Below are 237212 nucleotides of genomic sequence, written 5' to 3' on the forward strand. Positions count from 1 at the left end.
CATACCCCTCAAGCAGCACACTCGGTCACTCTGGGCCATGAGATGTGGAGCATGTGCGTCCAGCATTTCCCTTACGCTCACCAGTGCTATCAACACTGTGTCCCTCAATCACCCTTATGCCGTCGACAGCATCCTCACCTAGGCACCTACTGTCCCTCACCTATCCATGTCCCTCAGATCCACCAGAGCCATTGGCACTAACAGGGCTGGAGCAGGGCTTGAGCATTGCTGCTGTCTGGACCCCACCTAAGTCACTCACTTGACACCTACAGTTTTTCACAAAATTTTTTCCTCCATTTACTCTCACCCCAACAAAACCTCTGCACAATGATTCAGAAACCACTCGCATTCAGCTTTTGGATCTGCAGCTTAGGATTCAAGCAGACAATGCTGAGTTCAGCCTTAACCTCCATGTACTTAGGATCATGAATCCAGGAGTTCCAGGAATTCTTGGGGCTCAAAGACTCACCAATTTTAGACCCCAAAAAAGTTGCAGCTCTCTGGCCTTACACAGGCACACATCAAGTAGGATTGCTACTTGGCTAGCCTCACTGACACCAATTTACCTACTAATTCAGCACAATGGGGCAGTGGACATACGGTCAAGGTACTGCATATGCCCAAACGAGTGGAGCCTGCACCCAGAGGTCATGCAGAAGATCTGGGAAAACTTTGGTGAGGCACACAATTCATTGTCTTTGCTGACAATGAGTTGGCTCATTGTCAAATGTGGTTTAGCAAATCAGCAAGCAAACCACAGAGTTCTACTATGGGTAGTGTGACCCTGGTGTCCATTGCTCATCTTGCTAGTGGTTGGAATGCCCTGGCTACTCCCTCCCCTGTAAGACTTATTTTCTGAGATGAATGGGGAGCAATGGCACTCCTAGACAGTCTTCTGTGCCTGTGGCTTTGGTCCCTCAGAGCAGTAGGCGACTCAGTGACTGCATTGTAGCAGTCCAGGAAACTATCCTAAATACTAGAGTCCCTAGTATGTGGGATTTGTCTTAGGTGTAAACTGTTCCAAAAATGGTATGTACACTGTCAATTGGACCCAGTGCACTGCACAAGTGCTTGTCATCTTGAAGGGACTGCAGGTTAGTGGCAGGTCACCGTTTGAAAATGTATGTGGGGGCCATTTGAGCTAACCGCAGCACAGTGAGTAGCACCTTGGTGGTAGCTCATAACAGCATTTCTGAAAACTAGATGCCTCAATCCACCATGAGTCCTCAAAAGCCTGGGGTGGGACCTCTCCATACAAGCATCCATTTGAGATGCTGCTCTGTAATTGGGGCAGTGGTGGCTTGATGGGGGACTAGTGGTGGCTTGATGGGGGCAGTGGTGGCTTGATGTTTAAGGCTCTGGGTTACTGATTGTAAGGTCGGGGTTTCAAGCCCCACCACTGCTAATATGCCACTGTTGGGCTCTTGAGCAAGGCCCTTAACCCTCTCTGCTCCAGGGGCGCTATATCATGGCTGACCCTGCGCTTTGACCCCAGCTTCCTGACATGCTGGGGTATGCGAAGAAAAGAATTTCACTGTGCTGTAGTGTATATGTGATCAATAAAGACTCATCCTTAATGGGTATTATTGTGACAGCTTTTTGCTAAAGATTACCAGAGGAAAATGGATAGGATAACTGCATGCCCAGGCGAGATCATCACCCTGCATGTGCTATTGGCCGAATGATTCCAGAGTAACCTTGTGTCCAAAACTATAATTCCTACCTAAAGTTAACTCACTCAAATTTGTGAACCAGGATATTGATCTTGCATGTTTCTATGAAGGTCAATCTGCAGAATGTTCCCTACTGTGTCCAGTTCATACCTTGTGGTATTTAAGATAAGATAATACTTTATTAATCCCCAGATGGAGAAATTTGGGGAACCGCAAGTAAAGATATGTGGGCAATGGTAGCTGATCAGAAGGTTGAGAGTTCAAATCCCAGCACTTCCAAGCTGTCACTGCTGGGCCCTTGAGCAAGGCCCTTAACCCTCATCTGGTAAGTTGTATAAATGAGATAAATGTCACTCTGGATAAGGGCACCTGCCAAATGCCATAACTGTAAATGTAAGATATTTGTTCATCAGGCCAGTTATTCATCTGTCAGAGTGCAAAGAGTGTGCGTGCTACGTTGTCTAAGCAGAGACTCACTGGGTGAAGAAGTTATCACGACAGTCTATGAACAGGCTGAATGCTCAGTCCCTACCGTGATGTGCCATGGTGTGAAAGCATTTATAGCAAACATATCACTGTCACTTTCACTTTGTTGAAGGTCTAGGCATGCATGCATAGGTGCACTATATCTGTAACTAGCATTCTTATTGCTACAGATAAAATAAATAACTCTGTTGTACTTAGTGTTTATGTGAAGTGGCCTATTTATGTTCACATGAGTGATATAAATAGTGAACAACCACAAAACAGGGCTGTAAGAAATTGGACAAGACTAATAATTTTGTGTCTCAGGTCAGGAAAACACAGTCTAATCCATGCATCTGTGTTGAGAATAGTTTTTTTGAGGTGGTAATGCACATGCCTTTTTTTTACCAAATGGGTTTAAAAATACCTCTGCACTGGCCGGTTTCAAATGACACGCACACTTTTTTGCCATTCTACCATCATTCATTCATGATGATCAAAATAGCAACAGTGAGCAAATGTAAGTAAATTTTCTTGTGCCCAACTAAAATGGCAACAGGCTAGCATTAATAAGCAAATTACACTTACATCTGCATGAAAATAGAGCCCTATATATTCATCTTTGTTCTCGACAAAACACTGGAATTGCCTTAAAAAAACAAAAAGCACAACATTTTTAGATGGCAGGTTTGATGGAAAAGCGTAAGCCCCAGGTTTAGAAGATGTATGCTGTATCGATACAGCGTTTTGGTACACATTGGTCTGAGACAATATCAAAATGAACTAGGCAAGATTAAGAAAAATTAACTGTCCAGAATTAGCGAGTTTCTGCCCCAGACACATTGCTGGCCATGTATCCCAGAACTATGCAGCCTTACTGACTTACTGAACAGAGTGCCACTGTTCCCAAAATGCACTACAAATTACTGTAATTGCATTACAATATTATAGTTTGTTAGACAGTTTGTTTGTGTCATAAGCTTATAACAATACTGTTAAATTGCATTATAATGCAGACATTACAGTAACTGAAACAGAGAGAGTACAGATTATAAAATATACTGCTTTTTGCTGCAGAGTGAGTCCTACACCATCCTCTTTCATGCACATTCCTGAAAGAAAAAAGTACAGATCCTACACATGGGGCCCAGGCAGCTTTGTCTGATGCAGCTCTGCCAATGCCAGGCCCTAAGAACAAAAAAGCAACTCTCAGGATTCCTCAAATCTTCCTTTCCCTCTTCCATTACTCTAGGCTCAGGTCAGCTGGCTGTGTCATACCTCTCACACGGTCACCTCAGTCTTGCTGTTGCTGATGAAGTATGGATGGGGAGGCAGGTAATGTTGACTCTGTGAGCTCAGCTCATTGACCTGCTCGAGTAGCGTGTTGTGCTTTTTAGGGCCATATGTGTGGCGACGCCCAAGTGCCTCTGATCCCTCCCGGCTCCTGAGCATACCTGGGGCAGAAATGGTGTTGGAGCCATAGGGCAGTGGGTGTGAGCCCGACACCTTAATGCTCTTGGCCTTGTGTCCATTTTGTTTTTGGCAAGGCAACTTTGGGCTATAAGGGTTGGTTGGCTCTGCCTCAAGTTGCACTGGGTGCAGGGGTAGTGTGCCTTTGGTCGTCAATTCCACCCCATGTCTCCGATTTGTGTAAAAGTTTTCGTTAGCTTTCTCAGCTGAAAACACAAGCAGAAACAAACAATGGGTGTTCAAACTGAGCCAATAAAATCTGCAAAGCTGCCTTATATGCAAAACTGTGAGGTTATTCTGGCCTTTTGGCAAACATGCTGTAGTTTGCTTTTATCCAATGAGGACTTTATTGGAGCCAGCTTTACACACATTAAATTCAGTCCCTCTGAGAAATATATTCGTAACAAGAAGGCTAAGGAAAATATATTATGTACATAGTTACAAGCAGGAGTAGCTATGGGAAAATAATTTCTTAATGTGGCAAGTGGGTCAACATTAGGTTTAACAAGTTTGCAAGGTATCTAAAATGGTCTGAGATTGTAAAATATATTTAATTATTAATTTGACCACAGATTGTTCTAGTTATTTTCATGCATCCATAATTAACATTCATTCATTAATCTTCAATAAGCACTTCATCCTGGTAAAGGTGGATCCGAAATCTGCTCCAGGCACAGTGGGCCTTATGTCGAAGGAAACCAGAGAACCCCACATGAGAAGAATGCAAAACTCCACACAGACAGTAATCCAAGTTCAGGATGAAACAGAGGCCCTTGGAGATTATTTTTATTTTCGGCAATGATAAAGCAATCAAAAATATTTGTAAATTTTATGTGTTAAACCCATATGAATTTTGTTTATCTAAATTTGTTTATACAGTTATGTCAAGCATTTATCTTTGATCATCAGTCTGTAGAGATTTAGTTTTTCTTTCTGGTTTTTTTAAACTCATCCCCAGTGAGTCAGGGTGAGATGCAAGTTTCCCACCTTTCACACACTGGTATCACCTTGAAACTGTCTAAATCTCTAATTGGGATAGCATATATGTGCATGAAGTCTCTATGATATTTTAGACTGCTTAATTAAATATCCTTCAGGTGACCTTTCTAACCCTTACACCCTCTTGAGTCCCTGCTTGCTTGGAACTAACACTTCGCTACAGGCAGAACAGAATGCAAAACAAGCCAGGCAGTAGAGACAGGAAGGTCACCTGGGAGAACAAGGCTCATTCATGTAAATCAATACCCCAAGATTAGCAAATATCAGTTGCAACGAGCATCATGTCTCAGTCAGCGGTGGGCCAAACATTTTAATTCTCTGACTGCTGTCTTTTCTTTGACTTGTTTCCTCAACAATCCATCTGAAAAGGCAGCAATTAATGGATTACCTGGAGGAAAATCTTTGTTGCGATTGAGTGTCTTGGCAAGACTTCCACCATTATGCATTGTTTCGTCTGCCAGCATTTGTCCTCAAATTCAGACAGCTCTCTGCCAACTAAGATATTTTAATGAACTGGAGCTTGATGCAGAATACTTTATTTTGTATTAAATGTTAATCAGGAAAATCATCGTAAAAGTTTTTATTGCCAGTGAATTTCTGATCTATTTTTTTCTCTAATTCCACACAACTTGCTTTTTTTTTCAGACTCGCTTTGCGTTTGAATGAACTAAAAGATTTAGGGCTTCAAGGCTTTTTAAAATCCAACAAGAAAATATGTAAACTAGTTTGCTATGCACACACTACCCTCAAACAAAATACAGAATAAGAGTATTACAATAATAGCATAGCATCTTTCTCTCTTATAAAACTGCAACAAACAATTACTTCTATGATTAAATAAGTTGTTGACTATTTCTTTTGATTATTTCATTATCACTCAGCATAAAAGTGAAATTAGCTGCTACCAGAAATAAATTCCTCTATAGAATAAATAAATTCCTCATTAGTATCACCATGCCTAAATGTTGTGAGTGAAATCCAACTGAGTCTGAATTAGATACTGTTAACATGTTTTTTGTTGTCCATTAAGTAAAAGGCACATCATTATAAAAATCTGATGAATTATTAATTGATAATGTATCGATAATAAAAACTCTGGTGTTGACTCTCAGATCATATTTACTACTTATCTTGGTAATAGAATTTAGGTAACACATTTATCAGAAAATAAATGCAATAGGCAAAAAAAAAAAATTAATAATGGGGCTTAATTAATGGTAAGTTCAATATGCTTTACACTAAGCATGCCATGTCTGACAAAACTCTTGTACTCTGTCCTAAGGCTTTTAACCAGATCCTCAGTTACAGTAAATGCTTGGATTGTATTCTTGCTGGTTCTTTTAGATAGAGCCAAGTATGCAATCTAAGTGTTAGCGCACGCTTACCTACTGCTTTCAACGATGCATATTTGTTGAGCTCCTTGACAGGCTGGGGTTGCTCATAGGTGTGAGAGACCTGTCCCAGTGTGGGGTATGGGGTCATTGCCTGCATTAGGCCTGAACCTGGACCCACATTGTTTATCTGGTTGCTTTCTGAAAAGAAGAGAAGAGAAAGCCAAGGGGATGAGGAACAGGACAAGCTTCTTTATATGAAAATAGAGATTTCTGTGGAAAATATGTATGAAAATAAGCCATAAGAATTTACTAGCTATTTTATACGTTTTGCCCTAACCAGTGGTGTAATCTGTTCTGAAGTAGTGAGTGTAGCTGAATGATCTTTGTTGCACATCATTATGTGTATTACTTGCCATTCTAGCCTTCTGTGATTCAAAAGATTGTCATTGGTATTCTAACTGAATGGGTTGTGCACCACTTAGTACTAGCACTTACTACTACCTCTCGCTTTGTTCTTCCTACCAAAATCTTTCCTTTCTTTATTGTTATTTTGTAGAAATTGTATTACTGTCACCTCTTTGTCACCTGCTTGTCTACATGCCATCTCCAGGAAAGACTAATGTCAAAACTGGTTAATTTTTAAACCATTAGTGAGCTCTTGCTGAGACAGCCTTCAATATCCTTAATAAAGGAATTAAATTGGATTTTTCTTTTTATTTCTATCCGACAATACTTTGATCTGAAGCTTTCAAGGCTTGTCCAGTCGAGGGACACAGCTGCCTTAAGTCACAAAACTATTCAGAAGATATTCTGATCCAGCAGCAGACAGCTGGTCAATTGAAGGGTGCACAGCAGCGTGGCAAATTAACTACTGGAAACCAGCCAGATGTTGTGACCATTATTTCTAACTGCCCTGCTGAGTATATGTGTGACCCCATATACTGCAGTAAGGATTAGAGAACTACAAAACATGTATATTTCTATTTTCATAGTGTTGTGAATTAAACACTGCTGTCCACTCTTTGTATTGTGTAATAGGTGTGTTTATTGAAGTCTACTGTCTTTGTTACTTTCTCATCTCTTGTGTTAGACTAATTTTTCCCAATGTCTTGTGATTAGCTCTTGTGAGAATCATGTGTTGTGGTCTGACTTTGTCCCTTGTGTGTTTTCTCACCAAAAACAAAGCTGTCACACTAATCAGAGACAATTCTCTACCACACCACCAGAGGCCCCCCTCCTCCAAATTCTAAGCCTCTTGTGTCTCATGTGTCAGTCATTTCCTGTTCATGGACTATACAAAGCTCACTAGATCGTTCATTATCATTTATTGCAACGCCTTGCTGATATTCTCAATTTTGTACATTCTGAGCAGTTTATCTGTATATGACTTGCCGTGTTTTTGACTCTTACCTGTGTATCCAAAAATTTTCCCTGTTGGATATTCGTACATTGTGGATTTTGTGTATGACCTTGGACTATGAATTTAGATTGTGGACATACATGGATCCTCACACATCTCACATGTCCTGTACATTACACAATCCTTTTGGCAAAAAGCAATTATATTTATATATTAATTTTTACTTATTTTCAAGAAGGGTGTCAATAAATCTTATTTTGATACACAAGACATTTTTTCTCAGTTGTCACATTAAAAAATACAAGCTAATAACAGCCCAATTTTTGCAGTGATGTATTTTTTTAACCCAGCTTCGATGTCTACAGCTATTGTGCATATAAAAACGTACTCCATGTATTCAGATTCATTTTCCCCCCTTATTTTGTTATGTTACAGCTTTACACTGAAGTAGAGTCAGTATTTTTTTCATTGTCAATCTAAAAAAAATCCTTGCATAATGAAAACCAGAAACAAGTTTCCACATTGGTTTTTCCATCCATCCATTTTCTGTACCGCTTATTCTACACAGAATTGTGGGGAGCCTGTAGCCTATCCCAAGGGACTTGGGGCACAAGGTGGGGGACATCCTGCATGTTCTCCCTGTGCTCAAGAGTCTCCTACAGGTACTCCGGCTTCCTCCCCCAGTCCAAAGACATGCGTTGTAGGCCGATTGGCATCTCAAAATTGTCCGTAGTGTGTGCGACTGTACACTGTGATGGGCTGGGACCCCATCTAGGGTGTGCCCCGGGTTCTCTGGGACAGGCCCCGGGCTCCCCCATGGCTCTGTGTAGGAAAAGTGGTATCGAAAATGGATGGATGGAATATCACATTTACACAAGTACTTGGACTCTTTACTATATACTTTGTTGAAGGCCCTTGGCAACAACTACATTTTAAATTCTTCTTGAGTATTATACTACAGTACAAGCACATTGGGGTTTTAGGATCTTCTCCCATTTATAGACTAGTCTCAAAGCCATTCCTGCACTGACTTGGTTGTGTGTTTTAGCTCATGTTGAAAGGTGTAACTTCACCCCAATTTGAGGCCCTGGGCTCTTGAGCTGGTTTTTCTCAACAATGTTTTCTCAACAATCTCTTTAATGTGTTCCAGACATGTTTTCTTCAGCGCAGAAATGACATTTTTACGTTTAAATCCTTATCTGTAAATGTTAGAAATTCATGCCAGTATTTCCATTGTACATAAAGGCTCGTCCTGACAGCAAGTGAGTCTCCATTAAACCTAAACGAGTCCACACATGCGCGTCAATCAAACAGTGCAGAATAAAAAGGAAGCACAATAACTCTGACTAAAATATTCATTTTGATCAAATATGTTGTTTGATGCTATATTTAGCGATATTTAGAAACAAAAGTAACTGTGTTTTTATGAGAGCAGTAACTTTAATGGGGTTATAACAGGTCATTGTATATAAATGTAAGAAGTATCATATATTTACAGAATAAAGAAACATGTTACTGTGATGAGTGAATGTATGTTACTGCAGAACATTCAACCATTCTTCTCCTTTACCACTGGTGGACCGACTAAAACCCTTACACGTATTGGCTGCCCCCATTAGTTCCGAAAGAGTTGCAACCGCGGTGCTTCATTATCAACGGTACAAACGCTACTACAGAAAAACAAGTACCGTCAAGTTTTAAGAATATTGGTACCGACTTGTATCGGTTCTCTTGACATCCCTAATATATACACGTACATTATATATATATATATATATATATATATATATATATATATATATATATATATATATATATATAAAAAATATACACGTACACATACACACACACATATATATATATATATATATATACACACACACACACACATATATATATATATTATATATATATATATAATATATACATATACACACAAATATATACATACATACATACATACATACATATCCCCAGTAGTTTCCAGTAGTTAATTTGCCATGCTGCTGTGAACCCTTCAATTGACCAGCTGTCTGCAGAATATCTTCTGAATAGTTTTGAATCCCTCGACTGGACAAGCCTTGAAAGCTTCAGATCAAAGTATTGTCGGATAGAAATAAAAAGAAAAATCCAATTTAATTCCTTTATTAAGGATATTGAAGGCTGTCTCATCAAGAGCTCACTAATGGTTTAAAAATTAACCAGTTTTGACATTAGCCTTTCCTGGAGATGGCATGTAGACAAGAAATCCACAAATATAAAGAATTCATAACATTAAAGCCCATAAATAAACTTATGTGCAATGCAGTGGAATGACACAGGAAAAAAGTATTGAATATGCTAAGAAAAAGCAGTTCTCCAAGACAAGGTAAAGCAAGGAACCAGCTGAAATCCATAAGTATTTATACCCCTATCTGTGCAAATTAATATGAGCTGGGTTAGTAAATTGATGGTCTATAAAAAGGTTTTTCGTTACCAAGGTGTCACACAAGAAACATCTCATGATGGGTAAAAGCAAAGAGCTCTCCCAAGACCTTCGCAACCTTATTGTTGTAAAACATATTGATGGAATCGGCTACAGACGTATTTCAAAACTTCTGAATCCCTCAGTAAGCACCATTGGGGCCATTATCCGCAAGTCGAAACAACATCACTATCATCTACTGGCCACACACAGGAGCTCCTCACAAGATTTCTGACCAGGGAGTCTGAAGAATAGTCAGAAGTGTAGCCCAAGAGCCAAGGACCACTCAGAAAGAGCTCCAGAAACACTTGGAGGCAGCAGGTGCCATCGTCACAGAGAAACCAATAGGTAATGCACTCCACTGCTCATGCTCACCCCGCAAGCTTTAAAGTTTATAGTTTAAAGTTTGCTACAACTCATTTGGAGAAGCCTATGAAATACTGGGAGAGTGTGGTCTGGTCAGACGAGAACAAAATTTAACTTTTTGGCTGTCATACTACACACAATGTTTGGAGAAGAAATGGCACTGCACATCACCCTTAAAACACTATACCAACAGTGAAGTTTGAAGATGGAAGGTGTGGGGCTGTTTTTCATCTCATGGTACTGGCATACTTCATATACTTGAAGGAACGATGAATGGAGTCCTTTACTGGGAGATTCTTGAGAAGAATCTGCTGCCATCCTCCAGGATGATGAAGATGAGACGTGGGTGGACCTTCCAGCAGGACAACAATCCAAAGCGTAGCAAAGGAAACTCTCAATTGGTTTCAGAGAAAAAAATCAAGGTGTTAGAATGGCCCAGTCAATCACCTGAATCCAATTGAACAAGATTTAAAGACAATGTGTTTAGAAGAATGGGCCAAAATCACACCTGAATACTGCGGCCGATTAATTTCTTCATACAGGAAGCATCTTGAAGCTGTCATTACAAACAAAGGCTTCTCCACTAAGTATTAAATAAATTTCAGTTAGCGTGTTCAATACTTTTTTCCTGTGTCACTCCACTTTATTACACATAACTTTATTTATGGAGTTTATTGTTTGGAATTTTTGTATGTATGGATTTCCTGAGTTAATACCAAAGTCTGGTGAAAATTTCATGTGAATAGCCTCATTGGAAATATATTTACTGAAAAAAATGTTGCCGCGTTCGATACTTATTTCCCCTACTGTGTATGTCAGTGATCATGCAAGTAAACATCGGTATGAAAGAAGATTATTCTGTCAAGATATGTTTGTACACTGTAGTAAATTGTGGAAAAGGCAGATGATCACACAATTCGACTGGATCAATTCTCCTCTCTCTCTCTTTCTCCCTCTCTCACCCTGTTCACGGTCACCTAGTTTATTTTCAGTTTTGCTTGGGATGTTCTCCAATACAATATTGCCATGAGCCTTTACTCAACCATGAAACTTAAGTGAAGTATCAGAATAGCACTGCTGTGGTGTGTCTTGACTTCCGTTTAGTGCACATTGCTGAATCTGGTTTGAAACCAAACTGGTCCTGTCTGTGTATCACCTGTTTGTAAATCATCACTTGACGTGGTTAGTCACTGGGCAAATGGCCGACAAAGCTGTTCAGATTTGAGTATAAATTATTTATCAGGTGACAAAATCGAGTGTCAGTCTGACAGAAATTGCTGTAATTTGTGACCGGCTCTTCAACAGAACAGGCATTCGTCCTGTTGAGAGGACATGTCAGCTATCACCAAAATGTCACCCAGGCTTCTTTTTCCCATCATTCTCCCCTGGCACACTCTTTGATTGGATTTTAAGCCATTTTTGCAGACAGCAACATAATGAATATGCCAGCATTAGTTACACATGCTTCCTGGCCTATGGTTCTGCATCCTGCAGACAGCACATTTTGCACAGCCACTAAGCCCTATTACAGTCAGCTGTCAAGACCAGGAGTCAGTATTTCACAAAACAAGTCCATAGCATCATTACTGAGTGTGGAACCATGTATCTCTGATTCTTCTTGTTGTAAATAAAGCATGTTGAATTACACTAGAAAACATCTAACAGATAAAACATATCAGGAAGTCCCAACTAAATAGTTAGCAGTTACACATGCCATTAAACAGTTGCTAACAGCTCTGACAGAAGGAGTCAAACTTTCAATTACATTATCGGACAAATACTTACACTATAGGAACTAAGCTACAGCTAAACAATAAGTAAAGGTGAACACAGTTTATCAGAAGGCATGCAAGCGCCCAAGCCCCTGTTTTCCAATGTGGGCACCCGACAGAGTTCTCTCTCTCTCTCTCTCTCTCTCTCTCTCTCTCTCTCTCTCTCTCTCTGAAATAAGGACTGTCATTCATGCTGCATCCACGCCAACCTATTATGGAAATCATGAATTTAGACAATGTGAAAACATTCACCACTGAAACATCCACATTAATAACAGACCCAGTGGTACTATTACTATCATCAAACACAATGCCATTAGGCACAATGCAACCATAGGAACGTGCAAATGCATTTTTGAAAAACAGACATTCTGTGTTCTGACAGAAATGATTGATTGGTAAGAAAGTACATATCCAGATGCGACAGCTTCTGCCACGGTGTCAGAGCAGTGAAACCCTGGTGACAACATGTAGAGATGTGATATAGCCTTCAAATAATATCCCGGTATTTAGGGTATTTTTGTGATAACAATATTCTGCAAAGTGAAAAGTGATTTGAAAATATTTGAAAACGCAAAACAGAGCGTTGATTATGTAGTGCAGCCAATCGTAACAAGTATAGCTTTAGTAATTTCATTCCACTGGTTGATTTTCTGGTCATATGGTGTGCAAGTTGCAATTTCTCCATGATTGTAAAAGGAGCCCCGACCAAGTATTGAGTGAATAAATTAACATACTTTTCAGAAGGTTGAAATTTCTGTATTATAAATTCTTTATTCTAATATTTTGATACACTAGATTTTTGATTTCCATGATCTGTAAGCTGTAATCATCGAGATTAAAACAAAAAAGGCTTGAAATATTTCACTTTGTGTGTAATGAATCTAGAATATATGAAAGTTCCACTTTTTGAATTAACTTTTCCATGATATAAAATTTTTTGAGATGCACCTGTATAATGGTAGAGGTGGTAAGTTGTTCTCAAGGTCAGAGGACATCCTAGGCTTTCTAGTGATATGTCATGTTATAGGCTGGGATGCTAGGAACAATTTACACTGCATCCAAAATGGCCGGCATAGGAACGAGCACATTTTATGGAAAGAAGAAAGATAACTAAAATATTGTATTTTTTATTGTTTTTTTTACCATGATTATCACATATATTCTTGTTTATTAAAGTGTCAGGAATACGAAATTTAGTTCTGAGCAAATATATGAGCAAAGAAGGCTGTGAAAACTTGTCTTTATTGTTTAACCTTTTAATCATTTGTTTAAAAAATAAAAAAAAAATACTCTTCTCTCAAGAATATCAAACATTTGAAAAAAAAAAACCCACAGGTTTATCAAAAACCTATTAAATATAGGTGTGCGACAATTATTGGCACCCCTATGAATATAAGAAAAATATATTTGAAGTATTTTCCCCTAGTTTTCATTTTTTTTAGTACACCTGGGTGACACAGAACAGGAAATTGTTCAACCATGATTTCCTGTTTCACAGGGGTATAAATATGAGGTAACACTTAGGCCAAATTCCCTTAGTCATTTATAACAACGGGTTAGACCAAGGAATATAGCTGTGATGTGCAGCAAAAGGTTGTTGAGCTTAACAAAATTGGAAGTGGCTATAAGAAAATAGCACAAGCATTGAAAATGCCCATTTCCACCATCAGGGCAATAATTAAGAAGTTCCAGTCAACTGGAAATGTTATGAATCAACCTGGAATTGTGTATAGTACAACTTGGAATTGTGTAAAATGTGTCTATATTGTCTATATATTCTCCAAGGATCACACCTGGAGAATTGCAGAAGTTAGTTGGGTCTTGGGGTCAGAAACTCTCCAAAACTACAATCCGAAATCACCTACATCACCACAAGTTGTTTGGAAGGGTTTCAAGGAAAAAGCCTCTACTCTCATCCAAAAACAAACTCCAGCATCTTCAGTTTGCCAGACACTACTGGAACTTCAAATGGGATCGGGTTCTATGGTCAGATGAAACTAAAATAGAGCTTTTTGGTAATAAACACCAGAGGTGGTTTTGGCGCACACAGAGAGGTAGCCATATCTTCACAAAATTCTTTTTTAGGCCTGATGGTTTTACATTTTAGTAAACCAAACAGAACCAAACAGACTCAAACCAAACAGAAAAAAACAGTAAGCGCCATTAAGTTCTGCCCATTTTGCCATTTTTCTAAACTGCACATGCAATCAGGCAGTTTTATTTGTACAACAGCCACATTACCTGTATAATTCATACTACACCAGCATAATATTCATTATGATTTGTTTGCTCAGCTTCTGAAGGGTACTACAATGCCAAATCTTGTGCCAATCAGGGAAAGGAACATCTACTGTTATGTTAAAACTGAAATATCTCTTGTTCAAAGAGAAAAATGCTCATGCTGTCAAAAACACAAATTGCACATGCAAGCAGTAATTTGATTAACATTCATCAGTCACTTTGATAGGAACATTATCCAACCAGCCAATCATGGGGCAGCAGCACAAAGCAAAACATGCAGATACAGGTCAAGAGCTTCAGTTAATGTGAACCCATAAATTTCCAACTGTTTATTCCCCACTAGGGAAGGCTTATACTGTTTAAGAAGAAAAAGCTATAGTTACATGACTTATAGGGGAGTGCCAGGCTTACAGAGAAGTGCCAGACCACATCACACGAGTTCTCTAGCATGTGCATAAAAGTCTATATGCTATTGATTGACAGGATTTTCACCGTATCCATAAAACACAGGAATCAAGCCATCACTGAAAAAAATAAAGCACAATTTTTGCTTTTTATTGTGTGTTCTGAATGAACAGAGTTAGAATGATTCAGACAATTGTTATTTTAGATCTGTACTGGTGCTTTTGTGCAAGAACAGCTCTGCCCTTCTAATTGGTTTCAAGATCCCAAAATACTGCTTTGCATTTTTCATGAGCTCTTGATGGGTGTCTGTATCTCTGGTTTCGGCTCACTTAGGACTGGTCTCAATTGCTTCAGACAACCTTTGTGACCTTAGCTGCTACAGTCAAGTTGTCATTTCTTTTTTCATTTAGTTCCTTCAAAAAATAAAAAAAATATATAAATAGAGCTGCAACAACTAATTGATAAAATCGATAATAATCGATGATGAAAAACATGATCAACGAATCTCATTATCGATTAGTTGGTCTGCAGGCGGCATGGGGTACGTTTGCTCACTATGTTACTTCTGTTCCAAAAACACGCTTCGGAAAGTAAATACTAAAGTTTTGTTCCAATTGAAGTACTATTCACTTACACTATACACTGTGTACTCCACCGTCTAGGCTATGGATTTTAGAAAGGTAATATCATCTCCATTATATCATTAGTGTTTTTTTTTTTTTTTTACTAACCGGAAGTAGAAGCTGCTTCCTACTCGATGGGGCATGACATCATATGCACGTAATGCGACGCCGCTAGCTTTAGCCTAATACCCAGAGTCACCGACAACGACTTTCTACAGTTCACTGTTTGTCACCGTTACCTTTTATTCCCAACATGACCTCAGTCACCATCAGACGGAGGCGAAATCGTCACGTGACTGAGGAAAAAAGTCCTCTAAGGCAGGGGCGCATTTTATATTAAACATCGCGGAGATCAAACTCTGATGCACGAGCACAAACTCGTGTTTATATCCAAAATGCTCCACTGTGTGTAAGGGGCAGGGGAAACTGGTGCAAGATGCTTAAAAGGTTTAGTTTAATTCCAGTTTATTGTCATTATATGTTGTATTTGCACGCTTGCAGTGCAACTTCTGTAGTTTATTATACCGGAAGTGATGCGTTAGTAACGAGGCCATGTTGCTCCTCACGTGCGGTGATACACAGTGGGAGCGCGAGTAAGATCTGTAATGTCTAATTAAAGCATTATGAACATAAGTAAACAGAAGAAAACAATATTCCTAAAGGCAGTGAGTAGCAGAAGCCACAAGGTGCAGTGAAAGGGAGTTTTTATTATTAATTCAGGACTGTAGTTTAATTCTGCACCTTTTGTGCATCCATAAAAAATAATTCATAAATACTTTCATATAATAAAAACTAAAAATTTTATATTATATTTATTTATTTATTTATTTTAGCAAGCTAAATAAATAACAGAAATTATTTATTAAATATTAATAAACATTATTTATAAATAAATTATATGTGTGTACATATTTATTTTATTTATTTTAGTTTATATTATATTTATATACAAGTAGTTATGCATTATTTTTATGAATGCACTAAAAGCACAGAATTAAACTACAGTCCTAAATTAATAATATATATTCTGGTGTGTGTGTGTGTGTGTTGGGTTATTTTCTGTTTTGGACAAACAGTTGTGTAAAGTTTTAGTCTGAAGTTTATATTTGTAACACTCAGTTTGTGGATTTTATTTTAAATAAACAAAAAAAGGGCACTGAAAGTTTGCCCCGCCCCCCATCCGATTAATCGAAAAAATAATCGGCCAACTAATCAGTTATGAAAATAATTGTTAGTTGCAGCCCTAAATAAAAATTTTTTAAAAACACTGCATTTTAGGCCTAAAGGTGGTTGAATATTTTAAATCACCTTTGATTGCATGCCCTGATAGTTCTTTGATTTCTTTGGTAATTTGATATTTTAAATGTACCCTTGCTTTAGCCTACAATAAAACAGTATCAAACATGCAAAAGGTGAACTGACAACACCACAACCTACGTAAGGGGTGTGTTACGATGCCCAAATAACTATTAGAGGATATCAATTTCCCACCGATTGACGTCTAATCAAAAACATTCCCAGAAATATAAAAATACTCCACAGTTATACCACAGAAATTTGCCAAGGACTGCATTTTTAAAAGACAGAAATATAGAAAATTGCAAAATAAAAAATGAAAATGAGCTGCTTTCTAGCAGTCCCTGTGAATGATTATAGAAAATGATTGTCAGATCCATGCAGGGCACGAACTCCACTTCCCAGACCACACTGCAGCCTACTAAGATGGCCGCTCCAAACTACACTTCCCAGAAACCATGTCAGCTAAGCTGCTCCCAATCACTGGACTTCTAATCACACACACCTGTTTCCAATCACACGCTGAAGCACATACTATAAAAGAGACTCTAACTCACTCTATCACTGCAAAGTAAACATTCAGTTTTTGCCTGCGATTGTTGGCTGGCTGTTTTGTCTAGACTACTCTGTTTGCTCATCACCTGATCCACACCTGTGTTTTGACCTTGTTCTTGCCTGACAATTTGGATTTCTCTGCATTGCTTAACTGTATTTGCATCCATCTATACTCACCTTTTGAGACAATGATAATGTGTTAGAACAAGCCCTGAAATTATGAGATGACAATTCACTGTCGATTATGAAAAATTATATTTGACACATCCTTTAATGATGCCGGTTAAGTTTAGCCTGATTAATTCTTGCATGTTAAGATTAACAAGGTCAATGTGACTTAATACAATTTAGATAAAAAAAAAAGTAGTTCCATTTAAGTCCAAACATTCCAAGAATGCTGTTCTTTTATTTAAAATACATTAAATAAATGTATTTTAATTATATGTTATTAAAACAGGGTATGGTTATTGTAACAGGAAATAATCATTAAATATCAGTAGAAGTTATTTGTTAAAAAAAAAAAATTGACATTTTTGCTTTGCATTATATTATTGGGGGGAAAAATTTACAAAAATGGCAAATTATATGTTACAGCCCTTCTCATTTACAATCCACATTTAAGACAAGTAATTGATTTTTTTGTATTAATTCAGATAAAAATTTACTATTAAAATAATATTTTTTGCAGACCTAAATTTAGAATAAATGCATTCATATAAATTTATCATTTCAAGTGCAGCCGAAGATACTGTCAGAGCTGCTGTTATAGAAAGTTAATCAACACCTTCCAACCAGTAAGATTTGACAATTCAACAATGCTGTGGTATAATATGGCATATTGCAAGTAAAGTGCTGTGAAAAAGTATTTGATTTCTTCTGTTTTTGTGTATATATCTCATACTAAGTAGTTTTAGATCATCAAACAAAGCACAACATAAAATAAAGGCAACCTGAGTAAACACACAATACGGTTTTTATTAAATTTTATCCAATACCGATCACCAGTGTGAAAAACTAATTGCAAAGTTAAACTTAAAGTCTGGTTGTGCCACCTTTAGCAGCAATAACTGCAACCAAACAATTCCGAAATCAGACTTTCACTTACTTCTAGGTGTAGATCCTACTCCTATGCTTTGGATCATTGTCTTGCGGCATAATCCAGTTGTGCTTGAGTTTCAACTTGCGAAATGAAGACTGGATATTCTTTTGGATATTCTTGGATATTCTAGGATTTTCTGGTAGAGAGCAGAATTCATGTTTCCCTCAATTATTGCAAGTTGCCCAGGCCTTGAAGCAGCAAAGCATCCCCACACCATCACATTTCCACCACCATGCTTGACCGTAGGTTTGATGATCTCTTTGTGGAATTCGGTGTTTGGTTTACGCCAGATGTAACAGGACCCCGGTCTTCCAAACAGTTCCACTTTCGACAATGTACAGAACATTCTCCCAAAAGGATTGAGGATCATCAAGGTGTGTTATGCCAAAATTCAGACACGCCATAATGTTCTTCTGGGTTAGCAGTGGTTTTCACCTCGCCACGCTTCCATGGCATCCCCATACCATTTTTCCCCAGTGTCTTTCTGATAGTGGAGTCATGAACAGCCTGTAGGTCCTCTGATGCTGTCCTTAGCTCTTTTATGACTTCCTGGATGAGTATTTGCTGTGCTCTTGGAGGAATTTTGGAAGGTCGGCCACTTCTGGGAAGGTTCACTACAGTGCCAAGTTTTCCATTTGGAGATAATGGCTCTCACTGTGGTTCTCTGGAGTCCCAGAGCTTTTGAAATAGCTTTTTAACCATTCCCAGACATGAATTTCAATCACCTTCTTCCTCATCATTTCTGGAATTTCTTTCAATTTCAGCATAGTGTGTTACTAGGTAAGACCTTTTAACCAGCTTCATGTTGTTTAAAAAGTTCTATTTAAGTGTTGATTTGATTGAACAGGGTTTGCAGTAATCAGGCCTGGTTGTGTCTAGTCCAGCTGAACCTCATTATGAATGCAGTTTCATAGATTTGGAGAATTAGTAACTAAGGGATCAAATACATTTTCACACAGGCCCAGCTGGCATTGGATAACTTTTTGCTTCAATAAATAACATTATCATTTAAAAAGTTTATTTTGTGTTTATTCAGGTTGCCTTTATTTTATCTTAGATTTTGTTTTAATTTCTTAAACAATTTTGTATGGGATATACACAAAAACAGAAGAAATCAGGGCATGGCAAATACTTTTTCACAGCACTGTTTAAGAGTTTATAAGCTTTATCTTCTAGAATATCAAGCTTATTAAACACGTTTTCTATTATACTTTTTAAGGCATTAAGGCATTGAGCTTGGAAGCTGACAAAAGAACACAAATATGACTTTTGTACATTTTAATTATATAGACATCACATTAAATATTAGGGCCGTCACCATCGGTTATTTTTAATAATACATTAGTTGACTGTTTCATTCAATTAATAATTCGAGTCAATATCATATGGCATCTTAACACCTATTTGTTAAGACAATTGTTAACATTTGGGTTGTTGGGTTTTTTTTTAAATAAATACTACATATACAGTGCCCTCCACTAATATTGGCACCTTTAGTAAATATGAGCAAAGTCTCAAAAAGAAAAATTTGTCTTTATTGTTTATACTGTGATCTTTCGTGGCTTCTTGCTTAGCACGTTTGCCTCACACCTCCAGGGTTGGGGGTTTGATTCCTGCTCTGGCCCTCTGTGTGTGGAGTTTGCATGCTCTCCCGTGCTGTGGAGGTTTCCTGCGGGTACTCTGGTTTACTCCCCCAGTCTCAAGACATGCATCTGTGTTAAATATAGCTGTGCAACAATTATTGGCACCCTTTTAGTCAATACTTTGTGCTACTTCCCTTTGCCAAGATAACAGCTCTGAGTCTCCTCCTGTAATGCCTGATGAGGTTGGAGAACACATGGCAAGGGATCTGAGACCATTCCTCCATACAGAATCTCTCCAGATCCTTCAAATTTCGAGGTCCACGCTGGTGGACTCTCCTCTTCAGTTCACCCCACAGGTTTTCTATGGGTTTCAAGTCATGGGACTGGGATGGCCATGGCAGGACCTTGATTTTGTGGTCAGTAAACCATTTCTGTGTTGATTTTGATGTACGTTTTGGATCATTGTTCTGCTGGAAGATCCAACCATGGCCCATTTTAAGCTTTCTGACAGAGGCAGTCAGGTTTTCATTTAATATCTGTTGATATTTGATGGAGTCCACGATGCCATGTATCCTAACAAAATGTCCAGGTCCTCTGGCAGAAAAAAAACGCCCCAAAATATTAAAGAGCCTCCACCATATTTAACACCTCTGGTGTTTATTGCCAAAAAGCTTTATTTTGGTTTCATGTGACCATAGAACCTGATCCCATTTGAAGTTCCAGTAGTGTCTGGCAAACTGAAGATGCTTGAGTTTGTTTTTGGATGAGAGTAGAGGCTTTTTTTTTTTAACCCTCACAAACAACTGGTGGTGATGTAGGTGACTTCGGATTGTAGTTTTGGAGAGTTTCTGACCCCAAGACGCAACTAACTTCTTCAATTCTCCAGCTGTGATCCTTGGAGATTTGTTGGCCACTCGAACCATCCTCTACACAGTATGTTGAGACAATATAGACACACGTCCAATTCCAGGTTGATTCATAACATTTCCAGTTGACTAGAACTTCTTAATTATTGTCTTGATGGTGGAAATGGGCATTTTCAATGCTTGTGCTAGTTTCTTATAGTCACTTCCCATTTTGTGAAGCTCAACAACCTTTTGCTGCACATCACAGCTATATTCCTCGGTCTTACCCAATGTTATGAATGACTAAGGAAATTTGGCCTATGTGTTACCCCGTATTTATACCATATTTATACCTAATGTATATGTGACCAATAAAGACTCATCAATATCATTATTATTAATACTGTAATAGCGAACATTTACCTAGGTTTATGTTAGAGTGAGCAGCCATGTAAAGTGGCTAACGTTAGGCTACTACTTACATGTTTCAAATGATAAGCCATGTTCGAGGTTGATGAATGATAGGTGAACGTCTGCCTGCAGAGTTTGCATGTCACCTTTTTGGGGTCATCCTTTACGCTCTTGAAATGATCCCACACTTGATTTCTTGCCCAACATCATTACCACATGGACCAACTATGTGAACAATCTGTCCATCACGGACTGCATGACTTTGCCAATTCCATTATAGGGGCAGCCTACAAATTACTCATACATTTGTACAACTCCAAAAACTTAATTTCTTTAATACTAAGGAGTTAAATACAATGATGGTGATTCATTTATATGCAACTTAACCAATAAAAACTTGTATTGTATATGTGAGTGCAAATTAAATGACACTTCAAGACAATACCAAAGCCATTAGACCTACACTTAACTTTTACAAAACATCCTAGCATATGAACCTGACTGTCAGACAAAAAAAAAAAAATTACAGAAATGAGGCTACCACTGAAGTTTATAAAAATAGTTGAGCTACTGAAGAAGCATTTCCTATGAGCCCTCAAACATTTAATCAGACACAACAGATCATTTTAAGCAATTAACTCCAAAGTTATATCTCATTTAACCACTGGGAAATTATGTCCTAATTAGTCAAACTTGTCTATTAATTTCTGTTTTATCATTGCATTAAGGGATTGTGGACACCAAAAAACTAAAACTTAAAACTTTTTCATTCTCACTCTTAGCCCTGTGTCTCACCTCGAATTCTTTCTGCTCTCCACTTGTTTGAGACATATTCTTTACTTTCATTAACTATACTCTGAAACTAGACTAACCTGTAAGGGTGCTTAACATCTCCATAGACAGCACATCCTTAACTCTGGCCAGGTTCAATCTGGTGTACGTGTTTTAGCTTTCTGCTGCTCCACTGTTTCTCAGAGTTACAGAAGTTACAGCGGTCATTATTAATTCATGGGTTGTTCAGTCAGGCTTCATCCTCTATTCTGAACCATTTCTGTTCTTCGATCCAGTTTTATTTCAAGTTACATTCATATCACGTAAAACAAAACTTTGTACATCATCTTATAAATCCTATGAAGCTTATAAAGCCTATGCAAACCAGTGAAGCTGCTTTCTTAATCTATCTGGATAGCAGATATGATAACCCTTAAATGCAAACCTATTTTTGCCATCTGTATCACTAAACTTTTAACATTGGAACACTGTAATTGCTAGAGGCAGTTAGTTTTGTGTATAGAATGTTTTGGTCATTATATATATATATATATATATATATCACACACACACACACATAATTGGTGTTATAACATTTTCAATAGTATCCATCACATACTGTATTTTCAAATAATTTAACTATTTTCTATACTATCATATACACTATTTGGCCAAATGTTTGTGAACACCTGACCATCACATCCATATACTGTATGTGCTTGCTGAACATCCCATTCCATATGTACTCCCGCTTTGTGTTTAGAAAAAACTAAACTGATAAGGGGGGGAAAAAGTATTCAGATGATATACACTCACCGTCCACTTTAATAGGAACACCTGTACACCTGCACATTCATGCAGTTATCTAATCATTCGATCATGTGGCAGCAGCATAATGCACAAAATCATGCAGATACAGGTCAAGAGCTTCAGTTAATGTTCACATCAAACATCAGAATGAAGGGAAAGTGTGCTCTCTGTGACTTTAACTGTGGCATGGCTGTTGGTGCCAGAAGGGCTAGCTTGAGTATTTCAGAAACTGCTGATCTCCTGGGAATTTCACACACAGAGTTTACACAGGATGGTGTGGAAAAGAAAAGAAAAAAAAAAAAAAAAAAAAAAAAACCTTGAGTGAGAGACAGTTCTGTGGGTGGAAACGCCTTGTTGATGAGAGGTCTGAGGAAAATGGCCAGATTAGTTTGAGCTGCAAGGAAGAATACAGTAACTCAAATAATTACTCTTTACAACCATGGTGAGCAGAAAATCATCTCAGCATGCACAAAACATTGACCCTTGAGGTGGATGTGCTACAACAGCAGAAGACCACATTGGATTCCACTCATGTTGGCCAAGAACAGAAATCCAAGGCCAATCATGGGCACAGACTCAGCCAAACTGGACAGTTGAAGATTAAAAGACAAAAAAAAATAAAATCACCTGGTCTTTTTCCAGTCTTCAATTGTCCAGTTTGGACGAGTCTGTGCCCATGATAGCCTCAGATTGTTATCTTTGTCTGACAGAAGTGGAACCTGATTTAGTCCTCTGCTTTTGTAGCTCATCCACCTCAAGACTATAGACCTCTTGATCTCTTTCATCAACAAGTTGTTTCAGCCTGCAGGCTTCCCAGGAGATCAGCAGATTCTGAAATACTGGATATGACAACGTTCTACTTCCGTTCTCTTTACAAATCTAGTGCTGTGTCTGAAACCACTCACTCGTTCACTCATTCACTATTCCCTATATAGTGAATAACATTTGAGTACACTATATGAGGAAGAAGTGAACAAAAAAAAAAAAAAAAAAAAAAAGAGTGAGCGAATTTGGATGCTGACAACGCATCAGAGAGCACTTTGTCGCGGACATTATGGATTGTATTGTAAAACAGTAAAGTTTATTTTCTCACTGTTACTTTGTCACATTTATTGTATTAGTTGATAAAGAGAGCAAAAACTGCTTGTCATGTTAATTTACCATTAGGCTTATTTATTATATTTAATAAATATATTTATCATAATTAAAGTTAAAAAAAGAGAATAACACTATTGTCTGTTACATTTATTCTATTTGTTTATTTTTAAAAAATGTAGAAAAGATCCATTTTCGCTGGGTTTAAATTTCGAGGGATTTCCCGTCAGTGTCCTCAAGCTGACTCCTGAGGTAAATCTGGCGTAAAATCTACTCAGTCTGGGTAGTTTTGGTTTTGGTGAAACTTCTTTTTCCTGAGGAACAGAAAAAGGCGGATTTCAGAAAGAATACCAACTTTAAGGCATGCTTTGTTAGCTCGAAGATGCCATCTATCGGTAAGAAGACATTAGACAACATACATCCAACTGTTAACAAAATAACTGATGACTAGATCCTTCCGACTCCGGTAAGAAACAAATGCAACTATATATATATTTTCCCCCATCCGTCCTTAACTTGATTAAGGAGTGGTCAATACATTATTTTCAAATATGCATATGTGTGTGAATACTGTACTGTGAATGTGTTAAACTAATATATGTGAACAATCCACCAAATTATCATTTGATGTGTACAGTTGGTAATTTAAAAGTTACGTTAAATCGCAAACTAAGTTGCTGAAAACATATACTGTGCCAATAAATCAATAATCTGTATCATTTCACTTCGGAATATCTCATTACAGATGTATTTTAACGAATAAAAGTTACACTTACATTTGGTAAAGTTGCCCCCTCCTATGTTACCATCTGCCATGTTTATTTTTCTTTTGCGTTCTATCGCCATCTCGTGTTGGATTATGGGAAATAGTGTGTTGGCAAGTGTACATCGGATGTTCCCACGAAATAAGAGTGCATTGTGGGTATAATTGACTGAACGAATATAGGGAATTAAGTTGTTCACTCAGAATTTGGACACCACTACAAAATGGCCAACTCAATATAGTACACTATATAGGAGATAGGGAGCAGTTTCAGACACAGCAAAAGAGAGATTTTTTCAGACACAGCAAAAGAGAGAAAGGCATGACCTGCTGGTATTTTAGGGAGCTCATGCATATGAACTACCTGGGAAACACATTTAACCAAATTATTGAGGGGCATTCTGTCACAGTACAGCCATTCCATTAGAAACACCACAATCCTTCTGTTATCAGATCAAGTTTTAGGGTAATATCAATCATGTGGTACAGGTGTGAAAATAGCATGCAAAGCTATTGGGCACCTTGTGTAAGAGAGAGAAAACACTAGAGGTGAATGTTTTCCAAAGGGAATTCAATTGTTGCAGGGGATCCAAACCCGCCTACACCACACAGTGCACTAGACATGCCACTGCAAAGCTCTGAATTGCCTTTTTCAATGTCCAACTTTACCATAAATGGAGACGTGCCATTTTATTATAACAAGCAGCTTCTTCACAAATAGGCTTCTAGAGAGAGAGAAAATGGAGAGACTAGAGAGGAAATGAGCAAATGTTTATTCCTTCTATTATATAACTCTTAGGACGCATACAGATGGGTGGCAATTTAAAGGAAATTTAAAGCATCTTAGTAAGGTGTTGGGTCAGTATGTGCCACCAGAACAGCTTCAATCCATCTTGGCACAGATTTCCAAGATTTTACTGGAACTGTACTGGAGGGATGACACCGTTCTTTCAAAAGATATTTCCACTTCTGGTGTTTTGATGATGGTGATGGTGGAGAGCACTATCTAACCTGTCAGTCCAAAAGGTCATAGCATATGATTTCCATAATGTTCATACTCGTCAAACCATTGAGTGAGCCCTCGTGTCCTGTGGATAGGGATGTCATCCTAGACAAGACCACTCCCATCAGCATAGAAAGGTTTCATCATGAGATAAAGATGGTCAATCAGAATAACTTTGTATTGATTTGCAGTGTGGCTTCTCTCTAAGAGGACAAGTAGAGCCAAACCAATGCCGCAAAATGCCCTCCATAGCATATCAGAGCCACAGGCTTTTCTTTAATTCATTACATGTCCATATATATATATATATATATATATATATATATATATATATATATATATATATATATATATATATATAAATAAAATATGCCACAACTGACATGCAGTCAATCTGAGCTCTTTTCCTATATCAAGCACTGAAGTTCTGTGAGTTAAGACAGTGAAACAAAGTGAGTTCCAAATGGCACAAGAAAGTAAAACTGGTTTCAAGTGCTGGACAAACAGTAAGAGATGCCAGTACACACTTAATTTTTCAGATTGCCTTTGGAACTGGTGCAAGTGGAAAAGATTTGTGATCAAGCTGCACAACTTAGATCTGCATAAACATCATGTATAGTACATTTAATAAAAAAATGTATTAACTGTTGATAGTTAAAAAAAACACACTATTACCAAAAGCATTATACAGGTGAAAACCCTGGCAAAAGGGATCAGTGAATTAACTGATAATGTGCCAAATCTGATAAAGGCTGTTGCTTCAAATACACAGATCAGTCATAAAATTAAAACCACCTGCCTAATATTGTGTAGGTCCCCATTGTGCCACCAAAACAGCTCTGACCCATCGAGGCATGGACTCCACAAGACCTCTGAAGGTGTGCTGTGGTATCTGGCACCAAGATATTAGCAGCAGATCCTTTAAGTTCTGTAAGTTGCGAGGTTGGGCCTCCATGGATCAGACTTGTTTGTCCAGCACATCCCACAGATGCTCGATCAGATTGAGATCTGGGGAATTTAGAGGTCACGTCAAAACCTTGAACTCTTGTCATGTTCCTCAATCAATTCCTGAACAGTTTTTGCATTGTGGCAGGGTGCATTATCCTGCTGAAAGAGGTCACTGCCCTTAAGGAATACTGTTGCCAAGAAGGGGTGCCATTACGCTTGTCCATTTTTCCTGCTTCCAACACATCAACTTCAAGAATTGACTGTTCACTTGCTGCCTAATATCCCATCCCTTGACAGGTGCCATTGTAACAATATAATCAATGCTATTCACTTCACATGTTAGTGTTTTTTATGGCTGATTGGTGTACGTTAAATGTTAAAATATCCATTATTAATATACAGGTAGTGCTGAGGAGGGATGTGATCCCTGATTTACGCTTGAGAAGAAGCCTGTTTGTTCCGAAGAAGATGCCACATTATAAAGGTAACCTCTCGTGTTTAAATTGATGCCCTGGTTGTTGGCTATTAAGCCATCTAAGCACCTCAGAAAGTTGTGAATTTCAAAGTACATTTTTTGGCATCATGATCATATTGCATTATTAAAATTCAGTGACTCTTAATGTATGTGCTATGAATGCAATAACAGTCAGTCACTGAATCTTTGTTAGACAGAGATAGATTATGTTTAGAAAATGAGGATCTAAAATGTAAAGGCAATTACTGGAGATCTGCCATACAAAATCTGTACGACTGGACTACCAGTATCTGAATGTGCCAGTCTAAGCTATCCCATGAGAAAAAAAAGAAAAAAAAAAAATCGGAGTCATCTTCACAGTGATAGTCTCATATGGTTATTATAAATATTCAGTTCTGTGCCTGAAACGCTATAAATATTAATGGACAAATATTCCCAAAGCCATTACTCAATAACGCTGTCAGGTTACTGGCTGTAAGTGATTTAGACCAGCAGTTTCCACCCCTAGTCCAAGTAGAGCTCTGCCGTGAATATTGTGTTGCTGTCCCTGCTTTAACATGCCTAATCCAAATAACCAGCTAATACAGTCCTTCATAAGAGATTGTTGTGCTAGAGCAGAGAATAATCAAAAGGGTGCAGGCTTGGGGATGCATTCATATCTTGTGTACGTGTGTGTGTGTGTGTGTGTGTGTTTTAAACCAATGACAAGAATGTGTTACTCATGCATTACCCAGTGTCTTGGCAAGTTTAATTATAAGCAGGAAAATGCTGTGGGGTGCGCTGCATAATGATCACGAATAAGTCTTTAATTGTAACATAATTTAGGAATTGTTAGAAGAATTGCTAGAAGACATCACTATAGAAATCCTGAATTAAAAGCCACTGAAAAAATATTAACCTGTGAAAATATCTTGAATATAGTCAAATGTATCTAGTATTTCCCATTTTAAGATTAGAATAAATCAAATATAAGATTATGAAACATATTTCTAGGCATTTTTACTCATTTCAAGCTTCACATTTTATTCTAATGGCAGATCATTTTTGCTTCTTTCTAGAAATAAATGCTTAACACTAGCAAAACTATCTACCAATAGAACAAGACGAAATGAATCTTTCAAAAAAAATAGAAAGAAAAAAAAAAGAAATAAGCTTGAAGAAATCTAGAACTACAGTGAGGGAAAAAAGTATTTTATCCCCTGCTGATTTTGTACGTTTGCCCACTGACAAAGAAATGATCAGTCTATAATTTTAATGATAGGTTTATTTGAACAGTGAGAGACAGAATAACAACAAGAAAATCCAGAAAAACGCATGTCAAAAATGTTATAAATTGATTTGCATTTTAATGAGGGAAATAAGTATTTGACCCCCTCTCAATCAGAAAGATTTCTGGCTCCCAGGTGTCTTTTATACAGGTAACGAGCTGAGATTAGGAGCACACTCTTAAAGGGAGTGCTCCTAATCTCAGCTTGCTACCTGTATAAAAGACACCTGTCCACAGAAGCAATCAATCAATCAGATTCCAAACTCTCCACCATGGCCAAGACCAAAGAGCTCTCCAAGGAGCTCTTGTCAGGGACAAGATTGTAGACCTACACAAGTCTGGAATGGGCTACAAGACCATTGCCAAGCAGCTTGGTGAGAAGGTGACAACAGTTGGTGCGATTATTCGCAAATGGAAGAAACACAAAAGAACCGTCAATCTCCCTCGGCCTGGGGCTCCATGCAAGGTCTCACCTCGTGGAGTTGCAATGATCATGAGAACAGTGAGGAATCAGCCCAGAACTACATGGAAGGATCTTGTCAATGATCTCAAGGCAGCTGGGACCATAGTCACCAAGAAAACAATTGGTAACACACTACGCCGTGAAGGACTGAAATCCTGCAGCGCCCGCAAGGTCCCCCTGCTCAAGAAAGCACATGTACATGCCCGTCTGAAGTTTGCCAATAAACATCTGAATGATTCAGAGAACAACTGGGTGAAAGTGTTGTGGTCAGATGAGACCAAAATGGAGCTCTTTGGCATCAACTCAACTCGCCGTGTTTGGAGGAGGAGGAATGCTTCCTATGATCCCAAGAACACCATCCCCACCATCAAACATGGAGGTGGAAACATTCTGATTTGGGGGTGTTTTTCTGCTAAGGGGACAGGACAACTTCACCGCATCAAAGGGACGATGGACGGGGCCATGTACCATCAAATCTTGGGTGAGAACCTCCTTCTCTCAGCCAGGGCATTGAAAATGGGTCGTGGATGGGTATTCCAGCATGACAATGACCCAAAACACACGGCCAAGGCAACAAAGGAGTGGCTCAAGAAGAAGCACATTAAGGTCCTGGAGTGGCCTAGCCAGTCTCCAGACAATCCCATAGAAAATCTGTGGAGGGAGCTGAAGGTTCGAGTTGCCATACATCAGCCTCGAAACCTTAATGACTTGGAGAAGATCTGCAAAGAGGAGTGGGACAAAATCCCTCCTGAGATGTGTGCAAACCTGGTGGCCAACTACAAGAAACGTCTGACCTCTGTGATTGCCAACAAGGGTTTTGCCACCAAGTACTAAGTCATGTTTTGCAGAGGGGTCAAATACATATTTCCCTCATTAAAATGCAAATCAATTTATAACATTTTTGACATGCATTTTTCTGGATTTTTTTGTTGTTATTCTGTCTCTCACTGTTCAAATAAACCTACCATTAAAATTATAGACTGATCATTTCTTTGTCAGTGGGCAAACGTACAAAATCAGCAGGGGATCAAATACTTTTTTCCCCCTCACTGTAAGCTTAATAATCTTATATTTGGTTTATTGTAATTAATATGAAATACTACATAAATAATACATAAAGGTATTTTCACTTGCTAAGATTGCTAATAGGGATGTGGCAGTGAAGAAATTTTCCCACCACTAATCGACGTGTGACAACACCGGTGGTATCACCGGGGGGCGGGGCCGAGGGGGAGGGTGGCTTTCCCCCGCTCACTAATGAATGCCCATGTGCGCATTTCACATTGGCTTTCGAATTAGTGGCAAATCGGGGGCGGCAACTGCTTGAAAGGTGGTTCATTATTATTCTTAATGAAGAACACAACTACAAAATAGTACAATGACAAACTCGCTTATAGAAACAGAACCAAATCTTCCGCCATCGTCTTGTCAGTCAGCTCGCCTCACTCTCACTCATGATAAATGAAATCTGACTCCTGCTGATCTGTGCTGCGACTCTGACTCATACGGCTCATGCTACATAGCGCAGATGAACACCGTGTAACACCAGGAACACCGACTATCGCAACAAGCCTAATTTCTAAGATGTTTTCTGCACTGTTATACAATTGTGAGTAAAAGTAAAAATTATGTTAAAATAAATTATATGATTTTTTTTTTTTTTTAAAGAAGTGATCATTTCCAGACTACTTACATAGCCCCCTGTGCTGTATTAATTCAGCATGGCCCCCCCTCTTCTAATTCATAAAATCCTTGCATTACATTAACCTTTCAGTGGCATTCAGACTCAAGCTACAGCCCATGATGCATATGCAGTTGGTGACTTAAATCAGCCTATGCAGTTCATGTCGATAGGTACAGCAGGCTCCAAAAGTCTGAGAACACGCTGAAATCTGGGATTATTTTTTGGAAATAAACAGAAGGTTTTAGAATTTAGAAATATTTCAAACAAAGAAAATAAAATGTTCAATATCTTGGATATTCAAGATTCTGCACTATTTCTAGGTCCATATTTAAATGTAAGCAAACATGTGATCTCTTCTATTGAAGCACGTGTTCAGTCACATCGATGGATTTGATCTAAAATGGATTTTTTTGCACAAACTTGCGGAGTCCATGCCAGCTCAAGTGTACACTCTGAAACACAAGAAATATTTAAAAGATTCTACTTTTCACTCGTTATCAATAATATAATCGCTAATGAAATTGTTATATTAAATTATAAAAGAATGCAAAATAGAAACATTTTCACTAGTACTCTCAGACATTTGGAGCCAACCTGCTTCACACTGGCAAGGTCGCTGGATCTTTTGTTATTGATCTACTGTAGGGCAGGGCAAATCTTATTTATTTCCCCTTTCTAGAATTTAATTCATTAAGGTTGTAGCTTATTACGAACCATTTGTTTTTGGGTTGGGTTTTTTCCCCCCATTTTCCCCTGGTTTGTTTAATCTGATACATAATACATTATAACAGGGGTTCCCAAACTTTTCCAGGGCAATTCCCAAATGGCATTAACATTTGACCAAGGCCCCCCTTTTGCAAGATGTCTTTAAAACACATTAAAAATACAGACTTCTGAATACATCCCCCTTTTTTATTAATAATTACATCATAGAGATTTACATTAGGAATCGATTGTGTGTGTGTGGTTGTCTGAGAGTGAGAAAGAAAACATACTAGTGGGAGGGATGGGCTTGGTGGCTCCGACACAGTTTGTTGAGGCCCCCCGGGCGCCCCCTGGCAGCCCCCAAGGGGGCCGTGGCCCGCACTTTGAAAACCACTGCATTATAACATAATATTAATAGAGTAACTATTTCAGATTTCCTTATCAAGGTAAATTACCTTCTCCATAGCCAGCTCAATATTATGCAATAAACCATAAATGCCACAAAATATGTTTTACTAGATGTATCGCTAGACCAAATTAATCTTTCAGAAACTCTGCAGGAAACACAATCATATGAAGGAGAAGAGGAAGAAGAATCATAATTTTTTTTAAATGATGTTGAGTGCTTCAGTTTGGTTTAAAGACAAAGCTGTTATTACTAACTTTGATGTCTCCTGACAGGCTGTTCATTTTATTCAGGTATTGAGAAAGGATTACAAGCTTCTGCAGCACTGACACCATAATAGCAGCTTTTTTGTGCTGCTATGTTGAGAGCAGAGCTGCAACAATATTGAACTGGACCAGTCTAATGTGGACAGGAAAAGAAAACAAATCTAATTTGTCAATATGCAAATATGGAAGTAGCACATCTTTTCAGTGTGTCACATTTTTAATACATTTATTAGCTCTATATTCATATAACATTCCATTTTATACATTTTACTGTCATCGATTTAATTTAAAATAGATTTAATTTACTTTTTGCCTTTAATCTAAACAAAATATTCTATAACAAATCGACAACATTCTCAAACGTTTATGATCACATTTATAAATATAGCTGCAAGCAGCGATTACAGGGGCCAAGCACCAAAGGTGCAGCAAGGACAATGTGGAGCCCAAAGATCACAAAGTGGAGAAATAGAATGTACATGAATGAATAAAAGACAGATTTAGAAGCACAGCTGAGAATTAGATTGAACAGGAAATTAACAGAACAGAGGCATTTATTTGCAAAAGTTTGAAAGGATAATGCAATGCTGAGCCACAAAAGAAAGGAACCAAAGACACAGCCTTACACACTTTTCAAGAACATGCACCAAACAGGAGCTGAACCCAGGACCTTTAGAATAGGTCCATATTGCTTATCACAGTGCACCACAAAGATGACACAGGTTCAGCTTGATGTTTAGGAGAGCTTCCAAGGTGAATGAGCACACAAAAGCATTAGTTAGAATGTTAACAGATACTGGATCATAACTTTTGAACAAATATGAATATCGAAATTCTGTTCAGTCATTTTTGTGCGGCTCTGCCACTGATCATCTGAGCCAATGTTGTTAAGAATTGGACAAAATTTGAATGAGGAGTAGCAAAAAGACTGAATTGGGGGGGTGGAAGAGGAAAACTAATGGATACAATAGGTGCCTACGCACCTTCGGTGCTTGGCCCCTAATAAATTACTTTAATTTATTAAACATTAGTGTCATTTTTACTCAGTTAAGGCACTCCAAATTGACCTCAGGTGCATTTTGTTTGCTTTGATTATCTTGGGATAATCTCTAGAATTTGACTAGAGTTCACTTGGGGCAAAATCAGGACATTATTTAGAAAGGCACACACCTGTGTATATAAGGTACAACAATTCACAAAGCATGTCCATGTCCAAGACCAATTCTAAACTTTTGAATGTTCCCAGTAACAGTGGGGTTGATCATAGTGACATGGAAGAAGTTTGGAACCACCAGGACTCTTGCTAGTGCTGTCTGTCCAGCCAAACTCAGTAACCAGGCTAGAAGGACCTTGGTCAGGAATACCCTAACAAAGCTCCAGAAGTCCTCCACAGAGGGTATTTTCGAGAAGGATTACCGATATCAAGAATATGCCATCAATCAGGACTTAGGGTCTAACCACTCTACCATTATCATATCATCTAGAGTGGCTAAATCCTATCATACAATGTCATACAAAGCAGGTGCTGCTCATCATCTGGCTAATACCATCTCTCTGGTGAAGCATTGTGCTGGCAGCATTGTGTGTTTCTCAGTGGCAAGGATGAGGAGACTGGACAGAATTAATGGAAGAATGAAAAAAGCCAAATACAATGAGATCCTTGAAGAGAACCTGCTCCAGAGTGCACACGATGTCAGACTGGGGCAAAGGTTCACCTTTAAGCAGGATAACAGCCTGAAGCATACAACCAAGACAACATTGAAGTGGCCTCAGGACAAGTGTCTAAATGTCTTTGAGTGGTGCCAGAGAACATCTGTTGAGAGACCTGAAGATGGCAGTTCACAGACGTTCCCCATCCAAACTGATTGTGCTCGAGAGGAAGAAGGGAGAAACTGCCCAAATTCACTTACGCTATAAGACTCAAAGCTGTAATTGCTGCAGATATGTAGCAACTGTAAGAAGAATAAAAATGCTTTCCAAATTGCACAATTATTCCCTTTGGAGAAGCAATGTAGTGCTCTATGTGCTTTGTTAAACCACAGTGCATTGAAAAAGATCTTGCCTAGCCTACTTTAAATCGTGCCATAAAAAAGCAATGTGAATAAACTTCTTGACCCACTTCTCCAATAATGGATATTCTCAGTAAAATCGAAAAGAGCAAGTCTAATTAAATTCATCCACCATGTGTGGAAACACCTTTGATTCACAGCAGTGTCTCCAACTCTGCTGTAGTTTAAACCTGTTACCACTGTACTCAAAGACAATACTGTCATCTGCCTACTAATCTCTATAGCAGTATTGCATTAGTATACACTACTCTAAAGTAACCATGACTAGGAATGAATGTTGGAAAATTGGCCTATTGTCATTTTTCTTTCATTAATAAAAATATTTTTAACTCCTTGTTTTTCTTTACAAAATAATTGTAAATTGAACACCTTGAACAAGGGATACCAACCCATTGCAGGGCAGAATCACACACACAAACTCCCATTCACAAACTACAGACAATTTAGAGATGCCAATCAGCCTACAGCACATGTCTTTGGACTGGGGTTGGAAACCGGAGTAGTCAGAGGAAACCCCCAAGCTCGAGGTGAACATGGTCCACACACACAGGGCAGAGGCGGGAATCAAAACACCAACCCCTGAGGCAAACATGCTAACCACTAAGCCACTGTGCAACCCTCATTTTTTCATACCCCTTCACCAAGAATCCATACCTTCTGCATGCTGGCTGCTGTGATGAGTGCATAACCATAACACAAATCGCATAATGGTAGCTTTTTGATGTACATATATAAAAGCTATATAAAGGGACAGTGGTTTTCCATGATGATTTTATCATTAAGATCTGAGTATTTAAAACATATAGAAAGTATTGGTATTTTTAAATACTAATGTAAAGACCACGGTATAAACGAGAACACTGCTGAAGCATCTCAATCTCAGAAAATAATAGCTGCCGCAGAAGCAGGCGCAGAAGTCCTCCCAGTTTGTTATTAACCAAGATCAGGGTGCTTCCGCTACTTCTACATTAGTGTTAGTCAGTCACATCTTTTCTATACAGTGTAGATGTAGATATTATTTGAAAAAATATATTGATATCTTGAGGCGTTTTAAAATCAACCTACAGCTGTCCTCCATCTTGAAGCTGTTTTAGCATGCACTGAATCTAAATCAATGCAGAATAAAAAAAATCCAGAAGCTGTTACAGTTACACGCAACTTGTTTTTTTGCCCTTTTAAGTGAATATCCAAGTTAATATCTAATAGCTCTCAATGCACCTAAAGGGCAACTGTGTGCCTACAATCACCCATAATCATTTGCAGAGTGAGCAGCAGGAGTGTTTGACTGATGGCAATCTCTGATGAGGACCCAGTTAAGTCCGCCTGGCCTGCTGGCTCAGAGCTCTCCAAAGAGCCACATCACACACTGCACCACATGTATCCCTTTTTCTGCTCTCATCTGTGAATGTCAGCTTTAGAAGTGTGAAGATCCACAATCTGTGCTCCCATTCCAAAGCCACTTGCTATTTATGCCATAATGCTAATTAATGCTTATTTATATGTTGGTCATTGCGTGTGTGCTCATTTTATCTATCCTGAGTCTGTGGTATTTGTGAAACAGAGTCCAGCACATTGACTGCCAGCCATTACAGTAATCCACCTGAGCTGCCACCGTGCACAACCACCTACCTATCAGCAGTGCTGTTGGCAGGAAATTAACTGATAATTATTCCAGGAGGGGGAGGTAGGAAAGAAAATGAGAGGTCTCTGTTTAAAAGAAAGATGAATGATTGATCTGCCAAGGCTCTCTCCTTCTCTGCTTATAAATATTAATGAATTTAGAGCAGTAATTTTAGGATAGGACAGAAGCTGTACTACATTATACTAAGCATCCCAGTCATATGTCTATAAAACATCTTAAGAGTTTGACACATTTTATGAAAAATGCTTTTAAACACATGCTACTGTACCATGGGTTGTAGCATCTGCATGACTCAAGCGTATGTGATGTTCAGTGTGAGTGCGTCAGATCATTAAACCATCTCTGTAATCAGCTAAATTCAGTACTCCCTCACTTCAGTCAAGCAGATGTTCTAAACAGCTGTTAAACCAGCAAGGATTAATCATGTAACTGCTTTATTTTATATGATGGAAGCTGTCTAGCTAGAGTTATTGATAGGATGAGCGGCTTTCCAAGAGCACTGTATATGTATATGTAGATGTAATATAAAGTACTGGGACATGTAACTGTGTGCATCACTGTCACCTGTCGCTACATAAAATTCCAGTTCTAGCAATAGTTTGTTACACTGAAACCATTACTACACTTACTGTTGGCTGTCAGTCAGTCTGCGCGTTACCATGGCAACACACAACGCAACTATTTTCTTTGAAGAAGAAAAAAACAAAAAAATATTTGGACATAGTGTCTGAAATGTCAGTTAGTCTATTAATTTCTTGTTTATAGGACTGCTGTTCTACTGAATATCAGCACAGCTGTAATTACCTAACGGCTGCACCAGAAAAGTGCTGATATTTGCTACAACAGCACAAAGTGATATTGCAAGGCGCATAGCAAAGGAGAGATGCATTTTTTTGGGAAGGTATTACTAAAACTTTTTGTTGGACTCTTTAAGACCTTTTTTGGTTGAATAGCTATGGAATTTAAAAGAATAAATGGAGTTTTCTCAAGATCACAACTTATTTTTCTATGTTGAAATGCATTATTGGGCATACACACTATACATTAGGCAGTTCCTGATGTAGAAAGTCACTGGTGCAATGGTAGAGTTATGCCTACTTTTATGGCCTTATAGCTCTAAGGTTGTGGGTTTGATCCTGAGCTCGGGTAACTGTTCTTCCCACATTACGACTTTGGGATCAATAAAGTACATCTATCTATATATCTGTCTACTCATGGAGACATCCTGGTCCCTCAAATTGACTGGCAATGAAACTGACCACCTGTTCAAGATCACTATAGTGTTCATTATAGTAAAGATGCAGCTTTCTAAGATGCCTTCTCAAGTGATGGACACTACCTTGGAAAATGATACAGCCTTGACAAACATAAGATAGATTAATAGATGTACTTTATTTATTCCAAAGGGGGAAAACACAATCAAACACTATACAGTCAACCAAGCCCTTATGGCTCTAAGGCTGTAACTCTACCATTGTACCAGCTAGGTTCCCTTAAACTGCTCCTTGATATATATATATAGTATGTATTCCAAATAATGCATTTTGACACATGAGAAAAATAAGTTATCTTAAAAAAGAAACCTTTGTTAGGTTGAGAGCATAAGGGGGGGAGGGGGGGGGATAACATGGCCATTCTAGACATGAATAACTTAATAAAACTTTTGGGCCATTTTCCTGTTGCATGAAGAAATGCCATCTGCTGCTCTTGGTTAGATCTGAGCCAGTTAAGGTGCTTCTATACTCTTTGGAATTCATTCTGCCGCTGCTGCTGCCAGCTGTCACATCCACAGTAAAAATAAGTGAACCAGTACCACAAGCAGACCTACATGCCTGTAGCATTAGGTTTCCTAATGCTATGAGCCCATTTTCACTTTTCAGGTACAGGTTAATCTTTATCTTTTAATTTTATCTTTGTCCCAAAGCTCTACATGTAAACCGTGCTACTAGAAACTAGAAAACTGCACAATTTCAAAACAGAAATGCACACAGCAAGTAGCCCACTGCTTCAACATTATTCTCATGAAGCATGTGACTTTACTGATATGAAGCTGCAAAATAATGCACAGCAGAACAAGATTTGCATATAATAAGTGTTGCTAAAATAGCAACATTATAATGTCATGTAAATTGCTCAAATTCATTAATTTGCTCAAAATGTTCTGAGATCAAATGATGACCAATCATCAATCAATCTTATAAACAAAGTAATTCCATGCATGTTTGTCCATGTATCTGAAATAGTTTTCATCTCATATCCAGGCTTCCATCTGTGTTTTTTCATCTTAGGGTGCTACAAGGTTGGGAGAGTTACTTTAACAATGTATTCCATTACAGTTAGAAATTACTTACTTTCCATCAGTGACATAATCCAAGTATCACAATATGAAAGTAATGTAGTCTGATTATTTCTTGATTACTTCAAGGTCACATATGTAAATAAAGTCAAGAGAAAAGCATTATGATCTGAAATACTTTTATTTAGAACTTATTTTAGAGCTTAAATGCATGGTCAATATTTGGATATGTTTTAAGAAAATAAATAAATAAAAGGAATGAATAAAAGATTACTGTCCCTGTTGCGGGTATCATTACACCACAAAAGTTAGGGTGACCATATTCTGGTTTTCTAAAAAGAGGATACCTTTTTTCGTGTTTCTTTATGTCGTTCAAAACAGTGTTACTATGAATGCAGATTTTAATACACTTAAAAGGACACTATTAGCATCACAAAAATATATATAATTCCCACATTCTTTTGAATGTTCATGGAATAAAAATAAAATATTAGATGCCATGAGTGTACCTTCTGCCATCATTTACACATTTGAATGGCCATGTAATACGAAGCAATGCGATAACATGAAATTAAAAATGACCTCATATGGTCATGGGCATTGTTTCGACTCAGGATAGCTGTCATTCGCTGTTATTGTCAAGCAACTGTTTGATGCCGTACACAACAGCGCTTCACCCTTGCGTGTTCACTGATAGTAGGCTAATGGTTGAGAAGCAGGAGTTTGGCCAATAGTTGCTGTAAGCCTTTTATAGTCGACGAATTGGTGTGCAAGAAGCTGGGAATTACAAAGAGGGGTTAAAGCAATGCAAACGTGCACACATGATGCAGTATTACACCATAAGCACATCATAATGAAATTAAAGCGAATCCCAGACATTTTCTCACTTGGCCTTCCCAGACATTTTTCAGACATTTTAATGTCTGAAAAAGAGGACATGTCCAGGAAAAAGAGGACATATGGTCACCCTAACAAAAGCATTTCAGAGAACAATTTGTGTTAATTTCTACCAAATTAACTTAACGCAAAAATTATTTGCGCATATGCCAGGAGGTTGCTCATGTTAGCAAGAGAGATCCAGAACTAGCTGGTGGTGTGGTGGGTGTTCTGGCGCACTATGGCTGCCGTCACATCATCCAGGTGGATGGTACACACTAGTGGTGGTGGTTGAAGAGATTCCCTCACCCCATCCTATTTAAAGCACTTCGAGTGTCTAGAAAAGCACTATAAGCGGTATATAAATGTAAGGAATTATTAATTATTATTAAAATTATATTCAAGCAGCTGTCTATATTGTGTTATGTCAAAAGATTCATTTATGTGGTTTTAAATGAAAAAAATTTCTGATAGTATTCCAATTTTTTTACAAAATGTACCTGTAATCTGATTACTTTGTTTTTGACATAACTGTAACGGTTTACAGTTACAAGTTTTTTTTATCCTGATTACGTAACACAGTTATATATATTCCATTACTCCCCAAGCCTGGGGTGCTACAACTTTCATAACACTTGAAATAAGTGTTTCATTTGCTCTGACCTGATATGAAATGTCACTTGCGAGTTGTATTACAAAAGGGTTTGTCATGACCTTCTCCCAAAATGGTAAAGAAAATAATGGCTAACAGAAAAGAACGGAAGTGAATTGATATTTTCTAAAAGGATACACACAAGCTCTCAGGAGAATTAATTACAGTGTAATTTGCAGTCACCACTTGATAAGCTGCTCCTCACATGGACACTATGTGGTCCAGTAATGGTTAACATGTGTAGTGTAGCATGATGTTAAACCACATAAACTCTCAGGACATGTTAGTGGTAGAGCTACTGGTAGATGTTCTCAATGGATTATGCAGACCATATCTGAAAGTAATAATAATAATAATAATAATAATAATAATAATAAAATTGAAAAAAAGTTAAAACTAAATATTTATTGATAAGCACAATGAAATATTATACCATATTATGGCATTAATTTACAAAGATAAAAGATTTTCCATACAACTTATCCTATACAGGGTTTCAGGGGAGCCTGGGGCCTATCCCAGGGAACTCAGGGCACAAGGCAGGGGACACCATGGACCGGGTGCCAACCCATCACAGAGAACAATCATACGCCCAGGACAATTTTTGAGATGCCAATCAGCCTACGTACAACGCATGTCTTTGGACAGGGGGAGGAAACCAGAGTGCCCGGAGGAAACCCCCAAAGCAAAGGGAGAATATGCGAACTCCACACACACAAGTTGTAGGCAGTATTCAAACCCCCAACCCCAGAGGTGTGAGGCAAACGTGTTAACCACTAAGCCACTACTTGAAATATAGCCTACTTTATTGGCCTGTTAGGACACTTTCCATAAAAGTATATATTGTAACATCTGTCATACAACATATTAGAATATGCCTAGCAATATTGGCATGTGACAAATTTATCAGTTTAAAATGTACATCCTAAATTTATATATTTCTGTAAGGTTGCTTTGTGACAATGTCTATTGTTACAAATAAAACTAAATTGACATACATGTATGGCGTGAATATGCATGATTGGTAGGTATACCTACATTTTCATATAACAATAACTGCTTGACCTTTTATCATGGTTTACAATATTATCATAATATAAACAGTCAAACACACACAATGGTGACTGTTACGGTCTAAAAATCATCTAGTAAAATGGGGCTTCTTTCACAATCTTCAAAAAGAAGACAGCTGTCTTTCTCCTGCCCTCCAAATGGGACGGCCCTTATTTTGGTAAGCCAAATGCGGTTTAAACCCAATGCTCTCTCAGCTGTTCTAATAAATAAGTAGATGATCGAGCTGAATGCAAGTTTACTCCACTGTAATGAGTCCTCTGTATCCGTCAGAGCTGAGCTGACTGTTGCTGGAGGGACAGAGCATGGCACACACAAGCTCTCAGGAGAATTAATTACAGTGTCGTTTGCAGTCACCACTTGGCTAAGCTGCTCATCACACTGACACATCCACTGTGGTTACGGAATAATATGTTTTAAAGCACAGCTTAGGAACTACTGACCCAGCACACCTGTGTTCTGTGTGGTAAGATATTTTTTTTTTTTTTTTTTAGCATTGGATGGTCCAAATGATGTCTGAACATTGATGCTGTAAATCTACAATTCAAATTTTATATTGATAATATAATTATATAAATATTAGATTGATGAATAGCAATAAGGAAGCATTAACATTTTAATATACATTTTAAAACACCTGTTAGTTAAGCTTACAGTTTTTTTTGTTTGTTTGTTTTTTGTTAAAGGCTTCAAATTATTTTATAGAAATACCCTGAATGATCTACTTTCTTGGCCTGTTTTCTGGGTGTAACCTGCTTTAACCTGCTTCATGTTTTATTTGGATCAAAATGGCCCATTTTTCATTTCTGATAAAAATTAAATACAGGGTAAGACTTGCAGAACATCATTTCTTCATGGCATGGATTCACAATGTGTGTGATATATTGCTTCTGAGATTCTGGTTCATGTCGTCATGATTGCATTACATCATTGCTGCAGATTTGTTGTCAATATCTGGTTCTACCACATCCCAAAAGGTACACTACTGAATTACAGTGAAGTACACTGGACTCACTGTGATGTTCATGGAACAGGTTTGAGATGACTTGTGCATTGTGACGTGGCACATTCATTATATGATGGGTAAATTGTGGCCATAAAAGATGCACATGATCAGCAGCGATACTCAGATGCAACAATACTCAGATTCTATATTATGGGGCCCAATCTGTGCCCAGAAAACTTTCCCCACACCACTACACCACCACCACCTTCAACTGCTAACACAAGGCAGGTTGAGTCCATGGATTTCTGCTGCTGATACAAATTCTGTCCTTACCATCTGCATGTCAGAGCAGAAATCAATATTCAATCAATCAGACTAAATAATTTTTCCAATCTGTCCAGTTTGCGAGAACGTGTGCCCACTGTAGCCTCAAATTCCGGTTCGTGGCTGATAGTAGTGGAACTCAATGTGGTCTTCTGATTATGAAAAATTCCTGTTGTAGACCATCTGCATATTTTGACTGCTCACTATGGTTGTAAAGAGTGGTTTATTTGAGTTACCATAGCCTTCCTGTCAGCTCATTTTCCTGGCCATTCTCCTCTGACCTCTTATCTAGAGGGCATTTCCATCCACAGAACTGACACTCACTGGATGTCATCCCCCCCCACCAATCGTCACTGACTGTTCCCCCAGGAAAATCCCAAGAGATCAGCAATTTCTGAAATACTCAAACCAGTCCATCTGGTACCAACAACCATGCCACGGTCAAAGTCACTAAGATGACACGTTTTCAACATTGTTATGTTTGATGTACAGTCTATACATGATTTTATGCATTCTGCTGCTGCCACATGATTAGCTGACTAGATAACTACATGAATAAGCAGGTACAGAATAATATTTAAGTATATTATTTTGAGGAACGTTTTGCAGATAAAACCGGACAGACTTCATTATGATTTTTTGTCTGAAAAGTGGTGTATTATTTAATATGTTGCTTTCCTTACTGTCATACAAACATTTTCCTGTAACATTTAATTTTTTGGTGGAAAAGTAGTGTTAGGAATCTAAAATATTTTTATTGACTCAATAATGCAGAAGTCATAAAATAAACACAGACAAAATTCGTATTTTAAAAAAAAATAGGGTGCCTAAGACTTTTGCAAAGTACTGTACCTATATACAGTCCCCTCTGACTGTATTGAAATGTTGGAAGAGCAAGGCCAATTATTTTGTTTTTGCTGTACATTGAAGACATTCGTGTTTGAGATCAAATTTACATTTATATTTACATTTATTCACTTAGCAGACGCTTTTATCCAAAGCGACTTACAAATGAGAAAAATACAAGCAAAGCGATATATCAAGCAGAGAACAATACAAGTAGTGCTACCATACAAGATCCATTAATTGAGTTCCAGAAGAAGCAAAGTGCACAGAGTAAAGGTGTAAGTGCCAATTTTTTTTTTATTTTTTTTTTATGAGTTGGTTAGGTGTTCACGCAAGAGGTGGGTCTTTAGCTGTTTTTTGAAGATGGTGAGAGATTCTGCGGTCCGGATTGAGATTGGAAGTTCATTCCACCACTAAGGAACAGTTAGCGTGAAGGTTCTGGAAAGGGACCTTGCGCCACGCTGAGTGGGAACTACTAAACGTCGGTCGCTAATCGATCTCAGATTGCGAGAGGGAACGTAGGCCTTCAGGAGAGAGTTGAGGTAGGAGGGTGCTGTTCCTGACAAGGTCTTGTAGGTGAGCATCAAGGCCTTGAATTTGATGCGGGCAGCTACAGGAAGCCAGTGGAGGGAGACGAAGAAGGGTGTGACATGGGTTCTCTTGGGCTGGTTGAAGACGAGGCGCGCTGCAGCATTCTGAATCATCTGAATCATCATCATTCAAATGATGAATATAGAGACCATAACTTCAACTTTCATTTGCTGATATTTACATCTAGACGTGTTAAACTACTTCGAACATGGCACCGTTGGTGGCAGACTGCCTAATTTTAGGTGAGCAAAAGTATTGGTTGCATATCCCTTGCTTGCAATAACTGCATCAAGCCGGTGATCACTAACATCACCAAACTGTTGCATTTTTCTTTTGTGTTGCTTTTCCAGGCTTTTACTGCAGCTTCTTTCAGTTGTTTGTTTCGAGTTCCTTCAGTCTCCTCTTCAGTAGGTTAAATGCTACACAGTTGAGTTAAGGCCTGGTGATTGACTTTGTCAGTCTAAAACCTTACACTTTTTCCCCCCATGATAAAGTCCTTTGTTGAGTTGGCAGTGTGTTTTGGGTCATTGTCTTGCTGCATGATGAAGTTCCTCCAGATTAGAGTTGGATGCATTTTTCTTTAAATTGGCATACAAAATGTAAATGAAAACTTCTTAATTCATTCTTCTGCTACCATCATGAGTTACATCACCAATGAAGATTAGTGAACCTGTTCCAGAAGCAGCCATTCAAGCCCAAGCCATGACACTACCTCCACCACACTTGGCCATTGAGTTTGCTGGTAATGTCACTAATTGTTGTTTTGAGGTTTTTCTTCACAGCTCTCACAATGTTTGTCATCAACTGCTGTTGTTTTCCTTGGCCAACCTGGTCAATGTCTGGTTATTTGTACACTAGTGGTTTCTTTCTTTTTCCAGGATAATTACAAATTGGACTAGCTATGCCCAATGTTTGTGCAATTTTCCATAATTTCTCAGCTTCAAAATGGCTTGCTTTTCTCCCATATACAGCTCTATGGTCTTCTTGTAGGTTTATCCTTTTTAACAACAAATGCAGTCTTCACAGGTGAAACCCAGGGCTCAAACCAACAGCAGACATTGGGAGCTATTAATTATTTAAACAATCACTCTAACAGGGACAGGGGACACCTGAACAACAAGAAACACCTGTTTGGCATGTGCCAATATTTTTGATCAGTTGAAAAACGGGCAGGTTCAAACAAAAAGTGCCACGTTCCAAGTGGTTTCACACATGTAGATGTAAATATCAGGAAATGAAAGCTTAAATTCTGATCTATCGTCTTATATTCATCTTTTCATCTCAGTCAAATGTTTTCAGTGTATAGCAAAAACAACAGAATTGGCCATGCTGTTACAATACGTTTGGATGGAACTGTAGGTAAGATGGTCAGGTGTCCACAAACTATTGGTCATATATTTTATAATAAGCATACTGATCAGCACACCTTACATAAGCAATAGGAAAGCTTAACAGAGAAAAATCCACTAGTGCCATAGCAACACTGATGTATACCACACCAGGCAGCATTTGTACAAAAAGATTAATATGAGCACAATAAAACTCTTAGTCACAAAGGCAGGTTTATTGTTTTTTCTTTTTAAAAAAAAAAATCATCATCATCATGTGTAATCTGTGACACAAACTCAAATCATCAGTTTGATTCCTTCAAGTTGGGTTAGTGGGGAAGACCAGGAGGTGTGTACACTGGTAGCAGCACAGCATGAGGAGCTTGCTATCATGGTGATTAGAGTCCTGCTTACGCATGCGTTCACAGCATGCTTCTGAATGCATGTGTGTAGAAAGTGAGAGAGAGAGCACTGCTATGTGTATTAGTCAGCCAAGGCAATTACCACCCCAGCACATTAAATGATCACTGTAGATGTAAGTGGTGCTGTGGCCTACCGGATGTGCCAAAAATGGCCAGCTGTAACAACTTCCCTTCCACAACGAAGGCCAAGTCAGAGATCTGTGCCCTTGTGAATAGCTGTAGGACCTCACAGCTGCCTCTCTGAGGTGAATAAGCCACAGCTGCTTCTATTAGTTTCTCTTGCATCTGTTTTCGCCATCAAATTCAATGTGAATCAATCGCAACCTGACTCTGAACCAGCATCACCTTTACTCTGAATCAGACTCTACCAACTCTAAATCTCACTTGCAGTGACTCTGAATCTAATCCACCCTGAAGAAAAATCATACTGGAGTCCATCATGGACCATAAAGACTCCCACAGTCAGAAATATATAGGCAGCTCTTTTAATACAGACACAAGAGTCACACGACTGTATTTTTTGACCAACAAAGTTAAATAATTACTTATTGTATATAAAACACTCCCAGTTGGAGAACACATAGTCTTGGTGTTACAGTTCAAAAAACATGTATACTCACGCAGGTTATTTCCTGTTGTCCTGGCCGGCAGGTTCTCATAGGGCTGTCCATGCACAGCCAGGCTCTCCTCGTGTTCCTCTCCTCCTCTCTGCCGTATCACTTGCGCCAGCGCTCTGCAGAGACACACGTCATTATAGCAGGTCTCAAAACTATTAGCGATGAAGTACTGTGCTGCTTGCTTGATGTATTTTACGGTCATTGAAGTCTCACTCCAAAACTGACAGATACACTGCCAGGAAATAGGTGCTGTATTCTCATGAGCATGCCAGTATGTTCAAAATGAAAAACCATGCATGATGTGTATTACTCAAAGTGCATGCTTAAAAATGGATGTCAGAAATCAGGGTGTCTGAAAAATAATTGACCTTATATAATCTAAATACAGGGTGTCCCAAAAGTCTCCATAAATAGGGGAAATTAACACTTTTTAGCAAAATATGTTCCCAACATTTTATGCTTAGTTTACATTATATAATGTTTCAACCCCAGATAACCTTTAAGAATGCCTTTTATTGAAGTCATTCTCATGGCTGGATCGGGAAGCTGTCGCAAGGTTGCGATGGACTAACAGGAAACATGGCAAGCACATCACACATGACACTGACGTAAAACTTATTAACAAATTCAAAAAAACTGGAAGTGTTGCGGACCAAACAAGAAGTGGACGTCCACGAACATCCACTGACAAAGGTACAGCAGATGTGGTGCTGGCAAACATAGTCCCCTGAGTATGGAGACCTTTGGGACACGCTGTAGATTTCTATACTAAAGCCTAGAAGACGTGTCCTGAATGAAGATGTGAATAATCACTTGTTCAGTGGCATGATCGGGATAAATTGTGATAGTAGCTTAATTAGAAGCAGGGTTTAAAACACATCAAAGTGTATTTATATTAAAATGTTAAAAAAAATAAATAAATAAAAAACTTTGGCAGTTGCTGCTGTGGAGCTGACTACATTAATAACAAACATTTTTCCATCTCTATACTATAGATTTAACTTAAGAGGTAGTGTAAAAGCATGTTCGCATCTCATTATGTCATATCCCCCCCTTCAAACACATTTCATTTACTGATAGTGTTTACTACCATACATCCACTGTATGGTAGTAAACACCAGGCCTATCAGTAAATTAAATGAGAGCAACTAGGCCTATATGCTACATCAGGGGTCTTCAATCTTATCCAGAAAGGGCTGGCGTGGTTGCAGGCTTTCACTCCAAACCAAGCAGGAGCCTCACCTGATTTCACTTGTTTAATCAGTTCATCTTCAATCTATCAAGTGTGCCTTCAGTTTGGCTGTAATGAAAGCCTGTAGCAGTGCATAAAACTGAAGACCCATGCATACCTGTTTACCATGTCTGTCTCAAGCCATACTCTCTCCTCGGTGTGATTGTTAAGAATTATGATTCTATGGGTTGTCTAGGGTGAATAGTCTGTTATATTAGTGTGGATACTGGACAGGCACATTGAGTTCACTCAATATGGGTTCACTAGTGTGTCCGTGCTATTTTTCTGACTATGGATAAAAAGGTGATGGTGTTAAGTCTTCCCTCGGGTCACCCACCTAGACATGTCTTCTCTGTGAGGTCGATGCGCCTTTTCAAGGCCGAGTTTGGTGAAAACCCCCACCAGAGCCATGATGGCGACCACTCCGCATATGATGTACACGATTAGATTGGTTTTATCCTTCGTGGGGTCGTGCGCCGGGTCGTTCTTTTTAGGTGGCGGTCTGCCCGTCATTGACCACGGCGGTGTGCCGTCGTTAGTGCACGCGCGCTGGTCCAGGCGCGATTCCTTGAATTCGCAGCAGAAGCGGAAGCCGCACGTGCCGCAGCAGTACAGGTAGCTTCCCGTGCGGCACACGAACGGCGGGTCCCACTGGCCCATCACGTCGTAGTAGCCCCTGCATTTATCCTCTGTGTGCGGAGGCTCCGAGAGACCGCTCTCGCCGTCTCGGGACTCGTTGGAGCCGGACACGGCCACCGAACCGACCTGTCTAGCGCTCTCACCGGCTACGTCGCACGCCACAACTTTCACGAGAAAGTAGGCGAGCAGCAGCTCCGTGCTTCTCATCCTGCGCGCGCTCTTCCACTGTTTGTTTTTGTACCCGCTTCCACTCTACAACGCTAAAGAATCGAAGCTCGCGCCTCATGAAGTGGCGAGGAGCTCGTTTTCCGCGAGCGCGTCGCCTCCGTCTGCGTTTCCGCTCATGTTTGACTGACGCTCTCCTGGCGCAACAGTCGGTTGTCGGAGAAGCGCGAGCAACTTACCGTGACTCCGTTTTATTTGTGTCGTTGTACGCCGCCACCGAAACATGCATTGCAAATTTTAAAAAAAAAAAAAGGAAAGAAAGATAAAAGCGGCGCCTTTGCGCGTTACAGATATCCTTCTTTAGCTACGACAGTCCACATCACATCGCAAGCATCACGGCTACGTGTGTGTGAGTGTGAGTGCTCCTCTGGCAGCGCGCGCTCGAACGCTGAACAGGATCAACTGCGTAATGAGAGAGGAGGAGAGAGACACTCGAGTGTGGGAAGGTGCGAGCGAACAAAAGTGAGAAACAAGTAGGTCCCTACAGAACCATATCTATGGGCCTACTAGAAACTGATGACGTCTGCTGACTGATAACAAGACAGATGTCGCGTCCAAACCTGCGCACTACCGCTCAGGCCCAGGTCCGCAAAAGGATCGTAAAAGTTCAAATCTTCTGACGTGGTCGAGAGAGTGTGAGATGTGATGCTCATGCACGCCACGCGTATCTGGTTGCGCCAATTAAGGGCCAGATGTCCTGAGTATAACTAGCCTGGCTAGCCTCATTAGTGACGCACAAATTATAATGAGTGATCATGCGCTCTTCTTAAATCACGCTTTACTGAATGATTTCAACACTCATTCCAATCATCAACATTTTTCAATATAACTACACATAACTGTTTTAATTTCATAATTGTAGTGTGTGCTTAGTCTAGGTGCACATATCTACATATTTACCCATGATTCTAAAATATTTACACTGACCAAAAGTTTAAATATTAAAATGTAGTATATAAAATATTATTTAAATCTTTAAGAGAGTCCATGTGTGTTTGTTTCTTGTCCTACAGTCCATGCAGCCCCTCTCACCCTATCCATATCATGTAGCCTTTAAAACCTTGCTGAAATTGGAACAAACATTACTGATTACTGGCTGTGTTTTCTTGGAGGGGGTTTTTTTCACCCCTTTTTAAAGTCATTTTTGAACTATCCTAAAATCAATAGCAGCCTAAACTGTGGCATATTATTTACAGGGTTAGCGTGCTGTTTCAGAAGTAATAATAGGACTATTCTGCCTATAACACATAGTGTCTCATCCATCCATTTTCCATACCACTTATCCTACACAGGGTCACAGGGAGCCTAGAGCCTAACTCAGGGAACTCGAAATGCTAGTCAGCTTACAACGCGTTTTTGGACTGTCGAGGAAACCGGAGTACCTGGAGGAAACCCGTGAAGCACGTGAAGAACATGCAATTCGAACTACCAACCACAAAGGTGTGAGGCAAACGTGTTAACTACAATTCCACTCAAATTTAAACTACTGAACTGATCTAAAGGTGTTCTCTTTTTTTAAAGTTCAGACCATAAAATCCTGGGCTGACTAAATGTGTTGGTGCTGTTTGATTATAACTGTTATAAACAAAACACAGCCACAATGACCGAGATCAGAGATCAGAGGAGAATGACCAGAAGGTTTGAGCTGTCAGGAGGTCTATAGTAACTCAAATAAGCACTCTTTACAATCATGGTGAACAGGAAAGCATCTCAGAATGCACAACACAGCAAACCTTGAGATGGATGAGCTACAACAGCAGAAGAACATACCAGGTTCCACTCCATCTTCAACTGTCCAGTTTGGGTGAGTCTGTGCCCATGATAGCCTCAGATTCCTGTTCTTGGCTGACAGGAGTGGAACCTGATCTGGTCTTCTGCTCTTGTACAGTAGCCCATCCACCTCAAGGTTCAATGTTTTGTGCATTCTGAGATGCTTTTGTTTACTGGGGTGCAACAATATTTTGAAATTGGGTCAAGCAATGCTTGAAATAATAATTTTTATATTATAATTAATAATAATATTTGGGTTTTTTTCTATATTAAAAGCATTTTTCCAAACTTTCAAGTTTCCACCTCTTTAGCACCAATCTGGTTCAACTCTGCAATAGGTGTGCATGGTGATTTAGTTTAGTTTAATTTAACTAAATTATGTTGCACACAAACATGCATATTATTTGAAGATGTATTCTGTGTTTTAGCCTCCCTTCCACATCAAAACAGCATCTTTGGTCACTGAAAATTAAGCTGTTCAAAAGGTGAAGGAAAAATTTGAAAACTCACTGTAATATTTTCTCCCATTCAGGCAGAAAGGAGGAAGTCGGAGACAGGCTTGAACCAACTCAAAGCATTCTTTATTTTCTCCTTTTTTCCCACTTGTCAGCATAAACTCACACACACACACACACACACACACACACACACACACACACACACACACACGCACACACGGCTCTGTGCTGGTGGCTCTCTCTCTCGAGGCGCATATCTCACTCCTTCTTATCCGCTCATCCTTCTCATTGCAACTCAGAACAATCATTAAGAGAATTCCCCACAGGTGTGCAGTCTTTACCACTCACCTTTTCCAGCTCCGCCCTCCATTTACAAACCGGCACTTGCACACACTCCCACGTACCCCCACCGCCTGACTCAGGCCGGGCAGCCATCCGGCTTGCCGCTGACTCCCCCATTCCTCGGAACCAACACCACCGGGCTGCTCCAGTTACTTTGGGACTCCTCGATTACCCCCATGTTGAGCATAGCCTTGAGTTCGTCCCAAATTGCATTTTTTTGTGTTTGGGCAACCCCACCTCTATCTGTTCGCCTTACTTCACAGTCAACTTCCCCGACCCTACGTGTGACCTCAAAGGGCCCTTACCACTTGGCAAGTAATTTAGAGTTTGACGTGGGTAGTAAGACAAGCACTTTATCTCACAGTGTGAACTGTTATAGCCGTCTCCCTGATGTGGAGCTGATGCTGACAGCCCTGGCACTGTCTCCCCAGCCAATGCTGCCCATATACCACACCGTTTTTCACTACTGCACTACCCATACACAAACATTTCTCTAGCTAATGCTCAAAACCCCGATCAATTTGTCCCCAAGATTATTCGATGGGTGAGGCGAGGACACAGGGGAAGCAGGAGGGGGAGGGAAAGCACGGGTTCAGGGCATGGGTTTCTGGGGAATTGGCCCCCATCTCCATGGTGCAGGGATGGAAAGTACCATGCCAGTACCATGTAATGCAAAACAGCCCCACACCATGATGCTTCCACCTCCACACTTCACTGTTACTATAGTGTTTTAAGGGTGATGTGCAGTGCCATTTCTTCTCCAAACATGGTGTGTAGTATGACAGGGAAAAAGTTACATTTTGCTCTCGCCTGACCAGACTACACTCCCAGTATTTCATAGGCTTGTCCAAATGAGTTGTAGCAAACTTTAAACGAGCTTCGACATGCCTCTTCTTTAGTAATGGAGTGTTACGGGGTGAGCGTGAGCAGTGGAGTGCATTGCCTGTTGTTTTCTCTGTGACGATGGTATCTGCTGCCTCCAAGTGTTTCTGGAGCTCTTTCCGAGTGGTCCTTGGCTCTTGGGCTACTCTTCTGAATATTCTTCAGACTCCCTGGTCAGAAATCTTGCAATGAGCTCCTGTGCGTGGCCGGTTGATGACGGAGTGATATTGGATTTTTATAAAGTACAGTTGCAATAAAAATTATTCAAACCTTATTGCAAATCAGGTTTATTGTCAAATTTACAGACTTTCAGCTGTTTTCAATGAACAAATCAAACAAAAGAAATTGTAATGGTTCAATATAACGAATGATTCAAGTGGTTTCCCCAAATTCAACTGAAAATGCAACTTATAACGATTTCTCCAGTTTCAAAATTATTCAACCCATTCATGGCAAACATTTTTAGTACTTAGTATAGCACCCTTTTGCTGTTATGACCTGCTGCAATCGAGATGCATAGCTTCTGGCAGCGTTCCTGAAGAATCTTAGCCCATTCCTCATGAGCAATGGCCCCCAGTTCAGTAATATTCTTGGGTTTGCATGCTGCAACCACCTTCTTCAAATCCCACCAGAGATTTTCTATGGGGTTCAAGTCAGGTGACTGCATGGGATTCTAACTGACATGGATATGTTTGAGATGACAGTCATGTTCATTCCGAATTTACTGATTGGCAGTTTGTTATGAGGTTCCACCCCTTTGAGAGGTCAACCAGTAATCATAAAGAGAAGCCATGCATTGAGGCAGGACAAATTTGCTGAGCCATGGATTATGTAATTCAGAGTGGTGACTAGTTTCATTTTCTAGTAGGGTTTGTGAAAAGTGCCACAGAATTTAAACAAATTTGTCCAATTCACCAGAATATTACTTCCTTAATTTTTATTTATTTGGCAGGGAACAAGTGGCTCTTATGTTATACGTACTATACAAAGCACAAATTTCAAACAGATACACAGGCATGGTCAGCCATACATCAGTAAATTATGACTCAAAAAAAAGTTAGTAAAAGAACAATGGATTTTGAAGAAGTACTCTTAAATGAGCAGATTGATTCAGAACACACACTGTTAGTTTAGGAAGATGTATAAAAAGCAAGTAAAGCATTTGCTATTCTTTAGAAATTTTGAGCATCTGCACATCAGCATGAGAATCTCCAAATTTAGAAATTTTCATTAATCATATAAAATGATAGGTTAGTCAGTAAGTTTTCAGTTACGACCAGAAAATAAAACTTTATCTATAAAAATATATTCAGTCCTTGAGATGATGGCAATGTCTGTTTTCCTCCAATGTCTGAAAAAAATAACCTTGTTGACTTAATTTAAAATGGCCTTAATGTTAATTTTCAGCATGACATATCGTGGTTACATCAAACTGACAGATAGTATGGTAGCTCTGGCCTTAATACTGCTCCTTAATTTAAGTAGATATTGCGCAAGTAAAATGGGCCTAAGTCTAGGATCATAATTACAGATAACTGAGACACTCCTCTGCTTTAGGCAATCACCCGTGGCCGTGTGTACCCACAAATTCTGCTCAACTGTCTGAATAGTTACGTCTAAGGCCTGCATAGTCTATAAATATGGGCCCAAGTGTCTAATTCTGTTATGATTCCTGGTTACTGTCTGTCAGACCTCTGTGGAAGTGTGGCTTGATGGGGCACATAGCAGAGAAAGTTAGCACATGTTCACATATGCATGTTAATGTAAATTTCTATCCTCATTCCTGAATTTTTTTGTTTTCACATGTTATGTTGGAAAAATTTGTTCTAGTCTTTTTTTTTCCTATGAAGTAACAGGATCACAAGACCATTGTTACATCAGCTACAACATGGATCTGGAAATCTTATCATCAGTGAATTTACTCAGAAATGGTTTTATGTCACATGAACTCTTTTAGTTATGCTGCAAGTTTTCAATCTCTAAAATAAAGATTGCAACTGAATGCAATTTATTGATAAGTAGAACTTGATGGGGATGCCACCACTGCCAGCCAGTATAGTCCTTATTACTAATTTGTATGCTTAAAATACCCTTAAAATATACTTCAAACAGGTAGGAAACTATTGAAGAAAAAAAATATTTCAGACATTTGACCTTGATATGATTTTGACCCTGTTTGGATCAATTAAAAAAGCTAATAATTTCACATGTTAGTTACAATGATCATTTCATATAATTCCTACAAGCATTCAACCACTCTCTCCTGAGATATCAGACTAACTAGAACCTTGGATGGATGGATAGATGTATGGAATGATGGACCGAAGACAAAAGTCATAGATAGCTAGTGAATAATGACTTCCTGGGTGTGAACCTTTAAGTAATTTCTCTGTATGATAAACAGGTAGGAAGCTTTTGGAGAAAACCTATGACTTTGTTGTGACCTTGATCCTGTTCGGATTGATTCCAAAATCAAATCAGTTCATCTGCTGGTTACAATGATTATTCCACATAAATCTTATAAACATTCCAGCACTTGCTCTTGAGATATCACACTAACAAGAATCTTGGATGGACACATGGACAGACAACCCAAAAACATAATGCCTTCACCACGTAGTGACAGAGGCATTAAAAAAGCTGCAAGGTTGTAGCCATACTTCCATGGTTGGGAATAACATTTTAGTGGAACTGCAGGAAGTTTGAACGTTTAAATCCTATACATGATGCTCATCAGACTTGTATTTTGCAACAAGAGTTTCCCTGTGGCAGGGGTGTGGGTGATGAAAGACTTTCAAGCTCTTTCAGCCACACAATAAAAAAATATTTCAAAACCATTCCAAAAGCCAGTTCTATGTAAGTATAGTTTTTTATAGTACTGGAGGATGTCAGGGTGAAAGGTAATGAACCATGGCTTTGACCCCATGTAGCCTACATCGCAATGAAATTGACCTTGTGTCACACTGTAAGTCAGTTTGAGGCTAAATACACTTTTACCTTTTGAATCCCTTTTGTCCTTTTTCCTCCATCAATATGATGCCAGTGGAAAGAGTAGAAAATAAATCCATTAGCTTAGACAAAATGAGGGCATCATATGGGAACGCACAAGTCTACCTTCACTTATGAGAATGAGAGAGAGAGAGAGAGTGAGAGAAAGAGAGAGAGAGTGATAGAGAGAGAGAGAGAGAGAGAGAGAGAGAGAGAGAGAGAGACCAATTGGGCCAATTATCAAGCAACATGGGAAATACATTTAGGTTAGTGACAGAAATTATACACATCCTACAATTAATCAAAGATTTGCTCTATGATTAATCCAAGCTGTGTATAGGAGGCCTTAAACAGTACCATAATATTATTGTAGAGATTTGTCAGCTGTAATGCTCTTTCACCTGCCTCCACTGAGTAATCTTGAGATTTTTGTAGTGATTGCAGTCTCGTTGGATCATTGCCATCAAGTGGAATGATATTTTTAGCTCCTGACTGACGCAAAATCGAACGCAGCTGACCATCAAACGCACACACACACACTGAACATACTAACACACACATACACACACACTGAACATACGAACAGACCCACACATTTCCTCCAATGTAAATGTGGAGTGTGTGTAGCACAGAGACACAATGTGAGTTCACTTGGTGGTTGACAGTGTAAGCTCCTTGTACGCTTGTATGATGCAGTCTGTTCAGTTCATGTTGGCAGTACTTAGCCATGTAATCCATGATGTGAGCCCTTGTGTGCTGGCTGGGTGGTGTAGTTTCTGAACTGTGATTCAAAGAGATAAGATAATATTAGGATCTCATGGCCTCCCACAGACATGTAGGCTATTTTCAGTTGGAAATGGTAGTGACAAATAAGCGTATAGGTAACATGCAATTAAATAGGTGGTACTTGAACGATAGAGGTCAGCTTTATTGTTACATTACACCTATTCTAAGATAATTGTAATGACAGTGTAAAAACAAAGCTATTCAAAACACCACCACATCTCATATGCTTATAGCTTTAGATGATTGCTAAGCATGTTAGGGTTTCATTTTGGGTGCATTAAAAAGGGAGAAAAAAATTAATTGCAATGCTGCATGATTCACTTTGCAATGTATATTTGCCTGACTGTTCACATTTGGCATGTCAGTTAAAGGTTTAATATAACATTCTTGACTTAGATTTATTGTGAATTATATAAGATAACCACAGCTTTAATATGCATTTCTCAAATAATCAATAATGTATCAAATGTTAAGAACGGTTAATATTCAGCAGGTCTCATTAAATTGGACATTTTTGATATTCTGATTGTTAAACAGCAGTAAAGCTTTAAAATACAGTATCTATATATGTTTGCTAGAAAATCCATACATTTACTACAAACATTTCCCCCTGTACAGTAATAATAGATACAAGCGCTGTCCTGGTGGGCTCACACTAAGCATTAGGAAGAAGAATTTGAAGAAGTTTTTATTACAGAGGGGGTAGAGAACAGTTAATTTCACTTCAATTTTTGGCGGTCTTATCAATTTGGGGGCGGTACCTGCCTATGACCAAAGTGGAAGCTGGATCACATTAGGCCGACTCATCTCAAGGACATTAGGACTGTATGTAAATCAGTTGTGGCATAGGCACAGTGGGGCCACAGCATGCAGAATGTAGCCAGCAGCCCAAAGAGCCTGAATAGAAGAGTGACTAATTGGTGTAAAAAATAATATTGTGGAAAAAATCATGAACATTTGCAACAAAAGAATATGGCAGTAAGATTTCACTACAGTCAATACGAGGCATTGGATAGGCATCAAATTTAGAAACAGTCATCACCTTGCGGAAGTCCTCGCAGAAACAGACCACCCTGTCCAGTTTGGGCACAAGCACAATGAGGCTGCTCCTATTACTCCCATCAGTAGCATAGCCAGGAAATTATTTCAGGGGATATGAAGACATATGCTAAATAAAATCACTATGTGATAAGTACAATTGAATAGCTAAATCAGACACAGTCATACAATTTGAAAGGATACCAGGCAGTAGTACAAACACTATTTAACATCAACTAATCTGTGGCAACTCAAGGCTGTGGTGGGAGAAACACAGACACTAAGGAGGCAGGATGAAGGGAAAAGTGTGGAGTTTATTTTTTTTATAAGTGGAGACAGGGGGAAGGTGAGGGCATCAGGTAATTTAGTGGAGGCTGTTCGTAGTGTTGTTCTCCCATAGTGGGGAGTGGCGGGCGGGCTGGAGCAGGCTCGAGGCAGACCCAGGCAGCATGGCACTGGCAGCGGGTATTGGCCGAAGGTGCAGCGTGGCCAGGGAGAGTCATCTCCGGAGCTGTCATCATCTCCGTCTGCTTCTGTAAGAGACAAAGAGAGTGGAGTCAATACCAGCATTACCGGACACGTGTCTGCCTGCTCTGTGCTGCCATGGCCCTTTTATTCTCTTCCAGCATCTGCAGGAGGGTGAGCTGCTGCTCCACTCATTGGCCGCCAGCCATGTATGCTTCTGCCTCCCTGCCTTGTAGCCATGTGCTGTTAAGCTGTCCAAAACATGTGAGGTGCTGAAGCAGAGCTGTCTATTCAACACTTGGGTGGCAGTCATGCGAGGAGCGGGTTGGCTTTTGTGCATGTGAGCTGCATGCTCGCCATCACAGTACCCCCCCAGTTCAGAGCCTACTGCTGGCAGATGTTGGGCCCATAATGCATGTCGGCGTGAGAGGCCATCTGGGTTTCCATGGTGGGCCCCCACTCAGTGCTGCACCTGGAAAGGGAAGTCCTGTAATGATAGAAACCACCTGGTTACTCTGTCATTGGTGTCCTTTGCTCTGGCCATCCATTGCAAAGGAGCATGGTCGGTCATGAGCGTGTAGTTCCGACCTGCCACATAGTACCATAGCTCCTCTACAGCCCCATTTTATCTTGTCTCGGTGGGGTTTAGCTGCTGGCTCATGTAGAGGACTGGGTGCTCTTCTCATTGAATGTCCGAGACACGGTGGCCCCTAGCCCTGTCTCGGAGGTGTCGGTGAAGGCAGGTTGAAATCCTGGTCTCCTCGGTCCTCCGCACCTGGTCCAGCTGTCCTTTTTTAGTGAGATCTAAGAGTGGGGGAGGCTAGAGAGGAGAAGTTAGGCACAAACCTCCTATAGTATCCTGCCAACTCCAAAAATGCACATACCTGTTTCTTCGGTGGGTCAGGGATACTCTTTCACTGCCTCTAGCTTCTTTTCCTGTGGTTTTAACCCTCATACCCCTTAGTTCCCACAGTATTATGTCCCACAACCCTATATTCCCGATAGAAACAGCATGCCAACCCTGAGTTCCCTGGCCAAAATTGGCCCCAAAATCAACATTTTAATGTTAACATTTTTAGGCCTTGAAACAACTTATAATAATGTGTCTGTGTAATATTACTTTGAAAATGAAGCAGTTCAGTGTTTTTACTCCACTTAGAGCACAATTCTTAACTAAAGAAATTACGAAAAATGCTCGCTAAAATCCTTATACTCATTTAGAAGTACCACACGAGCATCAGCATGGTCAATGCCTTTGAATAAATGCATTTTAGCGCCAAAAGTCAACTTTCTGGTGATAATCAGACCAGCAGGTACTGTTTTCACGAATGCACAGAAATTGGTCGCATTCCCGACAACGAAAAACAGTTTTTGATTCCTTGTGTGGGTTGTTCTTCTTTTCAACGGAAGGATTTTTCTTGGGGAAGTGTCTAGCCTTCTCACCATCAGTTTCGGTTTCAACATCGCCTGAACTTTCACTGCTGTCACTATCTAGAATCCTTGCTCTAGCCTGTGTAACTGTGTATGTTTTCGTTTTTTTTCACTGTTTTAGATGTACCTGTGTTCACTGTAGGTGTAACTTTAGCTGGAACACGATTAGCTTTTCACTTTGGCATTTTTAGTTAACTTCTACTATTACACCATAAGTTTATCAACAACATTCACTTTTGGATCAGCTTCATCATAATGACAGCGTAATGACGTAATCACGTCGTGATGTCATGACGTCATCAACCTTCCGGGTCAAAAAATAATAATTAAATAAGTAAGAAATCATAGCAGAGTAATGCCGGTATACCGGCCTTACGGGTATTTGGCATAGACGACCAAGCCGGTATATCGTCCTTACGGGAATAGGTCAAAGACGGGCAAGCCGGTTTTTCGGCCTTAAGGGGTTAGAGGGTTAAGAGGCCCCAGACAATGTGATACCCCAGGTACTGTGCCTCGGTCAGCCCCAGATGTCACTTTCTCAGGCTGGCCATCAGCATGACTTTTCAGAGGCTCCCCAAGACTTCTCTCAGATGGTAAAGGTGGTCCAATCAGGCGGAGGAGTGGATGATGACATCGTCCAGGTAGGCGGCTGTGAACGGCCTGTGGGGTCTTAGGACGATGTCCATCAATCGCTGGAATGTCGCTGGGGCTCTGTGAAGGCCAATGGGGAGAACTCGGTACTGCCAGTGACCGCTGGAGGTGCTGAAGGCGGTCTTGGGTTTAGCCTCAGGAACCAGGGCTACTTGAGTGTATACTTTGGTCAGGTCAAGGATAGAGATGAAGCTGGCTCTCCCCAGCTGCTCCACCAGGTCGTCCACTCGGGGAAGGGGGTAGCTGTTGAAATCAGACACCTGGTTCAGCTTACTGAAGTCAGTGCAGAGCCTGATACTGCCATCGGGCTTTGGCACCACAATGATCGGGCTGGACCAGGGGCTGGCAGACTTCTTGATGATGCCTTCACAGAACATCCAGCTGGCATCTTCCTCAATAGCCTGACGGTGAGCCTCCGGGACATGGTAGGGCTGCTGTCTTACCACTAATCCCGGTGGGGTTTTGATCTCATGGTGGACCAGATGCGTTAGGCCTGGGGAGGATGCAAAGATGTTGGCAAACAGGTCCACCAGCTCTGTCAGCTTTTGGCATTGTGTCGGGGTGAGGTCCTCGCCCTGGTGGACCAAGGTATACTTGTGATCTGTGAGGAGAGGAAAGCAGACACCACTGGTACATGTTCGACCCATTTTTTCAATAGATTGATGAGATACAGTTGGGTGTCTGCATGCTAACCAAGCTGTTGCAGTTGGTACTTGACTGGACCGACCCTCTCGAGGACTGTGTACGCTACCAGCGAGCCAGGAACTTGCAGGAGTTGTTCAGGAGTAGGTGGAGCACCTAATCGCCTGTTTGGAATTCTCTGGGCTCAGGTGGTCGGTTGTAGGCCCTTTGCTGGTCCTGCTGCTCTGCCTCCATATGCTCCTGGATGATCGGTGTCACTCAGTCAATCCGTTCCTGCATGTCCTGCACATACTCCACCAGGGAGTGAAATGGAGAGGACTGTTCCTCCCAGGCATCCTAGGCCATGTCCAGCAGTCCTCGAGGGTGCTGTCCGAAGAGGAGCTCAAAGGGGGTGAAGCCTGTGGATGCTTGGGGTGCCTCTCAGACAGCGAAGAGCAAGTAGGGCAGGAGTAGGTCCCAATTCCTACCGTCGTCATCTACCACTCATCACAGCATCCATTTGAGTGTCTGATTGAACCTCTCCACCAGGCCATCAGTCTGGGGGTGGTAGAATGAGGTTCTCAGATGCTTTACCTGCAACAGCCGGCACAGACCAACCATCAGTTTTGACATGAATGGCATACCTTGGTCAGTCAGGATGTCCTTGGGGATCCCCATACGGCTGAACAGAGGCATGAGTTCTTTCGCAATGTTGCGGGAAGTGGACTTTTGTTGCCTCCATCCCAACTTTTTTGAGACGTGTTGTCAAATTCAAAATTATCTTATTTTTTTCTTAAAATGGTACATTTACTCAGTTTAAACATTTAATATGTTTTCTGTGTTCTATTGTGAATAACATATGGATTTATGAGATTTACTAATCATTGCATTCTGTTCCCTTTCAAAGGGAACTTCGACGTTGCGTTTAGCATAACACTATGGGAGCGCCTCTGCCGCTCAACCAGCATCTGAAGCTTGTGTAAAATAATGCCTATTTATAGGCCTGCCATGATCAGGTGACGTGGCAATTAGGCGCGTCACATGATATAAATATGGCACCTGTGAACCGTGCCATCAGCCATTATTATCTTCAGCGAAAGACTGCATGTCAGTTGTTTGTGTAAAGAAACAAAAAGATGCTTCATTTCCTCACTATCTTTTCTCAAAATCTCAGAACTTTTCTATCCCTTTAAAAAAAAGAGAAAAAAAAGAAATGAGCAAGAGAGAAACATATGAGTGAGAGAATTCAGGAAGTGTGTTACGGCTTGCTCCCGTTTCATCACGGGGAATAGTGCACACTTTCTGGGTGAAGTGTCTAGGGATGTAGCATGCGATGGCAGCCTCGAGAGGCTGCGCATGGTAATGCCTACATTATGCAGCTCGTCTTGTGACTTGCGCTCTTCTCAGAAGCCGAAGCGAGTTGGGTTTCAGAGCCTCGTGGATCTGGGCCGGCCGCTACCGAGGCAGCTAGCCATCTCAGGTTCGGGGGATCTCTTATGGATCCGGAAGAGGAGCCGGAGACGAGCGCTGCTCAATCTCTTGCTCTGCTCAATCTCTGGCTCTCCGCTGGATTTTGGAGCTGCTTGAAGTGATTACTAAGGCTGGATGAGCCTTTTTCTCCCCAGTGAAAGTAAATCCCTCACTGCAGAAACTCCCCTTTCTTCCAGAAGTGCATGACAAAATATCAGGCTTCTGGGGGAAAGCCATGCATAAGCCGTATTTATAACCCCACGATGTTGGATTATTCGGCCATTGTGGGGAATGAACGGCATGGCTGTTTAGCTATGCTGAAGGTGGAGGAGGAGCTTGCGAGCTACCTCTCTCCATCGACGGCAGGTAATTAGGGGGGCCGGCTTTGCCGTCCAAGCCACCGTGTAAGGCCACCGTGGCATTGATGGGCAAGGCCTACGCGGTAGTACTCTTGCTTGTGGGTCACTGCAGACAGTGACAGTGTTGCAGACCTACCAAGCAGACCAGCTGAGTGAGCTTGACATATGGCGGCATTTATTTACATTTATTCACATTTTACACAGCGTCCCAACTTGGAATTGGGGTTGTATTATCTCATATTCAACTTTTTATCTCAAAACCAAATGTCTTCAGTGTTTAGCAAAAGCAAAAGAATTGGCCTCGCTGTTCCAATACTGTCCATGTAATCTATCAGTTCTAATACACACATTCCCCCTGAGCTTTAGTGTAGACAGATCAAAGGTTATTTGATGTGCTGTTTTCCTCCTGTGTGTCAGTGCTGCCAAACAGGATGTTTTGTGAAGTTAAAAAAAAGAGTCTAGTGAGAGACTTTTGTTGCTGATGATCTATTTCAGGACTTTTGTTGCTGAGGATTCTATTTATATCAATCTGTTTTGATTTAAAGCAGTGTAATAACAACTTGGCCTCTTTTGGAGACTCTGAGTGAAGCATCCATCTTTCTATCACACTTACATTCTGCAATATTATTCACAATAACATAACTCCATAACCTCTCACATTTTCCTTGCTATGCATAAATGGTCCATATTTAACTATTTGCGAAAGCATTAATCTGCAGATCATGTAGAGTGAAACCATGCTGTGCTTAATATTCATTTGAGTATATTTGAGCTGATATGAATATATTCATGTTTGTTAATATACATGTGCTTCTATGTGTATTCTGAAAAGATTGATGAGACTCTGCACAGCTGAAGCACATAATACATGTACATAATACATGAATCATACAATTTGCTAACTCAGCAGGTGGTTTTATCTGAAACAAATTACATAGTTACACTTTTATACATATTGGGAGCAATTTAAAGGGTGGTAGCTAAGACACCCACCTCCTCAATAATACACTATGAATGAAATATTTGTGATTTGTGACATTTATGTATTGTAAGGTCTCTATTGGTACCTGGTAATCACCACTCCTGGGAACTAGTTTCAGTGAGTAACAGCCAATTCTCCAATGTGCACTGTATTGTTTGGTTTTTGTTTTGTTTTCTAAAGACACTGGAAGTGGCTCTGATTGACCACCAATGAAAGACCTTTTAAAATATTTTTGAAAGTTCATATTTTCTTAAGCCCTGCCTTTCAATTTTTAGAGGGATGTGTTTTGTTTTTGTTACCCCAGCTAGGCACAGCAAGCATGCCAAAGCTCTTTTTGGTGAATAAATTCAAGCTGAGAATTGCAGTCCAGCATGATGAATTGATTATGACTCTAAATGAAAAAGCATTTTTTTTTATGCCAACATCTATTTTCCAAAGCAGATTAGCAGATCCCTGAGTAGTGAGAGTTCCTACTAAAGTTGACTAAAGCAGATTAAAGCATTCATTCAGGTTGCATACTGAATGTAAATGTAGTCTGTATCTGTAACGATATCTGTAGGATATATACAACCTTGGGAAATGCTAAAGAATGAGGTATATCAAGTGGATATTCAGATATTCTTTCATCATCTTCAAGGCACTATTAAACTAAAGGATGTGAAGAATCCTCTGAGGGGAGGCTTTCATGGGCTCCACTTTGATCACAGGGGAAAAAAGATTTCTTATGGTAAGGACCCATAAAACAGTCCGTTGTTACTGACATGTGCTAATAAAAAGGGGGAATGGATTAACGCCTCACCTAAATCTGTGCTTTATCTGCACACCAATACATTCTAGGATTCACATATTCAGAAAAAAGCATGTGCAAAAAATGGTTTATTATAATGAACATTACAATAATGTTACTATGAATGTTACACACTATTTTTTATGCCATTGCACAAAGAAATAGCAATAAATAATAACAACTATAGTTTTATGTTGAAAATGTTTAGATGGGGAAAAGGCCCTTTGATGCATAAAAAAATGTCAGCTTTCACATTCTTCATACCATTAGTAGGTGTACCATCCTTGCCTTACAATTTACTACTTTCATTTGTTAATTCATTCATCTTCAGTAACCACGTTATCCTGAACAGAATCATGGTGCACAAGGCCAGAATACACACTTAATGGGACACCAATCCATCATAGGCCTATTATCATTCTCTCCATTAAGAATACTGATCAACATGTTTGGAGCAATGACTGCATACATGAGAGAACAACATTATGGCATTTACTCCTAATGTGTGGTTTGGAAGCCTGAATTTGTTAGAATTAAAAGTTGTTGCAGTAGGTCAAAATTGGATAGAGAGCCTGCATGGTAGATATAACTGGTGTAGTTAATTAATTAATTAATTAATTATGATATTAATTATTTATTAATAATTAAAATTATTAGTAATATTAATATCATTATTAATTAATTATTAATATGTAAATGTATAAATTAGAGTCATAAAATTTGTGCAAGCATAGTGATTTTACCATTGTCAGGGGAAAAAATTAACAGATTTGAGTCATGATTGAATGAGCTACCATTTGCTAGATAGCTGACACTGGCTAAACCATCAAGTTAATCAAAGTAATGTAAGCGTAAGTCACTAATGTAATGTACCAACTGAAAATATACTGCTAAAGAGCAATCAACATTTACACTCAACATGACCATATTTTCATGAAAAAAATTGCTGCTCTCCATGATTTTCATTTACTTCTGACACTTGCAGTAAGTTATACATCTGAATGGAGAAGTGCTCTCTTTTATGGTCCACTCATTCTAGTGATGGAGTTTGAAAAGGAGTCACTGGCAAACCTTATCAAGCTACAGTGCAGTACAGTATGGACCTTTGTGTTAGCTACGGTGATACATTCAGTTGTTATGAAATTTAACCTTTGTTCATGCTATCAATTTTTTATGCACATTGGTTTGCTAGTTGAAATAGTTCTTTGCTACAGAACTGCAAAGAGCTTCATGTGCATGTTGAAAAGAGTGCGTGTTCATGACACTGTCATGTCCAAAACTGTCAATCTCCACACTCTTTTACTTATCATCAAATAACTCTTATAAAACACATTTATCATAAGGATAATTATTGGGGGAAATATCAAAGTCAACTGCGTTTGTAAAAAAATAAAATAAAATAACATCATAAAATAAAATAAAAATAAAAAGAACACCATTGCAGAAAATAATTTGTGGAGATAACCAAAGTAAACAGTATATAGTAACTTAAAATATAAGCTTTGGCTCTATCATCCGGAGATCGCAAGTTCGAATCTGAATGATGCCACAACCATCCATGGCCTTGCTCTCAAGGAGTGAGGGGTGGCACACTCTCTCTCTACCTGGCGACAATCCCAGCAGTTCAGGCATGCCTTGTCTGTCTCTCTCTCTCCCCCTTCTTCTCTCAGGGTTCCAGTTCAGAGGAACCGAGGTGCTGGGGCCCAAAACTGACACCCTGTACCTGTTTTCCACCCTCCTTTTCCTCCTCTTCCTCTCCTGCCTCTCTAATGTCTTTCCATGGGCCATGTCTCTCTCTCTCTCTCTCTATCTCTCTCTCTCTCTCTCTCTCCACAGGGGGACCATCCTGTATCCAACAGACCTGGGCGAAGCCCGGGCAGGTTTGTTGGTGCTGCAGAGAATCCAGGCATTCTCAGAATCAGAGTTTCCTCATGATAGTAGGAACACTTATCCAGATCCCTGACGTGCCTTAGGCCTCCCCCAATTGAGTTGCAATGTACCATATTCCAGTGAGTATCCAAGAGAGTACCTATCAGGCCTTGGTGGACTTGGGGTGTAATCAGACCTCAGTGCACCAAAGTCTGATTCAAGGCAAGGCAATGAGCCCATTCTCATCTAGGCCAGTGCTCTTCACCATGAACAGATTTCTTTCCTGGTCACCATCACAGCCCAGCACCCAATCATCCTGGGCTTTCCCTGGTTGAGGCTTCATAACCCACTGATAGAATAGAGCAACAAAGAGTTCACCCACTGGTACAACTACTGCGTGCACAATTGTCTACTCACCCCTCAGCTCTACATTGCTTCCACTTCCATGGAGAGCCCTGAACACCATGCACTACTGGACATTCCTCCAGAATATCAGGACCTCCATGAAGTGTTCACAAGACCAAAGCCAAAGGTTTTCCCCCTCATTGGCCCTATGACTGTGCCATAGAGCTGCTTCCTGGGTCCATCCCTCATAATAACAGAGTATACCCCTTCTCAGAAGCTGAACAATGTGCCACGAAGGAGTACATCCAGGAGGCACTGCAACAGGGTAACATCACCTGCTTCAGCAGGTTTCTTCTTGCACAGAAAAGGAGGCAGGGACTCTGACTACCTTGGCCTCAACTGGGTGACCATGAAGTATTGTTATCCCCTGCCATTAGTTCCAGGGGCTCTTTGAACTCAGATCAGCTCGCATCTTCACCAAGTTGGACCCCTGCAGTGCATCTACCTTGGTATACATCAGAGAGGGGGCTAGTGGAAAACAGCTTTCAGCAATAACACAGGCCACTTTGAGTATTTGTAATGCCATATTGGCTCCCTAGCACCCCTCTGTTTTCCACTGACTCATTAATGATGTTCTTAGAGACATGCTGGGAAGTTATGTTTTCACCTATATCGATGTTATCCCGATTTTCTCCCCATCTCTAGAGACCCATGTGCACCACGTTTGACAGGTGCTGCAACATCTCCTGCTTCATCAGCTTTATGTTAAAAAAGGACAAATGCAAATTTCATAGGCACACCATTTCGTTTCTGGCATATGTCATGAGCCCTAATGGGGTCACCATTGACCAGGCCAAGGTAACCACAATAAATAACTGGCCAACACACAGAACAATAAATAAATTTTTAGGCTTTGCCAATTTTGATTGCCGCTTTATTCAAGGGTTCAGTACTATTGCCCATCCTTTGACATCACTGCTCAAGAAGGGAACGCCTGGCCTGGAACCCCTCAGCAGAGAAAGTCTTTCAGCAACTCAAGACAGCGTTCAACACATCATACATATTTAAGCATCCTGATCCTGCAAAGCCCTTCATTGATGATGTGGATGCATTCAAGACAGGGGTAGGATCATTCCTCTCTCAGCGTTTTAGTAAAAAGCCCAAGTTACACCAAGTGGCATTTTCTAGGAAATTGTCCCCAGCAGAACTATGACACTGGTAGCCATAAACTACTTGTGCTCAAGCTTGCCTTGGAAGAGTGGCATCACTGGCTGAAGGGAGCTGAGCATCCATTCATCATCTTTACTGACCACAAAAACTTAGAGTATTTCTGAACTGCTAAACATCTGAACCCCCATCAAGCATGCTGTTCTTTTTTCTTCACAAGTTCGCTCTCTCACATCTCCCTGGTTTCAAGAATATGAAAGCTGATGCACTTTCATAGATGCACACTGCTGAGTTGAGAGAGGGCTGTGAAGAGCTCATTCTCCCACCATCTTGCTTCATGGGTGCTGTGGACTTGGAGATTGATCAGGCCATTGTCCACATACCCCAGCACCTAATCCCTAACTCTTGTCCCCCAAACTGAATGTTTGTGTCTAACAATTTCAGAAACAAGCTTATCTCATTGGCACACACTTCCATTGCCATGGGTCACCAAGGTACCAAGCGTACATTTCACCTACTGAAGAACAAGTACTGGTGGCCCAACATGCAAATGGATGTGCACCAGGACATATCATCATGCACCTCCTGCACCCAGGCCAAGGTGCCCAGAGCCTTGAATGCTGGCAAGCTCCTACCCCTGCCCATACCCCAACAACCATTTTCCCACATAGCCATTGATTTAATCACATACCCGCTGGAATCCCAGGGCCACACCACAATCTTCGTCATTGTAGACCTGTTCTCTAAGTCCCTGCACCTCATCCCTTTACCCAGTGTACCCACCACCTTTGAAACCACAGAACTCCTATTCAATCATTTATTCAGCTACTTTGTGATTCTGGAGGACATTATCAATGACTGGGGCCCCAGTTCACATACCAAGTATGGACCAGTTTCATGGACAAAGTAGGAATAACTGTTAGCCTAACCTCTGCCTATCATCCTAGTGCAATGGCCAAGTGGAGCAGGCTAATCAGGAAGTCGGGCAATTCCTGAGCACCTTCTGTGTGGATAACCAGGGAGACTGATTCCAGTCATGTGCAGAATATGCTCAGAGCATCCTCTGGAACGCTTCCTCCAAATTAACACCATTCCAGTGTGATCTCAGATACCAGCCTCCTCTGTTCCCTTGGAACACTAACCAAATGGACTCACAGGCTGTGAATGACCGGTTCTACAGGTGTGAACAGGTATGGGAGCAGGCACACTAACAGTTCAAACAGACAGCCCACAAAACTACCACCAGTCATCACAGAGGACAGAAACCATGCTATCAGCCAGGAGATCAGGTTTGGCTGGCGACCAAAGACTTCAGACAACCCCAAACTTGCAGAAAAGTAAACCACAGATACATCCTCAAACAGATCAATCCTGTCACTTACAAGCTTGATCTTCCCAGGGCCATTAGCCACAAGCCTCCACAAGTATCCCGTCTGCCAATCCACCAGCCCCACTCGACATTGATGGTCAGACTGCATAGATAGTCAAAGCCATTCTCAACTCCTGGTGCAGAAATTGGAGACTGGAGTACCTCATCGAGTAGAAGGGGTATGGACCAGAGGAACAGTGGAACAAAGCTGGGTTCCCATACATGCATCCTTATACACCTTGAAGCATGGATGAATGACATCCTCAGTGGAGCAGGGAGGCAGAGCAATGTCCTCAGTAGATTCGGAAGGTGGAGCATTGTTCAAACTGGGGCCAGATATTGACTTCCGAGGCAGAACCGGGAGAAGGAGAGATGCCCATGGTGAGGCCATGAGTTGTAATGGCATCCTCTGCAGGGCTGAGGGGTAGGGGGACATCCTCAGTGGAGCAAGGAGGCAGAGCGACATCCTCAGCTGAGCAAGAAGCAGAGTGATGTCCTTAGAAGAGCAAGGAGGAAGAGCAATGTCCTCAGTGGAGCAAGGAGGGAGAGCTACATCCCTAGTAGAGCAAGGAGGCAGAGCAACATCCAAAGTAGGGCAGGGAGGATGGAAAATGGTTCTAGTTGGGTTGGAAGCCCAGCGACGGCCTCCGGGTGGGGGGAGCGAAGTCCAAGGTGAAGCCAGAGGGGGAATGATGTCCTCCCTGAAGTCGGAGGGGTGAGCAACATATTCCATGGAGTGAAAGGGGGGGGACAAAATCCTCCGCAAGGCCAGAGGGAGGAGTAAAATCCCCCACAAAGCAAGAGGGTGGAGCAACATCCTCCGCAAAGCAAGAGGGGGAAGCAATACACACCGTGAAGCAGGGGTAGGAGTGACATCCTCCACAGAGCAGGGAGGCAGAACAACATCCTCAGCAAGGCAATGAGGCAGAGTTATGTCCTCAGCAGAGCTAGGAGGGAGAGCAGCATCCTCAGTGAAGCAAAACCATATCCAAAAGTGTTCAACAAGAACCAGAAATGTAAACACTGGATATAAATCAAAAACAGGAGGACTATGATCAAGGCTGTGGAACACACTATGACGCAGATGCACAACAATGACAAAGGCTTGACAATGAAACATACAGAAATCAGGACTTAAGAAGGTGTGCTGATAACACAGAACAGGTGTGAGTGCGCAGTGAGACATTTGACAAGGTCATTTGACATGCACAGGCTGATGGGTAATGTAGTCAAGCACCAATTTCAGCGTAACTATGACATGCAGGTCTAAATGTACATTTTAGATTTATATTAACTATTATTATTTGGTTTGTAGCTATTTGTTCAGTTCATGATTTGATTTACAATATTCAATTGCATAACTAACAGAATGCCTGTTCTTCACAATGCCTTCTCGCATTGCACCAGTGCACATAGTTACATTTTTGCATTGATGCATTGTTACACCCCTAATTCTTTGTGAAAGATTGTGGCACTCTGCTTTTTGTCCTTGAAAATATCTTGTTCATACCACTATAGCAAGGACATGGTAAAAACTGGGTGCATGACCACACACACTTTCTTAGAGTTGTAAGAAAGTGTGTGTGGTCATGCACCCAGTTTTTACCATGTCCATGCTATGGTGGTATGAACAAGATATTTTTGTGTCCTGGTATGTCACTTGAACTTGAAAGTGTTGTGACTTTGCTGTGAAATTTCAGACCTCTCAAAAACAGAAGTTAGACAAAATTTCAACTGATGGGCTTAATATGTGCATTTTTTGTAATGCAAAACTGTTTTCATCTCGTCTCTAGAGCTCTCAGAAAGTTATGTCCCCATTATGTAAATTTATTTTAGATGTTCTTAATTGTCACAAAAACAAGTATGTTTGTGTGCATGTGTATGTGTGTATGTCAGTTTGTGGCTCAGTGCGCAGTTGCCTACAGCCTACTCTGCAACAAGTAGTTCTAAGTTATAACACTAACATTAAATTTATTGCATCACCAGCCCACAGCCCACACCAGGAATTGTCCCAGTTTTCCCAATTAGCCACCCTGGCATTTACAGGGATGGTTATCCTCAAGTTCCACACTGCAGTCAGGTAGATTATCCATCTTCACATGGATAGCTGTAGCATCAACTACATTGAAGGTCATTGCAAATGACAAATTGACATGACTCTTGATAATGTTTTATGCATTGATGAACTTGATTGAATGTGAAACTGAAATGTAAATAAAATGTGCAGGAACCTATTCAACTAATATGTAGTGTATAGACATTGGCTTTTGTTTTTGTTATTCAATATACTTCCAGTGCATATATCCACTTCAAATTTACACACATAATGTATTTTGACTGTGTACTGTTTAGGAGTGTAACTGAACACTAAAACATTATTTGGAATGAACAGATAATGCGTCCTCAATGAATATGAACACAGATAGGAACAATAGACAGAGCATACTTCTTCTTTTTTTTCTTAGAAAGCCTGACAGCTTCAGGGACTGGGATCCCACAGGATGAAACAAAAAGGTTTTAACTTTTGTGTGAAGCTTTGAAGAACAGCTCTCCGAAGCTTATGAAGATGGTTACCTGGTTTAAGCAAAATACCCATTGCAACTAAATCTGAAAAACCACACGAAAAGGAAAATGCCTAAGAAAACATTAACACGTTTTTTATGTATTATTTTGTGGCAAACAAGTTAACAGTGGTGTCCATACATTATCTGTGGAATCTGCAATACATTAAAGTACATGGAAATTATACAGGGAACCTCACAAACCTGCTCGGAGAAAAGAGCCAATTCATTAATATGATATTAATGGGAGATGAACTGTTCGGTTTTTAACCTATCCTAAATACTGCCTTACTTTACTCCAAACTGAAATCATATTTCTACCATATTTCTGTACAAACAAAAGATATTGTTAATCTTGTATGTTCACTGCATATTTTACATTATTCTTAAGTGATTATTCTACATCATTATTAAAGAAAAGTGTTTCTGAACTTTCTGGACTATATCAAACCCAAAACCTGAGGTAAATCTGATTAAATATTAATATACAACAGGTCCACTATTGGACACGTGGTGTTCCAAGAATACTTATATTTAGTATAACAGTACTGGTACATTTCACTGTTTGTATCACTCCGCTTGTCTGTGTTCACTTCATAAGGAGAGAGAATCCAATTAAAAGGCAAATGAATAAAAAACTGACCATATGTCAACTAACATAACAATCTAGACTGTCAAGAACACAAACACCGAAGCACAATACAAGAACACATAAATCCTGAGTTTTGTTCATAAGACAAACTAAACAACAAACTTATCACTTCCATAGACATTACCAAATGAGAGATGTTCTTGAAAAACATATTCTATGTAGGCAAGGGTCAGCTATAAATCTGGTTGCTTTGTGCAGTCCTCTACCTGGTTAGCATAATTTCAGGTTGAGTCTTCATTTGCTGATTTTAGCTGCTTTGCTAGAGTGCGAAAATCATTTCATATAGGCTTGACTTGACTTAAAAAGCTGCATGTTCAGTTACATTCTGGTTAAGTTCTATCCAACGGGAAAGGATTATGAATGGAATTGGTAAGTGAACTTCAATCATGGTAATAATGTCTCGTGGTTAATTATAACAGTAAACAAATGATCTGTAAACCTTTCTGTAAACCTTTCTGTGACCAAACTATTCATTCTAATAAAAGGCAATTAGGTATGCCATGAGAAATTACATTCTGTTTCTCCAAACAATATTGTTCTGCACAGAGCCCTGAGCACCTTTGGGATGAACTGGAACTGGAGTCTCCTCATCAAACATCAGTGCCTGACCTCAACCTCACTAATGCTCTTGTAGCTGAATGCCCATAGCCACGGTCCAAAATCTAATGGAAAGCCTTCCCATAACAGTGGAGCTTATTATAACAGCAAAGTGGGATATGAATAGGTACGAATATGAGACCCACTGTTTTTAGAATGCTTGCCAGAAAGGTTCAAATAGCATTTAGAGCATCTGGTTGAGATTAGAGGTGTGCACTGGGATCCCCTGGGATGCAACAAAAACGTTGGGTCAAGGTTTTTTTTTTTCTTTTATGTGGACATAATTGGTCAGATATATAGCTTATGCTACAAAGTCTACATTTCTTAACATGAACATGCAGTGGTGTGCAGTTTATTTACAGCATCCTTAGTAACTGCCTGGTCAGGTTGTGGTTGTTTAGATTAAGCTACAAGTTTGTATTTTGAGAAATAAAACCAACTAAATTCATTAGAAAATATCATGGATAGGTACATACAAAAACAATAATGCACAAGAGAGATTGAAAAAATAATCCAGTCTAGTTAATACCAGTTATGAACTCCAGTGATGCAGGTCTAGTTGAGGTTGAGAAATTGTGAGAGTAAGAATTAACAGCCTATGCTTACATTTCTACCTTTGGGTATTTTCCCCATTGTTTCCGGTGTTGTCGGGCATCATAGTAGGATTAATTAAAAATAAATAAATAGATCAACCTTTCTGGTTTAAGCCACACCCACTTCAGGTTTAAATCTGAATAAGATACAGATATCATGCCCGTTGTGTTACATCAAACTTGCATTCTGTACAGTCTGTACAGGATTTCAAAGAGGTTTTTTTTTTGTGATTGTTGCGGCCAAAAAAGCTGCTGCGGTTTTTGATAAATTTTGCAATGCAATTTTGTGTAGTTTTTTTTTTTTTTTTTTGTGCTTTTTTTGCAGGAAACTACTTGAATTGGCGAAATTGCAAGTGCACAAAATTGTTTTGCACAATGATGTTTGTTGGTAAATGAGACCTTTTAGCTGTACTCATGTTTGATGCACGTGAATCGAAGAGGTGTTTGGCTAAATGCGTACTGTGATGATGTCTTGGCCCAAATCTACAGAAAAGCTCCTCCAAATATTGCAGAATTTGCTTGATTTTGTGTTAATATCTGTGATCGCAGAATCCTGGAGGGACTGATTAAAACTGAGAAGATATGTCTCTCTGATGTATATTTGAATACACTGTATATTATATAATAAATACAATAAACAGTACCAGCTCCCATAAGTCTTACTTTGTGGATAATTTGGAACTAGCAGGTTTGGGTACCCCAGGACCCATGTAATGTGAACCCTACTCTTATTCATTAGCAAAATTTGACATTATTTTGCTAAAGTATAAAGCTGCTTGGAAATGTGGCTTAGCTACAGGGAGGTGTGAATTAATTTATTTTTTTCTGAGTCTCTGCTTCTGTAAATACATATACAGACTTTCTGCCTTGCAACCCACAGATGACAATAATTAATCACTGTTGCCCTCATCTGCTAATAAAATTAGGTCCACATCTGTCTGGCTTCACTGTAATGTGAGGTGCATGTACCCTTTCAGTCAGATTGACTTTAATAAGACCTTGTTTTGGATTTAATCTAGGGCTCACACAATACTGCCAATTTAGTATCTGTTTACGTCATTCCAATCAATTATTTTTTTGTCATCTTGTTTCTCTTTAATTTTTTTTTTTGCTTTGATCCTAAAAAGCTATTTGCTTTGTTTATAGAGGGTGAGAGTGCTGAAATTTCAAGTGATTGTCTTCAATCTTACTCTGATTGAGATACATAATGCCGCCTTGCTAATTATGTTTAGCTGCCACATAAATAAATCACACTCTGCTCATTGTGTGCTCTAATACCAAGCTAAACACCAATGCCCTGTCAGTTAAAAGAAACAAACATACAAAAAAAAAAAAAACCGCAAGACTGTAATTAAATGCCAAGTGGTTCATTCTGCAGCTTTGTAATACAGGTTTGTATGTGTTTGCCATGGTCAGCCAAGTAATCAGTGCTCTATCCTTCTCCTCGTATTGTTAGTGCTTTGGTGACTACTCACTGTAAATCGTTTGGTAGTCAGCCAGTCAGTTGTAAGTCCCATAATTCCATAGTCTTTCCACCTTAAATTAGTTTGTACATATTTACTTTTTCCACAGCAGAATGCAAAAGGATCAGCGAGCTCAAAGGATGCTGGATTTCCTACAATCCACCTGCAGCTGCCACTTTCATCACTAAGTTTTCAGTGCCAGAACTTGAGGCAATGGATCTGAAAGATTCAAGCACTAATCCAGCCTCATCCTGGGGCAGCGCATCCCAGGTGTCAATCAGGGATTTATCTCTTTTATTTTTCATTTTCTGTCATTGAATTTTAGTTTTTCCTAAAAATACTTCTCAGGGGGAAAAAAAAACCCTGTAAAAAATGGTCAAAAGACGAATATCCGGGGACAGTAGAAACCCGTTAAATTCCAGATATTTACTGTGTGGGAAACTGACAGAGATAAACCGTAAATATAAATGACTAAAATACTGCAAAAAAAAAAACACTTTCACTTAATCTCAACAAGTTAAAATATCTTGAATATAGTCAAATGTGTCTATTTCATACTATATAAGATTACAGTAAGCCAATATAAAGATTTTTAAACCTATTTGTAGTTGTTGCTTTTTTATGTTTGATTTTTTACTAATTTCAGTAATTAAAAACAGTCTTGTTCTATTGGCAGATAATCTTTCTAATTTCAAGCATTTATTTCTAAGGGGAAAAAAAGCTCAATCATCTGCCAATATTTGTATACAAGTTTAAACCAGAAGTGGGTGTGGTCTGTACAGGAAGTTGTTTTTTTTTTTTTATGAACTGGAAACATGGGAAAACATTGGGAAAAAAAAACACTAAAGAAATTCATAAACTAGAACAATATAGTTTTCTAGCTTCTATTTAATGTTACTAAGTAAGCAAGCTAATTTGCAAGCAGTGATTCCTTTCCCAAGTCAAGAAACTGTTATTTAGGTTACATTTGGCAACAATAGCCATCTAATAGAATTTTATCAGAAATACAGATATACAGTCGTTGTTACATTCCAGCAAGTTCAGAAACCTTAGCTGGACACATGATCAGAATCTGTAAAGAACTATAAAGCTGGGACAGACTCACACTGGAAATGCTGCTGAGTGTCAAAATGGGGTCCTTTAAGCAGTAATTTACTAACTAATGCTAACCAATTAACTAACCCCTTACTTGTCTACCACCCACCCCTTCCCCCATAAAAAAATGCTGCACTTCCTCTTACATCTATACTTTGAGCACTTTGCTTCTCTTGAACTCAAATAAAAATCTTGTATGATAGCATTACTTGTATTGTTCTCCGCTTGATATATCTCTTTGCTTTGTATTTCCTCAGTTGTAAGTCACTTTGGATAAAAGCATCTGCTAATTGAATAAATGTAATGTAAATGTAATGTATTAAAATTGAGATATCACTTTCCAAGTTTTTGAAGAACATACAAATTTTACGAAGATCATTTTTTGGAGACCCGAGAGAGATTCTTTCCTGTGCACAGTACATGGTCTGAGCTATATGGAGCAATGGCTCAGAAAAGCATATTTCTTTTGCTTGTACAGAAATGGTTTTGTTTTGGAGGCAAAAGTTTAGGTCAGGCAAAAACCTAATAGTGCATCATCTGTGAGTATCACAATGAGTATAATGAATGTAATATCCACATATGTCCCTTTTTCAGGAGACTGTATTTTGTATTTTAAAGATAATTGTGTAAAATCCAATTAATCTTTACAGATCTTTATTGGAAAGGGTTTAAGCAATATTTTTCATGCTTGTTCAATGAACCATAAACAATTATTGCACATGCACCTGTGGAACAGTCCTTAAGACAAAAACAGTTTACAGCAGTAGGCAATTAAGATCACAATTACAATAACTTAGGACACTAAAGAGACGTTTCTACTGACTCTGAAAAACACCAGAAGAAAGATGTCTAGGGTTCCTTCTCACCTGCGTGAACATGCCATAGACCTGCTGCAGGGCGGAATGAGGACTGCAGATGTGGCCAGAGCAATAAACTGCAATGTCTGTAATGTAAGACACCTAAGACAGTGCTACAGGGAGACAGGAAGGACAGCTGATCGTCCTTGCAGTGGAAAATTACCTGTAAACATGTGTCCCTCCAGACGTGATCGAGAACTTTCAAATGCCTTGGTGGAAGAGTGGAGCAACATCTCACAGCAAGAACTGACAAATCTGGTGCAGTCCATGAGGATGAGATGCACTGTAGTACTTAAAGCACCTGGTGACCACCAGATATTGATGGTTACTTTTGATATTGATCCCCCTTTGTTCAGGGATTCATTATTCCCTTTCTGTTCATCAAATGTCTGTGAAACTTGTTCAGTTTATGTTTCAGTTGTTGAATCTTGTTGAATATCTTAATACAAATATGAATAAATAATATAATATTAAAATAGTTAAAATAACTAAAATATTAAAATATTATTAAGAAATAATAAAGATGTTAAGAAATTTGCTGGAAATAAAAGGAGTTGAATGTGAGAGGATGTTTCTTTTTTTTGCTGAGTATATGTAAAAAATGCAGAGCACTGTTTACAAAAAGACTGAGAAAAGAGTGATCTGTCTACCTTTTACTTATTTTTGGCTAGTTTCAATCTCTTTGTGTGGCTTTTGGGTTGTATTTGGGAAGGCAATTTTCCTAAAACCTGGCAACCCTGAAAGCCCTGGAAAGGTTTTAGCCTACCTCGTCAGGACGAGCAGGCAACACTGACTATAATGTTTCTCCAGTGATTAACAAAATACAGCCCACTCTTCTTAGTGAGAAGATAATGATGATGCAGATGAGCACTAACATAATCTTCGGGATCACTGACTATGTCATATTCAGTGCATTTGTGACACTGTCAGACCAGGTGGTGAGCAGCACAGAGCATCCATAAGCAATAGTCCTGTTTTTTGTTTCTTGTTCACAATGTACACCTTCCAGTACAACTCCAATACACTCAGCCATGTTCAGCCAGTGGTAGCAAGCACGATCTTTATGAGAATGAGCATTAAAGCAGAAGATGCCAGCAGACTGAAGAAGCTAATTACGAAGGATGGACAGGTCACTGGGACCAACCTGAACTCTCTGGAATTTGTTGTTCAGGAGGGGATTCTCATCATGTTGCTCATCATGAACAATGTCTCCAACATCCTCCATGACTGTCTAGTCAGAACATCAGAACATTTTTAGATTCAGACTGATGCACAGTGTAGCAAGAAGTACAGTACTTCTTGCCTGCCAACATCAGGCTTTATAACTCATTCTTGTGTTATCTAGGTTTTTAAGACAGTGTAAAAGCCATGCCACACTTTCACATTTATCTGCACTGTATTTATTTATTTATACATTTAGTTATTTCATGTACCTTTGCTTTATTGTGTTATTGACAGATACTTTCTTTTGACTGACACTTTGTCTTACAATTGAGTATGATTACTGGTGGGGGAATGGTAGTTAGTGGTTAGCACGTTTGCCTCGCACCTCCAAGGTTGGGGGTTTGAATCCCGCCTATACCCTGTGTGTGTGGAGTTTGCCTGTTCTCCATGTGCTTCAGGGGTTTCCTTCAGGAACTCCCATTTCTTCCACCATTCCAAAGACATGTAGGCTGTAGGCTGATTGGCATTTCCAAATTGTGCCCTGCGATTGTGCCCTGTGATGGGTTGGTACCCTGTCCAGGGTGTCCCCTGCCTTGTGCCCCATGTTCCCTGGGATAGGTTCCAGGCTCCCCTATGACCCTGTGTAGGATAAGTGCTACAGAAAATAGATTGATGGATAATCACTGGCCTCTTCACTGCTACATTATTTCACTTATTATTTACTTATTTACTTGTTATTTGTTACTCTGTGTCCTTGTAAGTTGTGTTGTGGAGTGTCCTCATAATTTGAAGTCTCATATTGGCAGCTGTGACAAATTTTCCCCAGGGATGAATAACGTACACCAGAAGATAGATGGATGACACACAGCAGGGCAAAACAGGCAACTGTAAACTAATGAGGCAAGGCTGCTGGATAATTAAGCCATTAGTTGTCCTTTCAGATTATGGTGAAATTTTAGTGGCCCAGGCCCAACATGTTTTAACCTTTTACTCTTTGGTCTGAACACTGACTCAAACAGTTCGGGTCAGCATTACTGGCACCCTTGCTTTCTGAAATTCAATATACAATATCTTGTCATTATACACTCATTTGCTTGATGCAGAGCAGCACATGATCAAACAATAACAATTAAAAAAGGAAATGTATTGTAGTCGCACAAAAACTGGAAAGCTGACACAATTATTGGCACCCATTGAGCAATTCAAATGAGCTGAATTAGAGAAACTAAACTCAATGAAATTATACTCACCTGTCAATACCAATTACAAGTACTCACATGACTTACATTTACCAATATGATGACTTTACTGCTTACAAAGGTCACTCTTATTCCCTGTTCCTTTTTGACAATGGTTAAGACAAGTGAGCTGTCCTGAGACAGTCAGAAAAATGAACATTACCAAACATAAAAACTAAAAAGGGTACAAAGCCATCTCCAGACACTTTTGTAATTTCTGTTTCCACAGTTTGCAATGTAATGAAGTTTACAGTTCATGGAACTGTTTTTGAGGACAGGTTGGTACGATAAACATTGTCCAAAAAAGTCTGTGAAAACCCAGATGGACTGTTGAAAGAACGGCATGTATAACATCCAAAGAGCTTAAAGCAGCTACTTAAACATTTCTGCAAGTATTATGACCTATGGCCTATTTACACCACACAGACACAGAGAGAACATGTACAGACAGTAATCTGAGCTCAGGATCAAACCGGGGAACCCCTTAATCCCTTAAACTCGCTGAAACAATAATACTGAGTCCATCTGAAACCGTTTCAGTGAAATGAAGAATGGCCAGCAGATTCCACAGTGAGGTCACAGAGGGTTAAATAAGACAGTGTTGTTATATAAATGTTACATATATTCACATGCAAGGATTTTTTAAAGACATTATTTTATTTTCATGTGCAAGTCTGTTTGTTTGTTTTTTGTATTTCAGGGTTGAAAATACAGGGGTTGGCATCCTCCCCGAGCCTAATGTGTCCAGACATTCAATGTGATGAGGTCATTGTTTCACAGCAAGAGAGAAACAATTGACAAACAACAAACAAACAGTAGGCACTAGCCACTAGAATGCGCTTACCTAAATACTTCCTATAAATAGCAAAGAAGAGTGTGTAAATGCAATAAGAAATATTATCACAACAGCTGAGAGACAGAATCAAGCCAATTAGCTAACACAATGATGCCAACTTGCAGCTTTTAAATCTACAGCTGTTCCCTGTTTAGTTTGGTCGCTGTGCTCCCACTGGTCAGGTAATTATTATTAGCAGATTGACACATTTTGTGGAAATTAGACCACACTCGCAGACTCGTCCTCTGAAGGTAAAAAGGTTTATTACAGAAAGATGGTTAATACAGGATAGAATAAAGCAGGATAGAATAATGAGAGCGCTCTGACGCCCTTGTACTAAACCACTACTATATATATGAAATGCAGGGCATGACATAATTCTGTGTACCGATAAGAAGCAGTTTGAGGCAGTTCAAACAGGCTTTGTTTCAGGATCTTGGACAGACGAACCTTGAACAGAAGAACATGTTTGTGTATCTGTGAGCAGATAAACATTCTGTTCTGATCTCAGTGACATGACATGGCCTTCCTCGGCGTTATCCTCAGATGAACATGAACAGAACAAGAACAAAACTATGAAGAAGTAAAAATGAGTAATTTCCCTCACACACACTAATAGAGGGATACCCAGAGAAGGAACAAACAGAGGGGGTGGGGAAGCACAGAGAGAGCACACAAAAACAATCACACTGGCATGTAAAGATTTTTCCCCTCTTTCTGGTGTTCCCATTCGGGGTTCCTGTCCACATAGTTTGATTCTGGTACAAGTCTTATGCTGGATGCCTTTCCTGACACAACCCTCCTTATTATCTGGGCTTGGGACCAGCACTGAGAGCACACTGGCTCCTGTAACCCTACAGTGACTGGGATTGGTTCCCTGACCAGGAATCGATCCTGGGCCACGGAGGTGAGAGCGCCACATGCTAGCCACTAGTTCCCCAGGGAACCACACTGTCAATTATTTAAGGAATTTCATTTAATAGTTACTGAATGATTTAACTACCATAAAAATCATTCATCAATCTTTTCAAAGATTTTTATCTTTGAAAAACAGTGAAACCGTCAATTTCTTACACTGTGAATTTACAGATTTTTAAAATGTTATGTATGTTATGAAGAGTAGCTCATGAAATTATTGCTCTCACACATGTACATAAATGATCAGGATCCGTCCCGTGCACCTAGTAACCACTTCTCTTTTCCTGCTTCACCCTTTCTCAAAATCTCATGATGTGTCACTTCATTCGGGCACCATGCTACTTTTCTCTTCTCACTTTCCCTCAATGTCTCTGTGCCAAAGGCTCCAAACAAGGTAGGGAGCAGCAAAAAAAGAGCAAGGCAGCACTGTCTCTGTTGATCTTTTCATGTCAGTAGTATTTTCACTTTCCCTGAAATTACTTCCTCACAGTGACACACCTCAGCTCTATTACTTCTCTACTCCTCAGCCTACAATGAAAGCCCCTTGCATTAGCTGACCTTTCTGGCTCCTCCAACTCAAACAATGAGTCTGTCTTGTCTGTTTTCTGCATGAAACGGACTGACTGGTGACACCTCCTATTCAGCACACTGCTTCCTGAGTCTATCAGAGGATCCTTGCTTGTGACAGCTTATATTAACATCAGGAGGCAGAGATGGATTTGTTGTCTAGCCAGGGTTAAGCACTTCCTTTCCACAACTGAATGGCATATCAATCAGGAAAATTCCCAAAGGAAACAGTTTTTTACCCAAGAATATTAGTTGTTGCTAAGGCAAAGATGTGATTGGAAGTAGCCAACTGAGCTAATTTTCTCTCTGTAATACAAGCCTTTAATACAACTGTAATACAAGATTTAATTTAGCATCATGAGATCTCTTTTGACAGACATTTATGTGGAATTTATATAAGCCATTTGTTGGAGGCTTTTCCTTGCTCAGCTCCGAGGCTCGGAGGTGGCCACATCTGAGCCCTTACCAGTGGTTATAATTGCAAGGTGTTATTTTACAAAGCAATTTTGGAAGCAATCGCAGATTTTCAAACATTTAATAACAAGTAACCCAACAAACTACAAAAGACACTAAGAGAACTAGGCAAAATACTGTGGCTAAGGCTAAACATAAACTATGAAACAAAACATGGTACAGGGACAAAGGTCAAGTTAGACAATGCATAAGACAAGGAAGCAGTACAAACAGGGGCTATATACAGGGGCTATATACATTTATAATAATATATATTATGATAAACAAGTACCATGGCTCTAATGGCCCTCTCATGAAACTTGCTTAGAAAAAACTCAGCATTTGGGATGTTAAAGGTAAATTCACCTGTCTCCAGAGTCCTCCTTCACACACAGACACACACAACCACACACACACATGGTTCTACAGCGGTGCTGAAACTCGGGAGTAGGTACCAGACCCCACCATGGAATTGAGGTGCTGGTTAGACTCCACCTCACACATCCACTCATTTTGGAGACGAATTGGCCGGGGTTAAATTACGGAAATTTTTTTTTATTTTTCCATGATTTTCTAATTTTTTGAGATTCACCTGTATTTCAATTTTTCAATTTCAATTTTATTTATTTTATTTGTATAGCGCTTTTTACAATAGACATTGTCTCAAAGCAGCTTTACAGAAATATCAACATGGTATACAGATATTAAAGGTGCAAATTTATCCCAACTGAGCAAGCCACTGAGTGGCGACGGTGGCAAGGAAAAACTCCCTAAGATGTTTTAAGAGGAAGAAACCTTGAGAGGAACCCGACCCAGAAGGGAACCCATCCTCATCTGGGTAACAACAGACAGCGCGAAAAAGTTCATATGTATGTCTTGCAGTGAGGTGAAGAGGAACAATATTTTGCTCTGCAGTGCTGAGCTTGTGTGTGTTTACCTGAATTTTGAAGTTTTTGGTTGAAGGCTGTCAAGATGGAAAACATGGACAAAATAACCTGAATAAATGTACCATTATGCTCCCCCGTATGCCAACCAGGGTGTCAAATAAGTATTGAGACAAAAATATTGTATAGATAGATCATTTATTTATTTTGTATGTGTGGAATTTTCACCAGTTATTGCTTTTCCCCCCTTTTGTTTCTTTATTCAGTCTGTACAGGATTTTGCATATTTTTTTTGTAATAGTTGCAGCCAAAAATGCTTGATTTTGTTGTTGCTATTTTCATAGTTTGTAATGCAGCTTGTGGAGTTTTTTGTGCTTTTTTGTGGAAAACTACTTGAATTGGTGAAATTGCAACTGCACGAAATAGTTTTGCAATGTCTTTCTCAGTGATGTTTGTTGAGACCTTTTAGCTGTACTCATGCTGGATGCACGTGAATCGAAGAGGTGTTTGGCTGAATGCATATTTGTGATGATGTCTTGGCCCAATTCTACAGAAAAGCTCCTCCAAATATTGCAGAGTTTGCTCGATTTTGTGTTAATTTCTACAATCGCAAAATCCTGGAGGGACTGTCTATTACATGTGAGATGCCATGTAAACTTATTGTTGGACTGCATCGTGGGTTTTAAATGTACTTGAGCTTTTCCTGAACTGTATGTCATATAGTGTGTAGTCCACAGTGTTCTGTGCGTTGTTCATTCCCATGTGAATACAGTAAAACCGTTCATTGTTATTTGTAATTAATAAAGCCAACAGCAAAATCAATGGTGCACTCACTGTATACACATTAATACAAAACCATTTAAACTTTCATGTTTATGTAATTGTTTATGCAAATGTTAGATATGATATTCTACTAAAGTGCTGGTGCTATAGCAATACTTTTTCCTAACCACCGCAAGAGAAACATGACCTAAACGTTATCTCTTCATCTGTATCCATTAATCTGTGTCTCCCATGAAGGTGGTTACAGATGAAGAGATACAGATGAAGAGATAAAATTTGGAAATATATGAGTTTAGGCTCTAAAACAAAGCTGTAATTAGAATCTCTTTAATATTAAATACAACCTCTCAGCCTTCACATTATGGTTGGAAATATGTGTATCTGACCCATCTTCTCTCCATTATTCTCTTAGATGAGGTTCTTCTTCATTGTAACCTCCATTCAGCACCTCTGACATTAAGCTAGTTATTAAAACCTTGTTAGGCCTCTCGAGGTGTAGTACAAAAGCCTGTGTTAGATGGTGATACGCTTCTTTGTCTTACAAACCCCTTATTAACATTGTGTGCTCCTAAAGTTTACGTTAATTGATATATGCAATGACTCTCACTTGATTCTTTCACTTGACCAGTGGTCTGATTGAAAGCTAGAAGACTCCGAACATATATTTATATTTATATTTCTTTTAAAATAAGCATGCTATATTAACAGTTCTTGTATTTGTTGTGCTGTCAAAATCATTAAAGGAGGAGGAGGAGGAGGAGGAGGAGGCCTGGCTGGGCATGCTGTTGGGGATGATTGAGGTGAGGTCTGCTGAGAGATTAATAGTCAGTATGCATGACACGTCCCGAACATGAGTGGGTGTTCAGGACATGTAGCCCCCGAGTGAGTGGATAGCTTTTGTTTTTCTGAGGCTGGGAACTTTGATAACAAGAACACTAATTTTCTAGAGCTTAATTGTTTTCTCAGTGATGCTTCAGGGAAACTATTTCCTCCAACACATCAACAAGATGTGGGCCTGGGTAATGAGAGGGTGTTGACTTACAGCATGTATGTCTTTAAAAAAGATTTGTTTACGGAACAGGCAAATGCAGAATGATTGCCATCTCTCTGTCTCTTTCCTTGTTCCATTCTACTCACACACACAACATCTATGTGATGCTTTTACCACTGTACATCATAACCTCCTCAGTAGAGATGCACCAATGTATCGACCAATAATCGGTATCGGCAGATAAAGGCAATTTTTAATCGGCCGATAGTTTAAAATCATATGATGATCAGGGCCGATTATATCCTGTCAATCAAAAAATGGCTGGAAAACACATCGAAGTTTATAAGAAACTATTTATAAGCTCTGCACTGCTAAAATTTTACACTGCATGCCCCAGCAGAGCAGAAGCAGTTCGTATTTTTTTCAGTGTGCATGTTAACGAATGAGTGCTTTTACACCGGACGCTGCAGCAGTGTAGCAGGAGTTTCGGCGTCAAGTCTAATCTTTTATTTTGCTGCACTGCTCAAGCTGCCCACGCTGAATTAAAGCGCCAGTACACGGTTGAAAGATTTAAATGAAGATGAGTTGACAAAAAAGGTATGTATATATATGAAAAAGGTATATATGTATGTATGTGTGTGTGTGTGTGTGTGTGTGTGTGTGTGTGTGTGTGTGTGTTCACCCACATTGAAAAAAAAAGTTTATTATATAATAACAGTTTGATGTTCAATGGTGAATTAGAAACCCTTTTGTTTGTGGTTTGTCAACTCCTCACATGAACTTTCTCTTGAGAAATGACCCACTTTCTCTTGAGATTCAGTTCATGGACAGATGTCCTGACATTTTCCTGTAGAGTTCACTGGTATAATTCAGAATTCATTGTTCCATCAATGATAGCAAGTCGTCCTAGCTTATATGCGGCAAAACAGACCCAAACCATGATGGTACTACCACTATAGGATAAGGTTCTTATGCTAGAATGCAGTATTTTCCTTTCTCCAAACATAATGTTTCTCATTTAAACCAGAAAGTCTTATTTTGGTCTAATCTGTCCACAAAACATTTTTCCAATAGCCTACTGGCTTGTCCACTTGATCTTTCGCAAACTATAAAAGGGCAACAATGTTCTTTTTGGAGAGCAGTGGTTTACTCCTTGCAACCCTCCCATGCACATCATTGTTGTTCAGTGTTCTCCTGATGGTGCACTCATGAACATTAACATTAGCCAATGTGAGAGAGGCCTTTAGTTGATTAGAAGTTACCCTGGTTCCTTTGTGACCTCATGGACTATTACACGTCTTGCCCTTGGAGTGAGCTTTGTTGGTCTCTACTCCTGGGGAGGGTAACAATCGTCTTCAATTTCCTCCATTTGTACACAATCTGTCTGACTGTGGATTGGTGGAGTTCAAACACTTTAGAGATGGTTTTGTAACCTTTTCCAGCTTGATGAGCTACTCAACTCTTTTTCTGAGGTCCTCAGAAATTTCCTTTGTTCGTGCCATGACACACTTCCACAAACATGTGTTGTGAAGATCAGGCTTTGATAAATCTTTGTTTTTTTTAAATAAAACAGGGTGCACACTCACACCTGATTGTTATCCCATTAATTGAAAACACCTGACTTCAATTTCAACTTAATTTCTCCTTCAAATTAATTGCTAATCCTAAAGGCTCACATACTTTTGCCACTCACAGATATGTAATATTGGATCATTATCCTCAATAAATAAAGGACCAAGTATAATATTTTTGTCTCGTTTGTTTAACTTGGTTTCCCTTGTCTACTTTTAGGGAAATCTGATGATGTTTTAGGTCATATTTATGCAGAAATGTAGAAAATTCTAAACGGTTCACAAACTTTCAAGCACCACTATACAGTAATACATTAGAATGTTTAATTCTGTTACCAGCTTATGTCTGCATGCTAGAAAATTTAATCAGAAAATGAAGTGACAAGAGTCAGTTTGGTGCTCAAACATTAAGGAGAAGATAGTGTCATCTTCCTCTCTCTCCTCTGCAATTTTAGTGTTCTTCTCACAGACAGTATTTCTGCACAAAAGACAGCAAGCTGGAAACTGGGCCCTGATAATTATTAAATGTGCAGCATCTGACTTTGTCAGTGTTTTGAGCTTTGATTTTGTGGATGATGACTTTGACCCTCCATCACTCTTGACATTAAGTAGGGACAAAGCCGTCTGTGTTTGATCACTGCACTTCAAAATATGTAAAGTGATCCTGTTTTTTCTTCTTTTTTGAAAGAACCATTGTCTCCCAGCTTCTCTCTATGTCTGTCCGTCTGTCTGTCTATCTATATTTCCAACTCTCTCTCTCTCTCTCTCTCTCTCTCTCTCTCTCTCTCTCTCACACACACACACACACACACACACACACAGAGTAATTTGCTCAATATTAAATTTAATTTATAAAAAATAGTACTGCATTTTTTTAAAGTCAACAGAAAACAACATTCATTCACTGTTACCTCATTAAGACAATATTCCTTAAAATGTTGAACTTTTTTTATTCAAATAAGACAGGCCTTTGGGCATATTACTTGAGTGTATCTTTAAAAAATCTAGCAATCTATATAACCAGCATGAATTCATTTTTAAATAAGTAAATACATGTGTCACTAAATAATTATTAAGGGGCTATTATTGTGGTTATAAATCTAGCCTACAAATTTAGTCAAACATACCGTATGAATGGATATTACTGTATATCAATTAAAAACTGATCTCTCTAACATCAACCAACTAGTTAACTGTTGTTAAGAGCACAAATTAATGCCAGAAGCCAAAATAACAATATCAAATAACAATTATCAAGTATATACTGTAATTTCACATTTATTCACTTAAATAAGTGTAATGTTGCTACAGTTGGCCTAGTAGCCTAGTTCTCATATGCCTAAAATTATTAGATTTATGGGTCTTCATTAAGTAAAACAATCACATGATTTTATATCTGTTGAAATTCATAGACCACATATGAGCAGTCATTTGATATTAATGAAACTAGCAGTCCTGCAACAGAGCTAGGTAATATAACAAAAGAAATGTTTTAATAAAGGCATAGATTCTCAACCTGATAGTGTTTCTCAAGCTCGGTGGGACTTCACCTTATTAAAACTTGTCTTTACACAAAGCTTTGGGAACACTTAGTTTTTTTGGAACATCAAAAGTGGAGCAGGTCTGTCTTAATTATTATTTAAACATGAATCCTTTATAATGTTCACTCAGATATATTTTGAGAAGCAATATTCACAGCAATGACTTATCACTGTCAGCGGGTGTCTTCCTTTAAAAGGATACAACCTGCAGGTGCTTACCTGGTTCTGTCAATCACATCTTACTGTAAATTAGGAAGGAAAAAAATCTCCCTGGTGGCATCTCATCTACATTACATTAGCTGTAAGAGGTGAGAAATGAGAGACTGTAGAGATTTTGAGCGAGGCAGGGGAGCTGTGGAAAAGAGTCAGGAGGGCTGGATGGTACACAGGACAGGGTGCTGTCCCAAATCCTAGACAAATATGACATAGAGGGGCACCAAAGTGATGCCTACAGATGGTCAGTTGAACCAAAAGGATTAGACAGTCATAAAAGTAAAGGCAAATGATTATGGTATGAAAGTACAATAACGTGTTCAACAACATTAATAAATTTAAATATAAATTAGTTTCTTTGTTAAAAGCTCTATATAAATAAAATAGAATAGAATTGAATTGTAATTGAAAGGTTGTTCACTTAACCAACTGTTGCACACCTACAGTACGCTTACAGCTTCATATAACTTTTCATACAAAAAAAGCCCGCAGCTTAGCCTCAGAAACTGTCATGTTTTGAGACTATGCATTGTCTTGAGCCAGAATGTTCTGTAATTGCACCTCTGTCTTTTTATGTTTTTTTTCCACAAGCTTATAAGATTGTAGGCCTTTCGGTTGTGTGCCTCCAGAGACTGTTCTCTGATATCTGAGCCGAGTCATTGGCCGACCTTAGAGGGCATCTCTGGGTTACTCTGCTGTGCCAGAAGACTCAAGCCTCTTTTGTTTTGTAATACAAATCACATCAAGAACACTTGAGCTTTGATTCAAATCTATTTAGGGCTTTTAAAACCAAAGGTGATCCAGTAGAGGGTATTTGTGATAGGATCTCATTAATGCACTCTTAGAAAAAAAATTTAAGATTACATCTAGAACTCAAAAGACTTAGGTTTGTTCCTCTGAGGGAATCCTTGAAGGTTTTTACACAGGATCCAACAATAAAAGGTTTCCCTTTCAAATAGGAAACCACAGGAAATAATACATCCTTTAATCATAAGTCCAGTGTTCTCCACAGATTATCACACAGTGTTGCACATCAAGGCAGACATCATCAGTCACACATTGTTTTTGTTTACTTTGATTTTCCAAACACATGAAACTTTCCCTTTATTTTACCTCCTTGGATATTTTTCCTTTATTTATAATGAGGTGGCTACCGTATTTCAAAACTCTGCTCTTGTCACCAGTTGACAGCATATTCACACATTCTTCATCTTTCTCAAGGCTGAGAGTCATCTTGATTTATATTTCAAGTGATTTCTTAGCCCTTTTTTCAAACACAGTTCCCTTCTGTTCAGCATTTCACCTCACCCAGGATGTCTATTTGTTTTTCTCCCATTTTCTACTCTCTGTAAATTTACTTTCCCCAGTCATACATCTCCTGTCTGCAAGCAATATTCCTCTGGAGATTGCGCTGGTCTGACAAGCTTGTTATACTTGCAGAAACAGCTGCCTATATCACGGTCATAAATTCTCCCTTTGAAAATAATGGCCTTGTTTTGCAGTGTTTATGTAAGGTCAAATAATTTTTCCTTGATTTTTGACGACTATGCTTAGTATGCAGCTACCAGGTTTGTACATGAGAGCATTAACAACACCACTGGAAAGTGATTGAAGGTTATTTAAACTGCATTAATCTCTAGAAACAAGCATACATGCTGTACATTCAAGTGCCTCAGGCAAACATGATAAGGATGCCCAATGCTGACTGATTTACAATTGATCCTGATTCATGAGAGAATCATTACCTCAGAGTATAAAAAGTAAGATGACTTTTAGAATTGGTTACCTACTGTACATGCAATTTGTGGTACAAATCAGTCTGCATTTAACAAGACCTGGTCTCCTCCCCTCTACTTACACACCCACTGTATATAATATTTATTTCTGTTCTAAAAGAGCAAAGAACATTTCTGGTTCTACACGAATAGCTGAAAAATATAATTCTAACTAAACTAATTATCACCGACTTTGTATATCATCTTAGTCATGTTGGGACATATAAAGTTTTTGAATACACTAAAATATAACATCTAAACAATTATCACTGGCTCATGAGAAATATATTGCCTTCATAATGCCAAAACCCAAACAACTGTACCCACTACAGCCCATGGGCTGGAGAATCATCACCATGGACAGCAACCATGACCTGCCTCAGGTCATAAGGAAAAAAATGCACAAGCACTACAAGCGAAGAAAAGCAGAAACAGCCCATACTGGTCGCTTACCATGGAAGAATAAGAATGCTAATGAACATATCAGGAAGACAATATTTTTCCTCACATACTGTGCCACGTCTTTACCATAACACACTGTAACCCACATGGAGAAACTTATACTGAACAGTACACATGCTTTTATTCCCTTCCCCACAGCTCATAAATAAATCACCCATGTGAAGCTCAAACAGTGATCTCTGTAAGTTCCTGTGTTCACACTGTGCCTTATTCCAGAGAATTTGAAAAGTACTACACATCAGCATTTTCACTTTTGAAGGCTTACCACAAAAAAATAAAATCACAGAGGTCAAGATAAAATCAAACAACTCAAGCAAATTCGCACTCAAGGTCAAAAACAGTTAAAGGTCAAACCAGAAAATTGATAAACAAAGCTAGGAAAGACCAGGAAACAAGGGAAAATGTATTGCTCAGAGCTGCAGCTTTTAGGAGTTGGTGGTGGACTATAGGAGGAAGAAGACAGTAACCCAGCTCATCTTCATCAAGGGAAAGGAAGTCATGTTGGTCAGTGATTATAAATATCTTGGTGTCCACCTCAACAACAGACTGGACTGGAGGACCAACAGTGAGGCGGTCTACAAGAAGGGTATTAGCAGACTCTACTTCCTGAGGAACCTCAGATGTATGTATCAAATTGTTGGAGACCTTCTACCAGTCTGTGGTTGCAAGTACAATATTCTTCTCCACAGTCAGTTGGGGGAGTAGCATCGGAGCTGGCAATGCAAAGAAGCTGAATAAGCTTATCAGGAAAGCTGGCTCCGTCCTAGGCTGCAAACTGGACACCCTGGAGGTGGTGGTGGAAAGGCGGATGGTGGACAAAATTAAGAAAATCATTGACAATAGCAAAGACCCCCTCCATGCCACACTGGCCAAGTGGAGCTCCTTCTCCAGTAAATTATAGCAGCTTTGCTGTAACAAAGAGAGGTACACGAAGTCATTCTTGCCCACTGCTATCTGACTCTACAATGAGTCAACAATTTGCAGCTATGTAGACATTGGAGACAATGGACATATCTAATGAGTTTGCATACCCAGCTACTACACTGCATGTTGCACAACAATTTTTACATAGGGCACATTCTTACACATGCACTTGCCACTTTACTTATGACTTTACTTATGACTACTGTACATTTTTATACACACATTAACTAAACTGCTCATCACACATGTCTAATGTACAGTTTTAAACCTGCCATCCTGTCATATATTTCTGTAATATAGTTACTCTGTTAATACAGTTAATTTTCTATACCACTTATCCTACACAGGGTTGCGGGGGAGTCTGAAGCCTATCTCAGGGAACTCGGGGCACAAGGCGGGGGACACCCTAGACTGGGTGCCAACTCATTGCAAGGCAAAATCACACACAACCATTCACACACGACAGACAATTTGGAAATGCCAATCAGCCTACCATGCATGTGTTTGGACTGGGGAGGAAACCAGAGTACCCAGAGGAAACCCTCAAAGCACGAGAACATGCAAGCTCTGGGCACAGAGGGCAGAGGCCAGATTGAAACCCCCAACCCCGGAGGTGTGAGGCAAACATGCTAACCACTAAGCCACCATGCCCCCCATCTAGACACCAATAAACTCCAAATAAAGCTTTTCTCAGAAGCCCCTTAGACTCACTTGTCAATACTAAAGTATGCTGTGAAGCAGCAGCTGTTTCTTTCTAAGTGAATGTTTGTAAGAGACATTCCACAGTTGTGTCCATTTGTCATCAATAGTGCCAGAGGTCTGCCATGCTGCTGTCATGGACAGGCCACTACCAAGCATTAGCTGACAGATCATTAAATCTAGGGAAACTATGGAAAATGACATGTTCCTACTACAGCATCATACGCACTTGTCACACAGTATCAATATGAAGTTTCAACATACAGGGTGTACATATTGTAGCTTTGTTTGATGTTTCCATGATGTCAAGGCCAAAATATATTTGCATTAGTGCCCTGTGTATAATTTAGCCATAAAATACAGCTCTGAGGCATATTTAAACCTGTTTCCCAGGCATATTTAAATCTGTGTGATCTTTTTGGGTAATTCTGACAATAGCCAGAAAAATGGCACTTCATATTCACTCTCTCTCTCTTGCTCTCTCTCTCTCTCTCTCTCTCTCTCTCTCTGTGTGTGTGTGTGTGTGTGTGTGTGTGTGTGTGTGTGTGTGTGTGTGTGTATTGTTCTGAGTTTAATGGATCAAAAACAAAGTCTAATTGAGCAATTTCCTAGAAGATGCTCTACTGCTTGTGGAGGAGTCAAGAATAAATGCTATACTGCCCCCTAGTGGTATTTTTCCATAATTAATAGAGGAATTGTTAACTTCTTAACTCAGTTAAGTTGCTCTAAACCAGAAAACACTGTTATAGTCAAGAGCAGACAAATAATCACGGGAGAGAAAGAGTAAGCACAAGAGTGTAAACGAACCAACAGGGTTTGAGAGATTCACATATTATTCTATAAAAGGAAAATGGATTCACGTGTTTTGAAATGTTAGCCTTTTTTCTTGTTGAATAGTTGAGGTATTTATTTGTTTTTACTTTAGTGGGAAGCTGGTAAATGATGATCATCCTTGTTGTGGAACTGGTATTGTTACCCATGTAAAGAACTCATGATAGCCTACTAGTGACTATCCTTTGTGTGTTTCTCTGTATTTTTTTATTTTTTTATTTCAAACTCTGTTTTTTGTAGCAAGAGTGAGTCATCCAGGCCTTCTGCTCACCCTTGGTGTATATTTATTACTCTGTGTTTTGAATAGCATACTAGCACTATCTGGCTCCTGCCTAGTGTGCTTGACAGGCTGGAGAACATGATGCACAGGTTAGATAATATGTAAAACACAGAGAACATAGATCAGTTAAGATACACACCTCAACAGAGGTTATAGTCTTGTTTTTTCTATAACGCTGTATGGTAGATATATTTATTTCCAAAGTGACTTTCAATTGAGACAGGATATATTTGAGCATATGGGGCATAGGGGTCTTTCTCAAGGGTCCAACAGTGGCAAGAAAGTCCCAAGGTGACATAAAATGTAGTATTGACACTAAACACTGCTATAATATGTTCCCACTGGATTAACACTGGTATCCTGTGTTCCTGTGTGATCCACAGTTACCTACATAACATTTACATTTATGGTATTTGGTAGGTGCCCTTCTCCAGAAGTGCTTTGAAGTCTCTTTCAATAAATATATCCTGATACTGGTTCACTAGGTCACAGACGAAGTGCACTATCAAAAATAAAAAGTTTGTTGGTGAGGTAATAAAGAACACAGACAACTCAAGAAATTGTTTTGATTTTTTAAAATGAGTGCTAATTTAAGTACTCCATGATGAGGTAGGTCTATAGTCATCGTTTGAAGATAGCCAGTGACTCTGAGCTTTTTAAACATCTAGGAGAAGTTCATTCCACCACTTAGGCACCACAACCGAGAAAAAGTCTTGATGCATGTCTTTCTTGTACCCAGAGAGATGGTGAGACCAGTTGAGCAGTGCTAGTAGGTAAGTGCTTTAAGGTAGGTGGGTGCTGGTCTGTTTTATGGCATTGTACTGTAGGCAAGCATCAGCATTTTAAATCTGGTGTAGCAGCTACAGGAAGCCAGTGGGGGGAGCATAGCAATGGGGTGGTGTTGGAGAACTTAGGAACATTGAAAACGTTCATGCAGTTATGCAGCTTCATTCTGGATCGGTTGCAAAGGTTGAATGGCTCACAGAGACAGATCTGCCAGCAGCAAGTTGCAGTAGTCCAGTCTCAAAATGACAAGGGACTGAACAAGAACTTGGGTGGCCTGTGGCCTTGAAACTGGATCATGTGTGGCCAATAACAAGCATTCACCCCTTTCAACTGCTAGAGGCAATGCACATCACATGCATAACATATTCCACAATGTTATGAGGAACCAACCCAACTTAGGACTGACTGAAAAGTTGTACAGAAATTATCACCACTCTGAGGCCACTAGTCCAGGAGAGGTTAGGCCCAAAGAGCCTGGAGAAAGTGCATAGGGATGCCCAGCTAGCAGCAGCAGATACACCTTTAAATTATGCCCATGAGAAAAGAGACGATTCTCATAGAGTGGTATGTGGCTGGACATTCAGCATGCCTATAGGCCATGGTGATTATGTCCAACATTCAGTGGCCCAGTTTTTGTTTAGACAGGAAACTGGGCCCTTTAATGTTGTGAGAGATGGTCTGTTGATCCAAAAATTCAAAATAGTACTGTAGTGCATGTACTGGACATCAGTGATCACTGAACACTCCCAAAGTTCACCTTCAACTGGCTGACTGGCTGCACAATAGGGTGTTATGACTGGGCAGAAACCCTGGGTTTAGCCATAAGGTCACCTCAGACATACCATACAAGTGAGCTGATTTTTAGACACACCCATTTCAGTTTGTCATCATGCATGAGCTCAATAGAGGTCTCAAGGAACTACAGTACATGAGGAGATCCCATGAGATCTCTTGAGGCTCTTTCTGTCCCTAGTGCCACCAGAGAGAACAACAATCAACAATGAGTTCACCTGTCAAACCTTTCCCAGAATTGGGACATTTCCAGGAGGTTGTGCTCTCATTGGAGATATGAGGAGGAAATGAGTGAAAACAACCCCAGCCACTGTATGTGTGCTATCAAAGTCAAGCTACAGTAACTTTGCAAGCACTAAAAGAATTAAAAGAAAAAAATTAAAAGGATGTAGTATTGGGAGGGTGGACCATTTAACTACTCTAATGGCACATATTTACAGGCCTGGAGGTCACAAAGGTCAACACCCAGAGCATTGAGTGAGATCCCACCCAGACTGAGAAGTGAGTGTCACTGAGCAACGAGACCAGTTCATAGCTAACTTGCAGACAGCAGCGTGGTGAGTGATAGACAACAAGGCTGCAGTCAAAGAGATAATAGTAGACAGGAGATGATAGAAGTCTATTGCGAGCTGTCACAAACTGTCCCACAGATAAAACCATAAGGTGTAAAGTCATGTGAAAAAATAAATACACCCCATGGAAATTGTTGAGTTTTTTGGGGGGTTTTTTATTTTACATATTTGGACAAGCAAACATTTGATCCTCTTTGAAACAATACCTATTAATAATAAAGTTGTTACACTCTATCAAATGACACATAAAACTGACATTTTATAGTAATTTTCACAATTTAAATAAACAAAAAAACTCATCAGTCACATGGAAAAAGTAAGTATACCCCTACCTTTATCACACCTTCAAATCCATAAAATTGAATTAGGTGTTCAAGATTGGGTGCCAGTGATTAGAACCTGCTTAGGGAGTGCAGGTGGAACCTGTCTTATTTATACGCCTCTCACATCTAGTGTCTGGTGTTACCTTTGTTATTGAGGTGTGTGGTGTCATCATGCCAAGATCTAAAGAGTTCTGTAAGGCCTTCAGAAAAGATGTTGTGGATGTCTATGAGTCTGGCAAGGGATTTAAAAAGATCTCCAAATTATTTGAAATAAATCATTCCACTGTAATACAAATGGCACAGATTTCAAACAACTGCCAATTTGTCCAGGACTGCACATCCCATCAAATTCAGCCCAAGAGCAGACCGTGTAATACAAAATGAAGTCTCGAAGAACCTCAAAATTTCATCACAGGATCTGCTAGTAAATTTTGCAACTGTTGGTATCAAAGTGCTTCTATAATCAGGAAGAGATTGCACAAATTTGACCTGCATGGGAGGCATGCTGGGAAAAAGCCTTTGCAAGACTACAGTTTGCCAATAAGCATATAAGCAAAGAACAGGCCACAGTTGTTTGGCCACAGTAACAGCAGACATGTTTGGGTAGACCAAAGACAGCTTTTCAGGAGAAGCACCTCATGCCAACTGTGAAGCACAGTGGTGGAAATGTTATGGTTTGGGGTTGCTTTGCTGCCTCAGGGACTAGACAGCTTGCATTTATTGATTCAACTATGAATTCTGCATCATATCAAAGAGTGCTTGAAGATAATGTGAGGCCATCTGTCGGTTCAAGTTAATGTTGAACTGAAAGTGGACCTTTCAACAGGATAATAATCCTAAGCACACTAGCAAATCCACCAAGGAATGGCTCAAAAAGAAGAAATGGAGGGTTATGGAATGGCTGAGTCAAAGCCCGGATTTGAATCCCACTGAAATGGTGTGTGGGGATTTGAAACAGGCAGTACATGCAAGAAAACCCGCAAACATCTTGCGACTGAAAGAATATAGCATGGAAGAGTGGTCAAAAATTCCAGCAACCCTGGTGGAGAATTATGCAAAACATCTACAAGAAGTTATTTCTGCTAAAGAGGGCAATACCAGCTTCTGAGGCCAAAGGTGTACATACTTTTTCCACAGAAGAATATCACATCTATTTCTATTTCTATTTCTGATTAATAAAATTTTAAAAAGCTAATTTTCCTTGTGGTTTTGTTCAAGTATATCAACTTTATTAATAGCCACTGTTCCCAAGATGATCAAAATGTTTGCTTGTCCAAATATGTCAAAAAAGCCAACAATATACATGGGGTGTACTTATTTTTTCACATGACTGTATATTAGGTTCTACATGTGCATGAGAGAAAAAGAATAAAGAGAAAGTTGGCTGTATGACAGTGGTGGTTATTGCAAATATTACATCATACATCACAGTCTTGGTATGCATTTGTACTTGCATAAGAAGTATTGACCACCTCAGCAGTAAAATAGAAATAGAACATCACAGCACACTGTGCGATTTTTAATAGTCCTTTGCAACTGTTGCTTGTCAGACTGTACGAACATGATCCCGACTGTATTCCATGTCATACTGTAGGATCTCAGTTGTCATTAATGTCGGACTGTATGGCAGTCAAGACGCAAAAAACGGACGCACACAAGAAAACTCGTACAGAGTAGGAGAAGCCACACTACAGGACTGTGCCTCAAATCTTCTGACACTGGCAGAATTTAATCGGAAGAAAAATCTGATCGCAACGGGCATTAATCGGCTGTCGGGGAACATGTCAAACTCGCGATCAAAGACTAGGATTAAAGAATCTTTTAGGATTCTCAAAAATTTGTCTCAGACAGCCAAATTATGGCTAAAATCATACAGTGTGAACTTAAGATGACAAAGGACTGAACAAGCACTTGACTATCCTCTGTGGACAGGCATGGCTGTATCCTCCTGATGTTGTAAATGATAATAAATCTGCATGACTGAGCCAGGTTAGAAATGTTAAGACAGAAAGATAGTTGCTTCTTCAGAACTATCCCAAGGTTGCATGGTGTGATCTGAAAGTTTTTCAACTAGATTATAATATCTTGGATATACAGCTGTTCAGTCTTGCTGGTATTTAGTTTCAGATGATGATCTGCCACCCATGATGAAATGTCTGATAGAGATGCTGAGATACCTGCAAACATGTTTGTCTGAGGGAGAACAGGAGCAGATGCAAATCAGTCATATGAGAACCCATGCGACAGAGGATATGACTTCACTGACAGAGTAGGTGTAGACAGAGAAGAAGAGAACCAAGCACTGAGCCTTGTGGGACACCAGTGGAGAGTCTCCATGAGGTAGATGTGGCTCCCCTCCATGTCGCCTGATATGACCACCCTTCCAGGTAAGAAGCAAACCACTGCCCTGCTGTGCCACTATTTCCAAGACTCATGAGGATGGACAAAAGAACCTTGTGATTGATAGTGTCAAAGACTTCTGAAAGGTTAAGAAATTTAATGACAGACGCCAGTTTGGCTGATCTAGCCACTTGAACCTTCTTAGTAACAGTCTCAAGGGTATTCTCTGTGGAGTGTGCCATTTTGAAACAGACTGGTTATGATCTTGGACGTTGTTCTAGGAAAAAAAGAGAGGCAACTGACTCTATACAGCACATTCAAGGATTTTTGAAAGAAAGTCATATCAGTTGTTAGTTATCTGAGGTATCTAGTGAGGGCTTTTTGGTATTTTTCTCAAAATGCTTCTGTTAATCATAAAAAAGACTTGCTTGTGTGGATTTTGATACTCTATGAAATACTGTGAATAGCAAGGCTTTACATGGTAAAAAGTAGAATTAGCAGTCATCCTGAAGCCAGAATCATTTTCTTCCCCACACAGTAAAATCCCTAGTATTGAGTTAACACCCAGAGTGTTTAAATTGGTCGATACTGTAGGGAGTAAATTCAACACTCTGGGTGTTAAATCAACACTGGGGATTTTGCTCTGCAAATAAATAATTATTTATTTTAATTAAAAAATAAATAATAATAAATATTATTACTCTGGCACTTACACCTCTACTCTGCACACTTTGCTTCTTCTGGAACTCAGTTAATGGATCTTGTATGTTAGCACTACTTGTATTGTTCTCTGCTTGATATATTGCTTTGCTTGTATTTTCTCATTAGTAAGTCGCTTTGGATAAAAGCGTCTGCTAAATGAATAAATGTAAATGTAATCATATAACAAATTCAGTTATCTAAAGAAACATGCTGCATTCACTAATTCAACATTAGATTTCTCATGACTATAACATTGAACACCTCTGGAGGATGGTGGGTTAAAAAAGAAGCTCTTGCTTCTTTTTTTTTTAGTTTTTATGAGCTAACAGCAGAACATGAACATTGCTGCTTATGTTTGAGATTGCTGCAAATGTTCTCCCATGAATTGCAACAGCACTAGCAATGTCCCCCTGTGATATCAGAGTGGCAAAAAAAAAACAGTAACTTCGCATAGGAATAATGAACATGCAGCACCAGACAACAAATTAACACTAGAATCGCTAAGCACATCACAAATATGTATTCAATTTAAACATATTTAATGTGTTTCAAGAGGAGTTTTCCTTTAAGATGAGCATTTGGCTGCATAGACTTTTGAAGTCTCTTTCTCAAAGTCCTTGCCTATCTCTCTACCACCATCTGTACATGAGAAACTGCAGAAAATGTGTGTTCTGATGATTCAGTTCACACATTACTGCATTCCGAGATAGAGCTGGCAACCAGCCTTGAGTCTGCCTCCTCTAATCCACCCTTCCCATAAGAAATCACACATTGTTCTGGGATGTGATTAGGACTCACACCTCCAATAGCAACAGTGAGTTTTTTATTAGGATGTTCACATGAGAACTGAACTGTGTTGGTATGGCCATAGCATAAGCATTGCAGAAAGGAAAAAAGAGACAGACGGGCAAATATTAGCATCTCTATTAATGACTAACACGCTTTGCAGTCCTCTTATTAAATATATGCTTTTGTTTCCTTTTTTTTTCTCCAACACTTGTTTCATGGAGGTGTGATATGCCTGCACTAGCCATTAGCACTGCAGGCCATTGTGTAGCAAAGCCATGGGGTTAATTGGTGAGAACACAAATCTGTATTATTTTATGGAGGTGGGTGGGGGGTGGTGCAGTCTGTTTTCATTTTATGGCCTGTGAAATGATCACTATGATGCTATTTACCCCCTTTTGAGCAGCAGCAAGGGGGCATGGTGGCTTAGTGGTTAGCACTTTTGCCTCAGACCCCTGGATTGGGGGTTCGAATCCTACCTCTGCTCTGTGTGAGCGGAGTTGTCCTTGTGTTTTGGGGGTTTCTTCTGATTACTTCTCTTTCCCCCCTCAGTCCAAAAACATGCATTGTAGGCTGGTTGGCATTAGTAGTGATTGTGCTTGTGATGGGTTTGCACCCCATCCAGGGTGTCCCCTGACTTGTGCCCCGGGTTTCCTGGGACAGGTTCCAGGCTCCCTGTGATCCTGTGCAGGATAAGAGGTATGGAAAATGGATGGATGGATGAGCAGTAGAGTAGCAGCAGTACAATTCAAGGTGAGTTGATATACATGCCCATCGTAGATGTATTAAATTTATTAATTTAGCAAACACTTACATATTAGCACCTATAGCAACCAGTACGACTTCATTTATGTATTTAAAACCAAATTATAAAACTGATAGTTTTGGCTCTAACATCTGGTTGACTGAGCCATGATCAAAACCATTGAAAAATACTCAAAATGCACAATATGCACACCTGCAACCACACCTGTGATCATGTCACAATAATTTAACTCTGCATTCAAGCTCCAGGTTTCAAAACATAAAAATGTAACACTTAAGCCATTGTTCTGTAGATAGAGTACACTACTCTTTGTCTGCTCTATATATATTCTACAGTATATACATGAAGGGGACTGCCTAAATCTCCTTTACCTCTGATAAAATCACTTTTATGCCCTCAAGTGGCGTATTGTTTTATTTAATAACAACAGCATGACGCATGCCTTCAGTGAAATATCATGCAATGACAACTTACAAAAGTTAACGTTAATAGAAATGCACATTTCTCCCCAATCTACCGTTTCATTCTCACATTTTTCCCAGAACTAGGTTTGGCCTGCAGGACTGCAGTCTCATTTGCCCAACAGCAGCCCAACTAGCATTCTAGTCTACATAACTGTTAGTTGTGTCCATAGGCATAGTTTCCAGTTTCCAGTCCTTTCATTCACGTGGCAATTCTAGCAGCCAGTCCACCTAGCAGCATTAACCAGACAGTAACCTGAATTCAGGATCGAACTGTGGACCCTGTGAGGTGGCAAATTAATCTTCAACTGCTCAATGATATGCTTGAACTGAATTTTTTCCTTACATACCAATATTCTATAATAATGTAATAATGAAGCACTTTCATCAAGTATTTTCTTTCTTACTTAACTGTATTGATAATTGTTCAATAACACTAAAGTATAGTGTTCTACTTTAGTCTCTCCATCCCTCATAATACATTTAAATGATTTATTTAGTATTTATTTGGAACAGTCTTTATTACCAGACGTCAGGTCAAATGTGACACACCAGATGGCAGTGTTAGACAATGTGTCATTTGAATCAGCTCTCTTTATAAAATGTGAGGTTTTTTATTTTATTTTATTGTTTATTTATTTGTAATTTATAGTGGCATACATACTGAAAATTCTTCTATTTTACATTCTTTTCTAATTTAATACAACCATTTTCATTACAAATTGAGTGAAAAGTAGAACCTTTGAAATATTTTCATAGTAGTTTGTTAGTATTTGGTATGTCCAATTTTTTTCCTTTAATTACAATGTGCACTTGAGTTGGCATGGACTTCGCAAATTTGTGTAAAACTTAATGTTCCATGTTAGATCAAATCCATCACAATATCATCTGAACATGTACTTCAATGGAAGAAATAAGCCTCAGGGAAAATTTGACCTTTTGTACAAAAATAAATAAATAAATAAAAAGCAATTTACATGCTCCATATCCAAAATTTGTTTCAATTGTGATCTGGAAACTGCAGAATCTTGAATCTTGAATATCTAAGATATTGAATAATTTCCTTTCTTTGGTTAAAAAATATTTTAAATTCTAAAACGGTTTATTTCCTGTTTTAAATGAAATAATAATAATAATAATAATAATAATAATAATGTTGATGATGATGATGACCATGATCATGATATTATTATTATTATTATTATTATTATTATTATTAACATTATTATCAAAGTCCCTTTCATTGTGGCCTCTTTTGGACTTTTGGACCCCACTGTATATGTATAGTTATGTGTGTTGAAGTTTACTCTGTTCATGTGTCCATACAGTACTGAACAGCTGAGTGAACTGACAGGACAGTTGAGAAGTGTTGATGAGAAATGACCTGAGACCACCTCTTATTAAATTATATCTTTATTGATTTGGGACAGGCAAAGTGTGAAGGGTCCCTCATGCATTTAGGACACAAGGGGTCATTACATCAGAGCTGGTGGGCGGCTATCTCCGCCCCCCAACGCCAGGCAGCACTGCACACTACTGTGCTAAATAGTGTGCAAATATATCTAGGTATGCGGTTAGGGACAGAGCCTAACATCTACACATGCAGCTACGGAAATGAACACAACAAATACCCAGGTCGGTTTCCGTTTTATGTCATTCAGTTTGTCTAAAAAGCTTTTATTGTGCGGGAACTCAGCGGAGAGGTTCATTTTTTTCGTCTTTTGTGCTTGTTAATGTTATTTACTGTATATGCAACACTTTTATCCGTGAATGGCAAAGCTCAGAGCGGACTTTAAACAAATGTTTCAAGGAGTTATAGTTAAGAAAGTTTATTTACTTATCATTTTAATCCCCTACAATCATGATCATTAATAATCGTAAGCATTATACACATGTTTTATCCTTTGTAATACGATCATCTATTGGACTTTGTTTTCAATTGATTATTATTATTATTGTTATTATTATTATTATTATTATTATTATTGCTTTTTTAGATTTAGTGTTCTTCAAACACCTTTTTGACCTTTTTTTGCATTAAGATACAAAATATTAGAAGGTCAAAAAGGTGTTTATGAAGCACTTTAAGGAATAGGCCTGGGCGATATATCAATATAATATCGCTATCATGATAAATGATTACGCGATACACTTTACTGAGATATCGTTGGTATGGTAATTTTCTTTTTTTAATATATTTTTAATTATTCCAAATTAAATGGTACTGAATGGATGTCGTTGATTTGACTTTTTTTAAACTTAATCTTCTTTGTCTTTGTAGGCATTAAAGAAAAGTCTTGTCAAACTCAGTTTAACTTTTTAAAAATTTATTTCACTACTCTTTTGCAGACAGCTTGTTAGCTAAATAATATATCGTAGTATGCATAGTAAAAAGTAAACGTATATCAAAGACGTTTCCTCAAGAATCCTGATATGATATTTTTATCATATTGCCCAGCCCTATTAAAGAACCAATGCAAATCTCTAATAGAAGATAAAACGGCAATACACAAAAACACGAGACTCTCACAAAAAAACACAAATGTCCCAACAATTTTTTAAATATGTACATCCCATATTACAATGCTGTATATCACATATCCGACACCTATAATCCAGAAGTCACCCAGAAGAGGATGTGTTTCCTTTTTTTCCCCCTCATGTCATTTCAGGGAGTTTTTTCCTCACCACTGTCACCTCTGGCTTGCTCAATAGGAATCAAATCTATATTCAGAATTCTGTACAGCATGTGATGTGTGACAAAAGTTTTGTTAAATGTGCTATACAAATCAAATTTAATTGAATGTTGTGATATATCATACTGTGTATTGTTTTGTTTTTGTGTATCTATTTTAAAATGCAGCTTTCATTTAGTTACGTTCAGTTCAAAACAGCAATCATATGATCTGTCTGATTATAAGAGAACTTTCAGTACTTCTGTCCATTATAAAGTTCTAGTCACAAAATATAAAGTTCCAGTTACATTTGGAAATACATGGACTGCACACCATGTTTTTTCAGTTTCAGCTTGTGCAACTCATAATTTTTTCTGCACTGTGTTCTCCAGTACAAGAGTTAAGAATTATGTTTAGGGGCACTTTAAAAGGGTTGCACTTCACATCTTTTTTCTGTTTATCTGAAGTACTCTCCGTTTGTCTGGACTGTATCAGTTGTCAGTATGATTAACAAACATATCTCAGTATTGTGAAGGAATATGCGAAGGTCCACCATTCTACCCTTAATGTCTCTTGTTAAAATCTCAGTCCTTTGTGTTAAGCACTTGCCTAGAATGGTTTACATTTAGGTCTCTTTTAATGTCTAGTCCCACTAACTAGATTTGGTTAATAATCAGGAAGGAATTTTTGTCATTAACATGATTATAACATGTCCATTCATCTTGATTTACTCTTGCCAGACATACTCTGTCATTGGTTAGTTTTTATGAGGAAATAGTAAGCTTGGTGCATATACTCTGGAAGTGTGATGACTCACCCTGAGTGTTTACAGCCACACATGTTAATAAATGTCAGTGTCCATGACCTTGCCTCAGGCAAGGAACACATTCATACTATGATTCAAAATATTTTAGAAATCACAAACCACACTGAATGATAATCCTGAGAATTTATATTTGAAAAGCTTTTGTTGTTATTTTGTCCGCTGGTTTACACAATTATGGGTGGGAGCGAGGGGGATGAAGACTTCAACTGCACTCTCGCAGCGCTGGTCCAGAGGTCTCTGTATATATACTTTAGTCCCTGTTGGTCTGGACTTTGTTTTCTCAGCCCATGCATCATCTGACTTAATGCTGGAGGCTTAGATGCTTTTATTGTCACTCTGTCACTTGTATGCAGATTAATATTAATTATTGCAAATCTTTTTGCAGTGCATAAAAAGTTAATGTCTCACAATTGGAAAACAAAAAACCAAGCTAGATATGTGGATTATTGCCATGATGTCACCATATAAACTTTCCCACTTTTGCACATAGTGTTTCTAGTCGAATGTTTGCTTTGGATGTTTGACGGTCAATGTTTCCTCATTCTTCACATCTCTTATACTGATAATTTACATTGGTATGTGCTGTACCAACCTCACACCTGTGTTGTCCTGGACTGTCAGAAATTAGTGGGATTAAATGAAACACAGAGATAATTCATGAATCAAAATTGATTTCTAATGTGATGTGGTGCTTTACGTTAAAAAAATTGCAAAACAAGACACCTTCAATGTTGTGGGAAGACTGCTGGTTCTATAACAGATGTGATATCCCATTTATTGTTCTGTTCAGTAGTTGTTACTGTTAATTATTTATTATACAGTCCCTTCCAAACTATTGGAACAGCAAGGCCAATTCATTTGTTTGTGCTGTACAGCAATGACATTTGGGTTTGAGATCAAAAGATGGATATGAGACGAGAGCTTAGGTGAGCTAAAGTATAAGAACAGATAAGTCTTGAAGTAAATTAAAGTAAATAACACTTAATATTTGGTTGCATATCCCTTGCTTGAAATAACTGCATCAAGCCTGCCACTCACTGACACCAAACTATTGGTTTATTCTTTTGTGAAGCTTTTCCAGGCTTTTACAGCAGCCTCTTTCAGTTGTATTTTCAGGGGGTTACTCCCTTCAGTCAACTCTTCAGGAGGTGACATGCTGCTTAGTTGGGTTAAGGTCTGGTGATTGACTTGGCCAGTCTAAAACCTTCCACTTCTCCCCCTTGATAAAGACCTTTGTTGAGTTGGCACTGTGTTTTGGATCATTGTCTTGCTGCATGATGAAATTCCTCCCGATTAATTCGGATGCATTTCTCTGTACATTTTTAGACAAAATGGTTCTGTAAACTTCCGAATTCATTCTCCTGCTACAATCATAAGTTACATCATCAATAAAGATTAGTGAATATGTTCCAGAAGTAGCCATACAAGCCCAAGCCATGAGACTACCTCCACCATGTTTCACAGATGAGCTTGTATGTCTTGGATCATGTGCAGATCCTTTCTTTCTCCACACTTTGCTCTTTCCATCACTTTGGTAGAGGTTAATCTTGGTTCTAGAATGTTTGTGGCTCATCTCTGTATTTATTTGTAAATTCCAATCTGGCTTTCTGATTACTGCTTACTGCTGATGAGTGGTTTTCATCTTGTGGTATGGCCTCTATATTTCTGCTCTCTAAGTTGTTGATGATGCCGCTGACTGTCGTTTTTGTTTTTTTCTTCACAGTTCTCACAATGTTTCTGTCATCAGCTGCTGTAATTTTCCTTGGTCGACCCATTCAGTGTCTGTTGCTCAGTACACCAGTGGTTTCTTTATTTTTCAGGACATTCTAAATTGTTGTTTTGGAAGAAATTGTTGAATTTCCTTCTTTTCTCAGCTTCAAAATGGCTTGCTTTTCTCCCATAGACAGCTCTCTGATCTTCATGTCGGCTTATCCTTTTTAGCAACAAATGCAGTCTTCACAGGTCAAACTGAAGGCTAAAACCAAGACTAAATGTTCAGAGCTATTCACTGTTTAATCAATCAATCTAACAGGACACACCTGGGTAACAAGAAACACCTGTCAGTCATGTGTTCCAATATTTTTGTTTGCCTACAAATTGAGTGGTCTGATACAAAATGTGCTACATCTACATATAAATACCAGGAAATAAAAGCTGAAATTCTAAACTCTCTTCTCATATTTATCTTTTGTCTCAAATCTAAATGTCTTCAGTCTACAGCAAAAACAACTGAATTGGCCTTGCTGTTCCAGTAGTTTCAAAAGGGACTGTAAATCAGGAAAAGTTAGCTTTTAAAGTTAGTTAGAAATGCTTCTTCAGAGAAATTGTTGTTCCTCTTATGTGTTTGTGTGTATAAGTATGTTATATAAACAGGGTTAGCTCATTCATCGCCAGATGGTATGTGTCTCATTTTAGGGAAACTTATGTCATCACGACTTTATCTATTATATAACAGTAATAAGTAATAATTAAACTTGTACTTCTGTGTTTAAGAAGCACAAGGCACCATGCTTTCTGATGTCATTTTTAAAAAATAACAACAACAACATTACATCCCCTCACCTGGAGTGCCAGAGGTTATTTCAGGCTGAGGCCGAGTCACCCAATTCTCTTGCAAACACCCCACCAGAGGGAAGTCAGAGGGCAAAGAACATGTTGGTAGAGTAAAGGTCATGTGCTCCAGACTCTGGGACGAGCCCTGGGGAGTTAACTGACTTTCTGGGAAAGTTGTTTCAAATGTGGGATTTATTTTGGTAATGGTTATGGAATTCTCCCTCCCCTTGCTTTCTCTCACTCAAGCAAGTCTCACACTGTTGGTTTTGTGATGACTCCTGGTCTGAGTTCCCAATACACAAACATATGGAACTTTTTTGTATTTTCCAGCTGCTTATTCTGCCCTGTCTCTGAGATATTTTTAGCCACCCGTCTGACCCTCTGCAACATTACTACCAGTGAGTTAGCCAGTGTTTGTTGTGGGCAGAATTTCATGCTGGTGATAGTAAAAAAAAAAAAAAAAAATTTAACACACATGACTTTGTTTAGACAACCAAATATGTTTCCTGTACAGTTTCTCTGTATGATGCAGATTCTGAGGTTTACAACCTTTTAGTAATTTCATCTACTTTGGTTTTCATTAACTTTTTAAAATACCAGTGTTACACAGGGGAAAAAATCTAATTTGTCTGTTTAGCAGTTGACTCATAAATATATATGTAAATGTAAAAAAAAAAAAAAAAAAAAACTATATGAATTATTTTGGTTATAATTATGCTTGGTGTATGAATAATGGCTTGACATGACCTTCATTCTTATTCTTAGGGTTTGTCAGGGGCACTGGATCTGTTTACGCTGAGTATTCGGTATATTGTATGTGGAACCAGGATGCACACTACAATGACAGATTGTGTGCTCTCTACCAAACCTGAACTCAGACCTTTTTCCATACCACAGATCATTGCAGTCTGAGGTTTAGAAGTTGCTCTTCAGGGAGATGAAGCACAAGCATTGTGTCTTGCAAAGACACTGATTACACAACCCCTTGCAAATCCCCGCTATTATATATTTTTGCTTCATTTGTGTAAGATCTAAGCTTAGTCAGTCATGCTAATCTCCTATTTCTGAATGAGCTAGACAGCATGCTGGCTTTAATTTGCAGGAAATAACAGGATCAGAATTCTTGAATTTGTTTAACTCTGTGAAAAGTGTGCTAAATTACTTGGAAATGAAAAAGTGTTTCGTCCATTCATCAAAGAAATCAAATATATAATGTGTTGGAAGCAGTGCAAAATTGTGTCCATATATTAAATTGGGTTGTTCCATGATGTACACTTTGTGTCAGTAATAGTGGAATAAATGTGTGCATGGTTGCTTTAATGAAAATTTAGTGAAAGCCCTCCTTTGTGGGGAGGATGTGATTTAAGCAGGAAGTGCACAATGGAGGATAATCTCTGATACTGCTTCAGGCTTTCATGGACTTTCCATATCTCTTAAAGGGCTCTTGAGTAGAGAGGCCCTCACCCATAAATATCTGTCCTGCTATTGTTTAGTGTGATTTATCAATACATGGCCAGATTATGGTTCCCATAGCAACCAATTTTTATTAGAAGTAAACAACTGGTGTGTTTTCATGGCCCTGTTTAGATACTAATTTACTCTTCATGGTTAGCAAAAATGTACCATGCTTTACATCTGATTTATAGTTTTATATAATATTCAGTGCTGCACTAATGTTTAATTTCAAATAAAACAAAGCGGAACAGTTTTCGAGTTCTGCTTTGCATCAAGAGATAAATTGGTGTATGCACACTTATGCAAGCTGGGTATTAGAAGTTTTTGGTTTTTCTTTTTTCCCCAAAAACTTTTCTGGGAGTTTGTCACTTGATATTTATATGTTGCAGTTTCACAATAAAGGTGAAAAAGGTTCTGACATGGAGCATGGCTTGTGTTCATTCAGCTACAAGGGCATTAGTGAGGTCAGGCACTGATGTTGGGTGAGGAGACTCCAGTTCCAGTTCATTCCAAAGGTGTTCAGTGGGGTTGAGATCAGGGCTCTGTGCAGGACCCTTGAGATCTTCCACTTCAACCTTAACACACGTGTCTTTGTAGACTCTGCTTTGTGTATAGGGGCATTGTCATGCTGGAACAGGTTTGGGCCTCTTAGTTCTAGTGAAGACATTCTATACAATTGTGTGCTTCCAACTTTGTGGAAACAGTTTGGGGAGGAACCACATATTGGTTTGATAGTCATGTGTCCAAAAACTATTGGCCATATGGCGTACCTGAAGGGCAACCTAAGATGGAGAATTGGGTACCTCAAAGTGGCAAGTACAGTATTTTTAATTAATATGTTTAATTGATAAATTGTAGTTGTATAATTTTCGCATGTATATTGAATTTCCTGACTATGGTAAATTCAATATACATGTGAAAATTATACAAGCTACCATTTGCTAACTAGCTGACATTATCCACCATTTTAATCAAAGTAATGTAAGTATAAGTAGCTAATGTAATGTACCAACTGAATCTGTACTGATGAACAGCAGTCAATCTGGTGTAAGTTACACATCTGAATGGAGAAATGCTCTTTTGCGCCGCTCGTTCTGCCGGTGGATTTTGTTTTAAAATGAGAGACTGGCTAAACTTACCATGCAACTTTATGTGTTAGCTAAGGTCATACAGTCAATTCATTTTTACTGAAATTTAGCGAGTGTTTTAGCTGCCATGGTTTGTGTCGTCACTTCATTAACTCACTAGTTTGCTAGTTATTATATCAGTACAGCAGAACAAGATATGACTTTACTACAAAACTGTCAAGAGCTTCAGGTGCGTGTTGAAAACGCATGCATATTCATAAGGCTTGACTGTCATCTCCAAAAGTGACAGTCACACCATCAACCACGCCCTTATAATTATCAAAATTCTTAATTCCTATAAAAATGAATTTTCACACTGTGTAATGTACATGGTTCATTTTCCCTTAAATGGTGTCACTTTTTTTTTTTAGACTAAATGAAGTGAAGTAGTGCCACAGTTTACTTCATAGCACAGTACAACTAATCAATAAAGTACATAGACAACTTTTTTTTGATAAGTTTTTATTTAAAAAATTTCAATTAGTTGTTGCAGCCATATTAATTTCTTTTTATCTTTTTTAAAATTTATTCTGTTTATTTATTAAATCATTTTTATCTGTTTCAGAGTTACCATGACCTAGTGTGCTTTAACAGACTGTTTGTCCTTCTCTTCCCTTTCTTCCATGAGGTAACTTTTTCCATTCAGTCCCTATGGACAGATAAAATATGGTCATTTAACATGTTTTACTTTATTACAAATTTTATCAGTTGTTATAAATTCTTCCTAAACAATGGGTTCTGTTTTTGTAATACAAACTAAAAATAAGCTAGATGCTTGTAAAATGCAACGTTAATGAAATGCTAATAAAAATTAATATGATGTGCTGAATATAATATAGATTTATCATTTATCATGTAGAGTTCTGAATATGATGTTCTGAATATAATGTAGATTTCTGAATCAGGCGACCTGAATATGATGTTTATTCTCAATATGATATTCTGAATATGATGTAGAGCTGTGAATATAATGTTCTGAATATAATATATAGTTCTGAACATGATGTAGAGTTAGATCAGAACTGCACTGCCATCTACTGATCTTCATCATGCACATTCTTCATAGTCTGTAAGACCTGGTATTAAATTGTAAGTGTTTGGAAGTTTGTTGCAGAGCTAGCAAAAACAGTTAAACAGTTTATTAAATGCTTTAATGCAGAGATTGCACTCCTCATGCTGCTCCTCAACAAGCCATTGTTCGTCATTTCTAGTGAAGAATATGAATCTTTTGTGTATGTGTGTGTGTGTGTGTCATAACTCCAACTCCACAGCCACACTTACAGTAGGCAGCTATGGGCTGCATGGCTTCAAAGACAGGGATATGCTTCACAGAGATCTGGCTATTCCAGTGATGAGCAATACAAACCAGAGATGACTTAATGATGAGATAGAAGAGTGTGTAAGGACACACACTTGGGTTTTTGCTATTTAACATACTTTCAGTTCATATATCCACTTCAAATTTACCACTTGATAGTTAAAAATATTAACAAAATAGTATGTATTTATAAGCTTAGAAATTATATATTTAAAAAACGAAATTAATAAGGAAAAAGTATTCAGACACTATGTTAAAGTATATATGTAAATGTTACATAGAAATAATAGAAGGTCTAGATATAAAAGCTGAAAAAATGTTCTCATGCAAATTGCACCTGGTGTCATTGTAAAAGATGTTGCAATTAGTTGAAAATATTTCACACACCACAACTGTGAGGGTGAAGGAACTTCCTAAAGTTCTCAAGCACAACATTATTAAGAACACTCAAATGGAAAAAAAGCTACAGAGCCAGCAAAGACCTTAAACATCCCTGTCAGTACAGCTGGTTCAATAATATGTAGGTGAGGAGTTCATGGATCCACAACTAATCATCCCTGGACAGGTGCAAGATTTCACAACTCGCTCTCAGACTAATGATAAGAAAGAAGAGTGAACCAGCAATCACTCAAAAAGAGTTGCAGGATGACTTGAAAGCAGCAGAAACAACAGTTACACAGAGAATAAATGAACTGCACTGCAATCATCTCCTTTCCTACACTGCTAAAACTCTGCTAAAAAAAAGGGGGGGGGGGCACAGAGATGAGCATGTCGACAAATCAGAACAATTTTGGATCAATATAATTTGGTCACCTGAAACCAAAAATACCTTTTTGGCAATAATTCCACTCAATATGTTTGGAGAAAGAAGGGTTGGGTGTATAATCCCAAGAACATCATAGCCACAGTGAAGTATGTAGGACATTACACATCACTGAAGGAATCATGAATGGAGTGATGTACTGGGACACATTTAATCCCAAGAACCTAAATCTGGGAAGAAGATGGATGTTTCAACAAGACAATGACCCCAAACATACAGCCACAATAATTCTAGAAGACCTAGCATGGCCTAGCCAATCTCCTGACTCGAATCCCAATGAAAATGTATGTAGGATTTTGAAATTGGGAGTCCATCAGAGGGACCCTCATAACTTTGGGGAACTGAAGACAAGGGAAATGGGCCAAAATTGATCCACTATGCTGCAAAAAGTGAATTACTTCTTAACATGGACATCTTGAAGCTATAATTGCTTTGCAACAAAGTACTAATGATGGTAATTTGTTGTGTCTGAATAGTTTTTACCTTATCAGTTTAGTTTTTTAAACTTTTTTGTTGTTGTTTTTGTTTTTATGCTTATCAATACATACTTTTTGTTAATATGTACAGTGCATCCGGAAAGTATTCACAGCGCTTCACTTTTTCCACATTTTGTTATGTTACAGCCTTATTCCAAAATGGATTAAATTAATTATTTTACTCAAAATTCTACAAACAATACCCCATAATGACAAGGTGAAAGAAGTTTGCTTGAAATCTTTGAAAATTTATTAAAAATAAAAAACAAAAAAACACATAAGTACATAAGTATTCACAACCTTTGCCATGACACTCAAAATTGAGCTCAGGTGCATCCTGTTTCCACTGACCATCCTTGAGATGTTTCTACAACTTGATTGGAGTCCACCTGTGGTAAATTCAGTTGATTGGACATGATTTGGAAAGGCACACACCTGTCTATATAAGGTCCCACAGTTAACAATGCATGTCAGAGCACAAACCAAGCCATGAAGTCCAAGGAATTGTCTGTAGACCTCCAAGACAGGATTGTATCGAGGCACAGATCTGGGGAAGGGTACAGAAACATTTCTGCAGCATTGAAGGTCCCAATGAGCACAGTGGCCTCCATCATCCGTAAATCGAAGAAGTTTGGAACCACCAGGACTCCTAGAGCTGGCCGCCCGGCCAAACTGAGCGATCAGGGGAGAAGGGCCTTAGTCAGGGAGGTGACCAAAAACCCGATGGTCACTCTGACAGAGCTCCAGCGTGTCTCTGTGGAGAGAGGAGAAACTTCCAGAAGAACAACCATCTCTGCAGCCCTCCACCAATCAGGCCTGTATGGTAGAGTGGCCAGACGGAAGCCACTCCTCAGTAAAAGGCACATGACAGCCTGCCTGGAGGACTCTCAGACCATGAGAAACAAAATTCTCTGGTCTGATGAAACAAAGATTGAACTCTATGGCCTGAATGGCAAGTGTCATGTCTGGAGGAAACCAGGCACCACTCATCACCTGGCCAATACCATCCCTACAGTGAAGCATGGTGGTGGCAGCATCATGTTTATCAGCGGCCGGAACTGGGAGACTAGTCAGGATCGAGGGAAAGATGATTGCAGCAATGTACAGAGACATCCTTGTTGAAAACCTGCTCCAGAGCGCTCTGGACCTCAAACTGGGGCGAAGTTTCATCTTCCAACAGGACAACGACCCTAAGCACACAGCCAAGATAACAAAGAAGTGGCTACAGGACAACTCTGTGAATGTCCTTGAGTGGCCCAGCCAGAGCCCAGACTTGAACCCGATTTAACATCTCTGGAGAGATCTGAAAATGGCTGTGCACCGACGCTCCCCATCCAACCTCTTTCCTCTCGCTGTATTTAGTTTTGCATTTCATTACTGATGATTAAGTACTTAAAGGTGAAATAGTCTTTTTTTATTATTCCTGACTTATACAAACAACCTGGAAGATATGTAGACCTTTGCCTTAGCAAAAAAATATTAAGTTGTGTTCGGAAAACTGACTTCCAGTCCTTAAAGCTTGTTTATGTTTGGATGTGCAATGGGCCAAAGTAGATCCTGGGGGCAGAGCTTTATGAACGTAGGCGAGAATCATTCAAATGTTGAACCCACTTAATCCACCTAAGTAACTAATTTGCAGTATGTCCTGGATTTTTTTTAAATGGAATATTTTACATAAATCATTCAAACCCCCTATCTTGCTGTTTTGTGTAATAAATATAATAATACATAAAGTTACTCAGTGTGCTGGCCATACATACAGATATCTTGGTGGGATTTTGAAGTAACTGTTGTGGTTTTGCCAATGACACTCACTCTTACATCAAATTAGCATGACAAACTGTGCCACATTTCGTCAAGTTCAAGAGTTCATAAAATTATAACATTTCTGAAAAAGGTCCAGATAAGTGTTGCTATAAATGATTGAGTTTTTAGTTTCTTTCCAAATTTAGAAACTTAATTTTAAACTTTTAATTACCAGTTGTGAATTCAAACCTTTTGCCCAGAATTTATTTTAAGTACACCTCTATTTAAGGCCTGGCTATATCATAAATACTGTATGTATAATGCTAAACTTCCTGCCAGGGGTGCTATGAAACACCTGTATGTAAATTACCTCCTCTTGTGTGTGTGAATGCATACCAAGTATTGATGATGCAGTATTTGCAATAAATTCCACTGTCATACAGCCATCTTTCCTTTCTTCTTCTTGCCTGTCAGTCTACATGAGAACAATACAGTATGGAGCTAGCTGATTAGTGACCATGTTCAGAGCTAAATGTAACCTGTCCTTCAATGATGGCAAAAGCTTCCTCTTATTTTCTTTCTACCTTGGTGATTATAGATTCTTGTATATTGCAAGTATTTTTTATTAGAAAGCTATGTTGCTTTGTTACTCACAAAGGTATAACAAAGGTGTAATCGATATTCTCAGATATTCAGATATTCTCAGATATATTCTTGAGAGGCACTTGCATCTCATCTCTTCCCTGCCAAGTCAGTTCCCACCTTTTAATATTCTACAATCCGGTCCGACTAACAGGCTTGTTTTGGTGCTGGTTTTCCCTTCACACATCGTATTGTGACTCCCTGGTCACTTCTGATATTGCATACTGGCAATACATTAGCTAGTTTGCTGCTTGCATTGGAACAGTTACTTCAATCTGGAGATATTGACTGACACCTCACTCCAGGGGGGTGGGACACCTGGGCTAGGATAGGGTAACTCTCTTTTAGCTTGGTTTCTATGTGTCGCCAAGTGTGGTTGGAAGATTCTGCTCTGCCTGAATTGTGCAAATTCACCCCTGCTTTGTGTCAATTTGCAGACATCACACCTGCTGCTATGAGTGGATAGAAGGGTACAGGTTTTGGAATCACAAAGTCAGCACACCAGATTAATGTGGAGCCTTTAGGACAGCACAGCCTAGTTCCAATGCCTATAAGTGGCCTGTCTGCCTTTGCACTAGTTTTAGGTGTGAACCCTTAACAGTGGCACTACCACTAAAAACTGGATGGCAACTACATATGGGTCAGAATGCACAACTGGCCTCACAACTTGTTATACCTTTGTTATACCATTTGTTATGCCGTTCCTACTCTATAAGTGATTCTTCTCATACGCTACAGAATTCAACAACTAGGCCTCTGAGTCCTACATGTGGGCCAGCAAGACCTTGGTTCCCACTGCTACTTTCATTAGTTGTTGGAATACCCTGGCAGTTTCCTCCCCAAGCACAGATACATTATCAACTGTATGGCAACAATTTGGGACCCTCAAACAGGTCACCAGGTCACTTCCTCCCTCTTTGCTGGAATTCCTTAAGGCACACTTTTATTAGCCTATGAAGAAGAAGGCTAACTTGAATTGGGTGTCTCAGCAAACAGCCTTTCTGTTAAGTATCACTTCAGCTGGAGAAAAGCTTGTATTTCTTTAGTTGTTAAAAAGATGACTGTGGAGTGACTTTGTGGTTGAATGCAGGATTTCTACGATGTCCTTTAGACTGGGTGACAGCTGATCAACTGTACATCTTCTATGAAGGGGGGCTGGCTCCCTAGTCTAAGCAAAGGGTGGTTTAACTCAAATGTGTACATCGGTTCAGTGAATTGCATTGAGTTAACACAATTTGTTTTCAGTCAGCCAATGTGATTTGATCAGGTATATTCAAAGTCCTGGAATAAAATGAAACTCTGCTCTGGCACATGAATCAGCAACATTACCCACTGCGCTATCATGCCACATTTGAAAGAATGAGGTTCATTTAATATTTTGTTCCCTTGGCTCCTGGCCACAGATGGCTGTGGCATAATCAGGGATTCAAACTTGTAATCTACCGGTGAAAAGGTGAACCCTTTTCTGCTGTGCTACTTGGGAAGCACTATCGGGTGGACCTAGTAGGTATATAATTATTGACTGTAGCCCATCTGTTGCTATGAATAATTTGTATAAAACCACAAAGTTGAATGAAATGACAAATTATACTTATATTAGAAGTGATAGTGGTTAGATTAATTGGCCAAAGCCAGCTATCCAAAAATGAGGTCTTGTCCTTTACTTTTTAACTTTAATTCATTTAAGAGAGAAGAAGAATTGATAGCATTTTGGTATTATTTGGTACATTTCTGCTGAGTGAAAAAGAAAACATGAATTCAGTCAAGCATTCACTTTATAAGTACAGTTAACAAGTAACCTTGGCTCACCTTGACCAAGACTACATTACAGTTAATACTGAAATGATTCTGTTTTTCAGAATACTCTCCAATGTTTCCATGAACTACTGGCTTCACCCCCACACTTGTTTTCAGGGAGACATATTCCACCTTCACTTCAGGTGACATGGAGCCCCAGAGGTGTCTGGGAACGGAAAGGGATTTGGAGATTCTGGTTTCGAGTACAAGGAGTGAAGCTGTGACCCATGACATGGAGGCAATATCGCTGCAGCCTAGCTATAGTCTTCCTTCCATCCAGGAGCGGAAGAACGGTGAGCAAATTGATGTGGCCAGTCTCCTTAAAGTCCACACCACTCTCATCACTATCATCCGCACTTCCTCTTCATCGGTTTAAATTCCAGCCCTGTTGTGACACTGTGAAAATCAACCCCTTTGTGGGAAGAAAAATGGGTGGAATTAAACTGGAATCCCATGTAAATGCCAACATCTAATCACAGCTTACAGTAAATGGTTCCTTTAAATCTAGTCCAGCATTTTCTTGGCTAATTTCAGGGTGATTGGTAAACTAATAGTATGTATCTTTGTGCCAGTCTCATTCGCCGAGCACTCTGATATCAAAGGTTCCTTGGCCTGACTATGGCTTTCCTGGTGCGGATAAGCTGTGACGTTATGTTCCCTCTGCTGCCTGTGTGCCCATTTCATCTGGTTCTCACACTCTTGGCCAATGCTCTAGACTGGAAATGTTTTAGTGGTATGTGAACCATAATGAGAGGTCACAGAGGGGACAGTCGATGCAAGCAGACTGGCACTGAGCAATACTTAGGATTTTACATATAGCTGCCTCGGCTCCATCAGTATAGTTCATGTTATCCTCCCAGTTACCATTTCATTACTCAAGAGAAATGCACTTGAGGGGATATTGTCCTCATGGCTACAGAGAAGGAAGCAGAGAGCCCAGCAAGCATGCCTGTAATTCCCTCCTTCAATCCTCCAGTCATCTCCTGTTATTAAATAACTCCCAGGTTCAAGTAAAACTGTGACTCATTGAGTCGGTTATCTCAGAAACAACAGAAGAATATCCTTGTTTTTCACTGGTTCATGTCTGACAAATCATTAAAAAAAATGTTGCAAATAACATACAGTATTACAGTATTCAAACAACATACAGGATTTAGAATTATGAAATCATCAGCTTGACTTTTTATGGAGAATTTAAAGTTTTGAATTTGAATTTCTGGCTTCCTACTGTTAACATAGCATTTACAATTGAGGCCAAAAGTTTACATTCAAACTCAATTTTGCACAACTCATACATTTCATGTTACCTTACATTTCCTGTCTTAAGTCAGTTAGGGTCATTGCTTTAAGACTACACAGGAAACCTGAATTGAAATGTTTACCAAAGTGTTTTTATTATTCATAAATCTTGGTGGTATTCAATAGTTTAGTGAATCACTTGATTAAATATCTCACTACAGTATTGCGCTATTCGTTCAGTAAGCACAAACTGTTTCTGATGAACAGTTCAGCCTGTGTGGAAATCTCCTTTGAAACGCCCAATACAGAGCTAACAGATACCCATTGAAGCCTGTGCATATTTGGGTAGTCACTGTTTTAATGGGACAAAAGATTAACACTCAGTTGACAGCAGGTTTTTAGTGCATCAGTTTGAGTCCTTCCTGGATGCCTGGCTTCACTGCGAGTGAGTGGGAGTGTCAGTGGGTTTGGTTTTGCACAGAAAAAAATCTCAATGTTTATTAGACAGTGCGCTCTTCATTTCTCCTGCCTGGATGGATGGCTTCTCTTTATGATGATTGATCGTCCTTTCAAAGTGGTGGAACCTCTTAACAAACTGCCAATCAGTAAATCGGGAATGATCATGAATGACATCTCAGCAAATTACCTCTAATGTGAACAAAGTATATGTCTTAAGTGACTTGCCAAACTAATGAGTGTATCTAGGTGTATGTATGGTGCACAAAAGTTATACACCTTTCTTTCTCAGTCGTTTAATGAGGAACAAATTAACAGTAGTGCGCATTTCTGGTCTGCAATACGTGGCCATTATACAGGGAACCTGCAACCTTGCTCGCAGGACACAGGAAGTTCATTACTAACTGGCTGAATATTTCACACAGCTTATTATCACCTGCTGTTTCACTCCCTGAGTGCGGTCAGATTATTTTTTTTACATTTATTTTGTATGGTCCTTGGTGTTGCCCCCAAAATTCTTGTTATTTATTTCTTTATTTATTTATTTTTAAATGTTTTTCTTCTGGTTTGTAGAAATAATCCCTGTACAAATAATCAAAAACTTTTACAAAGTTGAAAACACCCATGTGGGCCTTTATGGATTTGTTTTTGTCAGGGTTTTTTTTGTTAAGAGACATTCTGAAGAAATACGCTCATGTGGTTGTTTTTCTCAGGAAATTCTGGAACTCTTACAGAAAGTACATTAACATTTTTTTAAAGAACGCAAACTTGGACATTGTGGTCTCTGGCTCTTCTTCTGCTAAGAGCAGGGCTGAATTTTGCCTTTTGGGGACTATTCCCACCAGAATGACAGTTTTGCCTCAGCACTCTGCTCGTGCAAGTTGAGATGATGGCAGCATAAACAACTGCATGTGTCTGTGGTATTTCTACAGGAGAATCCAAATTAATACAGTCCTGCCTGATCTGTACTTAATTTGAATTTATTTGAAAATTGTTTAATAAAAATATTGATTCATCTTCATTAACTACTTTATCCAGGGGTTCCAAGCCTTTTCCAGGAAGGTGGGAGAATTCACCCTGTATGACCTGCCTCGAGGTCGCCAGTCTATCGCAGTGCACCATACGCATACGCATTCACACACTCATCCATGCCTAGAGGCAATTAAGAACATTGGGAGGAAGCTGGAGACCCCAGCGGAAACCCATTTGGCGCAGTGAGAAAATGCAGTTCTCCATACTCACAATAACCCAAGCTCAGGATCGAACCAGGGACCCTGGTGCTACCATAGTGACTGACATTACTTCAAATATTTCGTTAATTTGTTCATTATACAGTACAATACTCATTAAACAGTACAGATGCTTGCATACAATACAGATGACTGCAAATATTTGCATCCCCTTTGATGTCTGGGTGAAAAAGTGAAGATATAGGCTACCTACAAAAAATAAAATAGAATGTCTTGCAACAAGAAACAATGCAAAATATACTGGCAAAATCAACAGAAAAATAGTTGGAACTTTTTCCATTATTTTGTCCTAAGGTATGGAAAATTTGTACTCAGCTGTATTACCTACTCAGCTCAGTTTCAGTTTCATCTGCATATTATAGCATAGCATGTTTATTAGGAATAAAATATATTGGCAACCCTTCAGAAGAAAATGAACCAGTATCAACATTTTATCTATCAATTGCACCTGTTTAATTATCCTGTATTCATGTGTTCACTCCTGGGCTGTGCAGTAAGTAATGAGAGCTTAGAGCAACAGATTGAACTAGAAATCCATGACATTTGGCCATTTTAAAATCCTTGAAGGAATTTTAATAATAAGCAATAAGAAATACAGGCCAGGTTTACTGTGTTCTCCGGCATCCTGACGAGTTTAATAATGTCACTGATAAAACCAGAATATAACTTTATCTTTCCCCTTTTCTGCTTTTCAAGACATGGGCTACATCATTACAGGTATGAGGAAACACAATCAAACTTTTCCCCACCACTGAAACTACACTATATGGCCAAAAGTATGTGGACACCTGACCATCACACCTATATGTGGTTCTTCTCCAAACTGTTGCCACAAAGTTGAAAGTAAATAATTCTATAAAATGTCTTTGTAGGCTGTAGCATTACAATTTCCCTTCACTGGAACTAAGAGGCCCAAACCTGTTCCAGTACGACAATACCCCTGTGCACAAAGCAAGCTCCATGAAGACATGAGGGCTTTTCACACTTGAAATAGTTAACCTTGGGTCATTCTAAACCCTGGGTAAATGGAATCCTGGGTTATGTTTCATGTTTCACATTGCTCATAACTTTACCTGGGGATAACAATTAATCCTGGGTATTCGTAATCTGACGTTTCAAAGTGTACATTCCTAAACCTTGGGTTAATGTTCTTATTTGCATATTTGTTTATGGTGTCAGCAACCATGATTGGATAAATAACTTGATATGAGGTACATGCTGTTCAGTTTCTGATTGGGGGCCTGTTGCTAAGCATCTAGCCGTAACGTTCTCTAACACTGCATCTTTTCACACTGTACACTTCTGGCAAAAGTGGTGCTAACCAGTTTCATAACCCCAGGTAAAAAGCGGTGCTAATCCCACTTCTAAATTACAAGTGTGAAATGTTCCTATACCCGGGGTTAAAAGTGGGGTTTAGAACGACCATAACCTTGGGTTCAGCGCAGTATGAAAAGCCCTATGGTGTGTTAATGTTGGAGTGGCAGAACTCAAGTGTCCTGCACAGAGCCCTGACCTCAACCCCATTGAACACCTTTGGGATGAGCTGGAACCGGAGTTTCCTCAACATCCCAACATCAGTATCTGATCTCAATCTCACTAATGATCCTGTAGCTGAATGACCACAAATCCCACAGCCATGCTCTAAAATCTATTGTTAAGCCTTCCCAGAAGAGTGGAGCTTCTTATTATTATTAACATCAGAATGGGATGTTCAACAAGCACATATGGTGTGTGATTGTTAGGTGTCCACATACTTTGGGCCATATAGTGTATGTTTAAATTTTATTGACACTGATTTGTCCTACCTGATCAGCATAAAAGCAGGGAGTATATTTTGACATGGATCTCTTATGATCACAAAAATGCCTCCAACATTATATTATATGAAGAAGCATGCATTTATGGGTGTGCAGAATGCGCATGCGTGCCGATAATGTGCAGAACACCGGATGCGCTTTAAGTTCAGTGTTGTGAAGTTGAGGTGCAGTTTCGGGTTAAACTGTAGACCCCGCCCACTTGCCCCGCCCACCGGTGCTGATTGGCTGAGCCGTGGTGGAGCCGTGGTGGAGCAGTGCTGGCTCACTATGCTCACAGCGACACAGACAGAAGCGATGAATCCCGTCCTGCTCAGCTCCGTTCTGCTCCGGTGTTGTGGCTGAAACGGCGGTCCATGGGACTATCAGCTCTTCCGTCGTCTGCTCCTTAATGGCCTGCCTCGAGGTCGAAACTCCAACCGTCTGCAGGGGTAAAGTCCCAGCTTTTTTGGGGAGCTTTTTGTTTTGTTTTCCCCACCAGGTATCACTGGTGAACTAATGTATTCTTGTTTCTTGAGTTTAATATTTAAGACGTGAAACAAGAATTTAGTAAACTGATTATAATTTTTCTAGTCTAATTGAAATCTTATAATAATGATGATGGTGGTAATGATGCTGTTGTTTAGTACTTGCTTTCTGTTCAGTACTGGCTATAATCTAGTATAACTCTTTACAGATGTTATCTCATGATTTGATTGCATGGCTGCTTTGTATCATGACTTGTGGAATTCAGTCAGTTCTTTTTTTTTTTCTTCCACTTGGCTTTTTATTTCAGTAGTTTGTTTTCTGGACTGTACATTCACACATAAATGATATTTTTTGTAGCCTTTAATTATTCTGATGCATGACAAAGTTTAAAGTATGATGGTGAGACAAAGAAACAATAGAAACCATCACAGAATTTTAATGGTTTTCACTACAAATACCATTACAAACCATCAGCTAACCATTAAAACCATTACCATTACTGGTCCATAATGGTATCCACTAGACATAACATGGCACCAATAGAAGGTAATAAATTACCAGTGGAGACCCACAGGGATGGTTACAGTTTCCATTAAAACCAATACAATTCCCGTTACAACCATTAAAACAAATTCTATGAGGGTTTCTGTTGGGTTTTTTTTTTCAGCAGGGTTGTTAGCTCATCATTGTATACATCTGTTTTCCATCATTACATCCAGCACAGGCTGTACACGTTGTTTATTTTGAGTCATGTTCTCATTTAAGCCCAGTTACATATTTTTAAAGAGCAGTTATTAGGTTTATAGAGTTAATGTTAATACAGTCTAGTGTTCTGAACATCTACCGTGGGCAAAATCAGCTCAATATCCATAACAAGCCATTTGTATTTAGGTTTGTGCACTACAGCAGCCAACACCTCAGCCTCTAAGATTGGATAAAGTGATTGGGCCCTGAACAGACGGGACAGAATACCTTTTGTTTATTGCAGAGTTGGAGAGCAGTTGTAAATGGTCCAGGCAAGGGTCATGTGACAGAATATCAGTACAAACATGAGCATGACCCAAGATGGGGGACTTACCCTCCCACATCCATGTTCAGATAAAGCTGTGATATTGCCCAGCAGTCCTGCAAGGCATTTCATTTGCTACAGAAACTGCCCCAGTTACTGGGGCATGTGCTGTGAGTAGTCAGGCCACTTTAGTCAGATTACTTTTTCCAACCTGACGACCTGGTATAAGGACATTGTGGAAAACATGGACTTTCAGAGTGTTCTAAACATTTGGTTTAAGAAATAGAGGATGCTGAGATCCAGGCCAAGTAGCCCTACTTGCAACTCCCTTCCCTTTAATGTCTGTAGGGAGTGGGGCTCTGCACTGCCCTCAGATCTGTCATTTTTCCCAGGCCATGTTCTCACACTGCTTAGGTTTATTTTTGCCAAAGTGAGTCAGAGCCCTGCTCAGACATATTAGATGCTCTCTTGGGAACTTAGCAGGCCATGTTGTGTTTGTCTCCTCTTGGACAGCCAAATCAGACGTTCCTTAATCAGCATGACAGCATGGCCATTAAAACGGGTGTAAGAACATCACACGTCCACCACCACATCGTCCAGCAGCACCTTCCTCTGCAAATATTTTTGCAGAAGAGCAATGCTATCATGCCAAAGTAACACATCCACACTCGTGTGTTTATTTAAATAGAGTGCCCCCTCTGTAGAAAAACAACAGTGCACACTGTCTAGGAATTACGGGCTTTTATATGATGCTCTGTGTTTTGCTACTGTGCCTAGGCTTTTGTTTTGATCCATCTTGGATGGATCCACTCCTACCTGTCCACTGCGTGACTAAGCATTTTATGTTTTTATGGCCCAGCACTTGCTAAGGAAACTGATTAGGCAATGTGAATCAGACGTTCATGTTTTTGCTTATTACTATTTGTTTTTTCACTAACATTTTTTACAAAAAGTCTTGCTCCCATGTTGATCTCATTGTCTCAGTACCATTGTGCGCAGATTATGAGGTTAGGTTCTCAATCCTGTTTTCTGACAGGTTCTTTTATTATATAGCAATATCAGAAAAAGAAAAGCAGGGCTAAAACAGATCAGTCAGTACATGTGGCTGTAGGTTATGTGCTTTGAATTAAGTGTATTAAAATGAATGATCTGCTAGTTTCCGGTTACACCAAGTTCACAGTTGATTTTGACCTGTTTGGGTAAAAATGAGTCATGTACAGTATAACTGTAATTGAACTATATGGTGTGTATTCCTCCGCAGTTCTGCAGCTCAGACTCCAGCAGAGACGCACTCGGGAACAGCTTGTGGACCAGGGCATTATGCCGCGTGAGTATGCACTCTGCCTTTTCTCAAACCAGAAAATCTAAATAAGTCATTAATCATCTCTTACAAAATGAATAGCATGAACACTAGCTAGAGCAAAGCATCAAATATGTTAACTGAATATATCTTGTATTATCTTGACAACCTATCACCACTAACCAGAGGAGTTATCAGTTCATCAGCAGAACTGATAATGCTACAACGAAAAGTGTTGTACACATCATTAAGATCCTACCATATGTACAGGCACCTAAACCCCTGCTAGATGTTTCAGAATAGCCTCCATGACTGGAACTATAACTTTTCATAAGCTCAAATACACCTACTTTAAATGAAGTAGCATTGCATCTGAGTTCATTCCCGATGCTTCCCAAAGCAGATAGATGCTTGGCTAGTTGTTGTTTTTTTTACAAGAATGGAACAAAGTGGTCTGTACAGGAAGCAATTTGTAGAACATAACTTATTTCAGCTCCTGAACCAGATGCCCTGTGCAACTTTCTGGCAAGCTTTCTATCTTTTCTGTAATGTGACTGAGTATGCAACCTAACTTTATTTTAAAACAGCAATGTCCAAATCCAGGAACTGCTGTTTACAGATGACAAAAATAGCCATCTAATAATATTTAATCAGATTGTATTTTGCAGTCCATCTAGGATTTAGTGATCGCAGAAATTAATACAAAATCAAGCAAACTTGATTTGGAAGGAGATAGCAATTTTTCAAAATTACTGCAGATTTTCTGTAAAGATTTGGGCCATGTGACGTCATCACAACGTGCATTCAGCCAAAGCTCTTTAATTCAAAATGCGTCGAACATGAGTACAGTTAAAAGGTCTCATTTACCAACAAACATCACTGTGAAAGACCATGCAAAACAATTTTGTGTGGTTGCAATTTTGCCAATTGAAGTAGTTTTCCTCAAAAAAAAGCACAAAAAAAACACTGCAAGATGTGTCGCAAATTTTGAAAAACACCACAACAAAATCAAGCATTTTTGGCTCAACAATCACGAAAAACTAGGTGAAATCCTGTATGGACTGATTTAGTTTTAGGGTCTGATATATCCCAAAAAGATCAGAAAATGTAGCTGGACACGCTATCAGAATCTCCTACAAGCTAAAGCCGGGACGCAGTGCTTCTGCTAGTCAAAAATAAAGTCCTTTAAGCGGCACTTCATTATAATACAAATAAGAATTTCCAGGAGGATTTTCTTTTAATAACCGATTAGAAGGATCATATGAGTGACCATATAAGTTAATATTGTTAAAATATATTGTAAAAACTAGAGATGCACCGATACTAAATTTCTCAGCCGATACCGATAACCGATTATTCAGAGTAATATCGGCCGATACCGATAGTTCTGCCTTTTAAATTAATAATAATTAATTCCACAGTTCTGAAGGAAATGCAAATAAAAACTTTATTCTCTCCATTTCAACAAGTTGTTTCACAGTAACTGGTCTCATAAACAGAAAACACATTACTGTAACATTAACACGAACTAAATTCTGAAGATTAAAGTAAGATTTCTTAACTTATTGAATGTTATTAATTCATATCAACATCGACTGAATTCTTAAAAACCTCCTGTTAGTCTCACATTCACTCACCACAAACAAAAGCATTTCTACTTCAACACTGAACATCAAACTGGTAATATATAGGTCTAATATAAACCTTTTTTTTGATGATATTAACTCATTAACATTAACTACATATGAAATATACTACTCTAAAATATACTACTACTACAAATATTTTCCTGTGCAATATATAGAAATGTATACCATTTTACAACTCTTCATTTTAATCTTTGCAGAGATTACAGCGCGTTCAAACTGCATCATTCCACACAAGAGACATCATCTTAACAAAATTGATGTGTTTTCCCGCCCTCTTTTGATTGACAGGATATAATCAGCCCTAATCATCGGATGTTTTCAAACTATCAGCTGATAGCAGGAAAAATAGCCTTTATCAGCCGATACGTCGGTGCATCTCTAGTAAAAACATTTTTGGAGACCTCAATTCTGAGAAGTTGTTGCACTGTGCACAGTTGCTCCAAAAACCAAAGAAATGTAAATCAAAATGTCTTTTTGGGGGAAAAAAAAGTTTTATTTGCAGTTCAGTAAGGCAGTGTTTAAGTCTGCACCCTTGACCTTTTATGGATTTTTGTGGGCATCACTGCATGCGAATGAGCTCTGTCTAGAACGCACTTTGCATTTTACAGGTGATCCACATACACATGCGAGTACAAATAAAACTGAAACTATTGTAAATCTGTCAGAAAATATTAGTTCAGTTTGGATTACACAAATATTTACACACACCTTTACTAAAATATTGATGAATGAGGTCCATTATTGGTATTTGCATTCAGTTATGTTTCGTGAACTAATGTATTCGTATTCGGTGACAGCCCTAGACTGTGGATCTGTTCTGAAAAAAAAAAAAAGCAGAGAGGAAACAGTGGCGTGACTGGTGTCTGTGTGACTCTGTATGAGATAGACCAGCTCTCAGAGCACCATTCTTGTAAGTGGACTCTCTCCAATCTCAGGCTGCTACACCAGACCTCCTGTGTATAGTCAGATCAGAAGGAACAATACAGACTATTACAGTTGAGCTACCATTGAGGTTGCAGAAATGGGTTTTTGTGAGGCAGTGCAGGATTAGAATGAGTAATACAGAGCCACTAAACAGAGGATGAGTAAAGTTTGTCTTGCTAAATCAAAGCCTCAGCTCTCTTGTGATGAATGGATAAAACAGTCACTTCCTCTTCACCCCACAGGCAAACGCATGGTGAAAAATCAGTTAACCAACCATATGGGAGAAAACATTCATCTAGACAACTTTCATCTTCCTCTGTCTGGCAGAATGCTGACTCGTTTCATTACTGCAGATAAGATCGATCTGTCAGGTCCCCATGGGAGATTGGTATATATAGTGAAAATGTTAAGATTTTGACACAATTGCCCTCAGAACCAACAGCAAGCAAGGAAAACAACCACTTTGGAGTGTCTAGCATAGAAAAGCATTTGGCCTATTTCAAGAATGATATTTGATGTATTTCTCTTTTTAGCACTGAAGACTCCTGCTGCCTTTCATGAACAGATACGAAGCCTTGAGAGAGCCAGGGTGAGTCACAGACAGGCCATAAATGATATAGGAGTAAAATCGCAATACAGCATTGAGAGAGTGAATGTCAATGATGTAAATTTGGTTTGTTCATGTACAATCAGATGAAGGCAAGAGAACAGGCTTAGAAGCCTGACCTTAGCATTTTAATCTTTCTCCTACCTCACTATGGCCAGACTGAGAATTTCCTGAAGCACAAGATCAGTAGTAGACCTGAGCGTGCAGAGCTGGTCCGTATGCACATCCTCCAAGGTAACCACACTATTATCAAGGTTCTGTGATTCTCTCTGTTCTGTGATAAAGAAAGAACATAGTTTATCATGTTGCATAGCTATGGTCTGCTTTATATTGATCAGATTAAATAATGTGTTTCAGAGACCCAAGCAGAGCCCTCATTGCAGGCTACGCAGATGAAACTCAAAAGGGCTCGTTTGACTGATGATCTCAATGAGAGGATTGCCCAGAGGCCTGGCCCAATGGAGTTGGTAGAGAAGAACATCCTGCCTGTAGAGTCCAGTGTGAAGGAGGCCATCATTGGTAAGCAGTATTATAATACAATTGCGTGATTCTTTATGAGGTCTATAATCACTGAATATATAGGGTGCCTTAGTGGTTAACACGGTTGCCTAGCACCTATAGAGTTGGGGGTTCGATTCCCCCCACCGCCCTACATGCACGGAGTTTGCATGTTCTCCCTGTGCTTCAGAGGTTTCCTCTGGGTGCTCCGGCTTCCTCCCCTAGTCCAAAGACATGTGCTGTAGGCTTATTGGCATTTCCAAATTGTCCATAGTGTGTGAATGTGTGCATGCGATTGTGCCCTGCGATGGATTGGCACCCTGTCCCATGCCATGTGCTCAGATTTCCCTGGGATAGGCTCTATGGACCTCTGTGTAGGATAAGTGGTACAGAAAATGGATGGATGGATATATAATATAGTGTTGTCTTTTGGCACAGAAAGTGAGGTGAACTACCAAAAGACCCTGGATGTGTATAACTTTGATGAGGACAGCAATGAAACTCCGTCCCCAGTGGATCCAACCAGTCAGGAATCTCAGTGTTCTGTCCCATCACCCAGAGAGGCCAGACTGCCTGAGATCTCTTCTGCTACTCTGACTGCTGGCTCCAACCTACAGGTGAAAGTCATTATTAATGCTCCAGGATAGATTGCTCACTTTGTTGTTTTCAACAAAGGAGATTATACAAGTGTTTCACAAAGACCACATTGGAAACTCAGGATAAGAGTGCTGATATGGAATTGTCCACCAACTTGCCATAATGCTACTTTGGAAAGTTACATCCTGCTGTTTGAACCTATCTATTATTGCACTATAACTATTGGATGCATGTCTAATCTGTTTCTGGCTCCCATCCAGTCTGTGTTCTCTGCATTTCTTTGTTAAATGGAATTTTGTAGTTTCTCCTCCCTTTTGTTTGAAGTCGTGTGGTTTGTCTCTGTCTTTATCTCAGCCCTGTCCACCTACGACCCAGAGCTCAGAGTTACTCAGTCAGACATCAGCAGAGGATCAGACAAACACTCAGCACATAACTCCTGCTCAGCCAGTCACCACCGCTTCCCCCATCAAATCAGGTCTTACTCTTGTGAAGGTGAGCAAAACGCTATGGTGATCTCATTTCCTGCAAGTGTTTTTCTGTCCTCAATCAAATGGGCAGTGACTCAATGAGGTCTGGCTGTCAGCTGTGACAGATTGCTGAATTGTGTTGGTAAAGAAAACAGTTATGTACAACCCTAAATCATATTAAAGAATATGTTTATTTATGAGAGAAATGAGAGAGCTGGAACAAAGCACACAGCACAAAGAATCAGACCAGACAAATTTGCTTTGCTGGGAAATGGGACGTTTTTCAAGAAACCAAAACACGATTTTCTTTTATTGGGTACTTTAGAGACGAGGATAATAATTTTTTATATTTACAATAATTTTTTTTGTAAATAAAAAATATATATATATATATATATATATATATATATATATATATATATATATATATATATATATATATATATATTTATATATTTATATATATTATAAGGGAGGAATGAAGAAGCCTTTCTTGCCTCTTTAGAGTCATACACATGAGCTTTACCTTGGTGATTTGATTTATTTGGTCTGGCCTGCTGCTTATAAAGCTCTCTTTAAAAGCACATTATATAAAGCATCCTGGGGAGGAAGCAGTGGATCTGTGACACTAAACTTTCAGTCATAATAAAAATAATAACTTGACCGTGAGATTGTGTCCCTGTCACAGGTACGGCTGTGGCTCAGGTAGTAGAGAGGGTTGTCCACTAATCATAAGGTTGGCGGTTCGATTCCTGGCCCACATGACTCCACATGTCGAAGCGTCCTTGGGCAAGACACCAAGTTGCTCCCAATGGCAAGTTAGTGCCTTGCATGGCAGCTCTGCTACCATTGGTGTGTGAGTGTGTGCGAATGGGTGAATGAGACACAGTCTAAAGTGCCTTAGATAAAAGCGCTATATAAGTGCACCATTTACGTACCTTATGCCAAAACAAAGGCTGAAAAGCTTTATTAAATGAACTAACAGCAAAAGCAGCAGCTGTCTTCTGTCTTCAATTGAAACAATGTCGTCAAAGGAAACACTGACTCTTATTCTGCACTAAAGACCTGATGAAAGTACAATCCCACAAACTAAAAGCAGGGCAATATATTGTGCATTATTCATAATCTGCACCCTCAAAGCATGTTCCACATATTTGTCTCAAGAGTTGTCCCTCCCGTTTAGGGAGGGTGGTTGGATCCGAGCATCTGTGCTTGTATAAGCAAACCTGAAATTATTTTTTTTTCAGCTCACTGGCTTTCAGCTCTCTCCCTCAGATGCCAGACTCATTTTCATGTATATCCTGTAGCTGAGCGTTGTGAAACAATAAGGGTCATGTCCTCCTCCAGGCATCCTGTTTCCCCATCCTGTCATTCTAGACAGATGTTGACTTACAACCCTATATCAATTCATAAGCAATCATGAAATGTCGTGAAATGGTTTCGTGTAAATTTCTCAACTGTGTCCCGCAGCTCTGTGTTTGCACTGTCAGATAATCGTTCATATAAAGTATTGGAACATCAAAGCCAATTCTTTTGTTTTTGCTATACACTGAAGACATTTGGATTTGAGATCAGAAGATGAATGAGACGATAGATCAGAATTTCAGTTTTTATTTCCTGATATTTACACCTAGATGTTTTAAACAGCTTAGAACATGGCCCCGTTGGTGGCAGACCATCCAATTTTAGGTGGGCAAAATTATTAGAACAGATAGTCCTGAAGTAAATTAAAGTACAACACTTTTTAACAATATTTGGTTGCATGCAATAACTGCATCAAGCCAGTGACCCACTGACATCACCAAACTGTTGCTTTCTTCTTTTATGAAGCTTTTCCAGGCTTTTACAGGAGCCTCTTTTTAGTTGTTTGTTTCTGGGGTTATCCCTTCAGGCTCTTCTTCAGGAGGTGAAATGCTGCACAGTTTAATTAAGGTCTGGTGATTTACTTGGCCAATCTAAAACCTTCTACTTTTCCTCCTGATGAAGTTCTTTGTTGAGATGGCAGTGTTTTGGGTCCTTGTCTTGCTGCATGATTAAGTTCCTCTTGATTATATTGGATGCATTTCGCTATAAATTGGAAGACAGATTGTTTCTGTAGATTTCTGAATTCATTCTGCTGCTACCATCATGAGTTCCATCATCAATAAAGATTAGTGAACCTGTTCCAGAAACAGCCATGCAAACCCAAGCCATGACATGACCTCTCTCTGGTCTTCATCTAGGTGTATCCTTTTTAACAACAAATGCAGTCTTCACAGGTGACACTCCGGGCTCAAGCCAAGGGTAGACATTCAGAGCTATTCATTGTTTAAACACTCAATCTAACAGGGCATGTCTGGGTAACAAGAAATACCTATCAGTCTCATATTTCAATATTTTTGATCACTTCAAACAAAAGTTGCCATATTCTAAGTTGTTAAACAAATCTAAATGTAAATATCAAGAAATGAAAGCTGAAATTCAGATGCATCTTCTCATCCATGCTATATCTGTCTTCAGTGTATAGCAAAAACAAAAGAATTAGCCTTGTTGTTACAATACTTTGGGAGGGGACTGTATATAGTTCCAGGTGTGAGCTTCATTAATGCAAACCTTTGTCTTCTTTTCCACTGTTTTAGCAAAGCCAACCCAAGCTTCCCAGTGAAAAAACTCGCAGCAAGAAGAGCAAAGAACCCAAGCCAAGGATAAAGAAGCTCAAATACCACCTGTATATCCCACCAGACCAAAAACAGGAGCCCAGTGAGGCCCCAATGGACTCGGCCTATGCCCGATTGCTTCAGCAGCAGCAGCAGTTTCTACACCTGCAGATCCTTAGCCAGCAACAACAGTACTACAACTACCAGGCCATTCTACCTGCACCTGCATCATTCAGGTGTGTGCTTACAGCATCCTTGCTTTACAGATGCCTTACAGCAATGTATCTTAAAGGAAAATAGTGTAATGCTTCACTAAAGTGATTATACTTTAAGGAAAAAATAAATTAACCAAATATGCAGGGCTGTAAGTGTCTGTGGAGTTAAAGTGTCTGAAAGTGAAAGATGAGAATACAAAAAAAAAGAAAAAGAAAAAAAGAAATGAAACCCAATAAAGTAGCAGAGACTGTAAGACAGATTGTGGAGGGAAAAAGAGCCATTATAAGCTTTTGTTCTTGTTTACAAAAATACATCACAATACATATGAAATATGAAACCTTCCTCTCATAAATTCGAAGGATTTTTTTAAAGGTTTAAAATGTAACTAAATGCAATGTAATTTTGCATTCATTTGAGTAAGCATCTCATGTTTGCTGCATGCATCTTATTTACGGTATATAATCAAAATATGCTGCAAATTAAAAAATACCAATTAAAACATTTGATGCTGGCATTCCATGGCATTATGTTGGCCAGATGAAAGTGGTGCATATGTGTCAGAACTGGACCATCACTCATTTGTTATCTGGCTGTCCAGCATTGTCACACAAAAGCAAGTCTGCTGTCATGTGACTGAAGACCACTGACCTGGTCACCCTGTTCGATGTGGAAAGTTAAGTGAGAGTAGGAGCTGAATTGCTAACAGTGGAAGAAAGTGTATCATTTAACTTTACCTCTTTTGCACAATGCCAAGTGCTCATAGCTTTTATGCCTTATTAATAATGTTAACATTTCCATTAGTTGATTGGAGCTCTAATTTTTCAGTTCATCTCAAATAGCCATTCAATTCCTACAACACTGAGATTAAGGAGAGTTTCGCTACACAGGCTGAAACACAGCTAGTTCTGAAGAACTCTGAATAGCATATCTTCACCTATTAATCTGGCTTTAGAGAACGTGTCTGAGTACGGCACTTCCTCACATTCTTTTTCTCCCTGACCCATGTTTATGCCAGACGAACTTCTGCTGTTATTGCACGAAACATAGCTTGTTGATTGTGAATGATGAGGACACAGGAAGTTCCATTTAAATCAACCTCCTGGCATTCACACGTTTTTTCTCCTGTGTGTATGACAGGCCTTTGCCTAAGGTTCCAAGCAGCTGTCCTAACGTGGCCGTGGGAAACAGCCAAGCTCCACTTGTAGTGTCCCTGCCCAGTGCTACCCCTGGACTCGGCACCAACAGCACAAACAACTGCAAGCATGGCCCACTGCCTACTAACCTAGATGAAATGAAGGTTTGTCATAATAAAATAGAACATTTTTTGGCATGGTAGAAAGCCTTCTGCATGACGTACAGAGGTGCTTGCTTACCAGTGGTATTTTTGAAAGTGATACCTAAGAGTTAAACAAAGCAACCCACTATTCAGGAGTATAAACTGCTTAAAGGAAAATGAAAACTGGAAACAGAAACCTCAATCAAGTTTTGAAATAGAATCTTTCATTTGAAATCTCCATTACTGATTAATAAAGTAATTTTTTTTTCATTCTTTTTAGCTACTAGCTTATAATTTTCACTCACCGTCTACTTTATTAGGAACACCTGTGCATCTGCACATTTATGCAGTTATCTAATCAGCCAATCATGTGGCAGCAGCACAATGCATAAAATCATGCAGATGCAGGTCAAGAGCCTCAGTTCACATCAAACATCAGAATGGGGAAAAAGTGTGATCTGTTTCCATCCACAGAACTGTCACTCACTCAATGTTTTTTGTATTTCGCACCATTCTGTGTAAACTATAGAGACTGTTGCGTGTGTGTGAAAATCCCCGAAGATCAGCAGTTTCTGAAATACTCACACTGGCCCCCTGGTATAAATAAACATGTTACTGTTAAAGTCACAGAGATCACACTTTTTCATTCTGATGTTTGATGTGAACATTAACTGAAGCTCTTGACCTGAATCTGCATGATTTTGTTTTGCATTGTGCTGCTGCCACATGATTGGCCAATGGTGCACATGTCGTGAGTGGTAGCTGATGGTGTGCATGTCGTGATTGATAGCTGATGGTACGCGTGCATGTTGTGAGTGGGAGATGATGGTGGCTGGCAACCAGAAATAATGGCTGTTAGCACAGAAAGACAAACAGATATTGATGGATATCAAGATGAATGCTTAAAAAGAACTGCAAAACACTGCAGTTAAGGTCACCTGCCTTTTGGTAACATTCTTTGGTATATCTGGCAGCTTGTAGTTTCATCCTATATTTTTGTACTTTGCTCCCGTTCTTGTGCTGTCACTTTTTGATTAAGTAGCTTCATTCTTTAGAAAGAGCTAATTTGCTTGGATCTATCAATCCTAAAGTAGCAGGTGTTTGTTTGCTTGACAGAGATGGTTTACCTAATTAGTCTCTTCATCTTCATCCCTACTACCTACCCGGTGTATATATTCATCCATATTTAAAAAAACGTCAGTAGATTAGACTGGAAAATAATTCAAATTTGATACCAATCCTGTGTTTTACACCAGTTATGATTGGAAACAGTATTGGCATGTCTCATTTTGGTTGAACCCTATCTTTAATTATATGCCTGCTGTTCTCACAGGTGGCTGAACTTAAAGTCGAGCTGAAACTACGTGGTCTCCCTGTATCTGGCACTAAAACAGACCTCATAGAGAGGCTCAAGCCCTACCAGGAGAGCTACAAGGTCACCAGCACTCAACAGACTGAGACCAATGGCATCGTTGCTCCACTGGCCAATCAAAAGACAGAAAGCATAAGCATGACTCCCCCAGTGTCTCCTGTGCACTCAGAGGTTTCCACTGGGAGTATGGAGGAGAGTAGCGACAGCAAAGTGTTGGCTGCCACATCTCCATCCATCATGAAGACAGAGGATACATCAGTGGAGGCAGCAGTACCTGATAAAGACCAGAGCTTGTATGAGAAGGAGCGCCAAATAGAGGACCTGATTCGGAAGCTGGAGCAGGAGCAGCGTCTGGTGGAGGAGCTCAAGATGCAGCTAGAGGTGGAAAAGAGGAATCAACAGGGAGCGACGCAGCAGCAGGGTGAGCTTGAAACTCTTATCAGGATAAAAGAGGAGCATGATTCCTCCTCCAGCTGTAGCTCCACTATGGTACAGGACGAGTCCCAGGGACAGGTACAGCAGTTCTGTATTGCTTCACAAGGAGTGCACGCTTCCCAGTCCATCCTCAGCACTCAACCAGAGCAACATAGCCTTCCCACCGCCATCCATCTTCCACAGGTCCCTCTTCATGCTTGCTTAATTATTACTTAACTGCTCTATCATCCTCCATCCTAATTTGGCCTTTTCTGTGCAGATGCAGCCGGTTCTCCAAAACACAAGGGCTCAAACAGAGAGTGCAGCATTTCAGCAGCACACAAATCCGACACAGGCTGCACCTCAAGTAAGCACCAAGAATCTTAGCCATTACTGTGAACATTTAGATTGGATTGGTTTCTTTACTTGTTGCCATGATCCTCATTGACATTTTATTTCCTGGAATCAGTTTACTTTTTCTACTTTATCTTTAAACCAGCACTTCAATAAAACAACCTGTTGTCATTTTTTACTGACCTATTATTGCATTCCGTTCCACTTCGCTTCATAAATCCACTTTAGTGTGTTCTTGCAATGACACGCCCACTTCAATTTCTCAGTGACTTGGCTTGGAATGCTCTTTTCCTGCGCCCAGATTGTGTTCTCCCACTTATCTCCCTTATTGCCAAAGCAATAGCTGCTCTGGTCAGCTGATAAATTCCTCTGTTAATAGCGTCAAAGTGCCGGCTGCAGTCAGGCATGGGAGCTGGAGCAGGTGCCAAGTGATGAATATAATGAGACATGCTGACACTTGAGCTCTGTGTGCATGCCAGTCACATACACACATACACACACACACACACACACACACACACACACACAAACTAGGTCCTAATAGTCCTCACTAGCAGTGTGTTTGTCCACAGATAATGTCCGTGTGCAGCACCTCGGGCTCAGGCATCCAGCTGGGGCAGAAGCAGGAGCAGCAAAGGTCCAAAGTGGCTCAGTCCTGCTCACCTACATGCAGTCCTCCAAATGGATTCACAACTAAAGTAAGCCTGGAATTTTTTTTTTTTATTATTATTTTTATTTTCTTTTTCCCCCACATAAACTATGCTCTGTGATTTTTGCAGATTTTTTTTCTAAGATTACCTGTGTCTGTCTGTATAACTGAATTTATGTAAAATCTCTTAGTCTGAGATGAATAGCAGTGGAAAATGAAATACACCCTTTCTTATTACATCTTATTTCTTTTCTTTTCCACATTAGCCAACCTCCCCCTGCCAGCCCACCTACAACCTTCCACCATCTCCATTCAGCAATCATCACAGCCCCAAGAACAAAGACCCTCCTCGCTATGAGGAGGCTGTCAAACAGACTAGAGCACTTCAGGCTACTATGCAGGTAAAATGTAATTCTTCTGCCAGGATATCAGACAATGGGCCTCATATATCAAGCTGGATATGAATGTGTAAATTGTATATTGTGGCCATGAAGGGATGTACATGGTCATCAACAACACATAGGCTGTGGCATTCAAGCAATGATTGCTTAACTTCAAGTGTGCCAAGAAAAATTTTCCCCGGACCATTACACCACCTCCACCAGCCTGAACTGTTGACACAAGTCAGGTTGGGTCCATGGATTCATGCTGTTCGCACCAAATTCTGAGCCTACCATCTGTGTGCCTCAGCAGAAATCGAGATTCATCAGACCAGGCTATGTTTTTCCAGTCTTGGAAAAACACTTCCAGTCACCGTGCAGTTTCGGTGAGCCTGTGCCCACTGCAGCCTCAGCTTTCTGTTCTTGGCTGACAGAAGTGGAACCTGATGTGGTCTTCTGCTGTTGTAACCCATCCACCTTAAGTTAGAAAGTGTTGTGCATTCTGAGATGCTTTTCTGCTCACCTCAATTGCACAGAGTGGTTATCTGAGTTACTGTAGTCTTTCTGTCAGCTCAAACCAATTTGGGCATTCTCTGTTGACCTCTCTCCTCAACAAGGTGTTTCCGTCCTCAGGACTGCAGCTCACTGGATGTTTTGTCTTTATTGCACCATTCTGAGTAAACTCTAGAGACTGCTGTGTGTGAAAATCCCCAGAGATCAGCAGTTATAGAAATACTGAAACCAGCCTGTCTGGCACCAGTAATTATGTCATGGTCAAAATCTAATTTTTTCCACATTCTGCTGGTTGATGTGAACGTTACACAAAGCTGCTGGCCGTATATGCCTGATTTTTATGTATTACACTGCTGCCACACGATTGGCTGATTAGATAACTGCATGAATGGGTAGGTGTACAGGTGTTCCTATAAAGTGCCGTGTGTGTGTGTGTGTGTGTGTGTGTGTGTATGTATAGTGCTGTGGAAAAGTATTTGATTTCTTCGGTTTTTGTGTATATCTCATACTAAGTAGTTTTAGATCTTCAAACGAAATACAACATAAAACAAAGGCAACTTGAGTGAACACACAATAGTTTTCATTGATTTTTTTTTTTTTTTTTTATTGGAAGCAAAAAAAAATTATCCAGCACCTATCACCCATGTGAAAAACTAACTACCCCCTTAAACTTAAAATCTGTTTCTCACCTTTTAGCAACAATAACTGCAACCAAACGCTTCTGATAACTGGAGATCAGTCTTGCACTTAGTTCTAGGACTAGGACGTACTCCTATGCTTTGGATCATTGTCTTGCTGCATAATCCAGTTGCGTTTGTGTTTCAACTTAAAGACTGATGACCGGACATTCGCCTTTAGGATTTTCTGGTAGAGAGCAGAATTAATGTTTCCCTCAATTTTGCCCAGGCCCTGAAGCAGCAAAGCATCCCCACACCATCACACTACCACCACCATGCTTGACCGTAGGTGTGATGTTCTTTATGTGGAATTCTGTGTTTGGTTTACTCCAGATGTAATGGGACCCCTGTCTTCCAAACAGTTCCACTTTCGACTACTCAGTCCACAGAACATTCTCCCAAAAATGTTTGAGGATCATCCAGATACGTTTTGGCAAAATTCAGATGAGCATGTTCTTCTGGGTTAGCAATGGTTTTAGATCTGCAACAACTAATCAATAAAATTGATGATAATCGATTATGAAAATCATTGTTAACGAATCTCATTATCGATTAAACTTATGTTTATATCCAGCATGCTCCACTGTGTGTAAGGGGCAGGGGAAACTAGTGCAAGCTGCTTAAAAGGTTTAGTTTAATTTAAGTTTATTGTCATTATGTGCTGTATTTGCGTGCTTGCAGTGTAACTTCTGTAGTTTATTATAACGGAAGTGATGTGTTAGTAACGAGGCCGCGTTGCTGATCACACGTGGTGTAGACACAGAGATACACAGTGGGAGCACAAGTAAGATCTGTAATGTCTAATTAAAACACTATGATCAAAAGTAAACACAAGTAAAACAACATGTCTAAGGGCAGTGAGTAACAGAAACCACAAGGTGCAGTGAAGGAGTTTTTATTAATAATTTAGGACTGTAGTTTAATTCAGTGTTTTTTGTGCATCCATAAAAAATAATGCGTAAGTATTGTATTTATAAATATATAATACTTATATATAATGTAAACTAAACCAAATAAATAAATTTGTGTGTATATATATATGTGTGTGTGTGTGTGTGTGTGTGTGTGTGTGTGTGTGTATATATATATATATATATATATATATATATATATATATATATATATATATATATATATATATCAGTGCTGTCAAGCGATTAAAAATTTTTAATAGAGTTAATCACAGCCCATGACTGTGATTAACTCTATTAAAATTTTTAATTAATCACGATTAATTGCAAATTTTAAATACTAGGATTTACTTGTAAACATGTTGAAATAAATGCATGAGAAACTGGTTTAAGGAAACAGATTCTTCAGTTTTATTATCACAACCATTAACATGTTTAACAAGTGTTCAATAACAATCTCTTAAATTGTTGAGGCATCCATTTGAACTGCAAACATATTTAGCAGAAACCAACAACTGTTAAAGTAATGTCTGCTACAAAGTCACAAATAGCTTACCTGTAATTTTTTTGTATAGTAACATCAACTCAAATGAATGCAGCAATAAGTAGGCCTATTTTAGAAATGGAATGCCATAATGTCTGTGAAGAGACCGAGTGAACAGTCTCTACATTCTTCGTTAAAGATAATTATTTTAAACAGTGTGCATCTGTGCAACATGCCTCCTGTCAACCAATCATACAGTCTGCTCTTCTTTCAACCAGTTGCTCAGGCAGATTAACTTTTTCACATTTTCAGATGATAGAGCTGACCTCTTCTTCTGCAGAATGTGGCCTGCCCTAGAGAACAGTCTCTCACATGGCACTGGTGAGGCAGGTGTTGCCAAGTACCTTTTTGAAATATGGGCCAGGTTATCATATGTACCTGCTTGTGATGACCACCACTGTAGTGGACATGTTTCTATGCTGACACAGGGCTCTGCCTTGTACCTCTCTAGAGATTTATCTGTGGCCAGTACCTCTTCATCAGACTCCGACTCTGATCCCATGAGTAGGAGGGCCATCTTCTTCTTTGGTGGCTCTGACTCCACTTTTTCTCCAGAGGTCTGTGGTGCAGGTTCTCTATCCTTCAGCATCTCGCTCAGCTTTTCCACACCTCTCCCCTCTCTGTTCTGGGCAAGCATCTAAGGTTTTTGAACCTAGGATCTAGAGCAGTTGCCACCTTTAACCACCACAGGTTTGAGTTCTCCTTTCGTCCGTTGAGGTCCTTTGTGAATGCCGCCTTGAAGCACGCTATATAGGCAGGGTCAACATCAGAGACCTCCACTGTATGCAGGAGATGACATAGTGCAGGTAGCACCACGGAGCAGGATACATACTTTTCACCACCTAGGAGCGCAGTGATGTACCTACAGTGTAAACAGAGCACCATACAATTGACTTAATGACTACAGTTTTCATTCAGATGGCATCTATTTAGGGTATAGGCCTTAAACTATATCTAGATGACTTACAAATGACTTATTTTTATCAGTAAAATTGGAGAAGACCGAGAAATCACATTACCTGCAGGGCTCCAGCACTGTTTCCAACTTAGCCCGCCTGTCATATTCAGCTGAGGTTAGCACAGCGAAGTTGTGCTTCTGCTGTGCCAGCGTTGCTTTCAGTGGATCTTTTGGTGTGTTGATTCCGCCTTATCATTTCAAGAGTTGAATTCCAGCACGTCGGTACATCCTGGACGAGGGACTCCTCTATTAGTGCACGAGAGGCTTGCTGAGCTTTTAGCTCTGCAGTGTTTGCGGCACTTTGTGTGAAGTGTCCCTACTATTTTACGGCACTTGTCTGAAACGCTGTCAAATCCGCAGTCCCGTAAAGCCACAGTGATCACCCTTTGTATCATATGCGCCACACAAGGCACATGCTCAAATGGTAGACTCCTTGCAGCGGCAATCATGTTGCGAGCGCTGTCTGTTCCTGTAGTTGTGACCTTGCCTGTTATCTCCCACTCATTTGCAACTTTGATAAACTGGCTAGCGCATGCTTCGGCAAAATGCCTTTCTTCTGTTTTTAACACGCCTAAAGTGAATGAGTGCAGCTGCCACTTGTCATTGATTGTGCGCTGTTACACCGAGGTAGTTATGGTTACTTACTGATGTACAGTAGTCTCCAGTAAGTGCAACAAATGTACCTTCTGCCAACTGCCTCACTTTCGTAGCTTTTTCAGCATCATACAGTTCATGTATTCTCATAACAGTAGTTCCCCTTGAAGGTAGCTTGTTTGATGGGTCGCCTGTGGCGATGTGAATGATGTCTTGAAGCCCCCGGTCCTGAACTATGTTGATGGGCCTGTAGTCTGTGGCGATCCATGTAGCGATTGCACTAGTTAGCTTTGCTGTTGTCATTTTGTTGACAAACTTGCCCTGGCTCCACTCCGCCAGTGTCGTTTGACGAGCACGGCTTGTTGACCCTGTCTCAGCACTAGCATCTTTGCTAACATCAGCAAAAATGTGTTTTGCCCGAAGATGGTACTTCAAGCTTGTCGTGCTTCGGTGGAAAGACAGTTCCTCACTGCAAAAACTCGCCGTCTCCTCTGTCATCATATTACTCGCGTTTGCCGTGCCCTAATCACACAAAGCTAGGTAAGAAGTTGGGGTCAAACTTGATTGTCAAATTATTCATTTGCGTTAAAAAAATAACAACGCATCAAAATTGTTTGATTAATTGCATGCAGTAACGCGTTAATGTTGACAGCCCAAATAAATAAATAAATAAATAAATAAATAAATAAATAAAATTTAGTTAGTTTAATTTATAATATATGTAAGTATTTGGTCATTATTTTTTTTATGGATGCACAAAAAGCTCTGAATTTATATATTCTGGTGTGTGTATTGGGTTATTTTCTGTTTTGGACAAACAGTTGTGTAAAGTTTTAGTCTGAAGTTTATATTTGTAACACTCAGTTTGTGGCTTTTATTTTAAATAAACAAAAAAATTGTACTGAAAGTTTGCCCCCAATCCAATTAATCGAAAAAATAATCGGCCTACTGATCGATTATGAAAATAATCTTTAGTTGCAGCCCTAAGTGGTTTTCACCTCACCACATGGATGCCATTTTTGTCCAGTGTCATGTCCAGAGTCATGAACAGTGATCTTTATTGATGCAAGAGAGGCCTGTAAGTCCTTTGATGTTGTCCTTGGCTCTTTTGTGACGTCCTGGCTGAATCGTTGCTGTGCTCTTGAAGGAAATTTGGAAGGTCGGCCACTTCTGGGAAGTTTCCCTACTGTGCCGAGTTTTTCCATTTGGAGATAACGGCTCTCACTGTGGTTCTTTGGAGTTCTAGAGCCTTTGAAATAGCTTTGTAACCCTTCTCAGACTGATGTAGTGTGATATTTCGTCCCAGGATGAAAAAGTTCTATTTAAGTGTTGATTTGATTGAACAGAGTTTGCATTAATCAGGCCTGGTTGTGTCTAGTCCAGCTGAACCCCATTATGAATGCAGTTTCATAGATTTGGGGAATTAGTAACTATGGGGGCAAATACATTTTCACACAGACCCGTTGGTATTGGACATTTTTGCTTCAATAAATAACATTTAAAAACTGTATTTTTGTATTTTGTGTTTATTCAGGTTTCCTTTGTTTTATCTTAGATTTTGTTTTAATTTCTGAAACAATTTAGTATAAGATATACACAAAAACAGAAGAAATCAGGAGGTGGCAAATACTTTTTCACAGCTATATGTATTATAAGTAGGTTCTATTTGGTCAATTTGAAAAAGCTTTGTCATGATTTGGCCCCCAGTAGCAAAGAAACTGCCGATTAGCAGTAATTTTTTATTTTTTTTTTTATTTTTTTTTTTTGTAAAAACCCTTTTCTTTGGACCTCACTCTTATTGCGCTGGATGGAGTCCTCCATCCATAACAAATAGTAGCTATTTTGTACTTTCCACCCTGAAAACCCCAACTTTTCATGGAGTTTCGTGGGCATCACTAAATGAAACTCAGCTATGGTGTGTTCGCGCCTGGTAATTTATGGGTGATTTATCAACATACACACATGGATACGAAGAAAGTCGGTGTTTAAAACAAACTTTTGTAAATCCGGTGTAAATTTTTCGTTCGGTTTGGCTTACGCGAACATTTACCCACAACTTTACTCAAAGATTGATGAATGAGGCCCAATGTTTTTTTTGGTATTCCTCTTACATTTTTACTTTACACTCACAAGTTTTCTAACATTTCAATGTCCTTTATTTCTCCAAGGTCCCCACCGCAGTCAGTCAACACATGGATGACTTGTTTGATGTCTTGATTGAAAGTGGAGGTGAGGAAAATTAACAAAAATTTAAGAACGCATGCTGCAGTATGTTTTCTTTTTTAAGAAAACGATTAATGGAGAACTTCTAAGTATGACGTTTTAAGTATGCAAAGTAAAATCAGATCAAAATCACATCAGGATCTCCCATAATATGACGTTTGTTGAAAATGATCTTAATTTGATCTTCCATCATTTTGCCCTTCCCAGAAATCTCTCCCCTGCTCCGACAAGATCCGCTCTCTCTGGATAAACTTCTGCCGGTGACAGCCAATGTCACCACTCTCCCCATCAACACTGCACTGTCTCGTCCTCCACCTCAGGTCCATGTGGCCCACATGCCTAGTCTGGTGGCGCTGGCCTCAGATCACCAGCTGGAGGCTCTATTGGATGGAACGCTGCCACCTAACACAGAGCCCCGTGCTCTCTGCCTCATGGAGGAACTGCACAGCCAGTTGTTGGAGCCACCTCATTCACCCATGGACACCAGTGAGCTGGGATTTTCCACCTCACCACCCCCATCCCTACACCTGCAAGACACCAACCTGGACAATATGGAGTGGTTGGAACTGGCTGTGCCAGGGTCAGCAGGTATCTCTGCACCAGCTGCCATCTTCTCCTCAGATTTCCTGGACTCTCACGATTTGCAGTGGGACTGAGAGAAGCAAGAGAAAAGAAGCTTCTGGTATGACTCGCAGGCCAGGTAGATGTTCACAGGTGAGGGATGAATTGTGTAAGTCCTAAAGTCATTGGGAGAATCATGCAACATGATTACAGCAGTGGACTCTGGAGAGCTCTCTCGGCCTCTGTTAAATCCAGCGTGGTGTTATTGGTCCCTGTTAGAAATGTGTTTTAGACACCATGAGTGCTTGAACGATTGCAATTTTTTTTTTATTATTTGGGCCTGGCTGGTAGCCAGATGTTTCCAATTTGTGCACTAATAACCGTCTTTGAGGACACACAAAGAATGTCGGCCATTTTGTTAATTATTTTCCAATATTTGTAAGGTATACTGTACAGTTATTTTTTTTTATTATTTTTTTTTTTTTTTTTACTTTTCTGTTTTTTCTTTTGTAACTTTGCCAGCTTTGTTGGCTTAACATATGACCTCTGTTTTGCAGCAGCTCTGCGCCATCTGCATGCAAATGTCAGACATACAGTGTTCCAAAGAAAAGGGTCATAGAGAGTAAGTTTGTTTACTAAAGTGAGAATGAAACCATTTTACAGAGAAACTCATAATCTAATGCCATGTCATTATCATCACTGTGAAAAAGAAAACACAAAAGTATTGGCCTGGACACATCTTTTGGGCATGTAGAGGGCACTGACTACACTATCCAGGTCAACTTAAACAGGCTTTGGGGGTTTTGTGGTTTTTTGTTTTTGTTTTTTTTTTGTTTTGTTTTTTGATTGATTTACTGGCCTGTCTAAACCAGGAGCCACATTTATCAAGTGTCAAGAGAATAATGGCAGCATTAGTGATGGAGTAATATTAATCACTGGTGGATCAGTGCCTTGAATAAGAGGAAAAACAAACATGTGGTGGTTCCGTTTAATAGTTTAAAGTTTGATATGGGAACTAAGCTGCTTAGTTGTTCATAAAACACAAACTGACATGACATGAACATGGGACTGTGATGTGACCAATAATTTAATGCCAGTAACCGACTGATGAAAATGTCAAACATTTTCTTAACATTTATAGCTCTTTAATTTACATGGTGGTCCAAAGTAATGTTTTCCTTTTGATAACTTAAGTGTTTTTTTTTTTTTTTTTTTTTTTTTACAAATAATAATAATAAAATAAAAAATCAAATGTTATGTTTTGGAAGACATGAACGCGTGGGCAACTAACTACTGTGTTCAGACAGGTTGTTTAAATTTAGGATACAGCTTTAGCTTGGTAGTTGCATTGAAAAAGTCACTTAAGCCACACATTTGGTGTCAAAAATGTAGCAGTTACTTGCATCTAGAATACACTTGCTGTCAGTTTATTGCATTACTGTACCTTCAGACAAAAGTATGTAATGCAGCAAATGAAGAGATATTTAGCGTTCTCCTTAACATTTCATTTTTATTTGCTGTTCTCGCACATGTAGCAGTCATAAAACAGAAAGCCTTTTTAAAAATCCTAATGTGAAATATAGTTCTGCTTATAAGTTTACATACCCCTGGCAGAGTCTTCACCATTTTTAGACAATATGATTGATTATACAGATTAAAGCTATTTATCATAATTTGCTTATATTACTGTATATTAATCAGAATTATAATTGAAATTACACAGTTGATCCACATCAAAAGTTTACATACCCTTGCTACTTAATATAATTAGTATTGTGTGTCTTGAGCACCAATAGCTATGTTTCCATCCATGTATTTGTATGCGAATTTTATGTGATATTGCATAAAAAACACTGGATGGAGACACTAGACGTGAATCAAATCTCCAAAATGTGCATTAAAAAACTTATGTGCTCAATTGAAGCGGATAATTGTTTTTATTCGTTAGGAAGACGTGCACATAAACTATGATGGAAACATGTTTACTGAATATATTCCTCAATGTGCATCAAAAAAGTCATGTGGCTTTGCCTCAACAAATAATGTGATTGGATAAATGGCTAAGAAAAGTAAAGTGCCAGACAGCGAGATGCGCCTGTTTCCCCAGAAGTGACAATTTTATTCTCTTGAACACATTGGATTTGCAAATGTTTTTTTTATTTTTTGCACAAGTTAAATTTGCAGTTTGGGTTTAAACATCCAAGTGTTAACCAGAATTTTTGGCCAAATGCCTTGCATGTGCCTTGAACTTTTGAATTCTCTGTAAAGTGGCTCAATGAATTTTGAGGTCCAGGGACTGTGAGGGCCATGCCAGAACCTTACCTTTCTTCCCCTGCAACCACCGAAAGGTCAACTTCCGCCTTGTGCTGTAGATTGCTGTCACGTTGGAAAGTCCATTTGCGCTCCATGTTCAGCTTCCTGGATGATGCATGCAAATTTTCTTGCAAAGTTTTCTGATAATAGGCTTTGTTGATTCCTCTCCAAACATGATGGTTAAGGTTTTTCAATTTTCTTATCACTCTAAATTATTTCAGAAATCTTGAGATTAATCTAGATGCAGTTTGGTGTCTTTCAAGCAGGCTATTTTGGGGTATGGGTGCAATAATGGCTTTTTCTACACTTATATTTGGCAGACACCCTTATCCAGAGCAACTTACATTTATGTCATCTATACAGCTGAGCAGTTGAGGGTTAAGGGCCTTGCTCAAGGCCCCAGCAGTGGCAGTTTGGCAGTGCTGGGATTTGAATTCACAACCTTCCAATCAGTAGGCCAATATCTTAACAGCTGAGCTACCACTGCACCATATGCAGTTCAATATTTCCAATATTTCCTTATTGTACATTCTGAAATGGCCATACCGTGTAGTTTCAGATAAGCCTACAGTATACTTGATTTTCTTGGTGGTTGTTTCAGAAATCCTTTTGGTCTAACCTGATGTTGGCTTGGTATCCGAAGAACGACTGGTTTTCCACATCTCTATCAGAGTTTGAATAGTGATGACTGGCATTTTCAAATCAATATTTTTTTTCCTCATTTATTGTGTAGAATTACTTTTTTCCCTCACAGATCAGTTTTCTTTTGCACAGACTTTCTTTTGCTTACTCAGCGTAGCTCAAGGTCCCTTTCCAGAGCCTTCAAACTAACTATCCCTCAGTGGTGGAATAAACTTCCAAACTCAATCTGGACTGCAGAATCGATGAATATTTTCAAAAAAGACCCACCTCTTCCGTGAGCACTTAACTAAGCCCTAAAATGCCAACCCCCCATTATTATTTTTTTTTAATTTAAAAACTTACTCTCGCAATTACACCTCTACTCTGTGCACTTTGTTTCTCTAGAACTCAATTATAAATCTTGTATGGTAGCACTACTTGTATTGTTCTCTGCTTGATTATCGGTTTGCTTGTATTTCCTCATTTGTAAGTCACTTTGGATAAAAGTGTTTGCTTAAATGAATAAATGTAAATGTACACCAAACACACTATTTACACACACATACACAGATTACAGTCAAACAAGTCAGATTCTGAACCTTCACAGTGAATTTACTTCTGTATAAACAGGCCCAAGGGTATGTAAACTTTTGACAGGGGTCACCTGTGTAATTTCAGTTATTATTAGGATTACTATAATTTATGATGATAAATAGCTTCATCTGAGCACCATTACTAAATAAAAGAAATGTATGATTACCTCTTTTTTTTTTTTAAGAAAACAAACAGCTTTTGTTTGCCATTCTGTTGGGGGTGTGTAAACATATGAGCAGAACTGTATATTAAGTGCTGCATAATTCATTGGTTCATTCAGACATTAGCTTTGACTGTTACTTGTCATCCCTCTGATCACAAAGTTCAACAAGGAGATCATTTCAACACAATGCAGTTAGAGTTCAGCAGACAGAGACCAAGTGTTTCTTTGATGTGTTTACTGGTGAATTGTACCTGCCTTCATCACACAATCAGCAACATTAAAGTACAAAAATGCAAAAGAAAGTACAGTTTGAAAAAATATGAATATGCTCTGAATTCACCAGAGTAAAACAGCTGTGTAATAATTTATAGGCAATAGATAATAGCAAAATTGGCTTGCACAAGATAGAGTCATCAGGTGAAAGTCCACAAAGATCTATTATGTACTATAATGAGCAGGTTATATTAGGAACTGGTTTAACTTGAGGCAGGTTTCATTCTTGACCAGACACCAGTGGAGTGTCACCACCACTAAATCATAAAACATGTTTTTAGGTTTTATTTTAATGGAACAAACTCATGTTGCATAAATGCTAGTGTATACTGTATATACTGGAAAATAGGGTACTCAAGTTCAGTTTTAGTTCTGCTTTCCAATTACAGTCTGATTTTGTAACTTTTTTTTATTTTGCACATGAAAATATTCTCTTTATTTTTTCCAACATGCCATGTGCCAGTGTAGATAATGAGGCTTGAATTTAACATTGTACATAACTTTATTATACATATAGCCTTGTGTGTCAATAAAATGTCTGTGTCCTGTGTACAATCAGAACGGACTGGTTTTATTCACAGTCTCCGATATTAGAACATGTGTTCTGTGATTTTTTTTTCACGGAGAGCAGTGGAGCACACAGGCACACCTTCATGCAGCTAGTCAGAAAGCAGACTCCTAGATCCCTGGAAAAGGCTTTCTCCTTTCTAGCGTTGCTTTTTCCTTACAATTTGGTGCACGTGTGAATGTGACTGCGACACTTCGGGCATTTGTGCACTACATCTTTGAAAGTGCTGATGCAGAAGGGGATGAGGCAGCAGCCAGCTACGCAGCTAAATGAGGAAACCAACAATGTAAGACACATGTCTACGTAATTAGTAAAAGATCTATTATCAAAACAGCGTCATCTGAGACACCAGCCCTGCTTTATATTAAGAGTATTTAATACAGGGCTCCTCAAACTTTTACGACGAATGGACATCATTGATTTTCTGTGACCCATGCCTTGACCACTTTTTTTCCCCAGATTCATAATAGGACTGCTGTAACATTTTAACATTTTATTATATTATAAACATACACTTGTAACATAAGTGACTAAAATAATATTGTCTTGTTATAGCGAGTAATCCATGCCAGGGTGCTGTGATACGGCCCGAATGTCAAGCGGTCATGACTTTACATGCGTGTACAGAAGCAGCAGCAACGCAAGCAACATTGTTCACACACTCTCTGTGTATCTTATGTATATCCAGAAGATCTGAAAGCAATATTCACCAGATTGCACGTCAGAGCAATCAGAAAAACAGATCCCTGTCCATCAGGTTTCCGAGTCGGACTGTAAAATGCTATGCACAGTGATGTTATACACTCTGACTCTCAGAGAGCCCTGTTTCTCTTTAAACTTTCCTCTGTGATCGTGATTGTTGTTATGAACTGCGTGTTAAGTCAAAAACTCTGACCTTACACTCAAAAGTATTTACTAATCTAGAAAATACAGAAGACTGGTACACAGAACGCAGCTTTAGTTAGGTTTGAAGAGGTTTTTAAAAATTGAAACGCTAACATTAACAGGAAAACCAGGTAGTGTTAGTACTCAGTAACAGTCTAGTACATAAGTATGCAATTTGAGATTGTTTAGCAGAAGTAGATGGATTGAGAAATGTCCATTTTTATTGCTGAACTATGCGAGACTGAAATGGAGCGTTCACTCGTTGTTCAAATGCGTTTCCCAGTAACATTTCAAAAGACTGAGAGAGTTTCTCTCGTGACCCCCCTACTTGAGAACCACTGCTCTAATACGTCAGTAGTTCAGATATTTTTGTGCCTTTTTTTGTGTAAAACTGCTTGAATTGGCAAAATTGTAATGAGATTGAGATGAGATAACTGGTAAATGAGACCTTTTAGCTGTACTCATGTTCAACATGAAACAAAGAGGGCTTTGGCTGAATGTGATGTCACATGACTTGTCTTGGCTCAAATCTGTGGAAAATCTGTGGTAATTTTGAAAATCTGCAAGCTCCTTCAAATATCGTGGCGTTTCTTTGATTTTGTGTTCAGTTCTGCGATCAGAAAATCGAGAACCCTGGAGGGACTGGTAGTTACACAGAAACTATACATGTAGTGTAATAACTGAAGATGTGTGTGCTATTGTAGATGGATTAGTTGGCTCTATAAGTTTATCTTGTTCTCTGTAACAGGACATTTGCTCTCCGATGTATCAGGTTGTGGGGGTTTAAATTTGAAAATGCTGCTGTTGTTTTTTTCTTTTTAACAAGATTTACTTTTTGATAATATCCGTGTACTAACTACAGAGGAACTTATAGCTATAGGTCATATTTGTTTTGCATCCTAATGCCCTCTGTGAGGAGTGCATTGCTTTTTATGTATGTAATCTGTTAGAATATGCTTGTTCTTTTTGCATGTGAAAAGATTATACGTACAGTATTAGAAGAAAACACTTAACACCTATAATGATACTCACCCAATGAAGGTGGACACCAGGCACACGAGCCAGGTGGTGTTCCCAATCACTGTGCTCACCTCTGTAGTAATGTACTGTTCACAGTAAGGACACTGTATTTGTGAAGGATGTCGTGGTAGTTTCTCTATATCTGAAATCACCTGAGGAGCTGAAACACACACACACACACACACACACACACACACACACACTTCACTTTGAGACATACTGGGGGAGGGGAAAATACTCACCATACCAATGAATTAAGTGGCATTAACATACACTAAATGTGTACACTAGTCTCAAAAACCCATGGAGATGGAGTTCAGCAGAATATGAATTCATGCTTGAAAGCAAAAGCCCTTGATGCTCTTGGGAGATCTCAGTGCAATAGAGATACCGTACCCTCCAGAAGTAATGGCACCTTTCATTAAAAGAAATACGATTGGAAACTAGAAATTTACCACTTAAACAATATGAGGGGGGAAAACATCACTCATTTTTTTTTAAATAAATAAATTCTCTCTAGAAATAAAATTTTCAACATCCCTATGGAATATTTTAGTGCACTGTAAACTAACTTGAAAAACTCATTCTTCAAAACATTTTCATTTGCTTTGAAGAAGTCACTGCCTTTAACCACATCCTGTTTTCTCTGGGTTATATCTATGAAGTTAAACACCTCTGGCATCTATTACCACAGGAAAATCCACATGACACATGGTTGTTGACTTGCACAAATCAGACAATGGATTCAACATAAATACACCTTAGATTACATGAGGTGAAATAAATATTTAAGCTTAATCAAGCCCACACTCCACCCTCTGAAAAAGTATCTTCCTGTTAAACTCGAATCAGGAGAGGCTACAGGGATTTAAAAAAGAAACACTTCTCCTAAACACGCTGTTAGGTAAGCAGCTAGCGTGTTAGCTCGTGGAAACAGTGACGGCTGCAGTCATCTGCAAGCAGGATAATATTTAAGGTCTGGTGTATGGGAGCCGAAACGTGACCGTGTTGAATCTGCCCCAAATAAGAGCACTATTCAGTCCCTCCAGAATCTCATGATTTTGCAATCTCAGAAATTAAAGCAAATTTTTAAAGCGATTTTTATAATTCCCGCAGATTTGGAATGTGGAACACACATTCGGCCAAAGCCCTCTTCGATTCACGTGCGTCGAACAGGAGTACAGCTAAAAAGGTCTCATTTACCAACAAACATCACTGTTTACAATTGCAATTTCACCAATTTTCCACAAAAAAAAGCACTCAGCAAATTGAATCACAATTTTTTTTAAAAGCCACAGCAAAATCAAGCATTTTTGGGTGACAATCACAAAAAACTCAACAAAATCCTGTATGGACTGACTGTAAGGGTCTCTCTGCTGCATCAGGCAGCCTTTCCCGGCTGAAATGAGACTCTACTCAGTGGAGGAGGACGCACAATTCAAAAACACATCTAGGGATGCTACAGAGAGCAACATGACCCCAACAGCACAACTACACAACTAGCTAAGAGCTGAACGGGGAACTAAAAGACCCATGCTTCATACGTCGTATCGTGACAATGCCTACACATTCATTTACTCAGCCAATCGTCTGGCAGCAGTGCAATGCATAAAATCATGCTGTGATCCAGCAGGTATGCTGGAGATTCATGTTGAAGGCTCATGGGGACACAAAATGTGTGAAATCATGGCTCAACGCACAGTAGCACGTAGGTGCAAGGTGAAATTTATTTACAGTGCACCAGGTGATAGGGAAAAGTAAATTGTGTCAGGGAAAGTAGATAGTATAGTGAGAAGGGAGTGCGTAGTGAAAGATGTCATTCTGATGGTTTATGTGGGACATGCCAACAGTATAGTGTGGTGGAGGAGGGATGATAATGGTCTGGGGTTGTTTTTCAGGGTTTTGGGCCTCTTACAACATACAGAGACATTTTAGACAATTGTTTGCATCCAGCTTTGTAGCAACAGTTTGGGGAAGAACCTCTTGTTCCAGCATGACAACGCCCCTGTGCACAAAAGCGAGGTCCATAAAGACATGATTTGATGAGTTGGATGTGGAAGAACTTGAGGGTCCTGCACAAAGCCCTTACCTCAACCCCAATGGGATGAATTGAAACACCTTCTCAGAAGAGTGAAGGCCAACTTTATATTAATGCCCATAGTTTTGGAATGGATTGTCCAACAAGCTCATATTGGTGTCTACATACTTTTGGCCATAGAGTGTACCTTGTATCACAGAAACTAGCTTTGCAGGAGAAGTTTTTAAAAAAATAAATAAATAAATAAAAACACTTTCTTGTTGACAAAGCATTTTGAAATTTAACTGAAGAGACAAAAACAATATTGGTTTGAGAAAATGGGACCAAAAATACATTGTAAGGACAATATTAATGCAAACGCAGGAGCATTTGTGCAGGAATGGGTTATACATTTGTTTTGAGAAATTAAACTTACAGATCTTTTTAAAATGTCCTGCTGATTGGTTGCAATCTGGATCTAAAAATCTTATAAAGTGTATAACTGTCTCTACACAAGCTGTGCTTCACGTGGTTGTCTATATGTGCTGTACTTTGAAATGGAGGCTGCACTATATGTACAAAAAACCTTAAACACAGAAGTATTTATTCCACTATGTACAGTTGAGTTAGTCGTGTAATTTAGTTACAGTTCGACAAATGTGCACACTCAGACAAAAATATGATTAGTTAAAATAGCTACATGAAGATTTTTTAAAAAGCTGTATAAGAATGAACACTGAATGAAATACTGTAGAATGTGTGGTGTAATAAAACCAGCATTCTGACCTGGATAGGACGGCGGTCTCTCCACTATAAATATCTCATTACCCAAAGGGTCATATTTTTGTGGTGTGCTAAAAGTATCACCTATAAAACCAAATAAAAATGTTGTAAGATGTGAAATCAGTAGTGGAGATATCAAGTATATACACATGACAAAACATACAACTTTTACTTGTTCCTTCCAGAGTTTCTTGTAAAGCCTGTAGTGCTAATTTCCTTTCTGAAAGTTCCTTGAGTTCCTCCTGTATCCGTTCATACTCGTCGTTCTCAGTAGGTTCATCTACTGCTAATAAATTTTACCAAAAAAAATTTGTATGTCAATCAAACCAACTAAAACAAGCGCTACTTCAGTTATTTCAGTTGCTAGTTATATTTCTCTTGAACATGTATTATTATTATTATTATTATCATTATTATTATTATTTAAATAACGGAATCAGCAAAGTAAATGTCCTGACCTTCCACATGGTAGCCAGCATTCTGCCGGAATTCCTTCAGCAAAGCCAGTAAACGAAGTCTGTTGTTGAGCTGATCTCTGTGTAGTGTTAGCTTGTGCAGCTCTTCATTGATCCTCTGTAGCTTCTGCTGTTTCAACGTTGCAGCCATGATGTATGCCAAGAAGGAGACGCAACTATTCTCTATCCTCGACTCTGTCTCGCTTTCTCACACTTACGAAATGTGATGCTGACTCTGCTTATAATCAGCATTGCAAACCAGCTGCCATATTAACCAAAAACGTCAAATAAAGCCAATTGGAACGACTGACAGCTGAATGAGAGTCAAACTAGCTCAATGAGATGTTTTTGAGCATCTAATCAACAATTTTGAGGGAAAAAACAGCAACAAACGTAAACACAAACAAGATGGAGTTTTAATAGGAAAAAAAACACTTATGTACAAATAGAAATGAGTACTCAACCTCAGAAGCTTCAAAGGCACCTTAAAAAGATTTGGTCCATGGTCCAAGGAATGATTCGGATTCAACAGTACAAAAAAATAGAAATGTATTTGAAAATGTACTTCCTTATAAAATAAAGCTCCTGAAGGCGGTTATAGTCAGAAATGCGGCTCTCCAATGTGACTCTTTACTGAGGAAACGTTAGACTGGGAAATGTTGTGTCATGGCACCAGGAACAAGGTCCACATATTTAAAAGATGTGGTTAAATGTCAGTATGCATATTCCTAGATCAGCTGAGTCGTCTAGATGGCGGATGCTGTGGGTAAATCTATCGAAAACGAACAAAAAGTGCAAAGAAAGAGTAACTGGAACAAAAAGTGCAAAAAGTGTGTTCATAATTCACTTTAGCCTGTAGAATATAGTGTATAACAATAGATGATAATATGGCTGTGTATTCCCCATTATGTTGTGTATTTATGCAAATTTAATGGTTTCTAATTATATCACAAAAGCTCGCTGTCCCTCTCACGATACACATTTTGAATATTGAATGTAAAAAACAAAACAAAACAAACAAAAATAAACACTCAACGTGGGCATAACAGACATTTTATACATATATATGCACACGCGCGCACACACAGAGAGAGTTAGGTCTGCAGTTTGGACAGTGACACTATTTTCAGAATTTTGGCTCTATACGCCACCACAATGGATTTGAAATTAAACAACTGAGATGTAATTGAACTGCAGACTTTCAGCTTTAATTCAAGGGTTGAACAAAAATACCATATGAAACGTTCAGGAATTGCAACCATTTTTATACACAGTTCCCTTATTTCAGGGAGTCAAATATAATTGGACAGATTAACGTAATCATAAAAGAAATGTTCATTTTTACTACTTTGTCGAGAATCTGTTGCAGGCAATGACTGCTTGAAGTCTGGAACCCATGGACATCACCTAACACTGGGTTTCCTCTTTTGTGATGCTTTGTCAGGCCTTTACTGCAGTTGTCTTCAGTTGTTGTATGTTCGTGGGTCTTTCTGCCTTACGTTTTGTCTTCAGCAAGTGAAAGGCATAAAGGCATGCTCAATGGGGTTGAGATCAGGTGACTGACGGCCATTGCAGAATATTCCACTTCTTTCCTTTAAAAAACTCCTGGGTTGCTTTTGCAATATGTTTTAGGTCATTGTCCATCTGTAAAGTGAAGCGCCGTCCAATTGACTTCACTGAATTTGGCTGAATCTGAGCAGACAATGTATTCCCATACACTTCAGAATTCAGCTGCTTCTATCCTCTGTCACATCATCAATAAACACTAATGCCCCAGTGCCAATGAAAGCCATGCATGCCCATGCCATCACACTTCCTCCACCGTGTTTTACAGATTATGTGGTATGCTTCGGATCATGAGCCATTCCAAGCCTTCTCTACAATATTTTCTTCCCATCATTCTGGTACAGGTTGATCTTCGTTTCATCCGTCTAAAGAATGCTTTTCCAGAGCTGGGCTGGGTTGTTTTTTTTTTATTTTTTTAGATGTTTTTTGGCCTTTCTATTCTTGAGACTCTGTATTTGCTCTCGTGAAGTCTTCTCTTTATAGTAGACTTGGATAATGATATGCCTACCTCCTGGAGAGTGTTCTTCACTTTGCTGGATGTTGTGAAGGGGTTTTTCTTTACCATCTTCTTTATGATCTTCGATCATCCATCACTGTTGTCCTCCATTGACATTCAGACCTTTTTGCATTGCAGAGCTCATCAGTGCGTTCTTTTTTTCTCAGAATGTACCAAAAACTGTTGATTTGGCCACTCCTAATGTTCCTGCTATCTCTCTGATGGGTTTTTTATTTTTTTGCAGCCTAATGATGGACTCTTTCACTTGCATTGAGAGCTCCTTTGACCGCATACTGTGGGTTCACAGCGACAGCTTACAAATGCGAATGCCAGACTTGGAATCAACTCCAGGCTGATTAACTGATGAGAAAAATAACAAAGGAATAGCCCATACCCGTCCATGAAACAGCTTTTGAGTCAAATGTCCAATTACTTTTGGTCCCTTGAAAAAGAGGGTGCTACATATTAAAGAGCTGTAATTCCTAAACCCTTCCTCCAATGTGGATGTGAATACATTTAAATTAAAGATGAGAGACTGCACTTTAAGCCCATATTTATTATTTAACTCTAACTTGAATATGTTTTGGTAAACAGCTAAAATAACAAAACTTGTGTCAGTGTCCAAATATATATGGACCTGTGTGTGTGTGTGTGTGTATATTTATATTTTATATATATATATATATATATATATATATATATATATATATTATATATATATATATATATATTATATATATTATATATATATATATATATATATATATATATATATATATATATATATATATATACACACAAAGATTTTTTTTATAAAACTGTTTTATTTGCAATTGTTTGATATCCATGAGAGCAGAAAGACAATTTTTCACAGCCTTCTTTGCTCATTTACTATATATATATATATATATATATATATATATATATATATATATATATACACACACACACATACATGCATACATACATACACACACACATTAGATAGATAGATAGACAGACAGATAGCTAGATAGATAGATTGTAATGAAAGAGAAAATTGTAAGGAACAAAAGCAATCTTACAAGTATGTTCATTTCTTCCTCAGTTTCTTCATGAAGGTCACTTCATCCCTGTTTCTGATTCCATAGCTGATGGCAGAAACATAAGAGGAAAATAATACAAGGAATTATACAAGAGACTGATATACTAACTCTAAGAAGAATAAATCTGCATATGTTTTACAGTCATGTGAAAAAATACATACACTCCATGGAAATTGTTTATTTTGTTTGGTTTTTTTTGTTTTTTACATATTTGGACAAGCAAACATTTGATCCTCTATTAATAGGTACTGTTTCAAAAAGTTGATACACCCTATCAAATGACACTTAAAATTGACATTTCATAGTAATTTTCACATTTTAAATTAACAAAAACAGATCAGTCACATGGAAAAAGTAAGTACGTCCCTACATTTATCACACCTTCAAATCCATAAAGTTAGAATCAAGGTTAGGTACCAGTGATTAGAACCTGCTTAGGGAGTGCAGGTGGAACCTGTCTTATTTATATCCCTGTCATATCTAGTGTCTGGTGTTCCCTTTGCTATCGAGGTGTGTGGTGTCATCATGCCAAGATCTAAAGAGTTCTGTAAGGCCTTCAGAAAAAAGGTTGTGGATGCCTAGGAGTCTGGCAAGGGATTTAAAGAGATCTCCAAATTATTTGAAATACATCATTCCACTATAAGGAAAATAATCTACAAGCAGCACAGATTTCAAACGACTTTTCTAAAGAAAATTCAGCCCAATAGCAGACTGTCTGATGCAAAAAGAAGGAACCCCAGGAACCCCACAATTTCATTACAGGATCTGCTAGAAGGATCTTGCAACTGTTGGTGTCAAAGTGCTTCTACTATCAGAAAGAGATTGCTCAAATTTCACCTGCATGGGAGGCATGAAAAAGCCTTTGCAAGACTACAGTCTGTCAATGAGCATATAGGCAAAGACCAGGCCATTTGGAATAGTGTGCTCTGGACAGACGAATTAAAGATAGAGTTATCTGGCCATAGTAACAGCAGACTGTTTGGGTAGACCAAAGACAGCTTTTCAGGAGAAGCGCCTCATACCAACTGTGAAGCACGGTGATGGAAATGTTATGGTTTGTGGTTGCTTCGCTGCCTCAGGGACTGGACAGCATTGATTCAACTATGAATTCTGCACCGTAGCAAAGAGTGCGTGAAGATAATGTGAGGCCATCTGTCTGAAAGTTGAAGCGAAAGTGGACCTTTCAACAGGATAATGATCCTAAGCACACTAGCAAGTCCACCAAGGAATGGCTCAAAAAGAACAAATGGGGGGGTTATGGAATGGCCGAGCCAAAGCCCGGATTTGAATCCCATTGAAATGTTGTGAGGGGATTTGAAACAGGCAGTACATGCAAAAAAAACCCGCAAACATCTTGTAACTGAAAGAATATTGCACGGAAGAGTGGTCAAAAATTCCAGCAAGCCTGATGGACAATTATCCAAAACGCCTACAAGAAGTTATTTCTGCTAAAGGGGCAATGCTAGCTTCTGAGGCCAAAGGTGTACATACTTTTTCCACAGAACAATATAACATCTTTTTGATATTTCTCTTGAATAAATGATTGAAAAAGTTATTTTACCTTGTGGTTTTGTTCAAGTATATCAACTTCATTAATAGCCACTGTTTCAAAGATGATTAAATATTTGCTCATCTAATTATCCATTTCCAAAGGGTGTACTTATTTTTTCACATGATTGTAGGTGTGACCCATGGTCTTGAGGCCATTTTAATGCCATTAATCTGTGAATTTGAACACGATTCATATTATATAAAAACAATTTGTAAAATACAAAAGCTGAACACCTTAAACTAATTTGTACTTCATGAAATGTAAAGAGTGCACTTGTAAATATAATCTGTGGTACATGACATTGCAAATACAAACCTGAATGTACAGACAAATATATTTACATACGTACACTTATCATACACAAACAAGTGGTCTAGACCAATCACATCCAATCCGTCCACTTACGATGTAAGATGATATCATTGGCTGTAGTGTCCATAAAGCAAGTGCACCTGCGAGAGTCTTTCCACATTTTTTTTATCTACTTGGAAGACATGATGGTAGACTCTAGTGATGTTGCGCTGGGTTTTGGAGCTTACAAGTGTGTGTCGAGAAATCAGGGCACTTTACGATGAAACTCTGCATCAATGCTTGTGCTGTTTTCCTGTAATGATGCTGAATTAAAGCCTCATTTGTTGACTGCTTCAAGAAAGGTTTTAATTTTGGCAGGATGCTTGAAGTATTCTATATAAAGCCAGAATACCCAATATGATTCACGGGTTGTTGTTGGCGACAGTACAGTGTTGGAAAAGTACAAGTTGCAGTCAATAGCTAGTTTGCAATGGAACCAGCCAGAAAATTGTGTTATTCCCCATTACAGAAATATTTATAGAAGATATATAAGGTACAATTATTGACAATTGTTGATGAAATTCACACACCTATCTTTGAGAAGACATGGGAATGCTGTGTAGAGTGATTTGCTAGTAGGTGTTCTTTTGTAATGGGCGTTCCTTGTAATCAGCATGGTTTGTAGTCTTGCAGGACATAGACAGACCCTTATCCTTATATCTACTGTTTATTTCTTTTTTCACACACACAGAGCAGTTTTACATGGTGCACAGGGCTATAATATTTTGACCACTAGAGGACTCCGGTGTTGACCCGAAACCTCAAGAAATGAACAATTTTTCAACACATCTGGTTGGAAAGCTTCAATACTTTCATCTCACAGGTGCACTTCATTTGAACATTCCAGCCAATGATAATTCTCACAGCAGCTATGGAGGTGTCTCAGATGACTGGTCTAGACATGACCAAGGACTGACCAAACTACAGTTCAATTCAGTTTTATTTGAATAGTGCTTGTAACAATGGACATTGTCACAAAGCAGCTTTACAGAAATATATACATTCAGGATATAAATTTTAAATGTATGAATTTATCACTAATGAGCAAGCCAGAGGTGACAATGGTGAGGAAAAACTCCCTGAGACGACATGAAGAGGAAGAAACTTTGAGAGGAACCAGACTTAAAAGGGAACCCATACTCATCTGGGTGACAACAGATAATACGGTTATAAATAAATACCTTCTATAAATGCGTATTACATGGTTAAATAGTGCACTTGTGTAACCAGGATATTCCTTACAGTTTTTACATGAAGTCTGTTTTGTTGAACTTGTCTACTGTTCACTGATGGAGACTTGCGTGCAAAACTGTTTGTGTGGTAATTGCAGTCCTAAATCTATCATAGCAAAACTGTGGTCAAAGCCATCTTCATGAGTACACAATGTACAGAAATAAGATTCAAGTTCCTTTTCTCATATTCACTCTATACAACACTGTACACTGCCCTCCACTAATATTGGCACACTTTGTAAATATGAGCAAAGGCTGTGAAAAAAATTGTCTTTATTGTTTAAACTTTTGATCTTCTGTTAAGAAAATTCACTAAAATACTCTGCTCTCATGGATATCAAACAACTGCAAACAGAACAAAATTTCAAAAAGATTAAAAAAAAAAAATCTTTGTTACATATAGGTGTGCAACAATTATTGGCACCATTTTAGTCAATACTTTGTGCTACCTCCCTTTGCCAAAATAACAGCTCTGAGTATTCTCCTATAATGCCTGATGAGGTTGGAGAATACATGACAAGGAATCTGAGACTATTCCTCCATACAGAAACTCTCCAGATACTTCAAATTTCAAGGTCCATGCTGGTGGACTCTCCTCTTCAGTTCACCCCACAGGTTTTCTATGGTTTTCAAGTCAGGGGACTGGGATGGTCATGGCAGGACCTTGATTTTGTGGACAGTAAACCATTTTTGTGATTTTGATGTATGTTTTGAATCACTGTCCTACTGGAAGATCCAACCACAGCCCATTTTAAGCTTTCTGGCAGAGGCAGTCAGGTTTTCATTTAATATCTGTTGATATTTGATAGAGTCCATGATGCCATGTAACCTAACAAAATATCCAGGTCCCCTGGCAGAAAAAAACAGCCCAAAAACATTAAAGAGCCACCACCATATTTAAGCATGGGCATGAGGTACTTTTCCATATCACTACCTCTCTGTGTGCTCCAAAACCACCTCTGGTGTTTATTGCCACAAAGCTCTATTTTGGTTTCATCTGACCATAGAACCCGATCCCGATCCCATTTGAAGTTCCAGTAGTGTCTGGCAAACTGAAGACTCTTGAGTTTGTTTTTGGATGAGAGTAGAGGCTCTTTTCTTGAAACCCTTCCAAACAACTTGTGGTGATGTAGGTGACTTCAGATTGTAATTTTGGAGACTTCTGATCCCAAGACGCAACTAACTTCTGCAATTCTCCAGCTGTGATCTTTGATGATTTTTTGGCCATTCGAACCACCATCCTCGTCACAGTGTGTTGAGACAATATAGACACACGTCCAATTCCAGGTTGATTCATAACATTTCCAGTTAATTAGAACTTCTTAATTATTTCCCTGATGGTGGAAATGGGCATTTTCAATGCTTCTGCTATTTTCTTAGTCACTTCCCATTTTGTGAAGCTCAACAACCTTTTGCCACACATAACAGCTATATTCGTTGGTCTTACCTATTGTCATGTTTGACTAAGGGACTAAGCCACCAGAAGTACTCTGGTAGCCAATTTACTAATATATATACACACACACACACACACACACACACACGTGTACATACACATACACAGAGAGAGAGAGAGAGAGAGAGAGAGAGAGAGAGAGAGAGAGAGAAAGATCACTGATTACGAACCATAGTGAGTTCAGAATGTTAGGGAACACAAAGATGGCGGCATGAGCTATCCAGTTATATATCAGTGGTGTTACCTCATATTTATACCGCTGTGAAACAGGAAGTCATGGTTAAACAATTTCCTGTTCCTATTCACCCAGGTGTACTAAAAAAAGTTTAAAATATCAATGGGAATATACTTCATATATATTTTTCTCATATGAATTCATAGGGGTGTCAATAATTGTTGCACACCTATATTTAACAAAGATTTTTTGGATAAACCTGTGTTGTGTTTGCAATTGTTTGATATCCATGAGGGCAGAGTGAATGTTTTGAACAAAAGATCAAAAAGTTAAACAATAAAGACAATTTTGTACAGCCTTCTTTGCTCATATTTACCAAGGGTGCCAATATTAGTGGAGGGCACTGTATATCCCTATTTATTTTATCACTGTTTACAGCGTTGCACTGAACTGCCACTTTAATTCCACTCAAGTCTGCTGCTTATATCTACAATGTTTACACACCACTGCACTACACATCACTCTCACACTGTATTCTTTTTATATATTTATTATTTTATTTCATTTATAATGTTAAATTACTTTTAGTATTCTTCTAACTCTCTGTGCTGCTGTAATGGCCAAATTTCCCTCTAAGATTAATAAAGTGATCTATCTGTCTGCATGCCTCTGAACACCAAATGGATAATCAGTACTCTTTTTGACATAAATGTTTAGATTGTGACATTATTAAAAAGCACTTCTTGGCACTTACTCTTTCAGCTTCTTTTTGTCGTCCTCTAACCTTTCCCCGTTAAAGACCAAGTGAAACGTTCGCCACACGTATCTCCTGAAAGATTAATTTCGGAATATTCACACAGTCCTTGTAGTCCCAAAATCTGTAAGGCATTTAAAAGAAAATATAATTCACTGCCCTACCAGCTGATGTGTTTGATGCCACCCTCACGCTGCTGCTTCAGCTCCAAGTAGCGTTGAATGGCCTTCTTCAGATCCAGCACAGTAGCAGACTGCACCACCACGATCGCTGAAGTAGAAGAAATGATCACTGATCATTCCACTCAGTCAATAAAACTGCACAGCATGTTGGACAAAGGACCAAAGCTATAGACAGGATTTTATTTTATTTATTTATTTTAAATACAGAGGCCATGAGTCCCAGCCTCTGTAGTAGGGTCAGGTCAGGGCTTTGTGCAGGACTCCATGTCTTCATGGAACTTGCTTTGTGCACAGGGGCATTGTCATGCTGGAACAGGTTTGGGCCTCTTAATTCCACTGAAGGGAAACTGTAATGCTACAGCACACAAAGACATCCTATACAATTGTGTGCTTCCAGCTTATGGCTACATATGGGTGTAATGGTCAGGTGTTGCAAATTTTTTTCCCCATATGGTATACATCCAAATCAACAGAAATGATTTCAGGAAAAATCTACATAATTAATCATCTCCATCTCTGGACTTGAACCCTACTGGTAACATATCATCTGAACTGAATTGCAGAAGTGCCTGCAAACCTACATATAAAAATATGAAGGAGCTTGAAATGTTCTACATGGAGAAGTGGACCAAGATTATCCATACCACTTATCCTACACAAGGTCGTGGGGAGCCTGGAGCCTATCCCAGGGAACACCCTCCAGGGTGCCAACCCATCGCAGGGAAAAATCACACACACACATTCACACACTACAGACAATTTGGAAATGCCATGAGGAGAACATGCAAACTCCACACACACAGGGCGGAGCCAAGATTCGGACCTCCAATCCCGGAGATGCAAGGCAAACGTGTTAATTGTGTGGGTACCGATACCTTTGATTAGAATATGCAAAAAAAATAAACCACATTAAAATATATGTTTGGAAATGTATTATTTTAAAATACACAAGGGGCAAAAACAAGTAACACAGACAGTATGGAACCACGTACTGGTTCATACAATGGTTCAGTGTTGTAGTTTGCCAAGGGCTGTCCACTTATTTCTTAATACAGACAAAAGAGAAATGGATTACGCTGACTAAGAATTAAGAAGAACTTACGCATGACCTCTCCATCAGCTTTACACACACGCACGGTCATAGCCTGGCCATACTCCAGAGCTACCTGAGAATTCACCTCCTCCAATGTGACCTAGAGAGAGACAGAGACAGAGAGACAGACAGAGAGACAGACAGACAGAGAGAGAGAGAGAGAGAGAGAGAGACGCAGAGGCAGAGAGAGAGACATAGAGGCAGAGAGAGAGAGAGAGAGAGAGAGAGACGCAGAGGCAGCGAGAGAGAGACACAGAGGCAGAGAGAGAGAGAGACAGCGGCAGAGAGAGAGAGACACAGAGGCAGAGAGAGAGAGAGAGAGACGCAGAGGCAGAGAGAGAGAGAGACGCAGAGGCAGAGAGACAGAGACGGAGAGGCAGAGAGAGAGAGAGAGAGACGCAGAGGCAGAGAGAGAGAGAGCGAGAGAGAGAGAGAGAGAGAGAGAGACGCAGAGGCAGAGAGAGAGAGAGAGACGCAGAGGCAGAGAGAGAGAGAGAGACGCAGAGGCAGAGAGAGAGAGAGAGAGACACAGAGGCAGAGAGAGAGAGAGACAGAGGCAGAGAGAGAGAGAGAGACAGAGGCAGAGAGAGAGAGAGAGACAGAGGCAGAGAGAGAGAGAGAGAGAGAGAGAGGCAGAGAGAGAGAGGCAGAGAGAGAGAGAGGCAGAGAGAGAGAGAGACGCAGAGGCAGAGAGAGAGAGAGAGAGAGAGACAGAGGCAGAGAGAGAGAGACACACAGAGGCAGAGAGAGAGAGAGACGCAGAGAGAGAGAGAGAGACACACAGAGGCAGAGAGAGAGAGAGACGCAGAGGCAGCGAGAGAGAGAGACGCAGAGGCAGCGAGAGAGAGAGACGCAGAGAGAGAGAGAGAGACGCTGAGGCAGAGAGAGAGAGACGCAGAGAGAGACGCGAGGCAGAGAGAGAGAGAGAGACGCAGAGGCAGAGAGAGAGACGCGAGGCAGAGAGAGAGAGACGCAGAGGTAGAGAGAGAGAGAGAGACGCAGAGGCAGAGAGAGAGAGAGAGACGCAGAGGCAGAGAGACAGAGACGGAGAGGCAGAGAGAGAGAGAGAGAGACGCAGAGGCAGAGAGAGAGAGAGCGAGAGAGAGAGAGAGAGAGAGAGAGAGAGAGACGCAGAGGCAGAGAGAGAGAGAGAGACGCAGAGGCAGAGAGAGAGAGAGAGACGCAGAGGCAGAGAGAGAGAGAGAGAGAGACACAGAGGCAGAGAGAGAGAGAGACAGAGGCAGAGAGAGAGAGAGACAGAGGCAGAGAGAGAGAGAGAGACAGAGGCAGAGAGAGAGAGAGAGAGAGAGAGGCAGAGAGAGAGAGGCAGAGAGAGAGAGAGGCAGAGAGAGAGAGAGAGACGCAGAGGCAGAGAGAGAGAGAGAGAGACAGAGGCAGAGAGAGAGAGACACACAGAGGCAGAGAGAGAGAGAGACGCAGAGAGAGAGAGAGAGAGACACACAGAGGCAGAGAGAGAGAGAGACGCAGAGGCAGCGAGAGAGAGAGACGCAGAGGCAGCGAGAGAGAGAGACGCAGAGAGAGAGAGAGAGACGCTGAGGCAGAGAGAGAGAGACGCAGAGAGAGACGCGAGGCAGAGAGAGAGAGAGAGACGCAGAGGCAGAGAGAGAGACGCGAGGCAGAGAGAGAGAGACGCAGAGGTAGAGAGAGAGAGACGCAGAGAGAGAGAGAGAGACGCAGAGGCAGAGAGAGAGAGAGACGCAGAGGCAGAGAGAGAGAGAGACGCAGAGGCAGAGAGAGAGAGAGAGAGAGAGACACGCAGAGGCAGAGAGAGAGACACACACAGAGGCAGAGAGAGAGAGACGCAGAGGCAGAGAGAGAGAGAGAGACGCAGAGGCAGAGAGAGAGAGAGGGAGAGAGACACAGAGGTAGAGAGAGAGAGAGACAGAGGCAGAGAGAGAGAGAGACGCAGAGAGAGAGAGAGAGAGACGCAGAGGCAGAGAGAGAGAGAGAGAGACGCAGAGGCAGAGAGAGACGCAGAGGCAGAGAGAGAGAGAGAGAGGGAGAGAGACACAGGCAGAGAGAGAGAAAGAGAGCGGGAGAGAGACAGAGGCAGAGAGAGAGAGAAAGAGAGAGGGGGAGAGACACAGAGGCAAAGAGAGAGAGACGCAGAGGCAGAGAGAGAGACGGGGGTTTGTTAGTTTGGGCAATTTTACAGTTTTAACACCAAAATGAAAATATCTATCAGTTTAATTATACCATTATTATTATTATTATTATTATTATTATTAATGTTGATGTTTATGTTGTTAAGAGAGTTTGTTGTAAAGGCCATGTGTGAAAATAACCAACCTGAATCGGTAGATCACATAATAGAGGGTCCTGTACAATCAGAGCCAAGCCTTCCTGAAAAATATCCAAAAATTCAGAATGTGGAAGTGCCTCCTCATCCTCCTCTTCTTCTTCTTCTTCTTCTTCCTGTTTTACGGTTTCCTCCTCCATATTTTTGACTTCCATTTCAGTCTCGTGCACACCTTTTATTTCTGTCTCCTCCGCCTTTATTTCGCTGCTCATTTCGCACACTGAATATCCAATTTTCGATATGCTGTTGTGGACCTATTAAGTGTGGGTCGTGTACAGGGGGAATGGATAGGATGGACCTACGTCCGGTTTGTGATTTGCTTATAAAGTTAGCTAAATAAGAATACAAAATCAAACGCTTATGCACCACACAACTACTACAGCAGCAAGTCATACATTTCAATTTTAGTATTCGTGGGTGAATACTTTTTAAATCACAAAGTCCTCTTGCAGCTCGAAACACTAACCGATTCGTCTCTACAAACACACACCAGTTAAGTAGTTCCGCTTTGCAGAGTTCCGCTATGATTACAACAACAAGACCATGAATCCTCGGCTGGAGTTAAAACTGCTCAGTCCTTCCTGTGTAAGTGCACTAAGTAGGGTGTGAACGAGCGGCTTCTAGTGCACACAACGCAGACTTTCTGTCCAACACACAGTCATTTGTGATTCATCCACAAAATGGAGGAAGTCAGAGGTGCTCCTCTTTAAAGATGTCGTTGGAGTACTGAATATACGGTCCCTCTATTTAAAAAAATAAAATAAAAACGTATACAAATATATTATTCTAAAAGCTATTGTATATGTTTTGGCGTCTAAAAGTAAAGACTAAAAAGAATTTTTTTTAAAAGTTACCTAAAGCGCTTAACGGAAATCTTCTAATTCATACAGACTCTGTTTATCCTTTACAATAACTAGATAAAAATAGATGAGGTGTTTGTTAGAGCTGTACTCTACTGTTAATGTTAATATTAATATGAAATCATGTTCAAATCTTTGAAACTTTTTATCCACCTCCTTGGATACTTTCAGCTTTAATGCAAAGTGTTTAGCAAAAATATTGCATACAACTATTGCATGTCACAAAGCAAAAGTCTTCTCAAACTATTTCATGAACATGACTTTGAGTTAGATCAGTGGTTTTCAAAGTGTTGGCCGCCAGGGGACGCCCGGGGGTCCTCAACAATTTGGTGTGGAAAAATAAATTCTCACTCTCAGACAACCACACACACACACACAATCAATTCCTAATGTAATGTAATGTAAAGATGTGAGATGTAATTATTAATAATAAAAAAAAGGGGGATATATTCAGAAGTCTGTATTTTTAATGTGTTTTAAAGACATCTTGCAAAAGGGGGGCCTCGGTCAAATGTTAATGCCATTTGGGGGGCCTTGCCCTGGAAAAGTTTCAGAACCCCTGAGTTAGATCTTCTTCAGTTGCCTTCAGTTTCTAAAATCTCGAGGGTTGTATATGAATGTATAAATTCATAAATTTTATACATTCATTTAATTTTAAAAACTACAGTACATTTTCTTGGTACAGTCAGTACTGTTTATTTTTGTAATAAAGTTCAGCAATATTTTTTTATATATTATTTATTTAATATTTATTAACAGTTCATATATATTATTATTTATACTATAAATATTAAAGTAAGTAAAATATATACATCCAAATGGAACCAAAAAGTAAGCCTACAGCTATGCTGTGTTCTTCAAAACAGCTTGTGTTGGGAGGAACCAGATCTGCAACGCAAAAATGGGAGCTGGATTTACATCCTGCCTCTCTTGGAGGATGACATGCCTTCGTACGTCCTCTACAGGCTGGACAGCACCAACAATCTGGGCTGTGAGTGGATCTTCCTAGTATGGTCCCCGGATCATTCTGCTGTGAGTATAACATAGTGTAAATATAGTGTCCCCAGGAAGATACAGGACAGCAAGAGTTTAAATGTTTAGTTAAACTTAACTAGCTAAAACACTGAGAAAAAACGGTTACGGTACACTTAGCAGTACATAAGACACTGTTTTTGTTCCCTAAGGTACAGGTTAAATGTGTCCTCAAGGATTCACTATTGTAAACCAGGGCAAAATAGCTGCCTTTATATTCATTTTTTACGCCCTGTACATCCAAAACCTGTGCCATAAAAGAGTTGTAGCTTGGCTAGAAACTTATACTTTGAAAGGCCCGTGTTGAATGTAAATATACCGATGGAAAAAGCAATATAGTGTGTGTTAGTGAGTTTTTGTCTCACTACAGGTTCACTAGAACTGCTACAATACACATTTGCCAGAGTTCTCAAGTCTCTCTGACTGTACTAACCATTCTTCCAAAAGATATTCCTTCAACTGGTGTTGTCATGATGATGATGTTGATGATGGTGAAGATCATCTCCAGTGCCTGCATTTTATAGCTATGGCAACCAGCTGTGATGCTCATACTCATAGCACGTTTCAGTGTTGTGTTTCGCATGCCTGAAAATATATGCAGGCAGCTGCGGAATTATTGGCACCTCTGGTAAAGGTGTGCAGGATTATGAAAAGGTTTAAGAGAAAAAAAACTATATATAAATGTATTTTTAGCAAAAGCACATATCACTTTTAACAAAACCATCTTATCAATTATTTTCACCAGTAGAAATATTATCAACAAATGTGTGTGGGGGGGAGAGTTTAAGAACTCTTACAAGGTCATCCATGACTTCTGGTTTCAGCAGGGTGTAAATCTGAGGTGACTATGGACAAATTTTCTTAGTCATTTATTAACATGGGGAAGATTAGAGAATGCTCATGTGAAATGAGATAAGAGTGTGATACTGTACAATCCCCTCAGAAAGTATTCGAACGGTAAGGGCAATGCTTTTGTCTTTGCTTTTAACTGAAGACATTTGGGTTTGAGATCAAAAGATGAATATGAGACAATAGGAGTTTCAGCTTTCATTTCTTGATATATACATGTAGTTGTGTTAAAGACAGAACATGGCAACGTTTTGTTTGAACTCATCCATTTTTCAAATGATCAAAAATACTGGAGCATGTGACTGACATGTTGCCAAGGTGTGCCCTGTTAGATATATTGTTTAAACAATTAATAACACTGAATGTCTACTGTTGGTTTGAGTCATGGAAAGCTCAAGCATTGGGCATAGTGAATACAACAATTTGGAATGTCCTGAAAAAGAAAGAAAGCCCTGGTGTACTAACAACCAGACATCGAATAGGTTGACCAAGGAAAACAGCAGTTGATGACAGAAACATTGTTTACCATGGATGCCAGTAATTCTGGAACTGACTGTAGATGCTGTCTTGTTTGTATCATCTCCTGGAGCCAAATTCGGAGCATGCAGCACATAATGTACATGCTCAAAAATAAAAATACAGCTTGTCTTCATTAAGTGACCATGTTACATGGACAGCCTTAACAGGCAGCCATTTTCAAAACATTTCATTGAGATCAGCAGGGCAGATTACAGTGCAGTAAGTTATATTTGGGGCAGAGTAATGCCACTTTTATTAAGTAGATAGACGAAAAAGCAGTTCCAGTTCCTGCAGCCTCTGTAAAATGTATCTTGAGTGTATGATAGAGACGAATACATTATTCAGGATGAATAGATAATGTGTTCTAAACAAATACAGATGGAGGCACTGTGTAGTAAATGGAGGAATAAGCGGAAGCACTTGTCATTATATAAACTGTTCCCTACATGTGTGGTTGGAATAGGAGCAGATTTTGATGTTGAGATTGTACTCAAAATTTATACCAGCACAACTGTAGTCAGCATGATCATCACTAATTGTGTGTGCATGCGTGTGTGTGTGTGTGTGTGTGTGTGTGTGTGTGTTGTAAGCTCTTACAGGTGCAGACAGACAGGGCAGGGCGTAGGTTTCCCCATGCAAAGAGATGCCATTGAGGCCTTGGAGCAATTCAGAGACAAAACTTGTTGATGTCTCAAGTAAGAGAAAGGGAACAGACATGAGGCAGTTTTTTATTGGCAAGAAAAGACAAATAAGTTGAGGAGCAGTTCAGAAAGTACATACTACTTTTTTAAGGCATTCCTGTCACTATTCGTTACATAAAGCTGAACAGCACTGTATGAATTATAGCATTTAAATAATGCCCTGTGTTGTTTTAAGGTTACTGAAGCACATATCTGCATTACATAAACTTATTAATCTGGGCAAACTGAAAAAATTGAAAACTGGTGAAAACACATATTCATATATTTGATTGGCTTGAGTAGACAATGGGTGGAGTCCAGTTATTTGTGGATTTGTATGCCCTTGGAACTAGACACGTTTCAAAATTCAGAAATACTTGTGCAATCCATAAATAGACAGGCCGTGATTCACAAATGAATGTTTTGGATGAGAATTGTGTATGTGATACAAAAACATATTTGTAAACAATTTTCTGTTTGCAAATCTCATTTTATTTATTTGTGAATTTGTTTAATTTTGGGACTCTCACTACATTTATTTGTGGATCATAATCTATTTATTTGGAATTATGAAACAATTCTAACCCCATAACAGTGCAGCATTGAACCGGCAACCCTCGGAACATGAAGCAACAAATATACTACCCATTAAGCCAAATTACCACTGCAGCAGAATTTAGCAAAGTTTAACAAACTTACCCAATGGATTAATTAAGAAAGCAAAGTTTACCTAATACACAGAAGTCTTTAAGCATAGAAACTTGAAAATACAAATCACTGAAAATATGTACAAATACTAAACAATAAGTATGTGTATATAAAAAAAGAAGTTGTTCACAAAATACATACAGATACTTTATAAATTATATGCATACTTTGAAAAAATAAGTGTGCATACTAGAATTTTAAGTATGCCTACCTTTTTTTTAACAAAATATTGGAATACAACAACATAAAAACAGGACAAACAAAAAAATGAACCAAAAACAAACATATCAGAGTAGGACAGTAGGGCACCCCCAGCCAGGACACAGCACTCTGATGTATCTTGATAACCGAGACCAGCATGCAGGCCTGCAGGTCGCCCACTAACCCCAATGGGGAGGGTCAACCCATTGCGCAATCTCCTTCAAAACCTCTCCCAAACCTCGCGTGGGGAGCCAGCCCACCAGCGAGTCAGTGTAGTCAATGTCCTGCTGTCCAAATCAAGAGAACTGACCCACCATACAGTCCCCTCCAAGACCCCTCTCAAACGCCGTGGGGGGAGCCAGCCCACCAGGGAGTCAGTGTAGTCACTGTCTCGCCGTGTGCATCAAAGAGTCGGTGTAGTCACTGTCTCACCGTGTGCATCAAAGAGTCGGTGTAGTCACTGTCTCGCCGTGTGCATCAAAGAGTCGGTGTAGTCACTGTCTCGCCATGTGCATCAAAGAGAAGGGATCTCTGGCTCAGTCTGCCCAATTATTATTCAATTATTTAAATAACATACTCGGGCATGGGGGATATATATATTTAAAAAAGAGAAAAGAAAGAAAGAGAGAAAAAAGGACTGTAGTTTTATAGATATATGTGTTTCCAGAATCTAATATTAATAATCACATGTACTACATGTAGTATTAGGAAATAAACATCTATTATTATATATTAATAGGTTATAAATATAGTTACAATATGATAATACAGCCATAGTAATCAGAAAGCACGTATTAAATAAACTATATATAAAGGTATTTCCATAATTATGTCAATAATAATGACAGTGACGACAATGCTGACAATAGTGTTAATAATATTGATGGTAATGAAGTGTTAATAGTATTAGCAATAATAATGGTAATAATAGGTAAATAATTCCTTCTTATAAATTTGTAGAGCTATGACTGGGAGAGTGAGTGGGTCTGGTTCCAGGTGTTTGATTTAGATTAAAATGAATTTAAAATGGGTTCCAGATGTCATTAAATGTAAAAATATTCTTCTTGTGGGTGAATGTTGTGAAATCCCCAAATCGATTCTTAATGGCATGCTTTACTTGAGAGGATGTGAATATTATCTGTACTTCAACTCTTGTCCTGAAGCTGTCGCCATCTTTCATGTTTTGAAGTTGTTAATAAATTTCACTGTTGCACATTTACAATGTTTTTTTTTGTTGTTGTTTTTACAGCAATTTTCATTGTGCAGTTTGTGCTTTCTTTGTGTGCATTGTACACACATATTTATGATTTCTTGTTACTCAAAGTAAAAGTGAAAAGTAATTAAACATAATTGTGAGGGCCCTATTGTTAATGTAAGTGTGTATTTCAGTAATATAGCTAAGTAAGAGGGTTTCAGTTACCAGCATTTATATAAAAATATGGATTCCATGTCTGCAAAATATTTTAAATGAAATACTGATAACTAATCGATATTAAATCGAATCGAAAGGAAACCATATAAATAACAATCAAATTGAATCGCCAAATTGGTCACAATATCCAGCCCTAGTGACGTGGGTCCTATGAATAATCTTGTACTGTATGAGTTGTAAATGTGTATTGCTATTCATAGAGAAAGTATTGTTACAGATTTCTTTCCAGAGTTCGGGGTTGGAGGAGACAGACAAATCATTTTCCCATTTGATTATTGGTAGTATTATAGTTACATCAGTATTTGATATTAGTTTATAGAGTTTGGATTTATTTATTTTTTTAAGTTAGTGATTTTCATTATCTCTTACATTATTCGTATTCAATTATATGAACTGTTTATTTTGGAATAAAGGATGGAGGTGAGTGATTCCTTTGTGCTGCCATGATGGAAAGTGCACAGGATTATTGTACAAGTAAAAATCAGGATTGTGCCAGCTCGGGATGTATTTACATGGAGTTAGTAGTGATTTACTAATTCTGTTTACTTTCCACCAGGCTGTCAGAGTTGAAGCGATTGTGATATTTTTAAAGTAATTCATTTGCTTAATTGAGTTTGGTAGGAAGGCAAGGTCTGCAACTGAGGAATTTCTATCCATGAGTTATTATAATTGTTTTTCTGAATCCATTTCAATAAATATTGTAGCTGGTTTGCTAAAAAAGTAATATTGAAAGTTTTGTGTATCTAGGCCATTTTGTGATTTTGTCTTTTGTAATTTTGCCAGAGATATTTTAGGTGTCATGTTTTTCCAATAGAAATGAAAGGTTAATGAGTCCAGTGATTTAAACCATTTATCTGTGGGTGTTGTTGGAAGCATTGAGAATGGTTTTCAGCAACTGTAGGGTAGCCCAGTAGGGTAGGGTACTGTAAGTACTGTAGGGTACTGGTTTTCAGCAGCTGTAGGGTAGCCCCTTTCTTTGTTTTTCTACGCTCTTATGATTGTTTTCAATAAAGAAATGAAGTCTTTGAAACCCATGTCTACTGCGATTTTTCCATGGAAGTAAAGGGTCACAACAATATCGCTGGGTAATATGAAGACATAATAACAACATAAATCTGTCAGAAGGTCCCCTAGGTCATAATCTAGGGTCACCTGAGTATATCCATGTATATCCATGTATATCCATGTATATCCATGTATATCCATGCTTCCAGGTGAAAGCATGGTGTCCATGGTGTCCAGGGGATCAGGGTGTCCCAAAAGTCTCCATACATAAGGGACTACAAGTACATCTCAAAAAATTAGAATATCGTGGAAAAGTTCATTTTTTCCATAATTTAATTCAAAAAGTGGAACTTTCATATATTCTAGATTCATTATACATAAAGTGAACCTTTTTTGTTTTAATCTTGATGATTACAGCTTACAGCTCATGGAAATCAAAAATCCAGTATCTCAAAATATTAGAATTCTTCTTTTGTCAAAGGCATTCTTAAAGGCTATCTGGGAAAAAAAATCTGTAATATAAAGTAGCATGAACTATTTTTTTGTATTTTCTTTTTTTTTTTACTGTCAATTTCCCCTGTATGTGGAGACTTTTGGGACACCCTGTATATAAGGTACAAAAGATAAACCCTTGATGTTACATCACAGTGACAAAGTTTCGCACTATTTTTTCAGAGAATGTAGTGGGGGTTTTTTATGTTAAATTATTTTCATTTATTTTCCTGTTAGAATTTTTTTGTTAGCAATGTTGACACCTCTATGTAGGTAACTGTTTCTATGAAAAAACATGTGAAACAACATCAGGAATTCTTTTGTGATGTATACACTACTAATGATCTAAATTTACTTCTATTGCACAATTCCGGCCATTTTCTTCACCGTGTACTCTGCTGTCTCTTCCCATATTTTGGAGCCCTTGCGCCTCAAAATGCAAATTTAATTTTAGTTATATTTTGAGTAAATCTCCTGTTTCTGTGATCTTACTCATTTAGGCTGTGTTCTCTCCTTTCATTCACACTTGTCACAGTGTGTATAAAATTCCCTATTACTGTATTAAAGGAGCGCAGCATAGAAACTCCTAGTTCATTGCTTGTCTCATGGATGTCAGGATCATAGACTCCAAGCAGCGGTGTGCATATTTCAATATGTCCTTTCCCAACTTGTTCCAGAATGCCCACAAGTTCACTTCTGGCTTGGTGGAACTTCTCTTGATCATAACTCAGTAATGTGGAATCATCCAGTGGGTAGGTTACATCTTCAGAATAGCAGTCACGAGGCACTGGCAGCTCTATATACCTAGCAATGATATATTTGACTAAACAAAACAGTATACACCAATTTCAAAATGTTTATATGTAGTGTTCCTTGATAGATGCCCTTACCTCAGAGCTGGATAGCCTTGTGCCAGCATGTTAAAGAGTTGGCGCAGGGCTGCTGTGCTCAGTGGGTTTCCCAGAATCTTAAGCTCTTGCATGGCATTACAAGGTCCCAGTGCATGAATGAAGAGGTCCAGGTTCTCATCTGACAGGCCACACTCCTCCAAATTCAGACTGCTGAGTGTAGCTGAGCAGCGATGCAGAAGTTTACGGAACGTGTTGGGGAAGAGGTCAGCCACCACATGGCCACTCAGGTCCAGTTTCACTAGGAACTCGCTGTGCAGGCTGTTAGCCAGGTAAGCCATGTCCACAGGGCTGAGGCAACAGTTAGCCAGCTCTATACACTGCAGTGGGGTGGTCAGAGGACTGAGGACAATACACATAGGTCACTTGTATAACATTATGGCACAATAACAAGTCCTAAACACCTGGCAAAGTATTTATATGGGTGCTGTCAATAAGAATAGAATAAAGAAGGTTGTCGTGTTATTAAAGCTTCCCAGGTCATGACCTTCAGTTTACTTTACATTTATTAATAGATCAGCTTTATCTTTCTATTTTTTGCTGTTATACTGTTCTGACTATTCTCTTGAGAGATTTTACACGGATGCCAGAATCATCATCTAGCTGTAGTATGGAGCAGCTGTCTGCATTCTTACAGTCGGGCAAAACAAATAACTGACTTGTCCCTGCGTAAACAACCAAGGTGATGAGTGATTATGCACATTACTTTTTTTATTATACTTCTTATATCATTTGTTTATGATATACAGTGCCCACCACTAATATTGGCACCCTTGGTAAATATGAGCAAGAAGGCTGTGAAAAATTGTCTTTATTGTTTTAACTTTTGAAAAAATCACAAAACCAAACACCGGCTTATCCAAAAAAATATCTTTGTTAAATATAGGTGTGCAACAATTATATTGGCACCCATTTATTCTATACTTTGTGCTACCTCCCTTTGCCAAAATAACAGCTCTGAGTCTTCTCCTATAATGCCTGATGAGGTTGGAGAATACATGACAAGGGATCTGAGACCATTCCTCCATACAGAATCTCTCCAGATCTTTCACATTTTGAGGTCCACGCTGGTGGACTCTCCTCTTCAGTTCACCCCACAGGTTTTCTATGGGTTTCAAGTCAGGGGACTGGGATGGCAGGACCTTGATTTTGTGGTCAGTAAACCATTTTTGTGTTGATTTTGATGTATGTTTTGGATCATTGTGCTGCTGAAAGATCTAACCATGGCCCATTTTAAGCTTTCTGACAGAGGCAGTCAGGTTTTCATTTAATATATGTTGATATTTGATAGAGTCCATGATGTCAGGTATCCTAACAAAATGTCGAGGTCCTCTGGCAGAAAAACAGCCCCAAAATGTTAAAGAGCCACCACCATATTTAACTGTTCTGACCATAGAACCTGATCCCATTTGAAGTTCCAGTAGTGTCTGGCAAACTGAAGACGCTTGAGTTTGTTTTTGGATGAGAGTAGAGGCTTTTTTCTTGAAACCCTTCCAAACAACTTGTGGTGCTCTAGGTGAGTTTGGATTGTAGTTTTGGAGACTTTCTGACCACAAGACATAACTAACTTCTGCAATTCTCCAGCTGTGATCCTTGGAGATTATTTGGCCACTCGAACCATCCTCTTCACAGTGCATTGAGACGATATAGACACACATCCAATTCCAGGTTGATTCATAACATTTCCAGTTGACTGGAAATTCTTAATTATTGCCCTGGTGGTGGAAATGGGCATTTTCAATGCTTCTGCTATTTTCTTATAGACACTTCCCATTTTGTGAAGATCAACAACCTTTTGCTGCACATCACAGCTATATTCCTTGGTCTTACCAATTGTTATGAATGACTAAAGGAATTTGACCTATGTGTTACCTCATATTTATACCCATGTGAAACAGGATGATATGGTTGAACCATTTCCTGTTCCTAGTCATCCACTAAAAAAAATGTAAAATATCAATGGGGATATACTTCAAATATATTTTTCTAATTTTGGCACACATATTTAACTTTTTTTTTATAAACCTGTGTTGTGCTTGTAATTGTTTGATATTCATGAGAGCAGAGTATTTTTGTGATTTTTTTTTTTAACAAAAGATCAAAAGGTTAAACAATAAAGACAATTTTCACAGCCTTCTTTGCTCATATTTACCAAGGGTGCCAATATTAGTGGAGGGACGACCAGTGATGAAATGAACCTCATTTTATAAGTTAACCTTTTTGTAAACATTTTATGTTTTGCAGATTTACTAACAAGTTATTGATACAAAAAATTGGGACCGAACATATGCTCAGATCCAAAGATAACCACACCACTATCTGTAGTTTTTTTGGGGTTTTTTTATGTATTGTATTGTATTGTATTGTATTGTTTCTTTACTAGGAAGCATTTTTGTGTCTGAGAAAAATTATTTATAGGTCATTATTGTTGTTCATTCAGTTATTAATTCTTTCTTTCATTCAACTTCAGTAACCTCTGAAGGGTAAGGGTCGATCTGAAGCCTATCCCAGGAACACTGAGCATAAGGCAGGAATACACTCTGGACGGCATGGCAGTCCATCGCAGGTCACCATGCACACACACCTTCAAATGCTCATTCGTACCTAGGAGCAATTTAGCGTGGCTAATCCACTGCATGTTTTTGTATGATAGGAGGTAACCAGACAGCCCAGAGATAAACCCACACAGACTAAAATCCCTGCTCAGGATTGAACTGGGGAGCCTGGAGCTGTGAGGCAGTGATGATTTAAACATTACTGTACATTCTCACCTGAGCAGTCGTCGCAGTTGGCCTGTAAGGGTCGAGAAGCCCAGGTAAAGCTCTCTCAGCTCTGTCATCTTGCTCATCAGCTCTCCCAGCACTGTGAGTAGGTCCTCATCACCCCGAGTCAGTCTGCGCACATCCAGTGCCTGTGCCGGTAACGTGAGCGAACGCAGCTGGGGAAAATGAAGCTGTGACAGCATCACCTCCAGATGTGGAGCCTCCAGATGTACATTATGCACCACCTCCAACTTCTGCAGGCCTTCTGTGTTGACCAGGCGCAGCAAATAGAAGAGATCCTTCAGAGGAAGTGAGTCCATACGCAATCCCACACAACGCAGCTTCAACGGGCAGTGCCTGAGCAACAGTAGAGCCTGGACCACCATTTCATAGTTTCGACCTGTTACAAAGGCGTTGAGTCGGACGTCCACCTCAAAGGCTGATGCTGCTGCCTGATCTGCCTGCATGGCCACCATGGTCTCGTAGCACATGCGTGTGAGCAATTCAGTCCGAGCCCAGCGTCCCAGCGAGCTTCTGCATGGGCAGGCCTGGTGCTCAATATCCTGCAGCCCAGTCATATCTACCACCCGCAGGACCTTAGCATACGTGCTTGGTTCATAAAGAATGTAGTCCTTCAATCCCATCATCATGGCTTTGAGACAGAGGCTGCAGGTGCGTGAGGTGAGATCTATCTGGCAGTCTGGAGTTTTCCCCAGTAATCTCCGCAGACTGAGCTCAGTAAGAGGCCATGTCTTGACCAAGTTATGGAGCACATCTGCCTCTTCTAGCAGGTAGCTTGCCTTAAACAGGATTGGGTAGAGATTGTAAGATAAGCAACTGAGATTCCTAATGGCACATGGGCCACTTCGAACAAAACCCTCTGCTGCCAAGAATTTCAAAGTTTTCATGCTGTTTTTGGCAACTCTTTTGTTCTTCTGAAACGTGTCAGCCTTGTGGAAAGATTATTGAAAGTGTTTTTCCCCCCTTTCGTCGTAGCATGTGTATGAGAATGGGATGTGTCGAGTTGTGTGTTGGGCTGTGAGAGTGAGGAGGTGGTAGTTGAGAGGGATTTATTTTTAGCAGCAGCTGTCTCGTGGACTCAGACACAAGCTGACTCTCAGGTTCTATTTGAAACTATGACTTGCATTATAGGATGGTAACAAGCAACACTTCTGATTCGCTAGGCCACGCAGTAGAAGAGACTTATTTGATTTTTCCTTATTTACCTCCTACATATTGCATGTACTATATACATAATGTCATGTAATGCAAGATTAAGAATGAAGCAAAGAATAACACTGCGAGTCGTATAAATATTCAAGAAGTTAGATTAAAAATGTCAAAAATTGCAGTAACCCACCCGTAAACTTCTCACCCCATCACAGCACCATCTTGGTGAATTCTAACACTCGCTGTCCACTTTATTAGGAACACCTGTACATTTCTGAAGTTATCTAATGAGCTAATCATGTGGCAGCAGTGCAAAGCAAAAAAAAAAAAAAAATCATACAGGTACAGGTCAAGAGTTTCAGTTAATGTTCACATCAAACAACAGAATGGGGGCAAAATGTGATCTATGCAAGTCTTTTTCCAGTCTTCAACTGTCTAGTATCTGTGAGTCTATGCCATGACCGCCTCAGATTCTTGATCCTGGCTGACTTGATGTGGTCTTCTGCTGTTGTAGTCCAGCCACCTCAAGGTATTCTGAGATGCTTCTCTGCTCACCACGGATGTAAAGAGTGATTAATTGAGTTACCATAGATTTCCTGTCAGCTAAGACCAATCTGGTCATCCTCCCCTGATCTCTCTTATCAACAAGGTGTTTCAGCCTGCAGTCATTTATTCACATGATGTTTTCTGTTTTTCACACCATTCTGTGTAAATTCTAGAGACTAAACTACTCAAATCAACCCATCTGGCACCAACAACCATGCCATGGTTAAAGTCACAGAGATCACATTTTTTCCCCCATTCTGATGTTTGATGTGAACATTACCTGAAGCGCTTGACTTATATATACATAAGTTCTGGATTGTGCTGCTGCCACATGATTAGCTGATTAGATAACTGCATGAACGTGCAGGTGTTATTTTTAAAGTGAACAGTATAATGTCAGTTTTACTACTATTGACGAGTCTATGATTTGAACATTTCCAACGGGCTTTCCACACTGATGTGACATTTACACATAAATATCTGTAACCTTTAAAGTATGGATCATTTAAATCTCCATCAGGTTCTAGATAACATTAAACATAAATATATTTGCCAACTGAATGCTAATTAAAAGGTCTTTGTCATTTAACCCCTTAAATGTTCAGAACCCATCAGCCAATCCAAAAATTTTTCCCTTTCTACAACTGCAACTACTATATAACTTGTAATTAATAACAGACTGTGTGCAGCATGAACTGCTGTGCCTTTCACATTCTCCACATGTTCGCAGATTGTATACCTTATATACCTCGGAGAGCATACAGTCATTTAACAGCAGCCCAATCCATACATTTTCAATAACAACTCCTGTTGTGTAAGCCTATTTAAGTAGCAATTTATGTATACAATTATGTAAATTATACAGAATTTTAGGTATGTATTGATAACCATTTCATTCTTGTGATTGTGTTTATACTATTTTCACATCTCTCCTAATTAAAAAAGGTTATACACCTATCATGACTTCTTCATACTAGAAATTACATTATAGTTTCCTTATCAGACACGTTGTATAAAAATGACCTCTACAACAATATATCAGATTATGTACTAAAATATACTGTACACTCACAACCTGTCCTGGATGGTCTAATTCTTAAACATAAATATATTTTTCAAACACCACAGTCTTCAAAATTTACAACATTATTTCCTGTAAAATCTTTAGACTCTAATTTATATGAATATTAAACAATTGATTCAAGATTACTGAACCATTGATTACTGGTTATATATTTTTAATGTACAAATATACAACAATTTCATCACACATTAGAAATATAGGTTGTATAAAAAGAGTGGTTATTTCTTATAGAAAATCTAGAGATTTCCTATCAGTCTTCTGGGCTTAGAAAAGTGAGTTGACTTCTAAAACAACGGCCATGTCAGCTAGTTTTCAGGAGGAAATATACATTAATGTATTACATTCTATGCCAATACAGAACCCTGCACAATTATATTTACAAGCATAATACATCACTGTAAGGGTTTATTTAAATATCAGAATCTACTGGAGTTTCTGAACTTATAAAGAAAGGTAGTAAAACATATTTATTAGTATTAGATTATGAAAAAAGCAAATGATGTATTACTACACATAGCACCCAATGTTGCATAGTTTTTTCCCCCTAAATTCCTTGACAAACTGTGTTTTTTCTTTCAAATATGGAGAAACACTGTCCCTTTCCACATCTGATTCTGGATGTGATTTATGAAGAAACATTTTGTGTGTGCAATTTTGAGGGTCACCACCTAAAAAAGCTCCTTCTCAGTCTGTCTTTCTTTCTGAGAGGCTGCAGTCAGGAGGAATAGTAATGGTGGTGGTGATGGTGGTGATGATGGTGATGCTCATGGAGGTGATGGTGCTCATGCCTCTGAGCCATGGGCATGAATCCACCAGGAGAAATGCCACCAGGCTGCAGCTCCAAATCTAGCCCCAGAGGAGGCACAGAGGCTAATTTGGCATCACGAGGCCTGGCATGAACACGTTTACTGTGACTGTAATGCAGAGGGTGCTGCTGTGGAACACGAGGACAACACCAGCTGACTGGGTGATGCCCGTAAATCCTGTTTGATTTGCTGCGGCTCCGCAGAGACCTGAGAAAGGGGAGGCCGCGGCCACCAGACTTCCCCAGGCTGCCACGATCTAGCTGAGGCCATCGATGGTGGGCAGAGCTGGTGCCATGTGTGGGGCTTTCCTGACACTGCTCCTCATTGGGTGACTGGTGTGGGTGGTCTGAATCAGATAGGCATTACCAATCACCACTTTGGAGACAATTCGATAAATCTCTTAATAAATGCTGTTTGAATACATACATATATAACACACCTAAAATTATACGCTATCTAGTAAACGTATTTAGCGTTTGGTACAGGACAGCCAGTTTCAACAGAAATTACAGGTTTTTTTTAAGATCTTAAAAGATCTAAAGGCTTGAAATTGAACAGAAATATCAAAATATGGCACCTCATCAAATAAGGCTTTTTAGCTTCCTAAAATGTTTCTGCAGGGAGCCCTTTCTGACAGAAAGGTATAGGGTTCTACAGAACACCCTCAGGGTCCCCCAGAGGGATAACTAACAAAATTAAGGGTTCTGATTTTTTTTCTAAGAGGTGCTCTACACTGCTCACAGAATGGCAAGAATGTGCAACATCATTTTACATCATTTATTTAAAACTATAAATTATATGTAATTCCATCTAAAAATGTGTAAAATAGCACATATAAAGAAAAACCCTCCATAAATGTCCTTACTTTTGACTGGTTCTATTATACTCTTTTGTGTGTAACATTTTATAAACATTTGTATGTATAGTCACATGGCTGACTAAAATAAGCATAGGTAATTATTAGAAAGAATCACAAGAAAAAAGAAAGGCATTTTTCCCAGCTGCTGTGCTGCAAACACTACATACCAACGTTCACTGTGCTGAGATTTTCTAATTGTTCTTTTAATTAAAAGTTCTCTATTCGAAACCAACATGAAAAGTTTCATCGCGACCTGTTAACCTGGATAATAATGAGCTCATGGTGTGCCACACCTATACCTGCATTAAATTTGGAGGTGTAGTTTTCAATCCCAGCCAGGTCTAAATAGTGGTTTCTGCGTTCTGTGTTCTCATCAATGCGGTAAATTTTCTTCTCAGAGCTGACAGCAGGATTTGTGCTCTGTCCTCTGTGGGGTTAAAAATATGTCTAAAAAGATCATCCAATATACTGTAAAAATTTATCATCTTCAGTAACAGTTCTTACTCAGGGTGGATGTGGAGCTTATCCTGGGAACACTGGAAACAAGTCAGGAATACACCCTGGATGGGATGCCAGTGCACTGCAGAACAAAGATCCCACAGTTGTGAGGCGGCAATGCTACCTGCTGTGCCACCGTGCCACCAAGATACATCATATGATTGAGAAATCCATTGTTTACACTATTACTTAAAAAGGAAACAAATATTAAATATTTTAGACAAGTTTACATTTAGGGTGGCTTAGTGGCTAGCACGTTTGCCTCTCCAGGACTGGGGGTTGTAATCTTGCCTCCGCCCTGTGTGAGTGGAGTTTCCATGTTCTCCCATTGCTTTGGGGGTTTCCTCTGGGTACTCTGGTTTCCTACCCCCCAATCCAAAGACATGCACTGTAGGCTGATTGCCATTTCCAAATTGTCTGTAGCATGTGTGTGTGTGTGTGTGTGTGTGCGCAATAGTGCCCTGCGATGGATTGGCACCCCATACAGGGTGTCCCCCACCTTGTGCCCTGAGTTCCCTGGGATAGGCTCCAGGCTCCCCATGACCTTGTATAGGATACGCAGTATGGAAAATGGATGGATGGAAGTTTTACCCTAACCTTGTCTAATTTCAAAAAGTCTCAGCATGCATTCTTTTAAAAGGTATTCTTCAAGCTGGAACTCACGCTTTAAATAATGAGCTGACCTGATGTGAATCGGGTGGTGTTCCTCCAGGTGATCCTGCATGTTCTGTGGAAGACTAATATCTCGCTCTAACAGGGGATTAAAGTTCCACCTGATCAATACTTTATTCAATCACATTAAAAATTAAATAATCTGTTCTAAATAAACATGAGGAAAGACTCACCTCTTCTGTTGCTACTGGATATTAAAGGTGTTACAGTTAGTTTGACACGCAGTGTTTTGCTGTCACAGAGTGCAGTCTGTTTGACCGATGCTTCCACTACTTCATAGATGGTATGCATCAGGGTGGACATATCCTACAGCATAAAACACCGCACGCACAAACTTTGAGACACTGTGGTAGGGTTTTTTTTCAGAGCCATGCAGATTGTTGCTAATATAGCCATTACCTCTTTGGTTACTCTGCCACTGTTGTCAAAGTTGTACAAAGTAAACACCCACTCTTGGTTATTTTTATCCACAAAGGGCACATTACACTCCATGTCCTGTAAATGATATAAAAGGTTCTTACTTGGACTGCCATAACGTCGTTCATTTATAATCTTTTCAGGGCGTTCACTCACATCAGTTTTTGCATTGCTCCTTGGGGGATCTGCACTTTCTGATGAAACTTTGTAACTTTGACATTCAGCTGTTCTCTCTGGTGGCAAGAGTACTGCAAATAAAAACAAGGCCAAAAATGCTCAAGTGATTAAATAGCATATACTGTATGTCCAAATGAGTCAAACAGCATAGCTGTAACCATACCATTGCCAATATTAATATAATGGTTTTATGACTTGCATTGATGGTAACGGAGGTTCTCAGGAACGTGTTATTCTATAAGCTCCCATCAGGGTTTCTAAACTTACCCTCCAGAGGGCAGTCATGATCCAAGAAGTGGTCATCCATTAGCTCTGCACCACACATATTCTACACAGAAAAAAACGAAAGAGTGGGAGAAACAGTGAGAAAATAATCCATGTTTGGCCGGTCTGTCTGTCTGTCTGTCTGGTAGAGACACAAACGGTTGAGAGATATGGAGAGACCAGCACATCTGTAAAGCTGTAATATCAATGTCTAGGTCAGAGGCTCAATTTTTCAGCCAGCTCTTTCTTATGTGTTCCAACTTTCTGTCTATTAAAAAAAAAGCTGTGCAAACTTAAAATTGCCTGAAATACAACCTTTCTAGACACATGCACATATCTTCCATAACTTTTTAAAGTTTATTAAAGTTTATTATTATTATTTTTGCACTCACAGCCTCTTGTATAACACAATACTATTAAATAAATGAAACTGTGAGTTTTCCTCATCCTTGCTTGAGACATGCAAAGCACACACACACACACACACACACACACAACTTTGGTGCACTTTGTCTTAGTTTACAATCAACCCCCTAATGTATCCTCTATGAAGGGGAGAAAAAAGTTAACTTCATTCTTTGCACTCCTGTGGTCTCGAGCACAATTGTTTCCAGACACATTCTTGATGTTAGCAGGAGGAAGTTAAAACAGCCTACAGTGCAAAACAGCTTGCCATCTTAACTAATCTCTCCATCATAATTTACTTCATGTGCCCCAAAACAATGCATAAGACGAATCAAATCCCCACAGGTCACACCAGATATGAAAGCTGACTCTCTGGCCTCAAACTAGAGTTATACAACACAAAACAGGGTGGTCTAAACATCTTAATTACAAACTATGGAACACAGAGGTTGTACCGAGTGATCCAGTGATGAAGCTACAAATATTTGTTGCTGCTTTCATGTGCGCTAACTAAAAGGTATACAAGCATTCATAACAGGTTACATAAGCAATGTTTAGGAAAAACTGGTATTTTTGTGTTGGTTTGTGCGATTTTGGTGGAATTTGTCCCCGCTTCCAAATAAGTTGGGACGTTGTGTAACATAAAAACAGAATGCAATGATTTGCAAATCTCATAAACCCACATGTTATTCACAATAGAACATAGACAGCCAAATAGCAAATGTTTAAACTGAGTAAATGTACCATTTTAAGAAAAAAATAAAGTACTTTTAAATTTGATAGCCACAACACATCTCAAAAAGTAAACATGGGCAGTTCACCAATCTGCAAAAAACTGCGTCTACAGTTTTTGGAACAATTTCAGAATAATGTTCCTCATCATAAAATTGCAAAGACTATGAATATCTCATCATTCACAGTACATAATATCAAAATATCCTGAGAATCTTGAGAAATCCCTGTGTGCAAGGGACAAGGGCAAAAATCAATGTCAGGTGACATAGCATTAAAAACAGGCATGATTCTGTAATGTAAATCACTGCATGGGTTCAGAAACACCTCCAGAACTCATTGTCTGTGAACACAGTTCGCCGTGCCATCCACAAATGCTGGTTAAAGCTCTATCATGCAAAGAAGAAGCCATATGTGAACATGATCCAGAAACGCCGCCGTCTTCTCAGGGCCAAAGCTCATTTAAAATGGACTGAGGCAAAGTGGAAAACTGTTCTGTGGTCAGACGAATCAAAATTTGAAATTCTTTTTTCAAACCATGGACTAAACTAAAGAGGACTAAAGAGGAGAGGGACCATCCAGCTTTTTATCAGCGCTCAGTTCAAAAGCCTGCATCTCTGATGGTATGGGGGTGCTGAAAAGGTATATACAGGTTTTAAAGCAACATATGCTTCCATCCAGATTCCATCCCATCTTTACTTCTGAGAGACTCTGGGTATAAAAAGAGTATCTTAGAGAGGCAATCATGTTACTGACCTGTTACTGGCCAATTAACCTAATTAGTTTCAAAATGTTCCTCCAACTGTTTCTTTTTAGTAACACTTATTTTTCCAGCCTTTTGTTGCCCCCATCCCAACTTATTTGAGACGTGTTGTGGGCATGAAATTCAATTTCCTTACAATGGTACATTTCCTCAGTGTAAACATTTGCTATTTGGCTTTCTATGTTCTATTATGAATAACATATGGGCTTATGAGATTTGTAAATCAGTGCATTCTGTTTTTATATAAATTTTACACAGCATCCCAACTTTTTCTGAATTGGGGTTGTATGTCTGGTTCTCACTATAAAACAGATCACTATAAAAAAAAATCCATACCATTCTTCTAAACTGACTACTGATTGTTCGGCTGTTGACCAAAAGACTGTAAGAAAAATAATCTGAGGTCACTGTACAATGGTACACTAGAGTAAGATTTCTGAAATGGGTATAGCGTTATCTGTGCTATACCCATGCTACTGTAAGTAGCAAGTAAAAAACCCATACTACTACTACTAGTAGTAAGTAAAAATCTGCCATTACTAGTGTCTAGATGGCTTCTGCCAGGATTATTTAGTTTACAGTCAACCCACATTTCTTCACTGGCAGCTCTCTACGGTAGTACACATCATTGCTATATACAAGTGATTCTAGTCTATTGACTCTTGTTGTTCAAAGGCATTAACTCATTTACAGTGGTAATTTCTAATATATTATTGTCACTGATAAATGAAAACCTTAGTGATAACTAAGTGATTAGTGATAAACTTTTATGTAAGTCCAGGCTTTTCCATTTCTTTAAAATGTTGCATTCAATTTGCAATTATGTGTTGCATTAATGTTTACATACTGTATATGCTGTGGATGCATTTGTATGTTTTTGTCAGTAAGAAAGATGCAAATCCACAGGAATTGTTATAGATGCCCATATATAGATATGTACATAAACAACAGGGTGTTGTAATGCGTTACCACCCTGAAGTTGTTTATTTTCCAATAACAGCATTTCCCAATGTGACTTATTGCTCTTATATTACAACAATTTGCCACTGCTAACTATTTTTTATTTATTAAAAACTTGAACATCATACATTTTATTCATTTATAGCTACATTTCATGTACTGGAATGTCATTGAAACAGCAGCTATAAACAGTCATTCCACCCTTAACTAAACTTTTGTCTCTCTCTTGAGGTTAAAAAGACAAAAAAAAATACCTTTTGTCATGTCATAAAAAATAAACAAAGCCCTCTGCCCTGAAGACTTTCCCAGGTATGAAAACTTGAAAGACCAGCTTTAACTCTGATTGTTACAAAACCATTTAAATCCATTTCATGAGTGCGTCCATACAAGTTCCATAGTAGTCCCATGTTTAAGTTGTATAGAAAAGATAACATATTAGAACAAGTCCCTTAATATAAACCTTAAAGCTGGATCTACTGTCAGAACTGCCATTGAAGAAAGTTAATCAACACCTGACCAATTAGGGTTTAGTTTCCCAAACATATCACAGCGCAAAGATTTACCATTTAACAACAGTTAAGTGCAAATATATTAAGTGCAAATATGCACTCTGGTTTGATCAGAAGCAATAGATCAACAATTGAGCCTGATCCTCACGCTAATAGTACAAATTAACTTTGTAACATATGCAATATGGAGTTTAAGAGAATAAAAAAGCAACAGAAATTGATAAATACTGTACTATTTCTGCCAGACTTTACATCAGCCTGCATAATAAAACCAGACTCATTAAGTCACTTATATTCCTAGTAAATACTGCCACACACAGAGCACTCATCTACAAGCAAAATGTGCATGGCATATGTTTCGCACCAACGACTGCACTTTCCATAAAAAGAAGCAAATACCTGTGGAAACATCTGTCATACATATGAGTGACCTGCATCAAATTAAACTTCAAACAAACAGGGAAATGTTTCAACATAATGAGGAGCAGTAGCAAAGAGCAAGGACATTGTGTGACCATAAAATCTATAGATGCCCAGTGCATCTAAAGTGCAGCCCAGTGCAGGAGAACAAAGCCCTTTGCAGACGAGTGCAGTGAGTGACTGGCCTTTCTGCCAGTGATTTCTCCCATCATCACAGCCAAGCCACTGCCACGCTCTGCCTGCTCTAGGGCCTTTCATGTTTGCTCATGTTACCAGCATGAGGGGGGCCTTTTCCTGTCCTACACTGGGTGTCGCAAGACCAGCCACCCCCACCAACCCTGTTTCCTCTCCACTACCCACACACACCACTCTCTGAACCCATTCACAATGCTGGGAACAGTGGTCTGCTTTGTTTCAGTTCACTTCCTGTCACCAAACACCTGGACTAAAGCTTTATTACATGATGAGGGAGAGGGGGGTAAAAGCACCGTCATTGCATCATCACTGAGCCAAAGCAGGTTAGGATACGGTCAGGACCTATGGTACGCTAAAATGTCCTGATATACTGTCTCCACTAATGTGGAGTTTGGAATTGACTGATTTTTATCTTTTATGGTTGTACACTAAACTCTCCTGCAAACCTGAACCTGTGTTCAGGCAAGCAAATGGATAAACAAGTTAGATAAACAAAACCACACTGAATCACTGAAGACCACACTATAGTGTCTTTTCCTCTGACACTGCTCACAGAAAAAGAAAATATTACCAACGAACAAGAAAAACTCAGTTTTGGATTGTAAACAACATATACATTACTACTAAATATTCTGTACTTCACTACACATTAAATATAATCCACAGCATTGTTTTTATGCCAGCATTCTTCAAGTCTGTCAAAGCAAACAGGTTTTGTAGTGAATGGAGCCTTTGTTATTCTATTTAGTACTTCAGCATGACTCACATTACTTTACAGAAGTGTTGATGGGAGACTTCAGAGCATTGCTTGGATGTCAAGAATATGGACTTCGAGACTAATCCATAAACCAGTATATCTCATTTCTCTTTAATAAGAGGAAGAAACAACCTCTTTGTTTATTATACAAACACTGTTTCAAGCTAAATAATGTGGGTATACTCTTACTGCTATGTGGTGAAGTAATTTCTAAAGATTGTTTTTAAAAAAAAAAAAAAAGACTTTTGTTCAACAAGTAAATGTTTGAAGAAAAGTTCAGGGGAAATGGCTGGACATTAGCTTAACTACACAAACAATCTGACTAAATTCCTAACAAATAGTTTTAGCACTTGCTTTACTGAAGGAAACAATTTGAGAGATGCATCAACTGGTTCTAGCGCTCCAGAAATCATGTGCTACACAACGATGCTTCAAGTTGGCTGCTTAGATTTTGAACCAATTGAGTAAACAAGTTACAGTCAACTCTAGGTTTTTTTCCTCAAGGCAGAGTCACGGCTCAGTGGCTGTGGCACACGCTCCCCTCCCCCTTGCCTTTGAAGTGTGTCTGGAAGCGGAAAAAGGGTGAAAGAGGGGTTTCATCCAGGCTCTCCAAGAAAACACTGGATGCTTTGAGCACAGTGGCCTGGCCCTTTCAAGTGTCCCAGGCTTTATGATTCATACAAAAGGGAAATGTTATAATTAAACCCAGAGAATACACAAATCATCCATGTTAACCTCATCTCCAGAAGAAATGAAGGCAATTAAACTAACATTTTTGTGTGCTTTATTTAAAAATGAATGTACAGTCATGTGAAAAAATAAGTGCACCCCATGGAAATTGTTGGCTTTTTTGACATATCTGGACAAGAAACATTTGATCATCTTTGAAACAGTGTCTTTATTAATAAAGTTGATATTTGAACAAAACCACAAGGAAAAATAGCGTTTTCAGTCATTCATTCAACAGAAGTATCAATAGATGTGATATTCTTCTGTGGAAAAAGTAAGTACACCCTTGGCCTCAGTAGCTAGTATTGCCCCCTTTAGCAGAAATAACTTCTTGTAGGTGTTTTGCATAATTGTCCACCAGGCTTGCTGTAATTTTTGACCACTCTTCCATGCAATACAAAACCGTACAATATTTGTCTCTCCAAAGCACATTATTCCAAAACAACTGGTCTTTACCTATATGCTCATTGGCAAACTGTAGTCTTGCCCTAATGCTCTTTTTAGACAGCAAAGGCTTTTTCCTGGCATGTCTCCCATGCACAAATTTGACGTGCAATCTCTTTCTGATTGTAGAAGCACGCACTTTGACACCAACAGGTGCAAGACTTACTAGCAGATCCTGATCCAATTTTATGGTTCTTGGAGACTTCTTTTTGCATCAGACGGTCTGCCCTTGGGCTGAATTTGCTGGGATGGCCGGTCCTGGACAAATTGGCAGTCATTTGTAGATGATTTTCCTTATAGTGGAATCTAAATCTTTCTAAATCCCTTGCCTATGCAGTGGATGCATAGGCGTCCACAACCTTTTTTTTCCTGAAGACCTTACAGAACTCTTTAAATCTTGGCATGATGACGCCACACATCTTAATAGCAAAAGTAACACCAGACATTAGATATGAGGGGGTATAAATAAGACAGGTTCCACCCGCACTCCTTAGGCAGGTTCTAATCATTGGTACACAATCTTGAACACCTGATTCTAATTTTATGGATTTGAAGGTGTCACTTATTTTACCATGTGACTGATCTGTTTTTTTGTTCGTTTAAATTGTGGAAATTACATAAAATTGACATTTTGTAGTGTCATTTGATAGAATGCATCACCTTTATTAATAGGCACTGTTTCAAAGAGGATCAAATGTTTGCTTGTCCAAATATGTAAAAATAAATAAATAAATAAATAAATAATGGCTGTAAAGTACGAATAAATCAAAGAAAATAGAACTAAGGTTCTTCTGAAAACTCTGGCGCTCTTAAAACTGGCCCACACATTACTTTTCACTGTTATGTAATAAAATGTGCAAATGGACTCAGGGGATTATATTTACAAATATATCATATGACAGTCAGTGACAGGAATAAAAAAATACTTTACTGGACATGTTGATGTCATTTGTCCTGTGTGTTTTATAAAATGAATGCATTGCAGTATGATATTTTGCATTTACATGACTAGCCCTGTTCAGATATTAGATCTTACTTCATACCTAAGCTATAATTATCTATTCTGTAACATTTTTGGGCAGAACTCAAATTTATAATATAAATAAGTGCTAACCAACAACACTTATTTAATAGACTGAACTGAGATTCTGCATGAGGAATCCTCACTAACCCCAGGCCTCTCATCCCAACTCCCCAAGTTCAGCCATTTCCATTTCATAAGTGGTCTCCCACAACCTTTTGTCATGCCACTCCTCCCACTATCTACACCTCCTTCTTCCTCCTCCAACCACTTCCCCCTATTTTCCCAGGACAGCCCCTCTCTGTTTTCAAAACCACTACCAGATGTGTGGTGGAGGGAGCTGCATTCAAGGGCCCTGCTCTTCTGGCTGCCGGCCATATGCATTTCACACTGTGATGAAGGTTCCAGGCTCAATTGAGAGAATGAGAGTGCAGGAGAGACAGGAAAGAGCACACTTCCCAAACACCATTAAAGAGCTTAGTCCATCTATATAGAGTTAAATTCTGAGTGTAAAGAATTTAGCTTTAGAGTTACAACTACTTTGAAAAAAGTATCTTATCCATTGGTGAAAATGGCTTAAGCATCACAGAGCGCTTCCTGTCTAAATATACACTGTGGCGGAATCAATGCTGCAGAAGAACTAAATCATATTCTGTGGCCACGATAAGGTACTTATCAACCAAATCATAAAATTTGCCAAAAAAATAACATGTAAATTCTTTAACAATCAAAAATGCACCTACAGTTTGATGATAAGAGCAATCAACATTATTTGAAACCAATGTCTACTTCATACCTTGCGAAAACATATCACATTTCCTATGTTTGTACTTTATAGAGGACAAGTGCAAGAATGCTTAGATTCCAGACAAAAACCATGGTGATATACTGAAGTTACAGAGTTACTTAAGGCAAGCAAACATGTGTAAAGATCTTATGAGGACAACATCATAGAAATGAATACATATAGGATCCATTTCACTATATTTTGTGCTCCTACATTTCTTGGGAGTATTAACCCATCACTTTATATCATATAGCCACCATGCTGAAAGAAAAACAAACAATAGAAACCCTCATAGAATTTGTAATAGTTTTAATGGTTATAATGGGAATTGTATTGGTTTTAAAGGAAACTGTAATGGTCCCTGTAGGTCTCTACTGGTAATTTGTTGCCTTCTATTTGTGGCATGTTATGTCTAGTGGATACTATTAAGGACCAATAATTGTAATGGATTTAATGGTTAGCTTTTTTGTTCGTTTGTAATGGAATATGTAGTGGAAACTATTAGAATTTCTGTGATGGTTTCTATTGTTTTTTTCCCCCAGCAGGACTGTGTGTGTGTGTGTGTGTGTGTGTGTGTGAGAGAGAGAGAGAGAGAGAGAGAGAGAGAGAGAGAGAGAGAGAGATTTAATATGCTAGGTAAACTTGTTGTTTTTTAAGCAACACCTTTATTGATTAATATCACCGTGTGTAATTAATGTATAATATATAAATAAATGTATGCTATGCTATTAAGGGAAGTGTTGAATGGGTGTGTTCGCTCTTACCTGCTTGTTTCGGATTTTGTGTGACTCGCTGGGATGAGCCGACTCTCCGGGATGAGCCGACTCTCCCTGCAGGAGAAGAGAACCCGTCGCCAAAGTGCCACCTAAAAAATTACAGAAACGCTCGCAAAAATTGCTCAGCAACGCAAAATATCCACAATAAACTCTGAAAAAGATGTCGAAGCTCACACAGCTTACATACCTTCTGGACTTTCCCTGCGTTTACACGCTAAAATGAACAGAAAGGATGTGTGAGGTGAGATATAAAATAATCCGACTATATATCACTACACTATATCTCAGGAAAATGTTACTCTCTCACACACACACACACAAACAAAGCATCTTACCATTTTTCGACTGCAAAAGCCCCATCTTCCTTTATAATGCTTTAATTAGCCTGTTAGGAAGATCTGAAGGCTTCTCTGTGCCATGACAGGCTGAGGAGGACTAAAGTGGCAGGGCTGCATGTGGGATTGTCCATACCGTGCAGTAATAGACTGAAGTTCTGTAGATTACTGCGTGGGAATGTTCCACATGAGGCTTTTTTCCCCTGTGAGGCAGAAACGCACATCTTAAATTGTGAAAGCCCCCCGCCCTCCTCGCGAGACGCACCTCTCGTCACTCATTGGTTATTGAGCAGCAACTGGAGCCTATTTATTACATATACTACATGGCCAAAAGTTTGTGGACACCTGACCATCACATCCCTTTGCTGTTATAAGAACCTCCACTCTTCTGGGAAGCCTTTCCACTAGATTTGTGAGCGTGGCTGTGAGGATTTGTGATCATTCAGCCACAAGAGCATTAGTGAGATCAGGCATGATGTTGGGTGAGGAGGTCTGGAGTGCAGTCGGCGTTCCAGTTCATCCCAAAGGTGTTCAGTGGGGTTGAGGTAAGGGCTCTGTACAGGACACGCGAGTTCTTCCACTCCAACTTTGACAAACCATGTCTTCATGGAGCTCGATTTGTGCACAGGGGCATGGTCATGCTGGAACAGGTTTGGACTTCTTAGTTCCAGTGAAGGGAAACTGTAAAGCTACAGCGTACAATGACATCCTATACAAATGTGTGCTTCCAACTTTGTGGCAACAGTTTGGGAGAAGATTCACAATGGTGTGATGGTCAGATGTCCACAAACAGTTGCTTATATAGCATATATATAATCTGGTCAAACTAGACAAATAATAGTAAAAAGTTGACTATCTGGACAGACATACATGTAAAGCTTGCATGACAAGGTGGTACGGATACAGACCCTGCATTTCAGCTGCTCAAACTGAGTCTGGTTTGAATCTGAAGAAAAAAACATCTGAAAAGAATTTAGCAGCAACAACATGAATCCATGGACCCAACCTGCCTTGTGTTAACAGGCTGGTGGAGGTGGTGTAATGGTGTGGGGAATGTTTTCTTGGCACACTTTGGGCCCGTTAATACCAGTCAGTTATCACTTGAATGCCACAGACTATATGAGTATTGTTGCTGATCATGTGCATCCCTTCATGGCCAAAATTGACCATCTTCTGATGGCTACTTCCAGCATAATAATGCACCATGTCACAAAGCTGAAGTCTCAAACTGGTTTCATGAACATGACAATGAGGTCATTGTTCTTCAGTGGCCTTCTCAGTCACTGGATCTGAATCCAGAAGAACACCTTTGTGATGTGATAGAACGGGAGATTCACAGCATGAACGTGGAAATGAAAAATCTGCAGGATGCAAATCTCTGGATGCAGACCCAGCATTTCAGCCAATCAAATTGAGTACTTAAGGAAAATACTGTAGCAGAGCCTAATCTTAAATAAATAATCTGCCAATATATCATCTCTAGTTTTCTAAACATGTACTAGCTCAGCTTCTGTTGTGGTTTGTCCAATCATATGAATTTCTATAAATTATTTATCTGAAGGCAGCTCATCAGACCTGAGGTCAGAAAGGGGAGTGTTTTCACAGAGCTTTAACGTCAGGTCTTATTAGCAAACTTATGACATGGTTTGTTTAAAAAAAATCCATACAGAAAATAGATTGTTTAAAGCAAATGAACTGAGGTATGTATTTCTTTTCCCTGTATCAAACTCAAAATAAACGTGTCTCATCTGTTCGGAGTCCATTGTGCTGTCACTGTAAATAAATCCTATAAATTTACAGTATTAATTTTACAGTAAAATGCTGTTTTAATGTTTTACACAATTGTAATGTAAACAGTTGGACAATTAGGGCAGTGTACTGGCTTACAGTAAAATACAGTGCATTCTGGGATATCCAACGTTTTAGGTAAGAGTGAGATATTTTTCTGTGTGTCAAGATCTGAAAATTAGTGGATCATTTCTTGTGCCCCAATATATTAGTGACTATTTAGGGTGAACAAAAAACCCTCTTTCAGTTTAAGGTTATATGCTAGTAAAGCACTGAAACTGTGGTTAATTCACGTGGTTGAATCAGTGTAATCTAGTTGAGGCTTAGTGGTTCAAGGGCTGCGCTCTGGATGAGAAGGCTGTTAGTTCAAATCCCATGAACAAGACCCTTAACCTTCAACTGCTCAGTTGTATCCTGCCTGAATTGTAAGTTACACTGTATAAATGCTTCAACCAGATGAGCATGTGAAAAAAGGGTCTTCAGAATATGATGTAACAGGCTAAAGGAATGCTATTTTTTCCCTTTTATATGTAGACAGTCAGCTTCTTGAGGATTTCAGAATTGAATAGTGTGTTTTCATGGGATTTGTTTTATTAATGGCAAGAAAACTCAGACGATACAAAAATACACTGTTCTAGTGTATCTGAATTCACCCTATTCTAGTTAATATTTGCCTGCAGTTGTGTTCATGCAAAACTTTGCAATCAAAATAGTATTAAAATGACTCCAGATTTGTTTTGGTGAAAGTCGCTATGTAATGTAACAATGTTAAATGTTTTACCTGTTTAGATTAGGTTTCATTTACTAACCATACACAGTGGCTGTAGAATATGACTGGATGGATATATTGACAGAATAATCACATAAGAAATAAGGATTTAAGGCAATCTAAATTAAGTGCGATTTTGTGAGCCATCACTTTTGATGCCTTTATTATGACAAGCAGAGAGAGTAACAGGTGAAAAATAACATGAAACAAGATAAATGGACTACAGAAATCATTACGCCTTAAATTTAAAAGTAAATTTGGGTATTTCTTAGGCATGAATCAACAAAGTATACAGATTTTATGAATGCGCCAACTGGAAACATCCTCAATCAGCAGTAAGGATGCTGGGTGTGCTGCTACACCCTCTAGTGAGTTGCTGATGACAGTGTTTTGTCTGTGAATTGGGAAGTTGTGATCATATAAATACAAGAATTTGAAAAAAAATTCCAGAAAAAAAAAAATACAACAATTTGATATATTGATATTGAACTAAAATGTACTCTCACCTAGGACTTAATTAGGAACACTGTACTACTCATTCATGTAATTATCTAATCATGTGGCAGCAGTGCAATGCAAAAAATCATGCAGATACGGGCCAGTGGCTTCGGGTAATGGTCACATCAAGAATCAGAATGGGGTCGGGGTCGGGGGCGGTGATCTCAGTAATTTTGACTGTGGCATTATTGTGAGTGTCAGAAGGGCTGATTTGAGAATGTCGATAACTGCTGATCTCCTGGGATTTTCACACAGCAATCTCTAGAGTTTACTCAGAAAAAGCATACATAAAGAATAAGCATACAGTGAGCAGCAGTTCTGTGGATGGAAACACTTCGTTGATGAGAGAGGTCAATGGAGAATGGCCAGACTGGTTTGATCTGACAGAAATGTACATCATTATAATGAAAAAGACTATAATGACATGTCCAATTCATTTAAATGTGGCTTTTCTGAATGTGACTCCAAGATGCCACACATATGTAACATTTCAAAATATTAGCACTCAAAATCCATCTTCGGTTCATTTGTAAAATAATTTATGAAACAAAAGAGGAGTTTTTCTTGTACATTTGTAAATCAAGTGACCCCATATGGGGTGGCAACCCCTAGTTTGGTATAGGCCAATATCAAAACTCCACATTATCTCCAGTAACCTAGAAAATGGCCATAGCTCAGTAAAACTCATGCTTGCACAGGAATCACATACATGAAAGATTTCAGTCGGGAATTTAGATGCCCCACACTTTGTTACAGACTCTCAGTTTTTCCCACCTATGTATATCCTAACTCCTGGGACAATTATTTGTAAACATGGTTTTAGCTTCCACTGCAATGCTGAGGACATACAGTTGTATATTTCAGCAAAACCAGATGACAGTCACCATCTTAATAAAGTTGAGGAATGTGTAAATGACACATAGGTAACCGAGTAACTGCCTCCTACTTAATTCTGAAAAGACAAGGCCACAGGCAGTTAGAAGAAAGCTTTCTGATTATATAGTAACTCTGGATGGCCTTTACATCATGTATAGGAGTAAAAGATGTTTGTTTGATTTTTGACACCAGTTTCTCATTTGAAGGGCATATAGATATCGCTATGACAGCTATTTTCATCTTAGACACATTTTTTATGTTAATAAATATGATGTTATTTGATGCAGAAAAACTACTTCCTGCTTTTGTTATTATTAAATTGGACTATTAAAATGCCTTGCTGTTTGGATCAGGAGCAGTTTTGGCCATAAATGTTGACTATAGCCTCAAACAACATTCAAGAAAGTTGAGAGGATATCACACTTGACTTACCTAGTGAATTTAGAGTAACTCCATAATAGTCCGTTGAAAGGCAACAAAGACACAAATTTTCAACAGGAGAACAGAATGATCTATGGTCTAAAAAGCCAGAGAGAAGAACAGCCTAACAAAAAGAAATATCTCTGACATAATTACCACCACACTGTTTAACGTGCCTCATACGTAAAGAGATTTAGACTGTCGATCTCTCAGAAAGGCAAAATCAATGGACCATCTGAATTTATTTCATTAATTTTTCTGTTTAACAAATGACAAATGATTTAATTTATTTCAAATTATTAGTTTCTGCTTGAACATCCAGCACAGACGTCTGTCCAACTATTTAGAATTCTGCAATATACTGGGCAGGAACAAGGTCTTCTAGAGGACTAGCCGTCTTCTCCTTACACTGTACATTACAACGTGGCGTTAGCCTTTCCAAAATGTGTCCGAGAAGGTTTTCATTTGTTAACCGAAATGGTACCAAACTAACCATGAAACAGTCACATGGTAGCCACACTAGACTACCACTATACTGAGAGGAACATCAGAATATATGTCAGGAGAAAGAACATTTTGCCATTGACATAATAAAGAATATAATACTCCCTTAATCATTATTCAAATACTGATTTCAGTTTATAAAGTTAGATTTAATTACAACCAACAGTTTCTTTGATTGCCACAGTGGGCATAGGTCCAATATGAGTCCAAATGTAGCCTTTCTCTGGGCGAATAGGTATTGTTGGAAATGGTGAGCTCCTTGACTTGAAATATTCTGATGGTGCATGGCAAACAAATTCAAGGTATTCCATTTTTCGGGGCAAATCCTCTTCTGGACCTGTATAATTAAAACATTTTTTGTTTAATCTTCATATTTATTGCCAGTGTGTCTCTGAACATGAAAACTGTATATGAACTTACCGACTATGTAAGTGCCTGGATCAAAGTGATCTTTTGGACTCGACTGTGTAGGGATCAGCCACGTTAATGCAGCACTTTTCTCACAGTACTGGTCCTGAACAAAGCCACGGATCTGTGCAAAGTAAGGTTTACCATCCTCTTCGTCTGTTACCTTTATCACATCCCCTATCTGATAGTAAACACCCTGATGGAAGAGAAAGACTCATTAAGTTAGAGACCTGGAAAAATGTATTTGTTTTATATCCCATTAGATATGTGGATGAGTAGGGTTATCTACCTTGTAGAAGATTGACTCTGATGTGATTATGGTGGACACGGACTCAGGAGCTTTAATAGGCTGAGGGGTGAAAAGCGTAATTGTCTTAAAATTTGATAGACTTGACAGGAACTTAAAAATATCTACAGATTTCATCTTAAGAAGCGTTTACATTTTTTAGTTTAAAAATATGCCGTCTTCCTTTTCCTTTTGATGAAACTTTCTTCTCGGACGCAGGCGCCTTGTACTTGGTGCTCCTCAATCTTGCTGACCGCCTGTGGATTTCCTGTTTAGACTGTTTACATGCCAGAATACACAAAGAAATGTTAAAAATAGATCTATTAGGTTCAATGCAATTAAAATATGCAATTAACAAACATTATGAAAACTTCATTTTAGGCTGTTTTCACACTTGGTCTGTTACAGCAAGGTGATGACTGATGATCTACAGTTGTCCTAAAAGTCTCCATACATTGGGGAAAAAATTTTTTTTTTTAGCAACAGATAGACTTTAAGAATGCCCTTGACCAAAGAAGAACATATTGAAATCATTGACACTGCTGGCTCAGGAAGCTGTCGCAAGGTTGCAATGGAACGAGAAACATGGCAAACACATCACACACGACGCTGTTGCCAAACTTATTATCAAATTCAAAAAGACATGACGTGCTGCGGACCAAACGAGAAGTGGATGTTCGTGGAAGGCACAACCGATGTAGTGCTGGCAAACATAGTCCCCTATGTACGGAGACTTTTGGGACACCCTGTACAATGGCCTGCAAGTGAAGCAAACTCAGACGACCTATAGAGACCAGCTTGTTTATTGATTTGTGTCTTGTGTGTGAAACCAAAGCTGACTCAGTCTGCTATACGTTTTGTTTTACCAATGAAAGCTTGCTTACAGTTTTCTTCACACACTGCAGATAAAAACCAAGTGATAAAATAGTCCATTGACAAATTACACAGTGTTAAGTAGCAGCATGACTGGAAGACTGAGAGACACTGACTATGTTTACATGCACATCAAATTCCATTTAAGGTCTATATTCGGATTACAACCCTATTCTGAATACGATGTTTATACGCGTACAGGCATCGGAATAATCCTGTATACATGGTTGTTGTAAGTATGCCCGAGTTGTCATTCCTAAACACCTAGTCTACAGCTAAGGATCTGTTAGCACCCACAATTCCTTGTAGACTGATTCCAGGGAATCAGAATATTGTCTTAATCTGAATCGGGTTGTGTAATGTTTACTTGACTCAATACTAATTAGAATATCGCCAAATTGTTATTAATATCAGAAAACTGACGTGCATGTAAATGCACTTTGCATTCTGGCACTAACAATTATGTTATTGAGCTTAAGTAGTTAGGCAGTAGTGGTAATAATGTCAACAATAGTTTCTGTATACTACTGTTGCGTTATACAAATGCATGTATACGTTTGATCTATGACAAGCACTCTCATGGGAATCACAAGCAAGCCTACAACATGAAGCAACACAATGGTTCTGCAATACAATTTCCTTCTACACAGTGCTTTCTTCTTTCCAGACGCTTCTGGCTGTTCTGTTTCTGAACCATTTTCAATTACATTACCCATAATTCAGTGTTACACAGACTGGGACTGATCTCCTAAGAAGCTTGTATGTGAAGACACCATGTGAAGACACCATGTGAAGACACCATGTGAAGACACCATGTGAAGACACAAGTGTCTGCAGACCTGCTTGCCCCCGCCATTACTCTGCTGTGTGCTGGAGGACACCGTCAGTCCTGACGCTCCTGTGATGCTGCTTTTAGCTGTACAGTTGTTACAGAGGATTTCTCCCTGGTTTCCCTTTTTCCACATCGAGGACGAATTCGTCTTGCAGACAGCACAACATGGCTTTAAACCCAGCGGCATCGTTTCATTACACAAGAAAGAAAAAAAAAAACCCTCAAAAAAACCCCTTCTACTTTCTCTGCTGTTTTCTGTTTACGCGCGAGAACACGTTTGTGTTACCGAAACCTACAGCAACCGCTAACAATATTCATCGTTTCCTGAAATATAGATTTATCATTTTTTTAGTAGAAACATTAAAAACAAACACTACCCTACATTATCTACTCAAATAGACAACGCAAAAATCTTCTTCCGGGTTACCACTTCCGGGTCATCCAGCAGAGACTCCAAAATATAAGACAGGTGTTCAGTTTAATAACAATGAACACAGTGTAAACTATTGTGTAAATACTTAAATACTCAAACCCCCTACTACTTAAATATAAGTAGAGCACTGTCTATGTCTACTTCGAACAGTGTTTACTTAGTAAAACTGGAACCTTTACATGATAAATATCTCAAAATCAGAAACAGTTTTATTATTGATATATTAATGATATATATTATATCAGTATAATACACTGAGAATATGCTACATGTGTATAATATGCTACATAGTGTGCTAGGAGAAATAACAGTATATAATGGAACAGAAGTACAGTAGAAAGCAATATTAAATGTCATACTTGATAGTATATGTATGTATGTGCAAGATTTTAAGCCCCTGTCAACTCATTTTCATATTTAGCTTCATACTGTTATAGTATCTTATGTGAATTTAACCCCTGACTACAAAACACATGCTGTGTTCATTTCATTTTTATGCTCTGTCTGGATGTCAGTGTTTCATATGAATATGCTGAGTTGGTGTTTACAATCATGATCCAGCACCTGCCCCAAAGTATGTACTGTATCTGCACAGCCCTGCTACTGAAGAACAGGAACTGTATATGTAAAAATAAATAAATAAATAAATGTTGTTGTTTTGGGTTTTTTTTCTTCTCCAAATTCTGGAAGTGTGTTCAAAATACTGTAAAAGTACAACCAGTAACCATCCAAAAAAATATCAAGGAACCTTTTTTTCTATGAGTGCAACACAGCACTCACTACAACAGTCAATTCTAGTTTCCCAGAACTTCTTTGTATTTGCCTAGTCCAGTGGTTTTCAAAGTGGGGGCCGCAAGGGGGCGCCCGGGGGGTCTCAACAATTTGGTGTGAAAAATAAATTCTCACTCTCAGACAACCACGCACACATACAATCAATTCCTAATGTAATGTAATGTAAAGATGTGAGATGTAATTATTTATTTTTAAAAAAGGGGGATATATTCAGAAGTCTGTATTTTATACAGACTTTTATATAAAGACATCTTGCAAAAGGGAGGCCCTGGTCAAATGTTAATGCATTTGTGGGGCCTTGCCCTGGAAAAGTTTGGGAACCCCTGCCCTACTCTACTGCAACATTTGAAGCTGGATTTGGATCTTTACTCTTCATCCAGAGCCAGTGAGTACTTTACTCTACAACACATAATGCGGCCTTGATGACTAGCATGAATCTTTCTTTTTTTTTCAATACATACATTTTTTTGTCTCTCTGTAGTCTAGATTTATCTTGCTTATCACCTCTAAAAAAATAATAATAATAATAAAAAAAAGACTACATCCCATATTGTATGCTAAAATGTTGTAAATGGTTTTTTTTTTAATTTCTTTTCACTCAGACCTTGATAGCATTTTCTTCATTGTTTCTTATTGCATTATTGCAATCGCTATGTAATCACTATATTTAGCTATTCAGCTACATTATAAATCTCTCTCCTTAGACCATTCTGACCTGAAGTCACTTTCACTCTCCTGAGCAGAGGTATTACCAAAGTCCACATGGTAGTGTAACTCTTCCAAGTCTGCATTTGTGGTGGATAAGTCTAAGCAATCCACACACTCCATGCCACAATAATATTTGAGCATGAATCATGGTAGAGCTTTTTTTTTTGCTTGTTGATGAAATCACTGTTGGCCTTGACCCTAAGCTGCTCCATGGGTACTTTGCAATGGCTAAACCTGCACTCTATGCCCAGCTTTCTACCAAGTGAATATTTAAAAAGAACTTTAGGCCAGGTGTAGTTTTATTCATGCTGTTCATGGGGTTAGTATCTTACCGCATAGAAATCCTCCATTTATGCAACTAACACAACACTCTGATGAAGAGGGTAGAATTTTGATCACAAAGGCTGTATGGACTGGAGATATTAATAGGATGTATATATGTTCCTAATGAACAGGATGTAAAATTTTTGCACTGGTATTTGGAAAGATAGCTAGTTTTGACTGTAACAGTATTATTTTAACTGCTGTCTTAATCCCCCTCCAGCTGCAGTGGCTTCAAACCTTTCTAACATAGTACACTATATGGCCAAAGGATTGTGGACACCTGGCCATCACACCTATATGTGGGCCATATCCCCAAACTCCCAAACTTTTACCCCAAAGTTGGAAGCACACAATTGTATAGGATGCCTTCACTGGAGTGAAGAGGCCCAAACCTGTGTACAAAGGGAGGACAATGAAGACATGGTTTGCCAGTGTTGGTGTGGAGGAACTTGAGGGACCTGCTCAGAATACTGACCTCAACCCCATTGAACCCCTTTGGGATGAACTGGAATGGGGACTGTGCTCCAGGCCTCCTCACCCAATATCAGTGCCTGATCTCACTGATGCTCTTGTAGCTGAATGAACACAAATCCCCACAGCCACTCTCCAAAATCTAGTGGAAAGCCTTCCCAGAAGATTGAAGGTTATTATAATAGCAAAAGTTTGGGGAATAAATCTGGAATGTGATGTTCAACAAGGACATGAGTGTGACTGTCAGGTCATTCGTATATGTCCATACAGTGTATATAGTGCCTGCCAGACATTATCCTTTCTTGCGATAATATGGGGGGACGGAGGATTTGACAATGAGATTTGGGAAAATGTAATCAAGCTTCCCTCAAATAATTTGCCATACATTTAGATAAATGAAATTTAACATTGTACATAGGACCTATACAGTATACTGTATGGCCATATAAATCTAACAAATTTAACAAACATGTCAACTAACTGTGCAAGTGTAGAAACTTAGCTTGTAACTAAAGGATTGAACACGTATTGGTGATTTTGGAATGATTTTAGGCAGTGTTCTCCACCACCATCATCAAACTCGATTCTGTTGAAAGAATGACGTTCATCCCTCCAGTACAGTTCTAGAGACTCTAACCAAGGTGCATTGAAGCTGTTTTAGTGAATTGTGGTGACACATTAAGTTGTTTATTCCTTTAATTTCTCAGCCGACTGTATCTGTAATGACAGGTGCAAATCTTGTTCACTAGTTTTCCATTTCCACACTGCAAAGCATGTCCAGATATGTACTTATGGTAGTTCTATGTACCGCTCCAAAGAATCAGTGCAATCATCTCATGAAGCCACAAACTGTCACTGGGAGTGTTGCAATTATGAATAATTTTAGTACTTAAGAGATCCTATAGACAAAGTGCTCTGATATATCATAACATGTTTCATCCTTGGGATAGTACAAGAAAGGACTTGCATCCTAAGTTCTAAATACCCACATACACATCTTTCACCTAAATGTCTCTCTTGGTGGTAGCCTAATTTTAATTTCCTGTTAAGTATTCTGGTAAGGTTTGCACTTGATTAGGACTCACCTTCATTTTTTCCCTGTGAATATTTGATTTCTGTAAGATTAACAAACTTACAGATTTGTTGCTGAAGCAGAACAATTCCCTCAGCAACTTCTAAATCATTTGAAATATAAGCATTTCAGTAGTTTTCTAAGTCCAACAAAAGAGGGTTTAAGTCATTTTGTCTGTTTAGTTGTAAAAACAATAGAGTACATCGCCAGTCTGTTTTGGTTCACTTGCTGCTTTCATTCAGGTAGGTAGATAGGTAGGGAGGAAGGTAGGAAAGAAAGAAAGAAAGAACCTTCAAGACTATTGTATTGCTGCAGTTTGCATTATTTATTCCACATACAAGTATCTAGGGAAATATTAAAGAACTAACTGTCCCTCAGCACATTCAATCAAATAAAGACACAGATGAAAGTACAACTTAATTTTGAAAATTAGCACAAATGATAAAACATCAACTAATGATACAATACAACTCAGGAAGAAAACACCCCTTTGATAAGTTCACTGTGTTACCCACATTTTTAACAGTTTCTGCTCAGCAAGCACAGCCTGGGCTCATCACATCGCAACTGACACAACATTCAAGCCTTGAGACCCCAACCGAATATAACCAATTAAGTTACGAAAAGTAGTTAATAAAAAAGGAGGAGTGCTAAAGGCAGATAGACCAGCATGGCAGCAGAAGTCAGAAAACACAGGACTGGGGAGAAAAGGTCACACAATTAAGTAATACTGAGATAATGTGGTGAAACGCATCAAGCTAAAAGTAAAGAAAAGTGAGAGACAACATTCAAACAACAATCTGTTGTTATATTTCATTAAATGTTTAAAAGTACATAAGCAAATATGTAATAGAGATGAACCAAGTTTGTAAACCATGTCGTCCTTTTTCCAATGCATCTAATTTATGGATCCTAATAAAGTTTCTTTTATTTGTTTAAAGAAACAACTGCACATGTTGCATTTGCTGTTGTTCAGCCATGTAACCCTGACCTTTCACCTTTTAACCTGTTGTAATGTAATATTTATACAAATAAATCCAAAATGAATGATCCTCCCCATCACCCCACCACAAAAAGCCACAATCAGAGATTAAATCAGATTAATGCTGTAATATTCACGCACACATGACAGATGAATCAACCATCAAGAGATCAGAAGTTCTAAAGTTTTGTGTTTGTTTTTGCTGTACAAATCTCAGACTGTGGCTTTATTTCATTGACTGAACTGGTGGTCAAGAAGAAGAAATTTAGTGATTGGAAAAGACTTTTCTACACAGGGTTATGAAATGATGCCACCTGGAGTGATGCACACTAATAATACGCAGTAAAGCTTTTCTATATGATTCCCACTTTTCCAAAAATCTATCATGACTGAATTTTTAGTTTTTCGGTTATAAAATCATGTAAATATTATGTCTGTGGTAAATACTCAAGTTCATAACTCAATGACTTAGTAAATATGGCACACAATTGAATGCAGCCTTTCTAATCAAGCGAGTTTCTTTATATACAACATGAAAGATTGGTTTTAAAAAACAAAGCATGGTTGAAAATTTACATGGTTTATTCATTTGGTTTATTTCAGCAGTTTTGTTAGGTTTCATTTCAACTGTATCAAACCCAAAAGAAAATATTCAGCGTAAACCAGAGCACCAGGAGGTAGCATGGCGCTCCTCCTCTTTCCCTGCCATCATGGACTGAGAGCAGCATGCAGTGCAGTGTGGCATGAGTCACTCCAGACGGCAGCAGTTACAGTGTAGCAGAACAATGCTCTCATCATAAAGCACGTGCGAGAGGGAGGGAGGGAGGGAGGGAGGGAGGGAGAGACTAAAAAAATGCAGAGAAATGGGTTAACATTTCAGTGTTGATGGGAATGTGTAATGAAAGGCAGCGATTCTCCCAAATATGGTAGGGTACTACTGAGTAAATGTGTTGCCCATGTATGTGTGCGCACTGAATATTACATCATGTACAATGACACAACCTCAAATTACTGTCCATCAATTGTATATGAATTAACAAAGCAAGGCATGAGACACCAATGTAGGAACGTCTTCACATTTTGTACAGAGAGATGTGTATGCCTCGGTTTGCATGTATGAATGTATGTGTGTGTGATAGGGGATGCTTATGGCTGTTTCCTGTGGGAGAATGGCAGGTCAGAGGTGAGAGGTCGTTGACTAAGGGTTACAGTAAGGTCAGATTCGGGGCAACTGCTTCTCAATGAATTCCTTCACAGCAGCCATCTCCTGCGCACAAACCCAGACAGACAGAGCATTAACAGAAGCACATATACATCATATTACTACAAAATGACTTCACACATCCGAGTGGGTTATAGACATCCTGGAGTTGTTGCATTAACACAGCAAATGTTAACTTGAAATGATGCTCTACATATTATTCCCTACAGAAAGATATTAAACTATACACTGCCTTGTTGGTGGAGTGAGATCATTATTCTTTGTAACCTTGTATTCACCTTTCTAGGTAAAAGATACATACCAGGACGTGTAGAAGGTGCACACTTAATGTTACCACTGTGGCAACAAAGAATGGTACTGTTTACACATTTCTGAGTGTACAAAAGTTTTTTTTCTTATCCTGCTGGGTTACTTTGTTTGGATATTAACCTTTTCCAGTATATTAGGTGACTGAGTGCAGTGGATATTCTCCACTGTGCTTTCATACATAACTAGAAATGGCAAAACCCCAAAATAGTGCACTGTGAAGTGATGAAAGAGTGCTGCTGGAAGACAAAACAATATCTTACATGAGAATCAAATAACTCCACACTAGGGATGAAATAGTTACCGGTTTCATTGTTTTTTTGATCATGAAAACGGACGCTAGAATTAAAAACTGAACGCATCTGTTCAATTCAGCATGAGTCACAGCACAGATCAGCAGGAGTCAGAGTTCATTTATCACGTGACGAGAGTGAGGCGAGCCGACTGACAAGACAATGGTACTGTTTTTTTGTTGTTGTGTTTTATAGAATAATAAAGAACCCACCATTCATACAATTGTTCTCCAAATTGCCACTAATTCGAAAGAGAAAGGCATTTTAAAAGTGAGGGGGAGAAGGAAAAGTGCCAACAAAAAGCCCCCTTTCACAGCAACTTTCTTCTGGCAAGCTCTGCAGACAGGGTTACCATCTTCTATTAAGTTTCCCCTCAACATTTTTGTAAAATCCTAAATATGACCACACTTCAGATTTGGTCCTCTTAGGAGGTTGGAAAATCTCCCGAGCGCCGTCATTGCCTTCCGCCATGTTCTCTAACTGAACTAAATTATCGCAGCAAGCCTAGTGACAACCATCCATCACTTTATAGTCAGATATAAAACCTGTTTTAAATTATTTCAGTGTGCGTATCAGTAGTTTTTGTACATTTCAACAACACCGTGAAAATACTGATAATCTATCATTTTGGTCACGATAATCGTGATATGAAATTTTCATACCGTGACAGCTCTACTCCACATGGTGTTCAAAACTGATAACAGCACTTAAAAGTGGTAGGTCTGCTTACAGTAAGGGTCATATAACCCGAGAAGACTCACCTGAGGGCAGGAGCTGTGCATGAGGCCTGGGTAGGTGCGGAAGGTGACTCTCTGTGGGTACACGATGGTCTTAAGCTTCTCAGCTGTCAGGGCCCCAAACTGTGATGGAATCATTGGGTCCATCTCACCATGACATTGCAGAATGGGGATATCCTTGTTCGCGCTGCCACTCGCTGCCTAATGAAGCAACAACATATACTCATCCACATGACTACTCACATGTGACACATTAAGGCTAACACCTAAACAACTAGGGAAGTCACATTTGCTGTCCTCTTTAAACACCTGAGTTTAGATCCAATCAGCTGCTGAAATGGGGCATCTATGTAAAGATGTGATTAAATTTGATCAAGGTATCCAATCCGGGCTCCCGAGTGGCACAACAGAAAAGCATTCTCCCTATCGTTGGGAGATCAAGAATCTGAATCCCGAAAACACAGCCGACCAAGAGAGCAAACTTGGTCTAGCAACACTATTCAAGTTTAATCTGATCAGATTCATGGGTATAGACAAGCTAAAGTACACAAAGTAAAAAAGTCATGAATGGTTTTCTGTGAGGAAAAAAAAGGGAAAAGATTTCACGTTTTGTTTTCGATGGTTTATGTTTGTATGAAAGAATCTGAACATTGTTAAAAAAAAACAGTAATAAAACATGTTGATACTAATCACAAACACACTTCTCTCTCTCTCTCACACACAAACAATCTCGAAGCTCACACCTGTGGAAAGGTCTTATGAAGTGGTAACCAACAGCTTAGAGCGACTACACCTGCTAGCTTCTGCTGATAGGTGAGAGCAGTGTACAGTGATAGAGCTCCACCCTAGTGAAACACAAGAAGCAAAAAAGACTTCTTTTTAGTCTTTTCCAGACTAGTAATACCCATGATACAAAAGTTCTGGGACGGATGGGCATTTGTCTCACCTGAGAGAATCCACCAAGAAGGATACGGTTAGGAGGTATACCATTTTTTGCCTCGTGGTCAATAATGGCCTTGACTTCAGAAGAAGGGGAAAATAAGTCCTTGGTCAGAATACTACATCAAATTAATCTTGTCTTATTTTACAGTAATTCTACGAACATGTTCCTGACAATCCATCAAGTTGTTAAACAATAAGAATAGCTTAACAACTGGTCTTCCCCATGTGAAAGAGTTTTTTTTTTTTAAATCTATAATTTGTTACTTACTGTTTTCTGCTGCTCTCTTAATGCCAGCCTCATCTTCTGGAGCTTCTGGGGTAAGGCCCATCAGGTCAAACCTTGGAAGAAAGGGGGGAAAGAAAGAAAAAAAAACCCTGTTACTGCACACAAGTCAGTATACGCTATTCTATACAATGAATTCTGTAGGAATATTCAAACCTGACTTGTTATTAAGAATGTACAATGTCCTACCATGAGGGCATGGTCATTTTCATATTGAGTGTAACTGGAATTCTGGGTCTGTAGGAATAAACAAGTGACTTAATGAATTTGTAAATAATAGGAAATATTTAAAATACTCCACCAAAGTGCACTCATATCTATAAATACTGTCGCTTAATTCCAGTCATTCAAAATTAGAAGTTTTTTATTTATTTATTTGAGAACTCCAATCCACCATGTGTTATGAAGAGTATCAACCACCCATTTATCAAGTGTTGTTCTGAAATCTTGTTTAAATAGAACTGAAATGACTCATTTTATTAGTCTTTTAAATTTTATTTATCTTTCTGGGAACAGTGAGCGTGATGCACGAATACAATCTGGATGGGACACCAGTTTATCACGGGACACATGCACACATTCACACACTAATTCACAAGACATTTGACTTGGAAAAACTCTAAGACTAAGTCTTATGCCAATTTTGCAAAACTAACACACAGTGATGTTAAAAACATTTACAAATAATAAATAATTAACTTTGTACACAGGTTTCAATTCATCAAAGCCCAGTAATGCTGGACCATATCAGATACCTACGCATGTGGGCAGATGTACTTTATGTAGGGCAGCCTAATGGCTGTCATGGCATCAGCCCAGCCATGCCTAAACAAAAACAAGTGACAATATTAGAAACACAGCTGGTCATGAATGCAAGTGTCAGGTATGATGCATATCTTTTTTACTCAACAGTGCAACGATTAAATTAAGTGTAAATGCATGATTTAGGTAAAGAAGTGGGTGCCATGATTTCAGTGTACAGTATCTCAAAATATTAGAATAAGGAAGGTTTACTGAGCCTTTAATCTCTCAGTCTGGTTCAGTACACACAACCACAATCATGGGGGAGATGAAAGTAAATTTTGCATTTCATTTGGAAATCAAGGTCCCAGAGTCTGGAGGAAGAGTGGAGAGGCACAGAATCCAAGTAGCTTGAAGTCCAGTGTGAAGTTTCCACAGTCAGTGATGATTGCTGGTGTTGGTCCACTGTGTTTTCTCAAGTCAAGAGTCGATGCAGCGTCTACCAGGAGATTTTAGAGCACTTCATGCTTCCATCTACTGACAAGCTTTATGGAGATGCTGATTTTCTTTTCCAGCAGGACTTGGCACCTGCCCACAGTGCCAAAACTACTAGTAACTGGTTTGCTGACCATGGTATTACTGTGCTTGATTGGCGAGCCAATTTGCCTGACCTGAACCCCATAGTGAATCTATGAGAGACACCAGACCCAACAATACAGACGAGCTGAAGGCTGCCATCAAAGCAACCTGGGCTTCCAGAACACCTCAGCAGTGCCACAGGCTGATTGCCTCCATGCAACGCCGCATTGATGCAGTAATTTGTGCAAATGGAGTCCCGACTGATATTGAGTGCATAAATTATCATACTTTTCAGAATTTGACATTTCTGTATTATAAATTCTTTATTCTAATAGTTTGAGATACTGGATTTTTTATTTCCATTCTAGCTGTAAGCCATAATCATCAAGATTAAAACAAAAAAGGCTTGAAATATTTTACTTTATGTGTAATGAATCTAGAATATATGAAAGTTCCACTTTTTGAATTAAATTACAGGAAAAAAAAAAATCTACCATTTCCAGGATATTCACATTTTTAAACATGCACCTGAAATCAGAACTTACCCAGTATCACCCAGACCATGAAGGAAGATCACCTGTAGTGAGGAAAAAGAGTGAAATGTGTAACAGTGAAAAGATCTTGGGAATTCTGTCAGGCTATCAGGTCTACGAGCTCAAATCCTATAACTGCCATGCTGAGTCTCTAATAAAAATACTTATCCTTCAGCTAGTGAAGGCTGTCTGTTTAGATTGGCCAATTTATCCAAAGAAGCCGCTTTAGTTAAAGCCAGTTAAACCAAATTTACACAAACTAATAGTCCATAAAATGTATCAAGTGAAACCTGAATAATGTTTTTTTTTTTTTTTTAAAGTAGCACCACTAAGCATTTGTTCTTTTCCTCACATCACTGCCAAAATATTTCTCTCCAGATTGAACAAACAGATCACAGAGATACTGTATTACTGAATAATATAGGTCTATGCAAGAAAAACATTTTATATTTCAGTCTCTCACCGCAGCGGTCTCCTTCTCCGTCCCAGAAACGGTCACAGCCTCAGCGAGCAGCGGCACAGACATGTTGTTGCCACACATACACTGGAAGGGTGCTTTCACCAGAAAACAGACAGCGTTTAATTCCAGTTAATACATCTCAGACATAATGTCGGGTTTTATGCTTAGAAAACGGAAACATCTCCGTTCCATTTACTCAGCAGATTGGGAATTAATTTACAGAGTCCATGAAGAGAACAGCCTCCATAATTAGTGTTCATCATAACTATTTAAACAGGTAAGAGAAATGCAATACTTAGCAAAGCACTAATAAGTGAAGCAGAAAGCAGCTAATGTTTAAACCATGCCCATGAATCATTAGGCTTTTTGACCAGTTACACTTACAGTTAAACAAGCACAAGTGAGTCTTCAGGATGTAAATCCATCATGGAAATAAGCTCATTGTTTTGACTGCCTAAGCCTTTAAAGCTTACCTGTTTTGTTTAATGACACTAGCAGCCAAGAAGAATGGAGGTAAAATATCTAACACGTTAACACGTGACTACAATAGAAAGTAAATATGTGTGAGGAATCGTTATCATTTTGTGTCTCAAGAATATCTCTTCTGATAAGCACTAGGGTAACTTTCCTTAAACTGGGCTTAGTGCCAGCCATTTCAGGCATATAAAAGCCACACGAAGGAGACTATATGCCACTTTAATGGCTTTTAATTCTGAGAGCAGCGCAAACCTGTCTGTGAGCTGCTTCGGTCACATCTCTGCAATCACAAGACTTCAGCTGACTTGAATTAAGTTCAACAAGACAAGCTGCCTATTCTGCGTTTGAAGAATAAAAATGAGCAGAAGCAGCAGGCTGCGCAATATAAAACGATGTTTACAAAAAAGAAAACCTGATAACTTCAAAAGGTTACATCAAGGAAACGTTACCCTGGTGCCTACATGTGGATATTATAATATGAAGATATTTACAAACTGAAATGTGGAAGATCGCTTACACATATTCACTGGTAATGTTGCTTTATATAGTAGATAACGTCTTATCTAAAACACGTGTCATTACAATAATCATCACAATTATGTGAGCTAGCCTTTTCCGTTTTTTAATCGTCATTAACAATATCATGAAAACCAAAAGCTGAATCAGAAAAGGTGTAGTAGATAAGGAAATAAGGGACTGTGTAAAGATGTATACCCTTTTTACTTTTTTTTTTTTTTAATGATTATTATTGTTATTATTATTCCCATTTTCAGAGTTTTCCAGGTCTGGAAATAAATTTCTTAGTATTCCAGGAAAGTCTTTCATTTTATCACCGAAAGTGAAAGGCAACTCCAGTGCAACAAAACAAAAGAAACCAAGAACCAGGACAACACGGATGAGTAATTATTGATCACCCCACACAGCACAGTACGTGTCATTTTATAGCATAATTAAGCAATATCTTATACCAGATGGACTTTTGGGCCAGCAATACAGTGGATCATTAACCCTGTGCACCAGATGCTGCAATATGGCTACCATTATAACATTCTTAATTATCAGCAAATAAAAAGCGAGCGTGTTTGTGTGGCGCTTTGAGTCGTCCTTCATTTGCTATTCAAACTAAGAGGAAGAAGGGTGGACATGGAAAACAACGGGGTGGGGAGAAATAACCAACCCGGCTCATTTTAACCTGCTAAGCAAACCAGCTTAATTATTCAGGTTGCTAGCTAGCTTTCCGTAAATAAACAGCTTAATCCTGCTTAACCAGTCAGCTCCATATTCAGCTCCATTCATGCAGCTAGCAGGCTGTATTGTCTGGCTAATCCCGTTCCCTCTTCACTACACTGCATTAGCTACCTTCAATAGCCGAGCTGTCCCCTCTTATCAACACACTACTGCGTCGTGAACTGATTATTAAAACGACGACAAGATTTTTTTTTGTTTACAAGGAATAAAAGAGTAAATACAAACGAAGGCCCAGTGCTGTAAATTCATACACTCACCACTTGCTATCCCAGGTCACAACGGAACTTCCGCCGCTTGTGCCGGAGATGGGCGGGGAATACTCACCGTGACGTCATCTTCAAACCCCCCCCCCTTTGATCGAAAACATTTTATCAGTTTGTCTTTTTTTTTTTTTTTTTACCATTGTAATTAATACAAAAACGTTTATATGCAAACTGATTGCCCCAGCATTGCCAGACTCTAGGTTACTGATTGGAAAGTCGGGGGTTCAAGCCCCAGCACTGCCAAGCTGCCACTGTTGGGCCCTTGAGCAAGGCCCTTAACCCTCTCTGCTCCAGGGGCGTTGTATCATGACTGACCCTGTGCTCTGACCCCAACCTACTAAAATGTTGGGATTAATTATGCATGATTGGTTAGTTAGATGTGAATGTGTGTGTGTGGTCCCTTACAGTTGACAGGTGTCAATTATTATTAAAAAAAAAAAAAATTCACTGTGCTGCAATGTATGTGACCAATAAAAACTAATTATATGCTACATACTGCAATTAGTACAATTAATTGTAGATATGCTATTCTAACCTATTTACTAAAATGTAGAAGCCTAAACTATAATGTTCTTGTCCGGGTAAGTTATTGTCTAGTTTTCTTCATCATTCATTCATACCACATATCCTACATGGGGTCACAGAGGAGCCTGGAGCTTATCCCAGGGCAGGGGACACCCTGAACAAGGTGCCAAACACACACGCGCACACACACACACCTTGACTTTGGACTAGGGGAGGAAACCAGGAAGAAGCACAGGTAGAACGTGCATACAGGGAAAAGGCAGGATTCGAGCCCCGACCCCAATAGTGTAATACAAACATGCTAACCACTAATCCATCATGCCCCCAGCAGCCAATCGTTCATTGATTTGCAGTGACCGTTTTATCCGGTTCAGGGTTGAGGTGGATCAGGAGAAGATCCAGGAAACACTGAGGGCAAAGCGGGAATACACCCTGGACCGGAGACACCCATCAATTTCAAGGGACCACACACACCCACATTTACATCTAACTAACCAATCATGCATAATTACGTGAGATATTCTCCCCATGTCTAGGTGGCTTTCCTCCTCCTTCCCAAAAACATGCTGGGAGTTTAATTATAGTCTAAACTCAGGATTGAACCATGGACCCATTTTGGTCTATAATACCTTTTAGTGATCATTGTGAATTAAATTCATACCAATTGAACAGACCATTGAATTCCACCAAGAATTCCACTTTCAACTTTCTTTTCATATGCACTTGTTTTTAAGGTTGTATCAAATACCATTTGCATTAATTCAAAGAGGACATAAATGTTGTTGTTTTTTTCTCTCTGAATATTTATTGACACACAAAAAGTTTCAACTGAACAAACCTCCATGATCAAATCACCATTCCTCTTGAAATATGTCCAACACGTTTCTACTCAATGCATTACTCATACTCATAATGTGGAGTAGAATTACTCTCTCATTATTATCAAAATTCAGCCACATCTATTCTCTCTCAACACCAAAAACTCAAGCTCGCATAATTCGTTATGAAATGAAGTGTGTCTGCGGAGTAATAGCTTCCAATTTATGATCTGCTGGATTTGCTGCTGCCTCATAGTTACAGATCGTCACCTCATGTCTGTGAGCCTGCAAAAAAAAAAAAAAAAAAAAAAAAAAAACGACAGCAATTATTAAATCATTTTTAAACCATATTTATTACCACATTAACACCCTTTGTTTGAACACCTGTCCCTTATTATTGTTATTGTCACTATTTGTTTGAACACCTGTCCTTGCATGTTCAAACATAGGATGCAGTACTGTAAATGTTCGATTTGTCTCCATACATGGAGTACTATAGTACTCCAATGTGAGACCAATGCTTGTAAAAGAAAATGGATGGCATTTGATATGGACAAGAGTACATGTAAAATAGCCCTTTCTGGGAAAATAAATAAATACATTTTCTAACTGACAACAGCACTATTTCCTGCTTGGAATATTTGGCTTTGGTATATTTTTGGATGTAAGCACCAAAACCTATTACTGATTCTTCATTCATTAAGTCTTCTAGACCCTGGTGAATACCTCAGTATATTCTCCCCGAAGTCCAATGTAGTAGATACGAGTAGAATCAGCCCCAAAGTTTCGAGGAATATGAATAGACAAGTGTTCAACATTAGAAAATCGTGCAATCCTGTAAAAAAAGAAAAAGGCCTCAAAATTGGCTATCACACAGGACAAGAGTAAAAATAAGTTTTGTATTATCTTTACAAATTATCTTTACAAACTGTGTGTATACTCAGAAACTTACTTAGTTGGATACTCAAGTTCAGCCAATGGATCTCTGTTAAGACGAAATGCTTGCTCTGGCTCTCTACTTACATCATCAAATGACATCTGCAGTATGTTCTTGTATCTGCACAAACAGAGATATTAAAATCCACATCAACAATATAAAAATCGACTGTTTAAGACTCATTTTTTAATTTAAATTATACTTGACTTACAGCCTCATTTCAGCTGGGTGAGACTCATCATCCTCTCCGGAAAGGATGATCCCTTTCAGCTTTACACTTCCAGTAAACCTGACAAAACAATCAAGAAGACCAGAAATCAAGAGAAAAAAAAATGGAAGACGGTCCACACAAATTGGACATAAATTATATGAATGCAGCACTTATATGAGCAAGAGTTGAATCACTGTCTCACGGGATATTAAACAGGAGCTCCTCATCAGTGTCGCTCTCCACAAACTAGAAATAAAACAAAATTATAACGGATAAATCAACTGAACTATTACACCAACAATATTTTTGTAACAAACACACTGAATGACTTTTTAAAAACACCAGATCAAGGATGATGCTCCTATAATGTCAGTGAGTATGTGGAGTAACTGTCCTAACAAGCATCAACCTTTTTTTTAATTATTATTCCTTTAGACTTATTTTACTGATATTAAAATCAACCACCATTTTGCACAACCATGTGCATGTTTAAGAACTGGTATTAGTAGTGGGGTGAACTTGACAAGCCTTCACTTCTATGCCAGCATCTGACTGACAGACTGACATACTGGGACATCCACACCTGAAACCACATCTGATTTACTGCATAGTGCAGTATTTTGGGTGGCAGTCAGGTTGATCAAGTGTCTATGGGGAGTGAGGAATCACATACTGCTTCCTATATCAATAATGAAAAGAAAATAATTAGCTTCAGTGTTTGTTTACTTCAATCATAGGCTACAACCAAACCTGCAAACTATACCAAACAGAATACAACTACAGCTAATATTGCTATATTTGACATATTTTGAATACTTTTAGTTTAGGTGGCATACTATTTGACTTAAGGCAAGACACTGCAGGTAGAAATGACAGTTTTGGTCATGTGAATAATTGTTCAGGGATTTGGATAAACTGCATCTATAAATGTTTTCTCTTAAACTGTAGCAATAAATATCAAATATTAAAAATAAAAACTCGACAGAAACATGTTTTTTCACTGTTTTTTTTCCTACTTGTACACACAGCATTAGCTAACCTTGGTGCCTTTTTTTTGGCCATTTGGCAAAATCACAGTCATAGATCCCTGAAAAACTTGCTTTGTTTAAAAAAAATTAAACATACAGCTCGGACCCATCGAGGCATGGACTCCACAAGTCCTCTGAAGGTGTGCTGTGGTATCTTGCACCAAGATGTTAACAGCAGATCCTTTCAGTTCTGTAAGTTGTGAGGTGGGGCCTCCATGGAACAAACTTGTTTGTCAAGAACATCCCACAGATGCTCGATCAGATTGAGATCTGGGGAATTTGGAGGCCAAGTCAACACCTTGAACTCTGTCATGTTCCTCAAACCATTCCTGAATAATTTTTCGTGTTGCAGGGCTCATTATCCTGCTGAAAGAGGCCACTGCCATTAGGGAATACTGTTGCCATGAAGGGGTGTACTTGGTCTGCAAGTGTTTAGGTAGGTGGTACATGTCAAAGTAACATCCACATGAATGCCAGGACCCAAGATTTCCCTACAGAACATTACTCAGAGCATCACACTTCCTCCACCAGCTTGCCCTCTTCCCATATTGCATCCTGGTTCCATCTCTTCCCCAGATAAGCGATTCACTTCACCGGTCAGTGAATTTAATGATATGGCTGATTGTTGTAGATATATAGCGCTATATTTTCATAACAGTGGGGTGGTTGAAAAGGGGAACAGTGAGTAGGAAGATACACAGCCAAGAATGCATAGATGAACCATGCTTGCTACCAGCTGCTACACAAAACTAGTACAGCATGACTCATTAAATAAATAAATACAGACATACATGCATACATACATACATAAATAAATAAATGTTATTATTTCCCCAAACCTGATGAAATATAAAATGTAATTATAAATTTTTTTTTATTTGTTTATATGTCATAAAACTAAGGTAGAATATTAAAAGCTCTTAAACACCCATTTGATTTCAGGGGCTATACAAATGTGCATTTATTTAATTAGACAAAGCCTTATCTGTTTTCATATATGCATTTTTTTTTTACAAAGTATACTTCTAAGAATAATAGTCAACTGGTTAAAATCGATTGTGATATATACTATTTCAAAGAAAACCCCTATTCACAGTGTAGTGTCTTGCCTTAAATTCAGTGCCTACATTAGAGAGCTCTAATGCTCCTTATCCTCTAGGGTTGGGTTGAGATGACACAGCTCTGGAGACACCACAACCGACAGCTTTGGGAGTTTCCTGTTCTAACGCACCAACAATTGATCCAATAACTTTTCACCTCACCAAGTTCTTCATGGAGTAATCACGATGATAAGTCAGTCACGTACCTTCTCCTTATCTGTGCGCTGATCCCATGGTTTGAACACGAGTCTGCCGTCTCCATCTCGACTCTCATTGAGACACTGCAGCTTCTCTATGTCGATGCGTCTGTACAGTCCATACTCCACACCCCGCTCGGCGGGTTCATGATCATCTTCACAACACCCGTGACCATGTCCGTGCCCATGCCCGTGTCCAGACATAGCGCATATAATCTGTCAAATCAGTATAAAAAGTACTCTCACACTCTGAAATTAGAATTTAGCTACTTACTGAAACAGTCATCAACATGTGCAGCGACTTCTTTTAACCCACGTACAATAATGCAACGCGCAAAACTCCCCCAAAATATCAAGAACCTATTGCTTCTCTGATTGGACAGTGAGAAGGCGAGTGTAACCAATCGCGAGCAGCGTTTATAGTCGCCTAATTTATACGTAATTGACGTCATATTGGGCGACACCTTGCTGCGTTTAATGTTGTGTTATTAAGCCGTGGCTGTGTCCGAAATCGAGTACTGTGCTTTCTATATAACTGTATATAGAAACTGCTTTTCTATATAATTTCTTTAGGAATATTATGGTATTTTATTACATAATTGCAATTGTGCTTTCCTGAAATAAATAAAAAATTAAAAGTTAAAAACAAACAAAAAAAGAACTCGCGTACTGTGACAGTACCCACTGCACGGCCGCTGAAACAATCAGTATTAAACTGGTATAAAGTTGGTTTGACATTGGACGTTCGATATTCGCAGATATGCGGAAATTAAGGGACCGTCTCTAAAGTTACATACGACATTGTTAAACATGTTTCTAACTTCAATAGCATTTGAAGGGAATGACTTACAGTCATACAACCAACTGCAAAGTGTTCATGTAGGTGTCAGCTATAACGCACACCTTTTAGATTTTTTATATGTAACAAAATAAACTATTAAATCATATATAAAAATTGCCATGTATTTTATTACTGAGTAGGCCCATACACAAAATATACCATCATTTAAAGCTCAAAAGAATTTCCGCATATCTGCGAATATCGAACGTCCAACGTCAAGCCAACTTTATGCCAGTATGTATTAATCAGTATGCGTGTGTATAGTATGAATACAATCCCGAACATACTACATCCGCCATGTTAGCATTGTCATGTGACCTTCGACGTCATCATAAAAACAAAAAATCTTAAAGGGACCACCAGATTTTTACAAACGAATTTACTTGAGCATGTTAACACTGTCCACATTAAATTAATAATTCAGTTAACTTTCTTGATGTGCATTTTGCCGTTAGTGCGGTTGCTTTAATCTCGTTGGTCTTGTGAAGATTGTTGCGTTTATAATGACGTCGAAGGTCACATGACAATGCTAACATGGCAGATATAGTATGTCCGGGATTGTATTCATACTACACACACACAGGCCTACTGATTAATATGTGCTGTTTCAGTACGCGATTTCGGACTCATCCTGTGTTTGTTTTAGTGGCGTTTCCCTTATTACAAATCCTGGATTATTTAATAGCCTCACTGAAATGTAATAATATTGAGATTTTCACGAGAATTACTGTTGAAAAAGATTAAACATTGGTTGTTCTACTGACAAAAAAAGTTGACTCCATGACACAAAAACAACGCAAGGGGGAAACGTACATTTTATTAAAAATGTCCATATAACATTTATTAAAATGCATTAAAATTATTATTTTGATCATCGTCCTCAAATTTCATGTGCCCAAATTAAGGGAAACCAGGGCCATAGAATTAAAATAAATAGTCGAGTGGATGTGTTGGGTCCTCATCATCAGCCTAATCCCTCTCACTCTCTCCCACTATATTTATGTTTACATCACTGTGAATGAACTCAAACTGAAACAACAAACACTTACAAACACACTGTTATGGATGTTCTGTCCTCATTAAGAGCAAAATGCAGAGAATTTAGTCTGCAACAGTAATTAAATAACCAAAATGAAAACATAAAATCCAATGTCCCATTGTAGTGTACTGTCATGTAGAATATGCAATTCTTCTGAAAAGAGAGAAATATGACCACATCCTATGGCAAGAAGTCTTTGTGTTTGTTTCTGATCTGCATATCCACAATTAAAATGACAAATAAAATAAAAAAAAGAGGAGCGAGGGCATTGCAGCTTTAAGCATTATTTAAACATGAGAATGGACTCAATACCCATGACATTTTTCTACAAAATTTTTCTCTTCTTCCTTCACCGCCGAGAAAACCTGTTCTTAAAGGCTTTGATAGTTTTAGCCATCATAGGGGCAATTTCTGTGGGGGGGAAAAAGGAAGAAATTTAGAGACGCCACTCACACTAACATGACTTTATAAATGATCACTGAAATGATGAAAGCATCATATCATCTCATTGATTTTTAGTTTACTCACTTTTGACCTGTGGCTTGTCTCTAGAACTATGGCCAGCACTGCTGCTTGGAGCATGAGAATGAGATGGCTCAGGAGGACTGCTGTAGGAAGACTGGCCATCATCACTCGACTGACTGTAGGAGCTATGTGGCATTGATGGTCTGATTCTGAAATATAGTACTATAATGACATACTTTAAAAAGGTGACATCTAATTTAGTGTACAGTACTCCATAACAGAGCTACATTAGTGTACATTAATCTATAATAAAGTCCAACACAAATCCATAATGCATCTTAAAATATCAACTATTTTAAAACAGCAAATTTGCATGTCTTTATTATAGCTGAGCTTGTGTTATTTGACCAATATCATGCAGTCAGAAGGCCCAAATGATAATATGAATATGGCCTTAACTATATATAAGATACCACAGATGCCAGTTCAAGCACCCTTAATATATCAATTATACATTTAGGCCAATTTAAATATACACAGTAAAAACACTGTGGTTTGGTAAGGTCGACCCTGTTGGAGCATAACACCTGTGGTACTTTGCAGTGTCTACGAAAGGCATTCTCACACAAACAGACAGTGATGCACTGAATGGGTGCCACTTATACACAATTATTTCATGGTGGAATTTCATTTTTAGCATCTGATTTTGGTACAAAAGACGTTTGCTCTGTCAATGAGAAAAATAAGCTTCTGGCAATATAATTCCTATACATGAGCAGGGATATGATTTTTATGAAGTTGTTAAAGTCACAATTTTGTAGGCTATTTTGAGCACGACAAATGCAAGACATGTACATTCAGTATGTGTACCTGCATGCTTCAGCATGGAAGCTGATGTAGAGTTTACTCACTTGACTCGGATGGGAGCCGCAGCACTAGTACTGGTGCTGGTAGAACCGTTTTTAGTGCCAAACCTCTCCTGCCTCCTCCGAACATCACGAGGGGGCTTAGCAACAGAGTTCACGAAAGCCATCTTTACTTGCCGACCTGTCAGGGGAAGACACGGGTAATTTTAACATTGGCTGTCAGTTCATTTATCCTTTAGACGCTCACCGTTCACTTTATTAGGAATACTTGTACAACTAACTGAACATTCATGCAGTTATCTAAATCAACCAATCATGTGGCAACAGCACAATGCAAAAAATCATGCAGATACAGGTCAAGACCTTCAGTTAATGTTCACATCAAACATCAGAATGAAGATCTCTATGAGTTTGATCGGGGTGTGGATGCTGGTATTTCATAAATTGCTGCTATTCTGGGATTTTCACACACAACAGGCTTTAGAGTTTACACAGAATGATGTGAAAAACATAAAACATTGAGTGAGCAACAGTTCTGTGGGTGGAAACGCCTTGCTGAGGTCAGAGGAAAATGGCCAGATTGGTTCCAGCTGCCAGGAAGGATATAGTAACTCAAATAATCACTCTACAATCGTAGTGAACAGAAAAGCATCTCAGCATGCATAAAACATCAAACCTTGAGGTGGATGGGCTACAACAGCAGAAGACCACATTGGGTTCCACTCCTGCCAGCCAAGACCAGAAATCTGGGGCTATCATGGGCACAGGCTCACCCAAACTGGACAGTTGTAGATCAGGGGGTAAAAATCACCTGGTCTTTTTCCAGTCTTCAACTGTCTACTTTCTGCAAGTCTGTTTCCATGATAGCCGTGGGTTAGAGTGGAACCTGATGTGGTCTTCTGCTGTTGTAGAGAATCCACCTCACGGTTTGATGTGTTGTGCGTTCTGAGATGCTTTTCTGCTCACCATGGTTGTAAAGAGAGATTATTTGAATTACTATAGAATTCCTGTCAACTCAAACCAGTCCGGTTTGAATGTGCAGTTGTACCAGTGTTCCTAATAAAGTGGAGGGTAACTGTAATAAGGTCATTAAAACAATTGTATATGGTAAGTAATTGTAATTGCAAGGGAAGTACTCATGAGTACAAAGCAGAGTCGATGCACAGTTTCCCTCTTTTTTCATCAGTAAGACCCATGCAGATAGGAAGTGTGAATACCTTTGGGTTTATTGGCATGGGCAGAGCTGATATTTTGTGTGAGCTTGCGCAGGCGCTCCTCCCTTTCATCATGTAAGCGCAGATACAGCTCTCTCCAGGACTCATACTCTTGAGGAGACCCACGCTTAAAGTCCCGCTGGCAGTGTCGCATCCATAGCTCGTCTGATTCTTCTATAAAAGACTTGAGGAAATGTGGACAATGTTATCCCTACATCATTAACCCCTTTCTCCTGCATCTCTAAAAATCGTCATGCATTTTCGGTTGTTTACGAGTGTGTGTGTGTGAACATGCCTTTGTGTATATGCATACCTGGTTACACTGTTCAATGCGGTACAACTGTTCTGGAGTACATCTCTCCAAAACTGGCTCCAATATCTCATAAGGCACACCACCAACTTCATCAATTGCTAAAGAAGAAAACACTTCAACTTCAACAAATGCTGATTTATTTATTTTTTTTAACCAGTGGCTGTTATGAAGCATGAGATTTTGTGCAGAGGACTCAATTTGGTTGGCAGACTGTTCTCAACCCAACACTGAGGCATTTAAAAACCTCATACAGAGAAGTACGCATCAGGACAAAAAAGCTGCACACAACAGACATTTTTTGTCTCATGTTTTTGCTACAAAGAGAAGAAGCACATAGCCAAAAACACCCTAATGTAATTATGAGATTTGATTTCAGTCCACAGCCCAGGCACATTTGTTTTCTGCTGGCTTACACTTCTAATGTTTGTGAATTTGCATGATGCAAGTTCATCTACAAGAGCTTGGCATGATGTTAAATGAAACTGCTACCAAAATTAATCGTTACCAATGGAACTGAATTAGAAAGAAGAAGAAAAAAGAAAACACACACACACACACACACACACACACACACACACACACACTCCTTTTATATCTACACTAACATGTACTTTCTCCGAGACACGTGAAGCCAGCCAACCACATCTTTTCAAACTGCTGCTCATGCTCATCTACCCTCTTCCACATACATGAGCTCACAGACACATAACATTGGCTAGTGTTGCTGTAATTGACAGGGGAGAGAGAAAGCCATCCCTACCAACCAAAGAACATGGGCAATTCTGCTCCCTTGTCTCCTGAACACAGATGGCTGTGAAATCATCGAGATTTGAACTTGCAAAGGACAAACACTTTTCTGCTGCACCACTGTTTCGATGAAGACAACAAAGCATGTGTGTAGATCACTCTGGATAAGGGCATCTGCCAGTACTGTAATTGTAAATGACAGATTATCTCATTTGAGTTACGCAGCTTTCTATAAAGGGTAAGAAAATCTACTACTGATCAAACAGGACATTCGTTCAAACATTTCAAACTAAACTTAACACCATGCATCGCTAGGTTTTGAAAGCTGACACAATCTGCAATTTTTTATTTTTTTTTCTACACGCAGCCTATGCTTTTTCAAACACAGGCTGCTGAGGCTGGAGACATGTGTAATGTCATCATTACATATTCACTGTAGTGAAGCAGCGAACTGTAAAGTAGCTACCAGGTGCAGTTTATTTGAATGCAGTTTTGCAATCTGTATCTCAATTTCAAGTGAAAAAGTGGAGCGTTACGCCTGTAAGCACTGCACTGCTAACAGGATGCCAGCGTGGTTTCCCTTTCTTACTGCTATCATGACTCGGGATCTGTACCACACCATCTCATTGGTTGCACTTTGATGGGTCAACTGGAAACAGGGTGCATTTAATATAACTGCTGTTATAACAGCTTGTTAATATAACAGCCTGTTAATATAATAGGCTGCATTTAATATAACTTTTAAAGCAGTGGCACAGAGTAGGAGCTCTGCAAACCGCAAAGACCTATGAGGCAGTGCCTCTTGGTAAAGTTACAGTTCTCGTTCCATTGGGAAACCAAACTGCTTCAGCAGTCTAAAGTAATCTGTAGTCAACCATGGGTGTAAAAATTGTACCTCACTCACAATTCACACACTTTTAGTAACCAGTTTATGCTGGTCAGGGTCACGGAGAACCCAGAACCTATCCCGGGGACACTGGGCATGGAGCAGGAATACACCCTGGAAATTTTTCAGGTTTTTTATTTCTGTTTCATTTGTAAACCATCGGTTTGTCCTGCACCCCTACATGTGTGTATTTTTCAGTATGTTACTCACAGTCAATATTGTTCTGCAGAACTCTAATGCACTGCTCATATAGGGTCATCATCTTGGGCAAGCATGAGGTCTTTGAGCCAGAGTACACCACCATTTTGGAGTTGAAACGCCGCCCAGTAAAGCCAGTATCCTCTTCGTCATATGCTATTGGAACTACAGGATAAAGAAAGAAAAACCCCTGACTCCTGACGAGCACATAAAGACAAAGGTATTTTCAATCATATTTTTCTATGCTTTACACGCTGGACAGATTTAAGTTTTCATTAAATAAACATGATGAGGAGACAAAATTAAAGACCCCAACCTTTGCGTCTCTGTGGGGACAGTGGTGTGACGTCTATTGAGGGTAGGGGTCTGTAGTTGGGCTGAATCGCTGGCAGAGGAATGTCAGGTAGAGTGGGAACCACATCAACTATCTGAGGGATAACCTGAGACATGAAGAAAATGTCAAACTTATATTCTAACACATAAAAAGCAGGGAAAGTTGTGTTCCCTAGAGAAAGTCATGATCAATAGTGTTTCAACTATTACTCATGTTAGATGTTACCTACTGGCCTAATGACCTCACCTTCCTGCGTTTCTCCGGTACTGTGGGCGTGGATACTGATGCGGTAGATGGCTCAGGACGTTTAAAGCTAGTTCCATTAGCTTTGCTGGACTTGGATGATACTGAAGCAGCAGGGGTAACAGGCTGAGATGGTCGAGAGAGTTTCTTCTTTTTCTTACTGGGACTAGGTTCATCATATGTCAGAAAGGATTCAAAAGACATGGTAGGAGCTTCAAAGGAATGATCCTCATCATCATCTCGCTCAGGCTCTGGTTTGTCTCTTTTTTCCCTGCCTGGAAACAGCCACAGAGTCAGGAATGTATTCTATTCTTATGTACCTCATACTCTGCTTAACAAATGTGACATTTATGAAGGACAAAAAACTTAAGTCAATTTACTGTCAAATTAATAGCCAAAGAAATCTCCAAAACACTTACCATCACTGACTCTTTTCTTTTCTTTCCTACTTTCCTGTATGGAGGAGTGATGACTTCGTTTAGAGGATGGGTGTGTCGTGGTTTCTTTCTGTTCCCTATTATCATGGCGATTCTGTGTTTCACTCTGAACCTGAGCGGGGCGACTCCGCCTCTCCTGTTCCCTGGAGGAATGAGAGCCATGTTCTCTGGTTTGCTCCCTATGTGGCTTGCTGTGTCCAATTTGTTTTTGTGGAGGACTAGGTACCGGCTCTTCTACCGGACTCTCATATTCCTCTGATTGATAACCCCCTAAATTTCTGTGACTGTACTGTTCACTGTAGTGTTGTGGGGAGGGGGAGTAGTCTTGTTGGTATTCTTCTTCATCCTCCTCATCCTCTACAGGTGGAGGTTGTTCTGGTGAAGGTTGTCTGATGCGTTTGTAACCTCTGGCCTTGTCTGGACGTGAGTGGGAGCGTGCCTCTTTAGCGTTACTAGGTTTGCTGAGAGAAAATGATACCACACGATTAATAACGCCTTTAAAGACTGCAACAGTTTTACAGCTTGAACAGTACTGTATCTCTGTTGCTACAGTACTATGTAGCTCCTCTATCCAAGATTCTGGCAAGCTTAAGAAGTTATGCAATTTTGTATTAAGTCTATATCAGGATCAGCTGCACATCTTTCTATGCTGATACACAACTGTGCAAAAGTTTTAGGCACGCTATTTTTTTTTTAATACAAACTTTGGTATAGATTTCATATTTTCTGATTTCTACATTATCGAGTCAGTACAAAAACATTTTAGATTCCCAAACATTAGTTTTGCAGTACAAAAATAAATGTTACAGAAAAATGTTTGTATGTCTGTAAAGAAAGCAGCATATAACGTAAGAGACCACTTTTCAGACAAAAAAGCAAAACACAATTAAGGCTGCTGGGTTTTGCATCAAAAATACTAAGCAAGTGCAGCAGTCAAAGTCTCCAGAAGAACCATGGCTGGTTCTGCAAAGACGCTCAATAAAACTTACAGCTCGTTTACTTATAAAACTGCACTAATTGTACCGGAGACTACTAATCTTTTTTTTTTTTTTAAAGCAAATGGTTGTCACACCAAACAATGACTGTTTCATTTACCACTATTTACTGCTCTTTATAGTATTTTTTTTTTTAAACGTAGAAACATTTTATTTCATTCATTTTGAAAGCATTTTGCTTTACAGCATTTCCCTGTATGTGCCTAAGACTTTTACACAGTACTACATGTCAATAGCATCCCGATGCCATGTGGCTCTTTAAGTCCAACTTGCTGTGTTTAGTTAAACATCTCTTGGTCTTCACTCTAAGTTCATATATGTCAGTGCTCACCTATCTGCAGACTGCGGTACCAGCTTCTTCCACTTTGCCACAAGATCCTTTGCTGTCTCCCCAACAATGTTATGTTTGCGCAGAGAATTTACAGTCTTCCCAACACCTGTTTCCTGTAGGTCAGAAGAACACAATTAAGCCACTATCACACATGCACATGTATTCAAGAATTCAACAGTATCAAATCAGTAGGAAATGTGAATGCACAATACAGCTGAAAACCCAGTACCTAGTACATTTCTCTATAAATAATGTGAAGGCTCATGTGTGTACAGAAGTAAGTTCACATACTGTACTGGCAAAGGTATGCTGACATTTTAGAGATGGACCAGCAAAAATATTTGCACAAGCCACAACTGAAGCCAAGTCTAAAGCCATTCCAACATGACTGAAAGCTCTGGGTGAGAACCGGGTGTGATGGGGGTGGGTGATGGGTTTGAGTGATACTGGGAGGGGTAGGGGTGGTGGGTTATCTAGCAACCAAAATGCTTGAGTAATTAATATAAAACAATATCAGCAAAGGCAAACGTTTTAATGGCCCATTATGTTATTGTTGCTTACTATACATTTACTGCTGTTCTTCTCTGTTCTGTCCCTAACCCTCTCTCACTTTAAATAACAAACTCTACTGTCATGTCGACATTGTCGTAGGTTTTGTGTGTGAAAACCCTATTCGTCTGGCATGATAATAACAATTTTCAACGCATGTTTGTTGAAATCAAACTTCGAAGCACAACCCACAGCATTCGAATGTTTTCGAATAAGCCCTTTATGACATTTACAAAATAACCAAGTGTCTCTTTTGGCAACCAAGCTAACCGAAGCGGAAATGAAAACAAAATCATGGTAAAAAATCATCTTACCACAAGAATATCCACCGTCATAGGCAGCTCTCCCAATCTCTTAAGTGTTTTCAACAGCTGAACACAAGAAAAATAAACCACAGATGAATTCATTATGTCAAACAAATACTTCAAAACAGCAGGATTCTCACTCAGCAGCTAAGTTAGGTTACTGGCAGCAAAATCTCAAACATTACTTTTAATAATAAAAAACAATTACAGATCATAATTCCTATGTGTAAATTTGTAAAATAATCGTGGAAATGCCAGGTTTCATGAGGTGTCGTGGCCTGCAAGACACGGACTGTAGTTAGCCAACTTACCAAAACAAAGATCATTTTTATCCACATAGGTTGGCAACGTCACGAGCTTTGAAAGCACAATTTCAGAAATCTCTGGTAAATAAACGGAGACTTTGAGTTCTGACATGTTGAACTTTAGTCTCAGTTTTTCCTGCCTCTGTAAAGCTGCTACAATCTCGTTAGCTTGCTAAATCAGATCATTCACGGCCTGTCTGTTACTGTAAGGTTTTTTTCTTAAAAAAAAAAAAAAAAAAAAAAAAAAAATTCGATCATCATTTCTCACAGCTCCTACCCAGCACTCGGTCAAAATACGACAAGTCGATTAAACATAGGTTTTTATCATTTACTCAACCATGACAAGACGTATACGCTGGCAAACTCTGCCTAGCACTTCTCTATTTAAAGAGTCCTCATAGTGTCGCACTAAACGTAAACGGAAGCAATATCGGTGGTTAGATCTGAGTTATTGTTATTCACGGAAACGCTCCTATACATGGATACACATTTTTAAAAAAGGGTCGGTTTTGTTTATTTATTTGTGGGCTGCTGCGTGTACGTTACGAGGTTGAATGACTTGGTCCTACCTTACGAGGCTCCTGGTTCTCTGAAAGCCGTGACTGCAACTTCTCCACTGCCTCCAATAGCTCCTCCGCCATGTTTACAGCTGGTACACAGTGAGCGGAAACCACTTCATCCACACAGCGCCTGCTCAGTCTGATCCATGGAGATTCCGGAAATACATCACACTCAGCGCAGGCAAGGGGCTTATGACGTGCACGTGTATGGCTATGTGGCGTAGCCAGGAATTAATTTCAGGGGGAAGAAATACATATATATATATATATATATATATATATATATGTAATAAAATCAATGCGTGATCTCCCTGCTGGAAAAAAACATCCAAACCATCACAGAAATTCTAATGGTTTCCACTACAAATACCATTATAAACCACCAGATAACCATTAAAACTATTCCCATTACCATTAGTGATCCTTAATGTTATCCACTAGACACAACATGCCATGAAGGCAACAAATTACACACAGAGACCATTACAGTTTCCATTAAAACCAATACAATTCCCATTATAACCATTAAAAACATTACAAATTCTATGAGGGTTTGTATTGTTTTTTTGGTTTGTTTGTTGTTTTTGTCAGCAGGGCTGTACAATTAAATTGATAAGACTGACACACACATGCATTTTGGGTGTTATTTAATCATTTAAAGCATAATCTATGGCCAATCGCACCATATTAATAAGTCACTCTGTCAACTCATTTTTGGTAACAAGGATACAGAACATCTCTTGGGAACACAGCCGGAATGGGACGGGAGGTGGCACCACACACACACACACACTCACTCAGGCCTAGGGGCAATTTATTTTAGTCAATCCACCCACCCACGTGGCATGTTTTAAAGAGGTTAGAGGAAACCGGAAAACCCAGAGAAAACCCACTCACACAGACATGTATGGGGTAGAACATGCACAGAAACTGCACACAGTCACCCAAGCTCTTCAATATCAATGTTACCTTTAATAATTTTGACCATCTATATGTTGTTTCCCAATGTTGAGCTCTATTATCAATGCCTTGTTTAAAAAATGTAAAAACATAGTATTTCACTTAACTAGTTTACCCCAAAACAAATAGTAGGTCTTAAGTGTCACTACAGATCTGATCTGAAGATGAATGATCACAACTGTGACAGTATCCCACATTTTATAGAGACCATGTTCAGTCTCCAGCAAAAACCCATGAGCACAGCATGTTGGCATGGCTGAAGAAAACGGTAATGCCCGCCTCCTTTCCATTTCAGGCTCAAGGCCTGGATGTGGGCTATGTTTGGTGGGGAGGGGTAGCTAGCTGTATATGGAGATGGAGGTCCAGGTGGAGCTCAGGCCTTGGGGTTAATGTGACGTAGCTTAGCTAGGAAGTTCTCTTCCTCAGTCTTGTAAGTGGACAGTGCTCTGACAGACAGACAGAGGACACAAGGATAGAGTATCACAGAAGAAGAAGAAAACAGAAAAGGATTTTGTTAAGAATGGTAAAAAGAGAGAGCAAAGAAAGAGAACAGAGTGATAAAGAGAGCTGGAAAAGTAAGGTAATGCATTTTTTGTCTTTAGACATGTGTGTCTGCTTGCCTTCATTAGACAGTACAAGGATGAGTAATCATTTATAATATTACATTTAATAGGTCTTGCTTGGGGAGTGAGAGAAAAATGACTTGTTCCGGTAGAATTTTAAATTTGAAAAAGTAAGTTTCGAAAATGAATGTAAACAATTTACAAACCTATGAATCTTTATGTTATCTTAAACAAGAAACAAAGTAAATTGGTCTTAGTTTGGGTTAAACCTATTTTGCCAAGGCTCTAATCACCATAAAACTGCCATGCATTACAGCATAAACATATATCGGGATCAAAATAAACTCAGGAAGGTTGTCTAAATTTAAATGGCCAGAACCTGGATTGAAAACAGTGAGGGGGGGACTTGTTATTCCTCTCATTTTGAGGTCACAGCATGTTTTCGAGTCTCTATAAATAACAGACTGAGATAGGAGAAGGCATGCTGTGGCTTAGGGTGGTGGGCAATAGGCCTACAATCAGAAGCCAAGCGTTGCACATGACAGCTGCCCGGTATCACTAAACCACCTTCAGTAACTACTTTTCATCTCACTTTACCCTCATAATTCTTCTCTGTCATTCCCTTTTTCAATCCCATCATTGCATGTTCCTTCCTCTGCCAGGCCAATCAGTCCTTATTTCACTTATCACTTAAATGTGTCTCATAAATAGTAACATTTCAGAATCAGGTGCTAATCCAGGGAAACTAGCACCGAGAAATACCTTGTGGTTGCAATATAAATCTATCTATTTAACCTGAGAGTGCAATTTAGTGGTGCATATTCTTATTTAATTGTCTTAATCAGTTGCTATTTTTCTCCATCAGCTATGCAATGTGGCTTAGCATAAGTTCCTTTCACAAATTAGACCTAGATTTTTACTAACCTCCCAGCATCCACGAGTGAGTTCAGAGTTACATTCTGCATAACTATGTACCTTCCATATTAGTTTCACTGTAGTTACTGAATAATATTTAAAAAAAAAAAAAATATTTAACTGAATAATGAGCCAACACAAAAATCTACATCAGATACTTAACTTCCAAACTTCAACCTTTGTTAACCTCCATGCTGCTGCCTGTGTCAGTCACCAAATTTCCTTTTCTTTATTCTCTTCTTCTCATTTATCCGTATTTCGGCTTAGTACGTAGTTGGTCTCAGTGTAAGTATGCTGTAATGTGTCAGATGGGGATGGAATACAAAGTGTAATTGTGTAATTCTGGCCACAGTTCCATGATTTGGGACATAGTTTTACTCTCTGACATCTTCATTCTCCTCTCTCTCTGATTGTGGTTGTGTATTTGCCAAATGCCGTAAATTTAAATGTAAATGTATATTTGTATGATGGCTCTAAGTGTCCTTCACGCCGTTCAGAGAAAGCAGCAGCTGTGGTGTTATGTGAGACAGCACTGACAGGCTGTACCCATGTAACATGTGCTATGACAGTTAGGATGGTGCAATCCACTGACAGCATTCGCCCAAACAACTCAGTGATTATAAAACTGAGAAAATGGAATATACAAGACAAATTCATAAAATTTTAAATCTTAAAACCAATTTTTTTCAGAATAGCTAAAATAAAATCAGTGTTTATTTTTTTTTAAACTTTATTCACACTGTGTACATACAGAATATTAAGAAAGCCCATGACTATTATTAGTCAAAAAGTACTTTAGTAAGTACATTATTAAAGAGAGGTAGTTATACATATTTTAACTGCACACTAAACTATGGTTAAAGATTATTAAAGACATGGAAGGAATTTAATCTGTCCTGAACTTAAAAATTGGATTTAGAAAAAAAAAGTGATTTATTAGTCATATTAGTCAGTGATTTTTTGATGGTAGTTTTGCTCACCCAGTCCCCCTGGTCTCATCCACGATGACATCTGTCTCTTGATAAAAACTTATACTGCTCCTAGAAGTCTAAAAAAATCACAATGCATAATTCTAAAATTATACCATACTGAACATAGGGTTTATCTTTGCTGTGTGCCCAGTGTACCTGTATACTGTAGGTCCAGATCAACAGACAGGAGGCAGTGATTACTGAAAAGAAAGGAATTGATGGACAAACTCTTAAGACATTTATGTGAATTTTCCCACTGATTTCCCTCTCAGTTTCTTATAGTACATGCTATGTACCATTTATGCATCATGCTATGTACCATAATAATACATTTAAGTGAGTCTATGTCTGTGCAAGAGATGGGCTCCTACAAACATATGTGTACCTGAATTTGAAAAAAACAAACAAACTGATACACCTTTGTGTAATGAGAGAATGAGGAGTGGAGGGAGACCCAAGGGAATCAGAGGGGGATTTCACAGGGGAGCATGGAAGAGGCAGATGGCAGTGATAGGGTAATTTAAGCAGTGCAGCTCCAGCCATGCTCTCCTGTGGTTTTATATTTTTTTAGATAGTTACTTGATTGCACCTGGGTATCATACTCCAACTAGGTGTGTGTGTGTGAGCTTAGGTGTACACAAACAGGATTTTGCTCTTAGAGTGTTATTGACAATTACAATAATACAAATTACAAGTGTGCCATTATTATTATAAGTTATACAAAAGAAAGAGAATGTGTGGGTAGTTTATATTATATATAAAAATATATTTGCACCTGTGTGCATGTACTTTATATTTAGCGTTCAGTTACAAAATTCAAAGTGACAATGCAGAAAAAGGCTAGAATCAAATGCATAAAAAATGACATCTTAGCAAATGAAGATGCATCTAGATGCATCTTAGCATCTAGTATTTCCTATTATAAGATTAAAATTAACCAACTATATGGTTATTAAACCTATTTCTAGACATTTTATAGTCTTGTACAGTATTGGCAGACAATTCTTTTAATTTTAATTTTGTTTTTAGAAAGAAGCAAACTAATCTGCCAATAGAATAAGAAAATGTATGGCTTGAAATGTAAATGTGAAAGCATCTAAACAGGCTGGTGTTATATTGTATAAAAATCTTATATTGATTTATAATAATCTCATAATAAGTAATATGAGATAAATTTGCCCATATTCAAGATATTTTCACTTACTAAGATATCATTTATTGCAGTGTAAGACAGCATACATGTTAGAATGTAATGAACAGTATGTAATTCTGACAACTCCCTCCTCAAGACCACATGCACCTGCAAATCATCCTTGTTCCAAGTTCAAGAATGATGTATTACAAGTATGCTGTAGTCTAGGCATGTCATGTTCTGCAGTCTTTTTGTAATGCTACCATAATATGTTTCTTCCTAGGTTTTGTGTGCTGTGTGAAAACCCTCCACCCACCTCACCAATATTCAGTCAGTTGTTAATCAGTCAAAAATCATTAAAACCTTAACAAAACACCTAAAAATACTCTAAAATTATTACCATATTTTTGACAGAATATCACTACTGTGAATTCAAAATCACTGCCATCAGTAACTAACATAGATAACCAAAAAAACTAGCCCATCTGTCATCATGGCCCCCAAGAAGAAGGCGCCCCATCCCAAAAAGACAACTACAGAGCCAGCACAGTTGGAGACTGAGGTAGTGGTCCCTGAGACAGGGGTAAAAAAACTAGAAATGCCCCTCAGCATTGAGCAGTTGAATCGTCTCAATGAAATGACCCTGCCACCAGTGATTCGGCCTGGAGAGAGGGGTTTTGGCCTGGGTGGGGAAATGACTCGTCCCCTACATGGATCTGCTCTTCTGGAGGAGCTGAGCCGTATGAGACAGGAACGCTTCCTCACTGACCTGGAGCTGGCTTGCAAGACTAAGGCCTTCGATGTCCACAAGCTGGTCATGTCCTCTGTCAGCCAGTACTTGCGGGAAGTTCTAGCCAAGGACCCCAGCCTCAAGCGCTTGGAGTTGCCTACCCTATCACCTTTAGGTAAATGGCTGCAGTTTTTTGTGTATGGTCATCACTGACATTGCATTAGATTTAGCATAATTTCACCAAAACCACCAACATCATCAATTATGATATAAACTCTACATACATGTTGACCAAATTCATGTTAACACTTAATGGGTAAATCTACCAATTTCAGGATTTTTAAGAAAAGTCCTCAGCCTAAATGGCATTTTATGCCACATAAATTAATCAATTTATAATCTACCCTCAGGTCTAGCCAATGTGATCACCTTTGCTTATCTTGGCCGTGTGCACATGTCTCTCTACACTATTGGCTGTACTGTATCTGCGGCCTGCACCCTGCAAATCCCCCACCTCCTCCAGATGTGCATGGACTTCCTGATGTCAGAGTTAAATGTGCACACCTGTGTGTACGTGTGGAACATTGGAGCCGCTTACAGCCTGGGCCCTGTGCGGGACTCTGCACGTCGCTTTGTGATGGAAAACTTTGCCCAGTTTGCAGAGACACCCCAGTTTACTCAGCTCACCCTAGAACAGATCACAGCTTTTCTGCAGGATGACAATCTTATCTTGCCTTCAGAGGTCACCACCTTCCAGGTAGGATCACACCAAACATAAATGCTTTGTACTGTCCCAGCTACTTATAGCCATATTGCAGCTGCTATATTATACAGTAAGTATCAATAATGTATATACCATTGGGGAAGACAGGACAGGTGGGAAAGGAAGGGATTCACAGACCCTGAGGAGGGCCTAATTACAGTATGTGTCTGACACAGAAGTATTTTAAAAATAGCAGTAAATATAAATACTTACATACTCTATATAGAAATAAAATTAGTGTAAAGTGAGATGATGGAATCCTAAATGCTATATGTGAAATTACAGTCAAGTGTGATTCTCAATGTGGAGCTCTATCTATAACCTTGCTTTGGATCCAGGTGGCCATGAAGTGGCTGGACTTTGATCCAAAGAGGCAGGCTCACGCTTATGACGTACTGTCTCATGTACGGTTCGAGACTATCCCTGCCAGTGAGCTGGTCAGGGAGATTCAGCCTGTTGCTCGCATGATGCAGGATCCTCAGTGCCACCGTCTACTGGTGGATGCCATGAACTACCATTTGCTACCATACCAGCAGAACACACTACAATCCCGCCGCACGAAGGTCCGAGGTAGCCAGACTGTTCTGCTAACCATTGGCGGACGCCCCTCCCTTACTGAGCGTGCCCTGAGTCGAGAAGTAAGCCTTTCATACACAACTGCTTCTGTTAATCTGTGTAGTTTCTCATATACTCATTTCTCTCATTCATATTTTGTCTCTAGGTACTATGGAGAGACTCTCGTGATAGAGTTGCCACATGGCGCCATCTTTCCCAGCTTCCTGCTAAAAGTTTTAACCAGTGTGTAGCTGTGATTGATGGTTTCCTGTATGTGGCAGGAGGAGAGGACCAGAACGATGCTCGAAACCAGGCCAAACACGCTGTCAGCACTCTGTGCAGGTACACTTTAGATTGCAATGTGTTGTAAAGCATTCATATAGGAAATAATTTGGACTAAAATGACCTCAACCTGACTTCCTCACTATGCACCACTCCCCAGATATGACCCTCGCTTTAACACGTGGCTGCACCTGAGTAGCATGCGTCAGCGTCGCACTCACTTTAGCCTTGTGGCCACAAATGGGCGCCTTTATGCAATCGGTGGCCGTAATACTGATGGCTTGCTGGCCACCACAGAGAGCTACTTGCCCTCCACCAACAGCTGGCAGCTCCGCGCTCCCATGGACTTGCCACGCTGCTGCCATGCCAGTGCTGTCCTACCCTCTGGAGACATCCTAGTGACCGGTGGCTATGTCAACTGTGCCTACTCTCGCTCTGTGGCCAGCTACAATGTGCAGACCGACACCTGGAGTGAGCAGGCACAACTGGAGATGCCTCGTGGCTGGCACTGCTCCACCACATTGGGTGATAAAGTTTATGTGGTGGGTGGCAGCCGGCTGGGCCCAAGTGGAGAGCGTGTGGATGTGCTGATCACCGAGGTATTCTCGTCTGAGAATGGCCAGTGGAGCAGGGTCGCCTCCTTGCCCTTAGGAGTAAGCACGGCTGGTCTGGCATCACTTGGTGACCAGCTATATCTTGTGGGTGGATGGAATGAAGCTGAGAAGCGCTATAAGTCAGCAGTGCAGCGCTATGACCCAGGTACCGACAGCTGGTCAGCTGGGGAAGAGCTGCCCGAGCCCACAGTGGGAGTATCCTGTTGCGCTCTGGCACTCCCCCCACGTCACACTTCACGCAAACATCGTAACACTCCCAACCATGAAGAACAGAGTTCATGCATGACTGCATGAGAGATGGAGGGAGGGAGGAAAGAATAAGGCCAAGATTAGTAGTGAGGGGGAGAGAGAAAGAGAACAACAGAGAAGGGGTGGACAGTTACGAGCCAGGGAGGATTTAACATTTAAAGGAAGGAGATGGAATGGTAGAACTCCATAGGGATGTTAGGGAGTTTAGTGTAGAATAGGGCCCAATTATTAACAGTGTGACAATGTCTAGGCAATCATAACTACTGAGTGCATGGGACAAACATTTGAGTAAGTGAATGGGTAAGGCCGTGTGGGTATACACACAAGTGTTAGAATGAGTTTTAGAAATTCATTGCAAATTATCACCTTGCAATCACAAATGCAGATTGTTTTACTAAAATAATATATATCCATCTCAGTATATCTATTACTCTATTATATATTTATTGTAGTCTAATTATTTATCAAAAATTTATCATACCAAGATCACCTCAAGGACTAAAAAGAAGAAAATAGTAATAACTAATTTTTCATTAATTCATACTGAGTAACCACTTTATCAGGGTCGTGGTGAAACCAGAGGCTATCTTGGAAACACTGGGCACGAGGTGGGAATACACCCTGGATGGTACTGCAGTCCCTCACAGTGCCCCATGCACACACATACATTTTTTTAAATTATATATATATACATACATACACACACATAATGTATACATACACACACATATATATATATAGAGAGAGAGAGTTGGTCAATGGCTGGACACTGTTCCCTCAGACATATTAATAGAAAATATGACCTTGAGCTTCTTGGAAATCAATTATTCCCCAAACTTAAAAAAAAAACAAAAACAAAAAAAAACAACAAACATATATAATTGAGTGCAAATGTTTGCGTCTCCTATTTCTATGTGGAAAAACAAAAACATGTTACTGTGTATCTACAAAGACAGAATTCCAAGATGGTAAAAATGAAATGCCAGTATGTTCTACAAAAAGATAGTCAACAACTCAAAACTGTAGCTAATAATTTGCAATGATGACCTATGGATTAATAATACCATTTCCCCTTCTCTGGATCTGCATGCATCTGCATTTCTAGTGATATCACAGACTCCATTCAACTGTATACAGAACCCAGCTATCTTCCTAAGAGAACCAGTGAACATCCTAGAGAGAGAATGCTGTTCCAGACATAGAGAGAATTTTGAAAAGTGAAATTAAAGCAAGAAGAAGTGTCATTGATAATGTGGATAGTTTCATTTAGGTACAATGTTCCCTTTATAATGTGGTCACCAGCTGATTAAGGCTTATGCTTTGTGCTGAATGGAGACATAATAGTGTAGGTGTTGCTAATGGCAAATGGTGCAGAGGGCACTAATTCTCTAGTATAGGATTTCACTTGAATAAAGCCAAACTGATCAAAGCATAACATGTCTCGTGTTATCTTTACAACCCAAAACTACTCTGAGATTATAAATTAGTCACTTTAAATCTGACTGATCTAATGGTGGAACAAGCACTGAAAGCCTTAATAATAAATAACAATAAATAATAATAAATCAAGATTCATTTTAGGGTTTGCCATATAATATCCAATTTGCCTCTATCTACACTCTAAATAAACAATTTGGGTTATTTTTTAACCCAACGGCTGAGTAAATATAGGACAGAACACATTTTGGGTTAACCCATTTAACCCATAAAGTTGGGTTGTTAATTTTATATCATAAATGGGTTAATATTTTTAGAGCTATTTTTACCCTTTGAAAATGTCAAATATACCACATATGGTAATATTTGACAATAATATAAAATGCCAACATGGTATCTCCTTTATGAACACAAGATTTTGTCAGAATCACAATCCATCAACCCACCATGCAGACTCTCATTTTCATTTACTGTATATTCATGCTACAAGTTCAGCAATATGGCTCCTAGTGCCCTGTGTTTGAACATTAGTGATTTATTTAATGATTTATGAATCAATGACAATGTTAAATTTCTCCAGAATTTTCGTTACCTAATAGCTGATTGGAGAAGTTGCTTATACATTAATATAAGCAGATCCCATATTAGAAAGAAGCGTTTTGCAACCTGGAGCTGCTGCAAACCCAAATCAAGAATATGTTGCTTTATTTAATGCAATAAAATCCCAAAGGAAAGAACAGACCCACGTACTCCGTGTTATCCTGAGAGAAACTCTCTGTAATACACCTGCAGGATCAGCAAAAACAAACTTCACCCACTGGTTATGGAGAGACAAACGGATTCATCTGAAGCTTTGAAACAGGCATGGCAAATATCACGAGGCTCTTTTTACTCAAGTTGCACTTACTTGCATTGTGTGTTGATCACAATCACGAGTCAGTGTACAACAAACTGCAGTTGGTCACAGATTTTACTGTCATTTTTTTTGTCCAGTTCTTTTAGCATTTTGCCTGGGTGTAGTTTAATATTCCTTTTGACTACAGTGCCATCAGGTAACAGGAAAAAAAACAACAGGAGCAGTCCAAGGAGCAGATTTTAAAGTCAACTATCAGCTCTACAGACCATGAAACAATGGAAATAGACAGGAATAACTATTTTAACCTCAAAATCTAAATAATTTAAGGGATGAATTACAGGCCCAACAAAATGTTTAAGAGGTACAATTGTGTTTTAAAAAAAAAAAAAAAAAAATAGCAGTACAACATCAGTAACCTGATGAACCACTGCTTGTTCTGAGTAATTGACTCATTCATTGAAAGGGGCATGTTCAAAATAATAGCAGTGTGGAGTTTAATTAGACAATTCATTCATTCTGTGAAAAAACAGGTGTCATTAAGTGTCCTTTATTAAGGAAGAAGGGAGGCTAATGTTTCACACATTGTTATAAAATATACTTCCTTCTGAATTGCTAAGTAAAATGGGCCGTTCCAAACATTGTTCGGAGGAACAATGTCATTTGAATCAAACATTGATTGGAAAGGGGAAAACGTATAAAGAAGTGCAGAAAAGTATAGGACGTGCAGCTAAAATGATCTCACATGCTTTAAAATGGCCACAAAAACTCGAAACACGCTGAAGAAAATGAGCAACTGTTAAAATGGACCGAAGAATAGTCAGAGTGGCAAAGATTCAGCCAATCATCTCCTCCATAAAGATCAAAGACGATCTAAAATTACCTGTAAGTACTGTTACAGTCAGAAGACATTTGATCAAAGCTAAGCTATCAGCAAGAAGCCCCCATAAAGCACCATTGTTGAAAAAAACACCATGTGCAGAATCGGTTAAAATTTGCCAAGGAACACATCGATTGGCCCAAAGAGAAATGGCGTAACATTTTGTCCACTGATGAGAGTAAAATTATTCTTTTAGGGTCTAGTGGTCATCAACAGTACATCAGGTGACCCCCGGGTACTGAATTCAAACCACAGTACACTGTGAACACAGTGAAGCATGGTGCCACAAAAATCATGGTATGAGGATGTTTTTCATACTACGGTGTTGGGCCTATTTATCATATACCAGGGGTCATGGATCAGTTTGAATACATCAAAATACTTGCCCTGAAATGGGGAAATTCCCCTGAAATGGGCGTTTCAACAAGACAACGACCCCAAACACACGAGTAAGCGAGCAACATCTTGGTTCCAAACAAAAAGGATTGAAGCAATGGAGCGGCCAGCTGAATCCCCTGACCTCAACCCCATTGAAAACTTGTGGGGTGACAATAAAAACAGTTTCTGAAGCGACACCCAAAAACTCACAGGAACTGTGGAATGTAGTTCATTCTTCCTGGGCTGAAATACCTGTCTCTAGGTGCCAGAAGTGGGTTGACTCGATGCAACGCAGATGCACAGCAGTTATCAAAAACGTTTCCACTACATTTAAAATACGGAAATAAAAGCTATTTAAAAAATATTTGCACTTGTGTTCAAATAAAAAGTTGTGTGTTAATAAAAGTGAACACTTATCACACAACTTTTTATTTGAACACAACTTTTCAGAAGGTAAAGACTGGCAAAACTACTTATCTGCTCACTCCCAATTGCATATGCTGCTAGGCCTGTCACGATAATTACGCTATTGACTTATCCTACGATAAATGGACATGACCTCGATCACTTTTGCCAACCTCGATACTGCCATTGTGATTACATGCGCGTGTTTACATAAGAATGTCACCAACATTTTAGACTTTCACGCTGCTTCTGTCTGCTCTAGGGCTGTCAAATTAAAATTCAAACTTCAAATATCCGTCGAATTTAAGATAAAAACACACATTTGAATACAAAATTCAAATTTAAAGTGTGCAGCAAGGCCCAAAACCGATTTTAATTAAAACAATGTTGAAACAATGCCTTAGTATATTAATGCACTAACAATGTTTTTTGAAAAATAAAAATCTAGAAATAATAGTTCAAGCGTTTCAAATAAACACAGTCATAGCCAATAATGTCAGGGCTTGAGCCGCTTAAGCTGAACAGGGTTAAGTAACTCACCCATATGCATGCTATACACGTAGGTTAATCAGACATTTACACAACATAA

General features: G+C 39.0%; 11 protein-coding genes across 20 annotated transcripts; 2 read left to right on the plus strand and 9 right to left on the minus strand.

The window, feature by feature from the left end:
* Window positions 1-2426: 2426 nt before the first annotated feature.
* Window positions 2427-49100, minus strand: shisa9b (shisa family member 9b). Its single transcript, XM_053613120.1, has 4 exons — window positions 46869-49100; window positions 45304-45416; window positions 5993-6139; window positions 2427-3814 (listed from the first exon to the last, which is right to left on the minus strand). Exons 1-4 carry the CDS (start codon window positions 47375-47377, stop codon window positions 3420-3422), a joined length of 1164 nt encoding a protein of 387 aa, XP_053469095.1. The 5' UTR covers window positions 47378-49100; the 3' UTR covers window positions 2427-3419.
* Window positions 49101-99993: 50893 nt separating this feature from the next.
* mrtfbb (myocardin related transcription factor Bb) lies at window positions 99994-144408 on the plus strand. The gene is made up of 17 exons (XM_053613527.1): window positions 99994-100285; window positions 107852-107914; window positions 114151-114381; window positions 121586-121651; window positions 124731-124786; window positions 124963-125038; window positions 125162-125323; window positions 125741-125919; window positions 126254-126391; window positions 128985-129238; window positions 130356-130515; window positions 131828-132484; window positions 132561-132647; window positions 133207-133332; window positions 133550-133684; window positions 140029-140089; window positions 140291-144408. The coding sequence occupies exons 3-17, from the start codon at window positions 114237-114239 to the stop codon at window positions 140737-140739; spliced, it is 2751 nt and encodes a 916-aa protein (XP_053469502.1). The 5' UTR covers window positions 99994-100285; window positions 107852-107914; window positions 114151-114236; the 3' UTR covers window positions 140740-144408.
* Window positions 144409-145323: 915 nt separating this feature from the next.
* On the minus strand, window positions 145324-150502 carry LOC128600090 (cell death-inducing p53-target protein 1). Of its 3 annotated transcripts, none has more exons than XM_053612264.1 (5): window positions 150340-150502; window positions 150045-150164; window positions 149885-149965; window positions 147094-147241; window positions 145324-145441 (listed from the first exon to the last, which is right to left on the minus strand). In XM_053612264.1, exons 1-5 carry the CDS (start codon window positions 150485-150487, stop codon window positions 145333-145335), a joined length of 606 nt encoding a protein of 201 aa, XP_053468239.1. In that variant the 5' UTR covers window positions 150488-150502; the 3' UTR covers window positions 145324-145332. The 3 variants fall into 3 exon arrangements, with proteins under 3 accessions (XP_053468239.1, XP_053468240.1, XP_053468238.1); XM_053612265.1 differs by having other exon boundaries at window positions 150054-150167; XM_053612263.1 differs by having other exon boundaries at window positions 150045-150167.
* Window positions 150503-150524: 22 nt separating this feature from the next.
* snrnp25 (small nuclear ribonucleoprotein 25) lies at window positions 150525-163139 on the minus strand. 2 transcript variants are annotated; one of them, XM_053612267.1, is made up of 6 exons: window positions 162589-163139; window positions 160288-160378; window positions 159168-159273; window positions 159004-159078; window positions 153463-153528; window positions 150525-151112 (listed from the first exon to the last, which is right to left on the minus strand). In XM_053612267.1, exons 1-5 carry the CDS (start codon window positions 162808-162810, stop codon window positions 153471-153473), a joined length of 552 nt encoding a protein of 183 aa, XP_053468242.1. In that variant the 5' UTR covers window positions 162811-163139; the 3' UTR covers window positions 150525-151112; window positions 153463-153470. The 2 variants fall into 2 exon arrangements, with proteins under 2 accessions (XP_053468242.1, XP_053468241.1); XM_053612266.1 differs by having other exon boundaries at window positions 150525-151108; window positions 162589-163138.
* Window positions 163140-170640: 7501 nt separating this feature from the next.
* lrrc14b (leucine rich repeat containing 14B) lies at window positions 170641-175991 on the minus strand. The gene is made up of 3 exons (XM_053612259.1): window positions 174056-175991; window positions 171267-171626; window positions 170641-171180 (listed from the first exon to the last, which is right to left on the minus strand). Exons 1-3 carry the CDS (start codon window positions 174952-174954, stop codon window positions 170865-170867), a joined length of 1575 nt encoding a protein of 524 aa, XP_053468234.1. The 5' UTR covers window positions 174955-175991; the 3' UTR covers window positions 170641-170864.
* A 399-nt stretch (window positions 175992-176390) lies between these two features.
* On the minus strand, window positions 176391-189572 carry LOC128600089 (protein naked cuticle homolog 2-like). Of its 3 annotated transcripts, XM_053612260.1 has the most exons (11): window positions 189373-189572; window positions 189225-189251; window positions 189026-189126; window positions 180543-180603; window positions 180255-180346; window positions 180081-180176; window positions 179855-179987; window positions 179673-179759; window positions 179016-179091; window positions 178811-178938; window positions 176391-177998 (listed from the first exon to the last, which is right to left on the minus strand). In XM_053612260.1, the coding sequence occupies exons 1-11, from the start codon at window positions 189395-189397 to the stop codon at window positions 177562-177564; spliced, it is 1263 nt and encodes a 420-aa protein (XP_053468235.1). In that variant the 5' UTR covers window positions 189398-189572; the 3' UTR covers window positions 176391-177561. The 3 variants fall into 3 exon arrangements, with proteins under 3 accessions (XP_053468235.1, XP_053468236.1, XP_053468237.1); XM_053612261.1 differs by lacking the exon at window positions 179016-179091 and having other exon boundaries at window positions 179693-179759; XM_053612262.1 differs by lacking the exons at window positions 178811-178938; window positions 179016-179091.
* Window positions 189573-191979: 2407 nt separating this feature from the next.
* Window positions 191980-197173, minus strand: gatad1 (GATA zinc finger domain containing 1). Its single transcript, XM_053613413.1, has 5 exons — window positions 196634-197173; window positions 195076-195198; window positions 194925-194984; window positions 194648-194831; window positions 191980-194564 (listed from the first exon to the last, which is right to left on the minus strand). Exons 1-5 carry the CDS (start codon window positions 196811-196813, stop codon window positions 194377-194379), a joined length of 735 nt encoding a protein of 244 aa, XP_053469388.1. The 5' UTR covers window positions 196814-197173; the 3' UTR covers window positions 191980-194376.
* A 3554-nt stretch (window positions 197174-200727) lies between these two features.
* Window positions 200728-209534, minus strand: lypla2 (lysophospholipase 2). The gene is made up of 10 exons (XM_053612757.1): window positions 209487-209534; window positions 207508-207599; window positions 207057-207088; window positions 205951-206016; window positions 205381-205428; window positions 205177-205247; window positions 204913-204986; window positions 204710-204811; window positions 203991-204167; window positions 200728-202675 (listed from the first exon to the last, which is right to left on the minus strand). Exons 2-10 carry the CDS (start codon window positions 207583-207585, stop codon window positions 202625-202627), a joined length of 699 nt encoding a protein of 232 aa, XP_053468732.1. The 5' UTR covers window positions 207586-207599; window positions 209487-209534; the 3' UTR covers window positions 200728-202624.
* A 157-nt stretch (window positions 209535-209691) lies between these two features.
* pithd1 (PITH (C-terminal proteasome-interacting domain of thioredoxin-like) domain containing 1) lies at window positions 209692-215449 on the minus strand. 4 transcript variants are annotated; one of them, XM_053612754.1, is made up of 7 exons: window positions 215437-215449; window positions 214318-214524; window positions 212186-212229; window positions 211984-212061; window positions 211788-211892; window positions 211562-211670; window positions 209692-211120 (listed from the first exon to the last, which is right to left on the minus strand). In XM_053612754.1, the coding sequence occupies exons 1-7, from the start codon at window positions 215446-215448 to the stop codon at window positions 211019-211021; spliced, it is 657 nt and encodes a 218-aa protein (XP_053468729.1). In that variant the 5' UTR covers window position 215449; the 3' UTR covers window positions 209692-211018. The 4 variants fall into 4 exon arrangements, with proteins under 4 accessions (XP_053468729.1, XP_053468730.1, XP_053468731.1 ...); XM_053612755.1 differs by lacking the exon at window positions 215437-215449 and adding an exon at window positions 215309-215329; XM_053612756.1 differs by lacking the exon at window positions 215437-215449 and adding an exon at window positions 214979-215282 and having other exon boundaries at window positions 209693-211120.
* A 497-nt stretch (window positions 215450-215946) lies between these two features.
* On the minus strand, window positions 215947-225094 carry eloa (elongin A). The gene is made up of 12 exons (XM_053612752.1): window positions 224946-225094; window positions 224081-224137; window positions 223218-223330; window positions 221874-222352; window positions 221458-221729; window positions 221194-221317; window positions 220890-221042; window positions 219047-219144; window positions 218737-218917; window positions 217565-217700; window positions 216717-216862; window positions 215947-216599 (listed from the first exon to the last, which is right to left on the minus strand). Exons 1-12 carry the CDS (start codon window positions 225015-225017, stop codon window positions 216538-216540), a joined length of 1893 nt encoding a protein of 630 aa, XP_053468727.1. The 5' UTR covers window positions 225018-225094; the 3' UTR covers window positions 215947-216537.
* A 1127-nt stretch (window positions 225095-226221) lies between these two features.
* Window positions 226222-234255, plus strand: klhl43 (kelch-like family member 43). 2 transcript variants are annotated; one of them, XM_053613173.1, is made up of 6 exons: window positions 226222-226476; window positions 229761-230382; window positions 230618-230964; window positions 231309-231608; window positions 231692-231867; window positions 231968-234255. In XM_053613173.1, exons 2-6 carry the CDS (start codon window positions 229971-229973, stop codon window positions 232713-232715), a joined length of 1983 nt encoding a protein of 660 aa, XP_053469148.1. In that variant the 5' UTR covers window positions 226222-226476; window positions 229761-229970; the 3' UTR covers window positions 232716-234255. The 2 variants fall into 2 exon arrangements, with proteins under 2 accessions (XP_053469148.1, XP_053469149.1); XM_053613174.1 differs by having other exon boundaries at window positions 226222-226471.
* Window positions 234256-237212: the final 2957 nt, after the last annotated feature.

The sequence above is a fragment of the Ictalurus furcatus genome, chromosome 24 (genome assembly GCF_023375685.1).
Source record: "Ictalurus furcatus strain D&B chromosome 24, Billie_1.0, whole genome shotgun sequence".
Classification (NCBI taxonomy): Eukaryota; Metazoa; Chordata; class Actinopteri; order Siluriformes; family Ictaluridae; genus Ictalurus; species Ictalurus furcatus.

Excerpts from the sequence above, each read along its gene's own strand:
- LOC128600090 (XM_053612263.1), bottom strand. The coding sequence starts at position 150,487 with ATGGCTGCAACGTTGAAACAGCAGAAGCTACAGAGGATCAATGAAGAG. Across the intron at positions 150,168-150,339 it reads TGCTGGCTACCATGTGGAAG|CAGTAGATGAACCTACTGAG; the intron begins GTCAGGACATTT and ends AAAATTTATTAG. Across the intron at positions 147,242-149,884 it reads GAGACCGCCGTCCTATCCAG|CTCCTCAGGTGATTTCAGAT; the intron begins GTCAGAATGCTG and ends TGTGTGTTTCAG.
- klhl43 (XM_053613173.1), top strand. The coding sequence starts at position 229,971 with ATGGCCCCCAAGAAGAAGGCGCCCCATCCCAAAAAGACAACTACAGAG. Across the intron at positions 230,965-231,308 it reads CAGAGGTCACCACCTTCCAG|GTGGCCATGAAGTGGCTGGA; the intron begins GTAGGATCACAC and ends CTTTGGATCCAG. Across the intron at positions 231,609-231,691 it reads AGCGTGCCCTGAGTCGAGAA|GTACTATGGAGAGACTCTCG; the intron begins GTAAGCCTTTCA and ends TTTTGTCTCTAG.
- lypla2 (XM_053612757.1), bottom strand. The coding sequence starts at position 207,585 with ATGTGTGGCAACAACATGTCTGTGCCGCTGCTCGCTGAGGCTGTGACC. Across the intron at positions 204,812-204,912 it reads TTCTTGGTGGATTCTCTCAG|GGTGGAGCTCTATCACTGTA; the intron begins GTGAGACAAATG and ends GTGTTTCACTAG. Across the intron at positions 202,676-203,990 it reads TGCACAGCTCCTGCCCTCAG|GAGATGGCTGCTGTGAAGGA; the intron begins GTGAGTCTTCTC and ends GTTTGTGCGCAG.
- lrrc14b (XM_053612259.1), bottom strand. The coding sequence starts at position 174,954 with ATGAAAACTTTGAAATTCTTGGCAGCAGAGGGTTTTGTTCGAAGTGGC. Across the intron at positions 171,627-174,055 it reads CAACTGCGACGACTGCTCAG|TCCTCTGACCACCCCACTGC; the intron begins GTGAGAATGTAC and ends TATTGTCCTCAG. Across the intron at positions 171,181-171,266 it reads CAAGGCTATCCAGCTCTGAG|GTATATAGAGCTGCCAGTGC; the intron begins GTAAGGGCATCT and ends TATCATTGCTAG.
- mrtfbb (XM_053613527.1), top strand. The coding sequence starts at position 114,237 with ATGGAGCCCCAGAGGTGTCTGGGAACGGAAAGGGATTTGGAGATTCTG. Across the intron at positions 124,787-124,962 it reads GAAGCCTTGAGAGAGCCAGG|ACTGAGAATTTCCTGAAGCA; the intron begins GTGAGTCACAGA and ends CACTATGGCCAG. Across the intron at positions 125,324-125,740 it reads TGTGAAGGAGGCCATCATTG|AAAGTGAGGTGAACTACCAA; the intron begins GTAAGCAGTATT and ends CTTTTGGCACAG.
- shisa9b (XM_053613120.1), bottom strand. The coding sequence starts at position 47,377 with ATGAGAAGCACGGAGCTGCTGCTCGCCTACTTTCTCGTGAAAGTTGTG. Across the intron at positions 45,417-46,868 it reads CACAGAGAAGACATGTCTAG|AGCGCTGGCGCAAGTGATAC; the intron begins GTGGGTGACCCG and ends GTGTCTCTGCAG. Across the intron at positions 6,140-45,303 it reads GACAACAGGAAATAACCTGC|AAAGCAACCAGATAAACAAT; the intron begins GTGAGTATACAT and ends TCTTCTTTTCAG.
- pithd1 (XM_053612753.1), bottom strand. The coding sequence starts at position 214,760 with ATGACGTCAATTACGTATAAATTAGGCGACTATAAACGCTGCTCGCGA. Across the intron at positions 214,525-214,628 it reads GTTTTGCGCGTTGCATTATT|ATTATATGCGCTATGTCTGG; the intron begins GTACGTGGGTTA and ends CTGATTTGACAG. Across the intron at positions 211,121-211,561 it reads TTCGGGGAGAATATACTGAG|GCTCACAGACATGAGGTGAC; the intron begins GTATTCACCAGG and ends TTTTTTTTGCAG.
- eloa (XM_053612752.1), bottom strand. The coding sequence starts at position 225,017 with ATGGCGGAGGAGCTATTGGAGGCAGTGGAGAAGTTGCAGTCACGGCTT. Across the intron at positions 221,730-221,873 it reads AAAGAAAAGAGTCAGTGATG|GCAGGGAAAAAAGAGACAAA; the intron begins GTAAGTGTTTTG and ends GGCTGTTTCCAG. Across the intron at positions 216,863-217,564 it reads GCGGCTCCCATCCGAGTCAA|AATCAGACCATCAATGCCAC; the intron begins GTGAGTAAACTC and ends ACTATATTTCAG.
- snrnp25 (XM_053612267.1), bottom strand. The coding sequence starts at position 162,810 with ATGAGCAGCGAAATAAAGGCGGAGGAGACAGAAATAAAAGGTGTGCAC. Across the intron at positions 159,274-160,287 it reads AGCTGATGGAGAGGTCATGC|CGATCGTGGTGGTGCAGTCT; the intron begins GTAAGTTCTTCT and ends CTTCTACTTCAG. Across the intron at positions 153,529-159,003 it reads GACAAAAAGAAGCTGAAAGA|CTATGGAATCAGAAACAGGG; the intron begins GTAAGTGCCAAG and ends TTCTGCCATCAG.
- gatad1 (XM_053613413.1), bottom strand. The coding sequence starts at position 196,813 with ATGCCGCTGGGTTTAAAGCCATGTTGTGCTGTCTGCAAGACGAATTCG. Across the intron at positions 194,985-195,075 it reads ATATTTTTAAACTAAAAAAT|CCTATTAAAGCTCCTGAGTC; the intron begins GTAAACGCTTCT and ends TTCACCCCTCAG. Across the intron at positions 194,832-194,924 it reads CAGAGTCAATCTTCTACAAG|GGTGTTTACTATCAGATAGG; the intron begins GTAGATAACCCT and ends CTCTTCCATCAG.
- LOC128600089 (XM_053612260.1), bottom strand. The coding sequence starts at position 189,397 with ATGGGGCTTTTGCAGTCGAAAAATG. Across the intron at positions 180,347-180,542 it reads TCATGACTGCCCTCTGGAGG|TACTCTTGCCACCAGAGAGA; the intron begins GTAAGTTTAGAA and ends TTTTATTTGCAG. Across the intron at positions 179,092-179,672 it reads GTCAGCTCATTATTTAAAGC|TGCACTGGCATCCCATCCAG; the intron begins GTGAGTTCCAGC and ends TTTGTTCTGCAG.